The 288358-nt window shown below is 37.8% G+C and overlaps 1 protein-coding gene and 2 long non-coding RNA genes across 4 annotated transcripts; 2 read left to right on the top strand and 1 right to left on the bottom strand.

Moving 5' to 3' along the window:
- Positions 1 to 24281: 24281 nt before the first annotated feature.
- Positions 24282 to 27390, top strand: LOC311086439. Of its 2 annotated transcripts, none has more exons than XR_014607071.1 (5): positions 24282 to 24504; positions 25195 to 25291; positions 26000 to 26103; positions 26258 to 26370; positions 26992 to 27390. It is a non-coding gene; the product is annotated as an uncharacterized lncRNA (long non-coding RNA). The 2 variants fall into 2 exon arrangements; XR_014607072.1 differs by having other exon boundaries at positions 26255 to 26370.
- A 3080-nt stretch (positions 27391 to 30470) lies between these two features.
- Positions 30471 to 32444, bottom strand: LOC311086444. The gene is made up of 3 exons (XR_014607073.1): positions 32232 to 32444; positions 31445 to 31541; positions 30471 to 30810 (listed from the first exon to the last, which is right to left on the bottom strand). It is a non-coding gene; the product is annotated as an uncharacterized lncRNA (long non-coding RNA).
- Positions 32445 to 104899: 72455 nt separating this feature from the next.
- On the top strand, positions 104900 to 240845 carry mgat5b (alpha-1,6-mannosylglycoprotein 6-beta-N-acetylglucosaminyltransferase B; the record flags this gene model as incomplete). The annotated part of the gene is made up of 17 exons (XM_084111143.1): positions 104900 to 104967; positions 109423 to 109535; positions 138298 to 138442; positions 152524 to 152633; positions 161055 to 161128; positions 169479 to 169646; positions 172759 to 172923; positions 179103 to 179272; positions 211993 to 212124; positions 217312 to 217445; positions 221421 to 221551; positions 227891 to 228046; positions 228909 to 229055; positions 230162 to 230278; positions 232543 to 232617; positions 235232 to 235503; positions 236806 to 240845. 17 exons carry the CDS (start codon positions 104900 to 104902, stop codon positions 237002 to 237004), a joined length of 2376 nt encoding a protein of 791 aa, XP_083967269.1. The 3' UTR covers positions 237005 to 240845.
- Between the last annotated feature and the right edge of the window lie 47513 nt (positions 240846 to 288358).

Below are 288358 nucleotides of genomic sequence, written 5' to 3'. Positions count from 1 at the left end.
CATTTCGTGAACGTGCAGGATGATAGAGCTAGACCGAACGGAAAACCTGATACTGTTATGCTTGAGTCACGATCTGCTTTAACGTTAACATCTTGAACCTCAGTTTCTTGACAGAACGATTCAGAAGACGAGGATCTAATATAGGACGTAATCCTCCATCCTCTTTGGGAACATTGAAATTCTGGCTGTAAAACCCCAAGTCTCTGTCGAGTGGAGGAAACCGTTCTATAGTTTCCTTTGCGAAATTAGATTTCACTTCTTGATCCATCACCAGAGCCTGCTGTGAGTAACACCCAGTTGTAACGTGGTGGACGAGAACCAAACTGGATTCTGTAACCTTTTCCAACAATCTCCAGGGCCCATTCAGATATGTTTGGCAGAATTGTCCATTCTGCCAGATAATCTATAACCAGCCTCTCGAGGCAGACCTCTGGTGTAGTTAGAGTAGCCACTTCTGTGACCTGAAGCATACTGGCAGGAAACGACCGACTTGACTAATTTTCGACCTTCCTCAGAGGGCGCAAGCCTGATGTAGCGTCATGGTACGTTGAATCATCAGCTCGCTCGAAACCGCCTTGTCCAGAGGCACCGAAGTGGTGTGAGCACCGTGTAATGAGGTGTACACTACTCCTAACCGGAGGGGCCTGCCCTCAGAAGTCTGACACCATGGGCGTCACGATTTCTTCTTTGCCGAAGCCTTTTTCGAGAGAAGAACGTTCTTCAAATCGGCTGAGAGCGTTGTGTCTTTCTGTTGCGCTCGATATGAGGAGCTCGACGGCTGGGGCTGCTCACGCCCAGTAGCCCCAGGGGCCTGGGGACAGCGAGGGAGGTAGTGCTTGAACACCCCCACTTGCTTTTTAGCCTCCTGATAGGTGTTAACAGTGTTACCAGTTTCACCGAAGAGGTCAGGAGGCGATAGCGGGGCGTCCAGCAGAAAGGCTCTGTCTATCTCCTTTTATCCGTGGTGGAGGTACCGTGTTTGGTGTGAGAAAGCTCATCTAATTTACTTTTGGGACTAGCGCTTTGTTTCTCGGCTGGCCATTCGATGTTTAACTTTGACACAGCACGAGAAACTACCTCCACCAGCTCCTCATATGCAGGGGAAAGAGATGGAGAATCCTCTTCCCCCGTTTCAATGCTCAGCACATCCACTTTCTCAGAACCAGATAGCTGAAGCATCTGTCTCAGGGCAGAAGAGCATTCTCACAATGCTCGCAGTCAGCACCCTCAAAGGCTGACAGAGCATGCTCTGCTCCCAAAAACATCACACCAACAGCTTGTGTGTATCTCTTCCCGTAAGGAAACGAGGGCAGGGAGAAGCACACGACCTGAATGATTGTTTGTTCGGCATTATTTTCTTTATATTGAGCTTTACTACTTTGGGACAGACAACAATAAATAAGACAGACAGTATTGTGACACTGCCACATAAGGGAAATGTCTTAACGCCGGTCATTCCGGATGTGCTTTTATCCTTTCCTGGTTGTGACGTCACCTCTTGATGTTAGCCTTTACAGTCTAAGTATACATGACTAATGCCACTTGTGTTAGTCGGAGCTCTAAAACATCAGTTGGTGTGCACCTCTGCTCCACCTATTTTAGTCTGTCACTAACCTGAGCGTAGATTTTGTGGTGTTATGGATTTAACGTAATCTACTAGAGTTAAGAATTTCAGAGCAAGTCAGAACAAATCCAAATATAACAATGTATAATTAGTCAAGTAAATGTATCATGCCAATTACATAATCAATTCAAAGATAATCAATACATAACATCAAATGATCTGATCTACAAATCTCCTTAAATACCAAACCAAGACAGAAATCTTCTCTAATCTTCTCTAAACTTTTAAAAAATGTGATTACCTTTTGGTTTACTTATTTGGGAATGAGACCTTTGTACTGAGGTATTTCAAATGATACCAAACATGTTGTAAAATATTATATTAATCATATCATATATTAAAATATATTTATTTGTCACTAATGTAAAGCTTTATTCAATTAGTCGATTTTAATCAGAATCTTTACTTTTTTGAAATAATTTTGTTTCTGTATTTATTGAATAAAAAAGAATTATTTTATTTATTTTAATAATCTTTGCTAAAGTGATTGTTTAGAACATGCAATAACTTAGACATTATTAAAAACATATTATTTTAGCTAAAGTATTAGTATCAATACTTTGTGCCTTTTTCCTCATGCTGGTTTTACCCTCTATGGGGCAAAAGGCCCACCTTGCCACCTCATTCATTTATAAGATTTTTAAACAAACAAAACACCACATATATGATTTATTTCCACACAAAATGTGTTGCTCCATATATATGTATAAGCACATTTTTCTTAGGGTGTGCCTTTAGCCCCATTGTACCCTAGGCTATTATAAATTTGTACCTGTTTTTTCTCCAGCTTAATTCAGTTAGAGGATTGCATTTGAACAAATTTGAGAAACAAGCAAAATTAGCCAGAAGATGGTGCTGTTGACTGTTTTAAACTGATCATGAATGTCTGCTACGCTGCACTGTGCTGTCCTCCTCTTCATCTTTCTATCTATTTATCGATCGATCGACCGATCGTCAGAGTATGAAAGAGATGTAGTATGTTGTTTAGTTAGTTAGGTCCAGTATGTTAGCAGCGCTCAGGGGTGTGTGTGTAGGATGCTGCTTGGCATTGTGTGGGAGTTGCAGAAATGAAACCATGCCTGGACACATGGGTGGGAAGAAGAGAAAATGACTGATAGAAGTGAATGTGGGAATAAGAGGTGGTCAGACTCATGGGACAGAGAGATGCATTTCAGGTGTAGGACATTTTTGTACAGACATGTGCAAGTTGCAAGGGAGCTGAAGGTGTTGGAGAAACGGGGATATTGTCGATAGACTTCACTGTAGATGTCATATTTACCATGTTCTATTACAGACTATAGCTAAACCATAACTGTACCGGCCATCGGAAATAATCACCAATTTATTTTACATTATATTTCATTAAAATTCAGTAAAACATCTGTGCATTGCTAATGAACCAAGCAGAAGAATCTTTTTTTTAATTGCAAAATATGCATTTGTTTCGACTCTAGTTTAAGTTGTCAGCATCATAGATACTGTAGTTTTTCACCACAATTTGTTGTGTTAAACGCAATTATTTTAATAAGTTGAAATAATGCAGGCTGACATCTTCAACAACCTCGTAGCTTGCAGTAAGGCTGTCTTTAAAGATTTATCATTTGTCTTTAAGATATCTTTAATAATACATTTCCCTATGGAGGAAATTAATGGCGTATTTACTTACTGAAACCCTACTGTTGCACTTTATAGCCTAGACTAGAGAATGTTAAGTTGTCACACCATCTTGAATTTTGGGTAACGTATTTGTTTACGCGTGTTTTCTATTAATAAGGCGACTAAGTAAATCCACTGCATATGACTCAATAAAATAAGTACATAGCTGAGTTTTTGAGTTTTTTTGTTTATAATTAGGCTAAAAAGAGGAGTGACACTTTACCTTTGTGAGTATGACTGTATTATGACTAACACAGTTTGCTGGTGTAATTAATGTGGTAACATTAATACATTATTCTGGTAGCATAACTGTACTATGGTATATCACCACTGTACTTTTTGTGAAAAAACACAAACATTATAGAGAATATCAGTTTCAATACCTCTTGTAGTTGGACCATGTCTGTCTCTAATGAATGACTCTGCATTCTGATTGTAGGCTCCTTTTTATTTCCTTCAGTTTGCTTTGTCACAGCTGAGAAAGCAAATGAATATGCAGAAAGGCGATAAGTCAAAGGAACAGCTGGCGTTGGAAATGGAAAGCGATTTTAGACTCATGCTGATGATGATAAAACAAGAAAAAGATGTTGTAAGCACAGAGAAATGCAGCGGATGTCCTTGTTCTGTGCAAACACAGATGTTTTCATAAATATCTGATCTACAGCAGTAAACATACTGAAACTGACTTTAAATACTGTTGATAGTTCAGGCTCTAAAATTGGATGAATAAAATGTAAAAAATGTTGCTTGTACATGATCACGGCTGCAAGTACTGTCTTTCAAAAGTTGTGACCACTATGAATGCAATGTGCGGTGGAATGTTTAGTTGTAGCGCAAGAGTTTGTATTACTTTACTACCGAGCAAGAGAAATAACCACACCGCCTGCTCTCTCTCACATTGGAAAGTCCAATTCAGTGTAGAAAAACAGTTTGTTCTAAACATACCATATGTACAGTGTGTCTGGAAAGCCTGATTCATTCTGGCAAATTGGTTCATCCGAACAGTTTTTGTAAAAAAAATAGATTCCAAAAAGAGTTTTAGAGATTCAGGGTTTCAAGTTTTAGGGTTTTAGGGGAGATTTAGGGGAGATTCAGGGTTTTCTAATTCAAAATTAGCATCTCCCTGGTTCCAAACCAGGAAGTAAAGGCTTTTTAAAAAATCACAAGGGTATTACTGATGTATTTTATGTTGTAGAATAAAACATGAAAATATCTAGAGCTTGTGTTCACCTCAGGAGTGCTAAAATGAAACTCGTTTAGGGGTTTTGGCCTACAGAAATACATAATCCCTTCAGCACTCTATAAGATCCACACTATTTCCCAAAGATACACCCATTTAGAGATTTCTTGCCTCACCAGACGTCAAAACAGCATGATAAGTTAATTTTGAGTACAGAGAACAGTTACTTTTTCAAACCAACTACTATCAATGTAATCTGCAGAAAAAATAGGTTTAGGTGTAGGTTCAGAGTTAGTACCTAGTTATTACCCAATTAATGTAATTGCTATAATAAGTACATGTACAATGCACAAGGTGGAACAGGACTGTAAAATAAAGTCCTACCGAAATTTGTTCTGCTCACATGTCATAAATTAAACATATATCACATCACATACAACTTAACTCATCTGTAGGAATGTCTTATGATGACTTGAAGGCAATTCAATATAATATTCCCTCGTTAAAATCTACATCAAATATGTAAATCAAATAAATAAAATATATTCCTAATTCACAATTTATCGAGTCCAACCTTCTCAACCGTTCTAACCACTGATTCCCTTTGAATAGCATTAATACTTTGAGTGTAACTGAATGTTTTTCCTTCCTTTTTAATGATCTCCATTGTTCTGCTGAGACCCAAGAGTATTATTAAAGACAAATCTCATCTGCCACAGCCTTTAATATGAACATATTGTTGCTTTCATCATCCTTCTTTGTCTCTGACATCTGACTGTCATGCACAGCTGCATTATTAGCCGAACAAGTGGAATTTAATAGAGGATAATCACTGTATGTATGTATGTATATATATATATATATAGATATATATATATATTAGTATTGTCCTTGTATCAGCCTACGACGTAGGTATGGCGTGATTTCGACACAGAAGTATAAATTGGGCTTTAGGTTAGTGATTTGAAGAAACCCCAAAACCCCTTAGACGTACATTGCAGGAGGGACCTGAGCCATATCTACACTGTTAAACCTTGCTGTAAAAAAATGGCCAAATGATGACAGTGTCATACCATTTTCCATTAAAACAGTAATATACCGTAGAAAACAATGCATTCTGAGTAATATTTGTCGCTTTCGAGAAAATAGCCTACAGGAATATACTGTGAATTAAGAGCGCTCAAAGTCGACACTCAGAGGCTGTGTACCAAATCACACTCTATACCCTCATTCACTATTCTCTACATTAGTTTACTAATATAGTCCACTTGACTGAGTGAATGAATAGAAGCAAGTGAATTCAGACACTGATGAACACCTGATAAGCAGAATCACTGAAGGACAAGAACAGAAAAAAGAGAAGAGACAAGCAGAAACATAAGAACTACAACTGACTTCCAGCCACACCAAGTGTGAAACCAGTTTACAAACCAGTTTAACATTATTTCTTCTATACCTGTACAAAAGTACTTGTTGAGAATTAACAGAGAATTAGATGTTGCTATTTTATTGAAAATAATAAAGTTTGTAGTCACCATGATGGGGATCAGTGTTTGCTTTTGTTGGGTTCTTGACCCTTGACTTTGAAACATTAGTTTTTCTCTGGCTGCTGTGAGAGTGTGTAAAGCACATTTATTATGGCAAGAAAAAGCCAAGAGGAAGTTGATCAGGTGTTTTTGTCTTTTGTCTTATGGTGTCATACTCATCCTGGACTGTCTGATTCTCTAAACTCATCCTGTGTCTATTTTTTTTGATTTCGTGGGTATTTTAATATTATAATTATTGATCATAGTATCTCTGTGAATCTACAGCATGAGATAAGCAGTGTTTCAGTGATCAGTTATGTTGAAGGATATTGAAATCATAAAGTGCATAAGTTTTTTTTAACTCCAGCATGACTCAGACACACACATACATCAACAATCAGCATATGAATCTCAACAATTGTGACAATCAAAAGTTTCATGTCACAATGCATGCAATTTTGTTATTGCCACAATTGTTGAGATTCATGTGCTGATTTTTAAAATCTGTGTGTGTGTGTGTGTGTCTAAATGACACTGTAGCTGTTTTTTTTTTTGTGTGTGTGTGTGTGCATGATGTGTTTAAACAAATTCTCCATTGTAACTGATTGATACTGGAACTCTTACTGTAGTTTCACAGTGGTGGTAGTGTAATACTTTTGATACAGGATTAAACTCTGAATGAGATCAGTGAATGAAGAGGCACTATATACAGCTCTGGAAAAAAATAAGAGACCACTGCACAATTATTTGTTTCTCTGGTTTTACTATTTATAGATATGTGTTTGGGTAAAATTAACATTTTTGTTTTGTTCTATAAACTACTGACAACATTTCTCCCAAATTCCAAATAAAAATATTGTCATTTAGAGCACTAATTTGCAGAAAACGAGGCTTGATTCACGTGTCCTTCACAAAGACAAATCTGCCTGATTCCAGCCTTGCTGAAGCACCCCCAGATCATCACCAATCCTCCACCAAATTTCACAGTGGGTGCGAGACACTGTGGCTTGTCGGGCTCTCCAGGTCTCCTTCTAACCATTAGACGACCAGGTGTTGGACAAAGCTGAAAATTGATGATCCGGGGGTGCTTTAGCAAGGCTGCAATCGGGCAGATTTGTCTTTGTGAAGGACACATGAATCAAGCCACGTAAAAGGTTGTCCTGGAAGAAAACTTGCTTCCTTCTACTCTGACAATGTTCCCCAACTCTGAGGATTGTTTTTTTCCAGCAGGACAATGCTCCATGCCACACAGCCAGGTCAATCAAGGTGTGGATGGAGGACCACCAGATCAAGACCCTGTCATGGCCAGCCCAATCTCCAGACCTGAACCCCATTGAAAACCTCTGGAATGTGATCAAGAGCAAGATGGATGGTCACAAGCCATCAAACAAAGCCGAGCTGCTTGAATTTTTGCACCAGGAGTGGAAAATCAGGGTTATTCCACCAAATATTGATTTCTGAACTCTTCCTAAGTTAAAACATTAGCATTGTGTTGTTTAAAAAGTAATATGAACTTATTTTCTTCCCATTATTCGAGGTCTGACAACACTGCACCTTTTTTGTTATTTTGACCAGTTGTCGTTTTCTGCAAATAAATGCTCTATATGACAACATTCTTATTTGGAATTTAGGAGAAATGTTGCCAGTAGTTTATAGAATAAAACAAAAATGTGAATTTTACCCAAACACATACCTATAAATAGTAAAACCAGAGAAATTGATAATTTTGCAGTGGTCTCTTAATTTTTTCCAGAGCTGTACTATATTTATTTGTGGGTGTGTGTCATAACAAGTGTGGCTTGCAAAAAAAACACATTTAAAGTAGCCAGAGAAAAAGCTGATGTTAAAAAGTCAAAGGTCAAGAGCCCAACTAAAGCAAACACTGATCTCCATAATGGTGATGGTCAAACCAAACATTTTTCAATTAAAGATCTCAATAAGAGCTTCTGTAGACGTATGACAGAAACAAAGTCATACTGGTTAATAAGAAGTGTAATAATGTGTAATGTCTGGAAGTCAGTTGTAGTTATTGTGTTTCTGCTCGTCTCTTGTCTTTTTCTGTTCACGTTGTTTCTTTTTCCTTCAGTGATTCTGCTTGTTAACAGCAGGTGTTCATCACTAATGCTCAACAATCACTTACATATTCATATAATTATCTCATTGCAACACTGCATCAAAGTTACTTTTACTCTTTGTTGTGTGGACACTACAGGATTTTCCTGTGGGGTTGAAATGGTTAACAGTGTAAGATAAAAATACATACCCACAAAATGTATTTTAACAGTAATAAAATGTATGTTTATAAACAGGTATATACTGGCAATGCTATACATTGTAGTTTGCTATACAATTGAGTTTTTGTGGGTCACCATTGTGCTGAAGAGCAGAGCCTGTGCTTCAGTCTGGGAGAAGACCAAGAATCATTGAGAATGTGCTGCATGTTGCTTTATTTAACAGGCAGTGACTGTGTAGTTGTTAATCTCTTTATTTGAAATATTTTTTAGTCGTCTCAGTTGAAATAAGTTCATAGTAATACTATGCTCACATTATTAGTGCATTATAAATATTAGTTAATACATTTATATGGCAGTTGGTCAGTGTAAGGCAGTTTTTTTCTGCAAATGAAATGAGTTAACTTGAGTTTTAATTTAATGCATGGTATTTTTTGTAGTAACATACTAAAGATTACAGTAAATAACTGTACAATTAACAGTAAATTACTGGCAACAGTGTTAACATTTAGTCACTGTTAAAGATTCATTACAGTAACCAGCTGTCAACAGTGTTGCCAGTATTTTTCTGTAAAAAAAAAAAGCCTAGTAAGGTCTAGTGTAGACACAACACCAAAAATTCACACTGCACCGACAAGTGCAGACCAACGGCGACAGTTATCAGTTTAGGATTGATGATAATCCAAGATATTTGAAAATGAAAAAAGACATTTGCTTTTACTGTTTCAACCCCCCTCTTTCTTACCCCAAGGGCCATTTGGAATTCTTTCATTTGGGTTTCAGTCACATGGTCAAGGAAGGGATAAAAAAAGATTGTAACAGTTGCAATGTCTCTTTTATTCTCTTGGCTCTTTATTCGTCGTCTTTGCTCTGGCTCTTTCTCTCTTCTCTTTTCTAAAGTCTCTTTTTTCTAACCCCCCCCTCTCTCTCTTTCTCTCTCTCTCTCTATCCCTCAGGTAACATTTTACATATATGCTGGGTACAGTTAATGGTATAAGTTTTTATCATCTCATACATCTATTTTGTAACTATTTTAAGTGTAACCATAACCATATTGTCATTAAACCTTTTCAATTACAAAATACATTATTGTCACAAGTCACAACACTCTCCCACATATTTAGCTATTACTGCGCTTATTTCCGTAGTTGGTATAAGTGGCAGAAGGAAGTAGACAAGTAAAGTAAGTTTTCTACCATCTTGCAGATAACGTTTCTTTAGTCATTCAGCAGTCATGCTGCCTGAACCCCTGTAGGAAATCCACCCTAACATAAGATTACAGTACGTCACTTCTCAGGCATTCCACGACCCGACAGATTCAACATTTTTAATCGGCGAAAAGCCAGCCAATCCCAAATGACTGCAACAGGGGTAACACACTCATCTGACAAAACCAGAGAAAGCGTCTGTTGCCGTTTGTCAGCACAGTGCGACTTAACCAACTACCCAGAATACCTTTGCAACCATGTAGAAACACCCAGACAACCATTTACACCCGGGCAAACACATCCAGCATTGCTACACGGGCGAGCATAGCTTGCATATTCTTCAGAATCTAGTTTTTATTTTTGTCCATTGGATCAGACTGGAATTATCCCTGGTGAGTTGGTCTGAAGGGAAATATTGTGAGCTCCTTATATATTTTGAATAAAATTATTTTTGGTCTTCTTTTTTCATGTTTTGGCAGTCTCTCTGGGATAGGAAGATCGGATAAGTTGCCAGAGGTCTATGCAATGAAAAGTAAGAAATTAAAGCCGGGGCACTAAAACCAACTTGACAGAAAGCCCACATTTAAACTCTAAGGAGAAACCAGTTCAAAATCCAATTATTATGCAGCAGCTCTGAAACTCCCTCTCCACCACGGACTTCTGCTGCATACAGAGTTTCACGCAGAGGAAATGAAAATATTGCTGTGTGTGTGCGCACGTGGAATCTATTGACAGAAGGAGCTTGTGGCTTCAATGACTAATGGTGGGCATCACGGTGCAGTATCAATAACTCATTAAAACTGCCCACACATATATTGACTAATCTGCATTGAATATTTCAGAAAATACAGTCAGCATGCACCAATTAAAAAACAATCTTATAAAACAGATTTGTATAAAACTGTTAGGTATTAATTATAGATAGACATTTACCAGAAAAGGTCAATTTTGAACCCCCCAAAAATTGATTTTACATTTTCGGAGGAAAATATAATTGGTGATCACCGCCACAATAGGGGGTTTTCTGGGTGGTTGTCAGAGCATTGCAATGCATTTGCTAAGGTGTTCTGAGTGCTTTTAACATTTAACTTGTGGTTGCAAGGGTGGTCTAGATGGACTAGTTGTGGGTATCATCTAGTGTCAGGGTTGGCAGGTTTACGAAAACAAAACCAGCCCAATTGCTTTTCAAAATCCACCCACTCACGGCCAAATTTCGGGAATCACTTCAGCCTGTTTTTTTATTTTATTTTTAAAAACAACCCACGGCAACAGTGTAAAAGTAGTCTATTTCTGCATGAAAAACATGGACTTGGCAACCCTGACTAGTGTTGACAAGCTCTTGTGTGAGGGGATTAAGAGATACCCACAACTCTAAAAACTAATAAAAACTACAAAACTAGTACAAAGACAATTTTTATTGGTCTTTAACTTCCGGATAGAAGTAGCGCAGACACTGAACAAGCTGTTCAAAGTGTTCTTGCTCACTAAAGGCCCATACACACCAAGGGCGATAACTATAATGATAAATATATAGTTCTAAAAAACTTTCTACATATTAAAAGATTAGTAAAGCCCACACAAGCTCAACTATAATGATAACGGCACAGATAAATTATATCATTGGAATCATTTACAGACCGATTTTTTTTTTTCCTGCTGAACTATAAAAACAATGACAGCCAATCAGAATCCAACCTGCTTTAAACAGCTAGAGAATTTAAAGCGACAGATGACAAAACTGCAGCGCACACTTATAATAAACAGAAAGATATCGTCCGTTGGTGTGGACACTAATATAGCTATCGCTATAATAGTTATCATTCTTGGTGTGAACACACTCAAAAAAAATTATTCAAGGCCTTCTTAGGTATGACACATTTAAATTGTGTTCACTTTATTTAAATATATCTAATTAGGAATAATACATATATATATTTAATAAGTCTAACCTGCAGGCTTTAACAAATGAAGTATACTTTGCAATGTCTTGTTTATGGTCATATTGAAAGGTGAGCGTTTACAATACAAAAGCAATCGGGTTGAATGTGTTTTTGAGTACCTCTGGAAGTTGTTGGAAGCGGACAAGCTCAAAATATTTTAAACCCTGTTTACACCTTTATTTAGCGTTGTTCACCTTTGATCCAATTTATCAAAATGCATCTTAATACCAGGTGTACAACAGGGCCTTTAGGGGCCTTTACACAAAACCATTTTCAAGTAAAAATGTATGAAAAGCATGAAACTTTAACAAATGAAGTATACTTTGAAACGTATTCAGCTGTACGTAAGAATCTGCTTCAAAACTGATTGTAGTATATTTGGGCTTAAGTATGAAAACTTTTACATATGAATGATACTTCAAGTCATATTGCTTGTTAAGGTGCTATTACTTATGAATTTGTGGGTGGAATTTTTTGACTTAAGCAACCACTTAGCCCCGTTCACACCAAGAATGATAAAAAGATTTCTGTTTATTATAAGCTCACGCTACAGTTTTGACTACCACAGCTCTTTGTCTTTGAGCTCTAGTCGGTGGATTCTGAGGGGCTGTCAATTTTTTATCATCCATCAGCTGGAAAAAAAAAGTTCTGAAAGCAATTCCAACAATATCGTTCCTCTGTATCGTTGGGTCGTGAACTCTTTTATTATTTAACATTCAGAATGATTTTAAAACTATATATTTATCGTTATTGTCCTTGGTGTGAACGGACCTTTAGAAATAGTCTAACACATCACCTTAGCAACTGCTTAGCAAAACACTTTCAACTATTAAGAACATTTAGCAAACCATCAATAATAACCTAGGAATGGACCCAGACAGCAACACAGTGTCGGCCAACACTGTGTTGCTGTCTGCGCATCAGCGATGTAAGGTTTTCTTTCGACTATGGAGAGAAACTGATGGTATATTCAGAAAATGTAAATATAGGTAAAGAAGATGAGGAATATAGTATAAGCAACCTCGATGAAATATGTAATATCTGTTATGGTGCTGAGTCCTGTTCTTACATGGACAGAGACCTCATCATTATCCACATTATACACCCCAGAATTCACACTGATCCATATGTATGACTTAAGGAGGGATTGTCAGCAGCAATATCCATCTGATGTACAGCACACCTCCCCCACAATGTCAGCATGCGATAAGAAACGCTTGTACTTTCAAAGTTTGTTTAGACTGTTTTTTTTCCCCGGCTGTACCACAGTGGGAAATGTAATTGTGTGTTTTTGCCTTACTTGAGCTGCAGTAAAGAAGCCCCAGGGGCTGCCCTTTTCTTTTAGAAGACCTGAAAAAACCTCACATCTTATTGCTGAATATATTATACAGTGCTCATCCCTCAGTGCACTTTCTGCCTTCAACCCTGAACACCTCCGTAAAGCTGTTCAGCCCAGGGTTATGTGCCATTCAGAGGTGAGTTGAGAATACCTATGAAATCCCAATTCAATTTCTGAATTTCAGTTGAGGTAGACCGAATGCAGAATTATAATTTGAATTAGAAAGAAGCAGAGTTAAGGTGGAATAAAATTAATGTAACTATATGTACTGTTTAATAAACCAATCATTTTCAGTAATAATTATCATCATACACAAAACATTACACAATAAGAAAAGTGATTCAATCATACATGGGTTTTAGAGTAAGAGTGAGTTTGAGTTTCTTTGTATCTAAATAAAAATATATTGATAGACCAACAATATTTTCTCTGGTTTGAAGGTACACAGCATCCATTGCAGCATGAATAAATTATGCATTTAGTGTTATTGCGTTGCTGTTTGCTGGCTTTATTTATGCTGTTGTCGCTGTTTTGTTGTCACTGTTAGTTATGTGTAGCGTGGTGATGTTAAGAGCTCATCTTTTTACTAGATGCTTATTGATCGTGACTGTTATAGAGGTTTGAATGTAAGTGTGTCGGCTTATAACTATTGCATGCCTTTGCTCCACAATAAGACCTTTTCCAAAGCAAGGATTGGCTTCTTAAAGGGATAGTTCACTCAAATATGAAAATTCTGACACCATTTACTCACCCTCATGTCATTTCAAACCTGTACGACTTGTATCTTGACCACTATTTCAAGGACAATTAGGAAGAAAACAAATAAAAACAAATAGGCCTTTTTTTTCCACAAATAGGCCTATTTTACATTTTTTAATATTTTTTATTATTCCATAATTTAATGAGGGCCCAGTTCTGGGTGCAGTTCTGGGCCCCCCTCCAACCTTGGGCCCGGGACAACAGACCCGTTTGTCCCCTCCTATCGGCGGGCGTGACTACATTCGCCATTTTGTCATTATCATGCGACTTATGACATCAGTTGCAAATTCACAAATCCTCTCCCGTGGTGTCCATCAGATACATATAAACAATGTGGTGAACAGTGTTGAATGTAGTTCAGAGAATTGTGTAATCAAATCAGAAAAAGGCATAATTAATCCAAATGAATTAATTATGTGTTTTTGAAATTCTTCTGTTGTGTTATTTTATATTTCAGTAATTCCTCTTCCTTCTGTTCCAATTCCAATTCAACATCATGTGTGGCATGAGGCCAGTTCAATTCAGATGCACACTCATGAATTTAAAGGAAGCCATTTCCTGCACTTTGAAACCCGGTTTCAAAAGTTTGTGTTTTCAGGCCTCCAAAACGCTGTTGTCGTGTGAATGAACGACCAAAACGCAAAACGTGGTCTAAAACGTTTTGAGCTTGTCCACTTTCGTAGTGTAAACGCTCGACTTTCAATAGAACACTAAACCCACAGCCAAGACAATGCCAAGGTGTTTTCATTGTCACAGTTGCTTCAACTGAATTAAGGGTGTGAATACTTATGTCAATGTGATATTTAAGTGTTTACTTTTTTAATAAATGTTTTGCTTTTGCTTTGTCATTATGAGGTATGGACTGTAGATTATTGTGAAAAAATGTGTTCTGCTCAAAGTGCTTGTCTGAGCAAAATCAAGGTGATTGATTAGAGAACATCCACTTCAGAAGAAAAGCGTCAGGATGTTAAATGTATTAATTATCTTAATTGTGTTGTTTTGTGGCATAATGTTTCAGTGCTAATGGCCTCCTCTGATATCACATTATCCCAGCGAGCAGAAAATCTTTCACATTTAGAAAACTGTGAACATTTGCAATCCGCGCACATTAAATGCAGATATGCCTGCACAACAGTGCCCTAACGTCAATAAACAGATGTATCTGTCTGGCAAGTGCTATTTAGAATGACCAATGTGTTGATTGTCTCTGTTTTGCAGAAACAGCTTTCGCTGCTGTTGGATTTATGTGCCATTTTCAAATTTAGTACTAGTGTACATCTGAATTGAACTGGCCTCATGCCACACATGATGTTGAATTGGAATTGGAACAGAAGGAAGAGGAATTTACTGAAATATAAAATAACACAACAGAAGAATTTCAAAAACACATAATTAATTCATTTGGATTAATTATGCCTTTTTCTGATTTGATTACACAATTCTCTGAGCTACATTCAACTCTGTTCACCACATTGTCTCTGTGTAAAGTACAAAAACGTGAATTTGTCTATAGGTGCTTCTTTATAAAATATTTCTTTACAAAGTGACATCGCCAACTACTGGCCTGTCATGAATAATACAGTGTTTTTAATCGTTTTGTGAACTGGATCATTTTGTTAATGTTGTCCTCTGTACAAAGAAAAAACTTTTCTGTTTTTAGTACATTGTTGTCGTGTAAACGTATCCAAATATATACTGAATGGGTGTGTTGAGATCAGTATCCAAAGACTTTCCAGGGATTATGGCACTAGATTGGATTTCCAAGCACAGAAAGCAGTATAAATATAAACCTCAAAGAACTTTCAAAGCAAATTATAATTGGGAACCCAGTTTATTCTAATTACTGGTCTTCATCTTTGTCTGGGAAAGTGTCCCAGTCTGCTCCTGTCTAATTACTGAGTCTTGACGAGGCAGCTGGAGCTGACGTCCTCGTTAAGCACTCCAAACGAGAACAATTAGTGCTGTTCAAAGCTGAACATTATACAAGCCTCAAGATGCTCATCTGTTTTTGCAGCAGATGACACACAAATGTCGACACTTGATATTACTTCAGCTTACTGTCAGTGTGCTGCATTTGTTGTGTGTGCTCAAATTAAAGAGCAATATATCAGCCAGTTCAAAATAAAAAGTCAGCTTCCACTGTGTCAATTAGCATGTTTTCACACTTGCAGTTAGGGCTGCACACTTAATCGAATTTCTACTCGCGATTACGGATGCCACAATTTCTTAATCATTCAAAACAACGATTACAAAAAAAAGTTTAGAGCATGTTACGTTGTGAGAGGTGAATCACGACTACTTCAGAGAACCCAGCACAATAGGAACTACCAGTGATGTAAGTTTATGCTGATTAGTCGAACACACAGGAAACACCAGCACCCACCATTTTTAAAAAGCTGTGTACACACACAGATTATAGCCTGTATATTTACTCCACAAACCGACTCTACAAACATGGCAAATGGTGATAGATGGACCTCTCAACCTTTACGGTAAGGAGAAAATCCAACGCAACTTTGAGAGGACCAAGCCAAACATGTATTTCTACTCAGCTAGCAACATTGGGCATCAACCACACAGAAAACGCTTATACTTTCTCATATACTGTCTACTTTGAATAACAGCTCTAGTAACATATTAGATAGGACTGTTAAACAGATTGTAAACTAAAGACGAAGAATGGGATCGCTGTGTGCTAAGGCTCTGCCGTCAAAATAAAGGTCCGCCGCACTGTCAGAATAAAAGGCATAACAACAAGCGTGGCTTACGTCACTACAGAGTTCCTACTGGCGGTGCGAGTGCAACCAGGAAGGTGGCCATAGGGGAACATTAGTTGTCGGGGAACCACCCTGATGGCAAGTTCCTAGAACTAAGTTCCTAGAACTACCTGGTGCCAAAGCCCTTACTATTATACCATGTATATTTTTACTTTTTTATTATTTATTTAAAGAAGAAACCAAACCAATGTATAGTTGACATTTGAGGCTTAATGTTATAGAAAAGCAATAAAAGTTTTTCAGGATTCAGTTTTTTTTTTTTTTTTTTTACAAAGAAATATGGCATGCAGTTGCATTAATCAATGGTATAAAGCTATACAAAACATCATTCAATGTCAACTGTAATAATCATAAATAATAATCGCAATTACAATTTCAAGGGAATAATCGAAAATTATGATTTTTGTCATAATCGTGCAGCCCTACTTGCAGTTCGGTCCACTTGGTTCGTTTGGTCCAGACCAAAAACAAAACAAAAAAACATTTAGTTCTGGTCTGCTTAGCTTTCACATTCTCATAATAACAACGAACCTAAAGGCATAGGGATATGTTGACAACCTGATTGGTCGCCTTTTAATACGTGTATTCGTGATAGAACTTACCAAACATCTAAAACAATGCTGTGTGTGTGCCTGCTGGTCTAAATGACGTTTCCTTAAACAAAGTTCGGGAGGAGCACGTTCAAATAATGAATCCAATCAACTTGTCATCAACAATCATCATGTTTTTCAGCATCCCTCCACCACCCCGACTCCTCACTCTTGGCTTGTTCTTCCACAGCCAGGAATATGGGGGAGATATATAATATATATTCGGGCCAAATACCGAGCCCGGAGCCCTCTCCTCGGACAGCACGCCAAATATGCATACCATTTATTCTATCTGACTTATTTGTAAGTGTGAACTCGTGAAATGTGCTTGTTGTATGTGCGAAGCCTACATATGATGGTATTTTTACATTTACATTTACATTTATTCATTTAGCAGATGCATTTATCCATGCGACTTACAAATGAGAACAATTGATCATCAATTACCACTCCAAGGTTCCTGTCTGACCTTGATGGAGTTATGGATGACAAACCTAGCTGAATGGAGAAGTTGTGGTGTAGTGTTGGGTTGGCCGGGACCACGAGCAGCTCTGTCTTCGCAAGGTTTAGTTGAAGGTGGTGGTCCTTCATCCAGCCAGAAATGTCTGTCAGGCTGAGATGCGAGCAGCTACCGTCAGATCATCAGGCTGGAATGAGAGGTAGAGTTGTGTGTCATCAGCGTAGCAGTGATAGGAAAAGACATGATTCTGAATCAAAGATCCTAGTGCTGTCATGTAGATGGAGAAGAGAAGTGGTCCAAGCACTGAGCCCTGAGGCACCCCAGCAGCTAGATGTTGGGTCTTAAGGCCATTGCACACTGAGTCCGAAATTCGCATCCGAAATTTTTGCACGTTAAAAAAAAAATTCGACCTCACGTTATGTCAATCACGCTTGCACACTGTCTACGAAACTTTCGTCCGTAAAAAAAAAATTCGGATTGGGTTCGATTTTCTGCGTTTTTCGCATCCACAGCCAGTGTTTTGAGAGGTTTTTTGAAAATTCAGAGCCACCGTACAAGCGAACGACAAAATCCAGAATGACGTCTGACAAGTTGATACACTATTCGTCTCGCAGCACAAGTAGCCTACTGTATGAAAAACAAAATGCGGATTACAAAGACACTGAATAAAATATAACCTGTATACAGCTGTTCTGTCTGCCCAGCGCTTCCGCCGGTGTGTGTGTGTGTGTCCGTCCATAGACATACTGTCAGTCTCTGTTCAGGATCGATTGGTTAACGGAAATTGGTGGTCTTCTTTTTAATATGTGGCTCCAGTATCGCTAGCAAAGCATCAAACTGTTCCACTGACATTCTGAGGTAAACTCTCCTTCCTCTCAGCGCAATCTCAGGATTGGATGGACCCAATATTTCCTCTTTCTTTTTTTCTTTCTCTTTTTAAGAAGAAAGAGGGCAACAAATTCATCCTCACTGCTTGACGAATCCATTTTGTATTTTTTGCGTTTTTTTCCGCAAAGGTTTAATAAATACGCATCGGACTCAGTGTGCAAGGTTTCTGTGCGTGATGAATTTTAAGGCTGACGAACACGAAAAAAAGCATACGAAAATTTCGGACTCAGTGTGCAATGGCCTTCAGACACCTCACCCCTCCACGACACCCTGAACGACCTACCTGAGAGGTAAGACTTGAACCATTGGAGTGCGGCCCCCGAGATGCCCTTCGTCTTTAGGGTTTCTTGGGTTTCTTAAGCAGTGGGGTTACCCAAGCCTACTTAAATGCTGTGGGAAAAGTACCAGTGTGAAGACAGGTGTTTATGATGTGCGTGAATGCGGGTACAACTGTGGAAGAAATGACTTGAAGTAGATTAGTGGGAATAGGATCAAGTGGACAGGTAGTAGGGTGATTGGAAAGGAGGAGTGTTGAGGAGGGTTGAGAAGAGAGAAGGTTTTAGAAAAGCATGCGAGAGTCAGAAGAATGGTTAATTTTGTTGTGATAGTAAGTCATTTTAGCAGTAGAGATATTAGCAGAGAAGGAAGAGAGGAGGGATTGATAAAGACCAAGGTCAGTAGGTTTTTGTGCCACTTCCTCTCTGCACCCCTGAGTTTAGAACAATGTTTGCGGAGAATATCAGTGGAGGTCAGTGGAGCAGGATAAATAAGGTCTAATTGGTTACCTTCTTTGTGAGTAGCCGCAGTAGATACTCGTTTGAGGTCGAATGACCAGCTGAAAACTCGTGAATAGCTTATAAAATGTGTAAAGGAGTCAAAACTGTGGCAGGAATCCCTCCATTACACACACAAACCAAGATCTGCTGCGAGGAGAAGAGGTTCTGATGCCTGTACTGAACTGTGATGGGCAACATCACGACTATGACGAGAAAAAACAGTCAACTGATAAGACACTCTCAGTTTTCAAACATTTCTGAGTAATTTTTATTAAAGTCACCATGAAATCAAAATTGATAATTCTTATTTTTATGGAATATTGCAGTATTTATTATAAATGTTTTATTCTTGTAAATCATTATGTTTTTTAATTCATGTGCCCTCTTAAGCTTTAACCAAAATAACTTCCCCTCTCTCTTGCAGCATCTCTTCTTTTCTCTGATGATGTGTTTACTGGCACGAGGGCGGAGCAAGCTGTCACTCACATGAGATCCACCAATAGCAAACCACAACCATCCAATCAATTCACCATGGACAAAATCCTTCCTTACATTTTTTTTAATCTTGTTCAAGAACCTGTTTCATAGGGAAGAAAAAAAAAAAAATGTTTTTTCCATTTCATATGACTCTGTAGAAAAAGTATATGCTTTCCCATTATCAAGTACATACTTGAAGTGTGAAGAATGTAAATTTGGTTGCAGCCTGAACCTAAATTGAGGACAGGTGACTCAGTATTTTACAAAATGTCTGTAAGTTGTATCTTCTCATTATCTTAATTTCTCTTTTACCTGAGACAAAATATCACTGAGAGAATATTTGTTCCTGCAGGTGTCCGCTAAGAGCACTGCTGGCATGGAGAGACATGTTATTGATGGCTTCTGTGTTTAGCTCTAAGGTTTTTCAAGATAGAAATTTGAGTGATAATCCAGCTGGAAGGGAAGGAAGCCACTATCCCTGAGCTGCAAAAATCCCCCTTTTACTCCCATTCACAAAAATAAAATAAATAAAAAAGAAGGAAGAAAGAAGGTGGTCAAATACCGCAGGCTAGTGATGTTATTGTGTTCAGATTCAAACCATTACTGCAAGTAAAGATAGATTCCATGCTACATGTTTTTAAATAAGCCATGTTTGTGTATCTCTGTGAATTACACAAGACAGAACATCTATTAACTTTTAGATATTACCTGTTTTGTTTGTTAAGCAAATATAACATTTATTTTGCTTTTAATGTTTTTCATGTGAATATCAGCCAATTTGGATGTTACAATCTGATATATCTTCATTATATCAATGGCTTATATAAAAATACTTGCTTTTATTTAAATTAAAGGATTAGTTCACTTCAGAATTAAAATGTCCTGATAACTTACTCACCCCCACGTCATCCAAGATGATCATGTCTTTCTTTCTTCAGTCGAAAAGAAATTAAGGTTTTTGAGGAAAACATTCCAGTATTTTTCTCCATATAGTGGACTTCAATGGGGTCCAACGGGTTGAAGGTCCAAATTGCAGTTTCAGTGCAGCTTAAAGGCCCTACACGATCCCAGCCGAGGAATAAGGGTCTTATCTAGCGAAATGATCAGCCATTTTCTAAAAAAATAAACATTTATATACTTTTTAAACACCAATGCTCGTTTTGCACTAGCAAAATGAAAATAATAATAATTTTGCACCATTTGCTGACTCCTCCTTTGATAGTTTATTTGATAAAACACCCAACCCAAAGTCATACATGCTTTGCATTTATATTTTTCATTTTCATGAACAGTTCATTCTCTCATAGTTGGCAACAGGGTCATGCCCTGCATAATATTTTAAATGCTATTGCAGAATAATTCATAAAGTAATGACTTTAAAAACTGAGTGTAAAGTAATTCATGTATTAAAAGTTCAACCTTCTACTACACCAGTAACCTTGCTATGGCTTCCATACCAGTGATGCTTATATTTATAGCAAGATGCACTGAAATTGAGTGATACAACCATAAATGACTTTATTCAAAATATTCAATTATAGATAAGGTTTTGCTTTTAACAAATGTCCAGCCTGTATTTATACAGTGAGTTTAAAAAGTGTACTCAACCCTGTTTAAATGGCAGCTTTTTGAGATTTAAAAAAAAAAACAATCCAACTAAAATAATTTCAGATCATTTTCTGCATTTAATGGAATATTGAAACTAACAACATATATGTAACAAACAAAATAAAAAATAAATAAAAAAGGACTTAAAATGTACTGGTTGTGCACACTCCTCAACTAATGCTTGTTCGAAACACATTTTGCTTTTAATACAGCAGCCAGTCATTTTTGAATAAGATTATATCAGCTATATCTCCTGTGTACAGCCCTCTTCAAGTCATTGGAAAATTCGATTGGATTTAGATCTGGGCTCTGATTGGGCCATTTCAAAAGTTCTTCATCTTATGAAGCCATTCCTTTGTTGACTTAGATTTGTGTTTGAGGTTATTGTCATGCTGTAAAATGATATTCTGGAGGACTTCCATTTATTTATTTATTTTGCCAAAATGGACTGGTATTTGGCACTATCCATTATTCCTTCTATCTGCCCCAGTCCCAGCTGAAGAGAAATAGCCTCATAGCCTGCTTGCTCCACCATACTTCATAGTGGTTATGGTGTCTTTTGGGTGATAAGCAGTCTTGTGCCAAATGTAACTTTTAAAATTATGACCTAATGGTTAAATTTGGTTTATTCAGACCATAAAAGTATGGTCCTAATTATGGACCACTAATTACGCCACATGATTTTATGAAAGCTTTTTTTTTGTGCGTGTATTTTTTTTTTTTTTTTGGTAAATAATGTCTGGCCACCCTAACCTATAGTCCAGGCATATTAGGAATAAAATATATCTTCCTTGGAAAGTTTTCAATAAGGTTTCACTTTTTTTTTTTTTTTTTTTTTTTACAGTCCCTGTTGTCATTATGGTGCCCCATTGTCTCCACATGTTGACGATGGACTTCCAAGACACATCTAATGTTTTGGAAATATTTTTGTACCCTTCTCCCAATTGGTACCTCTTCACAATGAGATCTCATACATCCTTTGTAAGTTTTTTGTAGGTCATGGCTTCAGGAATATTATGCGACCAAGAAAAGGCTATGAAAATCCTTCAGAAACAGCTTATTTTTATTCAGGGTTAATCAACATCATTCAAATGATGAACGGAGGATTATAATTTTGGTAATTTTGGTTACACTTTATTTCGATTTTCCGCTTTGGACATTCTTTACAACTAGATGTCAACTAACTGTCATTACAATATTAGCATACTGTCTGCTTAATATCTGCTAACACTTTATTTTGATGCTCCCCATACAGACATTCTACTGACGATAATAAGTAACTTTGCAACTACATGTCAACTCATTCTACTAAACCGAACCCGAACCCTAAAAGTCTAAAGAGAGTTATTTGACATGTAGATACAAAGTTACTTATAGTAGGTAGAATGTCTAAATTAGACCTTTAAAATAAAGTGTAACCTTACTTTGTTGTGAGAGTCATGTGATTGGTTAATTCCAAACACATTAAAATGCCCAATTATAATAGGGTGTGTTATGCTGTGTAGGGGTGTATCTATCATCGGATTCGTCTATCAATGGATATATTAGTGATCCGGTGATAGATGCCTGCTTTCAAATGCTCCTGTAAACGCAGTGAAGAGCGTCAAAGACGTCTATTTACAATATGTATTTGAACCATTTATCACTGTAGCCAATAACAGACATTAATGTTGAGCGCGTGAGCACAATGGCCAATCAGAGCTGTTTAAGTATCCACCAGGCGGTCAGGGTTTCATATTATTTTGAAGGTACCCCCGGGAGCCGCCATTGGCTAACAAGCCTTCACCTGCTGTTAGCATCCCATTGACTCCCATTCATTTTCTCGTCACTTTGACAGCGAATAACTTTACATCTGAGGCGTTTAAAGACTCCATTTGTCCATTGTTTATTTCTAAAGAAACACGACAATGTATAAAAGGCTCCATTACCTTGTATCTTACGTTATGGCCCCGTAGAAGCAGTTTTTGTAAAAGTAGGCTAACGATTGCGTCATAACCACGCGACTCTCTGGAAATTACCGTAGAGACAGGAAGAGAAGCTCGCAATCAATCGGGGGGACGTGGAGGCATAAAGTCCGATAAAGTAAAGGGAGAAGCCCATAGAGAGTCATGACGTTGCTCCTGCTCCTAGCTCATGGACAGCTCCTACTCACACTCTCCGTCTCTGCGAGATTCGGAAGGGAATGGTTCCGATTTCGCTTGGCACGGCTACTAGAAAACTTACAACTGTCAGGCAGGCTGCTCACGTCACATCCACGTCGTCAAGCTCAGTTTGAGTCTGCGCAGTACGCTCTGCAATCAGGAAGTGACTGCTTCTAATGTGCTTCAACTTCTCTCCGTTGAAACCTATGGGGTCGCTGTGTCCAGTTTATATACTGTCTATGGTATCCACTCAACAGCGCTCACAATGCAACCCTGTATCACATGAAATACGTTCTGAGGAAACTATTTTGCAAATCGCAATTACGTTACATGCCAACATATAAGCAGTGCTATTACGTTGGTCCTTAACCTAATATAAGCAGTGCTATTACGTTGGTCCTTAACCTAATATAGCCAATCTATTGCAGTGCTATTACGTTTGTCCTGAACATAATACATCCAAAGCAGGTTTCCATAGCAGCTAATGCTGTTCATTTTGTTTAAATTATTTACTCCCTTTTTTCTCATTGGGCTACAAAATATTATCTATGCCAGGGCGAGTCAAATGGCGGCACCCAGATAATTTTTATCTGGCCCTCCAACTGGTTTTTGATGTTTAAAACCCCTCGCAATCTGATATTAAAGTCCCCGCAAAGGTTTAGCGCGTTCAGCGGTGAGTTTAACAACGCACGTGATCATTCAGCGGTGAGTTTAACAACGCAGCGGTGAATTTAACAACACTCAACTGCAGGTAAAACGGCATTCAGAGGTGAGTTTGACCAAAGCAACCCTCAACTGCAGGCAAAACGACATTAAAAGGTGAGTTTAACAACGCTCTAAGACGCTTGCAGTTGCAAGTAATTGCAGTTTTAGCGTTTTCTTGTCATAGGTAGGACACTGCTTTAAGAAGCTGGATAACGTATTTTTATCGGAGGTTTGATTAAAAACTGTTGAGTCAGGACAATAAGTTGTGTTTAGAAACTTTAGATTTGTAAGGTGGCCATTTCTTATGACTATAAATAATAGAAGAAATTATAAAAATATAGCTTTCTGCACATTTGGTGCAGAAAGCTATATTTTTATAATTTCTTCTATCATTTATCGAGAAGAAAAGCTGTGTAATCAACATTTATTCACGAGATCATATGTATTTTTATGTATTTTTTTATGTTATTATTTCGGTCTTATTGGCAGGGAAGCTGGATTGCTTTGCTGTTTATTGATATTTTTAAAATTATATTTTATCAGTAGGAAATCGCGCTGAAGAAGTCTCGTTCCGAACACATCGCGATATTTGGCATCAGTTCACGTGTGTCAGATGTTGGTAAGTAAGTACCTAAATACGCTGTCCTAATAATGTGTGATATAATGTCTTTTCTGTTTGTCGATATTAATCTGCCATTATATCTGCCATCTCCACGGAGACTTTGCGTTTCATTGCTTTCTAATTCAAAACAGGGTGATTAACACTGCCTGTCACGTGACGTGCTATAGGCCTAGAGATAATCATATCAGATTAAAAATAGTACAATTAGTTCCAAAGTTGTATTTGTAGTAGAAGCACAGTAAAAACAACACTTACCATGCTTTTATCACAGTAACATTAGTTTTACTGTGATAAGTGTAGTAAAAAGACAGTAATCACAAAACTTGCCATGCTTTTACCACACTATTTGTAGTTTTAATGTGGTACTTATTGTAAATGCACAGTAACCACAACACTTACCATGCTTTTACCACAGTAACCACAACACTTACCATGCTTTTACCACAGTAACCATAGTTTTACTGTGATTGATTTAGTAAAGGACAGTAATCACAAAACTTACCATGCTTTTACCTCAGTATTGATATATAAGTGATATTTGTTGTAAATGCATATTAACCACAACACTTGCCATACTTGTAAGGCTTTATAATGTAACATCCAATATTTGTAAGGTATATCAGTACTTTTTCCTTTAAATAATCCTATATATTATACATAATGATATTTTCTTTTCTCTTTTTTCAGCTGAAAAGACCAAAAGGGCCTTTCGGACTCAGTCAGCCCATTATTGTTGGAGGAGAAGTAAACGGATTGACAGCTGCAAAGGCAAATATTCGCAATGGTATGTATGTGTTGGTTTTAACCCTAAATCAAACATTTTATCAAGCATTTGTTGTTTCTTAAAACTTTTCTCACAAAACCCATAGCCCAATCAGTACAAATATAGACTGAAAGTCTTAATAATTCACAAGATTTAACAAGTTGTCAAATTCGTACGATACTCCTACATATTTGTATACTCGTACACAATCCTGCAGCTTTTACTCCTAGTGCTGTCATTGGCTACTGCCTCAATTCCTGTACATATTTATCGCGATATTTGTAAATCAGTTGCGCCACTTTTTGGAAAGTTGTCGGATATCACACACACTGTCAGAAAGTTTATATTAATTGCAAATTGGTCCCCGTCTGTTTATGTTCCAGTGATACATGATGTCTCTCCACACCTCATAACCTACCTCTGTTTGCAAGAGTGGAAAAGCTTATCTGACTTGTCACATGACATCAGATACTCGATTATTTTGTCATAATCAGATCAGTTACACTGCTGATAACTGTCCCGTTTGCATGTAAATCATTTTCATGATTATTGCTTGCTATTAAAGACATACTTTTATTCATAGAAATGCCCACATTTTAGTGAACTTAATACATAAAAATGCTTTTAACATTTAATTATGCAACACTCTTTACAGAAAACATATCCTACAGTTATAAACTGACTATTTGCAAGTAATGTATTAAAATTACCTTCCTTTCTGTTTTGCAGGATTACTTAGTCCTTTTTTTTAAAGCTCTACCAATATCAAACTCAACCCTCACAAGAGGTACTAGTGAGTCGCAGCAAATCTTGCCGTGATCAGCCCTTCCCAGGTGAAGTTTCTAAATATATCAGTATTTACTCATCAAATGTTCTCTCCTGAATCATATGGTAAATTAACTTATATATAACTGTCTTAATTTATGTTTTTAAAGAACAATAGTAATTGCACATAGAGTAAGTAGAGACTTTCTTGTTTTACAGCAGAGAAGGAAGACCAGTCCTTATATCAACGCAAGCTAATCGAATAAGTCCTTTGTTTCGGGTGAGGAAGGAACATCTGGTGCCCAAAGACGACAGAAAAGTGCGCGAGTCCATTGGTATGTATTGTATTGAAACAAGGCTGTAATATGTTGTACATAATTTTGATGTTGACAAATTTACATTGTACAGGTTATCACTTGGTTTTTGATCATGTGAAGCTCTTGAAACAAGTGACAGAAGAGTATGTTGTCTGGATAGAAATCAAGCATCACTGGCAAAGGCTCAAAAGAGACCATGCCTTTCTTAAAAATCTTTTAAAATATGTTGCTGTTGATATGGGTAAAACTGTTTTTGTTCAGTACTATATATATATATATATAGTATATATATATATATATAATACTTCAATGTGTATATTATATAATGTACTGACTGCTGCTTTGTAAATTTCTGTAAGGAACAGGCAACTCTGGCTCTTTGCATTCTACTTTTTGAGGTTAGTTAAGAGTTAACCTCCAACCCTAATCGAGCACATCTGAAAATTTTAACCAAAGTCTTCAGGTTTACTTCTAGACAATAGGCAGGATGGTTTGAGGTCGGAGCTAAATGTGCAGGACAGTGGACGCTGAGGGCCAGAGTAAACCATCACTGCTTTAAATAACGCAGAACATAAGCTGACCTGACTGTCCATTAAACAACTTTATTTGAATGGTTTCTGTTTTTTGTTTTACTTTCAGACCAGGACTGGAGAATGCCTGACAATGGGATATTGAGACTTCTTTCTTCTGGTTGAGAAAAAGCTACACCACATCAGTGATCACATCTTCTGTTCTTCAACTGAACAAACTATTTAGACAAGGAAGAAGAACACGATAGAGACATACAGGGAAGAGCAAGAAACCAGTTTAGCTGTGATAATGATTCATTATTTTCCAACACAATATCAAATCTGTTTTCTGTAGGTGACTGAATATGATTCTCTGGCACTCGTTTTGTGGCTTCAGCAGCTGTGAATGGATTCATATAATGTTAATGTATTTTTGAAGACACATTTTTATTTATCTTGAATCTCATTTGTCTTTATGCTACTTTATCAACTTTATGCTTTGTTCTCCAATAAAGTGTTGTTTAATAAAGTATAGTGACTATTGTGTATTGAAAGTGGTGTTTGGTACAGTAAATATACATTTTTATTTGAGAAATTTTAATTTCTTATTTCTTTAAAAATAACTACATATAATTAATAACTTATAAATAATTACATATAATTAATGACCATGATTCTTTTACTTGGGACATAAAAATTTAGATCTGGTTAACCCGTATGGTGTTCGGGTCTGTTGGACCCTTTTTCATTTTTTATCAAAAGAAAAATGATACAATTAATTCTTTTTTCAAACTGAGACTCATTGGCCTTGGCTCATTTTCTGTGAGGAATATATCAGAACACATTTTCAATGACCACACACTGTACACCCCCCCTACACATTTATATTACACACAGGATGTTTGGGTCCACTGGACCCGGGGCTAATAAAAGTGTAGAAATTGTAGGTCCTGTGTACCTTTACTCTGTCCTCCTCCTGTCAGGGCTTGCTGTTAGTGTGTGTATGTTCTTGTATATGGTTTATGAGGACACAAATGTGTATAATGACATGGGTATTACAACGTAAATATGGTTTATGACGACATCTGTGTCCTCATACTAAAACATACTAAATGGTGTTTTTTGAAATTCAAAAAATGCCAAAAGTTTTCTGTGATTGGTAGGTTTAGGGGTAGGGTTAGTGTAGGGGGATAGATTATACAGTTTGTACATTAGAAAAACCATTATGCCTATGGAGAGTGACCGTACACCACATATCCAAGTGAGTATGTGTGTGTGTATGTGCATGTGTATGTGTGTGTGTGTGTGTGTGTGTGTGAGTGTGTGGGTGTGGGTGTGTGTGTGTGTGTGTGTGTGTGTGTGTGTGTGTGTGTGTGTGTGTGTGTGTGTGTGTGTGTGTGTGTGTGTGTGTGTGTGTTGTGGGTGTGTGCATGAGTGTGTGTGAGCGTGCGTGTGAGAGATTGTGTGTAAGGGTGAAAGAGTGCAAGAGTGAGTTTTGTGTTTCTACTCCTGCCATTCCCACACGAGGTTGCAATTCTTAAATGTGATCTAATAAAGGTAAAGAGAAAATATTAACCATATATGTTGTTTATATTGCTTGTAATTTGGATGAAGTAAACATCTGTTGAGTATTTTAACATAACATTTTTGATTGTGTTGAAATAAAAACCCCAAAATGCAGCGGGTCCACCAGACCCACGAACACTGGCTGAGTAACAAAAATATGAACACCACACAAGGGTTAATGATATTTGGGACAACAATGCAACAAAAGTTGCACATACATGCATCTATGCCAGTTTGCAGTGAAATAAAAGGAAGCTATGTGAATAACAAGGCTGCAGTGGGCTATCTTGCTATAAATACTTAAAGCTTAATTGAAGATGATCCATGTTGATCATTCTAGTATACTCTATATAGTATACTCTATATATCACTGATGTCAGGAATATAAGCAGCAAGAGGCGGTGAAAAGGAAATGTTGGCACTGTTTTTTTTGTTGTTTTACTGAATGGTGCATTATCCTTGTGTAATAGTAATAGTATGTGTAGATCTGTGTAGATTATACTGTCCTTCCACCCCCAGGGCCCCAGCAACGGCCCCCAGAAGAGCAAACAAATGCACATTTCAAATGGCTGTAACTCAAAGTCCGGTTAGTGTATCAAAGAGAAAATTGGCTGGACAACTGCTTATACTATGTTTAATAAATAATGTTGGCCACAGTTTTCAGACATATATGGAAAGCTGGCATAAAGGTTATTTTTATAGTGCTCACAGTAAAATATCAAATTTCAGCCTGTCCCTCATATATGTCATAAAGGTTTGCACAATAAACAAATTTAGATATCCAGTCGTCCATTAAATATATTATTTATTTAACATTTATTGTTTTATTACTAAACGTTTTAAACTACATTACCCACATAACTCTGTCATTCTATCAGTGGAACAGGAAGCATTGTATTGTAGTTCATTGAAATGTGCAGACATGCTTAGGGTTAGGGTTAGGATCTCGGTAAAGGAGTAATTTCTCACAACATAGAGACACTTTATAGTTAGCTTAATGTATAACTAACGTAATAATAACACCAAAACATACTTTGTAACATGAACCGCCGTTTTATATGGTTTAAACGATTGTCCAATCACAGCGAGTTCTGCGATAAAGTCACAGCCAATACAAACCCAGCTGAACAGATGCGTCACACTTACATGCCCATTTATGGTAAACGATGACAGATCTCTTCTGGTTCCGGCTGCAGGGATAGATACCTTAAATATTTTATATTTAGGCTGTTAAACATGCATTCCTTCTAATTAAATTATAAAACTCATATTTAAAAACAAAAGACTCCTTTGTGTGGTTACCATCCAAAAACGAGTTCACATGATCAATGACACAAATTTGCTTAGACTGATGCATAAATACATTTGAAAGGGAAACTTTTTTCTAAGCAATGTCCTACAGCAGGGGTAGTTTTGCAGTATTTTAATTAAAAATAATTACATGTACTAAAGTGCTTCTAACATGTACAGTGTATGTATAGTATATTAAAGGTATATCAGTTATATTCAAATAAATGTAGCAAAAGCACAATGAATGGACACCATTTTGAAAGCTTATTCCAATATTTAATGTCAAACTGTTTAAAGACAAATGTAGTGCCAAAACTACTGCACAACAGTATAAAAATCAGTTAATTAAAAATTTCCAGATACAGGAGCAATCTATTATAGTGACACATACATTAACGTTAAAAAATTGCTATGATGAAGTTATATATTTACAAACCAAGAGATGATATTCAACTTTGTTATGTGAACATACATTTGTTTCTTCGCTTTAAAGAACAAATAGGCAAAAACATAAGCACAACATTGTACATTCTCAACTTTCATTCTATATCCTTGTGATTATTGGTCACTTTTATTGTAACTATGCAATGAATATGTCCTTTAGCAAAACACCTGATGAGCACTGACACTTTTTTGAAAAAGGCATTAGGCAGACATCAAGTACAGTTTATGAAGCTGAAAAGAGAAAACAAAATGCTTTTTACAATATGGAAAAAGATTAATCACTATTTTCAATATTGGTTCTGCATATCAAAGAGATCCTGAGGAGGAGTGGGACTCCACATGAAGACTTTCAGAAACTGTGACAGAGCAAAGGGTGCACCTCGCTGGACACATCCTACACATGCCCAAACAACAACACCCAAACACAGTGATGAAGTGGACACCACCAGGAGGATGCAGGAGACAGGTAAGACCAAGGAAGACATGGAGACAGATGTTTCACGAAGACCTGAAGACTGTCAGTGTCCCATGGGAAGATGTGAAGAACTTGGCCACGGATCGAATACGTTGGAGGACAGTTGTTGCCCAATGTGCCCAGCACAGCACTTGATGACGTTGTGAGTTTATCCATTAACTGTGGGATATTTTTCTGTGAAGAGTGTTGCATAATTAAATGTTAAAAGCATTTTTATGTATTAAGTTCACTAAAATGTGGGCATTTCTATGAATAAAAGTATATCTTTAATAGCAAGCAATAATCATGAAAATGATTTACATGCAAACGGGACAGTTATCAGCAGTGTAACTGATCTGATTATGACAAAATAATCGAGTATCTGATTTCATGTGACAAGTCAGATAAGCTTTTCCACTCTTGCAAACAGAGGTAGGTTATGAGGTGTGGAGAGACATCATGTATCACTGGAACATAAACAGACGGGGACCAATTTGCAATTAATATAAACTTTCTGACAGTGTGTGTGATATCCGACAACTTTCCAAAAAGTGGCGCAACTGATTTACAAATATCGCGATAAATATGTACAGGAATTGAGGCAGTAGCCAATGACAGCACTAGGAGTAAAAGCTGCAGGATTGTGTACGAGTATACAAATATGTAGGAGTATCGTACGAATTTGACAACTTGTTAAATCTTGTGAATTATTAAGACTTTCAGTCTATATTTGTACTGATTGGGCTATGGGTTTTGTGAGAAAAGTTTTAAGAAACAACAAATGCTTGATAAAATGTTTGATTTAGGGTTAAAACCAACACATACATACCATTGCGAATATTTGCCTTTGCAGCTGTCAATCCGTTTACTTCTCCTCCAACAATAATGGGCTGACTGAGTCCGAAAGGCCCTTTTGGTCTTTTCAGCTGAAAAAAGAGAAAAGAAAATATCATTATGTATAATATATAGGATTATTTAAAGGAAAAAGTACTGATATACCTTACAAATATTGGATGTTACATTATAAAGCCTTACAAGTATGGCAAGTGTTGTGGTTAATATGCATTTACAACAAATATCACTTATATATCAATACTGAGGTAAAAGCATGGTAAGTTTTGTGATTACTGTCCTTTACTAAATCAATCACAGTAAAACTATGGTTACTGTGGTAAAAGCATGGTAAGTGTTGTGGTTACTGTGGTAAAAGCATGGTAAGTGTTGTGGTTACTGTGCATTTACAATAAGTACCACATTAAAACTACAAATAGTGTGGTAAAAGCATGGCAAGTTTTGTGATTACTGTCTTTTTACTACACTTATCACAGTAAAACTAATGTTACTGTGATAAAAGCATGGTAAGTGTTGTTTTTACTGTGCTTCTACTACAAATACAACTTTGGAACTAATTGTACTATTTTTAATCTGATATGATTATCTCTAGGCCTATAGCACGTCACGTGACAGGCAGTGTTAATCACCCTGTTTTGAATTAGAAAGCAATGAAACGCAAAGTCTCCGTGGAGATGGCAGATATAATGGCAGATTAATATCGACAAACAGAAAAGACATTATATCACACATTATTAGGACAGCGTATTTAGGTACTTACTTACCAACATCTGACACACGTGAACTGATGCCAAATATCGCGATGTGTTCGGAACGAGACTTCTTCAGCGCGATTTCCTACTGATAAAATATAATTTTAAAAATATCAATAAACAGCAAAGCAATCCAGCTTCCCTGCCAATAAGACCGAAATAATAACATAAAAAAATACATAAAAATACATATGATCTCGTGAATAAATGTTGATTACACAGCTTTTCTTCTCGATAAATGATAGAAGAAATTATAAAAATATAGCTTTCTGCACCAAATGTGCAGAAAGCTATATTTTTATAATTTCTTCTATTATTTATAGTCATAAGAAATGGCCACCTTACAAATCTAAAGTTTCTAAACACAACTTATTGTCCTGACTCAACAGTTTTTAATCAAACCTCCGATAAAAATACGTTATCCAGCTTCTTAAAGCAGTGTCCTACCTATGACAAGAAAACGCTAAAACTGCAATTACTTGCAACTGCAAGCGTCTTAGAGCGTTGTTAAACTCACCTTTTAATGTCGTTTTGCCTGCAGTTGAGGGTTGCTTTGGTCAAACTCACCTCTGAATGCCGTTTTACCTGCAGTTGAGTGTTGTTAAATTCACCGCTGCGTTGTTAAACTCACCGCTGAATGATCACGTGCGTTGTTAAACTCACCGCTGAACGCGCTAAACCTTTGCGGGGACTTTAATATCAGATTGCGAGGGGTTTTAAACATCAAAAACCAGTTGGAGGGCCAGATAAAAATTATCTGGGTGCCGCCATTTGACTCGCCCTGGCATAGATAATATTTTGTAGCCCAATGAGAAAAAAGGGAGTAAATAATTTAAACAAAATGAACAGCATTAGCTGCTATGGAAACCTGCTTTGGATGTATTATGTTCAGGACAAACGTAATAGCACTGCAATAGATTGGCTATATTAGGTTAAGGACCAACGTAATAGCACTGCTTATATTAGGTTAAGGACCAACGTAATAGCACTGCTTATATGTTGGCATGTAACGTAATTGCGATTTGCAAAATAGTTTCCTCAGAACGTATTTCATGTGATACAGGGTTGCACAATGCTAGGGGGAAATTGCCTGGCTCTTATGTTTGTCCTGTTTGCCTCCCTCCCACCTTCCTCTGTTGGACTCTTTGTTTTGATGTTATTATAATTAAGGTACATACATACGTCTTCTTGATGGGGGAAATGTAAGGGATTATCTGGGTTTGTTTCTGTTTTGGGTGGGTTTGCTACATGTTTTAGTTATGTGTCCTAGCTTTCAGTTCATTTCTAAAGTTTTTCATTGTTTGATCAATTTGCGGACATGTTATTTATGTCTTTGATTGGTTTGTTCTGTTAAAGCCCTGTGTTTCTTTCATTTCATTGTCAGTTCTTGTCATGTTTTACCTAGTTGTTCTGTTCGGGTTTCTATTGCTGCAATTAGATCTGTTAATTCATCTTTATTTTGCAACCCAGTATTTTTTTTTCTTTTGTTTTTCCTTGAAAAGTTTACATGAACTTTGTTGGTTTCAATATTACATTGGTTTACATTCATTACACACACACACACACATATATATATATATATACATTTAATAAAGCTGCAATTTTAAAAGTGGTGTATAAACTTTTTTATATTAGCTGTCCATATGTTTCATATTGCCTGGCATACAGTAATCTATATCTATGCTTTACATCTCCTAGCAACAGTCTTTGCATGGCCTGTAGCAGGTTTAGGGGACCAAGCTGAAAGAAACCTTGATTCTATAGACATGAAACAAAATACTAAAATTAGTCACAAATCTGTACACATTTTAAGGCCAGAAGGTGATGAATTTTATCCAAACACCAATTTATTTCCTAATGTTAATATCTATTTCTAATAATACTAGCAAATATATTTATGTTGGAGTTATGTATAGAAGTAATTCATGTATTTTAAATTTACACTGAACAAAGTGATGCCCTGTCTAATCAGCATCCTGATATGCCACACCTGTGAGGTGGATGGATTATCTCGGCAAAGGAGAAGTGCTCACTAACACAGATTTAGACAGATTTGTGAACAACATTTGAGAGAAATATGCCTTTTGTGTACATAGAAAAAGTCCTAGATCTTTGAGTTCAGCTCATGAAAAATGGGGGCAAAAACAAAAGTGTTGCATTTATAATTTTGTTCAGTGTACATGAACTGATGATGTATATTGCATCAGCCTTCCTAGTTTTTCAGCAGCATTGAGAATGGTGGAATTTAACTATGCAAAATCTATGGTGTAATATGAAATACAATATAGGCTATTTGAAGTTTATTGCAGAAAATTTTAATATTTACAAGTATGCATTATTTAGAGATGAGTTTAGTGAGGCCGACTCGATTACTTCATTTTGCTTTGATTTTTTTTAGTGTCATGGTGAAGCATTCTTCAGGATTATGAGTAGTGTAGTATTTAACTGCAAATTCAGACGTTTATATATATTTATTTTTTAAAGAAGCTTTAATGAAGTCACACTGACTTTTTAATGAAATCACACAGACTTACGGCTTCTACCGGAGCATATATCATCAACTAACAATCTTAGCACTCATGGTAGGTCTAGAATGGTTTCCCTAAACATGTATTTCTCTATGGAGAAAATTAATGAGATTCTTACATCCAGAACCCTACTGTTGTGTTCCATTAAGTCTTGTTATTTTTTTTCCCAGAGTATATGAAATATCAGACACTATCTTTTTGCAAGCTAGTTAAAGGGAAGCTAAAATAAAGCCCACTCCACATGATTGTGCCGATAGCTGAAATACCCCTGTGCAATGCCTGAGGGTAATTGGAAGTAATCGTTCATCCATAAAGGTATTTCTGCATAACGATGAGCAGATGGTGTGCCACTTTGTGGTGAGGAAACTTAAGAATGCTCCAAGTCTAACAGGCAATTACACTCCTCCTATGCACAATTTACTCAGCCGTAAGTAGCCCAGTCATGCTCCTCTGAGAGAGGTGAACGAGCCAATTTCACTTCAGATGCTCCAGCAATTAAAGGTGGAAACACTTACAGATATGTGCTATCACACTCGCTGAGGGAAACCATAAGAAAGTGAAAGAGGCAAAGAAAGAGTGAAAAATGAGGGACTGAGAGAGGAAGATGTTAAAAGTAATAATAGTAAAAAGAAAAGGATTGTTAGAATATTTTTTTTAAAGTGTACACAAAAAAGGGTTACGCAGAAATGAAAATTATGTGATCATTGCTCATCCTCATGTCATTCCAACCCCTAAGACTTTTACTGTGTCTTTACAAACTGTGTATCTATCTATCTATCTATGGAAGTAAACTAATGACAAATGTTTTTGAAACAAAAAAGCTTGTTGAATTGCACTACTTGAAAAAATATGCATTGCATTAACCATTTTAATGCATTGTGTTTTTAGGGCTTGCATTTTTATGGGCTGAAATTCAACATGGTTGTATATTTAAGCTGTGAATATTTCAATTCAAAACATTTCACAAACATTTTCATTATTCAAAATTCAATAATCCATATTCACCTTTCAGATTTCACTTCCACAGCATTCATTCTGTTTAAAAATACAACCTATAATATTCGACAGGCAATTTTCGTCCATTTTATTTTACTTTACAAATTCGCTTCCACAAATTCAGTGGTTCAAATGATAATCTCCATAGCTGTTAGTCGACCTCACCAGCAGGGGGTGCAAGCGGCTTTTGACGAAGCAACAGGTAAGAGAGTCATTCATTCATAAAAACCGATTACAGAAATGGAGCAAGCGGTAAATATTTGTGATAATTATCAGGGCCAGTATATATAAAAGCTGATAAAGACACAAAAGCTGTGTTTACATTTAAAGGGATACTTCACAATTTTTTTCATATTAAACTATGTTATTCCCTTAACTAAGACGAGTTAATACATACCTCTCTCGTCTCAGTGCGTGCACTCAATCGCTCTGGCGCGCGGCGACACTTTGATAGCACCAGAGCCCGTCTACGGAGAGCCTGCCCACTCCCTATTAAGTCCTATTGTACCGAATTTTGGTTGTAGTTCCACCAGAGTTCCACTGGGGGCGATCGCCCATGAGGCTAAATTTGTCTCTTTCACCCGATTGCCGTTGAGAAATCTCAGATTTGATTGTAGGTTTTGCAAGTTCAACATGGGTTATAGGTCGAAAGTTGAATAAACGGGTATTTATCTCCTTTCGATTTCTTACAGGTTGAGTTGTTGTTGCCCATAACACGCTAGCATTCTGCTAATGAACGCTGATTGGTCAGTGAAGGACTGATTACGACCAGAGATACCACTTGATGGCATTGTGGCATCCGAAGCAGGACCAGAAACAAACAAAACAAAAACTCTTCTAGCACGTGTATTTACCTGTGTCAGCTGTGTTGTCGATGCCTCGAGAGAAAAGAAAGTGCAGAGCGCGAAAGCACCAAAGTGACTGAAGGATTGCTGTAAAGCAGTATCTCTGGTTGTACGATGTCATTGACACTTTAAAAGACTTTTTAAAGCAAATAAGTGACTCTAAAAAATCTAACACCCAGCAGTGTGTAATTTCTTTGCATCTCCTTTCGAATACAACATTCAAATTACTAGACAAAAAATTATATCCTGAGAAAAGTGGATTTTGATGAGTATAGCGCCATAGACCTCCATTCATTCTGCACTCGTCCTGTGAGCGCCCTCATATGGAATCAGAGTGGAACTGCAACCAGTTCAGAAGCCGGAAGTTTACTGAGAGTGAAACTTCTCGCCTTATTAGACATTCTCTGATAGCACTTAGCTTAGCCCAGTTCATTCATTAGGGTCCAAACAGAGACCAAACACCTCCACGTTTTCCCTATTTAAATACAGTTACACGAACAGTTACACGACCAAGTATGGTGACACAAAATAAAACGTGGCGCTTTTCTAAGCGGGTAAAAAGGATAACTATAATGTATGGCGGAATAGCACTTCAACTAGCGCAGTAAAAAGCGCAACAAAAATACTCTTCCCCTCTCCCTCTCACTTCTGTCATTAGAACCAACGTTACTTTTTACTGCGCCGAGTCGAAGTGCTCCCAAGTGCTTTTTTGTCTTTATCAGCTTTTCCATATATATACTGGCCCTGATAATCATCACAAATACTTACCGCTTGCTCCATTTCTGTAAATCCGTTTTTATGAATGAATGACTCTCTTACCCGTTACTCTAGTCTTTGTCAACAGCCGCTTGCACCCCCTGCTGGTGAGGTCGACTAACAGCTATGGAGATCATCAATCGCCAATCTACTTATATTCCTGCCATTCCCGGATGTCAAATGTTGAATTTTCTGTCGAATTTGAACCACTGAATTTGTGGAAGCGAATTTGTAAATTGAAATAAAATGGACCGAAAATTGCCTGTCGAATATTATAGGTTGTATTTTTTGAATACGGTTTTTGAAGCTGCTACCACCGATCTGGATGAGCTCACATATACTGTAACATCATATATCAGTTTCTGTGAGGATACATGCATTCCTACCAGGACATTCTTATCATTCACTAATGATAAACCATGGTTTACTGGGAAACTCAAACAGCTTCGTCATGACATAGAGGATGCTTGCAGAAGTGGGGATAAAGTCTTGTATAACCAGGCTAGAAACAGACTGACAAAGGAGATCAGAGTTGATAAAAGAAGCTACTCTGAAAAGCTGAAAACCCATTTTCAGCCAACGACCCGGCATCAGTCTGGACAGGCCTGAGGAACATCACCAACTGCAAGTCACCATCCCCCCGATCTGTGGAGAATCAGCAACTTGCTGCAACATTCAACAACATTCTACTGCAGGTCTGAAAAGCCCAGTCTCACATCACACACCCGCTCTGATCTGCACTTCACACATTCACCATCACCTCCTGCCATCCAACCTGAGCTTAAGGTCTGTGTGGAGGACGTGAGCCGAGTCTTCAAAACACAGAAGACTAGGAAAGCTTCAGGCCCAGACGGCATCTCATCTGCTTGTTTAAAAGCCTGCGCTGACCAACTGGCCCCAGTCTTCACGCAGATCTTCTTCAACACATCATTGGAGCAGTGTGAAGTTCCCTGCTGCTTCAAACGCTCCACTATCATCCCCCAAAAAAAACAAATCACTGGACTTAAAGACTACAGACCTGTTGCTCTCACGTCTGTGGTCATGAAGTCGTTGAAAGATGGTCATCACTGGACCCCTGCTGGATCCCTTTCAGTTTGCTTACAGAGCAAACAGGTCTGTGGGTGATGCAGTCAACATGGGACTGCATTATATCCTGCAACATCTCGACAGACCTGGGACTTATGCAAGGATCCTATTTGTGGACTTCAGTTCGGCCTTCAATGCCATCATCTTCTCACAGCCAAACTGACCCAGCTCTCCATGCCATCCTCAATCTGTCAGTGGATCTCCAGCTTCCCGACGGACTGGCAGCCGCTAGTGAGACTGGGGAAACTCACATCCAGGATGCTCACAATCAGCACTGGCGCCCCCCAAGGGTGCGTTCTCTCCTCTCTGCTCTTCTCCATGTACAGTAATGATTGCACTTCTGAAGACCCCTCTGTCAAGCTCCTGTAATCTGCTGACGACACCACTGTCATCGGTCTCATCCAAAACAGTGACGAGTCTGCTTACAGACTAGAGGTTGAACGGCTGGCTGTCTGGTGCAGTTATAACAACCCTGAGCTGAACACGCTCAGAACAGTGGAGGTGATAGTGGACTTCAGGTGGAACAGCCCAGCACTCCCCCACTCACCATTATGAACAGCACTGTGGAAGCAGTGGAATCATTCAGGTTCCTGGGCTCTACCATCTCTCAGGGCCTGAAGTGGGACAATCACATTGACTCCATTGTGAAAAAGGCCCAGCAGAGACTGTACTTCCTTCGCCAGCTGTGAGGAAGTTCAGCCTGCCACAGGAGCTGCTGATTCAGTTCTACTCAGCCGTCACTGAGTCTCTTTTATGCACTTCCATTACTGTCTGATTTGGTTCAGCTACCAAATCGGACATCAGGAGACTGCAACGGACAGTCCGGACTGCGGAAAGGATTATTGGTGCCCCCCTGCCAACCCTCCAGGACCTGTACTCTTCCAGAGTGAGGAAGAGAGCAGGTAAAATCATGACAGACTCCACTCGCCCTGGACACCCCCTGTTTGAACTGTTACCGTCAGGACGGCGACTCAGATCACTGGCCACAAGAACATTTGGGCACAGGAACAGTTTCTTCCCACAGGCCATTTCCCTTCTGAACAGTTAACATACCTCCCAAGGCATATGCCTGCAGCATTGCATTTAGTGCAATATCTTCTAAACTCAGGTGATATTTGTATGTATTCATACTATTCAAAATACTGTAAATATGTTCATAATCTGTAAATGTTTATTCTGACTAAACCCAACTGTGACCTTATACTTTTATACTTTTTTTTTCATATTTTTATATTTATATTTTTATTCTTATAATTTGTATTGCTATGTTTCTTGTTGTATTTGTATATGTGCACTGGAAGCTTCAGTACCAAGAAAAATTCATTGTGAGTGCAAGCACACTTGGCAATAAAACTCTTTCTGATTCTGATTTTTAAACAGAATTAATGTTTTGGAAAAAGTTAAATCTGATAAATCAATCTATCTATCTATCTATCTATCTATCTATCTATCTATCTATCTATCTATCTATCTATCTATCTATCTATCTATCTATCTATCTATCTATCTATCTATCTATCTATCTATCCGACCATATGATATGTCCATTTGTTCGCCCGATCTCCTACCCATCCCTCAATCTGCCATCCATCCAACTCTCCTTATAATGAAAAGTGTTAGCTGAACTAATCACCTTAAATACTCCAATAATAATGTCCCACCATTTAACAAAGTGACATTGGATATTTACAGCTAAGGCACTTAAGTGCTTTTGTTCTCAGCAGGGTAGATTAGTTTAATGCAGTTCACATTCAGCCACCCACAGCTTCAGTTCCTCAGCAGTGACGTTAATTTCCCTGCATGTCACTCAATATATGACTATACACTCCAATGTACCTTACAATACAGCTTGAATGTATTATGATACAAATCTAATAACCTATTCATCCGTCTGATGTGCTGTTTCCAGTCAGCTCTTTTGTCATTTACAGTACAGCTCTGCAGTTTGATTAGGAAGAAGATTGAAACAGCAAGAATGAGGCTTATTGTGATCTTTTCAAGGTGTCTTTTGAGACCACAGCACACTGAATTCGGTCACAAATGACATCCGAGTCCTGCACATCATCAAGTCCTGTTCTTCCCAGTGGAGTCGTGTGGCGACTTGCTGTCAGAGTGTGTTCAGTGGACTTCCCAGTGTGCGGAGCTCAGTTTAATTGCTCCTTGCCTCCAGCAGAAGGTAGAGAGCACACATTTGATTGGAGTGGAAATGAATGCATCTCTTACAGCTTGTTTGACTTGTATGGACGAGTGTGGAATGAATTCCTCCACCTTGGGACGAAGCTAATATATCAGTGTGATTATTCTGCTGGATGCAAGGCAGAATGAAATAGAGTGAACTTTACGGTGTCTTTTTCTGAGTAAAATACATCCATTCATCCATCCATTCTCCAAACTACTTGTCCTTTTGTAAGGTTGCAGGCTGTGTAAAATTTTATGAAACATATTGATTTTATGAGATCACAGAGTTCATGCGGATGTAACTTGCTTTACAGTTTTTCTCAGTCGCTTTGGTGCATTTCTCACATCACTATTTACATTTGCACAACAGTTAATGCAGTTCTCAAAACAATTAGTACAAACTGCAAAACCTAGTTGATAACCTGCAAAAGTGTGTCACTTGCTCAAAATGGATAGCTCATTCCTCAAAAGCAAGTATTCATGTCAATGAAAGTGTCAGTGTCATCAAGATGAAAAGTCCTGACACCATCGTTTATGAACAAGATAGTCAAATGGTAAGTTTTATATAGTTTTCATTATGACAGTTTACTCTGTAAATGTTTTCCAATGCAAGTCAGATCTTGGTAACACTACCTGAAAATGCTCAAGACAGCACTATATACTATTTGCACAGCCATTTGAAAAATACAGCAAAGTTACACATTATTGTATTCAGTGACGTAACTGAGTACAAGACACTGAATATGTATGTTTCACCTTTGTACTGCATATGCTCTTTGCAATTCTAATTTGTTCACAGCATTGTGCAAAAGAAAAAAATACACCCTTATTTACAACAAACATAAACTCCCTTTGGGTAGAGCTGTGCACAACTGTAAACAATATTGCAGTACATATTGGAACTGAACATACAACATACATAGTACTGTAATCATTCATGCACATCCAGACGTTCCTCATCAGTGAAAGCTGAGATTCACCTGAGAGAAATTGTGAAGTTTAGTTTGACAACTAGTTCAACATTTTTGTATGTAATGACTCAAGCAATGAAATGAGGACTATTAGTTTTATATGGAATGACTATTCAGCATTCACAAGTATAGTTAATTTTGACTGACATGACATAAGCAAATGATAATGCTATAAAACAGCAGAGAGTTGTATGAAAGCAATTGATGCATGTCCAAAAGCATTTGCAATTTGTTGGAAGGAATGAGAAACTGCTACTATGATGTGCACAAATGAAATGGAGGTTGTGGAGGTTGAACTAACTGTTGTGCAAATGTAAATAGTGATGTGAGAAATGCACCAAAGCGACTGAGAAAAACTGTAAGTATGTTTTTTTTTTTCCCACTCTGTTTTATATCCTAAAGATTCACTGCTGCTTCCCAGATCCTCATAAACATTAAAGATAATACAATTGTATAAAAGTATGTACTTTGGAATTATCTGGACTTCATTAAATGATAACCTGAGTATGCGAAATCTAAGACGAATCTTCAGAAGCCTGTCAATAAAACACCCCAAACTCAACAGAAAAGAACTAAGAATTATGTTTTGTATAAAGAAAACATGGTCTATTTTTAGGACCTATAAGCACATTCTGTGTCTTAATCTTTTTATTTATTATTATTATTTATTTTTATTATTATTTTTTACAATCGCTAGGACGCATTTCTCAATGTCTTCTTTTTTAAAAATGTCTTTACAAAACAAGTATGACACTCTCTGCTGTTTAGGATTGACTTGCGGTATGTCACATGATCCATTTTTACAGTAACAAATTATTCCTAATTTGTGCCCTTTTGTATAGATGGTAAATAATGAAACTGAAAGACTAACACCTGTGTATGTTTACAGCTATAGAGATGTTTTGACAGCATTTCATTTTTTAGATTTGGAATATATATAATTTTCAGTCATGAAACTCTAGAGGGCGCTGTAATCTGCAAGCGATCACACAATTACCACATGGCACAATCTATTTGACCTCTGCTGATCCTGCAGCCAATGAGATTGCTTGCTCAACATTTAAATAATCTGGTGGAACGTAACTAATTACAAATACTTTCGTTACAATACTTGAGTAGATTTTTAAACATTTTCAACTTTCTTGAGTATAATTAAATGGTGGTATTTTTACTTGAGTTGAATAAAAATAAAGTATTCAACTTCGCTACATTTATTTTTCACCAAAAGTACAAAGCACTATGACGACGGAGCAACAGGGCGAGCTGGCATTTGACAGGCACTATAGGCTTGTTTGAGATGAGCAAAATCTGCGCAGAACCGATCACCGGTGATCACCGCGAGATGCATGCCGGTTAGAAATGTGTCCGAGTGCGGTCCGACTGGCTCTGATGTCATGCTGAAGTATGTCAAAAATCTCGCAGTTATTGCATGGACGGAGCAAGAACAATGTAAGTGTCTAAAATGCATGCACACTGTTCAGTTTAATGGTAAAGCTTGCCCTCTTTAACAAACAATGCAGTTAAACTAAATGTACGAAGCAAACTTTGTACGAAGCTGAAATAACCTCAACATTAGCAACAACAGTGAAATAAGATCGCATGATTTATCTGTCAATCAGACGCACGTTACTATAGCAACAGTGGGTTCCTGGCACATTTTCGTAGAATTAAAAAAAAGAGCATTTTATTTAACATGTTAAAGGTAGGGTAGGTAGGATTTTTATAAAAAACTTTTTTTCAAATTTGTTTAAACTATCTTTATATACCAATACATAATTAAAATGTAAGTGCTCTGAAAAAGAGAGTATAACAATCGAGTGACTGTAGACCTTTTAATCTGCAATAAACACAGCTCATTATTTCCATTCGGGACGAAACAATTGATTGGTTTGGGCGACTGTCACTCACTCTCGCAACCATGGCTACCACCACTGTTGCTACAAGATCTGCCCATGCGCGCACCCGTTTGATTTGAGGAGTGCAAGAGAGGCGCGGAACCTACGAAGAGTAAAATTATGGCAGAGAAAGAGCATTAAAAATGCAAAGCACCTGCATATGCAGTCAGCGAAGGCAAACAAGGCAAAAACTACTTCCTTGGACCCTGGTTGCCCTCACTCTTGAACGACCTCCTCTGCTTCGCCCTCGACCCCGGACCTGTCCTCGACTCCTCGAACCGACGATGCGGTACTTGTCACCGGTACTTGTCCTCATCAGAGTCAACAATGTTTTCATCATGCAAACTCTTACATGCAAAACACCGTATATATGTTATGTTATATATGTAAGATTGTTATGACTCTTACACGAAATTCGCCTTCATCACAGTTTAACTGATGGTAATGGAAAAACGTGTATCAATGCAACCTGTTTTTAGCTTTGCCTTATAAATATAGCTTGTTACCGAATCAAACAAAATATATTTTAAACTTTACCAGTATCGATATGCTAGCTTGATAGTGAGTACTAAAAGCCATCTTATTTGTTTATATTTATAGTGATAAAGTTAGGTATTTTATTATGTGATTCTGACTAGGGCTGTAACGATACACCAAACCCACGATTCGGTTCGTATCACGATTTTTGACCCACGATTCGGTTCGTATCACGAAAAAAAAGAGAAAGATTTTGAAAACAATATTTTTTTATTAAATAACATTTGAAAAACCTTTATAAACTGAACACCAAAGAACAAGATTAACTATGCAAATTATTAACAATATAAATAGCCATATATAAAATAAATAAATAAATAGCCAAAGCTATAACACTTCTGTTTTCTTTGTAACAAAATTGTTGAAAAACAAACAGAACTAAACTCCATTGTGGAGATGATTTGAGCATGTTGAAAATTCTTCAATCAAGTTCTCTTACATTTACAAAGAAAATTAAATGGCTACTGTTTCACACTGAGGTAACTGAGGCTTACTGCCTGTGCTGCAAACCACAAATCAAGTAAGTAAACATTAAACAAATAAACAACTTCTTTCTCTTAAGAAAACCAAACTCGTTGTGGAGTTGTTTTAAGGGAGTTGAAAATTCTTCTTCAGAAACACCATCATGTCAACATTGTCTGGTGAGAGGCTTGCTCTCTGTGCTGTGACAATGTCACCTGCAGTACAAAACACTCTCTCACTGGGGACAGATGTGGCTGGGATTCCAAGGTAACTTTTAGCCAACTTGGCTAAATGGGGGAACTGGTTCTGGTTGTCCTTCCACCACACAAGTGGATTTGAGTCCACTGAGAGGCTCTGCTCTGTAATGCTGCACCTCCTCATCCACCACTTCAGACAAAGACTTGGATGATGATGATTTAATTATTTATTATATAATTGTTGTTATTAAAGGGCACCTATTATGCAAAATTCACTTTTACATGGTGTTTGAACATAAATGTGTGTTGGCAGTGTGTGAGCAAAACCACCATAGAATGATAAAAATCCACCCAGTGGTTTTTTTACAATCTCAATAAATCATAAGCACTGTCTCAGAATGAGCTGTTCTCAGATTCGGTGCAATGTGACATAGAATTGCACAAGTCCCGCCCACGACGGTTGATTGACACTTCAGTTTGAGCATAGACCCGCCCTGAGTGAGCTGGACACAGAGTCCGCCATTGTTCGACGCTTGAGCCGCTGTAGACAAGAATGTCTCCTAAGCGATTGAGGTGTGTTGTTGTTGGATGTAAGAATGAACATAGCAGTCTTCATTTACTCGAGGATGGATCTGTACTGTTCGTGATCCAGCTTACAGTCTCCGGAGCGACAGGACTAACGTTACTGATCATGGCAGAAATGAAAGTGAGAGCGCGCACTTTATCACAGCTCATCGAGTCGTTTTACGGATATAAGGTTTACCAGTTTATTAAGCATCCACTGAAAAGGTGTGTGTATATTTGTTTACTGTTAGTTGTAACAAGTGTTTTGTGTACTTCGCTGTGTATGTTGATGATAATGAAAGGGAGAGAGAGAGAGAGTTTATGGATAAGACTTTAATGCTCACTTCTTATACTGTGTTTATTCAGCTCTTACTGTGATTCTCTGGAGTAAAACTAACGCTCATCTTTTGTGTGATGTACAATAAACTTCACTGAACTCATCACAGTATATTTTGGTCATCATTCGGACGGGGTTTGCTACAGCAGGCTTGTATTAATAGTGGATAAAAGCAGATGACAAATAAATTATAACCATAATTAAACTAAACTATACCTGTTCTATCTCTATACAGCATATATTCTCTGGCTCTGTGGGCATTATTGTCCGACTCCCGAGTCGAAATGAACACCGCAACTAGTGATGTTACGTTCGTGAACGAATCGTTCTTTTTGAACGAATCCTTTAGGTGAACGAATCGTTCTCGTTCACGTAATCCATTGACTCATATTTCTCGTTCACTGAAATCCCTCCCTCCAGCAGCGCGGCGCTATTAGCAGCGCATGCGCAGCTCAGTGAACCGTTGTTTTCAACCTGTCAAAGAATGAACCTCGAGCCAATAGCCTTCGAGTATGAGATGTGACGGAGCATGTGATTTGTTGGATGTAGTGAACGAATACGCCCTTCACTGACTGACCGAATTGCTTTTGAACCATAGGTCTGAACTAGAGAGAGAGCTTATCGTTTGTGAACGAGTTGAACGAACTGGTACATGTCGTTCATGAACGAAAATAACCAGTTGTTTGAACGATAATGGCGAACCGATAGAGCTAGGTTTGTGTAGTTAGCATGTTTGCATCAAAGAAACAAATTTACACTTTACCATTGTAATGAAAACAGGTTAATAACGCAAGCTAATGGTTAAATATAACAAAGACAAATTAACATAGTCATTTTTTACTTGGTTTGAGCTAAGGGGGGTGCACTTGACTGTTTACTTGATTTAAATTTACACTTCTCGTTACCTGCTTTTCTTATATTTTGTTTGTGTGTTTTAGTCTTAGTTTTGTGGTATTTTGCAATTTGAACAATTTACTTGACTACTTGTGTTCATTTTGTATTATCAAAAATGAATTCATTACGTTGTATTCATGTCATATGCACTTCTCTAAAAACTAAAACAAACCAAAAAAATATGACAGTATTGGTTAGGTCTCATTTGCGTAACGTCAGCAGCATTTCAGTTCGGGCTGTGAAGTGGCATGTATTTGGTTGGATCTACTGAACGAATATGCCTATCACTGACTGAGATCGCTCTGTTTTGAGTTTGAACGAGAGAGAGAGATCTCGTTCGTGAACGAATTGAACTAACTGGTACTTTCGTTCGTGAATGAGAGTAGCCTACTGGGGTAGATCGGTCATTTAGCATGTGATTCAATCTCATTCAAAGCGCAGTTATAGGTGTGCACATATAATTGTTTATATTCATATTCAACAACATACAGAACATCAACGTTTATAATCCCAGATTTATGAATGTGTATGTCCGACTAAACAATTAAAATGTTAATTATGCAAGAAAACCTTGGTTTGGTCATCTGAACCACTTTTTTATACTTATGTTATTAATTTAGTAAATAAGGCACACATTTTAACAAAGCCAAATCACTTTTTTTTGTAACAAGTAAATACGTTCGTTAAAACATAGCATAAAATACACTCTTTTTCGCCACCTGCTGCAGTATATGTAATATGAAGAAATTATCACTGAACGAATCAGTGAACGAATCTGAACGAATCATTTTGGTGAACGAACTGAAAATGAACGAGTCTCTGGAAAGAATCAAAATTTCCACCACTAACCGCAACTGAGAGTTTCTGTTGAGATTGTCCTTCTGGTTCTTCTGAGCGCGAGCTCGTGAGGCTCCGCCCCCTGGGCCGGCAGCAGCAGTTAATTTGCATTTAAAGGAATACACACTAAAACAGCACATTTTTCTGAGCCCCAAAAAATGACAATTTAAACATGCTGTAAAAAATTATCTGTTGGGTATTTTGAGCTAAAACTTCACATACATACTCTGGGGACATCAGAGACTTATTTTACATCTTGTGAAAAGAGTCACAATAGGTGCCCTTTAAGATCAATGTGGTTTGGAATTGGTAAAATGTGCCTGGAAAAAAAATATGATCAGAAAATCAACGTGCCTAATAATTCTGCATGCACTGTATAAAAGTAGGCAAGGAGAATCATTAAAAATACAAAGAAGGATTTTTGGAGGAAATTTTGTAACAGTGGGAAGGGAAACAGAAATTGGTCAAATATGGGTAGGGTGACCACCTGCTAATAAGCCCAAGGGGGGACAAGGGGTATGTTTCTGAGGGACAATGTGGGACACTGCCTGGCGCGGCGGTGCCCCCACCCCATGGGCAGACTCACTGTGGATAGTGGTTTACCCATTTCTAGCACATACCACCTTACATCATGGTATATTAATAATGCCCTATTCCCCTAAACATGTGTAATTGCTGATGTATGCTCATGAATAGGCCAACCAATGTGTATTTTTTTCTAAATAAAGATTCATAATATTTTGAACATTCAATGAATTGACAGATGCACTTCCACTTACGATTTAGGCTACTATTTAATTTTATTTATTTTTCATTACAATTTATTCACTTTAAATAAATTATAATATAAAATTATAGGATTAACAGGAATTGTAGTTGTTCAACACCACAGGAACAGTAAAAAAAAAAAAAAAAAAAATTCAAAAAAAAAATACGATTGACATCGTATTCCCCTCCATGTCCGATTGAGAAGGACGTTTTGCAAAGGTCACAAAAAGCCCTCTCGGTATCCCCCTCAATACCTTTCAGCCACAAATATTCATTTTCCCAGTCTTTCTTGAACCCACACCTTCTCTTTTTAATTGATGATGGCGGTGCCTCTCAGACAGTCTCTTTCTCCATTTTTCGAATTGGAAAGCGCGCATCTAAAAGTTCCTTCCCAGTGTGTCTGGTATGCGCGTGCGTGCGCTGTCATGACAACAACGAAAAAGTTGACAACAGTCAGCAGTTCAACCAAAGAGTATAGAAGTAACAAGAGGCGAAACTCCGTTGCAGTTTTGACAACAGCCACTAGGTGGCGCTTCGGTAGCGCGGCCGCCATTTTGGACTGAACCAACGGCTTTACCGTTGGCACAACTACTGTACAGCATTAACATTATGTCTGGAAATAATTGGAAACAAAGAAAACAGTGTTCTGCCATCAACTGCAACAACTACCAGTGTACAACCAATCAACTAGCATTTCATAGATTCCCCAAAGATCCAGAGAGGTAAAGTAGAAAAGGTTTTTATTAACTTTAAAGTGAGCTAACGTCAACGATAACAGGTGCTGTAACGTTAATGTAAGCTATCCCATAACCGCAGTAACAGTTTGCTAATGTTATGTATTTGGTCGAAATTGTCAAGACTCGAAATTGGCTTTTTAAATCGCATACTTTCAGAGATATATGAACACCTAACCTGGCAAATGACCGCTTTATTAATTCATTGTTATCACTAAATTAACCCTTTAACTAGTGTCACCTTTTTTTCGCATAAACATGAAAATCATATCCAAACTTAATGGTTGTAATTCAAGAATGCTTTGGAATTTAGACCTATGGTTGGTCTTGTTTTAATTTGTCAGATTATTGTTGAAGTGAAATAAATTATGAAAGTGAAACAGAAAAAAGTTATATAAGTTTGAGTTTATTAAAATGTACAAATTTAAAATATAATTATTTATATTTTATATAAAATATATATATTACAAAATATATTTTACTCTAGAACTGCAAGAAAATGAAAGCAAAAAATCTGAACAAGTTGTGTTCCACATTTTAGGTTGATATGTTGATATTTCGCTTCCTCACCCTTTCTGCGTGTGCTCTAACGTTACACGGTTTGGAGCTGCGCGCTCTTGCTCGCTCGCTCTAGATTCCGGGTGATTTTAGCGAATTTGTGGGCATCAGGGAGCCGCTATCAATATGCGGGAGACTCCCGGATCTTCCGGGAGACATGGGATGTCTGCTCTAGAGATATTAAAAACTAGAAACTACTTTTTAGTTCATTTAACCGCTTTTGAATTTGAACCGGTATCGTTCAATTCTATGACAGCTGTGTTGCGTTCAGTCCAAGATGGCGGAGCTGCAGCTCTGCGCATGGGTGAGTTTGTTGCAATGGAACGTTCTATTGAGTTTCGCCTCTTGGTACTTCTATACTCTTTGGTTCAACTGAGGGGTGGGTGTGGCAACAATAGCGTGCTGAACTGTCAAGTAATGTTCGTTTGGCTGCCTGGGGCTCGAGGATATAGAGCGACCAACCTTTTTTTTGAGCAAGCATGGATTATGCGTGACATGGTCTCAATTTGCGGGACGCATGAATTGGGCTTCAAACGCTGCACGCGCTACGCGGGACGGGTGGTCACCCTAAATATGGGGAATGATAAAAAGAATGAATGGGATAAAAAGAGAATTTGGGTATCCAATATTAAGAGATGGAGAAACAAAAGCTGTAAGAGATGAGGAGAAAGCAGAAATACTGGCGAATAATTTTGTTAAAATTCATAACTCAAACAATGTAAGTGAAGAGGGAAAAAAAGGAAGGGAAAGTACGTTAGAGAATTATAAAGAGCTAATACATAATGAGGAATACACTAATGACCAATTAAATATGCCATTGACGAAGACAGAGTTAAATTGCGCTCTCTGAAAAAACAAGAAATCAGCTCCAGGCATGGATCAGATTTGCTATATAATGATACATCATCTCAGTGAATCATCCAAGGATGTTTTATTAAATGTACAATCAAATTTGGAAGGAAGGAAAATTACCACAAAATTGGAAGGAGACGGTGATAATTCCAATACGCAAACCAGGGAAAGATTGCACAAATCCAGGAAATTATAGACCAATTGCTTTGACATCTAACATCTGTAAAATAATGGAAAAATGGCAAATGAAAAAGGTTAACGTATTATGTGGAAAATAATATCAGAGTGGTTTTAGGAGAGGGAGAAATACCATGGATCCAGCTGTGTGTCTAGAACACGAAATAAGAAAATCATGAATAAATAGAGAGAGTGTAGTGGCAGTTTTCTTTGATATAGAGAAAGCATATGACATGATGTGGAGAGAAGGGCTGTTAATAAAATTAGGTAAGTTAAGTATTAAAGGTCAAATGTAGAGATGGATCAAGGATTTTTTTTTATCAGGGAGAGCAATAAAAGTTAGAATAGGAAACAGTTATTCAGAAAAGTTAATAATTGATTTAAAATGGAACTCCACAAGGAAGTATAGTGAGTCCTTTATTATTTTCTATAATGATAAATTATGCATTTGAGGATTTGGAGAATGGGCTGGGGTTTTCACTTGCTGATGATTGGGTAATCTGGAAAAGGGGAAGGAACATTGATTTTATTGTTAAAAATTACAGGAGGCTATTACAATTGTTGAAGAATGGTTATATAGATGGGGTTTTAAATTCTCAGTTGACAAGACAAAGATAATATTTTTTTACAAGGAAAAAAATTGGAGGTGAGGTAAATCTAAAATTATATAATCAAGAACTGGAAAGAGTGAAGCATTTTAAGTTTTTAGGGTTGTGCTTTGACAAAAAAATTACATGGGTGATGCATATCCAGAAAATATTGGACAAATGTAAGAAAGTGATAAATATAATGAGGTGTTTATTAGGAAGTGAATTAGGGGCAGATAGGATGGCATTATAGGCCATATGTAGTGGGCTGATTAGATCTGTATTAGATTATGGTTGTGTGGTGTATGGATCAGCAGCAAATACGTCTATCACGTCTAGCACTAGGGATTTGTCCAAACAGGTTTAATTAATCTCAGAAAAGAATCGGCTGTTTGTTTTGGTTCTTGTGAAGGTTAGAAGGCCAATTAGATGGAAGCATTTTGGCCTGTTCTATTAAATAATTTGTATTGACTTAGGCCCTGTCCACACGCATTTAGCTGTATACGAAAATATTTTGTATCATATCAGCGTTTCGTCCAGATGGATCCGGCGTTTTGAAACCACTATTTTTTAACCGGGTCCCAGAGTGGATAAATCTAAAAACGACACCCTTGCGTTTTCGTGTGTCGACCCTAGTCTGACACCTACATCATGTAACAGCAACAACAATGCAGACTACTACATGGTTGTGTTTGTGCTGCAGAAGCTACTGAGCCTCTTTTATTTCTTTATTTATTATTACTTGAATGCATTTTTATTTATTATTTATTAATGCTATAAGTATATAGCAGACAATATAAGGACATGGAGGCGCCGGTGCGACTTGCATTGCTCGTGAACTGGAGCTCGTCTCATAAATTAACCGAAACTCAGAAATACATATATAGAAAGCTTGAAATATCTACTTTTAAACAAAACAATTCAAAACGAAAAGAAACATACAACTCTCTCATGTAATCCGTATGAAATATGCATTTCTCTCTATAGGCATGTTCACAATAGTGCGAAGATGGCGAGTCACATCTTTGAAGCCGAGACTGACACAGAAAACACTAGTTTATTAATAAACATTTAAAATGTCTCCTTTCTATATTTGACACATCATAATGATTACTGGTAAGGTTTACCTACTGTTTTTTTTTTTTTTTTTTTTTTTTTTATAAACACCAAGGTCATGTGCGTGTGGTAATTTAATTCCACATTCCAGTTTACAAGAAGAGATCACTTCAAACTTCACTGTTTAAATCCTTTTTGATCACTGCCGAGCACCGTACGTACGATGTACACTTTTATTACACACCTAGAAATGGTATACCTTTAGTTAAGTTATACCTTTAGAGTCTTCGTAGCGCTAAGAGACAACGTTATCGGGGAATCCCGCCCAAAAAGTTTATAAAGAGACTGCACTGAATATTTGTTCTTTTAAAAAATAATTTATCACATGGCAGCTTCATCTAATATGAAGTATGAAAAATTGTGATTTAAAGATGGTGGATACACTTTCCCGAATGCAAAAAGTGAAATGTGAAAAGTCAATACAATATTTTCAATAATATGCAAAAGTCATAGACATCAATAGAAGCACATGCCAACAATATCTTCATTCTTCACAATAACACAAGTTATTTACGAATGCTGGTTTAATGGATACTGCTCTTGTGAATTACTGGCAAGACTTAACAAGCAGAAATTTCCCGGCAGCATTAGCGATAGACAGCTCCAGCATGGTCTGGCAGGCCGAGATGACTGCAGTATGGAAGATAAAGGTTTATTGGTAGACATGAGGTTTCACATGGAATCATTGACAGTCGGGGCTCAGGGCTACAGATCTTCTCTGCCTTGAGCTCCTCACACTCTCATTTATTTATGCATCCATCCATTTTACCCCTGCAGAGATCCAAGAGCCCTGTGTCACCTACAGAGTGCTGAAATAAACAACCTGCTACCGGCATCACAGACAGATACATAAAGACAGCCATAAAAACAGCAGGGTGCGAATAACCAGACAGGCAGCCGCTGTCTCTCAAATCTCCCAGGATTCAATAGTTATGAAAACTGATAAAACCATCTGTGATTTAAATAGAAGGCAAAACCAAATCTATTTTCTTGCAAATGTGTAAAATGTGTAAGTAATTATTCAAGATTCCCCTTTTTCCTCCTCTCACAACGCTATGGCATCTTTCTTGTAATATGAACACGTCTCCCTTGGGTAGCTACATAATTGGACCTAATGAAACATTCATGTGGCTAACGTCATTTAGCGTTGCGAAACAGCGTTGAACAACAACATTTAAGTGCAAAGCTGGTAACATAATTGTCATTCAGTTCAGTAGATAGGAAGTCAAAGTGATTATCATCTGAAAAATCCACATATTTTGCCTTTCAAACTTAGCATTCCCGCAAGGATTGAGCAAATTAAGATGTTAACACTTTTACTGATCCTCAAAGTGAATGGCAATTCAGCTTTTTGTGAAGAAAAGCTTTGAAGAAAAGAGCAGCTCTAATGTGTCAGAGTTTCTGTTATTTAAGCAGGTTTCAGATGATGCCGCTGCTGCATCATCACTGTCAGATATCCCAGAATTCCTCATGTTCTGCATGATAGAGGAGTGGACAATGAATTCCACATACACCGGATTGTGTATCTAATTAAACAATGTAATTACAATATACTTAAAGGGCACCTATTATGCCCCTTTTCACAAGATGTAAAAAAAGTCTCTGATGTCCCCAGAGTGTGCATGTTAAGGGTATGTAAGGGTAACTCTCGCCAAATTGCAACCTAGGGTATTTTTGTTAATCTACCCGAGGCAAACTTTCGTATAAAAGCATAATTAAAATGGAAACGGCACTTTTAAGTTTGACTGTATTTTCGTTTTCAGTCAAATTGCCTTTTGAATGGGAGTGCTAGGGGCACGACTATGATAGCATCAAAAATCGCTATTTTTAAAACACTAAGAAGGCTCGACACAACATGAAACTGCTCGAAGTATCACCAGGGGCTCTACACATGAACTTGAACATTGAGAACATTGTTTGTGTACACAGAGTTTACTAAAAATAAAGGTTTTGAACAACTGTTGTTGTTTCCAGCCGCCGGCATTTTGACAGTCAAAATTAGTCGATCTCCGAATGCGAATGTACTGACTCTGAATTTTAGTATTGTTTCCTAAATGAGGATCCTTTTTCAAATACAAGGTCAATATTGATTTTCACTAACGACAAAACAACAAATTATCTGTGAATTTATATGGAACTAAGCTTTAGGAGCTTTCCATCTTTACTCTCCTCCCTGTTACGTTGCATTCGGAGATCGACTATTTTTGACTGACAAAATGCCGACGGACAGAAACACTAACTAATTACTATTACAATGTCAAGAAATATTACGGCGACTTTTACCTTCAGCAAAAAGGTCCGGAAAAATGACCTCAGGTAATACTAATCCTGTGCGAATAGACCCGCTGTAAATATGTATGTAAATATTTTGTCATTTCCTGTTTAAAAGTAGTTTTCTGCGTTTTTTCCAAGTATGGAGACATTTGAAAATGCATTCAGCTGCTTTCTAGGCGGTGTTTTCCACACACCATTCAGATCAGAAAGAAGATCGAAAGCCCTTGTTAAAGGCACGAAATATCTTTTAGCGTTAGGCAAGTGCCTATTACCAACACAATTCAGTCTGAAATTAATTAATACTTCGTTCGAATATAAATATATTTCCAAAGGTGCTATTGACATGAAATTTTCACCAGATCAAACCAAAACAAATAAGTTCAGAAATTAAGTTGTGTAATAATGTGAAATGACACAGGGAAAAAGTATTGAACACGCTTACTGATATTTATTTAATACTTTGTACAAAAGCCTTTGTTGGTAATGACAGCTTCAAGACGCCTCCTGTATGGAGAAACTAGTCGCATGCATTGCTCTGGTGTGATTTTGGCCCATTCTTCCACACAAACAGTCTTCAAATCTTTAAGGTTCTGTGGGCCTCTTCTATGAATCTTGATCTTCAGTTCTTTCCATAGATTTTCAATTGGATTTAAGTCAGTTGATTGGCTGGGCCATTCTAGCAGCTTTATTTTCTTTCTTTGAAACCAATTGAGAGTTTCCTTGGCTGTGTGTTTGGGATCATTGTCTTGCTGAAATGTCCACCCTTTTCATCATCCTGGTAGATGACAGCAGATTTTTGTCAAGAATGTCTCGGTAAATTTGCCCATTCATCCTTCCTTCAATTATGTGAAGTTTGCCAGTACCATTTGCTGAAAAGCAGCCCCACACCATGATGTTCCCACCTCCAAGCTTCACTGTTGGTATGGTGTTTTTAGGGTGATATGCAGTGCCATTTCTCCTCCAAACATGGTGTGTATTATGGCATCCAAACAGTTCAATTTTGCACTCATCTGACCACACTATATTCTCCCAGTATTTCACTGGCTTTTCCAAATGTTGTGCAGCAAACTTTAAACAAGCTTTTTTTTCAGCAATGGAGTCTTGCGTGGTGAGCGTGCATACAGGCCATGGCGGTGGAGTGCATTACTTACTGTTTTCTTTGAGACAACAGTACCTGCTAATTGTAGGTCTTTTTGAAGCTCTCCACAAGTGGTCCTTGGCTCTTGGACAACTCTTCTGATTATTCTTTTCACTCCTCTGTCAGAAATCTTGCGAGGAGCACCTGGTCGAGGCAATTTTATGGTGAAACGATCGTTTATGCGCTGGTTTAAAAGGGGATATGTATCGATAGTAGAAACATTGATCAGCAACGCTGCTATTGGCTGCTCAGCGTGGCCAAAGAGCGCACACAGTTTTTCTCCTCAGCAGAGCAAGAACTAATAGTCGAAGTTTATTCGGAATTTTAATGTTTAATCAAAACGCCAGGGAACACCTCAAAGTCTGCAAAAGCCAGGAGAGAGGGCTGGCAAAAAGTAGCAGACAATTTAAATCCGTTAGAAGTGGCCATGTTAGATGTTTTTATCACTTATTAGCCTGTATATTTGTATTTTAATAATTGCGTAATTACTTTGTTCATTGTAATGTCAGAGTCACCACACTAGAACATGGGAACAAATAAAAGTGAAGTACAAAAATATTCTACATAATGGTAATTTTTAGTTAAATTATAATCTCTTTTATAAAAGGCACTGTTAAATAAATGGTTGTCTGTTTATAAAAGCAACCAAGAAAAAGGCTGAGAAAAAAGAAAAGAAAAGATAGTAGCCTCCACTGTAAAATAATTTTTGCTGCATTAAAGGGATACTCCACCGTCTTTTCATATTAAACTATGTTATTCCCTTAACTAAGACGAGTTGATACATACCTCTCTCGTCTCAGTGCGTGCACTCAATCGCTCTGGCGCGCGGCGAAACTTTGTTCACTCAGTTCATTCAATACGGGCCAAGCAGAGAAGCTACCAAACACCTCCACGTGTTCCCTATTTAAACACAGTTACTCGCGTAGTGTAACTCGACCTAGGACGGTGACACAAAACAAAGCTTTTCTAAGCGTGTAAAATGGATAACTATATTGTATGGCGGAATACCATAGCAAGCGCTTGTAAGCACTTCGTCTTGGCGGAGTAATATCTTCACCAGAGGGAGCGGGGGCCGGTGAGAGGATTTTTCACGAGTGAAGATATTACTCCGCCAAGTCGAAGTGCTCATAAGCACTTGCTATGGTATTCCGCCATACAATATAGTTATCCATTTTACACGCTTAGAAAAGCGCAACGTTTTGTTTTGTGTCACCGTCCTAGGTCGAGTTACACTACGCGAGTAACTGTGTTTAAATAGGGAAAACGTGGAGGTGTTTGGTAGCTTCTCTGCTTGGCCCATATTGAATGAACTGAGTGAACAAAGTTTCGCCGCGCGCCAGAGCGATTGAGTGCACGCACTGAGACGAGAGAGGTATGTATCAACTCGTCTTAGTTAAGGGAATAACATAGTTTAATATGAAAAGACGGTGGAGTATCCCTTTAAATTAAGGCTGTATAGTCATTTCAACTGTTAAATCTTGAGAAATGATGAATTGCTTTGACTTGTGAAAGTCAAACTGATAAACTTGTTAATGTAAAAATATTTTGCCATGAGTTATTGATCACATTTTTCCCGAGTGTAGTTCATTGTAATGACATTGTGTTTTCCTCTTTTGTGCACTTTTACATAATACACCAACACTTGTATCTGTTCCCAAGAAAGTGGTGGCTGAAATATGTGCAGTAAGTGGACATTTTCTAACTTTCCAAAGGAAAGAAAGTATAAGACTTTGTAATGTCTGTTTGTTTCCATTGCACTGGACAGTGAATAAACCCTCTCAGATAACTGACATATGGAGGAACTAGCCTACCTGCAAGTGCATAAATAACTTTAATTTATACGTGTATGCTCTATGGCTGCAATATAAGTTGCAGGATTCCACATCTCCAGAAAGGCCTACAGAAGAGTCTGCACAGACAGAGGAGACATAGGCCTACAGGTGGGCAGTGTATAGACAACTTTTCCTTTTTATTTGTTGCATGAGGCATGTGTCTAATATCTCTTGTTGCAGGCACTTGACCACTGGCTTTTCTTTACAAAGAACAATTGAAATAAAACTCAAGGAACTAAGCATATTTGTCTTTTATTAAACATTTAATGAAAAGTGTTTTTTTTTTTTTTTTTTTTTTTTGGCAATGTTGTGTAATATGGCACATGCAACAATGTCACAGGCCCTGTCAGGTGTGCAACCCTCAGACTTTTCAGGCACTGAAATCTTACCTTTAGTGAGCCAAAGTTCATTTCATTGTGTGCCCTTGTCCTGGCTAGAGCTGCATTGTAACTGGTTTGGGTCAGGGAATGGGGTCATGAAACACCTGTCTGCAGGCAGGAACATGTCATAATCACCTATGAAAAAATGCAGTTCTGTTTGGATCAGCATAAATGTATGTAATACAGTGAAATTGATATTTAATTGTGGAACTTTCCTTACCACTTTCAAATAATGTGCATAAATGTGAATCTCTGAAAATTCTTAAGTCATGCACAGATCCTGGCCATTTTGCTTTCACATTTGTGATATGGAAGATTTTAGTCAACTCCCTTTTTTATTTGATATAATATTATTAATCTGGAATATTAAGAATCCCAATAGTATGGGCTGCACATTTACACTGTGAACCCCCTTTCTGTTCACATAATCCCCTTCATTGAGGCCTTGATGGCAGTCTATGGTCTAGCCTATAGTCTATGGTACCAATCACGTTAGTGAAGCCTGAGTGACACATACTGTAATCGGCATGGTCATGATTGCATGATCTTCATAAAAAAAATATGATAGCCTAAAAAAAAAAACTGCTTTAAAAAAAACTGCTTTACAACATTGGGTCTTAAGTGGCTTGGAAATGCCACAAAAAAACAAAAAAAACTTTTTTAAACCTAAAAGCGCCAGGTAAACTCCGAATGACATGACAGACAGCACTTTCCATCAAGTTCTCCACATCTCCAATAGTGTAAAGGAAAAAGCCACTCGCAAATAATCTTAGGGCAATGCAAACAGTTTGTGCTGTAGTTAAAACCCGACTCCGACAAGTCGAAAATAAATGTGCGTTTCCATCAAATTAATAATGTAAACGACAATCTCACGAGTCAGGAGAGAAAAAAAATATATCTCAGAAAGTGCACTATCGCGCGGCGCTGGACTTCCCGTATCAGCTCCGCTTATGAAGCCGCAGTCTAATCTTGTTTACATGAAATAAGCCTGCTCCTGAGCAGGTTTAAGATTGCGCACCTGTTGCTATGACAGCAAGTCCAGGATGAGCGTCGAAGAACCAAAACAATCCAAGATCATGCCAAATCGGCAACAATCAAATCCAGCTAACTGAATTAGCGACGTACGAAGAACGGGCCCCAGGTGAAAATTTCATGTCAATAGCACCTTTGGAAATATATTTACTGAGAAGAATGATGACGTGTTCAATACTTATTTCACCCGCTGTATATAAATATAGGTTATATGGGTTTCACTTTATTTTGATGGTCCCTTTAACACATTCTGTTGACTATAAGTAGCGTCACACCTACATGTCTACTAACTCTCATTAGAGTGTTAGTAGAGTATTAGTAGACTGTTAGGGTTAGAATAAGTTGACATGTAGTTGCAAAGTTACTTATAGTCAGTAGAATGTCGGTTGGAGGAGCATCACAATAAAGAGTTAGTAGATATTAAGCAGACACTCTACTAATACTCTAATGAAAGTTAGTTGACATGTAGTTGCAAAGTTACTTATAGTCAACAGAATGTTCAAAAGGGACCATCAAAATAAAGTGTTACCGTTATATGTGTTTGCACACATGATATCAGAAAGCAACGTAATACGCACATGACGACAGGAGGGTGACGGCGATATGCAAATCGAGGTACCCTTCCCACTTCTGCTAGTTTTACTGAGATATCTCATCCCGTGTGAACTGGCCTTTAATATTACAGACGTCCTGTGGTAAAATTACATTACTCCATCAACCCTTGTAAAGTTAATCTCGTCTGAATAGGGCTTTAGGGTGCAGCACTGGATTCAGATAATGTCTCTCAACTGAAATATTAGAAATATTACTCCCCTCTAGTATTTATATTACTTCTGAGCTGAGATATTGTTTACCTTTGTTTTAGAGGTAAAAGAACAGGCGAACTGTGTCTTTGAATCTACTCAAGGAATCTCATTGCTCAAGGTAAGTATAGGCAAGTACCATTTCTGTTAGAAGTTGTATATAATAGGGGTCTTGCAGTCTCTACTAATGAGCTGATGAGTTGTTAGAAGTTGTATATAATAGGGGTCTTGCAGTCTCTACTAATGAGCTGATGAGTTGAATCAGGTGTGTTATATGAGGGAGAGATACAAATGTAATAAGCTTATTTTGTCTTTTATTTGTTCTGTGTGTTGGGCTTTCAGAGCCACCATAGATAAGACGCGTTTCTGAAAATAAAATTGTGAAAAATGTAAAACAAAAATATACCTCATTTACAGTGTTCAGGAGAGGATGCATCCTGGTACCAAAAGCTCCCCCTTTGGCATGCATCAGCTGCAGAAGACGTGGTGTGTACCCATCAAGATTCAGCATAAATGTATCTTCTTATATTATTGTAATAATATATATGATCTATTAAAGAAGTAAAGGGTACATAAAATACAACCATTTCATCAGTTATAGTCACTTAATTATAAAGGTCTGTTTATACAAATGAGATTAATAACATTTCTTGGTAGAAAACTATGATTTGAGCCTTTCTGAATAATCCTGGCATCCTCTCTCTGAAGACACTAGCTCTCTTTCCATCCACCTATTTTTATGCACATTTTGGAATATAAAGTATAAATTCCTCGATGTGCATCAAAAAAGACTGCAGACTGATCTCGTTGCACAGCATCTGAAATCCTGTTGTGGTCATTCTGAAATGCCCGGGTCAAAGTGGTTCAGCATAATTACCTTCCAGAAGTGTCTTACACAACTGCATTCCCAAACAGCAGACATCTGCCTCTGAAAGCAAGATAACTTTATTGCGCTTCAAGATGCTTCGCAATTTATATGAAATTATTATATACAGTGGCTGCTCCTACTGCAGCATCTTCCATTTGTGTTACTGATATTTAGCGTCAGTTTATCAGGAAGTGATGATAATGTTCTCTTCGGCTCACTGGATGGAAATGGTGCTTTATTCGCAAAATTTTTATGCAATATTCCAGTTTTGCACATTAGTTAAATTTGCTACTTTGGATGTAAACCTAGATACTGACTGCTGGGCTGATGGTCACTACCTCAAGTCTTCAAATTTAAAAGGTTTTTTAAAAAATGTCTTCAATTACATTTAATTGACTAACTCAAGCCTCTCCTTTTCCAACGTGTCCTGGTTTTATCCGACATGATGTGGAGGGAGTTAAATTATTTCCACTTTCTTCTGTCTTTTCACATTTTTGGCTGGTGCTGCATTGGTCGGTAGCTTCCTCTTCAATGTGTTTACTTCCAATTCTGCATATGTATATTTTTGTGATTTCAGCTTGGCACGAAAATTGCAAAGGACTCAGGCTCCTTTAGGCATGGAAACTTCTCATCAAGGGCTTCAGCCACTGAAGATATTTGCATACTTGAAGGGTAGGCTGTGTAAGAGAATATAGCTTTGGCAAGGTCTTGCATTGTTGCAGTTTGAACAGTTGCATTATGAAAGTGTGTTCCAGAGGCATAATATTACTTGTTTTCCTCTGCAATGATAAGTTCAATGTCACAAGAAAAATTCGGCACTGGCCATGGAGCAGAGCGATATGACTCAGGGAGAAGAACAGTCAAGAACAGCTTGACGGTTCACCATCATCTGCAAGAGAGGTGTACACTTCGTCATCCACAGCGTGGGTGTCCAAGGCACTCATGTAGAGGACATCCTGATTCATCTAGTGGATCAAGTCAAGGGTGATCAAAAGCTCTTTTCTAACTAATTTCATGGTGGCCTTGTCTTCCAGGGTTAGCAGTTAAACTGACGCTAAAAAATTGGTTCCAAAAGCTTTTGTCTCCATAGAGTATTCCAAATTCCCCTTGTAAATGAAATGTTTGAACAATTTTAGAAACAAGATCTTCCACTTTATTTGGAGTTCCTGATGGAAGCATTAATTTTCGGACATTGTTCTCTTCAATGATGACTTGCAACTGGACCGACATTTTCTTTTGGTAGTATGTGTTCAGCTGTAGGAAGAAAGAAAAAGAAGAAGTTTACTTGGCACACCCACACGATTGATAAAGCATGAATAATTCAACTGAAGTGTAAAACCTACTCCCATATGCAAATGAAATGTTTCAGGGACACCATTCGACCATCTAGTGTATTGTATGCAGCCAAGGAGTGTGCATCTTTCAATTCTGAATACTGAAGGAATTCAGTATTTCCTGTGGACTCTATTTTAAAGTTCCTCAGGTGCTCATTATACCACCCACTTAGCAACTTCAAAACAAAGACAGGATTTTCATGTACAACAATTATTTGGTCAGTCAGCCAACCCTCCTGTCGATCCAAAAGGCAACAACATTCCAACACAATAGTTAGTGCCTAAAATGGTGACTTTGTTTGTCATGTTAACAGCTGCTGCCCTGGGAAACTTCCACTGCCTCCACTGCCACTTGAGGCATTCTGGACACAGAGAGTTTTGGCCTTAGAATGGTAGCATCATGGATTTGATATGCAGTCATTGATTTGTGTTTTCTTGCTATTGTTTTGAAAATGTTTCTGAATGACCCAGTCTGCCTCAGAATCCTTTTAAAGAATGGGTGTTTGGCTTCAAATCGCATGGTCCAGAGAAACATAAGCGGACCAAAAGCAGTTGGTAGCCATGGATAATGTTCATGGAAGTGATGTTTCAGTTTCAATTTCTCTTCTGGGAACACATCAAAGGACCTATAAAGGTGTTCACTGAACTTGCCTTCCATGTATTCTCTAGTGTATCATCGTTGTGGCCAGGATCCATGATAAACTCAACAACATCTTTCAAGGTCATTAAAACCTGCCACGCTGTGTCATCTTCTGGTATTTTGTCCCCTGTTATAAAAGGTAGCATCCGTAACAAGCACAAGTTTCCCTGGGCATTGCCTCCTATACTCTTACGTGATGCAAAATTCAGGGGATAGCTTGTAGACAGTTGGCTCTGTTATTTCATGTAAGGAAGGAAGGAAAGGAAGGAAATCAATTAATTGAAGAATTAAGCTCTTGAAGAGAAAAGCATTTTTTTTTTCTTTAGAAACACATCAAGGCACATTACCAGTTCCAAAGGTACAACCCCTTCAAGCAAATCATGCAAAGGGTCAGATGGATAATCTGATGTGGCATGAAAGTAACTCAATCTGTCAGAGATGGGACACTATCTTTTTACTCCACAATGATGAGCTTCAACAGTGGACGGACTTAGTCCGTAGAGGAAACATTCATGCTCTTACTTCATGTTCCTGGATCTGTGAACTCTCCAAGGAAGGAAAGCTTTCAACAAACCCACCTATGAATGAGCTGCAAAATTATCTGCCACTACAGCAAATACAGTCCCCTACACAAAAATACCATTATCTACCAAGTAGGGATGGGACGGTATGAAAATTTCATATCACGATTATAGTGACCAATATTATCATGATAATCAATATTATCACGGTTTTGTTAAAACGAGATGAAAGTGTTCAAAAAGAACTGATGCTCACACTGAAAACAGTTTTATATTTGAAAATCAACTAACAACAAATAAAACAAGCAGCTCTAAGCACTTTTTTAAGCAAGATTCTATTCTGCGGCATTTCCTTCCTTATAATGACCGTCATCAATAGCAACGCATTATAACACCGCGCACATCCATGTATCCCAACGGACGTGCTCTCTCGTTTCATTCAAATACAACTTGCCGACTTGCGTCTCCGTTTTTGATTGTATTGAAAATGAAATCAGAGTTGATTTATTGTTTACAGAGTTTGATAATATTGTTGTGATCATCTTGTCTGGACGATTGTTTTGTATGCTGTACAAAATGGATTTATAAACGGGTAAGATTTAAAACATTAATCTCAATTTACAGTGAGCTATTAAAATCGCGAAAATCAAACACGGTTTTAATGATAATTAAATTTTAAAAGATAATACTAACCGTCAGTGCATTTTATCGTGGTTTATAGTGAAATTGTCCCATCCCTACTACCAAGCATTTCAAATCATTAAGCAGTGGCCCCAACACTTCTGGGTACCCATATTGGGTGACATCATCTGCCTTAAAAGGGATGTCTAGATAAATGGAACTTAGATTAGATTGCAAGGTTGCAGGGATGTCACCCAGTACATACCTGTGTTTTCTCTGTGGAAAGATCGATCATGCAGTGATCTGCATTCAGAAACATTACATGGCCTTCTATTCTGTTATATTTTGTGTCCTGAATGTGTCCATTGCTTACAAGTTGAGACAATAATGGGAGAATTGAAACATACTGGAAGGTTATTTTCTTGCTACTATCAAGTATGTATTCAACTGGCTTAGTCAGTGAGAGATGCTCCTTTATAAAGGGTTCTCTCCTATATTGTGCTTAAAGGCCCATTCACCCCTAAAGCTGCACAGAATGGGTTTCGGCAAATATCTTCCACCAGTTCTGAAATCACATAATCTTCAATAGTACAGCCATGCTTAGTGCAATGTTTTTAATAACTGGGTCAGATGCAGATGATGTAAGGAAATTAAGTTCTTGGCTTGAACTTGGCTTTGGTATTCTTCAAAAACAAAGGTCTTAAAATCTTCCACTGCATGGGTATTATGTGTCCTGCTCTTGTGACTGTGGAATGTTGTGTATACATTTGACTTGAAATCACAGTCTTTGAAAACACACGGCAGAGTTTCATGCTTGGCCTGGCTTAGTTGTCCGTAGATGAAACCTGGACAAATGTAATGCACCCCATGTCCTAAAGGTGCAAGGACAATCAGAACGGAGACAGGGTATGGACTGATTTAGACTGAAATGCCCATGTTGAAGTTTATGGTGTTTTAGGTTATTATCTTTTTGACGTTTTGAAGTGACATATTTTGCACAGACAATTAATTTCCAATATGGTAAAACATCAACAAGATTTCTATGTTTAGGTTTTTCAGTTAATTAGGTGAAAACTTTTACAATTCTTATTTGATGGTCTTCAAATGTTTTCATATAGATCTTTCTGTAGAAGAAAAAAAGAAAGTCATAAATCTTTACATTACATTTATTTTTTATTATATAAGAGTATTATTTAAAAAGTGCTACCACAACAAGGTTTAGTCAGGACTAATAATGGGAAATCCGGTTCTTTTCCGCGAACCGGTTCTTTCGGACAGTTCGTTTCAATGATTTTTTTCAACCGTTCCAATTTTTTTCAATGTTCAAAAAACGGTTCACCAGTTATTTTACATCCTTGCGTAATGACGTTACTTCTATCATCCCGGTGGATAAAAATACATTCAAATATAGGCATTTGTGAGCTTCTCTGCTTCCAAGAGCATCTCTGCGTCCCTGCCAATCCCTCTCTACAGCACGACTTCACCATCCAGCTGGATCCATCATCAATCACCCCATCAAGGTCGGTCAGACATCTTCGAGTAATATTTGATGACCAGCTGACCTTCACAGACCAAATTACAAAGACCGCTCGATCATGCAGGTTTGCACTGCACAACATCAGGAAGACCAGGCCTTTCCTAACTGAGCATGCAACACAACTTCTCGTCCTGGCCCTGGTCATCTCTAGGCTTGATTACTGCAATCCTCTTCTGGCTGGACTTCCATCATGTGCAACTAAACCTCTACAGATGATTCAGAATGCTGCAGCTCGTCTCGTCTTCAACGAGCCCAAAAGGGCCCACGTCACTCCTCTGTTCATCTCTCTGCACTGGCTACCTCTCGCTGCTCGCATCAAGTTCAAGGCATTGACGCTTGCTTACAGATCTATCACAGGCTCAGCTCCCTCCTACTTTCACTCACTCCTACGAGTCTACATCCCTACCAGAAGCTAACGATCGGTCAACGATCGACGGCTCGTGGTTCCATCACAGAGAGCCACAAAATCACTTTCCAGAACATTCTCATTCACAGTTCCATGCTGGTGGAACGCTCTCCCCACCCTCATCCGGAATGCAGAATCCCTGACAACATTCAAAAGACAGCTGAAAACTCATCTCTTCTGTGAGCACTTAACCTCATAAAAAAAATTTAAAAAAATTATTTCCTTTTCCTTTAATCCTCCCTTATCTGGCTTATGCTACTCTGAGCAATGCATGAACTTTGTAATTTGAGCACTTCTTGCGTTGTTTTTGCCTCTTCACGATGACTCGCTTAATCTAGGCCTAATTTGTAAGTCGCTTTGGACAAAAGCATCTGCTAAATGACTAAATGTAATCATAACTTCAGTTAAATAATAGTAATCATCATCATAAGTTTCTTACATTTACGTTTTGCAAATTAACCCTGTAGAGGCGATGTGCAAACGCGAATGTTTTGCATGTCTTAAAGATATTTAGTGAATAAACTGGTCTCCATCAGCTTTATTTTATTTGTTATTAAATAAACTTACATTTTGCCGAATTCGGCCCCTCATTCAAGTCATCGGTTCACCTGTGCTCATGTATCAGCACAGCATCAGTTGGCCGAAAGAAAATTTGGTTCAGAGACGGTGCTATCACGTGCAATTCTCCGTATTGAACGTGTCCGAAAGAAACATGCAGTTCTAGGTTCTGTACTGGTGATTCGAGGACTGCTGCAACAACCAGTTCTTGATTCGAGAACTGTGGCATAGGCTTGTGTGTGCTGATCTGAGAACTGCTGCAATCTGAATATATAGTCGACAAAACTAAAAAGTCGATGCTTGTCTCCAGTATACTTAATACGTTATGTTGTGATTAACACATTATAAACATTTACTTTGCACCCTTAAAACCTTGGCAAGAGTTTGTCAAAGATTTATATCAACTTACTTTAAAATTTAGCTGTTCCTGAACTAAAAATGTTTTAGTATAATAATAAATGTTTAGTTAGTACATAAAAAGGATTACATATGTTCTATCTTTTGCTTTTTGTCTTTGTCACTACAACACATGCTAATTTCTGTACATTCATGCTTACAATGTGCTTTGGGGCTGATACTTGGGTATAATACCAAGTTTGTGAACATACTTACATATGCACCGAGAAACACAGTATAGCGAACATTCTTGTTTTTAACTAGTTGAGAGCAACTTTGTTGTGTACAATTTTTTTTAAATATAATAATTGTAAAGGAGGATATTTATAACATTGCGTCAACCCAGGCATATGAAAACGTGCACAAACCCGCCCAATTTAAAATAGTTACACTTTATTTTGATGGTCCCTGTTGATCATTATACTAACTATGTGCCTTTGCAACTACATATCAACTAACTCTCATTAGGGTATTAGTAGACTGTTTGCTTAATATCTGCTAACATGTTATTGTGATTAGGGGCTTTTGCACCTGGTAGTTCTAGGAACTTAGTTCTAGGAACTAGCCACCAGGATGGTTCCCCGAGAACTAATGGTTTCCCTAGGAACATTTTCCTGGTTGCATTCGCTCCGCCAGTAGCAACTCTGAAGTGACGTAAGCCACGCTTGTTGTTGTGACTTTTATTTTGACGTGTGGCGGAGCTTTATTTTGACGGTGCTGAGAATATAGCCTGATCACACAGTGCTCACGTTCTCCGTGTTCATTAGTTTAAGATCTGTCTAACAGTCCTGTCTAATACGTTATTAGAACTGTTATACATAGAAAGTAGACAGTATATGAAAAGGTATTAGTGTATGCCGTGTGGTTGATGTCCAGTGGATTTTCTCTTTAGCGTAAATGTAGAGAGGTCCATCTATCACTGTTTTCCATGTTCGTAGAGTTAGTTTGTGGAGTAAATATATAGGCTATAATCTATGTTTACAGAGCTTTTTTAAAAATGGCGGGTACTGGTGTTTCGCATGCGTTCGGCCAATCAGCGTACACTAACGTCACGGATAGTTCCTATAGTGCTGGTTTAGACCCTACTCTGAAGTAGGAGCTAAATTAGTTCCTCCGAAAGCTGTTCCTAGAACTAAAATAGTTCCTAGTTCCTGCGGTGCGAACACGCCAAATCCGGGTACTAACGGCAATAGTTCTAGGAACTATGAAAAGGTTCCTCCAGTGCGAAAGTCCCTATTGTTCCCCAACAGACATTCTACTTACTATAAGTAACTTTGCAAGTACATGTCAACTTATTCTAACCCTAATACTACTATTTACTAATACTCTATTAACACTCTAATGATAGTTAGTAGACATGTAAGTTTTAGTAGACATGTAAGTTTAAAGGAAAACCTTTAAAAAATATTAACATAACTCCTAATTTGTAAAATAATGCCTATTATAAACCCCAAACCATAACATGCATTAAATGAAATAAATGAAAGACCCTGTCCTCAGGACATACACGGTTCCATTTCGAGAGAACTCAACGCCGCGTCAGTCGATGCTATGGGGAGGGACCTGGTGTCTGAGGCGTATGTAACAATTAGCCACTCATGGCCGACGCAGTGATGATGTCACAAGGTGCGCCCCAACGTATAAAAAGGGCACCTGAAAACACGTCATCAGTTTCAATATCTTCAGGAAGCCACTAGTCTGTGTGCTGTGTGAAAATAGCTCTCTTCCCTTCTCTTCCTTTGAAATGTGCTGCAGAGTTATGGTAAGCAGACAGTTTAAACGCTGTGTCCCTCCGTATCCACGTTTTATAACGCCTGAAGATGGTCACAAGCTGTGTGTTTTCTGCCTAGGACTGGAGCGTGCTTGTTTAGACCTCGAGGGGGCTAGATGCATTCATTGTGATGAAGCTCCGCACCCATCTGGTGCGCTTCATAAGAGAGTCAAGCCGTTGAGACTCTCGGATCGACCCCCGCGCTTACCGAGGCAGCGCACAGGTTGAAGCCGTGGGGACCTCAGACAGAGCTGTTCAGGGAGTGTGAGAAACATCCCTTCACTTCTCTGGCTAGCTCTGCTGTATGCCTGAAGTATCTAAATGAAGACTTGTTGCTTGCTTTTGACAAAATGCTGAATACGATGAGCTAGTGGAAGTCTTTCTCAGTGAAAAATCATCACAATGAATGCATCTAGCCCCCTTGAGGTCTTAACAAACACTTTCCACTCCTAGGCAGAAACACACAGAGGGATACAGCGTTTAAACTGTCTGCTCACCATAACTCTGCAGTGCATTTCAAAGGAAGAGAAGGGGAGAGAGCAATCTTCACACAGCACACAGACTAGTGGCGTCCAGAAGATATTAAAACTGATGACGTGTTTTCAGGTGCGTTTTTTATACGTTGGGGCGCACCTTGTGAAGTCATCACTGTGTCGGCCAAAAGTGGCTAATTGCCACACGTGTCTCAGACACCAGGTCCTGCGGGACGCAACCCCATAGCGTTGACTGACGCGGCGTTGAGTTCCCTCAAAAGGGTACGGTTGATGTCCTAAGGAGAGGGTATTTCATTTAATGCTTGTTAAAAATGGGTTGAGGTTTATAAGGCACTATTTTACAAATTAGGAGGAATTTTTTTCATATATTTTAAAGGTTACAAGGCTTTGAAGCTTGAAGCTTACAACTTTGGAATTTGGAGTTTGGACTTCTCTGACTTGAAACGTGAGATCACAGAGTCGCTTAGACGAGCGATATCTGTAAAGTCATAAGTGTACAGGTCCTTCCATGTCTTCCAGACCAGCACACTGAGATGTAGAGGGGCTGAGTGAGTGGTGTTTAGGAGGATGCCTCGGGTGGAGAGGAATTTAGCGAATTGACCTGTCCTCGGGGACATCCTTATCGATGAAGGCTCCCGTTTTGCCATCGAAGCCATGTTATATGACATTGAGAATGGTGGGTAGTGTATGCACCGGCCGGTCAGACTGGTTGAGCTTTGCATATGTGGCAGGTCCAATGAAATTCTTCCTGCCTGCATGGTTGGTTAGTCCACTCGTTAAGTTTCGTCCTATCAGTGGGCTGTAGCAGCATATATAAATGGGCTGGCTATGGTGTCACGAGTCACCGCCCCTTCCCGGGTCGTCATTCGGTCGCCATCCAGAGTGGCGTGTGAGTTTCCTGCGGCTGGCAGTTGATTGAGGTTGTCCCTCCTCTGTCAAAGGTTTGAGTGAGAAGTACGGCCAGTATGAGTGTTTACACTTCAATACGGAAGTGCTTAGTTTCCGCTGGCACATGCTGTCCTCCCGATCGACTGGACGAGCCCTCAGTCTGCATATATGCGTTTATCTGTCTGACTGGTTTGGTTCCCAGGGATCGCACCCATAAGATGCATCCAGTACGGATTGGTGGCGTCTGCATGGCCAATTAGCTTTCTTGTGGTTGGACTGCGTGGAACTACTGTCCGAAGGCGCTGTTGCTTTGCTGTTAACAATTGGACTGACATCGTTGTCTTTCGTGTTTGTGTACTACGTGTGTGTGTGTGTGTATGCGCGTGTGTGTTTGTGGTTTATATCTTTTTCTTTTGTATTAGTTATTTCTGTATTTTGATTTAGAATTTGTAAGGTTTAAATTGAAAAGTGCGAACACCTCGATTCCATTTGTTGTCTCCGTGAAGTGACAATTCTGAGTGTGTTTCAACTGTGACAATTCTGAGTGTGTTTCAGCTGACAAGTTCTGAGTGTAACTTAATTCTGTCATTACAGGAGCTGAGTGCGTAAAGCAGGGGCGGATTGCTGGTGGTGGTCTTTCTCACGAGTGCTGTGTCATGAGTGGCGTGTGTACTTGTGTGTGAGTGTGTGTGCACAGGTGTACGGGAAAGGTGACTTGCCGTGGAGGCCTTATGTGCCCTTTATCCCCTGCTCTGCCTCGGCTCCTTTTTCGGTGACTTCTCAGGTCGCTCTGTGTGTGTCTTGTTGAATAGTGACATTGTTGTGTCTATATTAATTGTTGTTGATTGTGTTTTGTGCTTTTTTTATATAAAGTATTTATCTTTAATAAAATTTATATATTTTTGTATCCACGTCTCCTGCCACTTTACTGTGAACGAACCTGTGTTGTCTTTAATCAGAAATTCCATTGTATTGTCCCTGGCAAGATTCCAGGGTGGCGTAGTCGCTAGCTGATCACCTCCAAGTCCCTCCGTCCGTGCTGCCACACATACTATGGCAATATTGCAAGCTTACCAGGCAGATCTGCTCAAAGACCTGGATCAAGGTGAGGGTTTGACCCCGAGGCAGTCTCTGAACTGCGAATGGTCACAGATTTAGCTCTTCGTGCTACCAGGCAGGCAGCCCGTTCCCTTGGATAGTCTATGGCTGCTATGGTGATGATGGAGAGGCATCTGTGGCTCAACTTGTCAGGCATCAAGGAGTGTGACAAAGCTGTGTTCTTGGATGCCCCTGTCTCGCCCTCTGGACTGTTTGGCGCTGCCGTTGAGATGGTGGTGAACAGGTTTAGAGAGGCAAGAATGCAGTCAGCTGCCTTTGGGAAATGTATTTCTCGCCTCCTAAATTGTCTGGAGCCCTTGCCGGGAACAAGTTCCTGGAGAGAGGAGCGGAAGGCCAGCGTAGCTACTCGAGCCCCTCTCCAAGGATGAAAAGCGAAGGTGCCACAATAGGAGGAAGCCGCACTAAGATCAGAGGGCTTTGAGTGCGTCAAAAAAGAGGAGAATATTTAAGTGGGGCAGCGGTCTACGTTTTTGCCCTTTTTTATTATTTTCTTCTCGTTCCTTTCTGCCATCCTGTTTTTATCCTCCCTCCCCATCTGAGGAGGGTGCTGGGGTACAATCGTTCTGTTTTTAGAGAAGATTTAAAGTTTTCCTCCAAGCAGCAAACTACTTAAGATTAATAAAGATTAATAACCACCTCCCTTCTCCTAGAGTAGGGTGTTGCGGTACAATAATTCTGTTTTTAGAGGAGAATGAAATTCTCCACCCTCCCCCTCTGAGGAGTGTGTGGGGTACAGTATGTTGTTTTTAGAGGAGTATGAAATAACTTTGTGTGGGGTACAATGGACAAAAAATGTTAATTCTTCTCGTCTGTTTTTGATGTTTGAGTACTGTAAATCATATTTCCTAATGGTGCACAGATTATCCACTGCACATTCATGGATACATCTTTATGGAATAGGGTTTACCTCTTGTCCCGTCCGTATCAGTATATGAAATCACAGACATGAGACATTCACAGATGATACTTAAAAGTCAAACATTATTTGAAAATGTAATTTCCTCTCAGTGCTCTGGACATTGATATTTTGTCTTTTTTTTTAAAATGTATGTCTTTTATTGGCAATAATTTGTTGTTGAATATAAATTGTTGCACTGATCAACTAACACAATCAACTAAAAGCGGAGAACTGGAGTGGCTCAGTGGTTCATGTAGGTTGTCTACAAACCGAAAGGTTAGTGGTTCAATCCCCGGTTCCACCTGACCAAGTGTCGAGGTGTCCATGAGCAAGACACCTAACCCCAGCTGCTCCCGACGAGCTGGATGGCACCTTGCATGGCTGACACTGCCGTCGGTGTGTGAATGGGTGAATGTGAGGCTATGTAAAGCGCTTTGGTGGCCATACTGTAGGTCTGTGAAAGCGCTATATAAATGCAGTCCATTTACCATTTACCATAACTTTGTATGTGCTTTGGCTGTTCATTTACATGACAACGGCATTTGGAGGGCCTGAAAATTGCACATTTTTGAAAACGTGTTTCAAAGTGCAAGTTTTTGAAAACGATACATGTATGGTCTCCATATAAACTACAAACTTGAATTTGTGAAAACTGTGACATCATGCACATGTTCAGTTGTGTACATGTACATATTACATGTTCGGTCTATAGGTGTGTAGTTTCTTTACAAAAAGATATCACCAACTGCTGGCCTGGCATGAATAAATAATACAGCGTTTTTAATTGTTTTCACGGATCCGTGTGAACGGGGATCATGTTGACAACATTGTCATCTGTATGCAAAAAAAAAAATACAAAAATAAAAATGGACAGGAAGGAAAAGCAAAGGAAAACCTTTTCAGTTTTAAGTACATGGTTGTAATGTAAACATATTCCATCCAAGTAGATATTTAATAACTTGTCCTCACTCAACAAAAAATTATTTCATCAAAAGATTTTGAAGAAGGTTTTACTAATAGGCTATTACTTTAGTGTATTCCTAATACACTCCAATGCACCTACTGGAATACTTTTCCCATTGATGATACTTTAATGGCCCATTGCACTTCAAAATGTGGGCTGTAAAAATATTATGAATTATTAAACAAATTATTACAATTATCCTGGCCAGTCCTCACAAATGACAAATGTCAAATAAATTCACAAACGTTAACTGCATGAAAAGTATCAACGTAAAATGTATTAAAATAATTTCAATCCGTCACATTTAAATCTGCAGTGTAATGCGAGACCGTCAAACTGCCAAATCGTTTCATTGGGTTTTGCAGTACATTGAGGGCTGAAGCATGCAGATACAATCTGCGGAGAGTAAAGGTTTTCTTCCATCCGCACACACTGAAACACAAGCAGTTCTTCACTTTCACATTCTTCCACCAACTAACAGAACTGTCTGTGTTTTAGTGCATGCACAAGAATAAAACTAATGTTATGCTGGTTAATGCAATTGCTTCCTGCAGCTTTAATGAAATATCATGTCAGGTAAAAGGGAAGCAAAACATTCTGCAGATGATAGTGTCACGTTTTGGTTTTGTTTCATGTCTGTCATGTGATCCTGCCAAGTGTTGTGAATGTGCCATGTTGTCATTGGTTAATTGTCTTGATGTTCACAGGTGTCCCTTGTCTAGTCCACACTCCTTTTGTATTTAAACCCTCATGTTTGCCATGTGTCCTTGTCAAGTATTGTTTCCCTGTAACCACTGTGGTAAGCATCACATTTATGTCTTCAGTGGACTAATCCTTACAGATAAAAAAAATCTGTTTGAATGTCCGCTGCGATATCTTGTCCTTTTAACAGTTAAGGGGTTTTTCCATGCCCATAGTTATCTGTCAGTTGCGTCTTCCTTCTCCGTGTTCACAAGTTTGATTCCTTTCAATGTAAAAGTCTTCTCTACTGACTGACTCACTCATAAAGATGGTCTTTGCCGCCATCTATTGGCGAAATAATGTATGTAACTTTTGTTGCTGTTTACGGTCAGGGACTTTTTTTTTTTCAGCGAAAGGAAGGCTTTTGGTGATTTTACTTCATAAAAGTTGCATAGATGCATGTTTTTCGGCTTTAATAGTTGTATTGTGTGGTAACCGTTTTATAAAAGCAATAAGGTACTCGAGACAAGTGCTGTATCGTGAATAAGTAACGGCTGAAGGGGTTGGAATGCTTCAAGTTTACTTGGAATGCCATTGCAATGTGTTAAAATCCACTAAAAGTTTGTTATCTGTATAATATTAATGTATGTTCAACACTTAGGCGTGTGTCCACCAAAGCGTTTTTCCACGCGGCTGGCGTGTTTTTTCAATTGTTTTCAATGGGAACGGCGCGTTTTTTAAACGCCATGAGCATAACGAGGCGCTGAGCGTTTTTTCACGCTGAAGCGCTGAGCGCTCAGTGTTTTTTACAGGTCGCCAAGAGTTGAAGAATGTTCAACTTTGGGTAAAACGCAGCGCTCATCACTGTCACTTTTTACATAGCCGTCCAATCACAGTGGAGGAGGGGCGGGACAAATACCACACCGACCAACTGTCACAACATTCTTTCTGTACAACGACATCAACCAGCAGAGCTAACCAAACAAAATTAATGAAAAATAAATTTTTAGTATGAAACAAATTATCTGCGAACTCAGTTACAAGTAAACTGTGCTGCGGATATTCTGTATCATAGCAACGAAGCGTCTCAACTGAAAAAATGCTGCGCTGCCAAAGCGCTCTCAAGCGCCCACAGCCAGGCGTTTTCAGCAGAGCGTCTAGTGTTTTCAGCTGGCTAAAAATGCTTTGGTGGAAAACGCATTTATTTTTTCAGAGAATTTGGTAAATTTGTCCTGTTTAATATCTAGTGCCCTGGATATTCATATTTTATTTAGACTTTTGTTTTGCAGATTAAATTAAAGAAGAATGATTACTTTGTTGTTCCTCTGAAGATATGTAACTGTTTTGCATATTCATGGACATGACTGTGTATGTGTCTGTCAGGTCATAAATCCACAATAATTATGCATGTGTTAGATTTGGTCTTACACCCCCTCATAGTCCTCATGGCACGCCATTGCCAGTAAAAATATTTTCTAGATCCGTTAGACACATTTCTGTGAGATTCCCTCTTGTCTCAATAAATTATGAATTCTAATGTCAAATATAAACATGAAAGATGATTCCACTGAGAGATTTGTGAAAGACAACACTAACAACATAACAATGCTGCCTCATTCCTATTTCACACATGTCTTGGCTTGATAATACAACTTGTGACAAATTTTTAAATCAAACAAAATGGCTCAAAACAACTTTCATAAAAAAGGGTAAAGGTTAATGGGCATGATGTTAGTTGACCTTCCCGTTGAAGATTTATAAAACTGATTACCCTTTTTCAATGGTAAAGGGGCTTCAGGACGAATGAACTGTCATTACGAGCAAAATGACATTTGGGAAATCAATGGAAAGGCCTTTTAGTAAAGCGCTTAAGATTTCTGTCCCTGTTTAGAAGGCTGCCTTTATGCCAGTGGCAGCAGAGGATCGATTTCACATAACAATAGTGATGGAGGCCATAAACACAGGAAATGGCTCTGTTCAGAATACCATACTGCCATAATACTCTTATAATTTTCTTTCAGTATAGTATGTCTATTGTGCACAGTATACACTGTACTTATTTTTCTGTATGAGTGGGTAACATGCACATACAAATTGAGCATGGAATATGTTGTATTATGAGCTATTATGTAGTTATCACTTACTGTTTCACTTATTATTTTTTAACTCTTTCCCTGCCAGTGTTGTTTTTTTTAAAGTTGCCGGTAATTTAAGATTTTCAATAAATTTCATGGCTCAAATAATCTTTTGTTTTATGAATATCTGAACATGTGAAACCCCTCCAACCGGGTCCTACTCGCTCTGTGCGAACCTCAAACCCGGGTCTCTGGCGTGACAGTCAGGCGCTCTAACAAAGAGGCTAAAGACTGCATCCTATAGCATTTGTCACTAGAGTGCCTATTGAGATCAGAGGAGTGAGGTTTACTCGCACAGCGATTACTAGCTGGCCTCCGTTACACTCACCCCCCTAAACCTCACTCTCATCCGGGTCACGGCACCAATGTAACCCCTCTACCCGGGTCCTACTCGATCTGCTCTGTGTGGGCCTCAAACCCGGGTCTCTGGTGTGAGAGTCGGGCGCTCTAACAAGGAGGCTAAACACTGCAGCCTCTAGCGTCTGTTGCTAGAGAGATTATTGAGATCAGAGTCTCTGCTTTTAAGCATAAGCTATGCTTTTTTCGCTTGTTTCTGCTCTTTTTTTTTTTTTCTTTTTTTTTGCCTATGTTTTGATCCAGAGATTCTGTACTCTTTCAGGAGATGTGTAATAGCGCTCCCTACCGTATAACAGTGAAAACACTGAAAGGTGGAAAATTGTCAAAAGCGGCGAAAGAGTTAAGGAATAGTATGAAGTATACAGCTGTTACGTACTCCCGCTTTTGTATACCTTGTGTTTTTGTCATGTGGACTTATAGGTTGCAATCTGACCTGTCCTTTTCCAGTGCCACATTTTGTAATCTTTTTTTATAATTAGTTCCCTGATTGTGTCCAGATGTGACTTGATAGTCTATTACCCTGTGTGTATCCCAGTGTTTCATGTGTTCATGGTCAGGTCTTGTCCTTCAATGGCTGTAATGTTGATGCTCAAGTTCATATTTCCTGTGTCTTGTTTTCCAGCTTTTGGTTCTTTGTATTTTGTATTGTTTTAATAAACCTTCTGCACTTGGATCTAACTCTCCCTCATCTCAGTGTGCCTCATGACAACAGCACAATTAAAATGTAAATTAAATGCAATTAGCTCAACTTTAGAGAGCTTTTTGATCCCCTCAAGTAGACTAAAGTACATCTTTAGAAGTAATTTCATAATTATTTCTATTGTCTTTGAAATCTGGTTAAAGTGTGCTGCAGATTAATGGTAAACTGGGGGTATATTTACAAGACAACGATGTACTAAAAATGGGGAAAAAAAATCTCTTTGCGTTTTTCGCGTACAAACGACAACGTTGTCAAAACAATCCCGGTTCACACGGATTCATGAAAGCGATTTAAAAATGCTGTATTATTGACGCCAGGCCTGTAGTTGGCGATGTCACTTTGTAAAGAAACTCTACGCATGATTCTTAGCATGACATCACCTTTTTCACAAATTCACGTTTTTGTAGTTTACATGGATACGATAACGGTATCGTTTTCAAAAACTTGCACTTTGAAACCCATTTTCAGGCCCCCAAAACGCTGTTGTTGTGTAAATGAATGGCCAAAACACATAAACTGTTTTCTGTTTTTAGTTGAAAAAGGTGTTGTGTAAACGGCCCCTCAATATACTTTAATGTCATTACTATTGAATCTTGTATGTCATTCATTTAAACAATATATTTGTAATGATGAAGAAATTTAGTACATTAAAAATAGATTCATTTTAAATGTAATATTTAATAACACACTACAGTTAAAATTATAATACATTACATATACTTTAGTATGTTAGTCAACACATGGAAATAAGTGCAAAAAATTTTAATAATTATTTAAAATGTGTCTTAAAGTAAAACTTTTAATTTGACATTATTGCAATTAAGTGTACTTAATAGTCATGAAAGTGTACTATCTTCAAGTATACTACAAGTGCATATTCAATACAATTGAGCACACTTCTTTTTCACAGAAATCTATCTTCACTTCTTGTATTCATAGGGATTGAGTTGGGAACTTTGTGACACAGACAAGGCTTAAGCCTAGTCCCAGACTAAAGTGTTTGAGCTGTTTTAACTGAAATCAACTTGTACTGATACTGTATATCTTAAAATATGTCAGTGCCATTTCTTTTGTCTCAAGAATAGGGGCACGTTTATAAAAACTAAGGCCTAATCCTGGCTTAATCTAAGCCCTGTCTGTAAAAACGGGCCTGTGACTAAAACAAGCGTATCACCATCTGAAGTTATTTTGTTGACATAAAAAAAAAAATGACAAAGTAAAAAATGCGTCATATTTGTCATTGCCAGAATGTGATGAGTTACTAGCGTTTCGAGTGGTGTGACTGATAAGGTCAGAAATGGAAATGTGTTGAAGCGTCACATCACGATGTGAACTGTGTAACAGATTGACAGCAAACAAAAAGCGATTACTGTCTAACAGGAATGGAAATAAGCAGGATCAAAGCAACATTAAACTGACTGGATGATGTGAGATCTTCAGAACAGTTAAGGGACGCCACTGCACAGATGGTTTCTACATGACAGGCTGTCATATGCGCAAACATCACACAGCCTTTCAAATCACTCCGACAGAGGGAAAGGCATGGTGATAGATCACCCGGCAATTAAAATGCCATCATTTACTCACCCTCCTGTTGTTCCAAACCCAAATGACTTTATTTCTATTGTAAAAAGGGCAATATTTTGCAGTTTGTGAAGCTGTTTTTTTTCCATACAAGAAAAGTAGAAAGTGATTCATGTTAAGCTAAATGGAAAAAAAAAAGGTTTGAACATTTTCTGTAGCCAAAAAAAGTGGCTTTAATATAGGTTTTGTACAAATCAACTAACATTTCACTCTTTATTTGCTCAAAGCTATCATACGGGTTAAGAAGACTTGGAATATGGTGCATTTATGGTATGTTTGTCCTTTTAGAGCTTGACCACCACTAGTCATATGCTTTCATTGCATGGAAAACAAACCTTTGACATATTGAAAAACATCAAATTGGTTTGGTCCACAAAAGAAAGAAGCTCTTATAGATTTGAAGCGGCACTGGTGTACGTGAATTTTTGTATTGCTTTATAGCAAAGGCGTTCTTGTTTAAAATAAACTACTTTCACAAAGGGCTTCAGCTCCCTTTGAGTAACATGCGGTTAAGTGGATTTTTTTCAAGGGCACACTGGTGATAACCGATCTTGGCCTCATTTTACAAATCACCCCTTCTGGGATTTGAACTGGTGCCCTTCAGATTATTAGCCCAGACCTTTAAGAGCTAACATCATTGTGTTTTTCCCATGGTGACAGCAGTAATAACAGACCAAGCAGAGTAATGTTTGCTAGCACTTTCCTCAAATAAGGTGCACTTTGGTATCCCATTACTTTTTTCTTTTTTGTGTGTGTGTGTGTGTGTATTATTGCAGGTACAGATCTCATTCTGTTGTGGTTAGGTTATATACTGTTAAAAAAAAAAAGTGAAATTTATAGTAAAAATTTAGTAACATTTTAAGTTTTACAGAATTATTTTATTGAATTTACAGTAATGTTAATATAGTTAAGTACTAAAATATATTTTGTACCTTTGTAATATACTGACAACCACCATACAATGTGGTACTAAGGAAGCCACATGATGAAGTTCATCACAAGTAGTTTTTCCTCAAGCTCAGGTCAATAAATAACAGTATTTTACTGTAAAATGACATTAAAATGCCCCATTAGGTCTATTACAGTTTTTGGATACAGTTCATAGTAAGAGAACTTACCATTTAAAGGGGTGGTTGATTGACTTTACTTACTAACTTTAGTTAGTGTGTAATGTTGCTGTTTGAGCATAAACAGCATCTGCAAAGTTACAACTCTCAAAGTTCAAAGCAAAGGGAGATATTTGCTTTTAAAGAAATTGCTTTTTAAAGACTACAACAAACGGCTGGCATAGGGACTTCACAACATTCCTCCCTAAAATTTACATAAACCCCGCCCCCGGGAACACGCAGTCCATGTTGAGAAGAGGAAGAGTTGTATTCGAGCACATTTGTGAGTCTGCTCAAGCTGTTGTCTTTTCACATGCAATACACATGCAATACATTAGGCATCTTACAACAGTTCCCACACAAGCGATTTTATAGAGTATCATGACAGAATATGCTAATTTAAGATAGTTAACTCCACATCAGCAACATAAATTCATCAACTAACCATTCAGAAACGTTGTGTTGCCTTCGACATGTTGTCACTTCATCTTGAGTCTCTCCATCATTGTCCGACTCCAGTTTAAAAATAAAAGGCAGAACAGTTTCTGACATTTTAGTGCATGTCTGCATGAGGTAATCGGAGCTGCTAACACATACAAGCTCTTGAAGCTCCGCCCTCTGTTCCGGGAGCAGCAGCTCATTTGCATTTAAAGGGACACACATGAAACAACGTGTTTTTACTGACCCTCAAAAAGGGACAATTTTAACATGCTGTAAAAAAAATTTTTTTAACATGCTGTATTTTGAGCTAAAACTTCACATACGCACTCTGGGGACAATGGAGACTTATTTTACATATTGTAAAAAGGGGCATTATACCACCCCTTTAACCACTTAGCAGGTTTTTACAGAACTTTAAAATGTATGTTAAAATTACTTTAAAATTAGTTATTTTTTTCAGTGCATATGTGAGAAACTATATACAATAGGTAGCATACAATTAACACATCATCTAATGCCTTTCTTTTTTAAATCATTGTCAAGAAGGGTATGTTTACATAACTAAATACTAAAAGTGGTAAAGTTTTTCCTTTTTTGTGTACAGGCATAAACATTGTCACAATCATCCCTGTTCACACGGATCCATGAAACGAATAAAACCACTGTATTATTCATGCCAGGCCAGTAGTTGGCGATGTCACTTTGTGAAGAAACACTACACACCTATAGACTGAACACGTAATACACATTCACATGACATCACCATTTTCACAAATTCACGTTTTTTTTACTGTACTCGGAGATGATAACAGTATCGTTTTCAAAAACTTGCACTTTGAAACCCATTTTCAAAAGGTTGTGTTTTCAGGCCCCCAAAACATAAGTGTTCTGTTTTTAGTTGAAAACTGTTTCGTGTAACAGCCCCTTAGAACGGTGTTTGGCAACTCAATCCATTCCATGTCCTGTATACTATTGTAAGTTTTGTTTGTCATATCTCACTTAGCGCACCAGAATCACCAGCAGATTTTAGGGTCTCCCTGCCTCTAAAATCCCAATTTAACCTCTCTTTGAAATGTTATTGTTGACCCAGGGTTCAAGTACTCATCTCTAGAAAAAAAAAAAATTAAAAAAAATGTAACAATGTTTTGTGAGTGTTGCTCTGCAATATTCATCTCGGTGATCTGGGTGGTTTCCAGGGCCATCGCTATTAGATTTCTATGTTTTTTTTGGGTGGTTACTAGTACAGTATTAGGTGGTTTTTAGGGTCTTTTTGGAGGTTGCTTACTGGCCCAAGTTAAAAAGCCCAAGTCACTATTATATTCTGCTCTCTAGCCTAATTTATGTCCATTTTATAATATTTGAAGTGTAAATCATAAGTCTACTTAGAAAAGTATCAACACCTCTTCTCACCAAGCTACATGATTTGACGTATCATTCATGTCTGTGGAATTAAATTGAATAGAGTTAGAAGTTTGTTCAAATCACTAACCCAACTATGAGTAATAATAGCGATGCTTGACTTGGCAAACACCATCAGTGAGGCTGACTCTTAAAGTCTATTTGATTTATTACACAAAAGACAAATTAGCCTCATTCTCTCATAGACTGAGATAAAGACATATTTTACAACTGACAAATGAGAAATTGCAAGTACTTGATCCTCCACTAATTATAATATATTATGTATGCGGCATCCTGATGTGAGCGATGAGGCACAAATATTCTCCATTATTTATGAGGTAAATTTCAAGATAATGTTTCTGTAATCATCAGTCCTTGATGTGTCTCTCAATTGATCTCTGTTCATTGAACTCACTGATTGAAGAGCAAATCTTCATGAAAGGTGCGTCGAGTCACAGAGGTCTCGTTGTGAGACGCTGTAGCTTTTTGGATACTCCGTTTCTGTTAGAGCTAATGAAGGTCAAATAGAAGAAATCGTCTCGCTAACTATGGCGAATGTAATCCCTCTTTCCAGTTTCCTTGGGAAAGGGGAATTGCAATATGGCGATTGTAGGAATGCATGCGCATTACGACAACTTGCACTGCTTCCCTTTAGCGTCTTTGTAGTCCTGAGAGATCAGTCGTGAAGATATTTACACATCTTTATAATGTTTTAGGCTAGAGTTGTACAGATGCGAGTTCTTTCTAACCTCCTCGCACAATCCATGTAGTCATCCATTACTGCGTTTCTGTCTCTTCTGTTTTTTTCTTCGACTACCTAATGAACCAAGTTGACATATTGTGTAAAAGCTAATTAGCGCAAAAAAAAAAATTGTCACCGCACATGCGGTTAGAAAAAACTGCGACTGTGCTGATGATGATAATTCACATCACGCGGACTGTATGCAGACCCTAGAGCAAGCGTACAAGTGACGTGTACTTTGGGCTTTACAGTAAAATGTTGCACATACGTACACACATGCAGGAGGTGAGTGTGATGAGTGCGCCACCTTCTCTGTGCTGGAGATCATTTGTCAGTTGGGAGAGTTTCTCTGGGATGGTTCTCCAGGGATACTGGAGCTGCCAAACCCAAAGCCTCTGGTGTTTCTGAGCAGATGCTTCAGCAGAGAATGTGTAAGACGCCACATTTCTGCTGCTAAACTGGCTTCTGATATTTCATTATGAATTCTGAGATGGTTTCACCGACCCACATCTTTCATCAAGAGACTTGAGAGAATAAAAAAAGGGCATAAACGCATTACAATCTCATGCAGAGCTCTGTTAAAATTCATTTCAGAGTGCTGTATTATATTCTCACCCTTCCATTTTGATAAAAAAGTATGTGTAATGCGAGCAGGAATGATCTGAAAAGTGGGGGAACATTATAAATCTTATCAGCCTTTCTAAAATAAACATTATGAATCTCATCAGTTAGCGAATGACTTGTTTCTATGGATACATTCATAGAGATATCATTTAAAAGTTTAAAAAGTAAACTTTCCTGAAATGTCAGTCACTCTAGCATTCCAGTAATATGAGTTCAATAACTAGGTGTAAAACATTGCAATAACGCTGAACATAAAAATGATGGGAATGCTAATTTAATATAGATGATTAGTCACACATGTAAAAATTCAATTATTATTATTTATTTATTTTTCTATTTAAAAATGTAAGCACTTTAAAACACTTCATTTTGAGCATCATAATGAACACAGCATCATTTTGACTGATCTAAACCAACCTGGTCTCCAGAAGTAAAAAAACAAAAACAAAAAACAATTAATAAACACAGTTGACTCATTTACTTAAAGGTACGGTAAGCAATTTCTGAGAAACGCTGAAAGTGGATCGGACCCAGCAGCACAACAAACTTGTAGCCAATCATCAGTAGGGGGCGTGTCCACTCATGATGGGGTAGGAGAGAGAGGGGAGAGATTGTTTCTCAGAAATCGCTTACTGCACCTTTAAGTAAATGAGACAACTGTGTTGATTCATTGTGTTCTGGTTTACACAAAAATATGAAGCTGTTTTCAACATTGATAATAAGTACAGAAATATTTTTTTTGAGCATCAGATCAGCATATTAGAATGATTTCTGAAGGAACATGTGACACTGAAGACTGGACTAATGATGCTGACAATAATTCCGCTTTCAGCATCACAATATTAGTTGTTCTGCAGTTTTGGTCGAATAATGCAGCTTTGCTGAGCACAAGAGACTTCTTTCAACAGCATTCAAACGTTTTCCCTAAACTTATCATTTGACTTTGTAAGATTTCATCAAAATGTCATAACTTGCTCTTCCTGTGATATGAGTCACTCGATTTCTGACATATTGCATGTAAGGCCTCACTGCGGTGCAGCCAGTCACATTCAGATCCGTCTTCATTTCATTATACAGCACACACTTTTTTACAATCCAAACAGAGATCAATCAAGTCCTGCCCTATATGTTTTTCTTTTTTTCTTTTTGATTGCCGTTTCACTTGAGAAATAAAAGTACATTTCCATTTCTTGCCAAATTTAAATGGCATTCAGTTTGACGCCATTTTATGGTGTGACAGTATTTGCTGCCATCATCAATAATTGTGTTGTCATAGAGATTTTACTTGTACCTTTTCACGACTTCAGAACAATTGGTTTCAAAGTCATAATTACAACCTGAAAGTAGCATATTATGTGTTGAAAAGTAGCTATTGATAGGTGAGTGCTAGTCTTCGTACTGTGAACAAGCAATAACCTTATTAAAATATGACGATTAAAAGTGTGTGTGTGTAAGCGGGGAAATTTATTAGTTTCTTCAAATGCACACATAGGATAATGTTTGCTACGCCCGAGTGCTGCTACTATGGTTACATCAATTCATTACAAGTGCGTTTGTTTGTCCATTCGTCTCATTTCCTGTTCTCGTCTCCCAGCTCACAGTAGAGTGATGTGACTTATGAGCCTGTATGTGGTGCATGTATCTGCTCTCTTCATCTGCTGGATGCATTACAGATAAGAAACACATACACTGACACACACTGGCACACAAGACTTCTAACCGAAAGGAAGAGTCTGACATGCAGCAGGGCGCCTACTGGAGTGTGCTGCTCTCTGTTTATTATCTCACTCTCTCTGTCTCTGTCAGACTAAACACACACACACATTGTAGAAAAGCTTGTTTCAGCAGAGAGGTCCGAATGCAGATCACACTGCGCAAGACTCCAGATTATTTTCACAAAGGCACAACAGTTTTTATGGATAAGAGCGCCTCAAAAAAGCAAAGGCTTTTTGTCAATTCTGGAGAAATCATTTATTTTTGCTGTCACGTCAAAACAATATTCACGGAAGAAAATACACTTTAACCTTTTAGTACACTTACACTTTTAGTTCAGTAAAGTAAATCGATAGAATTTGTGGCATAATGTTAATTACAACATTATTTAGACTTATAAATACATTGTGGTCACAGCAATGCAGTAAGAATGGAAGTAAACTGGACTAACATATCCTAAAAATCACACTTTTGGTACTCAGTACTTCTCTTAAATAAGTACTTACTTTGCAACTGTTGGAAACCATATGTTCTATATAGTATAAATGTGTGTGTGTGGTATGAAAACCGGATGTACTGCATCCGTTATGCTGTCCTTATAATGGTACTTACAGAGTCAGTTGCTTCGCTTCACTGCAATTCCCAATATTTTACAAAGATGGTACACTCATTTTACTTATGAATGGGAGAAAGTGCAACGCGCAATATGGTGGGATAAGTCCCGCCTTCTAAATTAAAGAGCCAATCGCTGAATGGTAAAACCATCATGTCACTACAGCTGCAGTTAGAAGCTTCATTTGTTACTTATTTTGAATAAGTACTTACTTCATAACCGCTAAAAAGTACGTTCTATAGTATGAATGTATGTAATCTGGAAGTTCTACATCCGCCATGTTGTCATTATGTGACCTACCAGCGTCAGTTATGTCGCTTCACTGTCATTCACAAATCCTCACCCGTGGCCTCATGGGATAGTAAAGTGTCCATCGAATGCTTCAGAATCTTGTCGGAAGTAGTAGGTCATCCCGGGTATGTTTTGTCTACTTTTACTGAATTCAGACATACTACTTTTGTCACATACAGTTATTTGTTTTGCACACTATATAGTAGGGAAGTGTGCAATTTCGGATGCAGTCTTAGTTTTTGAGATGCACGCTCATGATTGCACATGCGCATTGGCTTGTCCAGCCTGAAAAGAAAAAGCTTTATTTAAGCAACAAGAAACTACATTTATGGGACAGTTCTTGTCAGAATTTGTTGCTGATTTGAAATGTAAAATTTAAATGTGAATTTGGCGCGCAGTTTTTGAGATTTCCCCATTCAAATAGATAGGACTTGGTCTTGGATGACCGAAATAGCTGCTCGGAGGCGTAGCAAATATGGCCGCAGAGTGAAAAGACTTTCCTTGAAAGGGACTTTGGCCATTCACACTCTTCTGGCCTCATGGGATAATAAATCTGGATCCTAACCCACTGGATGCTCACTTCAGAAACTCACCTGACCAATCATAACACATAATCTGCCATTTTGTCCGACAAACAGACCAGACAGGTCTGCGTTTCCCAAAAGCATTGTGAACCCACTTTGATTGTGAAGACCAATGTCACCAATGTTAGCTTACGATAAACTTATCTCACAATGCTTTTGGGAAACACAGCCAAAGAGAGTTGAACTTGAAAAATGGTGTGTATTGATATCTTTTGGAGGTTGAAACAACATACCTTCTGGTGTTTATTCATGTTTATTTTGTGTTGTAACTAGTAGGAAGAGATGATCATTTCATGTGCCACTTGAAATGACGTGTAACAGCGATCTGTCATGACACATTAATGAGCCACAAAACTGTATTTGTTTGAATTTCTTTAAAAAAAAAAAAAAATCTAAATTTGAAAGCTGAGACTTTTTCATACCCAAAGTAACATGCTCTGTCTTGTCTTTTGGCATGTTGTCAGTGTCCTCTTTGCTCCGCAATGTATTTGTCACTGCGTGAGGACATGTGTGTCGTGAGAGCGCCATGGCTTATCGGTCACTAAGGGGGCGGGTCTTTGCAAAGGACCAATTAGGAGGATTAAGGGGGATTGGGTTGTGATTTGTTTTGGTCCAAACCATGAAAGTCAACAGGGTTGTTTGGATGCCAACATTCTTCAAAATATATTTGTGTTTTGCAAAAGAAAGGCATACAGGTTTTAAATATTAGTGTGATTAAATGATGACCGAATTCTCCTTTTTTGAGTGAAAAATCACCAGTTTTATCACCAGTCATGAATCATGATGCAATAAATTGGTGAACGTCTGAACATTTTATTGACCACTTGGTGTCTATTTCCATGGATTAATGCGGAGTAGTCATGAATTCTAATTGGTTCAGCTGCAGCATCCTGCTCCTCATAGCTGTAAAATAAATAGCAAGTATATTCTGGCTGTGATTGTATTGTACCATGCATTCTTTTATGGACAGATACTGCAGTCTGTTGATAGAGAAACATGTTTTTGGCAGTGCAATGGTGCAGTTACGACATCTTCCAGCAGATGCTAACTGCCAAAGCTAACATGCATTTCCATAACATTTTAACATTTAGGGCCCTATTTTAATGATCTAAGCGCATGGTCTAAAGCGCACGGCGCAAGTGCACTTAGGGCGTCCAAATCCACTTTTGCTAATTTAACGACGGGAAAAATGGTCGGCACGCCAGGTGCATGGTCTAAAAGTGTTGTCCCTATTCTCTTAATGAGTAATGGGTGTGTTTTGGGCTTTATGTGCAATAAACCAATCAGAGTCTCATCTCCAATTCCCTTTAAATGCCAGTTGCGCTCGCGCCATGGCGGAATTTGCAAGCAGAAAAACTGAACACTTCTCAAGCGAGGAAACGGATCTGCTCGTGCGCGAGGTTAAAGCGCAAGCAGACCATCTATGGGACAAAGTGTACACGCGTTGTGGACCCGCCTATAGGCGCACATTACTAACGCGCTCTTTAAGTAACAAAAAAATATTGCGCCATTGACTTAAGACCAGATTTCAGGTGGTCAATGGCACAGTCAGTTTCAGTTGCCTCAAAATAGCAACGCACCAACAATGCACCAGAACACACCTCGGTTCAGACCAGCATGACCATGGGCGCACAAATGGGCGCAAATGCATTTGCTATTTAAATAACGTGGCGCAGGACGTGAAAATGATAACTGTGTCGGGCTGAAATTAGTAAAAAACACTTGCGTTGAACCTGGTGCTGCATTGCATCGGGTGTATGATAGGGCCCTTTGTCTTTGGTAAAGTGATGGAATCCCCTGAAGGAGCGAATATGGTGGTAAATTTGTTTCAAAGTGACATTTTGGTGGTGTTGAATAAAGTCATGAAAGTAATGTTTCCTTATGGGAGTGTTGAAACAGCTTGCTTGTGAATAATAAATGCAGGTGAAATTGTTTGTAGTTTGTATGAATGTGCCTGAAGCGGCGTGGCAGAACAGCTTTTCCATCTCTGTGGTCCATTATCGACCGAGAGCCGACCAGAGTTACCTGAGCCCAGATGACCTTGTGCTGAATGTGTTCAAAGCGCACCAGAGTAGAGCTGATAAGAGACCAATTTCCCATCCCTTGCTCGCTCTATCAATCATGTGTCATTGTGTGTGTGTGTGTGTGTGTGTGTGTGTGTGTATTCAGCCTTAAAGTGCACACAAACACCATTTTCATCACTAACAAATAAGCAGAAAAGGGCAGGCAATGCTAGTGACCCAGGCATTATCCAATGAGCAGAACCAATGAGCTTGCTATTTTATTCTGACCTTTCTGTTCTTCAAATATAAAGTGTCTGTGAAATGGGAGACAGTGGGGGGAAAGAGGAAATTAGCTCATCCAAACCTGAACATTATGTCATAATTTACTCTCTCCTCTGCTGTAGGTCTCAAATGTCATTCTGGTTCACACATGCAGCACCAAGATGAGTCGCACCAATTTTGACACCAGTGACACATAATACAGAGCGAGACATTACCCAAACAAGTCAAGACAAGAAAGGACTTATGTTGGAACAGTGCAAATAAGAGTTTAGAGGTTTACAATGTCACAACAATTTTATATTCATTCTTACTTTAGCACACTTTCCAAAAATAGCACTTATGCAACTAATTTACTTTAAAAGAATATATTTAAGTGCAAAATGAATGTAATGTTTTCTAAACCTATTTGCATGTTAATTGCTTTAAAAAAAACATTTTCATGCAAATTAAATGCAGTTAGCTGAGTGTTTTTTGACCCACTTAAAGGAGTTCACCCAAAAATGAAAATTATCCCGTAATTTAATAAACCACAAGCCAGCCTATTATAAGTATTATATTATAAGTTTATATGCCGTTCATGAAGTTTTTGAAGCTCCAAAAAGCACATCATAAAAGTAATCATAAACCAGTAGATTAATAAATGCCTTCTGAAGTGAAGCAATGTGTTTTTGTTAGAAAATGTTTCATATTTAAAACTTTATAAACCATAATCACTGGCTTCCAGCAGACGGCCGTACGCGCGATCACAAGAGTCAAGTCCCGGTGGAAGGGTGACCTCTGACCCGACATATTATTTAATGTATTTAATAGATGTTTATATTTAATTAATTTGTATTCTATATGTAATATTAATTTATTTATATTAGTTAATATAACTCTGATTGTGTTCGGCTGAAAGAAATTAAATGCATACATCCATCAGTCAAACTGCATGTCAAAACAAGCTTTACTGATTCTGTATGAATTTTCCTTTCATGTAACTCGAGATGTGTTCAGTGCTCCTACTGTTTAAACACCATGCACTATTTCTGTATTTGGAAACGTGATGGAGATGGTTATCTGGATCACACCCTCCAAGTCTACAATCTCATTAGCACAACACACTACTGTACACATCAGTACGGCAGCTCAGAAGCCTTTATGAATTCTGTATGACAACATAATGGTCTCCTACTGTGTCCTACATTTTTGATTCCAGCAGTTCTGTAATTTCTCTTCGGTTTTCCCTCTACAGTTCAGCTGAGAGAGACCCCTTGATGTGCAGAACACACAAGGTAGAACAATGGAATGAAAGTAAATGATGTTTGATTATCGTTTTTTAAAACTTCATGCTAATGTTGGCAGATTCTGAGTTGAACCCCTTTAAAGAAGATTTGAACCCAACCTATGTATTTCCTATTAATATTCAAACAACATTTCAGTAGCCATCATAGTCTGATCAAGGTTCCACAAGGCCTATACAGTCATCTAGTGCTGTATCCACACCAGGGGCCCCGGGGACCAGCGCTGAGGACATAACCATAGCAACAATAGCTGAATGAGTGCTATCCTTAATCATCAGTATTGGACAGAGCATTGACAAAGGTGTGGCATTAGAGCTCCTGATATCAGAGCTGGCGGTAAGGCTATTTCTGTCTGTCACACTCTTGCACATTCTCTTTCTGTGTCTCTCCAGGTCTCTGAGCACAAGCGTCATCACACCTGTAATTCGTCTTCATGTCCAGAGGGTAATGAAAATGAGAGAGTCACCGGTAATGAAATGTCAGTGAAACACAAGCTCCCTCGGCTGTACCGAACCTCATTCAACAGGAATAGTACATTAATGACAGTGAAAAAGAGCACTGCGAGATGGTGCATGACTGAGGCTGTTCCAATCCACATGCTGCCCACATCGTGCGCACTATTCCCTAAACAGTGAGCATGGGATATCTGGAGAAATTCAATTGGGCCGCTCAGTGAGCTCATCAGATGTTTTATATATATATATATATATATATATATATATATATATATATATATATATATATAAAAATGAGTACCGAAAACTGAACCGAAAGCCTCGTACCGAACGGTTCAATACAAAATACGCGTATCGTTACACCCCTAATATATATATATTAGGAGTGTAACGATACGCGTATTTGTATTGAACCTCTCGGTACGAGGCTTTCGGTTCGGTTTTCGGTACTCATTTTCAAACTTTTCAAAATTTTGTTATTTCAGATGTAGGCGCGTTGCACGTGGCAAGTGCGCTCATAATGTAAGAGACGCCGGCGCGACCACAACATTGCCCAACATCAAATGGCAAACGTAATGCAAGTGGAACGAAACTGCTCGTTATTGTGTGGTTGAAGGACCGTTTATCAGTTTGGACCAGTGCAGCGCGAGCCGATCGTGATCATGCGACACTGTTACTACACAGCGCTAATAAGAGATCCAGTAATAACATCGCTGCGAGATCTAGTGAGAAACATTAACATATCTCCGTTATTAACGGATCAAACAGCGCGTGGAAACCAGGAAGAAACATTGTGCCATGAATGAACTATCCAGTGTCCACAGATCAGCAACATTCACCATGGATTTACTGTAGTAACACTAACTGCAACCATGGAAGTTTGGCAGGAATAGTAGGCATAATGCCTTCAAGTAACATTACGTCGGTTTTATTTTGACATTATGAATACAATTGCTGCCCTCAAATGTTAATCTGAACTAAAATAAACCTGTTAATATTACATACTAACAGTATTACATTTCATTTTTTCCAATGAGATTTTTAGTTTTATATGCTCCTAAGAAGAGTCAATTATAGCTCTAGAATTGCTCAAAGTAAAAAAAAAAATCATACTTTATGATGTTAGTTTAAAAAAAAAAAAAAAAATCAAGGAAATTTCTCTGGCATTTCCTTCTTTTTGCTGTATCAAAAACGTACCGAACCGAACAGTGACACAAGTGTATCGTATCAAACCGAACCGTGAATTTTGTTAACATTACACCCCTAATAAATAAATAATATGAGCTTATAATAGACACAATACATTTATTTATTTATTTACAAGTGTTTTATTAACACACATATTTGTGATTAAACAGAGATTATATTATTAATACATTAAATTATTAAGTAAAATACATCACAATACACATTAACACACGGAAGACGAAATTGCCTTTATTTATAGTAAGTAAACAGCAAATATTGATTGACATAATGTTTTCAGTTCTTTCTTAAGAGAAAGTTGTACTTTCATATTAGCTAGCTTTAGCTTCTGTTTAATTTTAACTTAATGGTTCAATTAAGTTATTAATTTAAATTAATAACTGTTTATAAATTAAAAAGCTAAAAAAAAATATTAACCAACATTAACCAACATTGACCAACATTAAAAATTACAGACAGACTAGATGGATGGATGGATGGATGGATGGATGGATGGATGGATGGATGGATGGATGGATGGATGGATGGATGGATGGATGGATGGATGGATGGATGGATGGATACAGTGGGTACGGAAAGTATTCATACCCCCGGTAAATATGATCAAAAATGTCTGTAAAAAAAAAATCTTTCATTCAAAAAATTTGATCTTTCGTTCAAAAAATTGGCCAAATTCTAACCTTTCATTGAAGTAAAAGAATTCAAATTGGGGGAATCACATTATGAAATAAATGTTTTTCTCCAAAACACGTTGGCCACAATTATTCATACCCTTTTAGTAAATACCTTTTTGCAATCTCCTTTTGCCAAGATAACAGCTCTGAGTCTTCTCCTATAATGCCTGATGAGTTTGGAGAACACCTGACAAGAGATCAGAGACCATTCCTCCACACAGAATCTCTCCAGATCCTTCAGATTCCCAGATCCATGTTGGTGCTTCTTCTGTTCAGTTCACTCCACTCATCAGGTCAGGGAACTGGGACGCTCATGGCAGAAGCTTCATTTTGTGCTCCCTAACAATTTTTGTGTTGATTTTGATGTTTGTTTTGGATCGTTGTCCTGATGGAAGATCTAACCACGGCCCATTATAAGATTTCTAGCAGAAGCCGCCTGGTTTGGATTTTTTTATCCGTTGATATTTGATAGAATCCACGATGCCATGTATCTGAATAAGAAGTCCAGGACCTCCAGCAGAAAAATAGGCCCACAACATTAAAGATCCAGTGGTATATTAAATTGTACACATGGGGTACTTTTTATCCTTGTGTGCACCAAACCCATCTAGCATGTTTGCTGCAAAAAAGCTCTTTTTTAGTTTCATCTGACCACAGAACCCTGTGTTGTTTGAAGTTCCAGTCGTGTCTGACCACTGAATATGCTGGAGTTTGTTTTTGGAGGAGCGAGGAGCATTTTTCTTGAAACCCTCCCAAACAACATGTGGGGATGTAGGGGTTGTTTGTTTTTTTTTTTTGTTTTTTTTTTTCTGACCCCAAGACTCAACTAATCTCTGCAATTCTTTGATCCTTGAAGAGTCTTTGGCCACTCAAACTTTCATCCTCACCGTGCATTAAGATAATATAGACACACGTCCTCTTCCTGGCAGATTTGTAAATTTTTTTACTTGATTATAACTTGGGGATTACAACTTCAAAATGGGTATTTTCAATTATTTAGCTATTTTCTTACAGCCACTTTCTATTTTGTGATGCTCAACAATCTTTTGCTGCACATCAGAACTGTATTATTTGGTTTTACACATTGTGATGGATGATTAAGGGAATTTGGCCTTTGTGTTTCCTCATATTTAAACTCCTGTGAAACAAGAAGTCATGGCTGGACAATTTCATGTTCCTAGTTACCCTGGTGTGCTAAAAAAAGGTAAATATTAATGGGAATATACTTCAGAGATATTTTATTCATAAAAAATTCTAGGGGTATGAATAATTGTGGCCAATGTGTTTTGGAGAAAAACATGAAAGATTTTTTTTTACAGCCATTTTTGATCATATTTACCGGGGTTATGAATACTTTCCGTACCCACTGTAGATAGAATCAAACCATATAAGAAAAACTAATACATTTGGCTGTAAAAAAATACAATCCAATGTGGGGTTGTCAGCTTCACAGGGTGCTATTAGATGATTGGAACATGTATTTTGTCTGTGTCCTTTAAAAACACAAACGCACATGGAAAAACTCTTTTTTTCCAGGAGGGAGGGCATGATAATAAATTCGATTTATTGGTGTTTTGACCGGAAGCATCTGAGTTCCCTTTTGAGAAAGGTCACTTTGTGTTGCGTCTTGGAAAACGAATTTTCTCGAGAATATTGAAGCCTATATTTTAAAACGCAGTGCAGAGTACTCAAAGCCCCCCCCCCCAACACTCATTATAATGATACAGGCCCAAAGGCATGTCACAATTTTAAAACGCAGTGCAGAGCCCGCCAGAAGGGCTTATGACTACATAAGCCCGGCCAGCTCGCCATAGAGTCAGATTTAATCTCCTTCAGTGAAACTTAACATCGTTGACTTCTCCAGAGATCTCGCTGTCGAAGTGCACCCTGCAGAACGAGCGACCTGCCAGCTGAGCAGATTCAGAGGACCGGCACCACCTCCCTGAAATCGCCGTTAACCTGCAGCTATCCGGCGAGAGATGCCTATATCCTTTTCAAAGGTTTCCAACGTGTTCAGCGTTGCGACACAAGCTTTAAGAGCAAATTTCATCTCATTCACCTCATCTCATTCGGCCCTTTCACTCGCTGCATCTGAGGGAGAGGTTTGGCCGAGCTCTACACCAGAGGTTTGGCCGAGCTCTACACACAGCTCTACACTCAGCTGTGACGGAGCCAGAGTGAACGTCGACGCTGAGCTTATCCGCGTCCTCACAAAGGCCGTTAGCGACCTCGGCATCAAGTGGTCGCTGCCTGAGGAGCCCACCGTGAGCAGGCTCGATGGGTGCTTCCTGCAAGGGCGCCAGCAGGCCCTCCACCAGAGACCAGCGCCCTGCTTGCCTGAAGTCCATGATGGCGCGCCCCGTATTCAGCGTGCATTAAATCCTCTACCTCTGCTATGCTCTCGATCATCGACAGCACAGAGGAAAAGATGTATGACAGGATGCCCACCCTAGAAGAGGCTGTGGCCACGCACGCCCACCTCCAGCGGATGGAGAACTAAGACAGTCCACCCATCCAAGCCGTGCCGCACCACGTCAGCTCTCGCTGGTCGCACCTACGCCGCCACCGCCGGCCAAGCTGCATTGGCTTTGAACACCATGGCTGTTCTTCAAATGTATCAGGCCAGACTCCTCCGTGCCATGGACAAGGCTGGACCAGACCTGGAAGCGTTTAGTGATCTGTGCAGCGCTACGGATTTAGCCCTGCGAGCCACTAAGTCAACCGCACAGGCTATAGGCAGGGGGATGGCTAGCCTTATTGTGTTAGAGCGCCACCTTTGGTTGAACCTGACCGAGATTAAGGACGCTGACAGAACTGTTTGCCTGGACGCTCCAACACCGGCCTCTTCGGGCCAGCGGTCAATGGTTTCTCCGAGAGATTCAGATTCTGAAGTACAGAAGTCATCGCAAGCCATGCGTCATTTCTTGACAAAGCGCTCAAGTTCAGCTTCTAGGTGCCCTAAGAGAACGCCGCCTCATCAGCCAGCCAAGCCCATGCCGCAATCAGCCACTCCCCTTCTGGCAGGCTCGGACGCGCTCTGGCGCGAAGCGCCCTGATTGGTTCGTGCGTCTCAGCTGCTTCGCCATAGGATGTGCAGTTGCTGCAGCACAGCCAATGGCAAGCTAGACGCTCTGCTCTATGCTCGTTGTGCAGCTGCACTGCGTTTTAAAATAAAGGCTTCAATATTCTTCAATATTTTCCCATAGCGTCTAGCTATACGCAACACTCATTCCCTATTCTCAGGGAACCGAGGTTACGTTAGTAACCGAATATGTTTTTCATCATGTATTTTCTGTGTATCTGTGCTTTGACACTGACAGCATTCAGCCAGCAGGAATAAAGATGAGAATAGAGGGACAGCAGCTGCTGTGGAGGAGAGAGCATCATAAACCTCTTGCAACAGCTGGAGAACAGGCATCTGTCTGTTCCCTACAGAGAAGAGACAAGAGGTATGCAGTCAAGAGGGGAAGCCAATCAGAGTTGCCTTAGTGAAATCAGTGGAGTACAGTGGCACACCTATCAAATGATTATGGCCTTAATCTACATATTAACATCAAGGTTGTCTTGTGTTTTGAAATTCTGCAGTAAAGGAAAGGTTCATATTGCTTTCAGGTTACTTATGATACAGTCAGTTACATAACATGCCATAACCAGTGATGTCAAACATGAAGCATAAATGTATACATTTTTGAATATGAATGGGATTGAGATTTCTGAGCTTTCAGAGATTGTCAGATTTTTTAGAGATTTCAGAGCAGATTTTCAGAAATTCTCTTTTGTATTCCACAGAAAATATTAAATCATACAGGTTTTCTTTGAGCTGGATTTGACCAGTAATTTAAAGCATTTTAGCTTGACGTTTCACTGAAAATGCATGAAAAAATAACAGGCTATGAAGAGGAAATAAGAAAAAGAGTGGCGACTTTAAAGCTTTTAATCAGAAAAGGATGGAATTGCTCACTTAAGACTTTTCGTTGACCATCACTCAGTCTCAGATTCATCCCTCTGGCCATTTTTCATGAAAACACATGTACAAAGGAACATTGTGTCACGGGGTGATTGCATGTGTGTGCGTCTCTTGCACACTCTGTGACCAGGGGATTGAATGGAAGAATAAAAGGGTCCAAAGTAAAGGTGCATCTTGGGACTTTCACTCAAGATGCATTGCATGTATTTTTGTTGTATGCCTGAGGGTTTGTTGTAGTGAGTGAAGTTTTTTTTAAAATGTTGGATGAAATGAATTAATAATGTGAATTTAAATGTCACACTCCGTGCCTACATATAGTCGAAGTGAATAATGAGCATTGCAACAGTGAATCCACCTCAGCAATGAACACATTTAAGTGTTAGCATCAAGCACATTGCTGTAGCAAATTATGTAGATAATGCTGCAGGGAAAGGTGAATAATTAATTATATTGAGTTATAATTAATTATAAATATATGGGTCAGTTAAAAAACTAAATTGATTCAACAGAATTAATATTACAATCAATTAACCTGTTTGTCTAGTGAACACTCAATATTAATCGTCTCAACTCTCAGAAAGAGTTATTTTTCAGTGCTACAACTCAGGGCTGATTGCATTGTTAAAGGGAATGTTTTGCAAGCAGTGACCACAGAATCAACACTTGTGTGAATGTGCGCAAAAGTTTTACTTAACTAAATCACAAACACATAACTAGTCTAGACAAACACATACAGACACTCACGCATACATGGGTGAACGTGAAAGTGAATGAATAAAAATTAAACTGAAGCTATGGAAATATAAGAGTCAGTTAACCACCTGAAGAGAACCATCAGTTTCTACGTTTAAAGCACCTTGCTAGTAAGGGGTCTACAGATTATACTAAACCTCTGTTTAGTTAGTTAAGGCTACATCTACGGCTTTTTCGTTTTAAAAAGCTCTCCGTCCACACTAGCATTTTCAGGCGTTTTCCGACGTGTGGATGAGAAACTTTTGAAATTTCTCCTTTCTGTGTATGCGTAAAACTTCACAGAAGCTCACTGAGATGATACAGATAATAAAGTTATCGCGCAATTCTTCTGACAGGATACTTTTATTTAGCAAAATATAAAAGTGGACGTAAGGCCAAAAAGGCCAAAAAACATAAAAACATTTTCTAACTAAAACGTATTAGTGTGGACAAGGCCTAAATGTATTGCCATTGCACAATGCCTTAGCCATTGAACGAGCGTCCAGATATGCAGTTTCAGAAGAAAGTCTTGATGGTTCAGTAGTCCGATGGTGGGGAAGTTGCAGCAGGTTCTTGATGACAAACTTCAGCAATGTTAGTCTGACTTGGTTATGGTCAGGAAAGTTACAATAGGGCTGGTTGTAACTTTGCAGCTGCGCCCCTCGCCGTCACGGTCTGGGGTGCGTTTCCCAAAAGCATCGCTAGCCAACTATGTTCGCAAGTTCCGTCGTTATCAGCATAGTTCAACGAGTCTGTGTTTCCCGAAACCATCGTTCTAACGAACATTCGCAAACAGCATTGCAAAGTTGTGTAGTTGGAACGACAGCTCTCGACCTTTGGTTAGAAGCATAGTTTCTTGTTTGCATGACATGTGGACTCAATAAATCCTTATCTTGAGCAAAATAAGCAAACCGACATTCAGTACAACCTGTGTCTTTTATTTAGAATACATACAAATGTCATTTACGTCTTTTAGTTTGTCAAGAGATTTAAAGCACCGTTTTTGAAGAACGTGCTCTACTAAGATCGAGTCTATGATTGAATCTGGAAATAAAGCAAAATAACTGAGAAAAATGAGAAATAGTCCTCAGATGCCATGTCTGTAATTCATAGCAAAACATCTAGCGTTAATTCGATCTCAAACAGATTCATTAAAAGAGGTTATTACTCCACCACGTGCGTGACGTAATAAACCAGCGTGGTTGAACGACCACTTTGCGACAGTTTCGGGAAACAGTCGCGACTAGTTGATTTCTTAAACAATGCATCGTACTATGGTAGTTAAGCAGCGAGTTACGTCGTTGTTCGGGAAACGCACTCCAGACTGGATGTCTCCATGTCTTTTCCACACAAACAGCAATCAGAAGAAAAAAAGGGAGGGACAATGAGATGGTGCCCCCTTTTAACTTTTGCAGAGGTCACACCTCATGAATTTGGCTTCACCAATGAGAAAGCTGTAATTTTCAAGCGAAAAGTTTCTGAATTTGGATTAATATAACAAACATACAATGCATGTTATAAGGAGGTGATATACACCAATGTAGCAGGTGTTCAACGAGGATTATTTTTGGTAGGAAGCATATTACATTAACTAGTGGTTACATCATAAGGCATGAAACATTTCAAGTGGTTACATTTCAAGGATGAAAATCAGCAAACTTGTCATTGGAGCTGAACCAGTATGTGAATCAGAGACACATTGAAAAAAAAAAAAAAAAAAAACTTGGATATATTAATATTTTATAAACCAGCTGTTAACAGCCATGCACACCATGAGTCCATAAATATTTCAAACAAAAATCAATGTTTTGGGTGTCATATGTTCATTTCTTAAATTCCCTCATGTAGGATGAAGGATAATGAAGACATGTTACAGTTGCTGTTTTATCAGCGACAAGCCATTATAAATTGCTTTATTTAAATTAATTGAGATTTGACAAGAGTCCACTCCCAAGTCCCCATGATATTCTGCTGGCTCTGGTCCCCGTCAGCCTTTAATTGGGCTTTTTTCCCACCTGTTTATCACCCTTCAAGTACAACAGCACACTTCTGGGTGATACGTGGAGTCAGAGATTTGAACAAACCCTTAACCCCAAGTGTCAGTCTTGAGACCTATCATCTTGAGGCCTGATTTTGTTATTTCGGTCATTTTCTGAAGACTGCAGTCAAGATTATCAGGTTAAGACTTCAGAGGTCTGTGGATGCAGGTCCAGTGCCCAGCTGTCCTTACTACAGTATTACTTTTGAAGAGCACTTCAACCCCAAATATTAAAGGTTTAAATGAAAAGATCAATTAGACTGTCAATAGTTCCAGTGGACTGATAGCTCTTAATGTACATGAATGAGTAAGAGCATTTAGAGTGCATGGAGAGCCTTTAGCGCACAGTGAGAGTAAATTGAATTTGATGAGTTGTGAGCCTGAAGTGGTTTATTGGCATCTAAACACACAAGTGACTGGCTGGCTTATGATGAATAGACTGAAATAAATTTGATTTCTGGAAGGCAGGAGTAGCCCAAGAATGTAAAATGTGCACTGTTTATCTCTGTGCTGCTTTAGTATTGTGTGTGAAACACAAATTATAGGATATGTAATTCAGTGTTTTTATTTTGTTTTTTGTTTTTGTCAATGCTGGCTTTTCGCTTTTAAAAATAAACCAATTGGATGTTGCAATCTGTTTTCATTGGGTTCAAAGCGAGAGAATCAGATCATTGGGAGTGCAAGTCAGAATCCTATTACAGCGCTATAATAATTGGACTCTATCTATCATAATAAAACATACACTTTCATATCAGTGTCACTTTGATCAGAGTAGTGATAGAAAGTTTGGATCATTTTTACTGACTCTTGTCGATAAAGAGCTCAACAAGAATATGAAACTGGCAGCTGTTAAGTTTACATTTTTGGTTACACTTTATTTTAAGGTGACCGTTACATTGTACTTACTCAAATAAGTACTGTGTAAAATTAATTAACTGCATGTACTTACTATAGAGTTACAGTTAGGGTTAAGGGTTTGGTTTAGATTTTGTTACTTGTAATTATGCATAATTTAATGTTATTACTATAGTAAGTACATGCAGTAACTTGTGACTATGTCACCTTAAAATAAAGTGTTACCAATTTCTGTTTAATAAAACAAATTCTGATTTTAATTTCCGATTGGATGAGCTGTGTTCGAAGCAAGTGCTTCCCAAACCGAGTCCTGGGCTGTGTCCGAAATCAGCCCCTATACCCTCATTCACTATTCCCTACATTACTCCACTAATATAGTTTGTGCTTGCTGCAAGAATTTTTGAAACTTAGCAAACTGGGAGCTCCAGTATTAATGAAAATATTCATCTTGAACTCTATCATGGAAACTAGCATGTATAAACCTTGATTAAACAATTTAATAATCAGTCAAAAAGGAATTTATACCTGGATGATACGCTGTAGCAACATTCGACCAGCGGTTTGGAAAATGGATGGATGTATGATTCAGCTGCGGGCTCCATCTTCTCGTTAGACGCGGGAATATATTCAGCACGACTCTCACAGTGCATTATGGGTATTTTATAGCTGTTGAGAATACATTGGTTGTACACTCGTGATTGCGGTGCATTGTGGGATTGAATGAGTGCACTCGATAACGTCCACTATGGTTTCGGGCCCCACTACAAATGGCTGTACCTTCAAATAGTGCCCTATTTAAGGGTATAGATGGCAATTTCGGAAACAACCCTAACTACCCCAACACTGCCCTTTTTGGATGTCTCTCTTATCTGACACACCCAATTCAGGTTTTGGAGTTTCTTCTAATGAGTACATCTTTAGACACATCTAAAATGTGCAGTGCTGAGGGGCTTGAGGACCAGGGTTGGGAACCACTGCTCTACACCAATGTAAAATGCTGATTAACTCAAATAGGTTTAGAAATTAGCATTCCCATTTATCTCAATAGCACGTTGCCTGGCTGACACAGGACTAGAAGTAAACGTGACTTACATGCAGCTATCTTTGTGCACAGGCATTCATTTTTGCCTGAGCCGTAAATGTCATGTGACTAATCACTTTGTAGACACAGGAAAATGGTAATGCTTATTGTTTGATGACACCACAGGGACATGAAAGTCTCAAGCCCTTCACTAGTGACGTCAAACACAGCAGACCGAGAAAAACATGGCAGTTTCACACTTTACCGTCCAAAATATAATGAACTATTTGTGATTTATGATGCACGCAATTGTCTCTATAGTCCAAAAGCTTCATTAACCACAACCATTTGGGTCTGTCATTTGTAGGGTTTGTGTTCCACAGGCAGGTTAACAAGCCTAGACATTGTGTACCGTGCCGACTTCATGTTCTTTATTTTTCTCGCATCTGTGGTGTTGTTTCATTGAGAAAATTGTATAGAGAGACAAAGTGGGGAGCACTAAATAGCATCAATCAGTGCATGCTGTATATCTGTTTTGTTAGACAGACAATCATCTTGTTGTTCACTTTTTCCTCGGCTACAGTCAGAAATCTCTCCATTTTTAAAGTAGCCCTGCAACAATATGGATTCCACTCAGCCTAAAAGTTTTGTACACCGCTGTCCTTTTTTGTTGTAGTTGTACTGCTGTACTCTGAGACTCTAGAAAATAGAGAACTATTGATTTTCTTTTTTTGAAAGCAGATCCTCAGCATCTTAAACTGTACAGAGTGAGGCTTTCATTAATGGCGATCTGTCAGACTCACTGCTGGATATGAAGTGTGTCACCCGGAGGTGTGGGCTGCACTGCTAATATTCCTTTGGGTTCTCAGGGCTCAAAAATGATGGGAATGAAACCATGAACTAGACAGGAGACAGTGTGTTTGAGAATGCTTGACTTCCTTTGAGATAGTTCATAATCCTCATTATTCTGAATGATGACTCTCGTTAGATTCTCATTACTGTTAATACTGTAGTGAAACACATCCTGTCTAGACACAATGTAAGCATATAGCATAGATCAATGCTATCTCACGACCAATTCGTACAGATTCGTAAGAGTGGCTAATCCGTATGAATTCGTATGACCTCACTCATACAAATTCGTACGATTTGTCTAAACTCCAGTGATGTGTAGGTTTATGGGCGGGGTCAGGGGTAGGTCATTCGTATTAATTCATACGAATTGGGCAACTCGTAAAATATGTACGATTTAGCAAAACTTGTACGAGTGAGGTCGTATGAACTCGCACAAATTAGCCACCTCGTAAAATACGTACGAATTGCCGTGAGATCAGTTTGCACAGATCCACATACATTAATGGGTCATGTAATGTTTTAATTTTCCTTTAGGGTCGTTCAACCACGCTGGTTTATTACGTCACGCACGTGGTGGAGTAATAACCTCTTTTAATGAATCTGTTTGAGATCGAATTAACGCTAGATGTTCTGCTATGAATTACAGACATGGCATCTGAGGACTATTTCTCATTTTTCTCAGTTATTTTGCTTTATTTCCAGATTCAATCATAGACTCGATCTTAGTAGAGCACGTTCTTCAAAAACGGTGCTTTAAATCTCTTGACAAACTAAAAGACGTAAATGACATTTGTATGTATTCTAAATAAAAGACACAGGTTGTACTGAATGTCGGTTTGCTTATTTTGCTCAAGATAAGATCTGCAAAGTTACAAAGCTCATTTATTCTATCTAACAGAGAACACTGATCCAGAACTGTCTAAAACACCTTGATCAAAGTCCAGATAATACTTCCAAAAACATCTACATCACAATGGGAAATATTAGTATAATGCCCGCCAAAAGGTATATCCAAAGAAAGAAGGCAAGGCATTAGTGAATGTTGTCTGGATCCGCTGTGTGTTTCGATCCGAAAGCAAAACCGCTTTGTTTGGCCTTCTGAAAACGGTAAATATTTATAGGCCTATTCACTGTTCCTGAGCAGTACAACCCAAATGTTTGCTTGTGTACAGTGTATTTACAGAGGACAGCTTCCTGAATATGCAGAGTACTCCGGCAATAAAAATAAACAAAAAATAAACAAAAACTCACCTCTGTGAAACATTCTGCTCAAGTCATGCTTGCAAAGCTGGTTCCGATCGATCTGCTTGGTCATCCGCATTTTCAGAATCTGACTTGGGATCGAAGTGATAAACCGATAAAACCAACAAGTTTATTAACTGTGTGTTTACAACTGCTTTAGAAGCCTTGGAAGCTGAAGCTCATGATTATGGTTGGGGGGCGTTATATTTCTGACACACGCTTGAGGTATTTGACCAATCACAACACACCGTGTCAGCTGGCCAATCAGAGCACTCTGAGCTTTTCAGAAGGAGGGACTCACAGATGACACCATTGTCAAAACGATCCCCATTCACACGAATCCGCGAAAATGACTAAAAACATATTATTCTGCTGCCAGGGCATTAGTTGGCGATGAAACACTATAGACTGAACACGTGATGCGCATGTGCATGACGTCATCGTCTTCAGAGATTTGCGTTTTTGTTGACACGAAGAGCGTTTTTAAAAACTTGCACTTTGAAACCCGTTTGCGTTTTCAGGCACCTAAAATGCGGTGGTCGTGTAAAAGAAACGCCAAAACACAAAAAAAGTTTGACGTTTTTGAAAACAGTGTCGTGTAAACAGACCCTTAATCAGGGGTGCGTTTCCAGAAAGCATCATTAGCCAGCTATGGTCAACATAGTTCAGCGGGTCTGTGTTTTCAATAAGCATATTTCCAACGAATATTTCGCAAACAGCATCGCAAAGTTGTGTGTATGGAAGTTGGAGCGTCAGCTCTTGACCTGTGGTTAGAAGCAGAGTTTCTTGTTTGCGTGACATGTGGACTTAATAAATCCTTATCTTGATCAAAATAAGCAAGCTGACATTCAGTACAATCTCTTTTATTTCGAATACATACAAATGTCATTTACTCCTTTTAGTTTATCAAGAGATTTAAAGTGCCGTTTTTGAAGAGTGCGCATGTGCAAACCTGCTGTAAGAACAAGCTTATGATTGAATCTGCAAATAAAGCTTAATTACTAAGAAAATTGAGTTCTCCTCAGATGCCATGTCCATAATTAGCAAAAATTCATGCACTAATTTGATCTCAAACGGATTCATTAAAAGAAGTTATTACTCCACCATCTGCGTAACATCATTAGCCAACATGGTTGAACGACAGGCAAAGGGAATTGCCAATGTATAAAAACATAAATTATTTGTCTGAACTTTAGCCATGAATTATAAAATGTAAAGTGTTGGCGTAAGCTGTGTGAGTTGCTCAACTGATGGTGATATTAAGCTTATTAAGCAAGTCTCCAAATGCTGGACATACTACAACTATGACTATCAACAACTATCATACAATTATACTATTACAGAATGTTGAAAAATGTTTCATTGTATTCAAATACTAAATATTATTTATTATAAAGAATATATATATATTTTTTTTTTCCTTTAAATAGACTTGAAAATAATGAGCAAAAAGAAGACATGGGATTAGCTAATTGTTTTTCCGCACTAATATGGGACAAGTTGTGTCACTGAACATCCTTTTTGTGATTTAATTTTGTGACATGTTATTGATGCTTCTAATTTCATTTGATAGCAGCATGAAATATAGAGTATTTTATGTCGGTGACTAACGTCTGTCTAACTCTACAAACGTGCTGATGATGTGATGTCTGCGCAAACTGCGTGCTGATTTATGGAAATACATATGTTAATAGGCAGGTAGGACATTGTACCGATTGCAATGATTGGACGAACATTTTATGGTCCTACGCCTTTCACAGACGAGATATAAATACGTTCAGACCACTTAACTTGTGATTGTTATCAGGATGCGAAGAGACTTTAAACCAGCATGACAAAAAACAACAACAACAACAACAAAAAAACATTTTGGTTCCACAAAGAACCTTACAGAGAGCTTTTCTTAAAATGACAATTTTTCTTATAGTATGAAGAACATTTAAAAAATCTACAGAACCTCTTTCCACTATAAACAACCTTTTGTGGAACAGAAAGGTTCCATGAATGCTAAATGTTCTTCATGGAACCACAGACAGATGCCAATAAAACATTATTTTTAAGAGTGTGGCAAGCACTGACATAAAACTCTTCATAACAGAAAGAAAGACCCAATTCGTCATATCTCAGATCGGATAATCCGAGTAAACTGGTGGAAATCCATCGGATGGCGCTCTTGATGTCTTTAGCGTGTGCACTGGGAGCTGTCCACGGCTCTGAAACTACAGCTGAGCGGTTTAAGCTCGCAGACGCTTCATCCGAAGCAGCTGAACTATATTCCTCTTTATATTGAGCCACAGAGACAACATTATTCCCAGAGAAGGTGAAAGTGATGGCACACATCACAGAAAACGCCAGTCGTGCCGCTGAATTGATCCAGTGTCGTCGCGCGCTGCGCAGGGAGTTCTGACGCGGTCATTCCCCTCACGAGCTTATACTCATTGATACTTCACTACAATCTACAGAGATGGACCTTTGTCTGCTGGATTACTTTTGACTCTATTTGGAAACTATTATGAGTAGGAGTTCAACATCACCAAATGAATGACCTGCTGATTACTTTGCTCAGCAATCTTCGGATGTTTTTCTTCGAGCAACTTCATCAAAGAGCTTTCAGTTAAAGGAAGGCGTTTGCTTTAAGCTCGCATATTAAGAAACACAACCGGGGGGAAAGATTCAAGTAAACGATTAAAGTAAATTAGGCTATGTATTTTTTAGTTCGTATGTTGTTGCACAGCCCGCGTGAAAAATGATTGCTGTAAATAGCGAGTGTATAACTATGATGAGAAGATGCCTGCTGACGTTCAAACCGTTCAGGTAAGACTTGACAATCTAGGACTCATTTTAAATGTTCAGATATTGCAGATATTTGACACTATTAATGTGAGACCTTATTAATGTGAGATCAAACAATCTAACAGCGTTAACACTATTACTGTCGTTTTGTTTAATTTCTATATAGTGTAGGTAGCCTAAAAAACAGATAGATAGATAGATAGATAGATAGATAGATAGATAGATAGATAGATAGATTTTGTGAGAAATATTTCGCGGCAAACTTATCAACCTTGTTAAGTTCGTATCCTCGAACAAAGCTGAAATGTTGTCAAACTTCGTCTCTTCACTGTTACCACATGAAAGTATATCTACACAGGCATAACTGCTTACTGCAAATAACATGGTGTGAATTTATGGAGGTGGTGGAACTATTTTAGGCTCTTGAGAGGACTTCATTGATGTTGTCAGAAGAGCTTCAGGAAAGGATGTGTGGAAGGTGTAAGAAGTGAGAGTCTGATGAGCTTTCGCGCTGTTTTCACACAGTGAAATCCAGCAGGGCGAGGATGTGGGTCATTCTGTTCTGCAGGAGCTCTGCAACTTTTAAAATGAATATGATTATGCCCTCTGTAATATTACAGAGATATGCTTTGGTCAAACTCAGACAATTATATTTTATTAATTAGCAGATTTAATTAGGCCTATATTGTGGAAATAAAAAAAACAGGAGATGATTACATATTCATCATCAATAAGTAGCCAACATTGCCATCACATTTTCTCTGGCTTTTCTTGCCATAACAAACACAGTTACAGCAGCCAGAGACAACAAACATAAAAAAAAAAAAAAAAAAAAAAAACTAAAGCAAACTGACCACCATAATGGTGACAAAAAAAAAACTATTATTCTTGTGTTTGTCTTCTCTTCAGTGATTATGCTTGTTATCATCAGATGTCTTCAATAACGCTCAATCATCACTCAATTAATCTTAATTAATTTGAACAATGCTTCAGTGTTACTCTGTTCATCGTTCCCATATTAACACTGTGCAGTTATTTAATGAATGAATAAATGATTTTCATTACTGTTTGAGCAACTTGGATTTGGCCACATTAATAGTGTTTTGAATTCCACCTACTTTTTTTTTCAAATATCTGTAATGTAAATGTAAATTCACCTTAATTCACAGGATGAATAAGAATTATTATTATTGTTTTAAATAAGCACTTGCAGTGCTTGAACAGTTGGGTTGGTTGAGTTAATTTAATATTTTTTTTTGCTCTACCATAAGCTGCAGCCTGGTCTCATTAGAAAAACGTACCTGTGGCTAAATCTTTGCCAAGCGCAAAATACTAGCCTGACGTCGTCATACTCAGATTCTAGTCAGAATGTGAGTCTGATACTGCTCCATTGAGCTTTGATTATTGGGCGTGTTTCAACCGAACCAGGAAGGAAAATGCCTCTGCACTCAATTGGATAGACCTACAACCAATCAGAGTAACGGAGTAAGTGATGTATGTTCTTCATTCATGTTTCCGATCGACAAATGCCTTGATCGCGGTTCTCTGTTCCTCTTTTAAAATGAATGCGCTGTCGATATCTTCTATAACAGACGCGATGGCGGAATCTACACATAATGTTTTATAAACAAAGTTCGAGAGGAGCACGTTCAAATAATCAATCCAATCAACTTGTCATCAAACAATGACCGTCTACGGTCTATACTATCAGCATGAGAGGAAGCATATATATTCACTATGTCAACTCACCTAACATTCCTTGACAGTTTCCAGCATCCCTCCACTCACTCTCGGCTTGTTCTTCCACAGCCAGGAATACGGGGGGAGTACTTTGGGTTCGGGTTGAATACCGAGCCCGGAGCCTCTCCTCAGACAGCACGCCAAATATGCATTTATTCTATCTGCCTTATTTGTAAGTGTGTACTCGTGAAATCTCAATTCTCCAGCGGCAGTCATCTTTGTTGTAAACGAATTCAACCCAAGCGCTCGTTGATGACGTGGGTGATTACGTTACCGTTGCTCATCTGTCCATCATCGTATAAAGCCCGCCCTGACAATTTGATTGGTCCGAACAATTTTTGTTCGGGCATAATAGCTCCACACCGGATCGAGTCCAGACCAAACTAAGTTCGGCTGGCATCCAGGCTAGCAAAATACGTTGCTTTGTGCACATTTCACGACAGTTTAAAAGTGAAATGTCCAATGAGTGGCGCTAAAAGCGTGTTTATTTTTTTCAGGTGAACGTGAATATGGCAACGTTTTATTACGTTGGAGTTTGTACGTATCACTGCAGTTCTGAATTGAAATGTCCGGTGAGTGGCGCTAAAAGCTTAATGCTCCATTTTTACAATAACGTACACCTTCACTAAACCCTAAACTTTCCCGATAGTGTTAACAAAAACAAATGTGACATAAAAAGGCAATCGTAACCATGGCATTTTAGCTTGTTTTTGAACTCGTCTTTGAACTCTTTTATCGTGACTCGTTTTTCTCGGGAGTCGTACCCAAGCTCTCCGCATGTACAGTTCTGTAGCAGCTGAGCTACCGAGCAAGCTTAGTACATCAGTAAAACCGAACATATGGAGTAAGTGATGCAAACTCCAAAATAAATTAATTTACAAACCATGCACTGTGGTAAAATGTGTTTTGAGGTCATAACATAATTCTGCAAATAGCCGCGTGAAAAAGTCTTTATTAATCCATAATCTGCCCCTGTAATCATAATTGCGTGTGAAAACGATTAAAAGTGCTTGCCGTTTTACTGCCTCTAGTGTTCATTTCTGTTAGAAACTGCAGTAATATGTACCTGATGGTACATATTATGTGGCGCTGCAAAAAGTGTACAGGGGTACGTATTTCAGAGACCAGGTTGATAAGCTGCCATCCTACAAACCTGTTTCTGATATGACTTGGTTTCCAAAAAATGTTTTCATTCAGTTTAATTACAGGATTTTATTTAAACTGAAGTCAATGGAAATGCATCAATGAAGTTTAAAGAAACAGTTCACCCAAAAATGACATAATTATTATGACATTATACCATAGGGGCTTTCGTACTGGAGGAACCTTTTCATAATTTCTAGAACTATTGGCAGAAGTACCCGGATTTTGGCGTGTTCGCACCGTAGAATCTAGGAACGATTTTAGTTCTAGGAACCTCTTTTTGGAGGGACTAATTTAGCTCCAACTTCAGAGTAGGGTCTAACCACTATAGGAACTACCTGTGATCTTGTACACTTCCAGTGTATGCTGATTGAACAAATGCATGCAAAACATCAACACCTGTCATTTAAAAAAAAAAAAAAAAAGCTGTGTAAACACACAGATTATAGCCTATATTACTCCACAAAATAACTCTATGAACATGGAAAACAGTGACTGATGGGCCTCTAAACCTTTACGTTAAGGAGAAAATCCAACGCAACTTTGAGAGGACCAAGCGAAACTGTATTTCTGCTCAGATAGCAAAACCTGAACATCAACCACATGGCATATGCTAATACCTTTTCATATACTATCTACCATCTACAGTATGTATAACAGTTCTATCTAATAACATATTAGACAGGACTGTTAGACAGATCGCAAACTAATGAGCACGGAGAATGTGAACACTGTGCTTAGGCTCTGGCTGACGTTCTCAGCGCCGTCAAAATAAAGGTCTGCCGCTCCGTCAAAATAAAAGTCACATCAACAAGCGCAGCTTACGTCACTTCCGAGTTCCTACTTGCTTTGCAAATGCAACCAGGACAATGTTCCTAAGGGAACCATTAGTTCTCGGGGAACCACCCTGGTGGCTAGTTCCTAGAACTACCATGCTGTTCTTTTCCATAAAATGACAGTAACCATGTCTGAGAGGCTCTAAAAACGACAAAATATCCCCACCATTACATACCATACAGAACATATGGCTCTTGTTATATTCCAAGTTTTGTCATGACAACTCTCAGGAGATTGGCATGGTAATGGATATGGCAGTGTTAATGTATTTGGTCTTGGCGGAATAGATCTGCTACGCTGCTGCTGCATATGTAACATACATGATTTAACCCCGTAGCAGATCTATAAAGGTGGAGCTGGGGAAGGTGGAGGGTTTCTGAAAGCGCGCTGCATACTGTGCCATGTAGATAATGATGTGATCGTTACAAATGAGTCAAAGACTTATCAGCCTGCACCATCTAGAGTTTCATGCCAGAGCTAGGTAATAATCATACAATAGCATTGTACGAGGAACAGTCGCATTGACGTTCTATTCCAAATCTTCTGAATGTCATACGGTATGTCTGTGTGACATACAGAGCATGAGCACCTTTAATTTATTGGGTGAACTTTTCATTTAAAGGACAACATACGTCTTCTAACAATATACTTCCAGTTGATCCTCATCACTGTCTGGCTGGAAAGTCTTTTTCACATGTTTTTTCTTGTTCCACCACAGCACATTTATATCTGTCTGTCTCGGTCTGTCTTTTTCAGGATATTTGTGGCGGGAATCGGTTTCTTCAGTCTGTGCTTCTTAATGACCTCTCTGGGGGGGCAGTTCTCAGCCAAGCGACTGGGCGATTCCCCATTCAGCATCCGAACCGAAGGTACATTAATAACTGGCAGCTCTGCACGTCCACCTGTGCTGAGCATATGCATGTCTAATTCATCCTGTGGCATTTGGAAAGTGTCATTTTATGGGATCTTTAATGAGGTCAATGGAGGGTTTCGCGTTGGCCTTTAACAGGCTTGATTATCCAGGGGTCGGTGTGCTGTGAATAGCATCTCTGGCTGTCGAAGACCCCATTTGTCTTCAGTCATATTTTTTTATGATGATAGATCACACCAGAGGCTAGAGGCCAAAAAGAACCTGTCCATGAGAAAGAATCGCCCAAAAATTAACATTCAGTCATCATTTACTCACTCATCAAGGGTATTTGTGAAAGTTGATGAATGAAGGGTGTTCCAAATATGATGCCGGCACAGATTCTATGTGACCTGGTTGAGATCGTCTTCTCCGCAATAGATGTATGCGATGCTGACTTAGAATTTAGCGAGGCAGCGTAATTATGCCGTCTACTTTTTGGGAAAGCTTAGATGTTGGAATCACACCTATACTGCTTTAAAATTCTGCCTTCATGGGCTCACTACAGAGGTTTTGGAAGAGAGCCAATATGTTTAATATTCAGTTCCTTTCTAGTTTCAACACCGCTGTGCCCAACAGGAAATGGCTTACCCAAATGCGGCAAATAGCCATCTTAAGAGCTCCACTCGGTAGCTGGAAAATTGGAAAACTGTTTCATGGTGTGCTCAGCAAACCCCAGTATAAAGCTGAAGATGATGGATTAGTGTTCTGTGATGTTGTGGGAGAGGTCGCATGGAGAAAAGAGGGGGAGAGAAAGAGAAAGAGAGCACAATCTGATTAATTAACCACTCCCAGGCTGAGGTCTTGAGAAAGCATCTGGCTCTCGCTCATTAAACACTGCCTGCTGATCAGCCAGAGATGGACGTCACTGTGTTTTGGGAGCCCAACGCTGACATGTGAGGGTTACTTTAATGTTAATTCCAGTTACAAATGACTAATTATTTCAAACTAATTACATATGAATTACTTAAAATGTAGTCGGTATCCAAATATCACAACACGTATTGCAATCTGGCTTTAAAAATTGCTACAAGAAATGAAAATAAAGACGCAAGAATAGTCATATCTGCTAGATCAGGTATTTTCAAACTGGGGTCCAGGGATCGATAAATGTTTAGGATGGGGGTCCCTTATGCGAGAATGATCATATTTGGGGGGGCTGTGGCATCTAAAAGATTGATAACCCCTGCACTAGATGAGTCAAGTCAAGTCACCTTTATTTATATATTGTGCTTTTTACAATACAGATCGTTTCAAAGCAGCTTTACAGAGGGAACAGGAAAATAATGCAACAAAGTTTATTTCTAGAAGAAAGTAGCATCATAGTCCAGCTTAAGTAAGTTCAGTGATGGTTTATTTTTGTTGTAAAAAAGTATATATATATATATATATATATATATATATATATATATATATATATAATATATACTTTTTTACAACAAAAATAATGTAATGGTGTAAATATATATATATATATATATATACACACACACACACACACACACACACATATATATATATATATATATGTGTGTGTGTGTGTGTGTGTGTGTATATATATGCTGTTATTTTTTGTATTTTTTTTTCTGTGTAACTTAAAATGGTCTTTTGTTTGTTTGTTTTATAGAGTTACATTTAAGAATGTTGAACACTGAGTCGTTATTCTCACGTTTAGTTTCTGTATTACATAATTTTGTGGCTTTTTTTTATTGTATCACAGTATTAATGTAAAACAATGCTGATATATACCAATTATGTAAATAATCGCACCATTACGTATAAATACTTTACGTATAAATTTTATTTATTTATTAAAGTAAAAAATTAAAATAATTGGTAGCACTTTATTTTACAGCCCTGTCCATACCATATACTTATTATAGCAATTACAATAACTGGGTAATAACTAGGCACTAACCCTGAGCATACCTCTAAACCATTATATTACCCAGTACTTACTTATGTGAGTATACTGTAAGTGCACATACTGTAAAATAAAGTGTAGCCATTTTTTTTTTTTTTTGGCATTACTGATTGCTGATCTAACAGTAATGTTCAGCTCTAGTGGTATACATGTTATCTCAATGCTCTCTTTTGGCCCCTAAAATAAAACCTGCTGATTCTCTAATCCTCTTCCACATAAGAGATCCACCAGCTTTTACACCCTCACTCTGGCCATGTTCTATCTTGAATAATACCATCCAGCATATGTTCTGGGATTATGCCTCTAATGGATACTAATGGCTATTCTAAGAAAGGTTTTTTATTATAAATGTTTAATAAAAGCTTGTGTGTGGGTTGATGCAAGGAGCACTTTGTCAGTTTTAAATAGCAGGATTGTGTTAGTTAAGCAAGAAATACAGGATGCCTAGCATTACAGCCATACATCCCTTCATTGGACAGGCTCTAACTTATTACTATTCCAACTGTATATATAACCTATCTGATTTAATCTATAATCTAGTCAAAATATTGCTGAAATGTGTATTTTTAGATGCATCATTATTAGGGATGAAAATCTTCTCTTTTTCATGCAATGGATGTGGATGGTGATTCATATCAAAATTAGACAGAACCAAAGTTCTGCTCATGACAGCACGGGCTGGTCTTTGGTTGACCAATCAGCCGGAAGGTGTGTTAATGCCTTTTCACAGCTGTTTATATATTTTCTACTCATTAACCTAAAAATAATAATTCTTATTTTCTTTTTAAATTTAAAAGCAAATTATCAGAAGGTACACGGACATAGCAGCAACTCACTAATGTATTTTAAGTACTGTTTATTACAATATATATATATATATATATATATGTATATGTATATGTATGTGTTTCTTGAGGTTCACTTATAATATTAACAATGTGTTTTTTTTTTTTTTTTTTAAATCATATATGTAGAAAAACTATCACGTTCAACCCTTATTCTGACACTGTCTGAAATTATCTGTTTTGTAAGGGGCAGCTCCTTTGAAGTGCCAATTTTTTATTTTTTATTTTATTTCTCAGATATTGCCTTTCATGTAGTGTGTTATATGGATGTTAAACGTTTCAAAGATCAAAGTGCACGATAAATGGATTTATTGTATAGGAAAAGAATGAACAGATTCTGAACTGCCTGGAACTGTCTGTTATTCCAGTCTTACTTCCTACTCGAACCTAAAGTACGGTTTGTAACAAATTTGCATAATGCCAGTCTATGGTCTTCACTGGCTGCTCACAAACAATGTCTACTTTGACCTTTTTCTACTAATTTGTTCCCTTGTTTTTAGTAATGGAGTGTCTATTTACACTAAGCTCAAATAGCCCACCTTGTTGGCAGAGGCTATTTACACTAACTCAGATTAGGATAGACCAATCAGAACAGACTGGGTCACCTGACCAATCAGAGCAGAGTAGAACAATCACAACAGACTGGGCCATCTGACCAATCAGAGCAGAGTAGACCAGTCACAACAGACTGGGTCATCTGACCAATCAGAGCAGAGTAGACCAATCACAACAGACTGGGTCATCTGACCAATCAGAGCAGAGTAGACCAATCACAACAGACTGGGCCATCTGACCAATCAGAGCAGAGTAGACCAATCACAACAGACTGGGCCATCTGACCAATCAGAGCAGAGTAGACCAATCACAACAGACTGGGCCATCTGACCAATCAGAGCAGAGTAGACCAATCACAACAGACTGGGTCATCTGACCAATGAGAGCCGGTCAGTGCTCACACTACATGAGAGCCATGAGACATGTATGTTAAAGGGCGCGTGTCCAGTTTTCGTGTGAGAGGGAAGGAAATTTGAGCACTCTCATGTTTAATGAGATTTGCTGTTAAAAGAACCCCATAGAAACTACTTATATCACCTATGCCAAGATCCAACACTGTTGATGATTATGAAGTATATTACTTATAATTAGGGCTGGCAATAGATTACAATTTTTAATTACTTTTAATTGATTAATTGCACACTTATCGTGAAATTAAGCATACTCCATTTATCTTGTTTAACACATACATTTTATCATCATTTGCTATATCCAGCAAATTAAACCAGATGATTTTCACAAAACTGTATTTTCTGCAAGGTATCTTTCCAAAAAAGGAAACTTAACCAAATGACAAGGAGTCCATATAATTCATAAATGAATGCACACTAAAGCATGCATATAAAAAATAAAATAATAATAATAATAATTTTAGACAAGTAGCGGTACCGAACAGGACCACATGGAGATGCCAAAAAAATTTAATAAAAATAAATCCCTAAACCAACCACCTTGACCTGACTGCATTATATGCCTATTAGGGCTGTAGTCAAGACCACCTTTGTCGAGTCCAAGACAAGTCCAAGACCAGGACTAGTCGAGTCCAAGTCAAGACCGAGTCCAAAGAGGTTCGAGTCCGAGTAAAGACCGAGTCCAAAAAGGTTTGAGTCCGAGTCAAGACCGAGTCCAAAGAGGTTTGAGTCCGAGTCAAGACCGAGTCCAAAGAGGTTTGAGTCCGAGTCAAGACCGAGTCCAAAGAGGTTCGAGTCCGAGTCAAGACCGAGTCCAGGACAGGGAAAAAAAAGTCTGCTAAAAAATATAGGCTAGCCTATAGAAATTAAATCATTATGTAATAATGAATAATTTTAAATTTATTTAAAATAATTGACTAATTCAAAGAACAACAAAAAAATTATAATTATATAGGCCTAAAGGAGCACTACACATTCGTTTCGACTGTCTGATCAGCCTTACATTCTGTTCCTGTCAATCATACACGCGATGTCAACCAATTAAACTGCATGAGGGAGGACCGAGACAACTCACAGACACACACACACACACACACACAAGAGATGCGGATAAACCGCGGATTAGGCGGATGACGTGACGAAAAATAATATTTTAATTAAATTCGGGCGGGTGGCGGCTGAAGCAATCAAATGAAAAAAGTTAGCCAATAAGCAAACCTGCAAGTTATGAGCTATTATGAGCGATATTAGCTATATTTTAAAACAGCCCATTAATTAGATGTGCAAGGCAAGCAGGCTAGATTTCGGGGTGTTATGGACAATTAAAAATATGAATATTCACGTTGCACTAGCGGTGGACTTTCAGCGAGTTTATTTAAACATTTGCCGTTTATGAGTCAAAAGAGCCGGCTCTTTCAGTGAGCTGATTGAAACGAGCCGGCTCACGAAAAAGAGCTGAAATGCCCATAGTTATTAGGTGGCCAGTGTTTCACTTTCCCTCCAATAATATTTTGTTTTAATATCGCGGCGACGTATGTGTGATTACTGGGAACATAATAAAGAAACCTGGACTCGGTCGAGACCAAAAGCCATATTTGGCAAGACCAGTGGCCGAGACCGAGACAAGTCCGAGTCCGAATACCAGCGAGTCCGAGACCATAGAAAAGCGGTCTCGAGTCCAAGACCGGACTCGAGTACTACAGCCCTAATGCCTATTACAGTACACGGGTCCATTCAGAATTATGGAATGTGGAAACAACGTGAATGCACTGAAATGTGTTTGTTTGCGCATCAACATAACCACGTAAATTACGTTGACACAATTTCACATGCAGTAAACGGTCACTGTTATGATTGGCTAATTACATTGCATAGAAAAAAGTATCAATGCCCCCTTGCTGTTGCACATGAGTAAGCGAATGCAAATGTAAACGATCAAGGAGAATTGAATTTATTATTGCATGTCTACTTCCTTACATTCATATTCAAATTGCAATTCTGCGTCTTGTTTTCTGGCTCAATTCTATTCTGAATGATGCACAACCCTGTTAGTCGAGTCTCCCGTGTGCTTTGTATGGTGTTTGGTTGCTAGTGACATATAAATCTGTGGATTGCAGGGCTTTTGACACAATATCCTCTAGGAAGGTCTTTAGATTTCAGTTGGAGTCGTCCCCGTGCTTCATCACACTCCGGCAGATATCTGCACCGCTCCGAGATGAAAATCAACGCTCTTTCCTTTAGACAGGGTTCAAAAACTGTGGCCTTCGACAGTTGTGGCACACAGGCACAGCAGGAGATGAAAACACTGATTCTATTATAAGCCTGTATCTTCTTGTATAGATGTCTTTTCTCACTTGTATACACCGTGGGACACAAATGTCTGAGACCACACTGAAAAGTCTGGCCTCAGATCTCAGATTTGTAAATCTGAAATGTAATCAAATGACTGCTGCAAAACCTATTGCATATTATTATTATTATTATTATTATTATTATTATTATTACTAATATTTTTTTAAGGAATTGAATGAATTGAAAGGATACAGCGGTGATATAATCATCCCCAGTCCCCTCACCACGAGATGTGCCCTAGTTTCTCCAGCATCCATGTTTTCCTCCTTGCACTGTTGTGTATTTATAATGCTAAATGAGGGTCTAATGGGAACGTGAGCCGAGTTCTTTCACACACTCTGAAGGAGTCTGCTTTTGGATTCTTGGAGTGAAATTAATGCTGTAAATATTTGCTTCGGCACATTTTCAAAGACTTCTCTATAATAATAATAAATATAAAAATAAATAAAAAAATGAACAAATGTTTTTGCAGATTAGATCAAACATTTTAAAGTAGACTTTAAACTCAACATGAAATGCAACTCATTTTAAATCTGTGAACTCTTTTAAGAGTAAAATAGGATATTCAATGAGGATGAAAAAAAAAACAAAAAAAAAACTTGATTTTCTCCTTTGGGAGTTGATTGGATCATGAGACGTATTGCATAACAGCATGGAATCAGGTGGTTGGAGGAGAGGGGTAGAGAAAGTAAAACCGAGCTCAAGCTTACGGAGCCCCGCATATGACATGTGGGCAGGGGATATGTGTATTGTGGCCACGCATTAACAATTTGTTCCCATCATTTATTAATATGTCAGCATGTTTTACTAAATCGTTCTCTCGTTTTAAGTAACGGAGTGTCTATTTACCAATCACCTGTAAATAGCCTTTGCCTTGCACGTATTGCAAAGAAAATATGCTATTTTCAATTAGTGTAAATATAATCTATTGCTATTTAAACTTAGTGTAAATAGCAGCTATCGCTAATTGTACTTACCGTAAATAGCATATATCGCTAAGAAAATATGCTATTTTCACTTAGTGTAAATGTAATCTATTGCTATTTAAACTTATTGTAAATAGCAGCTATCACTAATTGTAATTACCGTAAATAACATATATCGCTAAGAAAATATGCTATTTTCACTTAGTGTAAATGTAATCTATTGCCATTTAAACTTAGTGTAAATAGCATCTATCACTATTTGTACTTAGCGTAAATAGCATCTATCGCTAAGAAAATATGCTATTTTCACTTAGTGTAAAGTTAGGATAGTTCTAGATCCTGTTCACACATGATCTCTTAATGGTATTTTAGCGGCAATTTACTAGTAAAGACTGTATGTTAAAGCGGCTATTGAAATGAATGCGAACAGGGGTAACACTTTATTTTGATGGTCCCTTTTGAACATGCTGTTGACTACAAGTAATGTTACACCTATGCGTCTACTAACTCTCATTAGTGTTAGTAGACTGTCTGCTTAATATCTGCTAACTCTTTATAGTGATGCCCCTCCAACAGACAATCTACTGACTAGAAGTACCTTTCCAACTACATGTCAACTTATTATAACCCTACCAGTCTACTAATACTCTACTAACACTCTAATTACAGTTAGTAGACATGTAGGTGCAACGTTACTTATAGTCAACAGAATGTGTAAAAGGGACCATAAAAATAAAGTGAAACCCAAACAGGTAGCTTACCAGGTATTGACTTTCTTGTTTGTTTAGTTTCTTCATAATAACATGAACAATATAATATAAATGGGATCAGTTTAGATTTCAAAATGTGTGTGTGTGCTTGTGTGTTCATACTGCTTTTCATATGAATGCCATCAAACCCCCTCATGCTAAATATCTTGGGCCGATGTGGGCACACATAACATTTGTAGCTAGTGTTTTTGGTGACCTGCTGCTCTTCAGAAGCCCTCAGGTCATCTTACAGCGAGTGAGTCATGAGTAAACCGATGCAGTTTCACGGCAGCATCTCTCGTCTTCTATCACACACTCCCACGGTTGCTGTCAGACGGAGTCGAGCTAAAGAGCTCAAGAATTTCACACCGACTCACTAGACAGAATCCGGGTTTGTTTTCTTAAGCATTTTAACACCAACATACCTGGGGGAAAAATAGCTGGAATTATTAAAGGGATAGTTCACCCAAAAATTAAAATTCTGTCAGTAATTACTCACCCTCATGTTGTTCCAACCCCGTAAGACCTTCGTTCATCACACTTGCTGGCCCAGAAAAGTTCTTAAAGACATCGTTAATATAGTCCAAGTGACTACAGTGGCTCAATCTTAAGTTTATCAAGTGACGAGAATACTTTTTGTGCGCAAACCCCCCCTTATTCATTTCCTTCTCTCTGGGCCTCGAGTGTTGTACGTCACACGCATCACACACATGACCAGCATCGGCCAATAGTGAGCCTACGTGTGATGTACAACACAGAAGCGCTGCGCTGTTTTACTACGTGAACTCACTCGAGGCCCAGAGAGAAGGAAATGAAAAGTGAAATAAAGTCATTTTGTTTGTTTTTTGCGCACAAAAAGTATTCTCATTGCTTGATAAACTTAAGATTAAGCCACTGCAGTCACTTGGACTATTTTAACGATGTCTTTAATAACTTTACTGGGCCGGCAAGTTTCAATCCCTTAGAAGCCTATGGAGGAGTGATCCAGCTCTCAGATTTAATAAAAAAATATCTTAATTTGTGTTCCGAAGATGAATGAAGGTCTTACGGGGTTGGAACAACATGAGGGTGAGTAATTACTGACAGAATATTCATTTTTGGGTGAACTATCCCTTTAAGTGCAGTCAATACTTGAATGTTTAGAAGAAATAACAAATGTTACGCCTAGTTTGCATGCATATATATAAATAATATTATTACATGGTATTATACAATTATACATATCATTTAGTATATTTATTATAATAACATATATAGTATCAAATGAATTTAAACCCAAATAAAGAGCCGTTTTCACGACACTGTTTTCAACTAAAAACTGAAAACGTATGTGTTTTGGCCGTTCATTTACATGACAATGCTGTTTTGGGGGCCTGAAAACGCTAACTTTTGCAAGCTTTTGAAATTGATAGCATTATCATCTCTGTGTAAACTACAAAAATTTAATTTGTGAAAACAGTGATGCCATGCACATGCGTATGATGTGATCAGTCTATAGGCGTATAGCGTTTCTTTAGAAAATTACATCGCCACCTACTGGCCTGGCGTGAAAAATACAGTGAATTTAGTCGTTTTCGCAGATCAGTTTAAACGGGGATCGTTTCGACAACGTTGTCGTCTGAATGCTAAAGACACAAAGGGGAAAAAATCTGTTCTTAGTACATAATTGTTTTGTATTAAAATTTTTACATTTTATTGTAAATGTACCCTGAATTTAGCCTGGAAATCCAGACCTAAATCTGAAGATCTGACTAATGAAAATCGGCCAGCTCAAGGGGCATGCATTTGAAAATCTCACTGCACGCAATTGGATAACACTACGACCAATCACAACAAGCCCCATACGCTTAGCTACCAGCGGAGCTAACTGGTAGATTCGACTCTTGCTGTGTCCGGTCGGCAAAACAGTAAAAACGCCCTTTTTGCAAAGGAACGATTCAAGCGCCGTCTTCTGTTCCTCTTTAAGATAAAAAGCCAAGTCTAACTCGTTCATTGTAGCGGCCAAAGCCATTTCAAACAACTGGTGTTCATCCATAGCCATCTTGCAATGTTTACTAATGACTTCGACGTCACAGCGCTGTCGTCATCTGTTTAGCTATATCAGATAACCCAATGTGATTGGTGCAGCTCGGATACAATGGCATATTTAATGAGCATCATTACTCGATGCCAGAGTAACTCGCTGAGCAAATTCAACTTGTGCTCTCGCGAGAACTCTGGATTTCCAGGGTACCCTGAATTATCTTATTTCATTTGATCTAATAAGAAAATACCTTCATATGGACAGTGTGACAAATATCTTTGTCCAATATTGATTTTATTTTGATATTTCACACAGTCATGTTTCCTGCTTGCCTCTCACGTGATTATAGGTGTGTTGGACTTGAAGCAGCGCTGCGCAGACCTGTGTCTTTCGAATCGCTCCCACTGTACTTTCATGTCACACACTGATCGGTCTGCCGGTTCAAGTCGAACACACCTCTTGTCTTTTGGTCCCTTTAGTTCACGTGTTATGTCCTGATTAGTTATTTGTCTCATGTGTCATGTTCTCATTGGTTTATTGTCTTATCTTGTACTCAGTTCTGTCTTTTCATTGGTTCTTGTTTGATTAGTTCCACTTGTCATTGGTTGTTTTTGTCTCGTGTTTCCCTAGTCCATTGTGCCTTGTCTAGATTTGATGTTGTAACCTGCACTGTAAAAACTAAAGGTGCCTCAGATATCCTGTCGGATACATAATGAACTTAAAAATGTAATTTAAGTGCCTCAGAGCTCTTTCTCCTATAGTAGGGTTACTGGTGGAGCATTGACAATCTTTTGCGGAACTTATGGGATCCTTTAAGCACTTTGTATTCAGTTCAGAGGTTCTGGAGTCACCTTTTCATTACCACGAGACCTCGAAGTGCTTTGGGGGAAATTAGAGGAACTCGAATTCTATAAAACGGTTATTGTAAGATCTTTTAACATTTAACGTTTCTGTGAGGCCACAATAAGATTTTTATTATCCTATTATTATTACATTTAATCATTTAGCAGACACTATTATCCAAAGCGACTTACAAATGAGGAGAGCAATAGAAGCAGTTAAACTAACAATAGGACAACAATATGTAGGCTAAGTGATGTGACCCTTCCCAGTTTAGTCTGACGCAGTAAACGTTTATTTATTTATTTTTTTATATTTTTAAACAGATATAAAGTAGAAGAGAAGAGAAAATAAAGCGTTAGCATTAATGGATCCAGTGTTTATATTTAAGTTTGATTCAGTATACATATAGGCTTACATTTATTTAGTATATTTCATTGATTAAACCTTAAACGACAACAACAACAAATAATAATAATGATAATAATATGAAGAAGAAGAAGCAGGAGGAGAAAAGTTTTATTCTGTCACGAAACTGCTGCTATTCCTCTGCTGTCGTCGCTTCAGTGATCCTCGCGCTGCTCGCGCGCTACAAAGCTCAGCTGATCGACGTCATCGGGTTTAAAACTAACGGCTCCTCTCATCAAAGCTTCCGCCGTTTGTTCGGCTCTCCGTTACAAGGTTTGTAAACTCGCCAAAGAAATATATATACAGTCCACTCACTATATATTCAAACACATACATATAAACTAAATGTATTATACATTACTACGTCTTTACAGTGTTTACCACTCGTTTATTGCACAGTATGTGGTATGAAGGTTTTAACATAATGCCACAAATGGAAATCATTGACTTATTGTCTTAGATTTTTTTTTAGTCATTCAAGTCAATGTATTGTGTACAACTGTGTCTTCAAATTGCTGATATAACTAATTTAGCTGATTCCTGCTGTCGTCATTGGTGTTTGTTATGAACAAGTGGTTAATATAATGTTAGTTTGGTCTGTTTTTGTTTATTTACTACTGGTGCCCTCATTCTCTCAAATACCATTTTAAAGCCCGTTACTGGCCAATAAATATGATGTTGTGAATGGATATAATCAGCTTTGTTCTTTTGTTTCCCAGAAGAACCATTACATTTCTAAAATAATCTGAACATTTCAGAGGCAACATTGGATTACAGTAAGTTACCTGCCCCACATGCAAGTACTTTATCACTATGAACTTTTCTGTGTGAAATTGTATTGTTTGACTGTGTACTAGTATTTTTTAATCAGTTATTCTCTGAAAATCTTCCCTCATGCTCTCAAATCTCATTCATGTTATTTTTACATGTAAAATAATATCACAGGTTTGGCGAATTGGCGCCGATAATGCTATGCATTTTTTCTTATACCTTAATCATTTGCATTTGAATATGAGACATTTTAACTCTGAATTATAACTTCAAGTTGAGTCTTTTTAGACAAAAAAACAAACAAAACTATTATATGGCTTCAGAAGATTTGCAACAAAACCCATAAAACATGAGTTGTGGACTCATTGATTATTTCTAGGATCTTTTCTGGGACATTTTTGGAGCTTAACAGAATATTTATCCATTTTTACGAAAAATTGTTGCATTGAATTGAACTATAACTAGAACTAGAATTGAACTAAGTGTTCATAAGAATGGTTTCATGAATGATTTACACAATTTTGTTCTGCTTGTGTTTCATGCAGTGAAAGCGAACAGTGACTGGGGCTGCATTATGCCTGAGATCTGCTTTTGGGTTCCACATACAGAAAGTCAAACAGGTTTGGAACGTCAAAAGGCTGAGGAAATTATTTAAATTTCACAACTATCACTTTAATAACATTACAGTACATTTTTACAGATTTTTAAAATCTTTTCACTTTTCTAACTCGTTAAGTACCTTAGTGGAGCGGCTAATTGATATAATCGTTCAGTTTATGATACAAGCGTGAAAATTGGCATGAGCAGTCTCCATGGGTCACTTGACAAGAAAATTGTCCGAGCTACTTGAAATTTCAAGATTTTTCATTTTTCAAGATGGCCGACACCTTAGTGGAGCAGTTAAGTGATATAGTGGTTTATTTGGTGATACAAGCATGAAAATTGGCATGAGCAGTCTCTGATGGTCACTAGACAATAAGCCACCCACAGCTACTTGAAATTTCAAGATGGCGGCCATTTTTCAAGATGGCCACCACCTTAGTGGAGCAATTAGGCTCATGGCAATTTTCATGCTTGTATCACCAACTAAATGATTTCTTAAGCCTAATTGCTCCACTTAACTGCTCCACTAAGGTGTCGGCCATCTTGAAATTTCAAGTGGCTCGGACAATTTTCTTGTCAAGTGACCCATGGAGACTGCTCATGCCAATTTTCACGCTTGTATCATAAACTGAATGATTCTGCCAAACATAAGCACTACCTCACATGTCCCTTGTGAAGTTTTTATTATTGATTGCATTTTATGTTGCAGCGAGTAAAGGTCCGGTCACATTTGTGAATTTTGTGAAATTACACAGGCAAAAAGGTCCATTGACCATTGTCAGCAGTGTAGCGGCGTAATGTATGAAGCACAGCTCACACAGGAGTCACTTTCACACAGCTTTCTGTTGGTCAAATCCAGCGAATTCCAGTGACCAACTTGGTCCCATAGTGACATTTTTGACCACACACGAAATTGCAGATTGTGTGAATTCTTATGGAAATGACTGGAACAATTCACAGAACAGCAGCTAATTTTACTGCATCTTAACTCTTTAATAATGAAAATGTTTTCTGCTTGTTGTGACATATACAGGAATACTGTTTCCGGGTCGAAGCCTCTACTTCTACTTTCTCTATCTTGTTTCTAGTGAGAATACTCAACATCCATTTAATAACACTGTTGATTCAAGTCACACATTTAAGCTTTTCAAAAGACATACGTACATTACAGTGTCCAGTCTCACGGCATCCCAGGCTTCAAAATAGCTGAATAACTAACCATCTGAGATTTCGGTATAGAGATAAAAGTTAGGATCATAATTTTCAGGAATATTACAGCACAATGAGTGTATATTAGCACTGTTTGTTGTTTGTTTTTGGCATCTGATAGAGCTTTTGGATCTGGAAACAGTGACGTCAGACTTAACAAGCTTAACAAAACTTAAGTGAAGATGCACATTTTTAATCAGGGTAGTCAAAATGTTAATGTCTTTTTTATTTTATTTTTTATTACATGGAACATTTGTGTTTCCATGCATTTTGTTGAGATGTCTTTTCTTGTATAGCCTATTGTACATGGTTGATTATTCATGTTGCTAATGTTATACTATTTTTTTGTGTGTATTCTATTCATTGATATTAATCGATTACTAGCTTTTTTCCCCCAAGTGCATGGAAGTGCATGTATTAAAATGGATCTAAAATATGTAATAAACAATTCTTATTTTGTATTTGGTTCAGTTTGTTTATTATAATAGAAGTTAACGGTAACCATAGTAACAGCATGAAAAAAAAATTGGTTCCTGGAGGCACCCAAAACGGTTCCACACAGTGTCTAATATAAGAGTTCCCAGGGAAACCTGTGTGGTTCCTCAGAGAACCGGCCCTTTTTAAAGGGTGCCGAGAGGATCTACAGACGGTTCCACTGGTGTGGCAAAGTGAAGAACCCCAAAAGGTTCATCCAGGCACCTTTTATGTTTACAGTGTGCTGTGGGTGAGTCTCTTGTTTCTCGGGTCAAGTCAGGTTTTGTTTATCTTGTATTTTGGTTATGAATATAAATAAAGCTTCCCTCGGGTTCTTATTTCGGCTTGCCTTAGTGGACTTCATGTTGCAGCCTATAAATTAACTTTATGCATCTTTTTAATTAGCTGTGATCATTAGTCGAATTTCCTTTGAATAGATCACAGCGTTTTTATACTTTTACTGTGTTGCCAAATGGTTTACCACTGAGAAAACAGTTAAAGGCTTAAAATAGGAAGTCAGCTAAATCCACTACACAAAATATTGACAGAATTATGGGCTGTGTTTCCCAAAATCATAGATCGTAAAGACATTTGGTGGCTTCTACGATCTACGTGATACTTTTGGGAAATGCAGCCCAGGTCAATTTGTCCAAGTTTACAAGTTACATGGCTTTGAATTGTTAAAAGATATTCAAGAATTTTGAATAAAATGTGAAAACAAGTGAGCAGATTCCTCCCGGGACCATTCATGACTAATAAATGGAAGAGTTTTATGATAATTTGATATTCTGCTGCATGAACTCAACTTCAGACTGTGCTGGTAATTCTCAGTTTTCTTGATGTATTTTTAGATGATTTCTTAGACAAGCTGATTTCTTAGGTCCAACTTCATTAAAATACGGAAAATCCATTAGGCCTCACAAGAATGTGGTTTGACCAAGATAAGACATAAAATGACTCAGCTCTGACAGGAAGCAAACATATTAATGATGATTTGACAGGCTTTTGACAGGCAATTAATTTATACACCCTTACCCAGTGACTGCCAATGACATTCTGACTCAGTTCACAGTGGGTGTGATGACTTTGCTGAGTGTACTAAACTTTTTTTACTTGTATGGTGGTTGTCTTAAAGGGATGGTTTGGAGTTTCAACCTAGGGTCCTTTGCACCATGACCTCGAGCCAAACACCCCCCAGAAGCTTTTTTTTCCCTTGGTCGATTTTGTTGGTAGTACCAACTAGTACTAGTTAGTAGTTTTTCCGAAGTGTTGACAACTTAGTGTTAACTAATAATTGTTGCATTCCTGGAACTGGGCGTTGTTACACTACATCCTTATGCATCGCTTTCGGCCATGACTTTTACGGGCTTTTCCCAAATCACGGAAGTGACCTTGACGTCCGGGTTAGCGGTAGCATAAGCCATCAGGCAAGTGTTATTTAAATAAACTCCCGATGTACTTAAAAACTTTCCAATGCCTCGTTTTATGAGTACAGAACCTATTTGTACTACTGTAGAAGTTTGGTACCATTCTGGGCATTATTAGTGGGGTAATTTACGAGATACAGCCTTGGATCCGTTAGCGCCTGGACTAAGCCATTCGGCTGATATCTCTAAATAAGCTCTAACTTTAATAATGTTCAACCAAGGGGAAAAAACCCAAGGTTGAAATTACTCCGAACCATCCCTTTAATGGCAATAAAGCAATGTTATTGTGCTCATGCTTTTCAGTACGCATAAACGCATGATGAAGTCCATTTGTTTTGGAATTACTTGTTGTTAATTACAGTGTATATTTAAAAAATGAAATCCATGCAGGACAATTACAGAACAAAGGGAGCATAGAAAGAAAATGACTGATGACCATACTAAATTCGAATGGCATTAATTGCCAGGAGCCTAAAGGAATTTGCTACACTTTGCATGGAGATTAAAGACATTATTGAAGCTCAACATTAATATTAATAAAGGCTATTACTGATGTCTTGTCATTTACAGATTAAAATTATGGTGCGTTCAGCTTTGGACCAGTTGCATAAGCACAGCCAGTTTGTTGAAGGGATAGTCCACCCAAAAATGTAAATGTTGTCATCATTTACTCACCCTCAACTTGTTCCAAACCTGTATGAGTTTCTGTCTTCTGTTGAACACAAAAGAAGATATTATAAAGAATGTTGGTAACCAGAAAGTTGACGGTAGCCATTGAGTATTTTTTTTCTACTTTTGAAGTCAACGGCTATCGTCAACTTTCTGCTTACCAACATTCTTTATAATATCTTCTTTTGTGTTCAAAAGAAACAGAAGAAAGAAACTCATACAGGTTTGGAACAACTTGAGGGTGAGTAAACGATGACAACATTTTCATTTTTGGGTGAAACTATCCCTATTAGACTGTGTTGTAAGAACTAGTCTGACCAACTAGCAGATAGCTAAGGTGTAATCAGTCATACTTTTCAGGTTTAAATTAAAGACTAATCTGCATTTTTTTTTTTTTTGTAACATGATGCATGATTTTAGCCTTGATTTTCACTCGCCAACAGATTTTGCTAAATCGCAGACAAATGCCCGAAATCGGAGACAAATCAGAATCAACGATGCGTCGCAGACACCCATGAGATATTTGGCATGCTAAATATCTGGACTTGTGGACGATTCAAAATCCTGCTGTGTGAATGTGAATAGTGAATAGTGCACAAGTCTCTTTTGGAACTTTTTGAATCTTAAAAGCCTCTGTCTTCATTGATAATTCTTTTCTAAAATCATGGTTTTGGAATTTTCAGCTAATCCTGTATAGCATTAGCAATAGCTACACTTGTGTTGTCAGGAGTGCATCTCTAAAAACTAAAACGTTTCCTAGGTGTGCTACTGTAGGGCACTAGCTTTTGAAACAGAGCTTTTGTTTTCCGACGGCTGAAAGCGATATTGGGATGGTGGCACGTTGAGAGCCACTCACACTCTTCTGGATGGCAGTGGTCATTGTTTAAAGTGTAAGAGCAGTGGAGTGTGTGATGAAGAGCTGCAGCTTGAGTCATTCCCTCTCTCTCCCCGTTTCAGTGGAAATATATTCCTGCACCCGGCTTTAATATTCCTAATCGTTCTACTGCTCTTTTTGCCTTTTCTGTCACATGCTTTTTAATCCCTCCCGCAAGACTATTTACTTCAGTTTCAAATCCCTGAGCGAACGTTTGCTAATTGAAGCAAACACACACACACACACTAACACACTTGCGTGGCATGAATTAAACACACTTTCATCCCTGAGCCACAGATGAGCCACAGTAAGACAGGGCAGAGCGTGTCTTCTCTACGAGATTGTGAAGTGTGGAGCAGAGCATGTGTAAAAACAAACAAACAAAAAACAACAGGATGTGGTTATTTATATTTATTTATATAGTTCTCATTTCTGAATGCTGAAAGCAAGGGATTATATTTTAAAGATAAAATTGAGAATTCATTACTTTTTTATTCTGTCTTGAGTGTACTTCCTTATTTCATTGTTGTCTCTCAAGTGACTTCATCAAACGGTACTATGCAAAGCTAGTTTCAATTTCATTGATAAGGCAGTTCATTTGGTTGGGAAAGACTTAAGAAGTTTTTTGTTTTGACGTGTGGAATATACCCACACCTGCACTCATTCACTGTGACTAATCATCACTAATGATTTTATAGAGGTATGGTGCAGAATTTAGATTATTGCTTGTGTATTTTTGGAGAAAGAAAAACCGTGAGATCCAATTATTTCAAGCTACCTGTTTGCATTTACTAAATGAAAATGTTATAATAAACACATCAATAACACACACACACACTTCAGTCTAATCCATAGCATGCATGTTATGGGTGTGCTTTCTATGAAATAACTGACAATGGCATATTCACCAAACAATGTCAGTTCACAAAAAAAAAAAAAAATAATAAAAAAAAAAATTTCCATCATCATGTAGCCTACTCACCCTAAAAAAATGTTTTTCTTTATTTTTTAAATGCAAAAGAAGATATTTGAGAAATGTTCATTTCAATTCTTGGGTAAACTAACCCTTTAGAGGATGATCAGTTTTGTGGTAATCCAAATAACAAATGCTGTTGATTGATCTTATGTTGTACTGAACAAGCTATCTAATAACCACAACACCCCCAAAGATACCTAGAGCAATCGAGCAACCACCCTGGAACATGCAAGCCCTAGCAACCACTCTGAACACCTTAGCAACCACTCAGCAAACCCTGGCACCATTCTATAACACTATTTTCAAAAGGCTTTGCCAAAATTCCAAGTCTCGACAAAAGTTTCATTGCTAGATCAGAGCTGCTACAGAACTCTAGATCCACATCACGGCATCACACTCAACTTAAATTAACTCAACTAATTATCTCTAGTTAAAGTCAACTTAAAATGAGTAACAGGATGTGCTTTGAACATAAAAAAAATCTTGTCAAGGCAACTAAAAAATGTTTAGCAATTATCAATGCAAGCTTGATTTTCAAAGCTAACTACATGATATGAACATTATTTGCCTCTTAAATCTAGAGGCAAACATTTTACCCACTTTACGTAGAGCATAACGTGACTTTATTCTTCTGCCAATTAGTGACAACACATCTGTATATTCTGCAGGAGGAAGCCCATCACACTGCACTCGCACTGCTGGAAACATTTCCTCCAGCTGTTCAGTACAGAAGACTCTCAGCTCTTAGAAGACAGATGCACTGTATTGATCCCTGAGGGGAAATTCAGGAGTAATGAGCAGTCTTAGCAGAGGATGGGTTCTATCCGTTGACCTTTAGGCATCTACTGCCTCACTCTGGCTAAACTCAGCCCAGATGGGACTGAAACCCACAATCCCTAGTTTCGATGGCCTATGTCTAATGCAGTAAGCCAACAGGGCTCACATCATGCTACAAGACCAAGCTTCAGTCAATCACATTGGTACACTTCTCCATATTCAGGAGCTTGCAGCCAGCAGTGAATGTTTACCCACAGCCTGCGCTGACTCAGAGTGTTTACCTATCAGTCTGCTGCTTGACTCTTATCTTAGAGTCTCAAAAAGCTGCAATTGAGTCTGACTTTGCTGAAGGTTAATTTAAGTGTTATATCACAGCTGTGAAAGTTGTTTTAAGTGTTGCCAGTGGCTTGCCGTACGAAGTATTGCATGTGCAATTTATGGTACTTTATTGTTCATAAACAAAAGAATATCTGTAACTTGGCAAAAGTCAGTGTATACACACATTAGGGCTTTTCACACTTGAGAGAGTTAACCCTGAGTCATTTCACACTTCTCATAACTTACCCGGGGTTATTATTTATTATTGTATATTAATAAGCTGCTGTTTCACATTGTATATTCCTAAACTATCTGTTAACATTCTTATTTGCACATTTGCAGTTTCAGTTTCATTTATTGGATGCATAACGCAAGCGACCTGCTTACATAAATGCTCTAGCATTGTGCGTCCTGGTATTATTTATGGTTAGGTATGGTAAGTAGGGATGTCCCGATCAGGTTTTTTTGCCCTCGAGTCCGAGTCCGAGTCATTTGATTTTAAGTATCTGCCGATACCGAGTCCCGATCCGATACTTCTAACTTATATTGCAAAAACAAAAAAGAATAAAGAAGAGCGAAAAAAACAGATCCAGGATGTTCCTTATTTTTTATTTAATTCACCTTATTTTAACATTCAACAACTCTGTTAACAAACAGAGCACTTCTGTGAGGTAGCTTGAACAATCAAGTAATAAATAAATTCTTCACTTTTGGACTTTAGTGCAACAGTAAATATTAAAAAATATTTCACACTGCACTGTTAAAACAGAGCGTGCAGCGCGTATTTTTTTCGCCGCCCATGTTAACAGATTAAACCAGGCTTTAGAGCATTCACACCGCACGCAGAGGCGGCGCGGCAGTGCGTAGCAAAGCAGCAGTGCCGCGATCGTTTCGGCGCCGAGTCTATTTTTGCTGCGCCGCTTTTGCTGAATTAAAGTGACAATACATTGATCATGGCCATAATACACCGCAGTTTTATCCAAAAAGTGCATTGATGATATCTATTGTGTTTTAAACAGTCAATCAAATGACCAACAGCAATTTAAAAAGAAAACAAATGTCCAAAAACAAACTTAAACTTAAACTTAAACTTATTGCCATAACAATAAAAACAAAGATGAACCAAAAGTTATATAAATGAAATTATTAATAAAATAAGCTTCTTGACAAGTCTTTTCTCTTAAATGTATTTGAAAATGAAAAAAAGCAATGCCAACTTATCCATTATAGACTCTGTCTGTACACAACCCACGGTTCAGTGTCCTGCTCCTGCTCACCATACGCACTGCTCCTGCGCTGCTTACACTCTAATAACGCGTGCAGTGTGAAACCGCCGTAACTCTGTGTCACCGCATAATAGAGGTGTTAAAAAATAATGAGAATATAAATACATATATATCCGAGTCCTGATCGGGAGGTAACGTCCGATTCCGATCGAGTCTGAAAACACGCGATCGGGCCCGATTTCCGATCACGTGATCGGATCGGGACATCCCTAATGGTAAGATTTGGTTTTCCATCACCACTTGACCACCAACCCACAACTCCCAAAGCATGGTGTTTCCGTGACTGTCCAAAGTACAAGAATATGAGGCACGCGATTGGGTTCACTTACTGAATTTATGCTGTGAAAACCTCATATAGATTTACAAATCATCACAGTATTATCATGCACAATCCAGCACAAATTTCACACCGACCCAGGCTGGTTTATGCTGGTCAGTGCTGGTCTAGGTGGACCAAAACAGAGCTGGCGAATGCTGGATTTGTCAGCAAGGACATGACTGCCAACTCTTGCAAATCAACCCCTATTCAGCATCCAGTATCTTGGCCTGGTCTGATTTGAACTAAGGCCCATTCCAAATGTCATGCTCAACCCCTGTGGTACTCCTTAGAGTCCACAATTTGGTGACAAACTGTTGCATAGGCTGTTGGGTATCAGACATTGGCATCGCTAGACTCGTTTTACTGGGGCATGAGCATGAGATATTTGTCTGATGGTGGAGATTACCATATAACGACCTGAGATTAATTTCCTCTGATAGTATTTCAGCAATCATTACATGTGTGCATCAGACTTAGCAATGCCAGATTGCGAATGAGTCCCTCTTTTGATATAATCAGTCGAACAAGCTAATCAGTTTGCAAAAAAAGATTTACATTTGGACAGTTCACTCATGCACTGGTTTCTCACAGCGTAACGGGATCATTTGTAAGTCAGAAAACAAAAAGGAGGTGCTAGAGAGAGTAGATATTTACTATTGTAGGGATCAGATTTTTTCAGTTTGTCGGCAATGAAGCTCTTTATTGCACATGTAGTTCGTGAACAACTCTCTTGCTACTTATTGTAAAGACAATTTATATCCATACTGTATATCTAAAGCAGTGTCAACATATGAGGGCACTTTTTTGATCGGGGGCTACACTTTGATAGGTTAGAAATGCTTATCATAGTAGACCCAACATAGCACAGTCCCATTAAAGGGTCTACAATACTGTATGTGAGATTGGTCAATCAGTTATTTAGATACAGGCGCATGGATTTGTTCAGTACTAATGTTCATTCAGATAAAGACATGGTCATTCATAAAGCCATCCTCTAATGGACTGAAACTGACTCCCAAATCCCTAAGCAAGAATCTTGAGACTCTTTTCAGCTTTAATCTACAAAGAAAAAAGCAGTAAATAAATTTCTCATAGAGAATGCTAGATACAGTATTACTGTATCACCCGAACCCCTTCACCCACACATAACACACATACAGTATAATGGCCTTAAGGATCTCTAACACAGACACCTGCATGCATGCACACGCAAGCAGACCCGGCTCCAGTCAGCAGTATACAGCCGCATGTGGGAGTCGTGAATCACTTTATCAGCCCTCACTGCTTAACAAATGGTGGCTTTTCAGCAAGCTAATAAATACATCAGGAAGCTGAGGCAGCATACGTTAGTAGGATTAGCAGGCACACACTGCTCGCATCCCTCACTGATCCAGAGCTTTGAAAATGGTGTCCGCATTAAAGTCAAACTTAGAACAGCACAAAGATCAAATGTATCGCTTAAGGTTCAAGAGGGTTTTGGGAATCGGGGATAATGATTTTACGTCTCAGCTGGGATTTGACTGTGGTACCGTGAACATAGTTTTGAAACATGTACTAATTCCTATAGATACCTTTTGCTAATCTGAGACTCGGAGACTCCAAGGTCTTGTCCAATAAAACTAGACCTGGAACAAGACCAGAAGGAATTTGCATGCTTGTCTAGGCTGGTTATAGTGCTGGGTTAATTCTGGCCTAGCTTGTGGACCAACATCGGCATGGTCTTCAAGTTGTCTTCGAGACAAGACCAAAACCATAGAGGGTCAAATCAAGACACAGACCTAAAGAGATCTGAGCAATTTAGGCTGTATGATTGTGCTTCCCTTTGGGATGAACACTCACATAAATCTCAACAGCACACCCACAGTGGTCCAGAGACACTGTAGCACAGAGTGGATCATATCTGTAAGCCTTCACAAACCACAAAACGTAGCCTTGGTGTCATAGTAGTTGAGTCCAGTCTAGACTGAGTCCAAATGCTCCTGAGTCCATGACAAGACCAAGACTGTGAAAATATGGCCTTGGACTCAAGGCAGACTCAAGACCAAGTCTGGTCTCAAGTATTACAACACTGGATGGTTGACCAAGTAAGTCTTGTTGGATAAGATAGTCAAGATGACTTGTTGAAAAACCAACATATCAACAACCAAACTTAGCATGCTTGCTTCTAGCTATGCTGTTATTTTCAGCAGGGATTCTCAAAGACATTAGTATTCCATACTTCATAGTTCATACACTATGGAGTCCACCTCCACTTTTCAAAAGCAGAACTTAATCTCACCAGATTAAAGCCCCAATAAAACCATGTATCTTGTAATTAAGCAAATGTTGGTGACTTTCTCATGGACAGTAATGACTGAACTGTGCTGCTGGTTTTGCTATCTGCACTGTTCTGCCTACATAATAGGGTTGATTAAGGAGTTAGTAAAAAAAGTTTTGAGTCATAATGCCTTCTGATACTTTACTGCTAGGCTCCTTGTATTATGTCATTTGAATGAAATTAAGGAATTTCTTAAAGGAATATTCCAGGTTATGTTTCACTAAGCAGCTGTCAGGAACCTCTGACAGAAATTTCAACTTACCCTTCAGTGAAAAAATTAATGGAAAATGTATGAACTATCACACTTTAAAAGTGTAAAATTGCATGTTAACATATAAATCGGTGTTTGTTTACCAAGCATTTTTTTTTTTTTTTTGCTTTTATCTAGTGCAAGGGAAATAAAAGCAACTATTCAACAATCACTCACTTCATCCTAATTTGCATACAATCTGTCTGCATGATTGTATGCATGATTCAAATTTGCATCCTAAATAACAGTAGACCTATGCTGAAAATAGTATTTCAAAGATGCCCAGATGGTGCACTATTTCAATGGATTTTTGAAGTGTGCATCTGAGCAGGCTTTTTATAATAAGCCTAATGTGGTTTTCTAGTGTTAACCTGCCTCCATGCTGGTTGATATCTACTGTTCAAGCTGGTCTGGTGATGGTTTTGGGCAAATGAACATGAGCTAAAACAGATTAAACCATAGGTAGTCTTTTTCCAGTTTTTTTTTTTTATTTGGGATTGCCTACAACATTATAAAGAGGAGTTTGTGAAGCTGTATGAGTAATGTGAGATTGAAGTAACAATGAAATAATTACACTACTTATGCTTGCATTCAGATACAGATAGTAAGTGAAAAATGAGTCTGAGGAATCAAAACATCATTTTATGATGTCATAATACGCATTACTTACTCAACATGTACTTTCTCAACCACCAATGTTGCTTAAGTAACAAACAAGATTCCGGTTCAGTGCTTTGAGAAAAAAAAAGAGAATCAAAATTCTGCTTTTAAACCTTCGCAGAACATCAAACAACTGCTTGAATTCCCACTACTTACAGTGTCACTGAATTTCACATTTGTTGAACCAAACCCAGTATTTTTTAATTATTATTTATTTTTTAATTATTATTTATTTTTTTATTTTTTTGGTCAAGTTAAAATACAGAACAGTGTTTGAGATTGTCTATACTGTAGATCATTCTCAACATAATCATTACTCATCTAGTTTTTACACAGTCTTCCAATTGATTTGGATGAATGAGAGCGCTCTCTGCACAAATCTCAGAGATCAAAAGCACTCAGTGATCATCCAGTTATAGCGTACTGAAGTTAACATCTTGACCAGAATGTTTTTAAACTATACAGTAGTTTCCCAGGTACTAGATATTACTCTAGAAATCACTCATTTGGCTCACATATTTGAAGTTTGATATAAAGTCATGTTTGCTTTCGAGCCAGATCTTCTGAAGAAAATTGTTGGCATCAACTAAAGGTGGGTCACAATATTAAAGTCCTTCAAAAGTTTTTAAAGAGTGTTGCATTTTTAAGATGCCATGTCAACCTAAAGTCAGCATGAAATTAAAATGCACCTAATCTATTTCCTAAATGCAAGCTATTGACCTTATTGTGAACAATTCATCCATGCATGTTCTTTTTTTTAAATTTCCTCCTAAAATCTGGATCATTTAGATCTGCCTTCATCCAATCAACAACCAGATGGATAGAACCAATTCCCTGCCATATATTTTTTCTTCAATAAATCATTTGGTTACACTATATTTCAATGGTCCACTTTAGACATTCTACTAACTATAAGTAACTTTGCGACTACATGTCAACTAACTCTCATTAGATTGTTAGTAGACTGTTAGGTTAGGGTTATGTGCTAGAGTTCAGGTTAGTAGAATAAACTGACATGTAGTTGCAAAGTTACTTTATCAAAATAATGTGTTACCAGATATTAAGCAGACAGTCTACTAATACTCTAGGGACTGCTAGTTGACATGTAGTTGCAAAGTTACTTATAGTTAGTAGAATGTCTAATATATGTCTAAGTGGAATATTAAAATAAAGTGTTACCACTCGTTTCACTCGGATGTACATCACAATACAAAAGGAAATATTTGTTGTTTCATCCATTACATCAAGACTTTACAGTCCCTTACAAACAATAAGTATACTTCAAGGTCATTTTATCAAGTATACTTTATCAATGTGATAGAAGTATACTTATAAGTGTATTGTTTCAATACTACTTGAGACTAGCCTAAATTGGCCAACTTTTTAGTGTTTACATTTTTTATTTTATTTTTGGTTTGTACTGCAACTGTACTACAAGTGAAGTCTTTGCCAGTCTTAGTCTTTGTCAAAGACTTCGTCCAGATCAGATTTAGAACAATGACCAAAACATGGATGGAGTAGATCAAGTCCATCAACACCCCCAAAGTCATTTCCTCTTCATGGGTTCAACATTTAATTCTGTACCGTTAGGCAGTTTTGATTTATATGCTGTTTAATGTTTGATGATCGCGTTGTTAACAATCTTCACTTGTTTCTGCTTCAATTTTAACTGTGTTTTGATCCGGAGTCCCCTACTGTATAACAGTGAACACATGTATAGCCAAAAAATTCCATTAATGGCAGGGAAAGAGTAAAGTAGATTTGAAGTAAATTGCTCTGTACACTACCAGTGAACTAGCCTACACAAAAATTCAGATACTCAGAATTAGGAACATATCTGTTTTCTTTATGTGTCAAAATTTTCAAACAAAAGAGGAAACACAACTACAAGCCAAGTATGCTTAGGATACTTAATACTTTTAAGTATATCTCGATAAAAATATTGTGTACAACTAAAGGTCAAGTACACTTAAGTGCAATTTTAAGTACATTTCTGAGCAGTACATACAAATACTGAAAGTATACATTCTTATTTTTAGTTTAAAGGAAGTATACTAATAGCACACTCGAATAAACTTCTTTTTTCGTAAGGGATGTCTTATGTACATGTCTTAACGCCCAATAAGAAACGAGTCGCAGTCAAGTGAAAATTAAACCTGACTAATTATACAAACTTCCTTATTCCGATTTAGTGTTTTTTGTTTATTTATTTATTTATTTATTTTTGGTTGTTTTCCCATGGGGTCCAATGTTGTTTGGACTCCAACATTCTTCAAAATAGCTTCCACATATGCGTGCAGGTTTAAAATGTCATTAGGGTGAGTAAACCATCACAGAATTTCATAATAACAAATGAATCCTGCATGTTTACCATCATTATAAAAGTGTGAGCATGCTACTTGCAATGAAAGTTCAAATATCCAGCTGTGAGAATTGTTTGACCCCAAAAGAAAGTAGTCTAGCTCTGAGGAAGATCAGCCGCAGAGGCCTTAATCTGGGGCACTTTAGAAGAAACTCGGCTGTAATGTTCCTGTAGCCTTCATCATTAGAAGGATGCATTCAGTTCAGGATGATCTCTATAACAGAGAATGTCAGAGCGAAGTGTTCTGGAGGCCTACTGACCTCACAGCTGTAGATGTGTTCTGTTTAATTGGCCAGGTGAGAGGCATCCACTCACTCACACCAGCTTCCCGGGAAACAGACAGCAGGAGCTCTAAAAGCTCTGAAATTAAACTCGACTGTCAGCCTAATTGGTCCCCTTCCTGTATTGTGCTGTTTGTATCCTTTCTTCAGTTATGAGAGTTGAAGTAGGTTGCCTCATCACTGATGCTCTGGAGAGAGAGAGAGCAAGAGAGGCTGTGCTAATGAGAAGCTTTTGAAATGTTGTTGAATAAAACCCTCAGCCTGTTGTTGGTATTATGAGTAAGTACAACTAATATGCCAGTGAATTTGAGTTCAGTCTCCATTCAGGCTCTTTGTTTTGCCATGACTTTGTTTTTGAGCCTTTCTCGGAAGAGAGTGCAGCCCTAGAGAATCTTTATATCTGTATTGTGTTTCTCCAATGCTAAACAGACTGGCTTAGGCCAACATAAATTTCCATGTTGAATTATTGCTTGGTCTTACAGAAAGAAAATATATTTACATATATTTATGATCAGTATATTAAATGGTTTAAATATAATAATATATAAAAATATAATAAATAATATATTGTGTTAATATATTCCCTGGGGGAAAAACAAAACCTTTACCAAAATGTATTTAAAATACAATTATTTCATCCTAACTACAAATCCATTAACATATTTACTGACATATTGCTTAAGAAGGTGATTGCTGATATAAAGGTTATAATTAAACCTTATTTGGCCTAAAATGTGTTTTAATATCACTATTAGTAAGGATAGTATGATCCCTGTATAATATCAGTCGTTAAATGCAAGATATTTTAAGTGTACCTAAAGTATATATATATAAGTATACTTAAATAGTTCCAGTTTAGCACAATCAAATATACGTTTGTACAGTATATATTTTGATAGATGTAAGCACTACTTCCGGATTACTAAAGTACATTAAGTACACAATTAGTTGTTCCAATTTAGCAGGGTTTAAGTATACCTATTTAGGATACAAAAAGTACAATTGCCAAGTATTTAAGGTAAGTACATAAATATGTAAATGTATTTGTAGTATACTTAGCATAAAATAAATGTATTTCAAACACATTTTAGTTTATTTTTCACTACTTTACAATGTATTTAATAATACATAAGGACTTGCTTTATTTATTCAATATTATTTATTTATTTATTTATTTTTATTAAACAGTGGTTTACTGAATAAACAATGTCTGTCTTTAAATAATAATAATAAAATTGTCTGTCAATATTGCTGCAGCCTGCTGCAGTTTATGTGGCTGTTGTAATCGGGGAAGAGATTTGAAGTGCTTACGCATTTGGACAAAACCTATTAGCAAAAATATGTTTACTATGTTACACAAATGTGTATTCACGTAAGTTACTTTCACTCAATTCAGTTATGTTTCAGGGTGGATATTGCAATATATAAAAGTATTTAAAATCTAGAACTCTTTCAGTGATAATCCTTGGTATAAGATCTGTGATTTAGGCTAAATGATGATTAGTAAATAACCAACAGATCATCCCCAAAATCTGTCTTGGCTTTCTTTGCCATAGAAAATGTACTATACAAACACACAGTTACAGCAGCCAGAAAAAGAAAAAGAAAAAAAGAAAGAAAAAAAACTACTAAAGATTAAAGATCACCATAATGATCACCGTACAATACTGATCACCATAATGGTGACCTCACACAAAATGGTCTATCGTATAAAATGGTCTACCAACACAGTTTTGTATGTTTTTGTATTAATGACTTATGACTGAGTAAAACATGCTTGAGGAATTTAAGGCAATCATTGCACACACTGTACAAAACTGAATATATAAACTGAATATATTTTAAATATAAGCTGTAATATATTAGCTTTTGAACTTACTATTTCATCAAAGAATCAAAAAAAATAAATAAAAAAATATGAACAGCATATATCAACATTGATAATAATCAGAAATGTATATTGAGTATCAAATCAGCATATTAGAATGATTTCTGAAGGATCAATTTAACCCGATTCTGAAACTTGACATTCTGGTCTTTTCAGCAGGGTCTCTAGGCAGTACATGACTACTTATTGTAACTGTCCGAATTTACATGTACTCATTGTTTTGTGTCACAGTGATGGGCGGTCTCGAGTCTCGTGGGGTCCTGAGAAAGATCAGCGATATGTTGGAGATAATCATGAAGAGGATCGACACGTTGTCGAAAATGAGCAACAACAGCGAGTCCCACAAACTGGAGGAGCTGAGCTCCGCTCTCCACAGGTGCAACTTCACATTCATGATTACAACACAGCAATAACATTTTCAGTAACATTCTTGAATTCAGGTGTCACTTACTGCCTTCACGTCGTGTGGAGATAATTGTATTTACGAGATGAGCACACATGAATGGCACCACAATGTTGTAATTGCCAGTTATCTACTTGTTTATCTGTGTGCTGGGTGAAGTGAACAGTAGCAGTTAGTGCTTAGTTTAACTGAAAATGTAGTTCATCGCGGCTTGAGTACGAGTTAATCGAGTCAGTGAAATTATCAAAGGTACAGTATGGCATTTTTGGCCACTAGGGGTCGCTAACCTATTTACAATAACAAAGGCGTAGATTGATGACACAACATTTGCTAAGAACTATGGATCTTGTTGTCAACGTCAAGCTGACCGATCTAATAATGTTGACTGAATGACTGAATACATCGATGTTTTTATCATGACTGTGATATGAAGCAGTTCGGGATTGCTAAGAGACAGCTATCAGCTCCACACGCGAAGCGAGTCCCGCGGATATAAAAGGAATATGGACATTTCATTCTACCAAACTACACGCAGAATTACTACTCACAGGTCAGTTTATTAGACAAATTAAACTTGTGAGGTAACGCAGCGCTGTTTCACTTGGTCTAACATTACACTAGCACACTAAACTGCATTTAAATGTGTTTAAATGTATGTGTTAGTTTGTCTGTATGAGACTAGCAGTAAGCTAGATCAACATTAGAATAACATACAGATCATATTCTGACATTTTATCATTGTTGAACTATAAAACATTGATTAGTTTTATGTAAATGTGCTCACCTGTGTAATAAAGTACATGTAGGAGCAGTCGAAGTCTCGGACGTGGAGCTCTCGTTTATATACTGTCTATGGGAGCTCTCGGCATCTCGAAAACACCGCGCTGATATTGATCCTCGTTTTAGTTGTTTTTTTATCCAAAGGTCCATGGTCCATAATGTTTGAACGAAACAACAACAGCGTGCAAATAGACATTGCGAACTACAAAGTTGTCCGCGTCAGTCGCTTTGGTTACTATCAGACAGCTCTGGTTCATAGCTCTGGTTGCCATGGCAGCACGAGCGGAAACCAGGGACAACGCAGATATGACGGCATTGGCGGCGACAAAAAGGAAATAAAGAAACGGGACGTTTCTCGAATTAAATTACAAATTTCTCCTGGTTTGAAAGTTGTTGGAAACAGTCGGGATAATGTAAGTACACAACTAAAAAAAATATATAACATAGATATAGTGATTTTTGCTATTTTTAAAGCAAAAAAGTTACATATTGTGCCTTCAACTAAAAAGGAACCAAATGAGATTTCTTTCTTTCTGTCTTTTATTTCGAACAAAATAATACAAATAAAATAAAATATAAAAATACATTAAGTGCGTTGCAACATACCAAAGGAAAAAAACAATATCTATTGTTATAAACAATAGTTATAACAATAGTTATATCTAAAGTGTTATAAACAATAATTAAGATATGTCCAAAAAGGAGTGGGATGAAGCATAAAGCAGAAGATTTTGCAGCTGCTAAAGAAGTTTTAATTCGAAGACTTTTATTTGATACACTACATTGAAGACAAATGCCTTGGTTACGACTGTAACCTCGGTTCCCGCTGTGTGTAGTGTGAACTCTCTGCGTGATTACGTCTTGAAGCACATGTGAAATAAGTCCAACACCAAATATGACAAACGATTTCACAGAGAGCGCTTACTGAAGACTCAGAAGCTAGCGCTGCTTTGTTTGGGCTGGCTTTATAGTTTCCTGGTTTGAGACGTCCCCCGCCTCTGACGTTCCGCCACACCATTGGACTGATTTCACACATGCTTCACGACTTAATCACGCAAAGCGTTCCTACAGCGACAATCGACGCAGCGTGAGTTTCCTTGAAAGGGAAACTGATTTGCTTTTTTACATGTGCATTTTTAACCCCTTGTCCACTTCCAGCAGTTAATCCAGGAGTGAACACTGGATTGCATACATTTTGTATATATAATGAGCAATAGCTTGAAAAAAGCTTTCCAAAAACACTGTTGGTTAATGAGGCAACTGGCCAGCAAAATCAAAACACATCTGCCATCATTTTCTGTGAACACACATCACACCGTAGTGACAATTTCAGAGTTTGCAAGTAGGAAGTTCCCAATAATCTTGAAGGCAGCAGCAAGTCTGAATGTTTCAGACAGTCAACGTCTTGCTGATGAGTTAGTCAAGACACTTCCCACATTTTTCACCTGTCTCCATGGAAACATATGTCTGTCACATTAGAAGTTCAAATGGTTACTTGTGCCTTGGCTTTCCGTGTGGTATCTTCCGACATCATCTAATCTTAGAGGATAAACACACCCACATACACCAGCTATACAATCTTTGATGCACATCAAAGTTGTCAACTTTCTGTTTCTTCTGTGTCACTGAAAAGTAATTAGTGAAGTGATAGTTTAAAGCTGAAGTGTGTAATTTCTGCTCATTAAGTATCACCAATGGAACTGCAAAAATAATCAATGTTTTCAAACTCTGTGCTTTCACACAACAAGCCTGGTAAATTACCGTAAAATTACCAGATTGATATTTCTGGTAAATACACAAATATTAACACAAGCAGATGTGTTTTGTCTTTTTACCGGTAAGATACCATTCAATTCAATTCAATTCACATTTATTTGTATAGCGCTTTTCACAATACACATAATTTCAAAGCAGCTTTACAGAAAATGCATGAGTCCACATTACAATTCACACATCAAAACCAAAATACCCTTAACTCTGTCTGTCATGTCAATCAACAAAAAATAGCTTTAAAAGCTGTTCCGTCGTCCTTAGTTTCACTATCTGTCCAGTCTGACTCAGAAGTAAAAAAATAAAAAAATAAATTGTGACAGGCGTAAAGGGATGATCACAGAATGCATTTTTTCTTTTAAAAATGAGAGGCGCCTCACAATAATATTAGGGGTGTAACGGTATTATGACAGTTTGTTACTTATCTCAGGTTTGAAGCCATATATATATATACATATTATTATTATTATTATTATTATTATTATTATTGTTATTATTGTTATTATTATTATTATTATCTTATTTTTTGGGTTCAGCAGGAAAAATGAAACTTTTTATTTGCAAAAAAAAATGTTTTTATATATATATTAAACAGTGGTTTACTGAACAAACTATGTCTGTCTTTAGATAATAATACAAAAAAAGTCTCTCAATATTGCTGTGTAAATCATGGTTTAGGGTGAGTAAATCATGGGCTAATTTTAATTTATGGGTGAACTATCCCTTTAACTTGGGTGTTCTGAGTAACAAAGGCATAGTATGTGAACAGTACGGATTACTAGATTTTTACAATTAAGTTTAACAAACATTAAATCATTTTTAATTATGTAAAGAGCCTTCATTTAGAGTTAATGATTGGTTGATACTTATGACTTTAATTTCTGTAAAATAGAGTTTTAGGAAATGCTGCTTCCTTCGCAAATGTTTTATGCGATGTTCCAATTTGAAGCTTTAGATACACAATGCAGTCTACAATCATGCCAGATCAAATTTGTGTTCACTCTCTATAACACGACTCGTTGTAACTATGTAACTACATTTGCTATATAGTAAATAGTGAATGAGTGGACATGTAATTGATTGTTTGAAATACTGTCATGCCTCTGATGCTTATATTATCTGATGAGCTCACCACTTTCTATGCTACTGTACTCTTTGTTGCTGTAGAAAAAAGTCTTAGGGCACCTTGTTGTAGCTGAAGTAATTATTGCAACAACTGATGTAGAAATAACGCATATTGACTACTCTGACTGAACAAACAGATCCAAGTCATCACTCGCAAAATGTGAAAGTCAGCCCTAAAATTGATTGCAGATACAGTACAGATTGAATTGGGTGCAGCATAAGCAAAGCCTCAGAGCCTTTACCTTGTGTTTTCGAAATGTGTCTGTTGGACTGAAAAATCAACACTGACGTTCTTTTATAAAACTGATTTGATTGGTGTGGATTCAAGACTACAGAAGGTAAAAAGCTCTGACAGGATCTAAAAAAAGAAATCTCAGAAGTGCAAAGGATGCAGAAGTCAAACATGCATGTGACAGCTCCGCCTAAACGCTTTATTGTCTTCGGGTGTGAAGTCAGAAAGGTCAGGGTTCAGATGGCGTGGTTCTGTGAGCGTTCAGTCCTGTGCTGTGCAGAGGTGACATTTATTTCGAGTGACAGTTGCTCACAGAAGGGGGGCTGTTTGCTTCGGCGTGTTGCTGATGTACTGTAGCTGCAGGGCACGAGGTTGCAGGCGGTTCATGCGAGCTGTATTATGAAGAAATCAAACACTTGGTGCGAAACAAAGATGACAATGCACTCCCCGAGCTTGCTGAAAGACTCTTTTTACTATCATCACTTCGTCTCCTGCTTCAGCTCTTCCCTGGCTTTTTTTTAAGACTGATATCTTCTGGCAGTGATTTGGGACATGTCTAATATATCTGATATTTCTGACATGGAGATCCATCTGATCTAACATTTTGCCGTTGCCGGGAGGATATCGGCACAATCTAACAATTTACTCAATTTGTATATTCGGCCATACAACACTTTTGATCGTTTTATTATATCCATATTTTTTAGGGCAAATATTCAGGGCCACTATTTGGATGTTTTATTTGGTCAAAAATACAAATATATCTATTATTTTGTTATTTGATGTTAACTGTAATCCCATCACTAACATACAAAATGTACATTACAATTTTTACTTAATAAAAATTTAAATGTTGGTAACAGTTAAATGGATAGTCCACCCAAAAATTAAAATTCTGTCATCATTTACTCACTCTCAAGTCGCTCCAAGCCTGTATGAATGTCTTTCTTCTGCTGGACACAGAATATGATATTGTGAAGAATGTTGGAAACCAAAAAGTTGTTGGAGATTGGTGAGTAAATTATGACAGAATTTTCATTGTTGGGTGAACTATGCATTTAAGGTCCACAGTAAGGTCCCATTAGTTAACCCTCTGGGGTCTGAGCTGTTTTCTGGGCCCTGGAGGTGTTCTGACATGCTCTGACATTTCTGGTTATTTCTGTTACTTGTGACATTTTCATGGCTAAAGTCTAATTACACTGTATTCAGCACAAACTCTGCTACAATAATATATCAGCAGCATGTATGTAAAAGTTTGTAGTTTTGAGATAATGACATTTATGCGTGGTTTGTGAAAATACAAAAAAAAAATTCTCACTGAAATAAGGCCATGAAACCCATACTGATTATTTCTTCACAAGACTTTTGAAAATTGTATGACGTAGCCTAGAATATTTGCTCTAAAACTATGCGAAAATCACCCTGACTGCTCATTCAGATAAGACAATATATTGATTTAAAATGTTTACGACGTGTTTTGTGTGAGAAAGCTTTATGCTTTATGCGGGAGGTCATTAATATGTATTGTTTTCACACCTGAGAAAGACAAAGACCCTCCCCTAACGGCCCTATTAGGAGCTATCAGGCCCTGTCATTCTGAGCAACCTTGCACAATACTGTAAATGAGGAGATTTAAAAAAGAATGGCTTTTAAATTGTTTGGATTTATTTACAACACAACATAGTCCAAAGATACACAACAAATGCCAAAAAAGCACTTATTGAAAACAATGATCCAAAGACAGAGACCTTTGTGCCATTCCTAAAAACATTGTACATACCTTTCATTTCCAAGGTGTTTGATTTTCACTTTACCATGTTCATGTACAGAGACTCATGTGAATGTTGAAGTCAGCAGGACTCAGTGGCATCTGGGCCCTGAAAGAAAAAAAAAGTGAACATACTGATATCAAGAGAAAGGCCTGTACGATTTTGGGAATAAATTTTAGATTTTTCTGGTTAAAATTGCTTTTTAAAATTCACAGAATAAACACACACACACACACACACACACACACACACACACACACACACACACACACACACACACACGTTTCCAACAATATATAATATAATGAACACCAGGTTTGTTGTGCCTTGTAGGCATAAGCTATGCACAGTGCTGGATAAAATAATAATAACAATAACCTATAGCAGTATAAATCTTCCAAAAGATTTCAGTAACAACTAAGCTAGAGAAAAATATATTGATTATCATGTTACTTCAAATGTCATTCAAACACGATCACGATCCAAAATATGATACATTCAAACGCGATCGCGCTCAAATATAAAACATTATGGTTACCATATAGCCTACATATCTACGTTTGAGCAGATATCCACAAACACAGTAACAGTAAACACGGGTCTAAATATTATAATATTCACCATATATCTAGCAACAGTTCAACTGCAATGTGAAATTTATGCAACAATAACAAACTAATATGTACAAATTTCTTACCTTACATCTTTCTTGTCTTCAGATCGCGTTCTTCTTCATCTGAGGTAAATCCAATGTAAGCTCAGGCGCGTCTAAAAGCAGAGACTTGTGAAGTGTTTTGGTGTTTTGTTTTTGAGGTATTGAGCGCGATCGCGTTCCATGTGGAGATTTGCATGTGAATCTCTTTTGCGCTCGTGGGCGTGGCTAAATTAAAAATAATTAGGAAGCGTTTGAGAAGCTGGACATCTTATTGGTTTTATACAAATTACTTAAACAGAGAATTTGTTTTCAGTTTGAATCCGATCATTTAAAAGTACACACTTAAATGTTTATAAAGGTATATGGCTCATAAATGTGTGACAAGTATTCGCTGAGTTTGGTTTCAGTTTATAGACGTGCTCAAGAAAAAAAAGTTCACCGCGACGGAGAGGCAGAACTCACACCCTGTTTATTTTCTTTATTTTACAAAAGCACAATGTTTTAATTTGATTGTAAGTGGACACATACAAAAGTAGAAATATCACAGATTCTTTTTTTTATATTTCTTTTTTCTGTATGACCATAAATGACGGAGTAATTTATAGTGCTACAATGTGGAGAAAATCCAGAAAAACGCTCCCGCGCGTTTGCCGACCTCAGAGGGTTAACATTTGTTAATGCATTAACTAACAATGATCAATACATTTGTTTATACAGTTTTTATTAAAGGTGCTGTAAACGATGTCACACGTTTTTTAGGCTGAATTTTTTTTTGTCACATCCAGCAAACATCTCCTCACTATCCGCTAGCTGCCTGTCCCCTGAACACACTGTGAAAAAACGCGGTCTCTGTAGACAGCCCAGGCTCCACAAATGGCAACAAAAACAAACTGGCCCAGCCTGGACCACGAAACGTCTCGGTTACGGATGTAACCCTCATTCCCTGAGTAGGGAACGGAGACGTTACGTCGGATGACGACGATTGGGGTTTCGCCTAGAAGCCTATCACCTTCGAGTATATAAAACGAGCCAATGGCAATGAAATGCCATGGGTCTGCGGAATTTGCATAGCGTATCTCCGCCCACCGCAGGGGGTATATAAGGAAGTACGCTGGCAACATGCAGATATGTCTTCGCTGAGGAGTCGAAATTGGACCCAGGCATTTTTCAGCGATACAGCGGAAGTGGCAGGAAGACGTAACATCTCCGTTCCCTACTCAGGGAACGAGGGTTACATCCGTAACCGAGACGTTCCCTTTCGTGGTCACTCCGAGTTACGTCGGATGACGACGATTGGGGTTCCAGTCTAATCACGCCACCTCGGCTGTCATCCAGTGCCCTGCGTAAGTCTGAGCTCCCTGTTGTGAGACTAGCATGAACGAAGGAGTCCTACCCAACACAGGAATACCAAGGTACACTGGGAAGCATATCTCAGGAGAAATATGCAATTACGCCCAACCATTAAGGGGGGGACTTGAGAGACACATATGATCCAGAGGGATGCATATGGAGTATCACTGAGGTGTCCAGCCGCAGGTGGAATATTTAAACCCCAGGGGTGGCAAGGTGGCTTGCCAAGGGAAAGACACACGCTCAAAAGAGACTTACAGTGGAATACACATGTGGGGGTCGCCCAGAGGGGGGACCATGCACATGGAGGCACCTAGTCAAGCGCAAAAGCTGCATTATGGCAGATTGGCATAACTCAGTCGTTGACGTAACCAGTGCTGGAGGAAACTCAGAGCTTATCAGACTCACCTGAGAAGATAATCGCACGTATCCCGTCCGTGGAGAGGAATGGCGAGCAAGCGAAGACACCTGAGCAGAATCTAGTACCGGCTGGTTGAAGCGAGTACATGGGAAGAAACTGGCTCTACTCGGAGATTATAGAATCTCGCGAATGTGTTTGGTGTCGCCCAGCCTGCAGCTCTACAAATGTCTGTTAGCGAGGCGCCATGCGCTAGAGCCCAAGAGGAAGCCACACTACGAGTGGAGTGGGCTTTCACACCAAGGGGGCATTGACGACCTTGCTGCTGGTATGCCAAAGCAATGGTATCCACTATCCAGTGGGATAACCTTTGCTTTGAGAGAGCCTTTCCCTTCAGCTTCCCACCATAACAGACAAAGAGCTGGTCTGAGGTCCTGAAACACCGCGTTCTGTCTACGTAAGCACGAAGGGCGCGTACTGGGCAGAGCAGTGCCAAGGCTGGGTCTGCCTCCTCCAAGGGCAGCGCTTGCAGGTTCACCACCTGGTCTCGAAAGGGAGTGGTAGGAACCTTGGGCACGTATCCAGGCCGGGGTCTCAGGATCACGTGAGAGTTAGCCGGCCCGAATTCCAGGCACGCTTCGTCAACCGAAAATGCCTGGAGGTCCCCTACCCTCTTGATGGAGGCCAATGCAACCAGGAGCGCTGTCTTCATAGACAGGAACTTAAGCTCTACTGATTGCAAAGGCTCAAATGGAGCACTCTGCAGGGCAGTTAGAACCACTGAGAGGTCCCAAGAGGGTACGAGGGGAGGACGAGGAGGATTCAGTCTTCTCGCTCCCCTCAGGAACCTGATGATCAGGTCGTGCTTTCCCAGAGACTTACCATCAACTGCGTCGTGATGTGCGGCAATGGCGGCAACATACACTTTCAGGGTGGAGGGAGACAGCCTTCGCTCCAACCCTTCTTGCAGGAAGGAAAGCACGACACTGATCGGGCATTTCGTGGGTTCTTGATGTTTAGAAGAACACCAGTTGACGAAGAGGTTCCACTTCAACGCTTAGGCATGTCTCGTGGACGATGCTCTAGCGGAAGTGATGGTAGCCACCACCGCTGGTGGTAGGGTACTCAAACCTGCCTCGTCCCGTCCAGGAGCCACACGTGGAGGTTCCAAAGATCGGGACGAGGTTGCCAAAGGGTGCCCCGTCCCTGAGAAAGGAGGTCCTTCCTCAGAGGGATTGGCCAGGGAGGTGCTGTCGCGAGGAGTACTAGTTCGGAGAACCAGGTCCGGTTGTGCCAATACGGGGCAACCAATATGACCTGCTCCTCGTCCTCCCTGATCTTGCGCAAGGTCTGCGCAAGAAGGCTCACTGGGGGAAACGCGTACTTGCGTAGGCCCCGCGGCCAGCTGTGCGCCAATGCATCCGTGCCGAGCGTGCCCTCGGTCAGGGTATAGTACAGGTCGCAGTGGGACGAGTCGTGGGAGGCAAACAGGTCTACCTGTGCGTCCCCGAACTGATCCCAAATCAGCTGGACCGACTGGGGATGGAGTCTCCATTCTCCAGCGAGAGGCCGAAGCCGAGACAGCTCGTCGGCCACCTGGTTCAGGTCTCCCGGGATATAAATGGCTCGAAGCGACCTCAGATGCTTCTGACTCCATATGAGGAGGTGGCGGGCGAGTTGCGACATACGGCGGGAGCGTAGACCACCTTGACGGTTGATGTACGCTACTGTCGCCGTATTGTCTGATCGGACTAGTACGTGCTGACCCTTGAGCAGCGCATGGAAGCGGTGCAGGGCGAGACGTACAGCCAGCAACTCGAGGCAATTGACATGCCAAAGGCGCTGGGGTCCTGTCCAGGAGCCCGCGGCAGCATGTCCATTGCACATGGCGCCCCAGCCCGTGGTGGAGGCATCTGTTGATACAACAACATGCCGGGAAACTCCGGCCCATAGAAAACTGAGGTTCGTCCACGGGGTGAAGGTCTGACGGCAGGCTGGAGTCACTGGGACTTGGAGCGTGCCGTGTTGCCATGCCCACCTCGGGACTCGATCGCGAAGCCAAAGCTGAAGCGGTCTCATATGAAGCAATCCGAGCGGCGTTACTGCGGCTGCGGATGCCATATGCCCCAGGAGCCTCTGAAAAAGTTTCAGTGGAACCGCACTCTTGCCCTCGAACTGACGAAGACAAGTCAGCAGTGATTGCGCGCGCTCGCTCGTAAGCTGCGCGCACATGGCGACCGAGTCGATCTCCATACCGAGAAAAGAGATCCTCTGCACGGGGCAGAGTTTGCTCTTCTCCCAGTTGACCCGAAGGCCCAGACGAGCTAGGTGCCGGAGCACTAGGTCCCTGTGTTCGCAAACCTGGTCTCGAGAGTGAGCTAGGATCAGCCAGTCGTCGAGATAGTTCAGGATGCGAACCCCGTGTTCCCGGAGGGGAACAAGGGCTGCCTCGACGACCTTCGTAAAGACGCGAGGAGACAGGGCTAGCCCGAAAGGGAGAACCGCGTACTGGTATGCCTGCCCCTCGAAAGCAAACCGTAGAAACGGTCTGTGTCGAGGTAAAATGGAGATTAATGGAAGTAGGCGTCCTTCAGGTCGATCGCTGCAAACCAATCCTGCGGCCGCACACACTGGAGGATGTGTTTGGCCGTTAGCATCTTGAACGGCAGCCTGTGAAGGGAGCGGTTCAAGACGCGCAGGTCGAGGATTGGCCGTAACCCACCGGACTTCTTGGGTACAATGAAGTAAGGGCTGTAGAAGCCGGACTTCATCTCGGCTGGAGGGACAATCTCCGCGACCCAGCGGGACAGTCTGGGAAGCTCTAGCCAGGCCTCCAGAAAGTGCACCAGCGGGGTCATACGAACCACAGACGTACCGCTTTTCATCTTTTGCCGACGGCTGAGCAGCGGAGCGTCGGGGCAGAATGTGCTTGATCGCCTCAGTCTGCTTCTGGGCGGTCGAGAACTGCTGGGCAAAGTCCTCGACTGCACCGCCGAAAAGGCCGGCCTGGGATATGGGAGCGACGAGCAGACGAGTCCGCTCGGGCTCACGCATATCGGCCAGGTTCAGCCAGAGATGTCGCTCCTGGACCACAGCTGTGGACATCACCAGACCCAGGGAGCGCGCGGTCACCTTCGTCGCTCGGAGAGCGAGGTCGGTGGCGGCGCGCAGCTCATCGAAGAGCCCTGGGTCTGTCCTACCCTCGTGCATGTCACGGAGCATCTGGGCCTGGTAGACCTGCAGGATGGCCATGGCATGCAAAGAGGCAGCTGCCTGTCCCGCCGCTCTGTAAGACTTCGCCACCATAGTGGACGAAAATCTACAGGCTTTGGATGGGTGCTTAGGATCACCACGCGATGAAGCGCTTGTCGGACACATCGAGGGGAGGAAAGGCGGAGAAAGCCGACGGACGATCACGGGAAGACATGGGAGCCTTCCAGGACCGCGTGACTTCCTCATGCACTTCCGGGAAGAATGGAATTGGGGTTGGGCGGCGACGAGTGTCAGCGGCCGCTCCCAAAAACCAATCATCCAGCCGCGAGCGCACTGGATCGGATGGCGGGGACCACTCGAGCCCAATGGCCGCGGCTGCCCGGGAAAGCATGGCAGTCAGCTCGGGATCAGACTCGGGCAATGCTGGCACGCCCGAGGGTGGCAACACAGCCGAACCCTCACTTCCCGAGGACTCACGCCCACCTTGTGATGCAGTGATCGACATTGCATCCTCTTCTGGAGCTCCAAACGAAACACGCGGGGCCTCCGTAGAGGGACCAGCGGGCTCCGTTTGAACACTCGCGGGTACCGATGCTGAAGAGGGGTGTGTGGACCGTGGACGTGTCGGCGGTATGTCCCACACAGTCACCCTCAGGTCACCCCGGCCACCAGCCGAAGTACTAGCTCTCGAGGAGTCAGTAGATCGGGGTGTGGGTAGGGGGACTCTCGCTCTGGTGAGCTCATTGAGTCTCGACCGCAGCATGGAGATGGTCATGTTCCCGCAATGAGAACATGAGTCATCCACAAACGCTGCTTTAGCGTGATCAATGCCCAAACACGCTAAGCAGAGATTGTGCCCATCAGCAAAGAATACATCGCGACCACAACCAGAAGTGCACGGGCGAGGCATCTTTAAAAAGACGTGCCACGTGCAATGCTCTTTTTGTGAGAGGAAAAACTCCGCGGATGCTGAAGCGAACAGGGAGAAATCACAGAAATCTGTCAGATCACTGACCAGATCAGCAGGGTAGTGTGCACTCGCTGAAATCGCCGTCACACCAACATCGGAGAGTTCGCTCGTCTCGAAGGGATGAGAAGAATAACTCAGAATTGGCTTGCGTGGAGTGGAGAAGTTCTCGGCTCCGAAGCGAAAACATATCTGCATGTTGCCAGCGTACTTCCTTATATACCCCCTGCGGTGGGCGGAGATACGCTATGCAAATTCCGCAGACCCATGGCATTTCATTGCCATTGGCTCGTTTTATATACTCGAAGGTGATAGGCTTCTAGGCGAAACCCCAATCGTTGTCATCCGACGTAACTCGGAGTGACCACGAAAGGGAACATAACAAACAGTGTTCCAGCCAATAACCGACAAGAATGATTTTGGGGTGGGGGTTGGGGGGTTATTGCACGTGCACATGAAGGGGGGTGTGGGGAGTGGAGGAGAGAGAAGCATGAAGAGGGAAGTTAGCTAGAGGAGAGATGTCCTAGACAACGACATCGACTAACATTAAAATTGTATATTCTTGAGAATTTTGATATGGCCGACACACGACCAAAGAGACGATGCTCCGATGAAAAAATAACAAAGAATAGGGAAAAAGAGAAGGAACGCGAAGTCCCGAATTTACATCGGAAAAGCATTCAAAAGGTGGCGAGAACTACGTCGGCAGAAGGGCTTCCAATCCGACATTCAGGTGGCTCTGCTTTTGCTGGACAGGGTAAATCCAGTTTGTTTTTTCGAAATGGTTCATGATTGTTTCAGGAAGCACGGAAGGGAGGGGGAGGGGACGGGGACGGGATGAGGATGAGGGAGGGTCGAGCTAGCCTCCGTTTTGTTCGACAATACTTCGAACGTCAACAAGAAGTGACGTCACCCAGCATCGCTTAGTGCACCTTTAACTAATGTTACAAAATAAACCTTACTGTAAAGAGTTACTGAAATATTTAATGATTATTTTACTCTTTTGTCAATTATCATTAATAAAAAAAAAAAAAAATCATTATTTTATTTTTTTATCAATACATAATGACACATTAAAGGCATTTGAAAATAATGAACGCATACTTAAAACATTGCAAGGCCATTTCAGTGTCAGCTTTATTTAACAACAAGTGGTGAAATCTTCTAAAAATCCACCTCTGGAACAGTTAAATGATGCAGTGTTTCCCTTTCATTTGAACCCAGTTGTTTTAATCTCTCGGATCGTTTCTAGGCTTCAACAACAAGGGAATTAAGTTACTGGCTTAATTGCTGTAATGTGTTATTCTCTCAGGGCCAGGCCTAAACATGCCGTGTGTCATTTTCATTATCTATCTATGTAAATGGTGTCAGTGCAGAAGCATCGCTATTTCATGCTCCAAGCATATTTCAAGCAATTAGCATGTCCAATGGGTAATCGCACTATTCAAGGATGTTGCAATTCAGTTCCACAATAAATAAAGACACGTCTGCTTCAGTCAAAGCAAGAGGATGCATCTTTAGACCGTGTACCTTCTCATTTCTCATATTTATTAGTTACAGACACTGTAAGATGTGCCTCATTTCCATAATGCATATTTAAACTCATCTTTTCTCACCTTCATGTCATTCTAAAGTCTTTTTATTTTATTCTGTGGAACTTTAAATGAGATGTTGTTGAGCTGGTTATTGCATACAACAAAGTGGATTGTGATTTATACTGTCATGCTTATTTTTTTTTTTTAATCAATTATTATCAAAGTAGCCTCATTTTGGGTGAACTGTTTCTTTAATAGCTGGGCATCATTTCTCTCTCTCACTTCTGTTCACTTCTCCAGATTTCAGCCGGTTGGTCTGGTGGAGCGAATCCAGGCCATCGCCCAGAACGTGTCTGACATGGCTATACGAATGGAGCAGATTCTCAAGAAGACTAACATCCCAGGCAGAGGTGATTGAGGATTTTCTTATTGTAAGGGTTGTTGTAGAAAGAAAAAAAAACAACACAAATTGGATACTTTTAATATCAAAATATTATCAACACTGTACAAATAGGTTCCATTTTGTTGCTGTTGGGGCGGCAACCAAACATATCAAACATTTTCAATTGGCCTAATTCAGTTTCTGTGAATTGAATTTTAGCAATTGTGGCAGTAGTCTGTTAACATGGGCTCAGAAATAATATGTTGAGCCAATGGAAAAATTAAGTTTATCAAACCTTGTCGTTGGTCCAATTGAAAATTGTACGCTGTAGAAGCAATTGATTATTTCTCCCTGTCCCAAAATAAAATATGTATGAAAAACATAAATACATTAAGCAAAATACAGAACACAGACAACAGGGTTGACATTTTATCACATAACTTTATTAACAAATCAATTCCAGCACAGGAGATTTGGTGAAAATACCTCATTTTAAATAAGGAAACACACTGAATGCATTCAAGATGTCTTCTGCATAACAGGATTACTTGTTGTGACGAAGAAAACTTTAAAAAGCGGCACTGCATTAAAAACCTGCAAATTAAAATAAAAACTAACATTAATGACACATCTTCCCTGTATCACATCTGACAAGTGACAGAACAGAAGTTACTTAATTAGGTAATGAGGAAGAGACTTCAACTTTTCACAATGTGGTTTTTAATTATTTAAAAAAAAAAAAAAATTCTTTTTTTTTTTTTGGATGAGCCCGTGTTATCTATTTTTAGCAGTTGTTACCGGGGATAACATAACCATTACCCAATCAGAATCAAGTATTCCACAGAGCCATGTAATAATAGGCTATATATAATGAGTTCTTCATTCATTGTCACTGTAATCAACAGTTATTGTTATTTAATTACCTAGTAAAGGAATTGTTAATTGGTTATTAGTAAATAGTTCTCATTTTAGATTTGGTCATGCAAAATGGGAAAATGTCATAAATTAAGTGCTTTAAACCAACCTTTATTAGAGATTAATTGCATTGATATTCAGTGTTCCTTAAAATGTTTACAAATGCATTAAACACACACACACACACACACACACACACACACACACATGTTGGCATTATGACACGATAATGATTTTTATAGTACTCTCCCCTTCAAAGAAACAGAAAATAATATATACTGTATATATATTATACTATAAAACTAGTCTCATTGTGTCTATACTTAAATTAAGTATAAATTAAGTCCATTAAGTCATTTTTTGCCTGATTACATAAAACAGCAAACAAGATTGATAAACTCACCAAAAACTCTCGCCTTAGTCTCTTTATAGTGAGCCAAAATCATATTAAAAATGCTGTTTAAAATGAGCCATGAAGAGGTCTGGGCTCAATGCCATTTTGCAGGACAACACATTTGCTATTTATTATTTAATGCAACTTGATTGAACTCCATCGCAATAATGCCAGTCATCTCTTGCCGCTATTTGTTCAGTGAGGCCCTCTGTAGGTTTAGATATCTCTAAAGTTTGCCAACAGAGTTTGGTCGATTTCCAGCTGGTTTTTAGCGAGCATATGTGCAAGATGTGTGGGAGGTTTATTTAAGCTACTAATGCAAGACAAACATAATTCATACTTCTGCTCTGCCATTTGGACAGAAGGTACAATGATTCTTCTCAAACTCTGCTTACTTTAAGAAAACTTTTCTTTTTGAATCAGTGTGCTACTGAAGTTGTTTTTAATGACATTTCTGATTGTAATATTTCAGTTTTGACTTGACAATACTAAATATATTTTGATCTAAAGTCATACACTCGCCGTGTTCTCAGTTTCCAGTGACTGTGCCTGTTCACAATGAATGTGAAAATGTGACACACCGTGACAATCAATCAGAATATACTGTATATTCATGTCCAATGTTTGGAATAATTATAATTATTATTTTTGGTTACACTTTATTTTGATGGTCCACTTTAGACATTCTAGTAAACTAGTAAAGTAACTTTGCAGCTACATGTCGACTAACTCTCATTTAGAGTATTAGTAGCCTGATAGGTTAGGGTTAACAGAATAAGTTAACATGTACTTAGAAATATACTTATAGTTGTCACAGTTATGTTCATTCTGTTGTAGTTTTCATGGACATTCAGTTTGTTTTCATTAGTCACACTTTGTTTGATTTTCCTGCCACTCTTTTGTTACCATGGTCACCGTCAAGTTTGATTGTTTCAGCTGTGTATCGTTAATTACCTTTAATTGTGCCAGTATTTAAGTTCCTCCTTTTCCTCTGTTTGTTGTCCGGTCACTCTTACATTAAGGGGCTGTTTACACGACACCGGTTTCAACTAAAAACTTTTTATGCATTTTGGTCGTTCATTTAGACGACAACGGCATTTTGGGTGCCTGAAAATGATAACTTTATAAACGGGTTTCAAAGTGCAAGTCTCTGTGTAAACAACAGAAATGCAAATCTCTGAAAACAATGACATCATGCACATGCGTATTACATGTTCATTATAGGGTTTCATCGCCATCTAATGGCCTGGCAGCAGAATACTGGGGTTTTAGTCATTTTCGCGGATCCGTGTGAATGGGGATCGTTTTGACAACGGTGTCGCCTGTACGCGGAAAACTCTGTTTTAAGCATATCGTTGTCGTGTAAACTTAGCCTTTTGTGTGTGTTGCTTTACCTGTTTGCCTATTATTTGGATTCTTGTGATTAACTTCGTGTTGGAACTTTTTTCTTATGGAGTTTCCTTTGTGTCTTTTTTATTCAATCAAACATACTGTGTTTGAGAGTAAAACTAATTGTTTTGTAATAAAAAAAAATAAAAAAAAGATTGCAAAAAAGTCTTTTTAAGGCTTAAAAATAAAGTTGTTGATAAAATGATTTGCAGTGTGTGAAAACCTTTATTTTTCTTTGTGCATTTCTAACACTTTTTCATCACAAACGCACACATTTTGCTCTCTTTTTTTCTGTCTTTTTTGCCGGTCTAAATCTTTTGCTTGCGAGTTTTGCTTGCGGATGAAGCCGTGTCTCAGTGGGCGGACTCTATCAACCAGGAATGAAAGGCCCTTTTCTATTGGTCACCCTGGATTGAAGTGACAGTTTGGCCACGCCCACTACGTTTTCCCGCTGCTGCCGCGCAGTGTGTCTGTGAGAAGAGCGAGAGAACTTGTAACATGTCGAGCAACAGGTCATTTACTGAGTAAGATAATTTAATATCATAAACTCAGTGACAAGTGAACTGAATTATTCTCTTCTTATGCTCTCCCATTTAAACACTTAACGTTGGCTAAACCAGTCTGTAGTTAGTTTTACCGCTGAATAGATTTTATTAGCCAACACAACAGCAATAGCTAGCAGCCAGAGCCACCAATAGTATAAAAAATTGGTTTTAAGCCAGTTATTTTGATCTTTTGCTGTAGCGTGTCAGTAGAAAATATCAGTTGACATTTCCAAACATTCCAAAATTTGCTGATGTAACAAATATATAACATTCAGAAGCGCCAGTGCGCTCACACACACACCATCTATAGGTGGAGAGAGAGAGAGAGAGAGAGAGAGAGAGCCAGTTCAGTGAATTGGGGTTATTAGGAGGCCATGATTGGCAAGGGCCGATGGAGGGAATGTGGCCAGGACACTGGAGTTACACCCCTACTCTTTACGAGAAGTGCCATGGGATTTTTAATGACCACAGAGAGTCAGGACCTCGGTTTTAAATCTCATCTGAAATACGGTGCTTGTTACAGTATAGTGTCCCCATCACTATACTGGGGCATTAGGACCCACACAGACCACAGGGTGAGCGCCCCCTACTGGCCTCACTAACAGGAGGTCTCCTATCCAGGTACTAACCAGGCTCAGCCCTGCTTAGCTTCAGTGGGCATCCAGTCACATTGATCACAGATTATAATCACTGTTATTTCTTTACTTAAATTATTTAACTTTTGGTGCTCTAGAGACATAACAGTAGCAAGTCACACTGCGACAGGCGGATTCTTTTCTGACAGTCAGCGTTATCTCTACTTAAGATTAAATATGAATAAATATGAATATGAAAATACACTTACATAACAGACATTTTTTTAAAAACGGCTTGGAAAAATATCTATAAAAACCTGTCTTTCTAGATAAGTGCATGTTATACAATTGAATCATATATATATATATATATATATATATATGAAAGAAAACATGTAAAATAATTTATAAAACTTAATTTATATTATGTATTTTATGTACCTATATTATCATTATAATTTGTAAGCCTAATATTGTTCAAACTCAATATAACGTCTCTCCTGCTAGCACAATCACAGTTCCAGTAATGAAATGACCTAGAAGTTATGACAGACATATGATTACCTAAACCAGACCCTTTGGCCCGACTTCACTGGTTTAGCATACTGGTTAAGTATCTAAATGGGAGAGCATAAGAAGATAAATATTCAGTTCACTTGTCACTGAGTTTATGACATTAAATCAGTTATCTTACTCAGAAAACAACCTATTGCTCGACATGTTTCAAGTTCGCTTGCTCTTCACACGCAGCAGCAGCGGGAAAACGTAGTGGGCGTGGCCAACCTGTCACTTCAATCCAGGCTGACCAATAGAAAAGGGCCTTTCATCCTGGGCTGCGTTTCCAGATAACGATGGATCTTAGCACTTACGAGGATTTTCTACGAGCAACTTTACGAACGTTCGTGTTCATTTCATGTGCGTTTCACAAAAAAACGCACTTAGCACAATCTAACGCAGCTGTGCTTTAAGTGCTACTTAAGAGTCGCTGTCCGTTTGCCAAGTGCTGAAATGTCACCTTGTAGAATGGCTGGTAATTGTAGCACACGTTTGTATTTTGAGATGTTTGAGCAGTTTCTATGAGGCCAATAATCTATAAAAGCACAAACCTACGGGTGGAGACACCAGCAAAATGGCCGAACCAAAAAAACATTTTTCAAAAAAGAGGAGATTAATTTTATTTAAGTGGAGCTATACAAACGTATTATTTTCAGCAGGTTTAAGGACAGTCATACAAATAAACAAAAACAAAAAAATCTGAGAGGATATTGCTACAGAACGGAATTAAACGGGGAATTAAAAGATCAGAGAAGGAGGTCAGGAAGAAGTGCAGGACTCTGCCAGCCTTGCTAAAAGGAAAAGGGCTCTGCAGAGGACCACATTTAATAAAACAGGTGGTGGGACCAATGGGTCTTCCCTTCTCACAGCAGAGGAAGAAAAGGCCTTGTCAATACTTGGCCAACCAAGAAATGGCTGGTTTTCATGCACGTCAGCAAGTCATTGACAGTTTTAAAAAAAAAAAAAATGTTATTCATTTAATTTAGGGTGTATTCACACGTCTTGTTTGGTTCGATTGAAACGAACTCAAGTTCGTTTCCCCCCTTGGTGCGGATCTTTTGGGCAGGTGTGAATACAGCACTCGCACTCGGGTGCGGACCAAACAACCGTACCGAGACCCGGCTGAAGAGGTGGTGAACATGACCCGACCCAATTGCAAAAAGCACTGTGCCTTTTTTGACTGGGTCATATTTTTGAGCGCTTTTCAGATAGCGCTCGAACACCGAATTGATTCCTGTGGACACATACACCCAAAATGATGTTAAAAAACTCGTCTAAATACCCGTCTCAGCAAGTATTCTCTAGGTTATTTCATAGCTGAGAAAGAAACAATAAAAAGATTTTTTTTTTCTCGGTCCGTGCACTCGGTCTTAAAGTGACAGCAGACACCCAATATTCCTACTGTTGTCTGTGTCATTAATGTTAATAAATAAAATATAAAAAAAAGCTTTAACAAATATTAAACTATATTTAATTTCTACAGTGAACAAATAGTGTTATTTTACATTTAGGCTTAATTATTAATTTCTGTATAGGCTAGCTGAATACTACTGTTAGACTTTGTAACTTTGTTATTTAGTATTCATCTCTGCTTGTAATTTGTGTATCTGTTCTTATTGTATTACTGACTGTTCACTTGTTTTTAATAATGTTTGAACTAAATCAGTTTAAAGCATGCTCTCTCCGCCACAACTGTCTTGCAGCACATCTTCGTCTTCGCAAAATGCTAAGTACAACATCGTATAGATGACATTGTATCATATGATGCTCATGAGTTTCTTCATATTGCGTTAGTAGCTGATGACACCAAATCAGTAAAAGAATAATTTGTGTAATTGCACTACGAAAGATCTCCAAAATTGCCTGTTTTTGCACTTCCTGCTTTTCCCTGCTTGATAATCTCTGTCCAGTGAATGGACGACCTTAGCACACGTGTGGTTTTGTTTACAACTTTTGGTTCACTTGCAAAAAAGGCAGTGTGACAGCAAACCACACCAAAAAAAAAAAAATCATGTATCAACCATGTATTTGGTCCGAAAGCAAGTGAACTAGCGGACTTTCCTGGTGTGAATACACCCTTAGATTAAAATTATTAAATGAAATTCTATTTTTTTTCTGCCCTTTTTAATTATTTCAGACATGCATTTAAACAAAAAATGAGTAATAAAGTGTACAATAACGTACAATCAAAACCTTATATTATAATCACATTGCATTTGAATAAAGTTAAAGGTGTAATCTGCCGGTTGTCCTGGAGGTGTCCTCATAAATCTGTCTTCTTACGATGCACTTGGGGATGTACGATTACTCCAGAGCACTTGTAGATCTACGATGATTTTCAAGTGCTACTTAAGTTACGATGCTTTTGGGAAACAGACCGTAATATTAAGATCAGTCGTGCGATCGTTTTTACGATCTACTTAGGCTTACGATGCTTTTGGGAAACGCATCCCTGGTTGATAGAGACCGCCCACTGAGAAACGGCTTCATTCGCAAGCAAAACTTTTCAACTTGCAAGCAAAATATTTAGACCTGCAAAAAAGACAGCAGAAAAGAGAGCAAAATTTGTGCGTTTGTGATGAAAAAGTGTTCATAATGCACAAAGAAAAATAAAGGTTTTCATAGATTTACACACACTGCAGATCATTTTTTTTTTATCAACTTCTTTATTTTTGAGCCTTAAAAAGATAAAAAAAAAAAATTTTGCAATCTTTTATTCATTTTTTTTTTATTACAAAATAATTAGTTTTACTCGCAAACCTTGTGTTTGATTGAATAAAAAAGACAAAGGAAACTCTTCATCTTCTTCATCTTCTTCTGTTTGCCTGCAACCACCCGTGACAAAAGTCAGTATGTATTTTTTGAGCATCAAAAAATGTATTTTGTATTTTTGATGAGCATCAAAACTGACAGGCTACTAATACTCTAACGGCTAGTTAACATGTAGTTGCAAAGTTACTTATAGTTAGTAGAATGTTTAAAGTGGACAATCGAAATTAAGTGTTACTAGATGTATTAATGATTTTGAAAGAAGTCTCTTATGTCCACCAAGGCTGCATTTATTTGATCAAAAATACTGTAAAAACATAATATTGTGAAATATTATTAGAATTATTGTAATAACATGGAACATTAATTGATGAGTTATTGATAATGGAGCACCAATAACAGCAGATTAGATTATATGAAGATTATAAAGAGGGTCACGTGACACTGAAGACTGAAAACTGATCTTTAAAATTATAATAATATTACACAATGTTAAAGTTTTAGTGTATTTTTTAGCAAATAAATATAGCATTGGTGACTTCCCTCAAAAAATAGCTATTTTCTTATAGATATGCCCATACAAAAGTAAAGTCAGTAATTAGACCACTTTAATACTTCAGATGTTTCTCCTAGACGGCATTGAGATCTCATTTCAAAAGAGATTTCGAAAATTTCTTTGTTGGTTTCCAAAATATCAGAGTCTGCAATCAAAGAGACTTCAATAGGGATTTCTTCAAAGTTTGGGGAGTATCAAACGCAGGATGATGGAGTGAATCTCCTAAATTAATAATCCATGGGTACAGAATACAAGAGCCAGTGGACGTCCTTTGGTTTAAGGGTTCAAGTATATCTTTTCATAATCAAGGAAAATAGCCCATAATTCCTTTCTCTGTATTGCTTCTTGATGGATCTGAAGTAGCCTGTTTCACAAAGAACAACATCTTTCTAAGTTAATTAGGCTGACTGGGACCGGCTACCAGTGAGAGATGGGAGTTTATTAATCAAGTAGAGGGGGGATGTTTGCAATTTTCTACCCTAGTGAAGAGAAAGCAGTACAGAGCTCTTAACAAAGCCCCAGAGCAAGCCTTACTCAGACAAGTACGAGATATGAGGCCAAGAGTTCACTTTCATAATACCTAATAAAGCAAGCTTAGAGGAAGTTGAGGAGATGGAAGAAGATAGGGAGGACTCTCCCAAAGCCTCATTAAAGCCGAGAGCGTTCAGATCCCACTGGTCTTCCACACCGAAGCTACTGTACTGTGGAAGAGTGTTATCAGACTGTGACTGCCTGTCCTTTCCATCTACAGGCCGAGATGGAGTTATGGGCCAGTGCGAAGTCCCGAAGGATCCTGGGTACCCGGATTGCGCCAGTAAAGTGGATGTGAGTTGACAGATTTTTTTTCAAAAACTCTCATACTCCTTTATGTCTGTCTTTTTTTTCTTCCATGGTTGCCTTGGAGGGAAACAGATTGGTGGAAGCAAACACTTGGCACCAAACAAATTGATTTCTTGGAGAGTGTTTTCACACCTGTTTCATTGATTGATGACGCTGTTTTATAGATGATGTCTCTCTTCTAATGTTGTTTATTCTAGTGCAGTTTGTCCTCGTTTTAAAGAAACCATGAACACGTCTCCCTCTCAGTGTTTGGCCACGAGAAACCTAGAGTGCATTTACAATATTTTATATATGGAGAGAGCTTATCTAAAGTCATGGTCTTGTAACAAATTAAGTCAAATCTCTACTCAAAGAGTATTAAAACCATTCATAACAATTAACAGGGATCCAATTAACAGGCTCCCTGGAGTCCCCGCACCCACCTCTCTACCATGCTCCATTTAGATAAGGATTAGGACAAAATCATAACTTAGCAGAAGATAGTGGTTTACATCAAATGTCTCATATCAATCATTTAACAATCTCTATGGGCACAATACTACATAAGAAACACGGTCGTCTGTCTGTCAGTCAAGGAAGCCATGAGAGCGGGGAGCTGTAGATCCATGGTTCAGGAGACTTAAATACAGCGCCAATCACTCCAGTCACCAATCAGGTCACTCGTTAGCAGCTCCACCTGTGAGTCATTACAGTGAGAGTAACGAGAGAGAGAAGGAAAAACACGCCAGGGAAAACTAGACCACGAATACACATCTTCCCCATGAACAACACAAAGTAAATACACTCCCACGTAACAGTCTTTAAAACACCACATAAAAATCATTAAACACTGAAATGTTCTCTGTCTTGCCTTTGGTGCTCGTTGGTCATTTTTGACTGAAATGTTTACAATTTTCTTTTCTTTTTTTTTTTTACTTCATTGGAATGGTACAAAACTTGGTAAAGGTTTTGGCACTTGCTACGTGAACACACACACACACAAAAAAAAAAATGATTTGAAAAGGTTAAATGGTCCTGTAGAAAAATAGTCACACTTGTACTCCTCGCGATCACAAATGATCGCATTGAAAATTAATGAGAGACAAATTGTATCTAGTGGAAGCGTTTGGTACTGCAGCCAAACAAAATCTTACTGAAAGCTATTTTTTTTTAGATATCAGGCTCAAATTTGGAACACAACTTGTTTAGATTTATGGCTTTGATTTTCCTGCAGTTTTAGAGTAAAACGTGATTTTGAAAATATATATTTCATATAAAAATTTAAATTGTATGTTTGAGCATTTTTTATAACAATGCACGTACATTTCTGTAAGTTAACTTTTTAAAACTTTTTTCACCTCAGCAATAATCTATCAAGAGTCGTCTTTGAAAGAGATCAAACTTAAGTCTGTGCTCTAAAGCATTCAAGATTTACGACAGTTTAAGCTGTCTATGCTAAAAAAGTGAAATGGATTATAAATACAGCATAAATATAATTTAGTATAAAAAAAATCCCCTAAAAATACAAAATATTAAATAAAAAAACATTATCAAACTAAAATATAGTACGTTCATTTCATTGACAAAAAATAAATAAAATATTCTGTCATTTTTGACCGCCACGTGAAGAGCAACAGAGGGTTAATTTTATATTGCTAGTAGAATAATAACAGATATATTGTGAATACTGGATACATCAGCCAAATGTGCCATGTGACCAGATGAGTTTATCTGTCCTTTCACACCAATGCAAATATTCAGTACAAAAAAAAAAAAAAAAGATATTGAAAGAAACAATGCACATTGTTTGTGGTGAACATCCCATATGAGAGCATTTGTTGGCACTAATGCACTGAAACCAGCATTGAAGCCAAAAGCACATGCAGCTGCTGTCGTGTTCGTATAAGCCTGAACATTACTTATAAAATTCATGAACTCTTTAGTTTCCATGAAACAGATGCGTAACCTCTGATAAGCAATGTGTCTACATAACATATTCAGCACGAATTTACACTTTTGCCCTGCACGACACATGGTTCATCCTCATAAATATTTCCCCGCTTCTTGCACATATTTACACCTACCTGCATCAACTTTCACCACATATATCACATTTGCATCTTTTCCACTTTTCAATAAATAGATTTTTATGAAATATAGGGCTGTCAAACATGTTAAAATAATTATGATGGCTTTAATGATTTGTATTGTAGGTAATGCACATGGGGGAATTTACTAAGAATGAATTGCTCCCGCTGAAAGCTGTTTATTTGCATGTTCTGTCTGCGCTGCTTTAGCCCCCGATCCACTAAATTAATTATGCAGATCAGGCAACGGCAACAAACACACCCACAAAATCTGTGCTGAACGCAGTTTGCACAGTGTGGTTCAGATCTCAGGACCGCAGTGCTGTATTGTGGAGAGCACAGCAGATCTGACATATCTCACATGGAGCATGGCATTTTGTGAATAAAGCACACACTATAATGAGCCTAATTATGTGCTTGCCCTATAACTATGACTTAAATTATATTTTTTAAGAAGTCTGTTCACCAGGGCTGCAGCTGTTTTACCAAAAATAAAGTCAAATTTGTGATATTGTAAAATATTATTACAATTCAAAACATTATTTCGATAATCCACTTTAGACTCTCTATGTAAGTAGCTTTGCTGCTACATGCCAAAAAACTCTCATAAGAGTATTAATAGACTGTTCGGGTTAGTAGAATAAGTTGACATGTAATTGCAAAGTTACTTATAGTCAGTAGAATGTCTGTTGGGAGCATCAAAATAAAATATTAGCAGATATTAAGCATACAGTCTACTAATACTCTACTGAGAGTTATTTGACGTAGTTGCAAAGTTAGGTAGTTACCGAAAATCTTACTGATCCCAAATTTATGAACTTTATGAAATCTGCGATAATTAAATAATACATCAAATAGAGTTTATGGACTTAATATTACTTAATTTACTAATGTTTTTGCTGCTGACCTTCAATTATTAACTCTTTTCCTGCCATTGACGGAATTTTCCGGCTTTCCTTGCTTTCATTGCTATATGGTAGGTGGCACTATTACACATCTGTTGAAAGAGAACAGAATCAACAGGCAAAAAAGAAGCAGAAACAAGTGATAAAAGCATTGCTTATTTATGTTTTTTGTTTTTTCCCCAAAAAAACAAAAAACAACAACATGAATTTCATAGCTTTTTGTTCAAAATGTTGATTTTAAAAGAAATTTACCCACATAAAGCTAGAATAATTATTAATATATTTTTTTTTAAATCAGAGACTCTGTTCTTTCGTTAGATATATTGCCTGTTCAGATATCCATACAACAAAATATTCTGGGGTCATGAAACTTTTGTGAAAACTACCAAAAATGCTGGCAACTTTTAGAAAACAAACGGTTGCAGGGAAAGATTTAAAGTGTTAGTTCATCCAAAAATGAAAATTCTGTCATTACTTATTTACCCTCATGTCGTTCCAAACCTGTAAGACCTTTATTCATCTTCAGAACACAAATGAAGATATTTTTGATGAAATCCGAGAGGTATTTCATCAAAAACCGAGAGGTACAGCCATTTGCAGCAACGTCACTGCAACTTTCAAGGCCTAGAAAGGTACACTGTTAAAAAAAAACTGTGAAATTTACGGTAAAAAACCAGCAGCTGTGGTTGCCAGTATTTTACCGTAAAAAATAAGGTAGCAACCTTTTATGTTTTACGGGATTTAAATTTACGGGCAAAAAAACACAATGTAAAAAAAAAACTGTGAAATTTACGGTAAAAAACGTCAGCTTGGTTGCCAGTATTTTACCGTAAAAAATATGGGAGCAACCTTACTTTGAAAAAAACAAACAAACAAAAAAAAAACCTCCAGCAGGATTTAAATGTGTGGTAAAAAAAAACATCAGCTGTGGTTCCCAGTACTTTACCATAAAAAATACAGTAGGAACCTTTTAGTTTTCACGGGACAACCGTTATATTACATAAACCGATAAATGTTATCATTAAATTTCACTAAAGTATTAAAGTCTGCTTTATATCTTTGTAATATACTAATAACCATCATAATAACACAAGTGGTAAAAAAGAAAAGCACACGATGATTTAAGTATACCATTAGTTTTCCACAAACTGAGGGACATGTTAATATTTAGAAGGTGCACAGTGTCATACACACAAACACAAAACACCATCATGGTGACACACACATGACTCCAAATAATGCCATAAACATTCATTAAACAATATATGATGTAATATAAACCCCAAATGTATAAAACTGATAACAAAAACCAAGAAGAAACATAATTATTTAAATGAAATAGCATCAAATGTGAAGTGTCACACAGGGAATTCTGGGAATGTCCATTTAGAGAAACAACAGGAACAGAAAAAAGAGACGAGCAGAAACACAAGAACTACAACTGACTTCAGCCACAGCCTTAGATGAAATCAACTGAAGATAAAAAACATTAAATCTGTGAAGAGCTCAGCAGAGGAGGATTAAACTCCACAAACAGCATTACCAGCTTCACTTATTACTAACCAGACTGACTTTATTTCTGTCAGACGTCTACAGTTCTGTTTGAGAATTAACAGAGGTTTAGATGTTGATGATTTATTGTTTCATTTGAAGTCACCATGATGGAGATCAGTGACTGCTTTAGTTGGGCTCTTGACCCTTGACTTTCTGACATTAGTTTTTCTCTGCCTGCTGTAACTCTGTGTTTATAAGACATGCTGATTATGGCTAGGAAATCAGAGAGAAAATGAATCATGTGATGTTGGTTGTGTATCAGTGATGGCAATCACCATGTTTGATTCACTGGGCTCTTATAGAGTCTTATCTTTGATTATATGTGTTATTAATTTTACATTATTGATTGTAGTAGCCCTATGATTCTACAGCATGTGATCCATCATTGCTGTGATAATCAGAAGAATTTTTAAAACATTGTGTACAATAAAGGTTTGAACTGCTGTATCTTTCAGACACACACAGACATCAAGAGTCAGCGTATGAATCTCAACAATGGTGATGATAAAAGTGCAGTGCACTTGATGGAGCCTCCAATCAAAACTCATCAGTATCTCCCAGCATGCATTGCATCTGCTTTTATTTTTGATGTTGTTTTTGTTGCAGCTTTTTAGTAGCTTGTTTTGTGATGTTCAGAGTTTTATCTGATTATTGTGTTGATTGTCACCGTTGTTGAGATTCATACGCTGAATCTTGATGTCTGTGTTAGTTTAAATTGAGCAGTAGTTCAAAACCTTTTTTCTACACCATGTATTTTTAAAGTTCTTCAGATTATCTGTTGCTCGCTGCTGGCTTACAGAGATATTATACTCAATAATATTAAATATTTATTTTTAATATTATAATTAATATTATCACTTTGCTCATAAAGTGAGAGATAAGACTCTTTATGAGATCAGTGAATCAGGCCACAATATGACGATTATGTCATCATTAACCTGCCATCATCACCTGGTCACATTTTCTCTCTGATTTTCATGCCATAACGTTTGTGTTATTGTTTGTGTAACTGTTACCACACAGTTAAAGCAGTCAGAGTAAATCTAAAGTTAAAAAGTCAAGGGTCAAGAGCCCAACTAAAGCAAACACTCATCTCCATAATGGTAAATTCAAACTTTATTATTTTCAATAAAACATCAACGTCTGAACCTCTGGTAATTCTCAATAATTAGATTACAGGAAACCACAGCTGGCAGGTTTTTATTTTTTATATAAAAGTTCAGTTCAATGTTCAATGCCATAAAACCTAAAATATTACTACCGTATTTTTTACGGTAAAGCACTTGCAAGCTGCTAGTTTTTTACCGTAAACTTTAGTTCAGTGCCGTAAAAGCAAAAAAAATTCTACCGTATTTTTTACGGTAAAGTACTGGCAACCACAGCTGCCAGTTTTTTCCGTAATATTTAGATCACTGCTGTAAAACCTAAAATATTACTACCATATTTTTTACGGTAAATCGCCTGCAACCAGCTGCCAGTTTTTTACCGTAAACTTTAGTTCAATGCCGTAAAACATAAATATTTATACCGTATTTTTTACGGTAAAGTACTGGCAACCAGCTGCCAGTTTTTCACTGTAATTTTTAGTTCGATGATGTAAAACTTTGTAAAATTAGTAAACATTTGCTACCGTATTTTTTACGGTAAGGTACGGTAAATGCAACGGTAAGTTTTTTTTTTTTACAGTGTACTTCCAAAATCCGTACATTTAACAGTATATTAATGTAAAATTACATGAAATGTCCCGTGAGAGCTATTACAGTTTTTCACTGTATATAGTAAGGGTACATAACGTTAAGGAATTAACATTTATTTTTAGTTCGATGATGTAAAACTTTGTAAAATTAGTAAACATTTGCTACCGTATTTTTTACGGTAAGGCACGGTAAATGCAACGGTAAGTTTTTTTTTTTTTACAGTGTACTTCCAAAATCCGTACATTTAACAGTATATTCATGTAAAATTACATGAAATGTCCCGTGAGAGCTATTACAGTTTTTCACTGTATATAGTAAGGGTACATACCGTTAAGGAATTAACATTTTTTTTTCGTTGCTTTTTTACTGTTTTTTACTATTAAAATTACGAACATTTTTTACAGTGTAGTAAACAAGCTCCATCGCACACCTGCAGGTAATAGGTGCGTAGGATAATAAGACCAGGTGGATCGTTTCAATAGACAAGCAATTCCCGCACACTATCGTAACTTGCAAAGAAGTAATATTTATTCACACAACGTTTCGGTCACACGACCTTCATCAGGAGTATACAAATGTTCAAATTCATCTCTTTTAAGATAAACACATGACTAACTAACAAAGTTCCATCTGTAAACAATTAAGCTCATTAGTATAAAATTAGCATCACATCATAAACAGTTACAGACTATGATAGTTACAACAATCAATAAAGTGTATTAATACAGTGTAGTAAAGACATCGTTAAAATAGTCCATGTGAAACATGTGAACTAAATTAGTTCATAATACTTTTTGTGCGCAAAACAAAAATAACGACTTTATTCAACAGTTTCGAGAAGGAGTCTGTGTTCGACTCCTACGCTGTTGACGTAGTAAACACAGTGCAGAACTTCCGGGTTCTACAGCAGAACGCTGACTTATTATTGGCCGACGCTGGTCACGTGAGCACATGACACATGCGTGTGATGCTGACACTGGAGCTGGCCAATAATGAGCCAGCCTTCTGACGTAAAACATGGAAGCGCTGCACTGTGTTTACTACGCAAGAAGAGATTGTTGTATAAAGTTGTTGTTTTTGTTATTATATTTTGCGCACAAAAAGTATTCTCGTTGCTTCATGACATTAACCACTGTAGTCACATGGACTATTTTAACGTTGTCTTTACTTTAACGAGGCCTTACGGGTTTGGAACGATATGAGGGTGAGTAATTAATGACCAAATTTTCAATTTTAGGTGATTTTACATTTTAAATTCCATCATGCAAAAACGCAACTTACTTTTGTTACGTTATGTCTGTTTTGTTTTGTTTTTGTTTTTTTTGCTTAAATTAGGGTGTTGAATTTGCTTCTCCTGCATCTCGTGCTTCTGATATTCATACGGCTGAGCAGCTAAAAGACACATGCATCATCTTGTGTACCAATATGGATTTTCCTTTCATTCAGCCATATGGATATTCCTTCTGTTTTTGGTCTAGATAGACAATTTGCCACTGATTCGTTTAACGTTTATTTACCTTAAATTTGGTGTGAAAGGGCCGTTAGAATTGTGTTCAATGTGTCACTCATGTCTGAAGTATGAAACCATCACCCATGTGAAGTGGCTGTTGTATGGATGATAGTTTCTTTGAGGTTAAATATTTGTCAACACGCCCATTCCAAAAGAATCCTGAAAGCAGCCAAATCAAATCAATCTTTTCTAGCAAAGTGTATACCTTTGGGGGGGAAGAAAGCACACATTTCAGTTTATGTGCTCTTGTAAAGGTTTGCAGAGGCATTAAGTTGAAGACTGAACCCAACATGTAAATAAGACCCTTTGACCTGAACTGAAATGCTCTGTCAGTTCCAGTTCCTGAACAATGCCAAGATCCCCATGCAGAGAATGCCAGTACTGGTAAAATATATAATTTGAATGCCCTTTAAGTTGCTTTGGATAAAAGTGTCTGCAAAATACAATGTAAATGTAATTACAAAACTGAGTTATTCATGGAAACTAATCATTTGATGGGTCCCGTCATGCTTGGTTTGGGCATCACACCTCTGTCCTCTCACTGTGAAATGTCAAAATAATGCCAACCTACAGTTAACCGTTATTCATCTCTTAATGTTCAAGTGGATGAGAGCCAGGTGGACCTCAGACCCTTGCTACACCTTTTATGGAGTAGATGGCTCCGACTGCTCTTTCCTCATCTACCTTAGTGAAGTCGAGTGGTTCTGCCCCCCGCTGGCCGGGAGGAATCAAAGCATCCACCCCACAACCAGCAGCCTCCCAAAAAGACAGGTGAGTGCCTGAAACGGTCAATATTTACAATACTGAGCTCACTGACACAGAGAAGGTTAGAGGTTATTGTGGCTAATCTGAAGTTTCTAAGGCTATTTTCTTTAACCTAATGAGTTGCCTACATAGGCAGTATTGCAGGTCTCTTTTATCCAGAAAAAAAAAAAAATCCAGAAAAATGAGATGGATGAAGCAAAAGAAATAGCAATCATAAATACACTACTGTTCAAAAGTTTGAAGTCAGAAAGAGTTTTTTTTAAAGAAATGAGTTCTTTATTAAAAGTGACAGTAAAGATTTATGTAAACATGTTTCATGGTTTCCACAAACAAATATGAAGCAGCACTGTTTTCAACATTGATAATAATCAGAAATGTTTCTTGAGCATCACAAATTTGAATGATTTCTGAAGAATTATGACGCATAAGACTGGAGTAATGCTGTATCCACGCCGTCATAATTACCGTAGACTCCGGAGGACATTATATTCGGAGCTGTTCGCATTCTCAGACTGGGAATTATGCGTTTCTATGGCACCACTATCAACGGATAAATGAATCTGCAGCGGTCAGGTGGTTCAAGTCGAGCTCTCAAACTATTTCCATCTTACAAGCCGTAATTACGAGCTCTACGAGGACGTGAATGCTCTTCACAAGTTGAAATCATGTAATTGCGGTAATTACAACATGGCGTGAACGCACCTTGATGATGCTCTGAATCACAGGAATAAATTACATTTTAAAATGTATTCAAATAGAAAACAGTTATTTTAAATTGTAATAATATGTTGGGTAGCACTTTATTTTACAGCCCTGTCCCCCATGTGAATCCTATGTTCTTATTACAGCAATTACAATAACTGGGTAAAAACCCTGAACCTACCCCTATACCTAACCTTAACCCTTATAGTTACCTTACATTACCAGTACTTTCTTGGGGAAGTACACCGTAAGTACACTTAAGTGAACGTACTGTAAAATAGACATGCTTTTTTTTTTTGGAGGCTGAAGTAGCACTTTGTTGGATTAGCAATATGTTACCATGAAGCTCTTTTCTCCATTGTGTGTTGAGTCCCCCGCATCCCCCATGCGTGTGTTTGTATGACGCACAGGTTGCTACCTATGCAGCGCTCCAAATCAGTCATTTATTAGGTTTAATTTCAGTTAGGATTCTGCCTTGGTAGGCTGTGGAAAGCAAGGAAGCTCAGTGGGTTTTCTGCTGTGTGTGCAGCCTGCAGATCTCACCTGGTTAGTAGATACTCTCACGGTGTCATTTCAAGTGAAATAATTCCAGCTGTTTGACACTTATTCACAACATCACTGAACCCTGCCAAGACTGAAATGAGATATTGTTTTTTTTTGTTTTTTTTCAAGTTTTCTTTCCCCTAGAGCTTAAAATACTGAAGCATTTTCCTGTCTAGCATAATTACCTCTTTAAATTCCACACAGCTTTTGCCAGCATACGCCTGAACTCTTATGCCACTATCTGGCATTTTAAAATGACAGTTCTTTCATTTGTAAAATCCTGCTTAACCTCAGCCTCATGCAGCATGACCACTCGCCGTCCATTAATCTATGTTGTGTTTAAGCAATGGGTTGATTGCTTTTGAGCTTTTGATGGCTAATCACTGGATTTTCCAGGTTAGTGGCATCAAATCTTTGAAAGATATTCAGAGTTTGTTTGAGTCATTTCGTAAGTATAGTAAATATCCAAGAGAAGAACTGCAAATCACTGTGTACCCTTGTAAAATAAAGTGCACATAATTGTATTGTTTGTGCATTTGTAGTGTTCTTCAATTATTTATTTTCTAAAAATGTTCACGACATAACAGGCCACTTAAGTGTACTTAAAGAGAGTACATTTTCATGACTGTTTCTCATTAAAGGCCCACTGAAGTGCTTTGGAATGCAATGCTTTGTATGATGCATTGATGTAATTTCCACTGAAACTGGAAGTTAAGGCAGGACATATTGAATGGCCCTCCCCCTTTTCAAATAGCCAATAGCGTTTAGTTTACCTCTCAGACTGCAAGTCGTACTCGACAGCAACATGGAAGCGAAACCGAGTGCTGATAATACGTTGGATTCAATAGTAGAGGTGTGAATACATTCTAGCCATTTCATTCTTAACCAATGTACAGTTGGAAAACGGAATAATACTGGAGCGTTTGAGCAACCGAACACACATCTCCAACACATATTGCTTCGTGACGTGTCAACGGTCGCTTTGGCCAGGTGGTGTTTATAGCAATGGGGGGTGGGACGCTTTAGATTCTAGAGAGCAATTGATTGGACAGAAGATACGATGAAAAATGTGTGATACATTTGAGAGAATGTACGTTTTGAATGCTTATATCTCCTAAATGTGAATTTTGCCATTGTTTTGGAACACATCAGCTTATTCATAACCTTAAGGCTAACATATTCATACTAAAAGCTAAAATGTTTAAATTTTGATTTCAGGGGTTCTTTAGTAAACTTTTAAAAGTGCACTTTGTAATTTCAAATTTAAAGTTTTACCGTGAAGCACAATTTAAATAATTATGTTTTATTAATCATTTATTGTTCCTCAAAGTACACTTATTTTGATGTCTTGACTAACATACTAAAGCACATGTAACTGTAGTGTGTAATTTAGTACATTTAAAGTTAATACAATTGTACTAAATATTAGCTTACTTACAAATATATTTAAAAATACATGGCATACAAGTTTCAATAGAAATGACAAGGTATATTCTAGTTTTTCATAAAAGCTTGTCAGTGCATTCATCAGTACACTTAAATTATGAAATTGCATATAAAGATGTACTTAAGTCCTACTTGAGTGGATCGAATAAACTCTCTAAAGTTCAGCATTTAATGTCAATTCAAACTATAAAACATTTTCATTTAATTGCAAATAAAATGCCATTGAGTGTCACTTAAGCATTAATTTAAAGTATATTATTTCAGTAATAAGTACCCATTTAAAAGTATGCTAAAGTGTGCTTCTAAAGTGCAACTGTATAATTGTTTTCTGATTTATGTCTATAAAATAACAAGTGCCTTTGTATGGACATACATTTCATCTGTACACTTCTTTGCCTGTTCTTTCTCACTTTTTCTCTTTCCATAGGCATTTTTCCGCTCCGACCTGTCTCTACTGTTGGAACGAGTCGGCTCAGGCAAAGAGTCCTTAAGCTTCATGAGAAGGCGTATGCGCAGACTGTCTGCACAGTGGGCTGTAGCTGCACGAAGACTCGAGGAGCGTCTGCGCGGTCAGTACAGAGAGCAGAAGAGGGTGAGCTGTCACACACTGTCTAAAGAAGCTCAATTAAAGGCTCTATAATGAGGTTTCCTTGTAAAACAATGACTTCGTTAGCGCTATTCGGATGGGATTTGTTTTTGAAGTGACATTTTAGTTTTGATTATTAACAGAGGATCATGTATTGATTTGAATGCAATTGGGATTTCAAACCACAAGTTTAGCTGTAGATAAGGTGTTTGATGAAGGTCAAAATAAATGAGATGCGCTAAAAATAAATTATAAACCAATCACAGATGTTCCTATCTGAACGGAATAGTTCTCAGAGTTAGAGAAAAAGAGTAGGAAATTTCAAAACACTGCTGCATTTGATTTGGAAGGTATTAAAATCAGAAAATGCATCTGCAAAACAACACATTTACCTACCTTCCTCAGGAAAAACTAGTCTTGCATGAATAGGAACATTTATTATGAAGATTATAAACAGTAATGTTTGTACCATTTCCTTTCAAGAGAATCTGTTACAAATAAGCCGATACAAACTGATTATTTTCATTTTCTGTCCTGAAGCCAAGCCTGAAAAAAAAACTGTATATTAAATTAAATCAATCTCACTGTGAGATACAACCCCGATACACACTCTCAATTCTGAGAGAAATGGTTTTCTGTAAAGAGTTTGACTGTGACAATGACAAAGCTGTTTACTGTAGATGAAGAATGCTGCTTATGAGTTTGACTGGGAAAAGTATAAGATAATTGCAGGTGCTTATGAAACTGATTGCAATGGCTGGTTGCACACATTTCCCATGTGCTAGTTTTTAATTATGGTCTCTTTGTCTATTTTGTCTTCACGTTCGCTTTCTTAACATTCCATTTCCGTTTGGTTGGTGCACTTTCGATGTGCCCTATTGAGTCATTTAACATCTTTTCAACAGTCTTGGTTGAATCTGCCTTCTGCTATTAATTGATATGGATTACCAACTGTCGGTGTTTACCATGTATATAGGAAATTGAATTATTTTGCCTCAGAATTGATTCTAATTAATGTTCTTGGTACCTTAACAACTTTTTTTTTTTTTTTTTTTAGTAAACTATTTAGTACTTTTAAGGAAGCCCAAATAATAACCTAACTGTAAACTAGATAAAATACAATAATATTTCTGGTATACATATACCAAATTAAATATTATATATTAATAAAAGGACCATTTATTATGACAGAGCGTGTTTTTTTTTTTTGTTACACATTATTATAAGGTGATGTTGTTATAGTGTAATTACAGTAATGAGTAATATTTAACTACATATACTTATAGGGTTAAGGTCAAGTCTTGGGTTAGCTTGTAGTTATGGATAATTTAGTGTTAATGACATTATATATGATATAAAATATATTTATAGTTTATGATTAGAGATTTAAAGTTTATTTTGGTTAGGAAGTCAGGGGTTAGAAACATCACAAGCAACTTGAATATACTAAAATACAATTAATTAATGTCAAAAAGTGATACATGAAATTTATGGATGAAAACATTTAATTTCAGAAAGATAGAGAAAATAAAGTGGCTGAAGTTTCTGTGCAGCACATCAAAACGCAAATTGATTGTGCGCTTGACCTCTGCTCCATGGTCATCTATCACTTTATCAGCTATTCATTTTCACTAAGAGTGGTCTCACTGGAAAACAAATAGAGAAATTGAATGTCTGTGTGCGAGAATGTATTGCATGTAATGTAGCTTATTCCATTGTTTGGTGTCAGTGTTCAGAACAACAACAACAAAAAGGTAACTCAAATCTGCTGTTCTGTAAAGTCACAATCTCCAACTAGATGTGTAAAAATGTTTTTTTTTTTTTATGTTGGCTTGACAAAACCCTGTCTGAAAATGCCTGAAAAGTCTGAAGTCAGATAAAGATTTAAGATATGAAGTAAATAAAGTGTTTCTAACATGTTTTAACGCATTGCCAACATATTTTAACACATTTCTAGCATGATTTAGCATGTTTCTATCATGATTTAGCATGTTTTGCCATGTTTCCATGTTGTTAACATTATTTAGCACACTGTTAACATGTTTTGCATTTTGCAATAATGTTGCTCACATGTGTCCAGCATGTTTTAGTTTGTTGCTAGCATGTATTTAACCGGTTGCTACCATGGTTTTTTTTTTTTAGGTGCAATACAGGATGTTACCTTGTTTTAAGTTGCTAGCTTGCTTTGTTTTGATTTAAGTTGTTTTGACATATTGCTAGGATGGTTAATCATGTGGCTAACATGTTTTAGCATGTGGCTACTGTAAAACTCAACTTAAGCTAACTCATTTCATTTGATGAACCACCGATTACCTCAATTCAATTAAGTTTAAAAAAAAAACTTTATTGAAGTTAAAACAACAATAGTTATGAGTAGGCTACTTATTCTCATAACTTATTTAGTACGCTAAAACAAGGATATTTCTTAAAATACAATTAAACTTAACACTGCATTCAAATACTTTATAAAGTGTGAACTTCAATATATTGAGTAAAACCACTGATATAATACCAGTGATACAAACTTTTAATGAGTGATTGTAATTATTTGCGAGCTCACAACAGCACACAAGTCAAACAAGCTCATTACGTTTGAGGAAACCAATTACCAAACCAATTAATTCATTAATTTAAGTTTAGAAGCCAATATTTATAGTACTCTGAACTTATTTAATTTGAGTTTACTAAAAGAAGATATACATTTCAGTTTTTTAAGTGATCAATTAAGTGATTAAGTTAGTGATGATTGAGCATTACTGATGAACACCTGCTGTTAACAAGCAGAATCACTGAAGGAAAGAGAAACAACAAGAAAAGAAAAAAGAGAAACACAAGAACTACAACTGACTTCCATCCACCTTAGATTAAATCAACTGAAGATACAATAAAACATTAAATATTTCAAGATATTAGCAGAGGAGGATTAAATAACTCCATAAACAGCATTGACATCTTCATTTCTTACAAACTTTATTTCTGTCATACGTCTACAGCAGTTGTTATTGAGAATAATCAGAGGTTTAGATGTTGATGTTTTATTAAAAATGTTTTGTTTGAAGCCACCATTATGGAGATCAGTGTTTGCTTTAGTTGGACTCTTGACCCTTGAGATTAAATTTAGTCTTTCTTGTTTATTATAAAAAATATGTTTAAAATGAGAACAGGTGACATTTGTTACTGATGGTGAAAAAATCATAATGAAGTGGCCTGGTTTACTGATCATAATTCAAAATATTTCAGTGTTTTTCTACGGTGCGTGTTCACACTGCAGCAAGAGAACTCCGCCTGACCATCTCGGACTCCGCACAATGCTTCTCGATGCTCGGGTTTTGAGCGGTGTATTGACCGCAGTTCTCTCACTGCAGACACAGCATAAGGAATATGGTGGTGAGTGAAGATGCTCTGAAGCATTGCCAGATAAAATGAATAAAAAAATAGACGGAGAAGTGGAATAAAAAAAAGCTCACCCGAAGCAGACTGGCCACGCAAAACAATAACCAAAAATGGCAAGCCAACCTACATATACACTGGTCATGTGTGTCTTTAATCTGATGCACAAACAAATACATATTCTGAAGTAATAGTAGAAAATTATAGACTTTTGAGAATGTGAGGAGAGTTTGTGAAGCTAAAACACTATCAGGCCATTTCTTGTTTAAAAAAAAGTGTCATTTGTAGTATATCAACATTCTAAGAAATGCATGTTACACACATATATTACAGAGGTGTCAGTCTGTCAGCATCGCAAGGGAGGCCATGCAACGATTTCATACATTTGCACCATGCAAACAATGCTTCTGAAATGGACAAAAAAAAAAATCTTGGATAAGAGCTTCATAAATCATCCTGAAATACCTTGAAATATTTGAGAGCTGCATTACTCATCTGCGGTACATCCAGTGACATTCATTCAATAAACCATCCAGAAGAAGATAGACGTCCATCCTAATTATCCTTAAATTAACTGTTTTCCCATTTAAATTTTTTTTTTAAAAATACACTATTAATGTCTTTCTACACACAGCACATGAACCTGTTAGCATCTGTTAGCATCTACATTGTATACAATTTTGGAAATAGCTGTTTGGTAACATATCTATTCATCTCAATGGCAGGTAATAAGGAAAAAGGCTTTTTTTATTTTTTTTATTTTACATGTATATAAGTTGTTGTCTAATATAACTCCCAGGTCTTTATCTGTAGAGGATGAAGTAACAGTACATCCTTGTAAATGCAAATTGTATTCAAAGAGATTCTGTGTACAGGTTTTTGGTCCAATAAGTAATATCTCAGTCTTATCCGAATTTAATTGAAGAAAAGTACTTGTCATCAAATATTTTATATCTTTAACACACTCTGTCAACTTGGATAATTTAAAGATTTAATTTGGTCATGATGAAATATATAACTGAGTATCATAGGCATAACAGTGGGAACTAATTCCATGTTTTCTTATAATAATACCAAGTGGCAGCATTTATATTGAAAATAGCAGAGGGCCTAACACAGATCCTTGCGGCACTCCGTAATTTACTGACATTATCTTAGATGTTTCCCCATTTAAACAGACAAAATAGTAACGATCTGATCTAAACTTAATGCCTGTTATTAATAATAATAGCCTTCTTCATTCATTGTCTCTGTAATTAACAAAGTGCTATTGGTTAATTAGCTCATATGTAAAGAGTTAGATAATGTTTTGTTAACAACGTATTAACTTTAAATAGCTATCACTTTAGATTAGGTCATGGAAAATGGGAAAATGACATTAATTGAGTGCTTTAAACCAAACTTTGGACAGTAATTGCATTATTATTATGAGTTAATTAAAATGTTTACAAATACATTAAGCCAAAGCTAAACATAACCACTTAAAAATAAACAAACAAACAAATAAATAAATGACAATATGAGTTACATACAAATACTCATAAGATCACAAATAGATGAGTAGGGATTAGTGGTAGATTTAGGGAAAGAATATACAGTTTGCACAGTATAAAATTCATTATTTCTATGGAAAGTCCCTATTAAACATGGAAATCCAACATACCTTTACTGTTAATAACATTTACTGTTAATAAATTGTTAACAAAACATTATTTAACTCTTTACATATGAGCTAATTATAGTGACAATTAAGATGTCTAGAAGAATGTATAACTACAGTAATTAACTATAAACGAATAGTTTACAAATGATTTGTAAGTACTTTATTACACGATACGTGTTATATAGTGTTACCAAAAACTTGGCTTCTGCACACTTCTTTATTGGAATCTTTTATTTAGTTGTTTATATATTTATTTATTTATTTATTTTGTCTGTCTGTCTGTCTGACATTTCTATTTATTTCTTCTTTGTATCTAAAAGATAGAGAAACATTTAAGATAGCTCATGCTGGGAAAACGGCTTAGCAGTGGATGTTTTTATTGTCTCTTATGTAGGTTTCTTTTGCAAGCTATTTTAGCTTTACACTTACTAGTTGATAAGTGAATTCAGATGTTTTTTAGTCAAGGGCAAATGCTTTCAACCTTGTATGGAGACTTGAAATAAAGGTTGGATCCAAATCATAAAGATCTTTTGATCATGCCTTAGTTTAAAAGCCCTGATGTGTTCGACTGCCTTCAGTCTACCTTGTATCTCCTATATTAGAAGTATAAAATGACAGACAAACAATCAAGCAAATTACAAAGATGAAACCACAGTTTGGTACACATCTCGAGTATAATGACATCTCTGAAATAGTTATGTATGAAATGTGGATGAATTGTGTAATATGAATTGTGTTCATGTAAAAAGGTTAATATTATTTTAATATATATATTTTATAGTACATGGATATGTATCCTTAATAGTATGTACCAAACCAAACTGACCCAATTGCAAGCTGAATTGTGAGCTCAAATTAAATTTGTGGATTTCTGTTGTGGACTTCAGCTTTATGGAAGTTTATCCCTTTTTTTTTTTTTTAAGACATATTGACTTAATCTTGATATGTAGCTTTTTTTGGCTTTTTTTTAACAGTTCATTTATCCCACTGATAAAAAATAAAAAGCTTATTTTGGCGATTCTAGTAGGTTATCCTGGTATCCTCTGCTTACAGAAAATGTGCACAGTAGACATACTATTCTGCAGAAATAGTAATATTTCATTCTGAAAATAGCATCTCTTCCCTCTTTCAGATCCTGGTGCATGTGGGCTTTCTGACAGAGGAATCCGGTGATGTGTTCAGTCCAAAAGTGCTGAAAGGTGGGCCACTTGGAGAGATGGTCCAATGGGCAGACATCCTCACCACCCTTCATGTGCTGGGACACAACCTCAAGATTTCACTCTCAGTCAAAGAACTGCAGGGGTGAGTCGTGTAATTATGCTGCTCAGTCTCCAGTCATGTTACCTCATCAATATTCATAAGCCAACCATCGCCTTGGTACTATTTATTATTTGATGATGACCTGTGCAGATGCACTTCAGTTGCAGTGTTTTGATGGTGACATTGAGATCTGCTCAGATACAATTGTAAACTTTTCTTTGTAAAGTATGTTAAATTCGCTCGATTTTCTAAAAATCACATTCTGACTCTTTGGCCATCAGGTCCTGCCGCTGTGGGAATTAACTAGGTATCTAGACAACTTTTTTGCTTGGTTCATTAAAAAGAAAATAAACTAAGAACAAAGATTACACTTTATTTTGATGGTCCCCTGTAGATAGTATGTTGAATATACATAACATTGTGCCTACATGTCACATGGCCTAACTCTCATTAAAGTATCACTTGAGTATTAGTAGATTTTTAGGGGTAAGTTTAGGGTTTAGGAAAAGTTGGCGTACTTTCAAAGTTGCTTACAGTCAGTTGAGTGTCTGTTGGAGGAGCATCACAATAAAGAGTTAGCAGATATTAAGCAGACAGTCTACTAACACTCTAATGAGAGTTAGTTGACATGTTGGTGCAAAGTTACTTATAGTCAACAGAATGTCTAAAGTGGACCATCAAAATAAATAGCAAAAGCTATACCACTAGACTGATTTCAATCATGACAATTTTCGGTATAGAATTAAACAGCATTTATTGACAAGAACAGAATGTACATAGGCTCAGTCTCGGTGGACTAGATCTGCTACGCTGCTGCTGCTGCCACATGAGTGTGGAGTGAATAGTGAATAGAATGCAAGCTGCCGCAAGGGAAGTAGGGAAAACTCCCTAGGCAGGTGGTGCTGGGGAAGGTGGAGGGCTAGGGAAATTCCCAAGGTGCGCTGCACGGAGTTAAGCCGGTTCGGGGCGGAAATAAATCCGTTACATAGATAGAACAAACAGATCGATTGGCCAAAGCAGTCAGCTTTAAGAAAACCAATCAGATGCTCGGAAGAGTTTCATGACTGAACTATGTTTATAGCCTTTCCAAAATTAACTAATGACAAGTTCATTTAGAATTTTCTTTTCACAATGTACACTACCAAAGGTTTGGAATATATATATATGTTTTTGATGTTTTTGAGAGACTTCTCTCACTTCTTACTCTTATGCTCACCAAGGCTGCATTTATTTGTCAAAAATACATTCAAAACTGTATATTGTGAAATATTATTACAATTTAAAAGAACTGTTTTCAGTTGCAACAATGTTTCATAATACTACTTTTTTAAAAATTGTATTTTTAATCAATTAAATAAATGCCTCGCCTAAGGCATCAATCTGGCCAAAAACAACAGGTGCTCCTTCAAATTCCTGCATTCAATACTAAAGAGCATATTTCAGCACTATGGACAGCTCCATTATACACACAGCAATCTGGCAGTGTTTGCTCGAGTTTAACGGAAATATGTCTGGAAGATTTTAAATCTCTTCATTTTGTACTTGCCTCGGATGCTCTAGGATTATTAGAGCTGAAAAGAAGGCTATTATACAATACCCCAGGAGTGACACCTGCCTGAATGTGTGCACGTAATCAGTCAGGCTTTGTCAAATAGTTGACAAGAAAGCAGTAAGTGTTCACAGTAAACGTGTAAACATGTAAATGAGCTCACAACAGGAAAAAAGGTTCTGGTGATGGCTTTGATAAATCACAGGAAGGAAAAAAAAAGGTAATGTCGAACATTGAACTTTACTGTCTCTCCTAGTGAATTTAAATTAGCTGAAAAACTGAAGCACCGTGACAGCAGGTTTCTGTCTCGCTTCATGCTGGACAACAACTAGTTTGACCTTCTCCTGGGCAAAGCTGTACTTTTTTTTTTTGATGTAACATACAGATGTGAAACTTTACATGGAAAGCATAGCCCCAAACCATACATTGTTATTTTTTTTCTGTGGACTACTGTTTTATGTGAAAAAGCCCCATTGTCCCCATAGAAAAAAAACAATTATGACTATTTTAATTATTAGGGGTGTCAGGGGGTCACTTCAGTTTGGGTGTCAGCGTTCGATACATTTACATGCACATGCAAACGGAAACAGCGAGAACCAAACTAAAACACACTGAAACTAAACAGAAGTAAACATTACTGTTACACATACGTCACATGGTGCAAAATACGTTAACATTTTAAGAGGAACACTATGCAAACATACTTGTTTATATAATTTGAAAGAGCTACAGCAGCGGGGAAGATGCATGAACATTAATTTGCGTTATATTTCCTATACCAACACATTTAAGCATAAGTGGGCTTAAAAGCTTACCCATTTTTCAGCAGATTTACATCACAAATTACTGATAGTCATGAACTAAATATGATTTCAATGACAATAACCAGTACTAAAATTCTTTAGTAACTCATTTTTCACGCACTCATCAGTTACACGCACATTCAAGCCTGGACGATATTCCTGTTCTGTTCACCGGTTCATTGAATCAGTGATTTGTTGAGTCAAGAGCAGTTGCAATTGTATCAGTCCAATTTGAGAATAAATCGCTCCGTGTTATACTGTATGTGAACCAATTCAGCAGGTTCACTGGAAAGAATCAATTCGTCCAAGACATCGCTATCCTATCTCAGTATAGGGTGGCGGTATATTCAGGTCGAAATAACAAGGAACGACATGTTTTTATGGAATGTAGCGGAGTAAAAAATATGATATTATGCTTTGGAATGTAGTGAAGTAAACTTTTACACAATAAAACTACAGATACTTGAAAAATGTACTTGAGTACAGTAATGAAGTTGAAGTACTGTTTTCACGATACATTGGATCTTTGGATCCAAGATTAAAAATAAATATAAAATCCAATCACAAGGCTTAAAATGGTTCTTGTCATTGCAAAAACATGCACATTTTCTGGTAATCTTTGGCTGGGCTTCGTAGGGCAGCAGACGGGGTCAAAGTCGAAATTGTTTGAATGCCACGTTACAATGCTTGACTGAAAACATGACGCTGGAGGTAATGTTGTAATTGATGGTTTGCTCTACAGTTTAATGCATCGAGACATCTTGAATCGAATCATGCGGAAGGCCTTCACACAAGCGTCTGCCAGTCTCTGTGCAAAAGACAGTTCTATCAGTCCTTTGAAAGATTACGCCATCCTCACTTCACCTTCTAAAGTTCAGCTTTTGGCTTTTGCCAATCTCGCTAACTGTCAAACCTGAAATGTGTGAAAATTGCCTTCAGTTACAGTTTTTGTTGAACTTGAAGACATTCTTCTTTAATCTGTTTTGTCAGAACATGCGAGGATGCTGGAGTCACTGCTCTTGCTGATCCGAATCTCTGTCAGACTTCAGCGTGCTGCTTTGAAGTCGGATGAAATGCAATTTCAATAGTTTTTTTCATGAGGAGGGAAAAATAATTCTCATATGTCTATAAATTGGCAAGTGAAATCACGAAACATCTATGGTATGTGAGAGCCAAAACACACTTTAAAAAGTCTTTGCATTCTAGTAGAGTCATTTTAATAAACTGCATGTATATCTCTGTTGCTCAAGACATTTCTCTGCTCAGATTCACTCGAGTGAATTATTATTATATCATTATTATTATTATTTAAATAAATGGTTCCTCATCTCTTGCATTTACTTAGCTGGGACCTGGGCCATATAGGGACCAAAATATCACAGGCTGCGTTCCAAAACCCAGTAAGCCTTCTAAGGCAGCATCCTACCTAAAATAGACCTTCATAAGACTCACAAGTGATTTCAAAAGAGTTTGTTATGCAATGCAATGCCAAATACCCTTTCAACGAATATCAGTTCACTCGACGACCATATTTACGATGACTATTTTGGGCATGCGAGACCAATTCATATCTCAAAAACAAAACATGTTGTCAAACTCACATTTACTTAACAAATCATCAACAGTATCTGAAATAAACTGACCTATAATGTTATTTTGTATGCAGAATGTACTGACAAGCATTTATGATAAACTAAAATATGCTTTAATATTATTTATATTGAAACTTGTGTGCCATGTGTTTAAATATATTTGTAATGATGAAGCAATTTAGTACATTTAAAATATATTAACGTTAAATGCAATATTGGAAACAAACTACATTACATGTGCATTAGTATGTTAGTCAACACATTAAAACAAGGCCACTTCTTTAAAAGTTGATAAAAGATGATTTAAAATGACCTTTTTTTTTAAAGTGTACTTAAGTGTGTTAAGAAACGTTCATGGAAGTGTCTCTCTTTAAGGGCACTCACATGGCCTTTTATTTAATTAGTATTATATTATCTGCAAGTACAGTTTTTAAAATGTACTTGTAGGATTTGAAGTACACTACAAGTGCACAATCAATACAATTAAATGTACTTCTTTTTCAAAAGGGTAACAATAGATGGACACATTTTAGGTAAAATAGGCAGAAAGGCAATGTTCATTTTGGATGTGTTTTGTTTTGTTTTGTTTTGTTTTGTTTCTTTGTTTCTTTACAGAGCAGGATACAGTACATTCTGAGATTGTCTTCTCCACAAATGGTACATGCAGTTCTGCCTCAAAACATCACCTCTCTATTTTGTCTCTATGGAATATTTCAGAAAAGCCCAGCATGTCCTGATTCTAGCTTCATGTCCTCTGACTCTCTGAAATTATGAGACACACACACTCACCCTCTCTGATGAGTCCCACTAAGGCAACATGCTCTGATTGGCTTCCCCTCTTGACTGCATACCTCTTGTCTCTTCTCTGTAGGGAACAGACAGATGCCTGTTCTCCAGCTGTTGCAGAGGTTTATGATACTATCTCGTCCACAGCAGCTGCTGTCCCTCTATTCTCATCTTTATTCCTGCTGGCTGAATGCTGTCAGTGTCAAAGCAGAGCACAGATACACAGCAAATACATGAAACTCTGATGATTCCTGTCAAAAGCCCAGCACACGCTACAAGAAAGAAGCTTGTCATCCTTTCATGTTTTGAAATGTCATGTAGCTGCCCGTTTCAGCACAGGTCAATTCTCACCGCAGTTATGAAAATGTAATTTTAAAACGTATGCATGGAAACCTGTGGAATGAGATTATATTAGTTTCATTATATTATAATGGGTTAAAATGATTTTGAGTGTTAAAGTTTGCAAATGCATGCTGCAATTCATAATTGTACACAAAAAAAAAATGCATAAATATATACACTTTTAAAGCTGCCAATCCTGTACATTACACAAATACATAAGTCATTTAGTTAGTCATTTTATGCACAAATAAATTCAGAGCTGTTTTCATTTGTACTCTACATCTGAATATATGGAAATGTGCTTTTGCATTTTTAATAGCTTTTTAAAAATATTTTAGGTCACACTTTAGATGGGAGAACACATGTACACTATTAAAGGGTTAGTTCACCCAAAAATGGGGAATTATCCTATAATTTACTCACCCTCATGGTTTCCGGTAACGGCCGTAAATCGAGTCTAGTTCCTGGGAAAAGAGTGACGTCTGACCTCTGACATGACGTATTGATGAACGCAGAAGAGCAGAGGATAGAGCAAAACAAAACACTGGTCATGAGTTAGAAAATGGGAAATTTGAAAAGAGAAATGTCGGAGGAGCTTGAGTTTGTTGCCCAGCCCTATTTGTTTAAACTGTAAGGGGCGTTTACTCTCACCTGAGCTTACGCTACTCCTACATCCTACGTCATGCGTCGGGTCAGAGGTCACTCTTTCGCTGGAACTTGACTCGCGTACGACCGTTACCAAAAGCCAGTGATTATAGTCTGTAAAGTTATAAATATGGATATTTTTCTTATAAAAACGCATTGCTTTGCTTCAAAAGCCTTTATTAACCCCCTGGAGCTGTATGGATGACTTTTATGATGGATGGATGCGCTTTTTTGGGCTTCCAAATCTAAGGTACCAATCACTCCCATTATAAAGCTTGGAAGAGCCAGGATATTTTTTAATATAACTTAGATTGTGTTTGATTCAAAGAGGACAGTCATATACACCTAGGATGGCTTGAGGGTGAGTAAATTATGGGATAATTTAGATTTTTGGGTGAACTATCCCTTAAAAGCTACAATATGTAATTTTTTTCACCGCTATGGGTTGCTAATCTCTTATAAAAAAAGGTTATATTGCATTAATTATCGCAGGTGATACGTCCGTGATAATTAATGCGATATGGCTCAGCTTGTCAGTGAACTACGGCTCTGTGTAGTAAATGCCGCTCCATCTGAAAGCAGGTGATGGCGATTTACTACTAATCAAGGAACCGGCTTTACTGATGAGATGCGCATAACAATGTCATGCAATATATCGCCCAGCCCTACTGCTTATTGATATTTAGTAAGGTAGTTGTTAAGTTTAGGTATTGGTTCAGATAAAGGGATGTAGAATATGGTCATGCAGAATAAGGCATTCATATGTGCTTTATAAGTACTAATAAATGGCTAATATCCTAGTAATATGCATGCTAATAAGTAACTAGTTAATAGTGAGAACTGGTCCCCAAACTAAAGTGTTAGCCATTTTTATAAATAATTGTTAAATAACAGTCATTCTGTGACAATTCCCAGATATACAGTAATCACTGACACACTGACAGTAAGAGTGGATAGTGTTTGAGATGCCGAGTTTATCAGCGTCAGACCGCGTCGTGTTTCACACGAGCATCAGTCCACCTCTCCGGAAATCTGTGAATCATTTGTTTCGGTATTTGTGAATCGTTGCACATAAACATTTCAAAGCTGTCAGCGATTGACTGAAAGCTTGTCGTTCTTTCAGCATCGTGTGAGAGCACCATATATTTTTGCCCCATGCATGCAAACACCTGTGACCTATGTGTGGTATAAAGTATGTGAAGAACCTGTCAAAAAGGAAAGGTCACATGGCACCATGAATAATTATAAGACAGTGCCTTCACATAGGACAAGGCTGTGCAGCCTCATGAATAATTATGAGACTCTGCTGACATAGGCAAGCACACACTGTATACATTCTTTGATTTTGCCTCTGTCCATTTCAAACCCAGAAGACAAGAAATGCACCCCATTTGATACATTTTCATAATCTCTGGCCAGTTGTGTAGCTTAACCAATAACGTTAGGAAATCCAGGAGTATTACAGCACTACATCAACAATACAGCTACTCACTAACCTACAACAATACAGTGGCTGAACGCCCATATATGGCATATGTGAACGCCCCATTAAAGGTTTAATGGCAGTGTGGGACTGTGTTATAGACATAATTTTGTGAATGACATGGAGTTCCGGGCATCTGCGGAGAACAGGTTCCGTTAGAGGGAGGGCAGAACAGCTTGAAGACGCAGTTTGTCACACAAGCCGTCAGATGCCAGAGGCGAGAAAAGAGGCAAAGACAGATGTCACATCCCATCAGGGATCTCCTGTACAAAAGACTGGTAATTATTCAGCATCAGTATAAGCTAGAGAGAAACAAAATTAAGATTAATGCAGTGCTAATGTCATCTATAACATTTCATTCTGTCTTAGAATGTGAAGCAGACTCACACTGCCGTCTATCTGATCTTTATTCCTGTTAGCACTCTTCCTTCTGTCATACTGAAGGGAAAATGAGCCAGTGGAAGGCATAAATGGGGTCTCTGCCGTGAGGGGACAGCAGCTTAAAAACTGTCGTTCACTACACTTTGAATTAGAGAAGCATATGTCTGCACTGCGGCATCATCAGTTGTGCATTTCAAATCACCAGTGTCTTTCACTGTGAGGAATGTTAATGATGTGCATAATTTAAAGCAATAGTTCAGCAGGAAACAAAAATTATGCCATCATTTACTCACCCTAATGCCGCTCCGAACTGGCATGACTTTCTTCTGCTGAATCAAAACACCCACCCCCCCCCCCCCCCCCCCCCCCCCCCAAAAAAAAAAAAAAGATATACCGTTCAATGTTTTAGGATCAGAAAGTCTCTTATATTCACCAAGGCTACATTTTATTTGATCAAAATTACTGTAAAAACAGTAATATTATGAAATATTTCAATTTAAAAGCAGTTTTTAATCTATTTTAATATCTGTCAAATGGAATTTATTCCTGTGACGGCAAATTTTCAGCATCATTACTCCAGTCTTCAGTGTCACATGATCCTTCAGAAATCATTATAATATGCTGTTTCCTTTCAAAAGCTACTCTCAATTCTCCGTACTCATACGCTACCGGAACATTCTATGTTCATTCTATTCTGTGTGAAAGAAAAAAAAGTAAAGAGAACATCATGTTGCAAACAATCAGGAGATGTGTGCCTCTCTGTTCAGTGGCCATACCCGATTACAATGAGTTCTGCTTTGAGTGCTTGGGGAAGAGCATGCTGTCCTTGCGTTCAAGATAGTGTCCCACATTAAGATCGGGGGGGCTTGCGAGTTGATCTGGCTGAGGAGCGGAGACTGGTCCTTCCCTTTCTCTCGTTCTCTTTCCAGATTGGGAAGTTCTTTTGAGAGCGCCACCTCCGAGCGCTCCTCCCACAGTAATAAAGTGCACGAGGAGTCACTCGAGGTGGTGACTCGTGAAGTCCCCAGGTTACGGATAGACTGGCCACAGGAACAAGAGGCCCCCAAGTGCTCAAAGTTTTAGGACAGCTTTCTGTCCAGTGGCCAAGGGGAGGGGCCTGAGCGACGGTCTCTCCCCTTTTTCAAGGCTCTCCATGATGAGTTAAATCCCTATCCATAACCAAACCACATTCATCGTGTGTCTTTGTGTCCTAGGCGTCGACTTATTTGACTTGTGGGTGTAAGGGCACGTGGTTGATGCCTCAGGTGGAAGAGACACTTGCGGGCTATCTCTCCCCTGGGAGCTCATCGTCATTGAAAAAGCCGACGCTCCCCATCAAGCCATGCAGAACAACATCCACGCTGGTGGGGAAAGCGTTTCAATCAGCGGATCATTCTGATGCTACTCTGCACACTATGGTGGTGTTACAGGCAAACCGGGCTGACCTGCTGAAGGATTTGAGCATTAGCGGGAGCATAGACGAGGAGGCCATTCAATGTCGGCTTTGGTCTCCACAGAGAGGCATCTGTGGCTAAACCTCACGGGCATCAAGAACAGGGACAAAGTGTTCCTACTTGATGCCCCTGTCTTGCCTTTCAGACTGTTCGGCGATTCCGTGAACACAGTCATCAGCAGGTTCTAGGAGGTGAAGAGGCACGAAGAAGCCTTCGTCAAATGTCTTCCCTGTCGTGCTCAAGGGGGCTTCTGGGCTTCCAGCTGATGTAGTACAGACTATTCTGAGTGCCAGGGCCCCCTCCACTAGAAGAATGTATGCCCTTAAATGGTGTGTTCTTTGAAAGGTGGCGTACTGCACGCCGTGCATTCCCAGTTCACTGCCAGACTGTTTCAGTGTTGGAGTTTCTGCAGGAAAAGTTGTCAACAGGCGCATGTCCCGCGACTCTCAGAGTATTTGTGGCCACCATATCGGCTTTGAACGCCCTGATTGACGGGCCTCCAGTGCGGAAACACCCTCTGATCGCCCGCTTCATTCATGGAGCTAGGCGGCTGAGGCCTCCTATGAGTGAAGGTCTCTTCGTAGGATCTAGCCATAGTCCTTGAGGGGCTGGTCGAGACCCCTTTTGAGCCACTAGAGTCAGCGCCTGTCAAGCTTCTGGCTCTAAAGATTTTATTTTTTTTTCTAAAGAGAATTGGGGAGAGTTATGTCTGAGACCTCTTCAATGGTTGTGTGCACACACTACACAACATTGAGGGGTCCAGACACTTCCCAGTGCCGGCGGCATTGGAATTCAGAAATTGTAAATCGAGAGTAGCTTTTGAAAGGGAGCGTCTCTTTAGACAAAGTGATAACCTGAAGGCGCACCTGTTGCACGTCTATTTATAGCCTCTCACGAGCGCAAATTCCAATGACATTATCATCAGTGTTTATTCAAGCCAAGTTCTTGCTGTGTTTGACACGCATGCTTCACAACCGATCAAACAAATGATGTTCCCGTAGCGTACGAGTACGCAGCATCTCGTTATTGCTTTTTCAGGGAACAGGTTTACAGTCAATACAGTAATTTGGTCAAGACATATTTCTGATTATTTTCAATGGTGAAAACAGTTGTGCTGATTTATATTATTTTGGAAACAATGATAAATTTGCTTTGATGAATAGAACATACAAACATTTAATTTATTTGAAATATAAATCGTTTGTATCATTATACATGACTTTACTGTCACTTTTGATCAATTTAACGTGTCCTTGCTGAATAAAAGTATAGATTTCTTTACAAAAATCTTACTGACCTCAAACTTTTGAAGTGTAGTGTATTTTTTTATGTAAAATAAAAGTAAAAGCAGTTTACTGTACTTAACATATTGTTACCATATTGTGTGATGTCAAGTTGTGTTGTTTTGTTTTGTCTTTAAGGCTTGGAATATAGTATACAATTTTGACTCTGTCAAATTTTTTATTTTATTTCAGAGCTTGATATCCCCAGTCTCCATCCACTTTCATTATACAAAAAATAGCTGCCAAGACAGTCTCCCTTGTGATCATGCAGAAAGCCATGTGGGTGTAAAATGATGAAAGAATTTTGATTTCTAGGTGCACTATCCATTCTACGAATAGGATTTACCTTATTCCCGATATGCAGTATGTACTGTATCAAGCATCACCCCTTGTTTATAGGTTGCCGACTGTGAACACATATCAGACGGTTTGTCCTTTGTGTTTATACCTCCTATAGTTGGTCAGGGCTCTCATTATTTTACCCTAGTCAGTATTAAAGGTGCCAGCCTATGTTGCACAGATTTTCTTTGAATACGTTCTCGAAACACTAAAGAGGATTTTTTTTTTTTTTTTTTTTTCGTGCATTAGCTGTATTTTTAGTGCCACAGGGCACTAACACTCTTTCTTTCTCCCTTTATCACTGTACTTTTGTTCCGATGCTTTGAAGCTGTATCTAGAGCAGCAGCACTCCAGTTGAAAACAGCGTTAGGTGCCTAATCAAGATAACAGTGATATGATACACTTCACAAATTCGCTAAGACACATGAGCCCTCCTATGGGCACAAAGCATGTTGTTATATTATCAATTGCCTGTACGCATATGAACGCTGTCCTATCACAGAATTATGTATTATGGGACTTGGAAGACAAATCTGTGCCCTGTGGTACAAAGAACGGATTTCCATTACTAAAGCTGTTCAGTAGAGAAATATTCAGCAAATGAACAGTTTATGTATGCCGCTTATGGCACACAAGGCACTGAAGATGTCAGTTATTACTGAAATAATAACAATCATATAGCTTACAGGCCTGATTCACTTTACAATGTTATGCTTTAAAGGGGTCATGTCATACATTTGTTTTCCCCTGAGGACTGCTTTAAAGATTTTCTGCACCAAACATTATATTTTAGTTTTTTGGATTGTTTCACCCTCTTTCTGATTCTTATAATTAAATGGGCATTTTTTGTTTAATCAGCTGTATCTTCAATACTTCTATGTGAAATTAATAACAGCATTTTTTTTGCCACTATCATACAGATGATGGTTTGCTGGCAGGTCCAACAAAGTTTGCATTGATCTATTCTTCAATAAAAAAATTAAAAAATTGCAACCATCTTAGACTTTTTTTTTTCTTCTTTTTTTTTTTTCTTTTACAAATACTTCAATACTTTCCTATCATTGGGAATCTTCATATGTAGAGCTGAAGGTGACACACACATAGTCAGAAACAGGGTTTGACTGTCCAGGTTTGACAGCTTCGGGTCCGTTCACCACAGGCCCCATCAAGAGTGGCCTTTATATGCATAATATAGTGTGTGTTTTTTTTTTTTTTTTGTCATCTCAAAAGAAGTAAAATTTGATTTATCATGTTGTTGATTTTTAAAATATTTTATTCACTAGTATAAAATAAAAATAAAATAGGTTTTGTGGAAATGTTTCTTTTTTTTTTTTAACGGTACTCACTGTAGAGTCATATGACGGGCATCTAATGACACAGTAAATTGTTTCTCCTGATATGTGCTGTTATCTTCTACTAATTAGAATGAATGAAATCAATCGTGTTTAATCACAGACAATAGTTGTGATTAAAAACTGTTCATTAGACTAAACAAAGTAAACATGGATATTGAGTTATTGAAAGAAAGATAATTAGAGTTCCATCAATTCAGGTGAGGGTTTGGTCTGCCATGCTTGTTAAAAAGAGTTTGGAAACTAACCTATTCCAGTGCTATATGACCTGAGCTTAGAATAGACATTACATTTCCTTTATAAGTCTTCATAGAAGATCAGATCACATTTCAAGGACCATTAATGCATGAATACCAAAGTATATATCTATAGCAGAATAATTCTTCAGCTGCAAAGGAAGTGGCAAGTTGGATATGAATCCTCTACATCACTTAGGGAAATCATTTTCATCTCATTTCCCTTTTTTTCTGGAAATGAAACTTGTGTTACTGGTCAGGGGCCAACAATAAGGTAAAACAATTCCAATAGTCTGGCCATTATTTTTTTATTTTTTTATTTGCCCCAGTGACATTTTTAGTGGCATAAATGGTGGAAATTAACAACAACAAAAGTTTCACATTACTTTCTACCCACTTATTTTTAAAAAGTGAATTATCTGATGTATGAACTATTAAACAATAAAGTTGTTTTTACTGAAACAAGAATATAATCGCAACCAATCTTCTCCTATTTGTTATGTGTTTTGAGTTACTGCCATTTTCATCAGCCTTTCAACATCATTGGATTTGGATTTGTCATATTAATTTTATTTTAAGGCTTTATAATTTGCAATAATAGATGCATGTTAACCGTATAAGGTTATTGAGGTTCCTTATGCCTGAAAAGTTGTTCAAATTTAAATGAAAATGCATTTTTTTTCTACTTGAGATGAGAAACTTGCTCAGCTTCTTGAGAAAACAGTACGGTCTCTTATCAACTTTGTATCCAGTCTGAACAAGGTCAGCTAATCTGAATCCTGAAGCTTTAGATCTGTAGTGAACCACACATGCTCAACTGCAATGCTGTTTTTTTTTTTTAAGCAAAACAAATATTGTATATTGGAAAAGGATTTATGCCGTTATAAGATTACAATGATTTCATTTGTGTCCTTGAGAGCTTATTTCTAACGCAGCATTCATTTGGTTTGAGATGTTACTGAAGAAAGAGAGTAGTGGTGTTTGGGATTTCTGTCTGCATCTGTCTCACGTCTCTAGGTGTCTGATTCATCTGAGTGCAGTGAGGCGACGCTAACAGAAAAATCTCTTCCATATGACATAAATCGCTGGTCACAAGGAATGCTTCATTACTTTCCTGCCGTTTTTCAATCTGAACCCCAGTGGCTTCATGTGAAGCCCTATGATCTAACTAGAATGGAAGTCTTTGGCTATATTTGCAGACCCCAGGTCAAAATGAAATGATACATTCACTATAAAATCTCTCCTTAGGCTTTCTTTGATATCAGGAGAGAGATTAGTGTGGCTCTATTGAAGTGGAACAGTGTGCAAGGGCTGTGTACTCAGAAGTGTATACTCAGAACATAAACTGCTCCCTCTGAATGTGTGTCTGCATCCAGTTTGGCTAGTCTTTCTCCCAGAGTAAGTCTGATTCCACCATATGCATCCGAAAAAGATTAAGGGGCCTAACGATGAACCTTGCAGCACTCCCCAGAAACCGATATTGAATTTGTGCCTGGAGACAAGAGTCCTGTATGCAACCCGTATGTAAATTGAATAGAGATGTGTCAACATCAGAGCAATTGGAACAAATGCAGTAAAACCTTATATTCGTGAGTTCTCCAAGCCTCAAGCAGCCTCAATAAGTTCTTCTTCTTATTGTTGTTGTTCTGCTAAAGTCTGACATGTAATTGAACAACGATGCTGAGTTGATTATATGTAAAATGTTTTACGTATAATCAATTCCAACTATTCTTTCTTTCTCCAAATTACTAAAATAATCATTAAGTAATTAATTAAGGAACTGGAATCGTAATCGGAACCAGAATCATTCAGTTACTTACTTGTATGTGTTTATGTGTAGGTAGGATACATTTTTATCACTGCTCACACTTTATGCTACATAACTGCATACATAGCTTGCTTCACAAGTTCATATTGGAATTTGCATACATCTAATTAAAGCCTCTAGCAGTGTTGATTTAATGAAACGGCAGTCTGCTTAATACAGCCTTGTGCTCTTCCATTACAGCATATTCATTCTCTCTGTGTGACACACTACCACTTCTCTTGATTTTCCACCCGTCACAATTGTTCGTCTATTCATAAATTCTCCGTCTTCTAATCTGTGTAATCTGTTGCATTTGTTACAAAAACACATTTGAGATGTATTAAAGATCTGTCCTGCTGTGATTGTGCTAGAAAATCCTATACTGCAGTATAGGAAATGAGCCGTACACATTTAGAGTTTTTGTGGAAAATGTCTTCAGAACCAGGGGTGTTTACCTTTGCCTTTTTTGGAAGAGGACAATCCTGAAGGAATAAGGATGGGGGTTTATTTTTATTTTTATTCATTTATTTATTTTTCACAGAGATTTTTAAGATTTTAGAGTTGCAACAGCTTTGAGTAGAGTTTATTTATAATTGGACTAAGCTGTCCGCAGCAGAACCATTTGAAGCAGTGAAGCTTGAAATTAATGGAAAGAAATGTGGGCAGTTTAATTTTTAATGGGTCCACTTCTGTGACAGCTGAACACAAACAGTGTGGCAACTGGCAGAGATGCTCTCAGATGTGACTGTGTGTGCTTCTGCTTCATGGTGTTTAACAGACTATGGAGACAAAAAGGAATTTATTTACCTGTACTAATGCAATGTTTTTAGTTTCAGATGAGAGATCCACATGGTCATGGTCCGTTCACTGATCACCTCATGCTTATTGTACACAGACACTGTCTGCATGGAAGAGCAGGTTTAAACGTTTAGTTCCAGACTGATTAGTAAAATATTGGTAACTTCTGGGAGTTGGGGAAAAGCAGCAGTCCACTGGGAAACAAAGTCATGCTTACAAGGTGCCAGGCTGATACATCATCCCGTTTTGAAGAAGAATCTCCAAGTAGTATTCGAATATACACAAGCACCAGAATAGTCTGAGTATGTAGGGAGACCAACTTGATTTATGTGCAATGCTTCATGCGAGTGGACAGTCACTGCTCAGCTGTTTTGCCACGATTTCCATTTCCATAGTAAAAACGAGTTCTCTGATTAAATTTTTTGGACAATTAACTCACAATTAAAAATGTCTGAATATAACTGCAGTGGAAATGTCGTCTGCGCTCAAATGCTGCAGGATCTTTTCTCTTCACTAACTTTACTTTTATTTCATTTGTGCTCACTGTCTTTTAATCAGCAGGGGCTGGTTGCACCAGCTGAGAGTAAGTTACAATTTTGCCTAGTTTTGACGTAACTTACAAGCACTACTAAATATCTGTGCGTTGCACTATTAAAACGTAACTAAATATTTATAGCAAAACGGTTGGAATAAAATAGCAGATACACTGAATTGTTCTCCTCAAGTTCACACATTTGTCCTAGCAGAGGAAGAGGAATATTTTACAACGTTTTCAAATGTAGCTCATCCTATCTGATTTTAGAGCAGGAACTATGTGTTTTATAACTAGAGCTTGTAGAACAAGCTGTCTTATAGATTTTTTATTATTTTATTTAGCTACTGATTAGCAAGGAGACATCCGTCCTTCCCTGAAATAAAACACTACAGCAAGATACATGTATCACAGGGAAATAGAAGAGTAGGGTGTATCTGATTTTACATCTGATATTTGCTCTGCAAAAACTTGAGATCGCTCCGTACCTTGCCTGGGCACGGCCCGTTTAACCGCCCCTGGACTGTTTGGAAGAGATGGGCCAGAGCACGGTTCAGTTGGGCTCGGGTGTGTAGTGTGATCGCTAACAGTGCCGGAGCACAGAACAGCTATTCTTGTGTGCGCTACTGTCATCATTACAACAGCAAACATCTTACTACTTGGACAGTACACTTATAACGGGTCTTGTTCTCAACTTATTGATAAACAGGAATTGTAGTTTGCGAGTAAAGCTGAAAATTCCTCCATCAATGTCAGCTGCTTCTGTAATAATCTTCTGATACATGCAGCACAATCAAGTGAAAATCGCTGCACGGCATAAATGATAAATCTATTAGGCAGTCTAGCGAAAGTGCTTTTCTTCCGGTTTTCTTTAAAACAAAAAAATTGCATCGTAAATGAAGTAAGTGTGCCCTGGCCTGGAACATTAAGTGCAATGTGAGTGAGGGACAGTGGGGGAGTGGGGACATGTAACGTGACAAGGTAACTAGGCACAGTTACCTTGTACGCCACAAGGTAACCGTGCCTAGTGTGAGTGCACACTTTAATCAACTCACATTTTTAAATAAACCATGAGAAACCATAAAGGAACATACATTTCACCCCCTCTTTCGAGTCAACTGCTCATTTTACGCATGCTCTTATCAGCAGATAATTGGTTCTCCGCGGGCATGTCCAAGTCTGGTGTACACTGGTGACTCGAGAACTGTTGTAACCATTAACTGACTCTTGACTCAAAGAGCTGCTATGAGTGTACTGCTTTTGACTATACTGCCATTGGATCACTATTACATTTCCAATAAGTTTTATTTGTTATAATTTATGCTGTTGACTTCATGGGAATGCCTTCAGCGTGTGCCGGTGTCTGAATCACCTGTGAAATCAGCAGAACCATAAAAGGGCAAATACGTAACAGAATCCCCTACTTCTTTGTCTTCAGAAACCATTTGTTTGATCACGTGTGAATTGTTTGTCATTGTTTGTCTTTCTACAGTTAGAAAATCTGACTTCAAGGAAAGAGTTTAGGAGATGTGTGCCGCCATGGTCTTGTTATATTTCAGGAGATGATGCACATGAGTTTTGTGTGGCTTGTTTAAGAGTGGAGCACACTCTGTCAGCTCTTGAGGGAGCTGACTGCCCTCATAGTGAGAATTTCACATTGAGGAAGCTCCGTTCCCGCCTGGCTCTCTTCGGCAGTGATGGGACCCTGGCATCTGCACCTCATGGTTTGGGTCCTGCTGCTGCTGAGGCAGTGTGGTGGCTCAGATCATGGGGATTGCAGATGGAGTTGGTAAACAAGTCTGAGACAGGTGTTACCCTTTCTCTTGCTCTATCTACTAACTCCAAGGGAGCCATTCTGGATTTGGAAGCTCGCTGTGTGATTGCTTCCAATCCCGATGTGAACCTACTGTCAACTACATCTGGCTCTGGGGAGCTGGATGTTGGTTATAATGAACCGGGCACGTCTTTTGAACAACTTTCTCATTCAAAAGGATATGAGGAACTGCTTGAAGTTGTGACCCAGGCAATTGTCAAGTTAAACATCACGTGACCCAAAGAAAGGCATGAAGTGTACACGGGTATGGGTCGATGCAGAGGGTGGAAGAGATGCTCGCAAACTACACTATATGGACAAAAGTATTGGGACACACCTGTTAATTAATTCAGGTTCTTCAATCAGATCCATTGCCACAGAGGTCAAACACCAAGCCATGCAGACTGCATTTAAAAACATTTGTGGTAAAATAATTGTTCTGAAGAGCTCAGTAAATTCAAGCTTGGAAATGTGATGCCACATTCTCAATAAGTCAGTTAATAAAATTTCACCCCGCTAGATATTCCACGGTCAACTGTAAGTGGTATTATTGGAAAGTGGAAGCATTTAGCAACTCATCCATGTAGAAGAAGGCCACATTGAGGGCCCTATCTTAACAACCTAAGCGCATGGTCTAAAGCGCAGGGCGCAAGTTCACTTAGGGTGTGTCCGAATCCACTTTTTAGTTAGGTAGTTTAATGACGAGAAAAACGGTCTGCGCGCCGGGCGTTGTAGGGTTGCTAAATGTTGTCCCTTTAAATGCCAGTTGCGCTCGTGCCATGGCAGATTCGCTATTTACATGACAGATCCTGGTTGCTTGAATCCAGTCGACTACCTGGTTGGTTCAGTTCTGGAGTTCATACCGAAGCATCTCTCAGCGGGGCTGTTCTCATCTCCGTGCACGCCGTAACTCTGTCTGATGCACCCACCGCTAGCCTAGCTTAGCACAAAGACTGGAGGTAAACGGCTTAAATTTTACTATTTACATGTTGTGATTTGTATAGTCACAGCGTGTACAAATAACAAGGTCACATGAGACACAGCCATCTTCTAACCGTATACATACTGTGAACTATATTCTCAGTAGGCGAAGCACTGCTACTTGGGTGGAGTGATTTGCTCGCAGCACCTGAGAAGCCTCGTGGGGAGGAGCAGAGAGTTCGCTCAGAGTTGGAGTAAATCACTCCACGGAAGTAGCAGTGCTTCGCCTGTAATATATATTTACTTAATACATGTTCTTGTTGTGCATTCATCTTTGCTCATTAGGGACTGTTCGTTATTTATTTAAGGGGCCACCGGAGGAGTTTTGAGATCTGTTGTCAAAAAAGACATGACCCTCCCTTCGCCAGCAATAAATTTTTCTATGACCCTCCAAAATGATTGTGAAAAAAGGCATGACCCTCCCCGATAATTTATAGCCTACTTCTGTACTGGTTTGCGCTTGGCAAAGATAGCCATTGTTTTTTGTTTTGTTTTTTAACCATAAACTCTTGCTTACTCGTCTTACTAGGGCTGTAACGATAGACCAAACCTACGATTCGGTTCGTATCACGATTTTTGATTTTAGATTTGAAAAAAAAATCATGTTTTCAGTGCTGATGCGTGTGACGCGTTCAACATGTCGGTGGCGTTGCCAACAAAGCATCTAAAAGCTGTCACAAAGAACCGGCAAAAGTAATGATTATTAATATGTCAAATATAGCAAGGAGACATTTTAATTGTTTATTATTAAACAAGTGTTTTCTGTGTCGACTGCAAAGATGAAGTTGACGATGCGTCGCGATCTTCTCAGAACGCGCCAGAGAGAAATGCACATTTCATAAGCAGAAAAGCAGTCTGTTTTCCTTCATTTTGAATTGTTCTGTTTAAAAGTAGACATTTCAAGCTTTCTTTATATTTCTCAGGTCTGTGAGGCAAGTAGCATACCTTACGCTGAGTTTCGGTTCATTTATGAGACAAGAGTCCAGTTCACTCGCCCGCGCCTCCGTGTCATGATTAGGCTATCTATTTTCTACTATATTTACTTATTTATTAAATCCAGGTGAAACATTGATTAAAATTAAGATACAATTAATACAAAAACGAAATTCACTTTAAAGAAAGGCTTTGTGCTTTTGTTTGAGGTCTCTGTGAAAATTTTAAAGTCGCTTAGAGCAGTCATGACTGTAATGGAGAACTGTCACGTCCCTAACATTGTTTTTTTTTCTTCACATAAATGCGAACACGAAAAATAAAATAAAAATAATATTTTATGTTCTGTGGAGGCCGATCTTTATTCATCCGTTGGGTATATACATTATCTTTTGGTTTGCACAGTGTAATTTATAGAATTACTAAAAAATACAACTTACTACAAAAATACAAATACAACTTACAAATTACTAAAAAAAAAATTGTGTCACGTCACATATGTATTTCCCTCATATTAAATATAAAATGCATGTGTAGACTGATATTTTTCTAATGTCTTGACTCCTTTCAGACGTTTCAAAATATTGGTATTAAATGCATTTCCTGAGAATTTATATTTCAAGTTTTGACTGCAAATGTCACGTCCATAACACTGGAATCGTGAACCAGTTTTGGATTGGCCAGACGAATCGTGGGTAGGCCTTAAATTAAAAACGTTAAATTAAAAACGTTATCCAATCACTGTTTAACCTAATAAAAAATATTGCCTAATAAAGCCTAATGCTATATTATCTGTGCGTATACATAATATAGATTTTAATAGCTTGATGCTCTTTAAAAATTTTGTTGCATTGTTAAAAGTTTCTGGTGCATATGGACGGACCTATCCGCGATTGCTCTCCATGGTTCTGACCAAAGAAGAGCGCTTTGGAATCTCCATTACGCATCATACGCATCATACCTGGGCTGCATTTTCCGGTAACATTGTCTCTTAGCGCGCTGCGATAACTGAACTAAAGGTATACACTACCACTAAAGGTATATCATTGCTAGGCGTCCTCAGGGCTATCATCCACTCGCGAGGCAGAGGCGCTGAAAGGCAGAGGCGCTGGCGCCCTCCTAGCAACGGCGCTGTTTTTGGTAAAACATGATTTTGACCACTTCATTAAGTTTTGTTTTGTAGAAAACTCTTTTTAAAAGATTTTCGTTTTGTATAAATTGTATCTTAATTTTGATCAATGTTTTATCAACCAATTGCCCGTATTTAATACATAAGAAGCCAATATCAGACAATCTAATAAGGCGCCGACACGATCACTTGCATTGCACGTGAACTGGAGGGCGCCGAAAAACTCAGCGTGTGCCTCACAGATTTGAGGAATATAGTCTATATTACAGAAAGCTTGAAATGTCTACTTTTAAACGAAAATATTCAAACCAAAATAAATAGGCTACTCTGAATATCCATATGAAATGTGCATTTCTCTCTGGCGTTCATGGCGAGCATCGTCAACTTCATCTTTGCAGCGACACAGAAAACACCAGTTTATTACTAAACAAATAAATGTCTCCTTGCTAATTTAGACACATTCATAATCATTACTTTAACTGGTTATTTGTGGCAAGGAATGAGCGAGCGGAGCGGAATATTCAGAAACGCGCTCTCCGCTCACGAGCTCTGATCAGAACAAACCCGAACCGCACTGTCTGCTGAACTTGCGCAGAAACATCAAAATAGACATAGCCAGCTTTTAAAAAATACTATTTTAGTAGCTACAAATTAATGGCTTATTATTATTATTATTATTATTATTATTATTATTATTTTAGTTTTGGGTGCGCCGAAATCTAACGCCGTGCCTGGTCCCCACGGAAGAATTTTTTAAAAAATAACCCCTGAAATGATGACTTTTGATGAATATTGTGAAAACTAATTGATACATTTATATTGGCTAAATATATTTCATAGCCTACATTATAGCATATTATAATACAACTTATTAGGCCTATATATTTATAGAATAGCAAAGTAGGCCTCATAAATAAGACTGAACCAAAGAAATGTGAAATATAAAGGCTATCATCCCGCTGTTGTCACTAGTCGTCATCGTTGCTACGATACGTGACTCACAATGACTGAAACGACCAATTAAAAGGGCATTCTCTGATGATGTTCCAAGATGTTACATTCATAGATGTTTTTCTAAGCGCAAACTGAAGTGCGCGCGCACTGTCAAACAGCGTCAAACTGGATTTTTGTTTGGTCAGACCCATCTGATATCGAAGGGGGGCTGATAACGCGAAATCAACATGGAAAAAAATAGCACCAAACAAGCCACTTTGAAATGCTTCTGTTTTCATGAATATAAAAGTTGGGTGACCCTCCCCCTAGACTAAAAAAAAGTTGGATGACCCTCCCCTCAACAATGAATAAAAAGACATGACCCTCCCCTATTTTCCTCCGGTGGCCCCTTCCATAAATACCGAACGGTCCCTTATTCTATTTATTGTAGTCTTCTTATATCTAAATGTTGTATTAAAATGGACACTATAAGGTCCCACACTGTATTTTGTTATTGTTCAATATCCCGATTCACTTGAAAAAATTGGAAAATAAATTAGTTATGAATAGAGTTTCATGTGGTCTTTAAGCAAAATCTCCATTTCATTGCTGTTTTTGAGATTTGTGGTAATTTTATGATCTTTCATTCCTGTGGGTTTATGTGAGTTAGTGTTAGACATGTGGTGTTTTCCACTGTGGTGTAGATGTCATACTTGCACATTTGTTGTAAATGCTGCATTGATGTGATGTTTTGTGTTGTATTTCTGTGTGCCGCTCAATGTGACAGCTTCTGTGTCTGTCAATCGTCACATTTGCTGAGCTCCAGTGACCTGTAGAAACACAGCTCGCACTTGGCTCACAGTCATTTCTCTTTTTAGAGAGAGAGACAGCTTTAGTTCACTTAGTTCACAAAGAAAGAATGGAAACCTGTGACAGCTTTAAGTGGGAACAATGTCATTTTTTAGCTTCAGAAACACTCCAGCTGGTACATTTTCTAAATATTAAGCAGACTTTTCAGAAAATGAATGTGGACATAACTATATCTCAACCCATGCTTAGTGGGAAAATGAACCTTCATGGTGACATTTCTGCAAAATGATATTTCGTTACTACTTGTACTTTTCACAATATTTTCAAAGTGAAAGGTCCAGTGAGTGATGTTAAAATGTCCAGATCTATCCAAAACAGATGAACGTGAATCTGACAACATTTTATTATGTTGTTTTATGTATCGTGGCATAAAACTGTATGTATAGGTATGTTTTTGGCCAAAAAGGTAAATAGAGGCTAGTTTGAGATATCTAGAAACCAGAATATCATCGAGGCTTGAGGTGGGATTTTTTATATAATAATATATATAATAACCTTCACTTCCATTTGCAGACATAGCTTTTTCTGTATCAATAAATACCTGTATATATAGGCACCTTATGATGTTTTTCATATGAAGATACATTTTTATCTTTCAGTGCACACATTTCATAGTTAGGGTTGTTTGATCTTGCAAACCAATTGCTTCACATTTAGTTTGCTATATTTTATATTAAAAAGGAATTCCCATATAGTTTCCATATGCATTGAATATGTTAAATCCATGTTCATTTATATTTAATTAGAAAATAAACAGCACATCTTTTAGCAGATGTGTAAGGTTAAACCTGTAAACAAACTCACACATTGTTATTCTACTGAGCTAATGGTATTTTATATCCCTTAAACATAATCCACACAGAAACTTATTTGCAGTTTTAATTAAAACGTTATTTAGTATGTGTATTCCTCTGTTTAGTTGATTTCAGGTTTTTCTATCCTTGTGCAGATATTTGGGCCTCACAAAACCTGTACACACACATACAGGAGGCGTGGCAAAGGGTGTCTCGTTCCCTTCCCAGGGAACAATGGTTGCAGTCGTAACCCGAGATGTTCCCTTTCGAGTGAACTCGCACTGCACCGATGACGACGCACGAAAATACCCACTGTGCCACAACGAAACCTGCCTGTCCCAGTGTGAAGCTGTCTCAGGCACAACTAGGATGAGAGCACTTGTGCGTCGGGTGTAGAGGGGAAGTCCAGACTATAAAATCGTATGAATGTGTGCGGAGTGGCCGAGCCAGCCACATCACATACCTCATGAATAGGTGAAAGGAGGGCTCGAGAGGACGCCATGCCTCTGGTAGAGTGAGCCCTCACAGCCAAAGGTGAAGGCAAACTGCCTACCTGATAGGCAGGGAAATAGCCTGAACAATCCAGTTACTGATGGTCTGTTTGGATGCAGGAAGCCACTTCTTGAGCGACTCGAAACGCACCACCAACTGGTCAGCCTTCCTCCACTGAGAAGACCTCTGAACATAGATGTTTAGTGCTCTGACAGGGCAGAGTAAATGAAATCTCCCATCTTCCTCCGTCACATGAGGTGGTGGATGAAATGCCTGCAGAACCGTCGACCTCACCATTTTAAACAGCACCTTAGGGACAAAGAGTGCAAGATGGCCTTAATTCTCCCAGGAGCAAACTCCAGGCACTGTGGAGATAGCGGAGATAGCGACAGGTTCTTGGCCTAAGTTGACTCTAGAGGTTCGAAGGGGGCCTCAACCAGCCCTTCGAGAACCACTGCCAGGTCCAATGTGGGAACTCTGGTCCGAGTTGTAGGTCTCATCCTCCAGGCTCAATGGAGGAAACGTACGACCACGTTTTTGTTGTTTACTTGAATATTTAAAACCCAAGCATCGATGTTTTACCACAGGTTTACAATAAAAAGTGATACATTGATCATAATTAATTAAATTATGTCAAAACTGCACATTAGTCACACAGAAATAAATTACTGTTCTATTTCACAAAAGAAAGAGGACACACTTACTTATTCAGTCGAGGCTGTTTCTGTTTATGTACAGGACATGTTTACATCACATTTAGAAAGAATGATCATTTCTACAAATATGGCACCAAGAATATGACCTGAGGAGCTTTAGCACTCTCTCGACTCCCAGTAGGCTACAGATATTTTCAGTCAGAGAAACAGAGGAAGCTCCCCGAAAAGAAAGTTGATTTATTTTATGATAGTCCGGTATAAAGAGACAGTAGGCTACTGACAGATGAAATAAAAACATGATTGTGATAACCTTTATGATTTGTCTGATTTCTTCAAGCGTTCATATTTACTATGTTTACTATGGTAATGTTTAGCGTGCATAGACTTTTGCATAGTGTTAGCATATGAGGTCTCATATGAGTTAGGACCTCTTTCCCTTTGCCTTCCTGGCCTGAAGTACAGTCCACAGATCCGCCTTCTCAGGAGGCTGTGGGTGAGAGCACCACCTAGAGTCCCAAGGTCTTTGAGGGGGACCTCTAGAAGCGACACTCTCCTTTTAGCCCTGCTGGTATGAGGGGCTCGATGACGGCCGAGGCTGCCCCCTGGCGGCAGCCTTTTTGGACCTTGAACGGCAAGGGAGATGCTGTGCTCTGTTTCTTCGTTTCCTGGAACCTGTCGATGATCGCATTAACAACGTCGCCGAACAGGCCAGTAGACGAAATGGGGGCATCAATGAGGAATGCCCTGTCCTTCTCCTTGATACCTGACAGATTAAGCCACAGATGCCTCACAGATGCTGCCATGGAGCGACCGATGGCACAGGCCGTCTCCTTGGTATCACAGAGAGACAGATCTGTGGCTCCACAATATCTTCTTCACTAGGACCCTCGCCTTCATCAAGGTCCTTTAACAGGTCAGCCTGGTAAGCCTGCAAGATGGCCATAGTATGCAGGCTCGCACCAGCCCAACCAGCTGCCATATAAGCTCTGCCCACCAAAGCAGATGTAGTACGACAGGGTTTGATGGGCAGCTCCGGGGGCTTTAAGGGATGACACAACGTCTAGGGAGAGATAGCTGGCTAAAGCCTCTTCAACATCATCCCATAACCGTTCTCCTTAACCCCCACGATGTTGCTATAATCCAACACCGGGGGATTAGACAGGCACGCTGAAAATGGCCTGTTCCATGACTTACACAACTCATTGTGTAAGTCTGGAAAGAACGGCAAACCCTGGTGTGAAGGCTGTGATCGGTGCTGTAGGAAGCGCTCATCAAGCTTGCTTGTGGCCTGCTGGTAGCTGATGTTCAGCTTGGCCACAGCACGCATCACAACCTCCACGAGCACCTCATACATGGGTGCAGATTGAAATGGCACATGTGATTCGTTTAGATCCTCCACTGCGATGCTGAGCACGTCTACATCTGAGTCAGAGAGCTGCAGCACCGGGCTTTCAACCCGAGGGGATTGAAGGGATCTGAGCTATCAGATGAGGACAGAGAAAGTGCCGAAGCAGTCTCGATCCCCTCTGCTAACTCTCTCTGCGAGCCACACGATCTGAACCGCAGGTAGCGCGTGCCTGGCCGGCTTCATCAAATACAGCCAGGCGGGAGCGTAGCAATCAATTGTGCTTCACAGTGGTGAAGCTTTCCCCCTCAAGGGCTGCCTGGGCGTGCTGCGCTCCGAAGCAGTACATACACATATCATGTGTGTCCCCACCCGTGATAAAACGAGGGCAGGGATGCACACACTTTTTAAACTGCTCGCTTGCCATTTCACAATATGTATATCACGAACAACACCAAATAGACGATTCACACAACAGAGAGCGCTTGCTGAAGAGCGAAAGCTAATGCTGTTGTGTGCCGGCGTCCCTTTGTAGTGTATATCGTCACATGCTACGTCATCACGCAACGCCAATAGGATTGGATTAGTTTCATTCATGCTTCAGACACGTTACGCTAAGGGGCGTTCCCCATAGAGTCGTCATCGACGCAGTGCGAGTTCCCTCAAAAGGGAACTGCTTAGCAGCCATTGGTGGTAACTCTTTTATATTTACTTGACAAAATTTGTGGGAAACTATTTTCAAACTGTGTCTTGCCAAGTTAGAAGCTTACGGTGGCCGAGAGAGCTCAACATGCTGCAACTAATGCAAACATGCAAATAGAAAAAAAAACATCATCAAATTAAGAAAACATCTTCATAAATTTGACATCACATGCTGCAAATACTCACAAAGCAATCAAATACAGAAACGTGCTTCAAATACTCATAGCTCTCTCGGCTACTCATACAGTAATATAAAGTCGTAATCTTTGAAATGAAAATCTTTAAAAAAAAACTACACTGAAGCTATTAATGGGTGCATTAGATTTTATAATTTACATGAAAAATAAGAGCGGTGTTTTAATAAAATGGGAGAAAAATGTAGAAATTATATTTATAAGAATAAAGATCGTTAAATGATTGCAATGACAACATTATAGTTTCCACAACTGGTCTCCATGGTTCTTAATTAGTTAACACCTGTTCTGTTTCAATTATTAATTCCATGTGTTCATTAAGTTCATAGTTCGGTGACGTCTATGTTACGTGGTCAGGCTACTTCTCCTTTGCCCTGTAATTTCTTGAGTATTTGTGATTAAAGATTGTTCTTTGAGTTATCTCCTTCATCGCACACACACACACACGCACACACACACACACACACACACACACTCACTCTTTTTATACTGTACAAACTGTATATTCTATCCCCTTACACTGCCCCTATCCCTAAACCTACCCATCACAGGAGACATTCTGCATTTTTACATTTTCAAAAAAACTAATTCTGTATGATTTATAAGCTTTTGTACCCATGGGGACCTCAATTTAGGTCCCCACGGTGACACGAGTCCCCATGAGTCTGTGTGCATTCAGGTTTAAGTCCCCACCGGTGTAGAAAAACATGTCCACACACACACACACACACACATATTGTGTTTTCATGTTTTATGGGGACTTTCCATAGGAATAATGATTTTTATACTGTGCAAACTGTATATTCTATCCACTTACACTTACCCTACCCCTAAACCTACCTATCACAGAACACTTTCAGCATTTTTACATTTTCAAAAAACACAATTTAGCATGATTTATAAGCTCTTTTCCTCATGGGGACCAAAAAATGTCCCCACAAGAACATTTTCGGATATTGCATCATTGTAGGGACATTTTGTCCCTATAATGTAGTGTTTACCTGAAACACACACACAATTTCTTTTTTTGAAATGTTTTCTAATACTTTTATATTATTATTATTTTCAAAACAAGTTTGTAATGTTGTGATTCATCTGGAAGCTTGGTCTGTTTGGTTCATGGCTCAAAACTATTGATTATTTTTTCCTTTTATAATACCTTTAGAGAAAATGAATGTGAAAAATATGTCCAGAACCAAGGCTGTTAAGAAAGTGGGTGGTCACTGTTGTGCTCTGTAAAGCTGTTGTGCTATCTGTTTCTGCAGTATGATTGTATTCACCAGCCCCTGCTGCCTGTACTGCCCTTTGTTCTTTTCTATACTGCATCCATCACTGATTCATGAGGGAAGCAGACATTTTGTGCAAATACAGGCTTTGTTTATACCTTGGATTAACATGTCAGTGCTAAATACAGATGTAAATAGGGCCCAACATGCTTTGTGATCACTTAAACCACAATTAAAGGTCAGAAATTGCATGTGATCACATTGTATTTGCAGTGTACTGTAAGTGCTAATGTGTCCTGATACTGTGTGCCTCACCCTTGTGGAACATACACTCACCTAAAGGATTATTAGGAACACCTGTTCAATTTCTCATTAATGCAATTATCTAATCAACCAATCACATGGCAGTTGCTTCAATGCATTTAGGGGTGTGGTCCTGGTCAAGACAATCTCCTGAACTCCAAACTGAATGTCAGAATGGGAAAGAAAGGTGATTTAAGCAATTTTGAGCGTGGCATGGTTGTTGGTGCCAGACGGGCCGGTCTGAGTATTTCACAATCTGCTCAGTTACTGGGATTTTCACGCACAACCATTTCTAGGGTTTACAAAGAATGGTGTGAAAAGGGAAAAACATCCAGTATGCGGCAGTCCTGTGGGCGAAAATGCCTTGTTGATGCTAGAGGTCAGAGGAGAATGGGCCGACTGATTCAAGCTGATAGAAGAGCAACTTTGACTGAAATAACCACTCGTTACAACCGAGGTATGCAGCAAAGCATTTGTGAAGCCACAACACGCACAACCTTGAGGCGGATGGGCTACAACAGCAGAAGACCCCACCGGGTACCACTCATCTCCACTACAAATAGGAAAAAGAGGCTACAATTTGCACGAGCTCACCAAAATTGGACAGTTGAAGACTGGAAAAATGTTGCCTGGTCTGATGAGTCTCGATTTCTGTTGAGACATTCAGATGGTAGAGTCAGAATTTGGCGTAAAAAGAATGAGAACATGGATCCATCATGCCTTGTTACCACTGTGCAGGCTGTTGGTGGTGGTGTAATGGTGTGGGGGATGTTTTCTTGGCACACTTTAGGCCCCTTAGTGCCAATTGGGCATTGTTTAAATGCCACGGCCTACCTGAGCATTGTTTCTGACCATGTCCATCCCTTTATGACCACCATGTACCCATCCTCTGATGGCTACTTCCAGCAGGATAATGCACCATGTCACAAAGCTTGAATCATTTCAAATTGGTTTCTTGAACATGACAATGAATTCACTGTACTAAAATGGCCCCCACAGTCACCAGATCTCAACCCAATAGAGCATCTTTGGGATGTGGTGGAACGGGAGCTTCGTGCCCTGGATGTGCATCCCACAAATCTCCATCAACTGCAAGATGCTATCCTATCAATATGGGCCAACATTTCTAAAGAATGCTTTCAGCACCTTGTTGAATCAATGCTACGTAGAATTAAGGCAGTTCTGAAGGCGAAAGGGGGTCAAACACAGTATTAGTATGGTGTTCCTAATAATCCTTTAGGTGAGTGTAAGTCTGCTTATTGTGTTGAATGTGCTCTATAAAAGGACACTTAAGTGTACTTAAAGAGTGTACTTAAAGAGTTACATTTCATGACTATGTTTCTTAAGTACTTAAGAACTTAATTACTATGGTCTCCAGTTTATTACTGGCATAAACATAAGAAAAACATTTATTACAAGTTTTGTGTAAATTAATGTTTTAATATGCAAATGAGACCTATATATGCTCATTTGCATACATTTCCAAAAACAAAATCTGGAAATTGGAAAAGACCAGGTTTTAAATTCTCGGTTCTATTTGCACGACCATGGGCGCATAAATGGGCGCAAATGCATTTGCTATTTAAACAACGTGGCGCAGGATGTGAAAATGATAAATGTGTCGGGCTGAAACTAGCAAAAATCACTTGTGTCGCGCTTGGCGCTGCATTGCGCCGGATGTAAGATAGGGCCATTATATGTCCATGCCTGCACCATATGTAGGCCCCTCATCGATCTCCTGTCGGTTCTTTTCACCTTTTTGGCTGTGCTTATGTTTTGGCACCTGCGTTTCACACGAGTGGACTGAAAAAAGTTCGGACTGAAAGTCTAACCATGTCGACCAATCAGATGTGGTTTTTGGCTGTAGATTCCCAGGCAAACTTTCGCGGTTGGTTATTTCTACAAAGGAAATTCCCATATTTGGATTAGACAGTGCTGTGTAGGAGACTGAGAGCTTTACAATGATAACAGGCATGACATGTGTTTGTGAATGGAGACAGCACGGGAGCTCGCGTTAGAATGTTAACTTTTGGTGATTTCCGGTAGAAATCTAAATGCGCTAAGTTGACAAAATATAATGAAATAACCACCTTAATGTGTAATGTTGACATAATTTTTTTTATTTTGACATGAAAGATTACATGTTAAGGGTCAAACTGGCCCGATGTTTTCACCTGCCGTGTCTCTCCTTAAAAGAAAATAGCCATTTGAATGAAAGTTTCTGGAAAAGCCCAAACATATATGAGCACATTAGTTCAGGAAACATCTTCAGGATGTCTGATTTCACACCGGTCGTGTGGAACAAACACACTCGATCATGTTACATGTATTTTAGCTCCTAGTTTAACACAAGGTTAAACGCGTTGCTTTGGACAAAGTTACCTGGTTTATGCAAAAGACCACCTCACTTACAGTGGTGACATTTATAGAAGATTTGCAGACCAGGATCTAAAAAAAGCTTTACCTATGCCTGAGGATTTGCATAAATTAACTGGGAATTGTTTATTAAAAAAAAAAGGTCTTTCCATTATTGTCTATTAAACCCCTGGTGTTGCGGTTAAAGGCGGTCATATTTTGACATTTCAGATCGAAATAAGATCAAAAACCTTTGGTATTCGGAAATGAATTTTAACGGAGCCTAACCTGCATATGACTGAGATGAGTTTATTGCTCTTTTCCCATTTTCTGTATGAAAGATGTGGGTGGGTGAAACCATTCCAGAATTCATAATGAAATATCAGAAGCCAGTTTAGCAGCAGAAATGGGGCGTCTTACACATTCTCTGCTGAAGCATCTGCTCAGAAATACTAGAGGCTTTGGGTTTGGCAGCTCCAGTATCCCTGGAGGACCATCCCAGAGAAACTCTCCCAACTGACAAATGATCTCCAGCAGAGAGAAGAAGGTGCACTCATTACACTCACTTCCTGCATGTGTGTGTGAGATTCAGGTATACCCTAGTTTATGGGGTAGCCTTGTTCTTGTTGGGACTTTTTTTTTTTGGTCCCCATAAGAAAACCAGATTATAATTACATTATGATTTACATGTTATTTTTTTTAAAATGCAATTAGCTGTTTGTTTGTTGTTTTTTTTTTTTAACAAAGTACATCTTTATATCTCATTTCATAATTACTTTTGTTGTCTTTGAAATATGGTTAACCCTCTGAGGTCTGAGCTGTTTTCTGGGCCCTGGAGGTGTTCTGACATGCTCTGACATTTCTGGTTATTTCTGTTACTTGTGACATTTTCATGGCTAAAGTCTAATTACACTGTATTCAGCACAAACTCTGCTACAATAATATATCAGCAGGACTCATCAGTGGCATCTGGGCCCTGAAAAAAAAAGTGAACATACTGATATCAACAGATTCACAGAATACACACACACACACACACACACACACACAAATGTTTCCAACAATATATAATATAATGAACACCAGGTTTGTTGTGCCTTGTAGGCATAAGCTATGCGCAGTGCTGGATAAAATAATAATAACAATAACCTATAGCAGTATAAATCTTCCAAAAGATTTCAGTAACAACTAAGCTAGAGAAAAATATATTGATTATCATGTTACTTCAAATGTTTCCATTCGTTATGATGATATGAAATGAGATAATAGTAAAAACATGACGCCGTTTGGTGCGTTTTGCTTTTCAAACGCGATCGCGATCCAAAATATGATACATTCAAACGCGATCGCGCTGCAAAATATGATACATTCAAACGCGATCACGATCCAAAATATGATACATTCAAACGCGATCGCGCTCAAATATAAAACATTATGGTTACCATATACATATCTACGTTTGAGCAGATATCCACAAACACAGTAATAGTAAACACGGGTCTAAATATTATAATATTCACCATATATCTAGCAACAGTTCAACTGCAATGTGAAATTTATGCTACAATAGCAAACTAATATGTAAGAATTTCTTACCTTACATCTTTCTTGTCTTCAAATCGCATTCTTCTTCTTCTGAGGTAAATCCAGTGTAAGCTCAGGCGCGTCTAAAAGCAGAGACTTGTAAAGTGTTTTGGTGTTTTGTTTTTGAGGTAGGCCTAATGAGCGCGAGCGCGTTCCATGTGGAGATTTGCATGTGAATCTCTTTTGCGCTCGTGGGCGTGGTAAATTAAAAATAATTAGGAAGCGTTTGAGAAGCTGGACATCTTGTTGGTTTTATACAAATTACTTAAACAGAGAATATTTGTTTTCAGTTTGAATCCGATCATTTAAAAGTACACACTTAAATGTTTATAAAGGTATATGGCTCATAAATGTGTGACAAGTATTCGCTGAGTTTTGTTTCAGTTTATAGACGTGCTCAAGAAAAAAAAGTTCACCGCGACAGAGAGGCAGAACGCACACCCTGTTTATTTTCTTTATTTTACAAAAGCACAATGTTTTGATTTGATTGTAAGTGGACACATACAAAAGTAGAAATATCACAGATTCTTTTTTATATTTCTTTTTTCTGTATGACCATAAATGACGGAGTAATTTAAGTTTATAGTGCTACAATGTGGAGAAAATCCAGCAAAACGCGCCCGCGCGTTTGCCGACCTCAGAGGGTTAAAGTGTACTGCTGAATGAACTGACAAGCATTTATAGTTAACTAAAGGATATATGGTCCCACTTTATATTACGGAGGTGTCTTTAACTAATATGCACTAACATTTAAATCATTTAAAATAATCACTTTTTCGAGTGCAAGCAGAGGCCCATTCTCTCAGAAGGCCTGTTTCAAGTGAAACGAGTGAAACATAGCAAAGTCTGATACTGTATTGATGCAAGAAATCCTTAAATTAATGCACATAATGTACATGAAATCCACAGATTCACTCAAATATCTATATTGCACCACAGCAAGTAAATATGAGTTGCGTCATTATGCATGAAATGCAGAGGACTGAAAAGTTCCATTAGTATTGATGACTGCCCTCAAACTTTCAAATTAAACTGCTTCAGTGTGTCAAAACTTGTTCTTTCTTAACTTTTAGGTCGCTTGGCGTGCCTCCAGGAAGAGGAAGCTGTCCTCTGATTGGCCCGTTGTCCTTTGACCTTATCTATACAGACTACCACGGCCTGCAGCAGATGAAACAGCACATGGGCCTTTCCTTTAGACAGCACAGGTCAGTTTGAGCCTCTGTTACAAAAACTGAGCTGCCTTTCTGTCTTTTGAACCTCTGGCTGAGCAGAGATTAATGATGCTGTACTATGGTAGCATTTGTTTCGCAGGTGTAAAATTATTTACAGAAAAGCTCATTTACTCCTATGGCTGCAAACAGCTTTTATTATCATGTAGGAATTTCTAAACTTGAATTCTTTTGCATTTTGAAGAAAGTTGGAATCATCCAACGTTCCGTGTTGAATGGAATGCAGAATTCCTGCTCCTTGTCCTAACTGATAATTTATTTTTATTTTTTTCTAGAAAGAGAAACTAATTTTATATTTTGAATTCTAAAACTTTTTGTCAACTTTTAAGTGTATACTACCATATAGACATACAGTGGAGAAAATAATTAGTTGATCCCCTGCTGATTACAAAGAAATGAAGGGTCAATAATTGTTATGGTAGGTTTATTTTAACTGATAGAGACAGAATATCAACCAAACAATCCAGAAAAAAACATGTTATATATAGGTTATAAATTGATTTGTTTTCAGTGAGTGAAATAAGTATCATATTCGCCATCTCAAACATATTCTCTAAACCAGGGCTATTGAATTAGTTTCATTCGAGGGCCGCATTATCAAATCGAAAAGTTGAGGTGGGCCGGTGGGTTGGTTTGGGGGTTTATCTTATTTATTGAAACATAACAGTTTCAATAAATAAGTTAAAGTAACCCTAAAAAAGTGTGGTATTTACTTGGAAATGTGGTACCCAACAGTAACCTATGCAAATATATAAAACCATAATAAATAAAAAACTTGATAATTTACAGCTGTGTACAACTATTTTCCTTGGAACAAATAAATTATTTATACAAACTTATAGCTGTTGGTGAGAAATAATAATAATTTTATTTATAATTGTTATGCTTAAATGAAAATATTCTGACAGTGAGACTTAACCACAGGCTACTCACTCCCAATGTATAAAAAATGCCTAAACACAAGTTAAAAACTATACGCACCTTTACAAAGAAACTGACATAATTTCATAACAAGCATTAATTATATATTCCTCTACCCAAAACTAATGCAATATAAATCACTATATTTACTATTATACTATATATATATATATATATTTACTATATTTATTTATTACTACATAGTATTCAATATAAATAGGCCTATTGCACATTTCTGCCCAACCATGGTAAATTACTACAGTAAATTCATGGTAAATGTTTGTAAGGGTGATTAGGGGATTTAAAGTTTTCTAATTTCGTTCATGCCACAGTGTTTCTCCTGCTTTCCTCATCAGTCTTGTTGAATGTTGAGGCTGTTTCATCCGATTTAATACTAGATAAATCATCGAGTGATTTGTAGTTTGTAACAGAGAGGTTTCTGTCGAACTGAAACGCTTCCCACTGGTTGTCGCAACGCTGTTTAATAACAGTGTCCGGGACCGGGAGTAAACGCAACGTTTACTCCCAGATGATTCATGGGAGTAAACCAGATGATTCAGATGATCAGTGACGGAGCGGTCCGAATGAATCCGAATAGTTTTAGACCGTTATGCAAGCGCGTTTAGAATCGAACCAAAATAATGATTCATTCACGAATGATTGGTATCGCTGGTTCAGTCGACATAAATTCAGAACACATATAATAACTGCTGAAATATTTGCACGTAAAACGTTTCTCAGGTCAATCAGATCCTTCAATGAGTGGGTTCAATAATGAATAGATATGCATAAAAGTGAATTTTTGGTATTCTTAAGGCGAGACACGGCAGGCAAAAACATTGGGGGTTTTTTACTGGTCAATTTTGAGATTTTTAGATATTTGTCTTCAATAACATGTCTTCTTTCAGACTGTGGTGAAAAAAAGTCCGAAATACACATTTAGGTCTTTATTTTACTACACTTTGTCTGTTTGCGTCTGTAGATTTTGCGTAAATTCAACAAAAGTTGTCGTTGTAAATCCTCCTGCCGATCCGCGATCTCTGTCTGCTCTCTGTCATCACAGGCTCGGCTGGAAAGCTCTCTCTTCACTGTACAATGCTGTCGGATCCAAATATGGTCATTTCCTTTTTATCAGCAACCAATCGCGAAAATAAAAGGGCTGAATGCGCAATCTCATTGGCTGATGATAAATCTTTAAAGCCCGTTTTCTCAAAATGACCTTTCTCTCATACTCCAAGTCTGAAATCTCCACTTCAGTAGCACCTATATGCACCAATCTTTCCAGTCTTGTACCTAGTTATATTATGAAGACATTTACAGAGGGATTTGTAAATATATTATTCCTAGCCTGATTTATATAACATTTTATTCCAAAAAACATGGTGAAAATCATTTTTTTAAGGCTATTGACAGTATATTATGATTTACAGGATAACAAAAGTAGATATCCATAAATGCCTCTGTAATTTTTTCCCCATCTAATATGTGAACACAATGAATTTTTTTTTTTTATCTGGCTTTATCCAATACTCAGATTTCGTTTTTTTTAATATATACAAATTAGCGCATATTTAATTAGATATTGCCTAATTTGCATATTTAAACATTAAATTACAGAAAACTTGTAATACATTTTTTTCTTCATCTTAATGTAGGTAATCAACTGGGAAAGTTTCATGGTGATTGTTGCTAGTTAAAATTTTTACCCTATTCACCTGTAGTGTCTCGCCTTAAGCCTTAAACTTGTTTACCTCCCAAAAATCAGAGTAACACTTATTTGGGATGCAGTGGATTCCCTTTACAGAGGCCTGTGTATTCCCACTGCTATGCAGTGAGGCTATCGATGTGAATTTAGACTGCAGAACTTTTATAACGGCTGTCTGGGAGCAAGTCAAATAAGGTTGCTACAACCCCCATAATTCCACCCCTTAAAGCAATAGTTCACTGTTTCAAACCAGCATCATTTTCTTTCTTCTTTGGAATGCAAAAAGAGAAGAATGTTAGCAGAATATTGAAGCTGCTCAGTCAAGATTTCATGCATATCCAATGCCACGCATTGATGATCTTCTGGAAAGGATCGGCCTAGCCAGGTACATTAAAACCTTGGACTTATGTAAAGGGTATTGGCAAGTACCCCTGAAGGATGCGTCCAGACCCTATACTGCATTCCAGAACCCGCTGGGGCTATATCAGTTTACAGTCCTATCTTTCGGGCTGCATGGAGCACCCGCAACATTCCAACGATTGATGGACCAAGTCCTCCAAGGCTGTGAGGAGGGGTCATCAGCATACCTGGATGATTTTGTCATATACAGTGCGACCTGGTAGGACCATCTTCTACACCTCAAAGAGACCCTGTGCAAGATCCAAGAGGCTGGCCTGTCTTTAAACGTGGCTAAATGCGAGTGGGCAAAGTCAGAGACCAACTACCTTGGTTACCACCTGGGAAACGGAGAGCTAAATCCTCAAGTGGACAAGGTAGAAGCTGTTCGACCCAGCCCAAGACTGAAAAAAAGAAGGAGGTCCATTCCTTCTTGGGACTGGTGGGGTGGTATTGACGCTTCGTCCCCAACTTCAAAATTTATAACCTCTGCAAGAACGTCAAGAAATCGGTTATCTGGACTGAGGAGTGTGAAGCAGACTTCAACACTCTGAAGGAGCAGATGTGTTCTGGCCCAGTCCTCAAAAGTCCAGATTTTACAAATGAGTCCATCGTTCAGGTAGACGCCTCTGCTGTGGGAATTAGAGTCCTGGCCCAGGAAGATGCAGGCAAAGAGAGGTCCATTGCGTTCCTGAGCAGGAAGTTGCTGCCAAGATAAACCTGGTACTCAACAGTGGAGAAGGAAGGTCTGGCGATCAAGTGGACCTTGGAGAGTCTCAGATACTACCTGCTGGGGAGAGAGTTTATCCTAGAGGCAGATCACCCAGCCCTGATGTGGATTTACATGATGAAAGATCATAATTCTTGTGTGACCAGATGGTATCTCTCCCTGCAACCTTACCAGTTTAAGGTCAGACAACGACCTGGACCCCAAAACAAAATAGCCAACTACCTGTCTCGGAATCCAGTAGGTTTACGGCCTGGGGAGGGGGGAGGTGATGTGACAGAGTGACCTGTCCCTGTTGTTAGCACAGCACAGCACTTACACACACACACACACACACACACACACACACACACCAACCATCTTAACTTGTTCCTCCATTCCCTGCTGGGGCGATGTGGGTGCACACACACGCCATTAGCACACCGGTTTTCACATACACACATACTGTATATCTAAGTTGTATTTTGTTTCTTTTGATTTTCATTTTGTTTGTTACATTAATACTCACATGATGTGATGCCGGTCTTTCGTGTTGTGTATTCTCCATCAGCTGGCCAGACCCGATATTTATGTGATATTGGAAGAATGTACATACTTAATTTTATACTTACCTCACCAATGTTTACAATGGTTTTAACTAAAGGGGCGAGTCGTGGAGTCGTGTATATATATATATATATATATATATCTTTTCTTTGTTCTTTTTGTGCAGTGTTTTTTTTTTTTGTTTTTTTTTTGCCATTTTTCTTTTTCTTTGTTATCTTTGTATATAGCTTTGGTCATTTTTTTCTGGGACTGTTTCACCACTCGAGCACTGTATCACTGTATCACTAACATCATTGCGAGTATTGACATCATTTATTTTTATTTTTTTCAGAATGAGTTTGATGTGTTTGCAACAGCTTAAGTCAGCAAATGTGTAATGGCTAGTATTTTAAAATCTGTTCAGATTTTGATTACATCTGATAAGTATATCTATATTCAATCATATCTCATTGCATTAATGAGATTTGATAGCTAGAATGGAGAGAAAAATGTATTGGCTTCAGTTTCACTGTGATCCTCACACAAAGCTATCATATTGCCTCAGAAGACATAAAAATTAAAAGCACCACAGCGGTAGTTCATTTGATTTGTGCATTACAAGTCAAATGATCTACTGCTGTGGTGCTTTTAATTTTGGAGCTTGTCTGCCTTTGGTTGTTTTCATTGTGTTGCATGGAAAAAACTTTCTCTGCTTTGGGAATGAGGCAATTTTCTCTTTTATAGGGAAACATATATTGTAATGTGGAAACATTTCTGCTAATGTGAACACAGCGTTTTCTTCGATGGAATGGGATGTGTGAACATATTAGCTGGAACATTAACAGATTTGAGGTTGAAGTGAAAATACACTTTTGCTTTTTCTGTCTAGGTGCCACATTCGTGTGATCGACACCTTCGGCACGGAGCCGGCATATAATAATGAGGAGTATGCCACACTGCATGGCTACAGGACCAACTGGGGATACTGGAACCTCAACGGCAAGCAGTACATGACCATGTTCCGTGAGTCTATGACTGCTTATTATTCACAGTTTCAAAGCTTTGAAGTGCAATAAGCAATGAAAGATAACTCATTTCACTATATGCTACATTGTCTGATGGTTTCTGAGCGATGTGCGTGCTTAAAGCCGCTCCTCATAAAGCATGCGAGTACTAAACTGAGCTCTTTTTGTTGCATAACTGGGCTTGAATGGTTAAATGCACATACTTACATGTCAAAATGTCCATCTTTGCAGGTATCCTTTTAAACAGTCATTTATGTGAACATAAACAGTGATTTTTACATTTTTATAGTTTACACAGAAAAAATAACGGTACAATTTTCAAAAACACGCACTTTGAAACCCGTTTTGAAAAATGTGCATTTTCAGTAAACGGATCCTTTAAGGTTCTATATATAGAACCTTTTATTCTAAGAGTATAACACAAATAAGAAAGTAAATGGTGAGTAGTTTCTCTAATGTGTTTATCAGGCTGCATAATAAAAGACGTTTAGTAATCACAGCGCAGAAAACAAGAACAGTGCATGTTTGGGTGAGTGTTTTGTGTCTTGGGTAGCAGATGCTATAGGCGCAGATCATCTGTAAGCAGGAGAAGAGCAGCAGATGTTCTCAGAGCTGGAGAGGGTTTGGGTCTGTGCAGCATATGCACAAATCTGCATCTAGACGGTCTGAGGCACTGCTCCTCATTTAAATATAATAACAGGACACAAGGTTGGCTGAAATTCAGAATTTAACAATTTGTTCCCTTTCAGTTTGTGAGTGTGAATTTGAATTGAATTGGCCAGATTCCCCACAGGATGATGGATTGGAATGACTGAAAACAAAGATGCATTTTCAGTAAATATCTCTTTACTGTAGAGGGTTTTCTCTCTCTCTCTCTCTCTCTCTCTCTTTCTCTCTCTCTCTCTCTCTTGGAATCAGGCAGTTTTTCCCTGAACTGAAAGTACAGTGCAGTCAAAACAAGTACCTGGTTTCCACCACTTTGTTTATGTGTATAAAAGACAAAATTAAACTATTGTGAGGAAATTCAACTATAGTCCATTAAATGACATCTATTAAATGTAATACAAAATATCAGTAAATTAAACAGTGGCATTTGAATTTGTATTATTTATAAACATTTATTAATTTATTACATTGTATTACATTATTTATTACAATTATTAATATTTATATTTATTAACATTTATTATTAAAATTAGGGATGTTCCGATACCACTTTTTGCAGAACGAGTCCGATACCGATACTGTAATTTTTGGTACTCACCGATACCGATACCATAACCGATCCCTGAATTTTCACTGCATTTGTAATTTTTAAATGTATTAGTAGATAAACCAAAAGATTATAAATCATATTAGTTGGCTTAATTTGTTCATCAAATATATATTTCCTTCAGTTATTTCCGTGCTTAATTAAGCCTGCTAAAATGCATTTGTATGAGCTTCTGTTAGCCTACTGTCTCTGTTCATTCTATTGCTCTATCATATTTTATCTTTCATTTAATAGCACAGCACATATTTAGAGCAGCTCCAGAAGGGCTCAGTGCTGAGGATTGGGTCAGCGGTTCAAATGTTTGTCAAAACCAGTGAAATATCAATTATTTAATCCAATTTTGATACTACAACAAAAACTAGCAGCCTAATTAATGTGAATTTAAAACAAGCAGTCAGTAACAAAATAAGAACAAACAATCGAATTACAAATAGGACAAATAAATACAATAGAACAAAGAAAGGCTACAAATGAAATAAACTGTTTTTAGAGTTTTTCAGGTAGATCTAACAGGTACATAAATTTGAATAAAGTAATCAAATGTGAAAAAAGCATATTCATTACTGTATAAATTATATATAGATGGATATTTTTCTAAAGTTGAAAAGGGTAGCCTATTTAGTCAAGAGCAGTGAGTATTTCTTTGTCCTTTGTTTGATTAACATTAAAACACAGAAGCAGGTTTATCAAACTGCTGCCCCTTTAAGACCGAACGCACGGACCGCATTTGAACATGGCTACGTTCATTTGAGATATAACCGACTTTGTTTACTATAGGATACTCGCCAAGACTGGCGTTTTACATAATTTTGTTTGAATTCGTCCTACAAGCGCAAGACGTGAAAGACAATTTAATTCAGTATTCGCGCGCTGAGACGCTGCTTTGCGGGGCGCGCGCTTTGGATGTTTGTGTTCATGAAACTTCTTGACCTGCACACGTCCTGTAATAATGTAGGGAACCACTCGTTATACTTAAATCAGGTAACAGCTCATGTTTTACTTTACTTACATATACGATTTAGTTTTCATCCAAATAACGTGCTGAGTGAACGATCAGCAATCAAGAGCATTCAACAGAAGTGCGCTCGCTCTCTCTCTCTCTCTCTCTCTCTCTCTCTCTCGTCAGTTAACATTAATAATAAGCTACATGCCTCGTTTAATTTCTTTACCATTGACATCCGACTGAACAAACTTTCCACTGATGTCTGTTTAAACTAAGGGATGTGCTCGACCAGCTCGCGCGTCTATGCCTCAGTTCACCTCGACAAAGCACTTGCTGCGCCAGTTTCGTTTCGCAAAATGTACGTGGTATCGGTGCGTGGTATCGGCGAATTTTTATGAGTACAAGTACGAGTATATGAGGACAGTATCGGCCCGATCCCGATGGACTGTCGAGCTAGCCTCAATTTGTTTGACAATACTTCGAACATCAACAAAGAAGTGAAGTCACCCAACATCGCTTAGAGCACCTTTAAGGATATTGGTACCACTTCATGTCTTTGTTAACTACTATGTACTTGCATATTTTTTTTTTTTTTTTTTTTTAAGTCGGTCAGGTACAATGTACTTGTGTTCATGTTGGATTGCAAAACGCTTTTGCTGCTATTGAGGTGGGAGACTGGTGGTGATATGGTTGGGGTTTAAGGGTGGATTCAGGGTTAAGGAAAGGGTAAACGGATTTAATTACAGAAATTAATTACAAATGTAGTTACATAAAATAACGTGGGCATTTTTTAATGTTGGTACAATGTGAAAACATGTAGGTACACAATAAGTGCATTATGTTTTTAATTACATTTTTTACGTGTGCATTTTTGTCCTCTACTGAATACAAATCAATAGTGCATTAGTGCCCGCCCACTTTTTCAGGAGCATTTTGTTTTTTTTTATCCACTCATTTCTTCCAAAGGGATTTCAAAAAAGTCTCTGTCAAAGTGTTTTAAGCCATGAACCAAACCAACCAGCTATGAAATGAATCTTAACATTCTAAAATTTGTGTAAAAAATTATTTAAAAATCAGACAAAAATACAAAGGTACAAGTCATAGAAAGAACTACAATCCCATGAAGCATTGCAAACAGCATGATCAAATTAAAAACTATGGAGAAATATAAAACTACAATTACAAATGGTGATTTTATATATATATATATATATATATATATATATATATATATATATATATATATATTTAACAGATATTTGGGTTATATAAGTTTGTTGCAAAATATGCATATATTCTCAGTGTTCATGGGAGTGGGTGGAGCTAAAGAGATCTTTTATTGCGTTTTGTTTGTTTCTACTCTCTGATTGGTGGAATTTTCTGTATAGCATCATGGGTAATGTAGTTGTCACCATGAATTCCACAGTTAAACAAGTTGAAATAAGGCAGTTTGACATCTTCAACAGAAGCAAATACCATCGATTAACAACCTCAACCTCTATAGCAACCTTATAAGTTATTGTTAAAAAATAAATTTCCTATAGAGAAAATGAATGGAGTTTTACTTCCGGTACCCAACTGTTGCATTCTATTCTTCATATTGCTTACATCTAAACTGAACAAAACAACTGAAATTGAATGGACATTCTTAAAACAATTATGTTTGCTGCTTCTCTCTCTAACATTTAAGATTCTATTCAAAATGAATTAATTCTTGTACGGAATGAAATTAGAATTACTGTGTTTTTTCCCCCCAGCTCACACTCCTGATAACTCCTTCATGGGTTTTGTGACCGAGGAACTAAACCAGACTGAAAGATTCCACATCCAGAGAGACAAAGTCAACAACATGGCTGTGGTTTACGGCAAAGAAGCCAGCATGTGGAAGGTAAGAACGTGTGCATCCAACAATAGCAGGTCAAAGCAAAGGTTTTCCACATGGTTAACAGAAATGAGCAGAATTCTGACACATTTCTACCATCACGCAGTATAGCGTCAGACCGTCAGCCTTGCTCAGCATTTGAAAACACTGCTGTAGACTTGCTTTCAGTCCGTGTAACTGTCAGAACATACGGAGATTGATTGCCTGGCTCCTATCATGGCTTGTTGGGCACAGTGATTGTGCTAAAGTGGTGTTTGGATGTGCTGACAGCAAATAACATCAGCCTGCTTTAACACGCTTCAAAGCAGGATGAAAGCAAACATTCTGCAGCATCGAGAGAGACAGGCTGTGAACATCGCCAGAGGAAACTGCGCCCACCCGTCCGCCAACTAAAGAAATAAATAAAAAACTTGACAAGTAGCAGACTTTAATCAGAAAGTGTGCTCGAACCAATGGGCATTTGGGAGCAGAGATTGGTTTTGAAGAGAACAAAATGCATCCCAGGAGCCGTGAAAAAGCTCAGAGTCTTTGAGAAATGAAGTCTCCACGTTTAACCTGGATGTTTTTTCCTGCCGTTTTTTGAATGCTGCGCTCTTCAGCGCCGTGTTAATGTGTCTCCATCTCTGCCTCTGTGCGGCCCGAGGTTTGCATTGTCATTTCTGTTTGTTTGACAGGTTGCCATTTTAAAGCTATCTGCGCTGTGGAGTCCCTAAACACTGACAGTTCCCTCCAGGCCAAATAGCAGCCCACTCGCTCTCATTGTGCATGTGTCACTCAGCCCAGAACCACAACTGTATGCTTAGAGATTGGCAAGACAATCAGCTCCTCTTGTCCTCTGTCCCCCTCCCCCCATTTCTAATTTATTTTTCGGTCTCTTGACGACCGTCTTGGATCACTTACAGCTCTAACTGAGAGCGTGACAATCTTCTCATCAGTTTATGGATGAGCAGGGTTCCCACGGTCATGGAGAAACCTGGAATTCCAGGCCTGGAACTTGAAAAGTCTGGGGTCGATAAGATTATTTAATGTTTTTGAAAGAAGTCTTCACACAGAATGCATTTTTCCATTCCACTGTGCTTTTTTTCCCATTGTTTTTCAATGTAAACACTCGCTAGACGCTAGCCAAATGCATAAATGTAAATGTAATGTAAATGTAGTTGAAAACACATTCGATTGCTTTTGTAGCGCTTATGCGGTCGATTGTGTTCAAATGTCAATGTCTTCTCTGCGCCTACTGACTTGATGCCTAAACATTATGGGAAGTGCGCTAGTCATATGGGATTCAAACTTTATAACTTTTGTCCATTAGATCAAAAGATCTGAAAAAACACATTAATTTACTCGCCCATAGACCCTCCTCTTGAAGTAATCGGGACAGAAGTGATTGAAAGTGGACAAAAGAAATGGATTAAAACACCAGGTGTGAACGGGAATGCGTCTCCCTCGTCTACTTGTGATCCCAACCAAAACGCATCTTAATACCAGGTGTAAACAGGGCTAGGGGCGTAGTACAAGATCCCGGGCCCAGTCCTGATGGGTCCCCATGTCCGCCCATCCCAAAAAATGAATGAAAAATGAATCTGTAGGCCTGGATGTTTATACGGTAATAACTATTAACTGTAATGCTTAGAGTGGCCTGATAATTAGTCATGTGTGCATACGTCTACACACATTTCAAACCTCCTTTCCCAACATTCTCTAGCCTACTTTACTGTGGTTACTAAGTTTAAGCTAAATGATATTACAATATTTTTTAAGACAAAAGGAACAGACAGCTTATACTGTACATGACATTTGAGTTTCCCCTCCAGTAAATGCCACTAAAGGTAGCCTAATATTAATGCCATATGTGCTGAAGTCACCATTTCAGACTTTCTTAACATACTCTGGTCCACAGTCACTTTACTTAAATGATTTGTACTTGAGATAACATTTATATTATAGCCTATTAATTTAAAATTAAACATGTTTTAAATTAGGCTATTATAATGGTGTGTTGTACGCAAACAGCATTGTTAGTGTACAGTTTATTTACTTAGCCTTTACCTCAGATTACATGTATAACCATATTACCATCTGAAAGTGTATGTTCTGCTCTTTCAATGGGTTGTCTCAGTTCATTTTTAGCACTAACGATCGCGGAGATATTCAAGCAGTTTAGCACTATAGATTTCGTGTTCTAGTTTGTGCTCACCTTTCTTTGAAAAGAAGTCAGTTACCAATTGTTTCCCCTCATTTTGTTTTATTTCCTTCTATTGTCTTTGCTTTCTTTTTTGGTGGCCTGATTTGGCTTTCTTTGAGAAAGACATTTCTACAGCAGAAGTTTGCGCTCCACCAGATGCTCAACTAACTAACATAAACAAAATGCGTGCAGATGGACTCAACCATTTGGCGCATTAGCAAGGGGTGGGTGAGACCTTAGATAATCTTTACGTGTGTGGCCAGTCAATCAACCAGGTTATTCAGCCAATATACTAACTTTACATTTCATCTGACATTCATTCTGAAATTGAATTAGGAAATGAAAATATCCAGGTAAACTAAAATATATTCCAGACTTTTCAAGAACCCTCTCTCCCCTTGGGGCCCTGGTAATCAGTACTGGTTTTACCCCCAGTCCGACACCCTGGGGCCATACATACATTTTGAAATGAGACATGATGCATACTGGGTCACATTAAACAGTGGTTTGATCATGGGGCATACATATAACATACAAGAAAAAATACAATATTCAATGCATTCAAATGCATTCAAATGTTTTACAAAAAAGAAGATTCCATTTAGACTCTGAAAACGGCATTGGAATGAATCATGTATGTCAACTTGCTGACTCACAAATAAGCTTTCATTGGTTTAATTTAAATTTACTGATTGCTTGATACAGAATTATATAACAATGTTTTATCCTCAGCGCTGTTTAACTAACGTTTTCATACAGAGATCGATACGGAGATGTCATTAACCTACCAATGATTTTCCAGAGACAGACAGAAATCTTTAATGTGAACCTTAACGAGGCCCTACATTGATTTTTCTGAATGTCCGTTGTTTGAAATAGCACATCATCTGTTACTCTTATTCTTCAATCGCACATTCATTACTGCTTAGAGGAAAAGCAATTTGGTTCACACAAGAATCATTTGCTCATAAATGTCCGGAAGGTAAACTTTGAACTTTTCTAGTCACTTTCAGAACTGTGCTGTTAATGCATGCATGAGAGTCAAGGTTCTTTTGCTGCGCAAGGAAAAGGGCCAAATGTGTTTTTTATTCTCAAGAGAGTGCGCTTGCCTTCACAACTCTTAATGGTTTGATATAAGAAATTAGGTGTAACACTTGCCTGAGGAGATGTATGAATTATTAATGGAGTAATGATTTAAATAAGTAAATAATTTATAGACCTCTTTAACTGCACATCTAAGAGAACTTTCATTATTGTCCAGAGAACATGGTCCTTCTCTTTGTTCTGATGTGAAAATAGCAACATCAGAAATAGAAATATCAAATGTACGGTCAAGGGCCAGATTGGGGGGAAAAAGCCACCTTGATCACCATTTCTAATATGTTTATTTTATTTTTTAATTTGTCAAACCAAAGCACTCATGCAGACAGCATAAAACATCAAGAGTCCATCAACTCTATGCTGCTTTAATATCTAATATTGAGTAAAACATAATGTAATCTGACCTTTAGATTGCATATACCTGTACATAAGAAACTATAAACTAGTTAGGCTTAGTACTAGAGTATTACTAGAGTTAGGCAGTATAAACTAAACAACAATATTCTCAAGAAAAGAGAAATCAAATCACTACTCTTGGGTATAACATGATTTTAATAATTCTGCCTATAAATTGTAGCCTAAGGCTCATTTTAATTACATGTTTCTCAGTCAAACTCTGACAGCCTCAAATCAGTATTAATGTATGAAATGAAATAATCTCTCAGTGGAGATGATGGTGAAATTGACTTTAGTCATACATAATTAAAGATGTGATCTATAAGTTGTAATATGTTTTAATATAACTTGCCAGCATAATGAATGCATGCTGATGTGTTTTGGCATTATTTATTTTAATATTTTTCTTCAATCATTCTGAGTGTGTACATAGCATTACATTCCATTTAGTTTTTGTTGATTGAGGTCACATATGCACAAATAAAAAAATAAAAAAAAAGTGCATATACAAATTTTGTATATGCAAAAAATTTTGTAGTTCTGCTGTGAAGTTTTAATTGTAAGTCAGTTTCACTGCTCCCCTATGTAACCATGCTTCTGTCTGTGTGCTGTCCATGGTGCTGATCTCAAGTCAGTAGTTGCGAAACAATCACTTTTTAAATGCACAATTTGTAAGTATTTTGTGTACTGTTGATGAAGAACAGTTATACAGCATGCCAGAAAACACTATTCAATTAGAGAAAAGGTGACAGATTTGCGCGACTGAACTATGATAAAATACAGATAAAGCAGCAGTTAAATGCAGTGCACACAATATGAACTTCATTATGTTGCATTAGGCCCAAAATCTTTCAGTGTTTTTCAGAAATTTTCCAGATGTATTAATTCCAAAATCACTTTAACTGTATTTATGACATAGTAATTACAGAACTCATAAGTAGGGACTTTCCAGGAGGGCTTGACACACGTCTTTCTATCACTGTAAAACCCAACAGTTGTTCTAACCAACCCTTTTTAGATTACTTAATGACTAACAATTTGTTGAACATAATTGTAAAAATCTAGTTATCTGTACTATTCACATACTATGCCTTTGTTACTCAGAAACCCAAGTAAAGATTACTTGATTGGATTCTAGGGGTGGGAGAAAAAATCGATCCATCGATGCATCGCGATTCTCTCTCCAACGATTCTGGATCGATTCTGAGAATTTCAGAATCTAAGCTTAGTTTTTAACCAGATATGCGATGACGCTGAGTTTGCTTTAGAAACACCCGTAATCTGCTTTTTTCCAATTCCTCACACACATACATACACCAGTCAAACTTTCCGTAAAATAATCTTTCATAAGTTCGGAAAGGTTGAAGCGAATTACAAGGACATTCACAGGCTTCATTGCACAGGATGCGCTGTGAGAGACGCGCGCTTTGTTTGATGTTACGTTACACTTGAAGCGTGCTGTCTCGCCTTTCGGTATTTTCCTTACAAATGCTCTACGAAGTCATCATTTATGTGGTTTGGAATGCAGTGGACTTGTTTATTTAAAATATGAACCTGACTAACAGAAGGCTGCTTTCAATTTCAAATGCTGACGCGCGCTTTGTTTGAGGAGTAGATAAAGAATCATTCTGGAATTGGATCAGATCGTGAGGTGACTAAAGATTCCCACCCCTAACATTTACATACTGTGAATCGTTTTTTTGAATCGAGAATCGTTTTTGAATCGAAAATCGATTTTGAATAGAATCTTGAGCCTAAAAATCGATATCGAATCGAATCGTGACATTGTCTGAATCGTGCACCCCTGTTGGATTCGTACCATTTTGTCAAGCAAATGAGGCGGGGCAACTCTGGATTGACTTTTCACTCATTTCCTCCACTTCTGCAGTTATCTTTCTCCTTAGTTGCCTTTGCTTATGTTCTAAGTCAATGTTGAATTGTCAATACAACTGAACATTTTGAGAGAATATCACATTATTTGACTTTATAAATTGATGTTGATTTCTTATAATTATTTAGTCGCCATTATGCTGATCAGTGTTCCGTTTGGTTGGACACTTGGAACTTCATTTGAATCACAGTTATTTGTGGTTTCACAGGAAGTGAAGTAATACCTATGTTGCTTTTAAAAGATACCAAACTTCTCTCTAAATCACTAACTAATCTACATTTGATGTTGAGTTACAGTCTATTACAATTTTATTGTTAACACTATTGTGAAACAGTAAACATTTAAAGGGGGTTGATCCCCCCCAGTTGTGCCAATATCTTACAATCAACATTGTTTTAGTGACACAGACATCAACATTCAACAGACAAAACACTACAATGGTAACCATTACATTAATTTTTAAATGTATAAGACTCAAAACAATTGTATTTGTTCTTTATTGTGCAAATACTGACACAAGACAGCAAATACAATTGTCAAATAAAGCAAAAAACTGTAAAAACAAAGCAATTGCTTAATTCATTCATGCTGCAATGCTCTCTGTTACTCTGTTAATATTAAGTCAGTAACACTCAGAAGCCAAGTTATAAAAACTTGAATACACTGATACTCTTTACTAGATTTTCCTGAGGCAAGATTTTTTTCAAGTAAAATTACCAAATTGAAGTGTACAGCTTATTCTCATCCATTATCCCCATTTTCTGTGCTGATGCAGGGTAAGGAGAAGTTGCTGACCATCTTACACCGTTACATGGACATCCATGGGACAGTGTACTATGAGGCACAGCGTCCCCCAGAGGTGCCAGCATTCGTCAGGAACCACGGCTTACTGCCCCAACAGGAGTTACAGCAGCTTCTGAGAAAGGCTAAGGTACTGTTAGCATGATGTACTTTTAAATCTTTGATAAGAAGTGTTGGGGAAAGTTACTTTTAAAAATAATTTGTTACAATATTTCGTTACTCCTTAAAAAGTAACTAATTGCGGTACTTATTAGTAACTTGCAGTTACTTTTTGCATTACATTAGTGTTACATTACTTTTGCATTATTATGTGAGAAGTTACATTTTGCAAGTGTTTAATGCAGTAATGCACTCAACACCATAGCATATATAACATACACCTTCATTTAGATTGCCTGGCCCCTAGATAGATATGCCATACAAACAATCTATTAACATTATGGGTTATTTTACCTATTGTATAACTCTTTTTTTTTTTTTTTTATTCATTCTTTTGTCTGTTCCCGCGCATGCATGTGTGTGCAAGTGACTATGTTATGGAGAAGAGATTTTAATTCAGTATTTTATTTTATTTATTTTTTTTTTAAATAATTGTAAATTACTTTTTAGTTTATTACTAAATAATAAAATAAAGTAACTTAAATATTAATGTGTACATTTATAAAGTAACGCATTACTTTACTCGTTATCAAAAAAAGTAATCTAATTGCATAATACACATTACTTGTAATGCATTACCTGCAAAACTGATAATAGTTTAAATATTATTGTAGGACTGTCAATTTAAAGTATGAATTTCATCTTGACCTGAAAGTAAATTCCATTCTAAGAGATTTTCTACCATTAGAGCAATTACTTAGGGGACTTCCTTCATCAAATATTCATACACGTCATTATTGATTAATGATCATAAAAAATGTATTAAACTTTTAATCTGTTGACAACCCTAGCTTAGAATTTAAACCAATTCATACAATTACATTTTCTCTTAGCTCTTCCTGGGATTTGGCTTTCCGTATGAAGGCCCCGCCCCTTTAGAGGCCATAGCCAATGGATGTATATTTCTGCAGCCAAAGTTCGACCCCCCTCGCAGCTCCCTCAACCATGAGTTCTTCAGAGGCAAGCCCACTTCCAGAGAGGTAAGTGCAGTCTGTGCGCTATATATGCCAGTAACCATACTCTCTCTCTCTCTCTCCTTCTTTTTTTTCTTTTTTTTGTTGACCAGGACAGTACAAAATGTATATTACTACTACAGTAAAGTAATGTATACAGTATACATATATTAGTATGTATACATGTACAGTATGAGTTTCTGAATTGTATTTTTTGTAATTCTACTTCCTTAAATACAAAATCATCCTATGCATCATATTTGCCAACCTTTAGTCAACCTTGTCATGTGTTTTTGTTTAGTCAAGTTTTAGTCAACTATATGTCTGGGCATAGTTTTAGTCACTAAAAGCTAGTCACATTTTCATCATGCTACATAATGGTTAAATTGATAATCACAATTATTTTGCTCAAAATTAAAATCACAATGATTGTTGTCATTTGAGAAATATATTTTTATATTTCATCAGAATTATTCCACTTTCACCTATAAGCAGAAATTAAGAGAATGTTAACATGCATGGTTTATTTTACCTCATCTAACTTCCTGATTTATCGCAATAATCATATAGCTTAAATTAACACACTCTATACATTATGAAAACTGTTAAAACAAGAAACTTCTCTCAAAAATTAAAACTGTGGAATTCCTTAATCCTTTAATTCATGTTTTTTTTTTTCTATTAAAACAACAGCAAAAAAGACTTTGTATTGCCACACAGAGGGTGCATTTATTCAGCAACCACAATCGCAAACAATAGTCTAAATCCATGTTTGGATTTATTGCAGTTTAAAACTGTGAAGGTTTGATCGCAGATTTAGTCCAAGCAAACAGAACACAGACTGACTGAATGACGCTTTCATTTAAGCAGAATTTCTCAATGGAGATCGCTTAACTCCAGCTTACTTGTTTGTTTGTTTTCAGATCATCTGCGGCACTTCCATAGTGTAGAGAAAATGTCTTTGCTTAGTGTTGTTTTTCTTCTGTGCATTATCTTGATCTCCTAAGTGTTTGTTAATTTGATTGCATGTTTAATAAAGTTGACTACTGCATTTAGTTCCTGACTCAACTCATCTCTTGCAACGTGATATCATGATAGTTAACACTATTTCTTTTTTTTTATCTCCCCATCAGGTGTCATCTCAGCATCCGTACACTGAGCAGTACATCGGCAAACCCCATGTCAGAACAGTAGACTTCAACAACTCTCAAGAATTTGAGACAGCTGTTGTAGACATACTCAAAGACAAGGTAACTGTAGTTTTCTGTTACATCTCTCTTATATGCAGTGTAAAAGTGGTTGAAGAAATGTAGAAAAGGGATGTCCAATTTTTTTGCAATTTATGTTATACAATACAATTTACATACTCCCATCAAGACATGCCTAGTAGTTGTAAGAGGAATATTTGGAGATGCTGTCATCTTTTCTTATATAAATCTTCCATGGCGCCAATTAAACAGAGGAGTGCAATATAGTGTTTGTTAGTCATCTTAGTCTTTAGTTCTGACTCAGTTGCTTCCTCAAAGCACAAACTTGCTGTTGTTATGGAAACACACAGAGTGTCTGTCAAAAGTTTGAAATCACAGTTTTTTTTTCATCCACAGTGCAAAAATAGGGAAAGCAAACAAAAGAATTAGCATGTTTTTGAGCACAGAGAACAACAGTTTGCAATTGTGTAGATGTACACAAGATCAGTCTTTCCAAACTTGCTTTGAGTTTCACCATCACCCATGGAATGATACGACATGCAAATTCTAAATTCGAATTCTAAAAAAAGATCAATTATTTTAAATTTGTTTCAACACTGTGGGATATTGCCGTTTCCAGGAATGATTGCACATCCCTGCTGAGAAGACTTGTGCTGGTTAATGCTGGTTTGATGCTGTTTTAGCCAGTCTAGCTAGTATTATGGAGACACAAGTACTTTGTATTAGAAAAAAAATATATATATAAAAAGAAAGTTAGAACTAGAGGCATTGGTGAAACCTTATAAAAGTGAAAATATTGCTATTTTCTAAATGAATGGCAGGTTAAAGTTGTCAATGAATACACCTACAAACTACATTTGTTTTTATTTACTCATGCTCATATCACTTCAAGGCTGTAACGTTAATTTTGGGTTTTGTTCATGTCTTTTATTTTTTAATTCATGCTCACAGTCTGCAGTTGTGTTCAAAATCGCCCCCTATACCCTCATTCGCTTCATTACTCCACTAATATAGTCCAGTTGAAGGAGTGAATGAAAACGACCCTGAGTTCGCCGGAAGGGCTTCCGCTCTTGCATAGTTTGCTCAAACTTTGAGCTTGCTGTTTAATAGTCATTTGAATCTTAGCATACTGGCAGCTCCAGTAGAAACGAAAAGATTTATCTTGAACTCTGTCATGGAAACTAGCATGTGTAAACCTTAATTAAACAATTTAATAATCAATTAAAAAGGAATTTATACCTGTATGATATTGTGCTGTACCCACATTGGACCAGCGGTTTGGAAAATGGATGGATGGATGATTCAGTTGCGGGCGCCATCTTCTGGTCTGACGCGGGAATTCATTCAGCACGAACCTCACAGTGCATTGTGGGTAATCTCTAGCCGTTGAGAGTGCATTTGTTGTACACTCGTTATTGTGGTGCATTCTGGGATTGAATGATATTGCACTCGATAATGTCCACTATGGTAAACACCACTATAAATAGCCGTTCCCTCAAATAGGGACCTATTTAAGGGTTTAGGGGGCAATTTCAGACACAGCCCCAGTTTCTGGTTTTGTCATGTGATTCCCTTGCCCTCATGTGATCATGTCATGTTCTTCCCTTGTCTAATGTGTCCTGTTCTGATTGGGTCTCTTGTTTCATGTGTCACATTTCATCTGTTCTGTTTGTTTCATGTTTCCATTGTGCCTTGTCTAGCTTTGTTCCTTGTAACCTGTTGGTGAGTTTCTTGTTTCTTAGTCAAGTCAAGTTATCAAGTCAAGTCTTTGTGATTTTAAATACAAATAAAAAACATTCAAAGGATTTTCTCTAACGTCCTCCATGAAAACTAGTCCCGTCAGAATAGGGCTTAAACCAGTATTGATATGAATATATTTCCCCTGGTCAAAGCTCTTGAAACCTCGATCAGATGCTAAACAGAAACGTTGACACCCTGGATTTGACGTCATTGGTATTCATGTGTGTCATAAGCAAAAGTGATGGAGAAGAATATTTGTGAGCTGCATTGGAGAGGATTTTCCCATGTGTAACATTAAGTCAGTTCTTCACACAAAGCTATCATAAGGCTTGGTTCAATCCCTAAACACTTGCCCATCTGCCATTGGTTAGCCAAGAAGAATGTTCACTTATGATTTATTTAACATTGAAAGTACCTTTAAATATGAATCAAGACGCATAGTTTAATCAGGCTTCACAATAATGACATGCATGGACAGGTATTAGTTAAGTGAACAGCATGTGTTTGCTGCATAAGTTGTAAATATTTTTCTGTTTGTGACTTTTAGCATTCGTCTGTTTGCACAGGTGGAACCCTTTATACCATACGAGTACACTTGTGAGGGCATGCTGGAGAGAGTGAACGCTTACATTCAACATCAGGTACGGATGCATTTCAAGTTCAATACTATTAAAGAACACACATAAAAACAGATATATATATTTATATTACAACTGGAGAAAATGATCCATTAGTATTCCCATTTTTTTTGTTTGCCATTTGATAAAAACCCCTGGAAATATGCACTTTGAATTAAAACACACAATTTGAGTCACCCTTGCTTATAGATTCTCAGTTCTGGTCTATTACCCAATCACACAAGCCAAAAATACCATGTGACTAATCACTCTGGATCCAACATGACGTTATGAAAAAATGGCACAACTAGAGCCATTTTGACACTTTGAAAGTCCAGAAAAAGATTGCATTCCTGTAACCTTTCATTTTATGATTTGGTACACACTGCTATTTATGTTGCATACTGTTTAGGACAGAAAGTGTACGAATCGTGAGCAGAGCAAGTCTATGATCTGTGTTACGCTTACACATGCACACGTAGACAAAAATGTAAGAGAATAAGCGTAAGCATATTTTTGCCTATGATGTGAACTACACATATGCTGAGTTTGCTAGTTGGTTGCCTTTGGGATTTGATGTGAGCACATACACTGAAACACACTTTTGAGAACCTGAACTACTCTGAATGCTTTGTTCAGCTCCTTCAGTACTCAGCACCACTTCTTTTCTTTCTTTTTTTAGCTCAAACCTGGAAATAACGTACAAAGAGTTCAGATGCAAAAGCCTCTAAGTGCCATCTGAAATTTTCTTCTAGAATGATCATTTTTATAAAGCTTGTATATTTAAGTTAAGTAATTTCACTTAAATAACAATTAATAGGTAATTTGCATTGCCATTTAAGTGAAATTATTGAACTTAAATATACGAGCCTGATAAAAATGATCATTCTAGAAGAAGATTTCAGATGGCATTTAGAGGCTTTTGCATCTGAACTCTTCATACACAAAGTAAAATTACTCCTGACCCTTGGGAGTATTCATTTTTAAGAATTCATAACAAATAGGTAATTAAAGTGAAAAAAGTTAAAATAGTAGTTAAAAAGCAATAATATTTTGCATTGTAGTATTATTTGTATTGGCATTATGACACTATTTACACTATTTATGACACAATATACACTATTTATTTATTTTTTATTGTATTTGACTAAACAGACTATTGACCCATTCACACCAAAACAATAACTGTAAAGATAATGATCCAATAACTATATTATCGTACACATCAACAGATTTTTTTTTTATTATTATAAGCTTGTGCTGCAGTTCTGTCAGGACCACTATCGTCAAATACCATTGACAGTTAGCATACAGTTAGGATTGGCGGTATGGTTCTGTTCTGGGCAAGAACTCCCTGAGCCTAGCATGGATAAGAGCAGCAATAAGCCCCGAATAAACAGAACAGAACCAACATGAATGTATTGCAGATATCATTAATTCAAGATTTTAAAGCACAACACGAATCAAGAATTTATTCTGATTCAAGGGGAATCAGAATGCCAAATCCTGACTGACGAGAGGAGCTGGGGAGGGAGGAGGCTAATGAGCTCCTGAGAAACGTGATAGCTGCTGATAATACTGAATGAGCTTATATATGTATACAGTGATAGGCGTCGTATTCCTATAGGTAGATGTGGATCAGCTTTGTGTCAGCTGAAGCGAGCTTGACTAACGTGACCTGCCAGAACTGACGCTACACTTAATTTCTGTTGTTTGTCACTTTAAATGCTCAAACTCGTTAAAATTGGATCAATTCTGTGTGCACGACAACAATATACTAAAAACAGAAACGTTTTTCCTTTGTGTTTAAAACAGACTACAATGTTGTCAAAACAATCCCATTCACGCGGATCCGTGAAAACGAATAAAAACACGGTATTATTTACGCCAGGCCAGTAGATGGCAGTGTCACTTTGTAAAGAAACACTATGCGCCTTTAGACTGAACACGTAATACATACAGTATGTGCATAACGTCACAGTTTTCACAAACTCACTTTTTTGTAGTTTACATGGAAAATATAATGGGATAGTTTTCAAAAACATGCTCTTTGAAAAAGTTTGCATGTAAACGGCCCCTTTGATTGGCTGTCAATGTTTTTATCGTTCATCAGCTGGAAATAATTGTTCTGAAAGTGATTAAGATCATTCAATATCATGTGATACATAGAATTAGAACCATTATTATACTAAACTTTATAGTTCTAGTTATCGTTAGCGTTATTGCTATTGCTATTGGTATTGCTGCAGCAGACCTCATGTCTGGTGACTATTAAAGCCTCTGCCTTGTAATATGGTAATTTTCATAAAATAAAATAAATAAAATAAAATAACTCAAAAGTAAAACAGTTTTTATTTATTTATTAGTATAGTATTTATAGTATTTATTTATTTATTTTTATAAAACATAGTTGTCTGTAAATCCTGATTGGATTGATTGGATGAATCACAAAATTGTACAAAAATAGCAGCAGCGCACATCATTTGAATTCTGTATCTGTTCAGGAAAAACTGCTATATATATATAAAAAATTTTTTTTTTTTTTTTTTTTTTTGATAATGTATCATAAGGCTCTCTTGCAAAGATATTTCCAGTCAAAATCTTCTTCTTTTTTTTTTTTCTTTTTTTTTTTTTGTAGGATTTTTGTCACCGCGGCGTTCCATTCCCTAAAGTCAATGAATCCAGATCGTGGCCTGGGAATCCACCCAGTCCTTTCCTCCAGCTGCCCAACTCCACAGCTTTGATCTGGGCACCCAACATCACTGCTCCGGCCTGCTGGCCCCCCCTCAGCGCCCTCCGGCTCGTCCTGTCTCCAGAGGCCTCGTCCTGTGTGAAAACCTGCCAGGATGCCGGTCTAATCTGCGAGCCAGCTTTCTTTCCTTTCATCAACAATATGGAAGCCTTCAATGGGTGAGAGACACACACTGTTTCTGGATTGTTTGCATGTGTTTTTTTTTTTTTAAATGTATTTGTTCATATGAAGTTATGATATTAATTGTATCTACTGTATAATAGATTATATATTCGCTTTGTAATGCTTATGTATTCATATACACCTTTAAAGAGTATAATCAGGGTTTGAAATGAACACCCGCCAACCTGCCAAATGCAGGTAAAAATAAACTGTGGCGGAAAACGTTGTCAAATCGCTGGCCAATTTGGCGTGTTACTTATTGTGTTTACTCACGTCGCTGTGGAAGTTCATGTAAGCCAAATCTGCCCTATTTAGCGCAAATACTCAACTCGTGAGTCATCATGATATATTAAATACAGCGTATTACGAGGAAACTGTGATCTTTTTTTTTTTTTTGGCTAGTAGAAGTTCTGAATGGCTGGTAATTTTCCATTGAAACATGCTAAAGTGCAGCAATCTCGAAGCAAATGTCCCAATCATTTTCTCCAAATAAAAATAGGCTGTTACACTTTATTTTAAGGTGGCATTGTTACAGTGTAATTATACATTTAAGTACGTGATATTAATGATTAAAATTGATATTAATTGACTACATGTACTTACTATAGGGATAGGGTAGGATTAGAATTTGGTTGAGGGTTCATTGCATGCAGAGGTGTAAAGTCCAGGGGTCAGAAAGTAAAAGTCCTGCCATATGTTTATTCCACCCATGGACTCAGACAGCTGATTTCACTAATTATTTATATCTCCTGGCTGAAAAACTGTGCTAATTAGCAAATCCAGGTGATTGGAACAAAATACTGAGGAGGACTTTTACTTTCTGAACCTGGACTTTACACCTCTGGTTGCATGTAATTATGCATCATTTACTGTTATTACTATGGTAAGTACATGTAACATATGTAACAAGGACACTGTAAAATAAAGTGTTACCAAAAAGCCTTTTTAGCAATAAGATATACATAAGTCTTGAAATCAATGAAATCAGTAGTTTTATGTCACTGTAGTTTTGTTTTCATTTACAGAGCTTCATGGGATAAGCAGTTTCATGTAATATTTTGCTTCAGTCATAATGTGTAATGTGTTATTCATCTCACAGCTGGATGGTTTGGTTTAAAGCTGACAGATCTTAAATCCCTATGAAGAAAATGAATGAGAAAAGTATTTACGTAACCAAGACCGCTGTAGAAATGAGCAGTCATTGTTCTCTATTCACCGTGCTGTTTTGAATATCTCCCCCTGTACCTGTCTGTGGTTGTTTGTAATGGATACGTTGTGTGTGAATATGTGCATTTCAGGCTTAATGCTCAGTGTGAGTCTTTGGAAGCGGAGAAGAACCACGTGTTTCCAGCTGTACAGGTGGACAGGAGAGAGTGTTTCCAGCAGAAGGAGCCGCTGCTGTTCAGTTGCGCTGGAGTCAGTGCCAAACACCAGCGGGTTTGTCCTTGCAGAGACTACCTCCACGGCCAGGTGGCGCTGTGCAGGGACTGCCTTTGAGCTTTCACCATAGACCTTTAAAGATGTCTGTGGTAAACTGAGGCCAGTCCAGGGCAGAATCCTCAGATCGCTGGTATCAAGAGGTTCATGGGAATTGCTGGACTGAGGTCATTGACGTCAAGCTTGAAGATACGTCCGAAGAAGTGTCCTCACTCTTGGTTACTTTGATCCAAAGCAAAACTTTGCCTCCAGATGGGCTATTGATGGTAAGCGAGATGGTAACCCTGATGTTCACCATCTTTGGAGTCGATCTGAAAGAGTTCGGCTGGTGGTGGCTTCAAGGTCGGACGGCGTGAGCCGAAAATAAATGCAAAATACAGTTTTGAGTTTGTGGCTGCTATGTGATGCACGCCAGACTCTAGTAGCTGAAGTTTTATGAATGCTGGAAGTGCCAGAATTGCACATGAATTTTAAAGTCAACATGAAACGTTATAGAGTGTTGCAGGGTTGAAGTATTTTTGTAGGCCAAAACTGGGAAATGAGTTAGCATTTTATCACTTCCATCATAAATTCAATGGCTTTGTTGAATGAGTTTTTGGTTAAATGACTGAAATAAGATCTGTGATTAACACAAGCTCAAAATATGTTCATGTTTTATTCTACAACATGAAATACATCATTAATCCCCCCCCTTTTTTAAAGCTTTTACTTGTCTTGTAAAAGGCGGCTGCTACCAAGTGTTTAATGTGACTATAGAGGTTGTTGAGGACATTAATCGTCATCATCCGAACAAATAAACTCATCTACTCGCTAGTCGCTTTCACAGCCTTGTTGTGTTTGTAATCACACTCTTGCAAACTATTATAACTCCAACTTCCAGGGAAAAGGTTTTAAATAAAGACTGAAAGATTTGTCTAAAGCTTAATGGTGGTGGCATTGAAGTCATGTGACTGTAGTGTAGTGCATGTATAACCTGCGTTTAGCTTTTTTACTTGTGACGGTTGTATTTAGGTTTCAAAATTGGTAAAAGTTGTGTTCATTTGTGAAGATTGTCATGATGAACAATCCATGCAAAAAGCATAAACCTTTGCTGGTCACAGAGCTTATTTTCTTCAACAATACAAAAGCCAATTTGGGTTTTGTCGATGGAACCAGTGTGATGATTAACTTATGGCTCGGCCTACAAAAATACATTATCATTGAGGCACACAACCCATTTTAATGTATTATATTTTGGAGTCAAATAGGAGATTGAAAGTAGATTTTTTTTTTTTTGTCCCACTTCCGTCCGCTCCTACTTTTATTCTGCACCCACTCCCGCTTAAAGTGCCCTTATTATGTTTTTTCGAATATTCCCTTTCATGCAGTGTGTACTATAGCTGTCTGTGAATGTAAACTTTCTGCAAAGTTGTAAAGTCGAAAGTGCACGATAAGTAATGTTATTGTCTCCCAAAAGAAATAATGGACTCTGAACCGCCTAAACGAGTCATTTGTTATTCGAATCCCACTGGATGACGGTTCTACGTCACTAGAAAATACATTTGCATAATGCCCATCTATGTTGTATGGTGTCCGCCCTCGAACAACTTGCCCTGCCAAATCCCAGAGTTCAACACAGGATTCGCATAACGCTTGCTTTGGACTAACTTGCTCCTCAGAATCACAACCTGTAAGTCTGAATAATTATTGATGTATATATTTTCTACCGGGTGTTCAAAATACATAGTTTTGTGTTTTATATTGTGTAAGCTTCCGGCTAACCGGCTAACTCACGTTATCACTGTCTTACTGAAATACTTCTGCTAAGCAGCTGTGGGCCACTATTGGCTAAAACTGTGTCTATTAATGCAGATTGGCTGTGGTTCTTACTACTTTGATTAAAGATATAGGATTGAGCAAGATTTGTTTTGCCAACTTTAATGTTACATCAGTCATTCACGTTAGTGCACGGCTAATGTACGCACCGTTATTGATACAGTTCCTGCATGTGCACCACAATAAATTAGAAATATACACATGGGTTTGTTGATGGACGTACACTTGTTGATGCTGATGGTGAGGAATTACAGCTGCAACATCTCATAATGTACCTCAAACTGAGTAATGTATCAATAGCCGCTTTCCGACCAAGTAGTTACAGGAACTTAGTTCTAGGAACTGTCCACTTCTAAACAGTTCTATGAACTACTCTCCCCCAAACTCGGTTTTGCTGTTTGCGTTCGCACTGGCCAAGTGGCCATAGGAACTGGTAGGAGGAGTAAGGGAGTGACGCAAGCACGGTGACTTTTATTTTGACGGCGCGACGGACCTTTATTTTGGCGCCGCTGAGAACGCCAGAGCAAACAATGCTCGCATTCTCTGTGTTTATTAGTTAGCGATCTGTCTAACAGTACTGTTTAATATGTTATTAGATAGAACTGTTATAGAAAGTAGACAGTATATGAAAAAAAGGTTATTAGCCTATGCCGTGTGGTTGATGTCCAGTGTTGCTAGCTGGACAGATAAACATAATCATGTTTGGCTTGGTCCCCTCAAAGTTGCGTTGGATTTTCTCTTCAGCATAAAGGTTTAGAGACCCATCTATCACTGTTTTCCATGTTTGTGTAGTCAGTTTCTGGAGTAAATATATAGGCTATAATCTATGTGTTTACATTCTAGCTGTTTTAAAAATGGCGGGTGCTGGTGCTCTGCGTGCGTTCGGCAAATCAGCGTACACTAACGTCACGGGTAGTTCCTATAGTGCTGGTTTAGACCCTACTCTGAAGTAGGACCTAAATTAGTTCCTCCAAATGGAGTTCCTAGAACTAAAATCGTTCCTAGTTCCTGCGGTGCGAACACACCGACATCCGGGTACTTTAGCCAATCGTTCTAGGAACTGTGAAAAGGTTCCTCCGGTCGGAAAGCGGCTAATGAGAAACATCCTGCTCAAGTCATCCTTTAGATGGAGGTTTGGGCTCAATAACAGAAGCCTCCGGAGCTGAAGTTTATGGTAATGGGCGTTTTGTTTCCGATGTGCGCTGTGAGCGGTAGACCAATCACAACAGACTGGCCATCTGACCAATCAGAGCAGAGCAGGTGGAATGGAGGGATTTAGAGAGATTGATTCATCTGACGAGTCGTTTGAGATTCGAGATGTTATGAGAAAATGTTTTTTGGCCTTTGATGCATGTAAACCTGTTGTAGGAGACCTCCAGAACAAAATCAGGAACCTTTAAAATAGCATAATAGGGGCACTTTAAAACGCAAGAATTTTACTTGTTATTTTTGTCTTATCATGATACTGTCAACACAGTAAAAAATGTCACAGAGAAAAAATAGGCTAAATAAAATACGACATCTGTCACTCAAAATTATACAGTAAGCCAAAAATACGAATAAACGAAAACTGTTGGCTTACTAGCTAGACTGCAAAATGAAATCTTTTTACTGTTGGCTTACTAGCTAGACTGCAAAATGAATTCTTTTTACTGTTGGCTTACTAGCTAGACTGCAAAAACCTACATATCTCCTCCAAAATCCGACCACAAAGGCTGAATGTTCTTCCTGAAGGTGCATGCAATCCAAGTACATACTTCATGGATTCAGTTGAGTGTTCAAATAAATCATGGATGGATCCAGTCGTGGCAAACCGTATGTTCTACTACGGTAGGGTTTAGTTTTAGATTAGGGCTAGTTTTTTATTTTAGTGCTGTGTATGCATTCAGCACTGTGACTGGCATGACCAGTGAAATGTGTACCTTGAAATGCAATGTAAGTCGCTTTGGATAAAAGCGTCTGCCAAATGCATAAATACAAATATAAATATAATGTCTATTTGATGTTTTTCTCATTTAACACAATAATGACTATTGAAATGATATTTTTTTTAACAATTTCTCAGCCAAATTTGATGTGTGATTAATTTGCCTTTAATTATAATAATTAATTGCCAAATACTGTGATTAATTATATTAAAATTATATGTATATATACATATATATATATATATATATATATATATATATATATATATATATATATACAGTAATTGTTTGAGGTAAAATATAGTTGTTTTGCATGATAACCACTATATTGCCACAATAGATAGATAGCACTTTATTTTAAGGTGACGTTATTACTTTTTAACAACACAAATACTTACTGAGTAAAATGAATATACAACATGCTTACTATAGGGTCAGGGTTTGGTTTAGGGTCAGGTGCCTGTAATTATATACTGTTCTTACTATAGTACATGTACATGTAAGATGTGTAAGTGTCACCTAAAAAAAAGTGTTACCAGACCCAGTGACCCAGTTATCTTTGAGTGCTTTGAATTGGGAGGAAAAAACTGGGTAACATTTTATAATAATGGTCCGTCATTAATAGGTAACTATGCAGGAAGTAATGCAGAAGTGATTATTGATTACCTAATAAGGAACTATCTCCTAAATTTGAGATTACTTCCTGATTAGTTAAGCTTGATTCTATATTAGTCAATAGTAGTAGCTGAAGTGTTAATGTTGAACTACTCATTAATCCTGCATTACTCCCTGCATAATGACGGGCCATTATTATAAAGTGTTACCAAAAACTGCTGAAGTTGTAGGCCAATAATGTGCTGCAGAAATCACCTTAAAGACTTTGAATCTGACACAGCATTGTTTTTGTTTTGGAACCTGTTCATGACAATAAAATTGAAGGCTCAAGAACTTGTGTGTCTGAAGCTGAAAGGTTAACCATTAGCCTTCGCAGCCTAGGTGACATTGACTGAAATGTCACCTCAGACGCAGAAAATATTACTATGGTTTGATGAAAGATTGCAAAAACTTTCTTTGAACATTTTCTTACGAATGTACTATAAGACCAGCAATGCATATTACATAATTAGGGTCAGTTTTGGTTTCATGTTGACTTTTAAGTTCATATTGGATGAAATTCCCTGCTGTGAAAAACAAAACAAACAAAAAACTCTGCTTGCAAAGTACAGATGTGAATTATTTATGGAGTAACTAAAGTCATTATGTAAATATGTGCATTTTACATATTTCATATGCACTATTGTTTGTACAAAATAAAATATACTTTTAAAATGGGAGTATTTACATTTTTAGCTGCTCTAGCGGGGATGAACATTAATGTGGGATGATTCAGAAGTGTACAACTTCAGAAAGCATTGGGATTATTGACTGTAGTGTGTGTGTGTGTGTGTGTGTGTGTGTGTGTGTGTGTGTGTGTGTCTTTTTAAAGCTGTTGACTCATATATGTGTGATATTCATTGTTCGCTCCTGCATCACGCAGAGCTGACGGTCTCATAGCAGGAGGAATTCTGGGAAATCTGACAGTGATGATGCAGCTTTGCCATCAGAGGCATCATCTGAGAAACCTGCTGAGAATAGAAACTCATGCAGCTCTGAGACACAGACGAGCTGCTCTTTTCTTCAAAGCTTTTCTTTAAAAAATAAATAAATTATACTGGCAGTGCAGTTCATCCTTGGAGTGTAACTCAGGTCCTCTGTGTAGATTCACTTTTGGGATAATACAGGAGAGGGATAATGCTGCATACATATATTAGGGGTGTACGGGAGAGATGATATATGTATCTGTAACAATATCAAAATTATTCTTTTAATATTAAATATTAAAAGTATTCTGATAAATCTGGAAGTGGGCGTGGCTTTAACCCGAAGTTCATGAAATTACACCAGAGGCCAGTTTTAAAATGCAATTATTTTCCCTTTATAGTTTTCATTCAACAAATATGCCTTGTACCTCATCAAATAATAATCATAGCATGTATTGACATGTTTTCTAATTAAAGCACGAATACTAAATGTTAAATGAAAGGGAAAAAAAAAAAAATTAAGGGGCTGTTTACACGACACCGTTTCCCTAATAAAACGTAAAATGTATTTTTATGTATCTTGGCCTTTCGTTTACACGACAACAGAGATTTGGGTGCCTGAAAACGCAAACTTTTGCAAACGTGTTTCAAAGTGCACGTTTTTGAAAGCGGTCTCCGTGTAAACAACAAAAACGCGAATCTTTGAAGACGATGATGTCATACACATGCGTGTAACGTGTTCAGTCTATAGTTTGCATCGCCATCTAATGGCCTGGCAACAGAATACAGCGTTTTTAGTCATTTCCGCGGATCCGTGTGAATGGAGATCGTTTTGACAACGGTGTCGTCTGTACATGGAAAACACAAAGGAAAAACTTCTCCATTTTAAGCCTATCGTTGTTGTGTAAACATACCCTCAATCTAAAATTGTATTTAAGTCAGAACAATCATCCACAAACTCAAAAAAGAGGACTGTATATAAAATAGCTGATTAGAGAACATAGAAGATTTAAAATATTCAGTGGTTGAACAACTGAATAAAACAACTTTTAGGCATACAAATGCAAATCTGAACAAAAATGATAAACAATAGGCTTCATAATGCTTGCAGTCACAGGGCGAGAGTGAGACAGAGTAACATATCATACAATGTTTAATTCTGATGAGGGACTAGCTTACAGCGCTAAACCACACTATTTAAATAATGAGCAAGCAATCTCATTGGCTGGAGTATCAGCAGAGGCCAATCAGCTTCTGGCATGCTGTAATGATGTGATTATCTGCGCCCTGCAACTGCAACCAGAGGTGTGCACGCTCATGGACCACACGCACACGCACGCTTGCACGAGCACGAGCTGTTCATAACCAAAGGAGCATCAGCCGCACAAATCTTTTGTTTACAGTCATAATGTCTTCAGAGGTAATAAAGTTATAAATCTGCAAGTCATTTTAAATATGTGAAAGGAAAGGCATTCGAGTAAATTACACACTTATGTGTGAGGGGAAAAGGGGGTAGTAGAAAACTTCGGTTTTTGTTTCCATCTATCTCCATGTTGAACTGTTTTATGTGTTTACTGTAACGTTATCCACTTATAATTGTATTATTATGGAAACACGTTCATGAACGATATAAGTTATTACTTTGTTATTACTTTGTAAAAGCTCAAAATAATAATCATACCATACACAGTTGGTCAACAAAGTACACTCAAATGTCTCAAGGTAATATTCATAGATTATTACATCATTTGTTGTCATAGATTTGCCGTATCAGACATTAGAGACTGGGCTATATCTTACCGTTTTATCAAGAAAAAAGCCAACTGAGGATCCCGTTTGAGCCCTAGAGCAGACCGGAGATTCCAACGAACAGCATTTATATCGTTTTTACCTTTTGTACACAGCCACGTCCAAGTGATCTGAGGGCGCGGGCGCTTCCTAGTGTGTGTGTGCAGACCGGAGATCTCTCCATTTGTTGAAAGCCTTCCCGATGTTGACTCTCGTCTTATTCCGACGCCTGTGGCACTAGACAAAAGTTTTCTTTTCTTTGTCTTACGTGGAGTTTGCGTTGGGGTTTGGAATGAACTACAAGCCGGTCTCTTTGAATCCATCTTCTACTTTTGTCGAAAGTTGACTAAAGTTTTGTCGCTCGAGTTGTCTTCGCTGATACGGAGAATGGCGGCGAATACACAAACCTGCCAGACATTACCAGGTGAGCGTGAACGTGCATGACGTCACGCCCAGTCTCAAATTCCATCCCGAATCCCTCTTATTTATTTTACTGTACAGGATTATAGAGGCAATCGCAGTGATCAGAGAAGGGCTCATTCAGCCCATCAGGCAATTGTTTAAGCATGTATGGGTTAGAAAAACGGGTATTTTTAACATGAAATGTTGCGCAATGCACCTTTAATCAAAAGCCATGTTTTTACCTTATGTATGCATATTCATTTTACCAGTAATTGCAACACGACATTGCTAATTGTTAGTAAAAGTAGCAAGATACAAAAAAAAAAAATCTCATATTGAAAAGTTCAGCTTGTTTATACATGTACAAAAATATTCACCATGATTCATAGGATGTTCTGCAACACACAGTTTATCTAAGCTACAGACTAAATTAAGCTCATAAATTGACCAGCCTCCCCCTCAACACTTCTGTCTCTATCCATCTCTCATTCTTGATTCCACATGTCAATTTCTGTTCTGCGCAGCTTTAAATAATGTTGTCAACGAGGCTTCTTCACGGGGTGCCTGGCCAAAACCCCAATGAGTGGAAGAAAGTCTTCCAGTAAGAAAGAAACCTTTGAGTGGCTATTTTTCAAAAGGGTAGTTAAATTTAGCAACTTATTTAAAGCACTAAAGTAGTATCTCTGGCTGCATTGCATTGGGTTGTCAATCAAATACATTTTTGTAAAAATATGGATTAAAAACATTACTTTTCTTAAAATTTTTAATTTGTGGCCACAGTATAAAGCATAAATATAAAGCAATATGTCATGTCCAGGGCTCCGTATTATATCTCTCTTACCATTATTTTTCAGGAGATTTGTGTTCCCCAATTCAGGAATTCTCAGCAGGTACAATGTGTCTGTGCAGTTTTGTGCTCAGTTGATACCTCAACATCTCTAAAAGAGAAAACAGGCAGACATGTAAAGGAGAACGAGAAGCGCATGGCCGCAGAGAACAGAGAGCAGTTCCAGCCATGGACTCAAAACGTCAAAAGATTCCAGAAAAGCTTAGAGAGCCTTCAGAGACTTCACACACAAAACCCTGCAGCAGGTTCAAATGTCTTACGCTGGACTGCGTTTAAAAGTAAATATGCCCTTTTGCACTTATAGTTTTAAAGTTCTCTGGTTTGTAAAAAAAAAAGGTGATGCATCTCTTCCACTGTCAGTCCTCTCTTACATTATATTCTACTTCTTCAACCTTACTAGTTTAACGAATATCACTGAAATATTACATTGCATTAATCCAGGCCGGTGTCTGGTGGGCCAAGACCTTCACTACTGACCTGTGAATTTAAACCAAGACATTTCATCAATGCTCGCGTCATTCTGCTCTTCATAGCAAGATAACTCAAACAAAGCTTTCTTAGTTTTAGGCTATGAATTTTTCAAATGATCAGCATATTCTGTGATGAAAATCATTTAAATCGTGACAGTGTGTACAATCATTTGCACAGTCCATTTACCAAACTGTCTGAGCTCTCTGGATTCATTTATTTCTTGTGAATGCATTATTTTGCTTTTATAGTGATGCTTCATGTACTAAGAGATATTAGAGTTGGGCAATATAGATAAAACATTATCTTTATATTTTTTTCAATGACATATTATATATATATATATATATATATATATGTTAACTTTTGCTCTGAAAAGGTGTTTTTCTATTCCAAGTAGATTCAGAATGTTTTATGCAATTCTCTAATCAAGATGTTTTCCACACTGTTTGACATAGGGTATAAGAATGATGTTTTCTAATTGTTGTTTATTTGTACTTATTTTTTTGCAATATAACAATTCATCAAAATGAAGAGGAATATTGTATATATTTTACAGAAACATTTTAATATATACAAAAAAAGCCACACTGAGACTTTCGTGTACATTTTTGAGTGATAACACTGAATGGTTGTATTTTGAATAGAATTTATTGAAATGCAGAGATATGCACTATAATAGTCCACTCTTGCAGTGCATCAGTTATTGCATTAGGAGGTGCCCCCACATTTACATTTATATTTATTTTCTACATAAATGGTTTTCTTATCAGAGCAGCAGGCAAGAATATGCATAATGTGCATAATTACCCTGCAAGATAACAAAAGATGCAAATCAAGCGCAGCAGTGTTTTGACTCTGGACGCAGGGTCGAAAGGTTGAATCGGTTGCGCATGGAAAATGCTCAGCTGCATGCTGGTTTATTTCCCCTAAATTTGTCAGTATTTTTTAGTGAGAATTCCTGGAGATTGCCCACCAGCACAGGTCATGGTCATTTTTAATGCAAAAACTTCCCAGTAGGGCTGGGCTTATGGTGGATATTGATATTTGAGTGCTTTAAAATACATACGGCAATGAAAACACATGACTTCAAACATTTTGGGCATGTCTGATGTCACAATCCCGACTGGATGTAGAGTGACACACGTCCTGATTTTTGCAGACGCATTCCTGGGTCAACATATTTTGTTGATCCTGGAACAACATTCTTGTCTGAAAATGTAATCCTAACCGTATCCCTACCCCTAAAACTAACCCTACCTATAAGTTATCCTTAAATCCGAGGGAAATGATGGGTGACTGATTCAGAAGCACATAATCATGTAAGCCTAAATTTGACATAAAATGTAAACTTGTCCCTCAAATCTGATTGGTTGTGTATAGGATTGAAAATAATCCAAGATATTTGACAACAAAAGACATTTGCTTTACTGTTTTCCAGCTCCTCTTTCTACCACAAGGACCATTTGGAGTTCCTAAAGGCACAGAGGTTTCTGATAGTGATCAAGGCCTGTAGGCCAAGATGTGCAAGTAGAGGTAACTGCGATAAGGTCGGAAAGGAATGGGGCGTGCCATGAGGAATGGGGCGTGCCGTAAGGTCTTTACAATTGGATGCGAAAGCTTCCTGATCCGCATAAAAGCGAGCCATAAACTTAATCACTTTTGGCCAACAAACAATTATACAAGACCAAATACATTTCTCTCACTATAAAAATAGCAATAATGATATTGAGAATACATTCAAAAGTACGTTACCTTCAAAATTTATGGCGCGGGTTACATGACATCATCACCACCGCGACTTTTTTTAAAATCATTAAAAAACAAATTAAATTTTTTAAAGATAAAAATGTCTCCTGACACTATTAAAGTCATACTAGTTTTGTACTTTCATTTAAAGTACATACAAACTAAAAGTAATGTTATTTTTATAATAATGGTACAGCAAATGTTTTTGCTGTATACATATACGTGTTTGATCAAACACTCACCATATAATTATAAAATGAAGTAAACACGGTTTAAAAAACTTCTTTTAAGTGACATTAATCAATTAAGCAAAACAAACACCATTTTATCCAAAAAAACATTTATTCAGTTGTCATTTTTACAATTAATTTTTTGAAACGTCAATTGAATTTGTCATCAAAGGCTTGTGTTCTAAGTCAAAACTCATTCCTTCACTGATTCATGCTATAGTAGCAACTGTCCGCACAAATGAACAGTCTAAAAAACTCAAATGGTGTCTTAAGAATAAAAAAATAAAAATGAAATTCTATGGCATCATTTGAACCTTTCATATAAACAAAGTTAATACATTTCAGCAGTTGTAAAGCTGTTGAGATAATTGAAAAACTTTTGTCCAGAAATTTGCATGTCAGGGTGGCACAACTGCAAACATGGTTATTGTAACGGTCACCAGCTGGAGTGCCCTTGAGAGCCACCAGAGGGCACTCCACATAAGACTATTATCACTCACAAACTACATTTCCCATAACTCACTGCCCGGACTCATCATCACTTATCACTGATCACATTCACCTGTACCTCATTCACTGATTGCATTCACCTGTGTTTCATCATCCTGTTAGTCTCAGTCTATTTATACCATGTTCATTCATTCACTCACTGCAAAGTCTTGTTGTACTGTTAGTCTGCATTTCTGAGCGGTTTTCCCGTGTTTGTTTTCTGTTTTTGACCCTGGACTGTTTACCGTTTCTGACTCTGTTCTGCCTGCCCCTATCTGGATTGTTTATTGGATTCTGTTTATTGCTGCCTGCCTCGACCACTGCCTGTTTACTGGATTACGAGTTTGGATTACCCCTATTTAATAAAGCTGCATTTGGATCGATCTTCTTGTCTCGGAGCATTCATAACAGTTATTTGATTATGGTAATTACAGTATACATGATAATGCTTCGTTCAGAGGAGCCTTAATGATGAGTGAAAAGGGTTGTAGATCTCTCTAATACTGGTGAAAACTGCTTTCAAGTATGGGTAGGTTGGTACACTTTCCATGTCAGTTGAATTTAAACACGTAGAAATGTTTACAACTGAAGTTTCGAAAAGATTGAGATTTTAAACACAATTTTTGAAGGTTTATTTGTCAATTACACACACACACACAAAATATATATATATAGCATTGATTTAGCACAATGGGATTTTATAAATGTCTAATGTCTATAAATGTCTAATTAACTGCACGTCAAGCATGTTGTCTGTCATTTCCTCTAATGTTCTTGTAGTGTCCGACACAGAGGAGAAAATATGCTCGAGTCAGCAGGAGCAGTCTAAATAGAACTAAAGATTTTATGCTATATTGTGCACTAATCATACTTGGGTGCATCTGAACTTTTTCACAAAGACCAACACTGGGAAGATTAATGTTTATTAAAAATAAGGAGCAAGGAAAGTCTTGTAAAATCCAAGGAGTTGAAACTGAAGGTGAGGGTACAGCGTCAGTGCAGGGAGTCTTCAGGATCCACTGAATCCCTTTCTGCTTCTTGTGTTGAAAGAGATAAAGGAGACAAAAACGGGACAAATTATAGTAGCATATATTACATGTTGTGGTATTTAGTATTATTCCCCATTTAGTCTAGCTTGATTTGTTTTTGTAAATGGCTTGCTGCTTTTAAGCATTGTTTTTAATCTCACGAATAAACTTCCATTTCCCTTCCCATCAATCCAAAAATCAGCTGAGCTGAAACATAATATAGACAGGTAGCTTACAGAAACACAATGCCTAAAAAACTCCACCCATATGTTTTTGTTACTCAAATATGCAATCTAAAATAAGGATTTTTTTTGTTGTTATTGCACATTTAATGAGGAATGAAATGGTTATTCTCATTTTATCACTTCCACCTATCACTATCACACTCCCCAATGTTATATTTAACACCTGTTTTGAAGCCTTTACCTCTTATTACACAATAAAGGATAAAAATGCATTAATAGAACGGTTTTAACCATTAATAGGCTGTTCGTGGTTTGTTATGCACTACTAACTTTATCCAGTGACCTTTCTTTTATCTGATAACGTCCCCTAAAACTACTAATTTAGAGAGCAATAGTCAACTAGCATGCTTTAATACACAAGTTAATTTGATTCAGATGTACTGATAAAATACAATCTTATTCTTTAAATCAAATCAAATCAAGTATATTCGTTTAGCGCTTTTCACAATACAGATTGTATCAAAGCAGCTTCACAGTATTAAATTAAAATAAAATAATACAACAAGGTTTGTTTCTAGTGGAATTTATTGATTGATAAAATAAAATTAAATATCCCCAAAATATCCCCAACTGAGCAAGCCAAAGGCAACAGTGGCAAGGAACCGAAAAAACTCCATCAAGTGACCTAATGGTGTCCTAAAACTCCATCAGGTGACCTAATGGAGAAAAAAAAAAACCTTGGGAGAACCCAGGCTCAGTCGGGGGCCAGTTCTCCTCTGGCATTTATGAACTAGAGGCCGGATTGTAGTTTGAACTGTAAGATTAAAAATATTATATGAATGCCTGGCCGAAAAGATGCGTCTTTAATCTAGTTTTAAACTGGGAGAGCGAGTCCGAGCAACGAACAGTATCAGGAAGACTATTCCAGAGTTTCGGAGCCAAATGTGAAAATGCTCTCCCTCCTTTGGTGGATCTGGATATCCTAGGTATGACCAAAAGCCTCGAATTTATTGATCCTAAAGAGCGCGATGGATTATAGGGCGATAGAAGATCCGTTAAATAGACTGGAGCTAAACCGTTTAGGGCTTTATAAGTCAGTAGCAATACCTTGTAATTAATACGGAACTTTATAGGTAACCAATGCAGTGATGATAAAATCGGTGTTATATGATCATATTTTCTTGATCTAGAAAGAACTCTAGCGGCTGCATTTTGGACTAACTGTAGCTTGTTTATTGAGGATGCAGGACAACCAGCTAATAAAGCATTACAGTAATCTAGTCTCGAGGTCATGAATGCATGAACTAACTTTTCTGCATCAGAAACTGATAGCATATTACGTAGCTTAGCAATGTTTCTAAGGTGGAAAAAGGCTGTTTTTGTAACATATGAAATATGATTTTCAAAAGACAGGTTACAATCGAGTATAACACCCAGGTCTTTTACTGTAGAGGATAAAGTAACAGGACATCCTACGATGTCAAAGTTGTATTGTGAGAGGTTCTGTGGGCGTTTTTTTGAACCGATAAGTATTACCTCTGTCTTGTCTGGATTTAATAAAAGAAAATTACGCGTCATCCAATCTTTTATATCTTTAACACACTCTGTCAATTTGGATAATTTAGCGTTTTCATCCGGCCGTGATGAAATATATATTTGAGTGTCATCAGCATAACAATGGAAACTAATTCCATGTTTCCTTATAATGTATCCAAGTGGCATCATATATATTGAGAATAATAGAGGGCCCAATACAGATCCCTGCGGCACTCCATAGTTTACTGAAGTTATGATCGATTTTTCTTCATTCAAATAGACAAAATGGTAGCGGTCAGATAAGTATGATCTAAACCAGCTTAATGCTTGTCCTTGAACACCAGTATAATTTTGTAGTCGATCTAAGAGTATTGTGTGATCTATAGTATCGAACGCAGCGCTTAGATCAAGTAAAACTAGTATTGAGATACAGCCTTGGTCAGATGCTAAAAGTAAATCATTTGTAAATCATTTGTAAATCATTTGTGATTTTAATGAGCGCAGTTTCAGTGCTATGATGCGGCCTGAATCCTGACTGAAACTTTTCATAGATATCATTTTCTTGCAAGAAAGAGCCCAGTTGAGCAGACACCACTTTTTCTAGTATTTTAGACATAAATGGAAGATTTGAAATGGGTCTATAATTTGCTAGATTATTATGATCTAATTGTGGTTTCTTAATGTGAGGTTTTATAACTGCCAGTTTAAATGTTCTTGGAACATGACCTAAAGATAAAGATGAGTTAATAATATTGAGGAGAGGCTCTTCCACTACAGGTAACACTTATTTCAGTAGTTTAGTTGGTATAGGATCTAATAAAGATTGTTGTTTTAGATGAAGTGATAAGTTTATTTAACTCTTTTTGTTCTATAGTTGTAAAGCACTGTAATTGTTCTTGCGGGGTGATAATTGAGGCTGAATTATAAGGCGCGATTGAGGATTGAACGTTTACAATTGTGGTTCTGATGTTTTCTATTTTTTCAGTGAAGAAGTTCATGAAATCATTACTACTAAACTGTAACGGGATATTTTGTTCAGGTGACGTCTGTTTATTTGTTAGTCTAGCCACGGTGTTAAATAAAAACCTAGGATTGTTTTGGTTATTTTCTATTAGTTTGCGGAGGTGCTCAGCCCTGGCCGCTGTCTTTCCACGCGATTAAAGACCTCTAAATTAGTTTGTTTCCATTTACGCTCTAAATTACGGGTTCCTCTCTTTAGAACATGCGTAGTATTATTGTACCATGGTGCTTTAATTTTCTCTCTGACCTTTTTTAATTTAATGGGTGCAACAACATCCAATGTTCTAGAGAGAATGGTGCTCATAGTGCTAGTTAGTTCTTCTAGTTCATCTGTTTGTTTGGGTTCAGGCAGCAGCTGAGAGATAAGCAATTTGAGATTAGATAAGCAATTTGAGAAATTATCTATGGTGGATGGAAGGATTGATCTGCCTGGTCGATAATGCGGCGCAGCATGACATATTACAGCAGTACGTAATATGCAAGTTACCAAGTAATGGTCAGTGACCATTTAAACGTCTTACCTTTTAAAAGTGCATCACAAACGGTCTGTTCTACCGCGCTGCTGCTACTTTCGGGAACTACTGAGAGGCTCCACGAGCGCCATTGCTGTGTCGCAACTTTCTCTCTGTGGCTCTGACTCTGTCCAGGAGGAAACTCCTTTGACCAATGAGAAACCTCTTGCCACGCCCCTACCTCTTGCCACGCCCATTACTCCAAGCTGCAGCTACCCGTGTCTCAAGATGTGTGTACTTTGGGGGTTGATGAATTGTCACACCTTTAATACAATGGGGGAAGTGTAATTATCTGATTGGTCAGTTTGAATGTCTCACATTTGGGTTTTAGTTACATGTTCAGGGAAAGGATAAAAGAAGATTGTAAGTCTTGCTCTGTCTCTTTGATGCTCTGGCTCTCTTCTTCTCTAGGTCCCTTTCCCTCTCTCTCTGGTAACATTTTGCATGCTGGGTAAGATTAATGGTATAAGTTATCATCATCTCGTACATCTGTTTTGTTACTATTTTAAGTGTAACCATAACCATATCCCTTCACCAGAGGGAGCGGGGGCCGGTGAGAGGATTTTTCACGAGTGAAGATATTACTCCGCCAAGTCGAAGTGCTCATAAGCACTTGCTATGGTATTCCGCCATACAATATAGTTATCCATTTTACACGCTTAGAAAAGCGCAACGTTTTGTTTTGTGTCACCGTCCTAGGTCGAGTTACACTACGCGAGTAACTGTGTTTAAATAGGGAACACGTGGAGGTGTTTGGTAGCTTCTCTGCTTGGCCTGTATTGAATGAACTGAGTGAACAAAGTTTCGCCGCGCGCCAGAGCGATTGAGTGCACGCACTGAGACAAGAGAGGTATGTATCAACTCGTCTTAGTTAAGGGAATAACATAGTTTAATATGAAAAGACGGTGGAGTATCCCTTTAACATTAATCCACACTGTCTTTAACAACGCATCAGACTGGTATTTGATGCTAAGAGCATTTCATAATTCATCATGTTTAGGAACTCCCATGCCCCAAAATCACACATTGTCGAGGAAAATTTCCAGTGTAATTGAAATTATTTAGTAAAAAGCAACTTGCACTGATGTATCTTATAATATATCAGTGCCATTGTTTTGTCTCAAGATGCACACCAGTAATGATTTTTAAGGCATGTTTATAAAAGCTTCTTAAATGACCTAATTTAGCTAAGGCCTAATCTTGGCTTAATTTAAGCCCTGTCTGTGAAACCAGGCCAAAGTGTAAGAAAGGGTAAGAAATATGATATAACGTCAGATTTCAATGCTGATTTTAAATATGTTATTAAACTATTTGTTTAACCAGTAGTTTTTCCCCAACTTTGAAGCTGATAATGCTCTTACGGATGTTAGAACTAACACGAGCAAAGTAATTACTGTGGTAGAGGATTACAAATGATAAAACGGTCTGAATCTGCTAAAATGAGCAGAGCCCTCTGTAGCTTTAAACAAACACCACGAGATTAAGCGGATGTGTCTTCCTTGCCATTTGCCATATTACATCATTTTTCACTTTCAATGTACTGTATACATTTCTGGGAACAGTTTGATCATGCTGATGTATTTATTAGAGTAGCAAAAGTTTTGAGTTCTGAATGTTACAGTATGTTTTCATAGTACATGAAGCTCTTTTATCTCAAAAGATCAAGGAAAATTTGTCTCTGGAGTGATTCCTTTAAAACCTGAAGGACAAGTAAGCATTATACACATATGGCACCAACTGCACACTTTATTATCTTCGTCCTCACAGACAACTGTAGATTTCAAAGCACTTTGTTGAGCGCTTTTAGACAGACAAATACTCCAAAGACCATTAAAAAAACATCCACCTCTGCCAGATAGTTACTGATGCCTATTAAAAGCACACATTTCCCAGACTAAAGAAAAGAAAGTTTTCAATTTTTAATATGATGTTATCAGAGGCAAAGAATCAAAGCTCGAAAATCCCAGTCACAACTTTGTTTTGTTTTTTACATTTTTATTTTTAAATGATTTCAAGATTATGAATATTGCATATCTTTTGAATATACATTCATTTAAAAAATCTAAACTGTTTACTTTTCAGCACATAAACTACTATTGTTTCCCATATTTTCCATACAACTGAATCAAACTCCAGGCGGCATTATTCCAAAAGCAGGAAATTCATTCCTATAAATGGCACACAAACCAAAAGAGAGGCATTCATTGAATCCCAAAGCAAATATACTGAGCTCTAGATTGAGCGACTGCACACAGGCCATCCCAGAATATAAACCATATAGACAGCAGTCACAATAGACGTAAGGTCCCATCTGGAGGGAATGGGCTGTGCCTCTCAATAATTTAGAGGCTTTGATGTTGTGATGCGACACTGGGTTCTAATATGGTCTGACATTACCCTAAAAGCCACCTCGACAGGCCATTGACTGGCACATGGGAACTCATTTATAAAATGTTGCGTTGAAACATTTGATCTTAAGATCATTTCTCCAGTGTGTGTATGTGTGATTCAGTATGGAAGCTTGTTTCCGCCACAGAATAAAAAATAAAAAAGGTAACTGCGACCTTTTATCCCACAATTCTGACTTTTTATCTCAGAATTGCGTGATATTTAAGTCACAATTGCGTGTTATAAATGTTATAAACTTGCAATTGCAAATCTATATTTTTTCTCTGAATTGCATGTTTATATCTCGCAATTCTGACTTTATAACACGCAATTGGGAGATATAAAGTCAGAACTGCATGATATAAAGTCACAATTGCGTGTTATAAAGTCAGATTTGTGAGATATAAACTCGCAATTCTGTGGAAAAAAGTATTTTATTTCCTTAGAATTGGACTTTATAACTATAGCAATTGCAAGTTTATATCACACAATTCTGAGAAAATATGTCAGAATTGCGAGATATAAACTCAAGTTTATTTCTCCATTAACTCGGTTGTTTTGATCCAATGTGCTGCACTGCTTTAACCATATTGTAGAGAATCGACAGAATTAAAGAGTTTATAGTCACTCAAGAGGAGTGGCCATTCCGGCCTGTTCAGTTCCCGCTCACCGGTCACCACTGGAGTGATTTTCGTGAGAGAAAACATTGACAAAATCCACCAGCTTTAAAAGAACAAGTTCTTTCCCCTCTCCTTTTTGCTTTTCTTCTATTTTTCACATGCATTCCTGTTATAGACCAGTGGTGTCTAATCCTGTTCTCTGGAGGGCTACTGTCCTGCAGAGTTTAGCTAATCAAATTCTTACTAGGCATTCTAGAAATTTCCAGCCAGGCCTTGAGGTAAGTTGGAGCTAAACTCTGCAGGACAGTGGCCTTGCAGGACAGATTTTGGACTCCCCTGACATAGACAAAGTGGTATTGGCACTCAGAGAAAGGCTGGAACTTGTGTGACTCTTTCACGTCCACATTTCCAACCCAGCACCGCTGTGAATGGTAGCACAGCCTAGAGACATCCAAGGGACTGGAGCTTTAAAAGGGGGAGGGAGTCTACAAACTATTACAGAAGACAGAGCTGTGTTTCCCAAACCCGTTCCTTTGTCTTCATTTATAAATCCTTTATATTCATTAATATTTAGCCATACAGTGTCAATGCACATATTGCAGTATATTGAAAAATATAAGCACAGGTTTCCCATACGTGGAAATGAATTATGTAATATATCGCATTATATTTTGCAGTATATTCCTAATGAGCTGATGAGTTTTATTGGGAGTGTTTGATTAGGAAGAGTTGGAAAATGTGCAGTGCTGGAGTGCCTCAAAGAACAGGATTGGGGAACACTGACATAGGGAGACGCTAACCCTAACTGGCACACTCCCTTTTGGAGATATCCGGCCTGGAACTATGTCTATTTGGCACCATCGTGTTACTGATTTTGAATGATTTTCTTTCTAAACTTGGTCTCAACTCATCATTTGGGTTGATAAATAACCCGGCATTTTTTCAGAGTGTAGCTGTGAGTGGGTGAGTGTGTGATGTATTAGACCAGAAACATAACTGACACGAATACACAAACACTGATGTGAGTGCATGGCCAATATGTTCCTAACATTCATTCGCAAACAGACTAAACCTGTTCTTGTGTTGTGGTAACAAACCTCAGAACTTAGGTCACAAGCTATAAACATTTTGACTTTAAATAACTTGTTTAGCAAGATTCTCTCCATTCTTCTTTTACTCTGCCATGACAGTCGACCTTGAAGGGAAAACTTGCCGTAGAAGAAGACAGTTTATGCTAATGCCTGCTATCGCAGCCCTTTTTGGCAATAGCAGAAATTGACTTGCTTTTTCCAGATAAATGTTACTGCAGTTGTGATAACGGCATCATTAATCCTAGGTTCCATTCAACTTGGAAGAGTTAAAGTTTCTTTCTAATAGGAAAAATGCTATAAAATGCCACTCGGAATAGGACAACTCTGATTGTGCTACGATGTGTGATGCCGCGTGAACATTCAGTTAAGCCAAATGCATCACTTAATCAAAGTTTCTACATTAAATGATAATTAAACCTGCAATCCGGTTGCTGGAAGACAATTGAACACCAAACAATATAGCTTTGCCATTTTGTTTCCTTATGCAATATCGTCCTAGTGTCAGGAACTGAATGCTATCTTTATCATCTAGCAAACTTAACTTGTGTACTTGGCTGCATCTGTTTAGCACTGTATCTAGATAATTATACTGGCTTTAAAAGTATTTGTCTCTTTGGATCTATTAGCAAAACTTTACATGCACAGAATGCCACTTGAATTGGGTGTACTGCAAGAGATGTAAACAATCCAAGCTGTTCTTGAAGGTGATTTATTTATTTGATGGAAATTACAATTAAAGAATCAGCCAAATACACTACCAATAAAGTAATATACTAAAATCAAGTAATTAGTAAGTAATATACTAAAATCTATGGACTATACTTGTAAGTGTACTATTTGGACACTTCTTGGAACTAAATTGACCATTTTAATCTTTTATAAGTATATTTTAAAGTGTAGCAGTGGTAAATTTTACGTACACAACTACTTTACAACATTCGTCTTTTTCTTTTGAATTGCAATTATACTTTGAATGTGACTGGTCCTACTCACATCGAGAGGGATTTGAAAGTAAACTTAGAGATATACTGTTAGCTTACTAGCTCTATAGGCTACTTCTATCCTAGTTTTTTTAGTTTATTACAGTAAACTAGTTTACTACACAGCAAAATCCCCAGTGTTAAATTTACACTGCTCAGTGTTTATATAATTCCAAATTAGCTTTCCAAAATTGTTAATACTGCAGGGAAGATGATTGGCAAGTCACAAAGGCAGCTTGGGGGATGTATTTGATAAGGCGGTACTCAGGAAGGCCAGTCAGATATCAGCAGACACCCTACACCCACTAAACTCAGAGTTTGTGTTGCTTCCATCTGGCCGTAGATTCAGGGTCCCAAGGGCGAGCCAGAACATCTATAAGAGATCTTTTATTCCCCATGCCATACAGGAACTTAATTTAAACTGAAATCGTTTTTAAATGTGTTTATTGTAGGTCAAAACCTACCTTATTTCAATCGGCTGCGCTGCTTTCCATTTTCTGTTGTTGTATGTTGATGGTGGTAGTGTTGTATTCTTAACTGTGTGTATTTTAATGTAAGTTTAACTGTGGTGTCACTGATGCATATCTGTTCAGAGAAGTCGAAGACAAATTTCCACTAAGGTGGACAATAAAGTCTAATGAATGAATGAATGAATAATCCGCACTCTCAGAGTGTTATAAGTAACACTGAAGCAGTGTTAAAGTTAATGATATAATTAAGTGATGTACCTGATACCTGATGTTAACAAGCAGAATCACTGAAGGAGACAATAAAAAAAATAATTAAGTCACCATTATGGTGATCCGTGTTTTGCTTTAGTTGGGCTCTTGACCCTTACATTTTTAACTTTGCTTTTAGTTTGGCTGCTGTAACTGAGTTATATCTGCCAGATGAACAAAGAGAAACATAATAATTTTTTGACCTGAAACACTGAAATCATTTAGAGCCTGATCTCTGAGTTAGATTTATTTTATTGATTAGAGCAGCACTGGCCTTATACAGTATAATAATTTTAACATTTTCAATGTAATCCAAAGGATTTCTTAAGTTATTCTGATACAAAAAAAAAAACTAAAAAAAAACTTTCATTTAGGTGCACATAGACATCAAGATTCAACGTATGAATCTCAGCAATGGTGATACACAGCATATACGGATAAACAGATCAACTCTGAACATTAGAAAACAAGCGACTAAAAAGTCACATAAAAACAGCAGAAATAAAATAAACTAGTAAGAATAAAGGAAATTAACAAGAAAATTAACCTCATTATTTATTAATGCAGCAATGCATGATGGGAGCCATGAATGAATTTTGATTGGTGGTACCCAGAATGCACTGCAACATGCTTTATAATTGTCACCATTGTTGAGATTCACAGGCTGATTCTTGATGTCTATGTGTGTAACATTTTTTTTTTTTTTTTGGTTTCAGAACAACTTTATGAAATCCATTGGATTACATTGAAAATGCAAAAAAAAAAAAAAAAAACTTATTATGCGATGCAAGAACAGAGCTGTTATAATCAATAAAGTAAACCTAACTCAGAGATTATGCTCTATTTAGGTCAAAAATGATTATGTTAAAACACAACCAACACCATCAGATCACTTTTTCTCTTTTTTCATCTGGCAGATATAACTCAGTTACAGCAGCCAAACAAAATCTAAAGTTTAACATGTAAGGGTCAAGAGCCCAACTAAAACAAACACTGATCACCATAGTGGTGACCTAAATTTCAGTGACAGCGATTCTGCTTGTTAACATCAGGGGTCTTCAATAATGCTCAGTTATCACTCAACTAATCACTTAATCTCATTAACTTCAACACTGCTTCAGTGTTACTTATAACACTCTGAGAGTGTGGATTATATAAACACTGAGCCGTGTTAATTTAACACTGGGGATTTTGCTGTCTACAAATTTAATAGTTCATACTACAAGTATTCTTGAAAGTAGAACATTCAAGTAAACTTAACTTTAAGTATACTACTAGGTTCCCAATTGGCTACTAACTTTTATGCTTAATATATAACACTTTAACTGTGCTTCAAGTAGACTTGAAGTTAACCCCTATGTGCACTGCCAGTGGAATTGTACCATTGATTGTTCCATTTACTTGCTCCTTTTACTATTTATCTTGATATTTTGTGATTCATCCATCCATTTTTCCGAGCCGCTTGTCTCATGCAGGGTGATGTTTTGTAATGACATTTAAAATGATTTATTCTGTGGGAGTATACTTGAAGCCAGTATTAATTAAGTCTGTCACAAACTCGCATTCACTGAAATATTTATATGCTTTCTTCTCATTTCAGCTGACAGCAGACACATATAATATCATATAATTAGGCATATTATTTTGTTTATTTACCATATTTTTTTATTTTATTTACCTAATTTATCTCATTTCTCCTCTTTTCTTGAGGACATTCAGCAAATATGGCACAGCTTTCCCACTCTACACAACAGTGGCATCCATCAAAAGAAAATCCCATTGGTTTGAGATTTCCATTTCCTCAGAGAAATGTCATGCCACAGAGAAACTAGGATGACCAGAAAAATCCACCAGCCAAGTCTGTGATTTGCTTTCATCTCGTGCCACTATCTCAGCTGGGTGACGGTAAATCTGCTCAAGCTAGATGACCTCAAGCTAACATTATACTCAGGTTCTGCACAGATTCCATAAGGCATAAGGCAAAAAGATGAAGGTCCTCCTGTCTTTGGTAGCATAAGATGAATGTTAAATTCATGAGGCAGCAGAGGTACAGAAGGTGAGTTGAAAGCATAAAAAATTCACTAGTAATGTAACATGATCAATTTGTAATCTTAACTGGCCAAATACTCCCATTGACTCGTAATGTGCCTATTGAAACTCTGCAAACAAGCTGATAAATGTTTATCGATGTAATAAAGCACGTTGGGCTACATCATAGTTTGTCTGCAGTATGAGCATTTAAGGAGACAATGCAATATTTAATAACTTTTAAAGAATGGATTACTGCGAATACAATATTCAAAAACCTAGAGAAATATTATCAGAAGTTAGTGGTGCACCTGTGTGTCTATTTTTTATGAAATATCTTCATTTTACCTCATCTTCCAAAAGACAAGGTGTTAGCAAAGCAACCTGCATGAACAAACTGTGCTCTCTTTTGACTCTCTATTTTCCATTTATCTTGTTCTCTCTCTGGCATTCTCTCCCCTGTGTGACAGTGAATGTGTGTTTTCACCCCTAATTGGTTAAGGGTCTGAAGTGAAATTGGCTCGTTCACTGTCCTCTCTCAGTGGAGGGTGACTGAGCGAGTCTCGGCAGAGTAAATTGTGCATGGAGGCAGTGTAATTGGGCTGTTAGTGGAGCTTTCTAGAATCGCACACAACTCCGACACTCACACTGTGTACAAACATGGCCGGATAAATGATTCTTTTCAATCTCACTGAGACGTCACACTGAATTATTTCGGCCACCCTTCAGGAGCGTGTGGTGAAGAATTTTACTTTCAATAGCTGGACTCATCTGCAGGAAAAGATCATACTTTCTAGCTGGGTAAAAAATTGGTAGCAGTCAATGTGCTTACATTAGTCTTACATAGACCGACTTTTGAGTATCAGCCTTAAGTCTGAACCTATTTTTAGCTTATTCTGGCCACAAAAAGACCGCCTACTCTTCGCTTACATTATTGCACTATATTGTATTAAAATCCAAAGTTTACCCTGCATCATCTTGCTTGGAGCGAAAGTATAAATCATTGGAAATAAAACGTAATCTACAGTATTTTTTTGACCCAAAACTTTTTTCTTTCTTTTTTTTTCTTTTTTTAAATTGAGTGTTCATCAGAGGGGTCCAAGACCCTAGGACTTTTGTCACACTTGAACCACAAATACACACACAAAAAAAAAAAAAAAAATTGAATGGATTCGAAGAGTTTTGTTGTTGAAATTAAAAAAAAAAAGTAACAAATCCTTCCATCGCGGGTCAATTTGACCCCCATAGGGATGAATTGAGTGTGAGGAATGCCTCAGTACATATAGAAAAACCTAAAAGTGCTCAAAATTCTAACTAAAAATGCTAAAATTTTACCCCAAAAATGATTTTATAATGTCTATCTGAATGCATACTGAAGTGAAACTGACTTTAGGACCCAGAGGAACAGCTCCATTTAGAGATATAAGACCTAGTGGCAAGAGTCATGAAATATCATATATATATATATATATATATATATATATATATATATATATATATATATATATATGCAATGTAAGAGATTTTGAGCTGAATTAAAAGGGATGAAATTGTGAGTTATTTTGATTTTGCTTAAATTCAAAGTTATTAAAAAGTATGCTTAAATTACTATTTATTTATTATTTATTGATCAAATCTAGCAATTTAAGAGTAAATAAAATAAAATAAAAACTCCAAAGAAATTCATTAAAAAATAGACAAAATTTAAAAAAAAATCATTTTATCAAAATGAAATAAAATAGGTTTTCTGGACACACACAGACACACACAGACACACAGACACACACACACACACACACACACAAACAAACAAAGAAGTATGAGTAAGTATGTATGTATGTATGTATGTATGTATGTATAATTTTAAGGCTTCAGGTCATAATTTTAGGCTGATGGCAGCTTAAAGCTGCATTATGCAGCTTTGCCGATTATGTCGCTTTTTGCTCGCGGGTTTCTCTACAGAGCTCCCCCTACAGCTTCGGAATAGATATTTGACAACACTGTCGTCAAAACTCGTTGGCTTGTCCCATCTTCTCCCGCTGGTCCTGTGCATTTGTTTTCAAAGAACCCGGCGAACGCACGGAGCCATGTCCACTGAGGTATGTATAATACACAGAAGGCTAGCATATAAATGTTTAGATAGTATATGTGTGCAGTGCCGTAAAGCAGTTTGTTACATCGCGAGACCTGATATCACGCGATACTTCCTGATGCTGCGGCTGCTGGCCCGCCGGTGTGATGAAGTATCCGGTAACTCTATAGTGATGGGTCCGGGCTGAGGACCGAAGCAATCCGATTGGTTCAAAGCACGTTTTATGGGTAATCGCTTTAGTGCCTGGTTACAAATCATACAAAATCACTTTATTATAGAAGACGTTTGTACTACGTTATAACGAGTCATTAATGTATTTAATGTATTTTAAATTATACGTTTCATATACTAGTATTTAACCGAAGCTATAGATTGTGAAATTAAACATTTCTCGTTGTTAGTGTGATTTTTAGTTAGCTTAGATAGTAGCATAGCATACAGCTAACGTTATCCGAAGATCGTGCTATGAGCTTTACCTGATATTACTGCACTGATACTGCCTTACCGTATCGCGAGAACAGATTTAGATCAGGCATATACTGGCATACTAATTGGGTCCTCAGCCCGGACCCATCACTATAGAGTTACCGGATACTTCACCACACTGGCCCAAAGTTGCAAGGGTGGTTTTTCGTCTCACAGGCGCTCGAGGGGTGCGAGAAGACCACCATTCAACCCGAAAACAGTCATATAACCATTCCAATGACTCCGAAGCTGTTCGGTTAAGATAAAAAAGTTACTTAGTTCACCTTTAATATCTGCTGCTGTCTGTGTCATTAATGTTAAGAAAACAACAAAACAGAGCAATAAGAATTACTCTGTATTTAATTGATACAATGAAACATTAAATTTATTCCATTTCTGTAGTATTCCTGTACTCTTTCTCTCATTTGTTCATTATGTTTTTGACAACATTGTTGTCTGTACATGTGAAAAGCAAAGAGAAACTTTTTTCTGTTTTTAGTACATTGTTATTGTGTATACCTGCCCTCGGACCCCGGAAATAAGCACAGCTTGTAATGGTTTAACTTCAACACCCCATGTTTTCCTTTAAAAAAAAAAAAAAAAAAAATGCATTCATAAAAATATCAATAGCCTATTTAGAAGAATTAAGAAAAACAAATAAGATTTGTGCTCAGCTTACATAGACCAATTTGCAAAGTAATACATTTGAGTAACACACACACACATCAAATCATTTTACATTCAGAAAAACAAGACACGTCCTGCTGTTTTGAAAATCATCACAATGGTTGCAGGGACACACAGATACAGGTCTGATAAACAGCAGAAGTTTGCTTCTTTAAAGCACATCCTTATCTGGTGGGATACATGACTCTAATAAGATCCAAATATAACAAGTAGAAACAAAATGTTGCCACTCTTGGATGCAGCTGAAAACACACAGAATAATCTCTCCTCAGCTCAGTGTCAGTATCCACAGCGCCACCCTATGAATTTAGTTGTACCAGCAAGATTTAGGTGAGGGATTCATTGGGAAAGTACACTGTGTGGTCGAAAGCGAATGCCAAAACAGCACAGTCCTGTTTTTACACACCACACCATACCATCATCCAACTGGTAGCATCATAGTACCACACTGAAAGTTACATTGTATATTATGACTTTTTGCAGCTAGTTGGTGTGATAGCCAATCACATTTTACATTTGAATTAATTAGAAGTGATTGTCACACACTTTTGACTATCAGAAAATCAGTTTGCAATGCCGTCAGCCAATCAGATTATAACTGGTGAAGGCAATGTGGATCAGACAGCCAGTGAATAGACTCTGGGCGTTACCTGTCTATGTGTAAAATTACTATGAATATTCATAATTTAATATGACAACAGAACAGATGGAGTGCAAGGCAAAAAATAAATATATAAAAATGACTCTGGCTCAGTTGTGGACCATTTAAGCTCACTAAAGGTTTGCGATTTGGTTGGTCGCTGATCGGCAGGGCAAGAGGGAATGCATGGATAATTATTATTATTTTTTATTTTTTTTAATTTGTTTGTTTTATAAGAAAATCCTACTTCAGTGTTTCTACATCAAAAATCTTTGATACTCAAAATTACATATTAAAAAGAAAAATTCCTGTGAAAATAATTTCTTCATCCCTTAAAATAGCTTGAATGTAACTTTAAACCCTTGCTTCGTTTAGTCTACGTGGATATGAATATGCAAATTAGTCTCCGCCTCCACTCAATCACACCAGCTCGGATTACCTGATCAATTCAGTCAACTGTAGTAAACACTACACAGTGCCAAGGAGAAATATGCGTTTAATTCAGCTATATACGTTTGAACTTGAAGAAGAAAGTAGAGGAAGAGCTCCCTCAGTTGATACTGTCATAATATCATATTGACCAAAACAGATTTGGTAAACACTCCAGTGCGTAGGTGGTTTGCGCTCTGTCAAATGTTTCTATTTACAACGTGTTTTTGCAGCAGTGAGAAATGTAGCCAATCACAGTCATGTTTGTTGATTTCTTGAACGCAGTGGCCAATCTCTGTTTACTGTAATTGAAATCAGAATCCACTCACAGCTCAAAATGTCGATATTTTGTTCAGCACTGAGTTCTGCATCCTCTCATTAACAAAGCAAAAACGATGCACCTACATGTGAACTAACTCTCAGAGTATTAGTAGACTGTTAGGTGTTAGTAGAATAAGTTGAAATACTTGTAAAGTTACTTATAGTCAGTATAATGTCTGTTGGCGGACTACAGTGGATCAATATAAAGTGTTACCGCAATTTCTGAGGGAATTTTTTTTTTTCCCCAATGTGAGTAATCACATCATACACAATCTCTCTACTAAGGTTTAAACCAAAATGTCCTGAACTTTATCTGCCAAAGCCACATTAGGGAGCTTGGTCAAGGTCATGCAGGATTGTATTACAATGTGTTTGTTATCAGATGGTTCATTGCCATCAATAAACTCTGCGCATGGATCTTTTCCGTTTTATGTATTCAGCCAGAGTATCCACATAATCACTCTCTGTCATTCAACCTATCATCATAAGGGGAATGGATCCTTTCTCATTTTATATGAGCTAATTAATTTCTCCACTACACTTTCCACCGTGCTTGACTGTGTCCAGGATCGTGGCCAAGGACCTTGACCTTGCAGCTGCTGGAAATTTAATAAGTTGTGAATGGCTCTCAACCACCGCTCTGATGGCTGTCAAACTACCATTAAACAACGGTAATGATAGTGTGGATTTGATTCAGAGCCATGAAGGTCAAGGCTTGTGATTAATAAGTCATGTTCTGGCCACAGTACGCTTATTCCGATGTTTAATTGTCAAACAGTGACAAAACCTTTCGTTTTAAATTCTTTGACGCGTGTACAGTACTCGTGATTGATGCTGTAAATGTGTAAGTGGGATTTTGTTGCAATTACAGTCAACCCTCACTTGTGGAAAACGAAGTGTGATTAATTGTACTTGTAGTGTGTACTTCAATTTAGTAATTTTTTTTTATTTTTTATTTTTTTTTTAACTGTACTTGCTGATTCTATAATGTAATGAAATAAAAAGCCATTGTTAAGTGCACTTAAAAGAGAGCACACACTTATGGTTCATGACACAGTTAAGTACACTTTTAAAAAGTGTACTTTGTGATAATGTCAAACTAAAAGTTTATTAATGTAGATTTAAAATCATTATGCATTCATTGTAAATAATTAAATTCACTTATTTTAAAGTGTTAACCAACTTACTAAAGCACATGTAAAGTAATTTTTAACTGTAGTGTATTTTATAATATTAAATTTAAGTTAAAACACGTTTAATTACAAATATTTTTTAAATGCATGAAATACAAGTTTGAATAAAAATGACACTAAATTATATTTTAGTTTACCATTTGCTTGTCACTACATTTTTTAATTAATATTTTTTAAGACAGTATTAGTAATTATGAAATTTTAAAGATGTACCTTATGTTAAAAGAAATCACTCTAAAGTTCAGATAATTCCATTTTAATTTACTTGTAAATAATATGCAATATATTGTTTTTTTCAGAACGGCCATACAAGTGAAATTTCACAATTCAGATTTTTTTTTTTTTTTTTTTTTTTTTTTTTACCACAGCAAAACTTTATATTAAAGCATGCCTTTATTCAAAAAGTTACATGTCAAATAAATATAAAATTGTTTTATTAAAATATTTAATAAAACACAAGCATTTAACATTAAAAAAATTCTCAAAAAAAATGTTTCTCAAGTAATTATTCGACTAGTTGGTAATAAAATAAAGAACAAAGAAGCAAATTACAGGAAATAGACGACATAAAAATAAAGATACAAATATTAAGCATGTTTATTTGACAGCAACATCAAATGTTATGGGTAAAAAATTTGGGTAAACATTCAGACACTGGAAATCAAAAAAAATGGACTGAGAAGTCAAAATAGACTGAGATGCAGCCGTTGGAATAGTTTCTTTTATTTTCCTTTATGCCTAAGTTTGTTTGATAGCTGAATTTGGTCATGTGTGTTTACATTCGCTTCAGACGTGAAATGTTAAGATGAATATCTCACAAAGATGAGCATTTTGACTTCCCTAGTTGCTGGAGATGGTGGAGATAACTGTGTCTGTGAATAAAACAAAGCAAGAACGCCATGCCGAGAAGAAATGTTATTATCCGCAGACTGACACTCGGCCTGACACTGCAGTCTAGCTGATGGCCATTCATTCTGACAACATTATGGGTAACAAAAGAGCAAGAAAGTGAAAAAGGAGAAGGACAGGCTTAAAGTAACTGCCTTGTACAGAATACAATTTATGAAGGAAGAATATTGAGATTAGTTATACTTAAATCTATGTGTCTCACAAACAGGGTCTAAAATTGCCCTCTGTTCATGCCAAAAGGGAGTAAAAATTGGCTTTGGACAGTAAATAACCTTACACAGAAAATGTAGAGAAGTAAAGCCTAAGACTCCACAAATGTGGAATATTCCTCGCATAAAGTAAGCAGAAACAAGTAAGGAAAGTAAGGAACAAGATTAGATGGGTCTTCACATTTTTATGACAGGTGCCAATGCCTATCTGTGGATAACTCAATATATTGGTGCATATGTCACCAATATGCAGTGAAAAACAGTTAAATAATTCCATTTTCAGATATTTTTGATAATACTTTGCAATAAGGTTCCATTTGTGAACATTAGTTAACATAAATGTCTCGGTTAGTTACAGTATGTAACCTTCGCTCCCCGAATAAAGGAACGAAGACATTACATCAGAACTGAACTGACGAATTGAGATCTCATCTGAGAGCCCAATCACCTTCGAGTGTAAACTAAACGAGTCAATGGACGTTGGCGTGCAAGATTCGCAAAGCGGGTATGAATGGAAGCGTGCTTGCATCGCACATTCATGTTTTCCGCTGAAGAGCCGAGATGGTGTGTTGGTCGGTTCAGTGGTGGTACAGCAATTGTGGTGACGTGTCCATTCCCTTCTTCAGGGAATGAGGGTTACATACTTAACCGAGACGTTCCCTTTCAGTCAGTCACGTTCAACGTTATGTCAGAACTGAACTGAAGAATTGGGATCCCTACCAAAGCGCCACTATTGCTGCCCTTTCAGAGTTCTCCGCTACCTGATCCCCCCGCACCCACTGGGGTGGAAGATGGGACAGGGCTTTACGCACAGAAGGTCGATCACTGCTGTTCCTTCTGACCCATACAGTGAGACTATTAGATAACACTGGGAAAGCGGGCTCTGACACAGACTGGGATAGACACGGGCTCGACGACTGGGAAGCCGCACCGTGGAAAAATACGCATATGGGATTGCCATATGGGGTGCTGGAGGAACTCCAACATGGTTCGCCAGCTGGTGAGTTCACCTGAGGAGCAAGATAAGCATGCGTATCCGGTCTTTAGGAGGGCCATGGCTCAGTAAGTGAGACACCAAGAGGGTCCCCGGTGTTTACTGGCTACTTGTGGCAAGTACACAGGAAGACACTGGCTCTACACGAAGATTATAAAATCTTGCAAACATGTTGGGTGTCGCCCAGTCCATATTTGTTCTAGGGGAACTCCTGCCCATAGAAACGCAAGTTCTGACCATGGGCTGAAGGTCACCCGGTGCATGCCGCGTTGCCACATCCATCTCGGGACTCGGCTGTGAAGCCAGTGCTGTAGTGGCCTCATATGAAGAAATCCGAACGGCTTTACTGCAGATGCCCTATGCCCCAGGAGTCCTTCCCTTGAGCGATATCAGGCAGTTCAGCACCGACTGAGCACGTTCCTGCATGAGGCGTGCTGTTAGGTTGACTGAGTCCAACTCCATACCGAGAAAAGAGATCCTCTGCACGAGTTTGCTCTTTTCCCAGTTGACCCAATGCCCCAGATGGCTGAGGTGCCTGAGCACCATGTCCCTGTGTTGATGTCCCAGTATGATCCAGTCTTTGAGGTAGTTGACAATGCAAATAATGTGCTCCCTCAGAGAGACAAGGGATTTCTCCACAACCTTCATGAAGACACGAGGCGACAGGGACAGCCCAAAGGGGAGGACTTTGTATTGATATGCCCGACTCTTGAACCCAAAGCGTAGGACCGGTCTGTGTCGATGGATAATCGAGACATGAATGTTCGATAATCTAATTGGAATCTAACTATGTAATCCAGATTACATGTAATAGGTTACTACCCTATTTGTTTACTTTTGAGACTTTATTGTAAAGTTTTACCATATGGTTAATAAAATTAACACAAAATACCATTTTATACCATAAGGTGTAAGAAACAGTTCATCCTGAAGTCAGCTCACAGCAATAGATGTAGATATTCTTGTATCTAGTGTAGAGATTTCAGTCACTGTCTTTTCAGATTCAGGCATTGCTTTGTGTTCGATGTCTTTGCTAATGTGACATGTCTCCCCATAGCCCAATGCTTTTAAAACACTAGAAGTTTTTGACTTGAGCTTGAACAAAAGAGCCAGATGGCCTAGAGCAAAACACACACCGAAATGTATACTACAAAATATGTGACATGATTCCTCGGGGGGAACGCTTCTGGTGAGAATCAAAGTTTGTTGCAGAGCTATATCTGTTTGCCCCCTCATTCTTATAATTTACTGAGCATGTCTGGGGAAAAACACATTGTGGTGGAGAGTGCTGAGACATTGCCAACTCCAGCAGAGGGAAACATTCTCAGTTTCTTTTTAGGAAATTAAGGTACACTCTCCATTTCTTCAATCCACATACTGTATGTAATTTGAGACAGAAATTCTTTATTGGTAGGTGACAACTGACCACATTGTGAATAAAAACGAAAATTCACTATTGCTGTAATAGTGTGTGCCTGCAGTTCTAGGCCTTCAGTATGTGCATAAGAAAGATAGTCACTCAATGCTTGACTGCATTAAGTGCTCAGATGCTTTTGTGATTTAATTTTAGCTCCCTGTTCTATGACTTCATTGTCAGTGTTGTAAAAAATAAATGAATTTTAATGTCATACTAAAATGTCACACACCATTACCCACACACGCCACTTTAGGTTCTACCTTGAAAAATGATAGAACATGAGACAATAGATTACACTAGAAAATCTATTTCAAGATAACTTTTAAGTGCTTCGCATTTTAGGCATTTAAATTAATACACAAGTAAATCCAGTTGGGGAAAAATGCACCAATAAAAAAAAAAAAGGATAACATAAAAAAGACTAGTGGTACCTGGATAACCTTTATCGTCCTTAAATTGTTGTAAATCTTCTATAGATTGCACAAATTAAACACATTTAATCGACAATTGTGTTTTGAACATACATTTAAGTCACATAAACAATATATAGATGTGTGCAAAATGGCTGTAGATACATAGTTTTGCTAATGGCTGAATGTGGAAAAAAAGATTTCATAATTGTTGCAGACTGTGGTCATTAGGTGCATTATGTATCATAGCAATTAAAAAGCTGACTGTCTGAAGAGTTTTGAAAACACTGGGAAAAGCCAAATACTTAAAGGGTTAGTTCACCCAAAAATGAAAATTCTGTTAGTAATTACTCACCGTCATGTCGTTCCAACCCCGTAAGACTTTCGTTCATCTTCGGAACACAAATTAAGATATTTTTGATTAAATCTGAGAGCTGGATCCATTCTCCATAGGCTTCTCTGTAATTGAAACTTGCCGGCCCAGAAAGTTAGTAAAGACAATGTTCAAGTTTATCAAGTGACGAGAATACTTTTTGTGTGCAAAAAAAACACTAAAATAACGACTTTATTCAACTATTCATTTTCTTGAATAAAGTCGTTACTTTTGTTTGATTTTTTGCACACAAAAAATATTCTCGTCGCTTGATAAACTTACGGTTGAGCCACTCTAGTAGACTTGAGTCTCTAGTAGACTAACTTTCTGGGCAAGAACGAAAATGATGAACGAAAGTCTTACGGGGTCGTAACAACATGAGGGTGAGTAATTACTGACAGAATTTTCTTTCTTTTTTTGGGTGAACTAACCCTTTAAATGACTAATGAGGGGAAAATGCCTATGTGCACCTTTACAAACTGAGGGACAAATGATTTATCATTAACAATATACCACAAATGTTGTCAATGGAGCTCAGTCTGCATTGAACACATTCCTTTAAGGTTACAATGATTCACTCCCTGCTGGACTCAAACTTACTGATTATTAGCATTGACTACGACACCACACTACCCTAAAACAAACGATCATTCTTCACACATCCATAAAATTAATATACATACATACAGTATATGTTCACTAGAGACAAAGCCAGAGATCCTTCCCTAGTGAAATTGTTAAATGGGTCAGCAAAGGGTGTAGCAAGTCTGATTTGCATGAATTTGCATCAATGAGTGATGAGTGACGTTGCTCTTGCTCTTTTTAAAGGGGTTTTAGTGTCATGCATTACGCCAAGTACCATTAAAATCCATATTTTGTTGTTCCTTTTGGTGACTGCATAAAAAACATGTATAATACTTTATCTGCAGTATGCAGACTGTTAACCATATAATTTATGAGAATTGCTTTTTGCATGGTTACATCTTAACGCTCGTTATGATGAGATTGATGTTACTTTCTTTTGTGTGGGTTCCAGAGACCTCAATGACTTTAGTGTAAAAATAATAGTAATTATTTTCCCTTCAAATTGTTTTAATACGTTCATCTGATCTAGACAAATTCTAGCTGCCAGATATTATTGAAGCTTTAACCATATGTTCTATCTATCACAAAGTTGGCATCCACTTTTTAGAAAACTGACTGGTATCCGATTTAGTATACAAGAAAAAAAAAAAAAAAAAACATTGTAGTAAAAAACACAAACAAGTCTTTAATTCTCTAACGATCTAACAACCAAGAAGTGACATTTATAAAAACATTAGACAAAAAATCCCCCCCCCAAAAAAAAACAATGTTTTTGAGCTAATATTTTGAGAACATCATCAAAGAGCAGCTGAATTAGAATTAACATTCTGTTAAATTTACTGAAAAAAGCATTTGTTTAACTTTAATAGAACCTTGCCAAAATATTAGCTAAAGTTCTGAGAACATTTCCTGTTAGTTTGGTCAATGTTAAACATGTACATGAATCTATTAAAATTACCCTTAATCTATTGAATAACCTAAATAGAATGAGGGCCAAAACTTGATACTCTCTATTAAGCCGAGTTCACACTGCAGGGTTTTCAAAGTAGTCGGGTCACTGTTCTTTTCACACTGCGGGACTATCCGGGGTAACACTCAGTTGCTGGTGTGTTCACACTGAACGATGGATCGGAGACAGGGGGTTTCACACTGCATGACTTTACAAAAGAAAGAATCGCAGACAACTTCTGTCTGGTCCGCAAACTACATTTCACAACCAAACACACGCGAGAAGTGATATGAAATAACGCAAGATCACACGTGCATGAGGCCGAAATTGTTATTAAAAATGATAGCCTGCAAGAAGATTGCGATCCAAATTGTCTGTACGCTGATTTGCAGCGAAAAGGAGAAAAATGAACAGTTTATGCTGGAGGAGATGGTTGGGGAGATGCGGGGAGCAAGGATTGTGTTTCTGCAAAGAGAGTTGGAGGTTTATAAATAATTTTGCAATGTGCTGCTATTGCTGTTTCTTTTTGATTTAATTGTAAAGCTTATGTGTAATACTGATATTCCGGTCTATACCTCCTCCCCGAACTCCCCGCTGTCCTGTATCTTGCTCTCTCATTGGCTGTAGGTCATCGTTGATGTGGTTTTCAGTCAGAACACATTTACACTAGCCTGGATGCCAGCCAAACTTAGCCCCGCCCACGACATTTGAGGTCGGGAAGTTCGGTCTGGACTTGATCCGTTGTGGAGCAACTATGCTCGAACCAGAGCTGTTCGGACCAATCAAATTGTCAGGGATGTCAATTGTCTTTGATAAACTGTAACATAATCATCCAAGTAACCAAATAGCGCTTGGGTTGAATTAGTTTACAACAAAGATGGCTGCCGCTGGAGAATTGAGATGTGTAGATTCCTGTTATAGAAGATATCGACAGCACATTAATTTTAAAAGAGGGACAGAGAACTGCGATCAAGGCATTTGTCGATTGGAAAAATGAATGAAGAACATACGTCACTTACTCCGTTGCTCTGATTGGTTGTAGGTCTATCCAGTTGAGTGCAGAGGCATTTTCTTTCCTGGTTCGGTTGTAACACGCCCCATAATTACAGCCCAATGGAGCAGTATCAGACTCACATTCTGACTAGAATCTGAGTATGAGGACGTCAAGCTACATTCACAGCAGGATTTTGAATCGCCCACAGGTCCAGATATTTAGCATTCCAAATATCTCACAGGCGTCGACGACTCGTCTGCGATTCTCTCAGATTGCGTATTTGATCATTCACACTGCGTGATTGTCACTCGCGTGAACGAGCACCGATTTGCCTATGATTTCGGGCATTTGTTGGCGATCTCACAAAACCTGTCGGCAAGCGAAAATCGGGCCTAAAATCATTCAGTGTGAACTCTGCATTAGTGTAAGCATGCGCTCAATCAATCAATGAGAAACAATCTGGGTGAGAAAAACAGAGATGATGTTCATTTCCACAGAGACAAACCCCATATTTCTGAAGAAAGCCTATTTATGTTTGATGTATTTGGCACTAACAGTGTTTCTTATCACTGCTTAGAGTGTGACTGAAGTCTCCATGCACCAATTATGATTGCTCAGATACACTCCCAGCCGGTTAAAGGCAAAGAGCCAGCTAAACTGGCACTATGAGACTGTGTGTATGTGAAGCATCCTCCACCAGTTTCATATAATGAACATGCTCTGGATGATGCTTCATTTTGGCTCAAACAGCAGTCAAGTTGGGTGCCTTCCAAACCTCAACTGCCTAATGCTCCAGCATGACACAACAACATGACCTCATTTCAACATTCTCACCTAGTTTTAGTACTATACTTCTTCTCAAGGGAGCATTTATTACAACCTATCACAACCTCAAACCCATTTGTGAGGAATAAAGGGCTATAGCAAAGGTCAGTCGGTGTGTGTGCTCTGTGCTGCATGCTAAAGCTACTGTGCCACTTTCAATTTTTCCACTCACATAATTTCTCAATTTTCATGCTTGGCAGAAATCAGACATATTTACAAGTGATATTGTCCACAACCCAACAAATGTGATCTGGATATCACAAATGCCATAGATATAGACACCATTTATCATCCATGATGATTCTGTAACCAATGGTTTTGTCATTATTTTTCAGTAATACTCCTCCTTCACGTTTGTTCTTTCATCAAAGATGAGCACTAGCACTACATGTAATACAGGCCTGCAGGTTTGAAAGGGCTTTTTTTTTTTTGTGTGCAAATGATACAACAGTAGCAATGGCAGCCTAGGCTCTTCCTACAAAGCAAAATCCCTAGTTTTAAATGAACACCCCTCAGTATACATACAGTGCTATGCATAAGTTTAGACACCCATGCTAAAGTTGACTAAAAAGAGGAATAAAAAAATCATCTTTTGGAAATTGGACTTAATGCCTTAACTAAAGAAATTAGGAAAAATCCAACCTTTAAGGACACCAATTTTCTTTGTGAATGAATAATGTATCGTAAATAAATAAATGTTCTTCCTTAAAATACAGGGTGCATAAGTCTGGACACCCCTTTGTTAAATTCCCATAGAGGCAGGCAGATTTTTATTTTTAAAGGCCAGTTACTTCATGGATCCAGGATACTATGCATCCTGATAAAGTTCCCTTGGCCTTTGGAATTAAAATAGCCCCACATCATCACATAGCCTTCACCATACCTAGAGATTGGCATGGAGTGCTTTCCATAAGATCATCTCTCAATGCAAATCAAACCAGCTATTAGGCTAACTGAAATAAAACCATGCCAATCTCTAGGTATGGTGAAGGCTATGTGATGATGTGGGGCTATTTTAATTCCAAAGGCCAAGGGAACTTTATCAGGATGCAACTTTAGCATGGGTGTCTAAACTTATGCATAGCACTGTATGTGTCAACACTACATGGTGTTAGAAGAAAAACTAAACCAGTGTTGAATATAATTAAGTGATTAATTAAGTGATGATTGACCATTAGTGGTGACACCTGATGATAAGCAGAATCACTGAACAGACAAAACTGAACAACTACAATTGACTTCCAACCATTACACATTATTACACTTATTACTAACCAGTTTGACTTTATTTCTGTCTTTATTAACGGAAGTTTAGATGATAATGTGTCAATGAATGTTTCGTTTGAAGTCACCATTATGGTGACCGGTGTTTGCTTTAGTTGGGCTCTTGACCCTTTACTTTTTAATGTTTTTTTTTTTTCTCTAGCTGCTCCAACTTTGTGTTTGTAAAGCACATTTGTTATGGCAAGAGAAACTACGACCTGGGCTGCGTTTCCCAAAAGCATCGTAAGCCTGAAGCCAGGTTCACACTGTACAATTTTGGCTACAATTTGGCCGTCTAAGATAAGTTTTACAAATCCTAAAAGATTCCACTGATCCTAGTCTAAAATCTGAAGTCTTTGATCGCTATTTTGACCTGTTCACCGACAGCCGGTTAATGACCATTGCGATCAAATTTTACCTCAGAAGAAATTCTGGCAGTGTCAGAAGGTTTGAAGCACAGTCCTGCGGTGTGACTTTTCCTACGACTACCGTCAAATTGTCTTCTACTATTGTAAAAAAGCGAGGATCATGTACGTATAGGAGTCTGACAAGGAATAATCGTAAAGGACTATTGTAAATCGCATAGTGTGTACCCGGCTTTAGTTGATCGTAGAGACCATTTGTTGTAATTTTTCTATGATCAACTTAGACTTAAAATGCTTTTGGAAAATGCAGCTGCTTTGATGATGATATTATCATCATCATGTAGTGGCCTGATTCACTGGTCTCATCAGCATTATTTACTCGTTCTGCAAATGTTTTATTAATTTTTCATTACAATAAATCTGTGATGTTATAGCTTGAGATCCAGCAGTGCTTTAAAAAAAAAAAAAAAATACACACAGACATCAAGAATCCGCATATGAACCTCAACAATGGTGACAATCAAAGAAAACACATTATGTTGCAGTGAATGATGGGAGTCACCAATCAAAACTCATCCATGGCTCCCATCATGCTTTGCAGCATGAATAAATTATGAGAATTGTCCTGTGATTTCCATGAATCGTTCCCATTTGCTTTTATTTTGCTGTTGTTTTTGTTGTGGCTTTAGTAGCTTGTTTTGTGATGTTGATTTTGTTTGTCATCTCTGTTGAGAATCATATGCTGATTCTAGATGTCTAAGCATAGTAGCATATCTATCTATCTATCTATCTATCTATCTATCTATCTATCTATCTATCTATCTATCTATCTATCTATCTATTGTAATAATGTATGATTTGCAAAAATGAAAACTGCTGCTTCTGTGTAGATGAGAGAATCAAAGTGTATGCGCGTTGTGCACACGCTGCATTGATTATGGCCTGTGTGCGTCTGTGGAGGGAAAAGTCTGCTGTGCGCGGGTGCAAAATAGGAATGATACATGCGTCGGTGTACAAAGTCAATTGCGCTGGGTGCAAGATAGGGCCCTTAGACTCTGAATGGCATCTGTGAAATAGCCACTACATGATGAAGATGTCATCATGATGTAATGTGACCTGCTCATATTTTCTTGGCATAACATGTGCATTATAAACACAAAGTTGGAGCATCCAGAGAAAAAAATAATATTGAAAAGTAAAGGTGCAAGAGCCCAACTAAAACAAACACTGATCATAATAACGATGACTTCAAACAAAACTTTCCTTACAATATTAACATCTAAACTTCTATTAATTCTAATTAAGAACTTTTGTAGATGTATGACAGACATAAAGTCAAACTGGTTAATAATAAGTGTAATAATGTGTAATGGCTGGAAGTCAGTTGTTGTTCATCTTCCCTTCAATGACTCTGCTTTTTAACATCAGGTTTCACCACTAATGGTCAATTATCACTTAATTATTCACAATTATCTCATTAACTTCAACACTGGTTCAGTGTTTCTTTAACACTCTGTAGTGTGGACACAAATGAACACTGAGGGTTGTTAATTTAACACTGGGGATTTTGCTGTGCACTTTTTTTCCCCAAAACTGCAAAATTGTATCAATAGCCTGATTTAGTATGAAATTACGTCACACCAGTTCATTCTTCCATTTAGCTTGTCGTCATCAGGGCCACTCACATTTCATTTCCAAACTGCCATGATTCTGCAACCAACAAAATATATTTTTATCAGATTCATGTTCATCTGTTTTGGATAAACTCAATGGGCATTTCACTTTGAAAGTGTCACAAACATGCAAAAAGCAACATAATATTTTGCAGAAAGTTCACCACAGGCACATTTCTCCAAAGAGCCTGGGTTGAGCGATGGTGGTGAAATTAATGAAGGTCAACAAGCCTTTTTTTCTTCTCTTAAGTTTAAAATAAAACAGTTTAATGGCCATTCAAAGCAACTGAAAATACTTCTTGAGAAGTTTAACCAATCTTAAATCAGCATGAGAAGAAAATTGTCCTGCATTACAATGGACTCTTCTCATCTGTCATTCAGTCTCTCTCTCTCTCAATCTCTCTCTCACAGAGGGTGTGTTTGCTTGTTCATACTGATAAGACACACCGCTGTTTCTCTGGTGTCACTCTGTTCGTTCTATCCCTCCATCCAAGATGAGGCTGAAAAATCAGAGTGACAGGGTTAATTTACAGCAGGATTGATTAAAAGTTTGAGAGTGGATTACAATTATCGATTCCGTCTCTCTGAAACCCCATTACTGGTTTTCCTCTGGTTTAATAGTTTCAAGCAAACAAACACTGAAATGTGTCACTTGAGTTCAAATAGAGCATGTGCTTCTGAAAGCTATTTCTAGGGTGGCTCTGAAGACATTGAAGGGTATTTATTTATTGATCTTCATTCTGAGAAAGTCTTGCTCATAAAATGCCTCTAATACTTCCTGCTCATAAAAGCTACCACTGCAGTAAACCCCCCAGAGATAGATCTTAGCTTGGCACATCTGAGATAAGAAGACAATATAGTGAAGAGACATCAGAAAATAGGGCCTTATGTGTCTCTGTGACTTACTGCTGATTGCCTTATAACACTAACTTACTCATGTCATTTGATAGATTTAACTTTCTTGCTCACTAACATTTAGCTGTAAATGTTTGTATGTTTACATGTTTGCTTATAATTTCTTGTGTAACTTCTGAGCCTCTAGCATGACCAAACAGAAGTGCAAAAATATTGACTGAAGTGTGTCACAACTACACAACATATACGGTGGTTGTCAACTGGGAGTCAGGGCCCTCAGATAAAGGCTTCAAGATTACTTAATGTGTGTGTGTATATATACAGTATACACTAACCTGCAATATTAGCATGGGGGTATTTAATGTAAGAGAGAACAAATTGGAGCGATACTGTGTACAAACATTTGAACTTCGGTAGGATGATACTGTATAGATAAACAGATGGAGAACATATGTTGATAAACGTGCTGCTTTTATCACCCTTTAATTGTTTGGGATAGCTCAAAGAGCCAACAGTCAGGACGGTTTAATCTTGCTTTGCTTTTGCTTCTGAACATTTACTGATCATAGTGAAGCTGCAAATGGCTATGGAGCATAAACCTTACAAGTATACCCATATGGAACAAAAATATATATAACTTATCTAATGTTTTTTTTGTGTGTGTGTGTAATATGTCTATTTTTGTGTGTAATTGTCTATTTATGTGAACAAAATTCTGTGTGCTTGGTATGTGTGTTGAATGTTGCTGCTAGTCTGTGAAAACAAATTTCCTCTAACGAGGACAATAAAGAATGAATATGACTATGACTATGAATATGAATATGGGAATATACTGCAAAATATAATGCGATATATTACATAATACATATACTGTATATGGGAAACTAGTGCTTGCATTTTTCAATATACAGCAATATATGCATTGAACATGTATGGCTATATATTAATACATTTTTAATCTTGTTTATAAATGAAGACACAAATAGCAGTACTTTTATCCTTCACACACATTCACGGAATTACAACAGATTTCTAGTTCCCAGCATGCTTTGCTTCCGACTGTTAAAGGAGAGCAAATGTTAAAATGAAGTCTTATTTAATGTGTCTTGCTCAATATTAATATATGGCGAGATCTGTTAGTGTTTAATGTTCTATTATTTTGGAATTTCAAAGGTTTTCTGGTATGTGTGAGTTTTTGGGGTTACTATAGTGCTGAAGAGTACAGCCTGTGGTTCGGTTGACGATTGCCCAAATACCATTAAGACTATGTGTTACTATATTTAAAAGTAATGGCTGTGCGCTCTTCAGCAAAGTGATAGTCTCCTGGCTAAATACTTTAGCACATGCAGGTGTGCTTGTGCTTTTGTGAACTAGCTTGAAAATTTGAAATATTTATAATATAAATAATAAAAAAAAGAGATCTATTATATTATACATCTCTATATATGTGTGTTTTTGCTGCATGAGTAAATACCTCTGCTATATATTACACATGCAGTATCATATATGATCACATGTACATCTATATATTATGAAGTGTATTACTGAATATGAAATTACATACATTATGATATATTAATAAATATATTGTCACATATTTTTTCAATATATGAAAAGTGGCAAGTATTATTCCATATATTGTAATATATTAACACAATATATTATTCTGTATATTTTCAAATATACTGTTAAACTATTTAATATATTGATCATTGATAATTAGGGAAATATATTTTCTTTTAATAAGGGTATGGCCCTAGACTGAAATACTGTTAGGGTGCGTCTCAATCGGCTCCCTAGTTCAGTAGTCAGGGCACTGATATGGGTGTCAGCCATTTTAAGGGCTGTCTCAATCACAAAATCCTTCCAGTGCATTGTCCCTAAAAAGTCCCACAATGCATCATGAAAACCAAGAAGCATCGATGCTGAAAAAAAAAAAAAAAAAAAAATCATGCGAGCCAACTCACTACATATAGCAAAACAAAGTATGTTTTGTTTTTTTTCCAGGATAAACATGCATACCCAGACAGGTAGTGAACATAATTTAGCTAACATTTATAATTTATTTACAGCTGAAATGTTGCATGTATATGTAACAAGCAAAGCATTTATCATTATGTTTTTTAAAGAAAATAACACTAAAATATAATGTCAGAAAGATATCAGTGATGCCGTTGTTCATAAATACCAGTGATATTGCACAAAGAGGATCATATTACACTGATTCACAACCTAGGAAGCTAGGGAGCTGATTGAGACGCACTCATCGACTAAGCTTAATCTTTATCAGGGAAATAAAGCCAGCATCTCATTGAAAACAGTGACATTACCAGAAACAATTTGCAATGAGCAATGTGTCCATTTGAGAAAGCCTCTATTGAGGAATTGTATAAGTAAACCCCACAAAATCTGCGTTTTGTACTATATTTAACTTTCTCTTCTCTGACATCTCCTGCTGCCGACTAGCAATAGCAAGTAACACATAATGGTTTTGTCAAGATGTGATTTAAACTAAAAGGAGACAGAAAACTTGTAGAACAATGAATTGGAGAAATCACAATGCTCAATATGATGGTTATACAAAATGAATTGCAGGCTTTCATCTAAAAGAATAAATCACCTAATTGGTAAAGGTATTATCTTGTCCTATTGTTTAAGGGTACGTTTACACAACGATGATGCACTAAAAATGGAAAAGACGAGAACATTGTCAAAATGATCACCATTCACACGGATCTGTGAAAAACTAAAACGCTGTATTATTCATGCCAGGTCAGTCGTTGGCGATGAAAGATATACACACCTATAAACTGAAGGTTTAAACTGAAGGTCACATTAAGGTTTTTGTTGATAACACATTTTACTTGTAGTTTAGTATCATTGATTACTATTATAGTTTGTATTAACATTTAGGTTTTGTCATTTTTATTAGTTTAGCTTTCATAAACATTTATTTCAGTTTTAGTTTAACAAAAGTTTTTATTTCAGTTACATTTTATTTTATTTCAAGCTATTTTTTTTATGCTTTTGATTTTAGTTTTAGTTAACAATAATTCTAAGTGTTTCAGTAACTGAATGTATTTCAGGGTTCACTCTTTTTTTGACCAGTGAATTTACATGATGTCTCTAGTAGTCGTTGATCGTGTGATAATGTGTAACATTTGTTTTGTTCAGTTCTTTGTTCATGATTGTGTATTTGACAGTTTTTCTGTTCATAAGACATTTGTGAGGAATCCTGAGTGTTTCCATGTTTGGAAATCACAATTTCCCTCACAGTAATAAGATTTTCAAGGATTTTATATAAAATGTCAGTTCTTGAGAGAACAAATTAAAGAAATAATCATGCTTTTTATGTTGTTTTCTATTTGTGGCCCACTTGGAAGTGTGTTGAGAAGCACTGCTATAGAACAAGTATTATGTAGGACTAACATTAAAAGTAGACTTTTTTTTAGCCTGATTCATGATAGAATACTACTTTTGTAATATTTTGTAAGCAACATGAAATATGCTTTTAGAATGTGCTTAACCAACCGTTTTGGTCTTACCGTATTCAAGCAGATTGGACCTCTATTTGCATATCTATTACCTAGATTGAAAACAGCTGCCTGAAGGTGTTGCTATGGGAGTATGAACCATTACTCATGGGCTTTCAGTTCTTTCTAATTCATTTAACTAAGCTGCAAATGCCATGTGACTAATCACTTTGAACATGCAAAATGATGACACTACGAAAACCTGCACATTCTCAAAACCTTCAGTGGGGACTATCCTGAACTTCAGTGTTATAGGCAGCATACACTGTAAAAAAATTGCTGTAGTTATGCAGCTGTTTGCCAGTAACTTACTGTAGATTTAAATTGATGTTATTTACTGGCAACAGTTTGTTCAAAGTTAAATGAACATTAAACATTAACAAGTCTTTGTCTTTACAGAATAAAACTATAAAATAACAACCTAATGCAAAGCATTCTGGGAACCAGAAATCTTCATCAACCTTTTTCTGTTTTTTTTTCCTTCAGATTTTGGTTCCCAGAATGCTTTGCATGAGGCTGTTATTTTAGTTTTATTCTCTAAAGATAAAGACTTGTTAATGTTTAGTGTTCATTTAACTTTGAACAAACTGTTGCCAGTAAATAACATCAATTTAAATCTACAGTAAGTTACTGGCAAGCAGCTGCCAGTAATACTGTAATTTCTACAGATTTTTTTTACAGTGTAGCCTTAAGAGCCTTCCAAATAATGTTTCTACAATGCACATTTTGGAAGTCTTCCTTACCTGACACATTTCCTCTAATGAGTTTATGCACAGGTGTCCAGTCCTTTTCCTGGAGGGCCAAAGTCCTAGAGAGTTTATCTCTTACTCACCCCAACACACCGGCCTGGAAGTCTCTACTCAAGACGAGACTGAAGACTTATGCCTGCTACAGACTGTGTGATTTCGGCAATCCCATAAGATCATTACAAATCACATTGTTAGACGCGCATGTACTGTAGACTGTACGATGATGACACCTATTGAATTGTAGGCTACGACGCAAGTTAGTGTAGTGCAAGAATAAAACGTCATCAGCATGCACTAGTGGTAAACAAATTTTAGCAATTGAAAAGAGCACTGAAAAAAAAGAGGAGGAAGTGAAAGAGGAGAATATGGATGCAGTCATGGCTAGGGAAAAGAGGTAAATGGAGCTCAAGGTTAGTTGTTTTTAAGTTTTTGCGGCATGTCGCATTGATCAATATGGCATATTATGTTGCATATTTATTGGCTGGTCATTAAAGGTATATGTTAGCAACAAACACACTGTGAGATGATCAGGATACATTTCTGACACTGACAGACAATTATCGCACTCTATGTTTGGTCGCAAGACCGAGACAACGGCCGTCTTTGAACCTCTCTCACTGTAGGAAATAGGACCACCGTTTAGGAGCCACAACCACAGAAATCACCCAAAATCGTACAATGTGGAGCGGACAGTTGACAGTCAAGTCATCTTCATTTATATAGCGCTTTTAACAATGTAGATTGTTCCAAAGCGGCTTTACATTGAAAATAGGTAATTAAAGTAAAGTGTTTGGCTTTATAGCAGCTCTAGAATAAAGTTATTGTCCAGCTAAAGTTAGTTTGATTGATTCACTTCCGTCGCAACGATCATTAGTTATTAACTTAGGGGCCGCTAACACGACACCGTTTTAACAAAAAAGAAAAAGTTCTTTCTGCGCAAACTTCAAAAACGCGAACCAGTGAGACACCGATGGCGTGCACATGCGTATTACGAGTTCAGTCTATAGGTATGTGCATTTGAATATATGTGCGCAGGCGTGTAGTCCTTCCCTACAAATCAACCCTCAACATACTACTTGCCTGGCCTTAAAATTTATAATACAGAATTTTTATCGCTTCCATGTAGCCACGCGAACCGGAATTATCCCGACAACGCTTTATCTGTAGATAGGTAAAGGGAGGGGAAGGAGGCCTTCACAGGGGAGAGACTAGTTGACATTTAAGGACTGCGCTGTCGTCATGTCCAGGCGCAGGTCCTTCATCAGATCTGGATACGGCCTGGATCCGGCGGACTGCGGTAAACCTCGGGATAAACAGAGAGACTAATATTAGCGTAGACGCCATTCTTCTTATGATGTAACGAGTTTCAGGATTTATGGGAAGTGTTCCCGGTTCCGGCTGACCTGAACTATGCAGCCTAACATTGAATTATAAAAGTCTATAATGTGTTATGTGTTTGCTAGGTCAAAGAGATGTGTTTTTAGTCTAGATTTGAACTGACAGAGTGTGTCTGCTTCCCGGACAATGTTAGGAAGACTGTTCCAGAGTTTTGGTGCTAAATAGGAAAAGGATCTACCGCCAGCAGTCGATTTTGATATTCTAGGTATTAAGACCAGCCTTGATTAGCTGCTTCAGGTGTGTTTAATTGGGGTTGGTGCTAAACTCTGCAGGACACTGGCCCTTCAAGAGCTGATGAGTTAAATTGGGTGTGTTTGATTAGGACAGGGTTTCTCAAATCTGGCCCTTGAGCTCCTGCTGAGTTTTGCTCTAATTCTAATTACCTCCTATTCAAAAACACAAGAACAAGCTACTTAAGGACTTCCGAATTACTAGAGAGTTACAGGTTTGATTAGTGTTGCAGCTAAACCTTTTTTTAGGACTTCTAAAAAAAAATGCTTTGGGGAACCATAGTGTGCAGTTTCAGCATCAACCAACAGGGTTAATGAGACTAGTCCAACCTATGGAAAATAGTTGTCTTTTACAGAGATATTATTATTAATTTTGCAAGCTGCCTCGGGCCTTTAGGGAATGAACATTCTTGGTTTGACTGTAGATGAGGAGAACTACTGATTCAAACCTATAGACCACGCAGAAGGTCAAAGCTAATTTCTTTTCCTAGCACCCTGTGATAATTCATTCTCAGTTATAATGTCATAATGAAACCTAGCTTCCGTTTGGACCTCATTTTTACTTTTTTCACACTACGGGTCAATACAAACCCCATCCTTGTTTCATTTGAATTTGTAATCAGTAACTTATTCATCATGATGATTGATGTGTTCAATATGGCAGGAAGGAATTAGCTATTTTTTTCTTTCTTATTACTACTGAGTAATCTCCATCAATATGCCTCACACACAGAACCAGGCCATAAAATAATGACTAAATGACAGATATAATTATGCTTATATGTGCCAATGTTGTGTTTAGTGTGAATATGGAGCCATTAGTTTCGCTGTAAGATATATATATTTTTTTAATCATATTAAAGAGATTGTTACCCAAAATTAAAATTCTGTCATCATTCCTGTCACACAAAAGTAGAAATTTTGAAGACTGCTGTGCTGGTCGCTCTTTTCCATGCAATTACAACTAATGCGGACTGAAGCTTTCAAACTTTAAAAAGAGTGAAAAGCACCATAAAAGTGTTATAAGAGTGATCTATAAAACTAGATCTAAAACTAAATTAAACTTAAATATTAACTTAAAAATATGAGTATAAGATATGTAAAAAAATATGATTTTTAACCTGATTTTCAACCCGTTTTGTATTGTTACAATGTCGGTAGTATATTTAAATTAAAAATGTTTTCTTGTTCACTGTCTTATAGTATTCGAAAAACAGCAGGTGAAAAGTACCCGAATAACCTACTACTTCCGGTGAAATTCTGAAGTGTACAGACGATGGACACTTTACTATCCCATGAGGCCACGGGAGAGGATTTGTGAATGGCAGTAAAGTGACGTAATTGACACTGGTAGATCATGTGATAATGACAACATGGTGGATGTAGTACGTCCGAGATACATTCATACTACACACATTCATACTATATAGAACATACTTTTTTAACGGACACAAAGTAACTTCAAATTTAGATGCAGCACCTACTCAGACTCAGATTTTGGACTCACCGTATGTATTCGGATATACTATTTTGCCGTACTGTTTTTCGCATAATATATAATAGGGAAATATTCGATTTCGGACGAAGCGACTGTGTTTGTGGTCATCCAGTTTGAAACGTTGACTACAAACACAAATGTTTTTCAGACGTTCCATCGCACTGTTCTCTCCATATTTAAAGGTGTGTTGGACATCGGCTGCGGCTGGATGTATCCGATCGGCGAGAGTAGCCGCGTGCAGGCGGGGAGGAGCTGCAAACGGAGACGTGAAGTCGGACACTTTCTGGTTCCCGTTGTGACCGCTCACGTGGTGTTTGCATACTTTACCACAGCTTAAGTGAAATAAATGCAATATTTGCCAAATAATACACAGATGTTTCAGAGACATTTTCATTCAGTACTTTATGTACTGCTTCATACAGCGTCTGTTTGAACAAGAATAAAGGTCAACATAAGCTACTATCAATGAAGTGGAGTCTACATTTTTGAATCAGTTTTAATTTGATAAACATGACACAATATAACATCGCAACTACATGAAAAGAGTGTTTATACTGTTATAAAAAAACTGATTTGTGAGCTTTAGAGGAACTAAAGGTGTTCGAATAAACACGAAACACACGTGATAGTTGTTATGCGGTGAATCCGGCCAATCGTGGAACAGCTGTGTCATCATCAGAGCTCGTGCAGCCGCTCTTGAGAAGCTGCGCTGGCTGAGTTCTCCGGCTACTCTCGAATCGCTCTCGTGCTACTTTGATGGCACACGTCACAGTCACGTGGCATCGGCGCTGGATCAAGTCGGACAAAATTTCTAACTGGCATGCACTGCTTCAAGTCAGCCGCTGATCGGTCTGCGCAGAGCTGCATGAAGTCGAACAAGCCTTAAGACTCTTTGCAGCTTTTGGCCACAGCGTGAACACACTGGATTCTTCACTGGAAACCCAAAGTAACTCACTGCCACTAAACGTTCACTCTTTGAATTCTTGCACCCGGGAACAATAAAAGTCAACAAATGTATGACTAAAAGTAAGTTGCTCAAAACTAAAGCAAGGCAGTATTTGACTCTGGTCAAGCGTATTCATACACTGTAAAAAATGTTCGTAATTTTAACTGTAAAAAACTGTAAAAAAGCAACGGAAAAAAAATGTTAATTCCTTAACGGTATGTACCCTTACTATATACAGTGAAAAACTGTAATAGCTCTCACGGGACATTTCATGTAATTTTACATTAATATACTGTTAAATGTACGGATTTTGGAAGTACACTGTAAAAAAAAGACTTACCGTTGCATTTACCGTACCTTACCGTAAAAAATACAGTAGCAAATGTTTACTAATTTGACAAAGTTTTACATCATCGAACTAAAAATTACGGTGAAAAACTGGCAGCTGGTTGCCAGTACTTTACCGTAAAAAAATTGGTATAAATATTTATGTTTTACGGCATTGAACTAAAGGTTACGGTAAAAAACTGGCAGCTGGTTGCAAGCAATTTACCGTAAAAAATATGGTAGTAATATTTTAGGTTTTACGGCAGTGATCTAAATATTACGGAACAAAACTGGCAGCTGTGGTTGCCAGTACTTTACCGTAAAAATTACGGTAGAATTTTTTTTGCTTTTACGGCACTGAACTAAAGTTTACGGTAAAAAACTAGCAGCTTGCAAGTGCTTTACCGTAAAAAATATGGTAGTAATATTTTAGGTTTTATGGCATTGAACATTGAACTGAACTTTTATATAAAAAATAAAAACCTGCCAGCTGTGGTTTCCTGTAATCTAATTACTGAGAATTACCAGAGGTTCAGACGTTGATGTTTTATTGAAAATAATAAAGTTTGAAGTTACCATTATGGAGATGAGTGTTTGCTTTAGTTGGGCTCTTGACCCTTGACTTTTTAACTTTAGATTTACTCTGACTGCCTTAACTGTGTGGTAACAGTTACACAAACAATAACACAAACGTTATGGCATGAAAATCAGAGAGAAAATGTGACCAGGTGATGATGGCAGGTTAATGATGACATAATCGTCATATTGTGGCCTGATTCACTGATCTCATAAAGAGTCTTATCTCTCACTTTATGAGCAAAGTGATAATATTAATTATAATATTAAAAATAAATATTTCATATTATCGAGTATAATATCTCTGTAAGCCAGCAGCAAGCAACAGATAATCTGAAGAACTTTAAAAATACATGGTGTAGAAAAAAGGTTTTGAACTACTGCTCGATTGAAACCAACACAGACATCAAGATTCAGCGTATGAATCTCAACAACGGTGACAATCAACACAATAATCAGATAAAACTCTGAACATCACAAAACAAGCTACTAAAGCTGCAACAAAAACAACATAAAAAATAAAAGCAGATATAATAATAAAAGAAAATACTAAGGCAATTCAGCATAATGTATTCCTGCTGCAATGCATGCTGGGAGATACTGATGAGTTTTGATTGGAGGCTCCATCAAGTGCACTGCACTTTTATCATCACCATTGTTGAGATTCATACGCTGACTCTTGATGTCTGTGTGTGTCTGAAAGATACAGCAGTTCAAACCTTTATTGTACACAGTGTTTTAAAAATTCTTCTGATTATCACAGCAATGATGGATGACATGCTGTAGAATCATAGGGCTACTACAATCAATAATGTAAAATGAATAACACATATTAGTGTTGTCAAAAGACCCGGTACTTCGGTACCAAGTCGGTACTAAAAAAATTTAAACGTCACGGTACCAAGTTTTCTTAAGTACCGGTGGTACCGAGGACCCGTTCAAACCCGGTTCCTTGATGCGCATGCATGCACTGAGCGCGTGCAGTTGCGCGTCCTCTTTAAAGCGCTGAGACATGGCAACCGGCGGTGCTGCTGACGTGGTGGCTGTAAATCCACTTGTTGATAAGAAAGGAGGAAAGAGACACTTATGGAAATATTTTGGATTAG

Source organism: Abramis brama, assembly GCF_963993115.1.
Source record: "Abramis brama genome assembly, chromosome: 1".
Classification (NCBI taxonomy): domain Eukaryota; kingdom Metazoa; phylum Chordata; class Actinopteri; order Cypriniformes; family Leuciscidae; genus Abramis; species Abramis brama.
Note: the sequence above shows the minus strand (reverse complement) of the source record. Positions and strands in the feature narration are given on the sequence as shown.